Source organism: Falco punctatus, assembly GCF_963210335.1.
Source record: "Falco punctatus genome assembly, chromosome: 5".
Taxonomy (NCBI): Eukaryota; Metazoa; Chordata; class Aves; order Falconiformes; family Falconidae; genus Falco; species Falco punctatus.
In genome coordinates, this window is record NC_137584.1 from 85,354,420 (window position 1) to 85,556,912 (window position 202,493).

At 39.3% G+C, this 202,493-nt stretch overlaps 4 protein-coding genes and 1 long non-coding RNA gene across 10 annotated transcripts; 2 read left to right on the forward strand and 3 right to left on the reverse strand.

The window, feature by feature from the left end:
• Nucleotides 1-2,727: 2,727 nt before the first annotated feature.
• OPN3 (opsin 3) lies at nucleotides 2,728-28,518 on the reverse strand. The gene is made up of 5 exons (XM_080389773.1): nucleotides 28,454-28,518; nucleotides 25,591-28,121; nucleotides 9,618-9,937; nucleotides 8,247-8,498; nucleotides 2,728-5,210 (listed from the first exon to the last, which is right to left on the reverse strand). Exons 2-5 carry the CDS (start codon nucleotides 25,940-25,942, stop codon nucleotides 4,947-4,949), a joined length of 1,188 nt encoding a protein of 395 aa, XP_080245899.1. The 5' UTR covers nucleotides 25,943-28,121; nucleotides 28,454-28,518; the 3' UTR covers nucleotides 2,728-4,946.
• A 7,479-nt stretch (nucleotides 28,519-35,997) lies between these two features.
• WDR64 (WD repeat domain 64) lies at nucleotides 35,998-112,060 on the forward strand. The gene is given in 34 exon segments (XM_080388015.1): nucleotides 35,998-36,427; nucleotides 37,085-37,116; nucleotides 37,118-37,161; nucleotides 37,164-37,203; nucleotides 44,753-44,819; nucleotides 46,417-46,481; nucleotides 53,652-53,769; nucleotides 55,063-55,251; nucleotides 56,789-56,937; nucleotides 56,939-57,058; nucleotides 57,548-57,655; nucleotides 57,657-57,677; nucleotides 60,361-60,477; nucleotides 61,467-61,582; nucleotides 67,629-67,651; nucleotides 67,655-67,832; nucleotides 87,059-87,288; nucleotides 87,292-87,435; nucleotides 89,323-89,487; nucleotides 90,669-90,938; nucleotides 93,282-93,344; nucleotides 93,348-93,379; nucleotides 93,381-93,459; nucleotides 94,338-94,468; nucleotides 95,755-95,848; nucleotides 99,035-99,077; nucleotides 99,618-99,912; nucleotides 101,806-101,945; nucleotides 103,627-103,652; nucleotides 103,655-103,696; nucleotides 104,103-104,139; nucleotides 104,142-104,206; nucleotides 104,875-105,045; nucleotides 105,049-112,060. Coding segments are annotated over 34 exon segments (3,663 nt in total). The 5' UTR covers nucleotides 35,998-36,277; the 3' UTR covers nucleotides 105,148-112,060.
• Nucleotides 112,061-120,883: 8,823 nt separating this feature from the next.
• Nucleotides 120,884-126,074, reverse strand: LOC308064781. Its single transcript, XR_013928522.1, has 3 exons — nucleotides 125,792-126,074; nucleotides 123,432-123,574; nucleotides 120,884-122,663 (listed from the first exon to the last, which is right to left on the reverse strand). It is a non-coding gene; the product is annotated as an uncharacterized lncRNA (long non-coding RNA).
• A 243-nt stretch (nucleotides 126,075-126,317) lies between these two features.
• On the forward strand, nucleotides 126,318-196,381 carry EXO1 (exonuclease 1). 6 transcript variants are annotated; one of them, XM_080389742.1, is made up of 18 exons: nucleotides 126,718-126,891; nucleotides 129,086-129,205; nucleotides 130,110-130,233; nucleotides 131,009-131,146; nucleotides 131,414-131,626; nucleotides 132,889-133,076; nucleotides 133,953-134,049; nucleotides 134,650-134,866; nucleotides 135,857-136,103; nucleotides 137,276-137,747; nucleotides 138,258-138,359; nucleotides 142,493-142,686; nucleotides 144,536-147,520; nucleotides 150,778-161,809; nucleotides 187,272-187,389; nucleotides 191,668-193,124; nucleotides 193,718-193,790; nucleotides 194,822-196,381. In XM_080389742.1, the coding sequence occupies exons 1-13, from the start codon at nucleotides 126,731-126,733 to the stop codon at nucleotides 144,672-144,674; spliced, it is 2,412 nt and encodes an 803-aa protein (XP_080245868.1). In that variant the 5' UTR covers nucleotides 126,718-126,730; the 3' UTR covers nucleotides 144,675-147,520; nucleotides 150,778-161,809; nucleotides 187,272-187,389; nucleotides 191,668-193,124; nucleotides 193,718-193,790; nucleotides 194,822-196,381. The 6 variants fall into 6 exon arrangements, with proteins under 6 accessions (XP_080245869.1, XP_080245868.1, XP_080245864.1 ...); XM_080389743.1 differs by adding an exon at nucleotides 126,318-126,437 and having other exon boundaries at nucleotides 191,668-196,381; XM_080389738.1 differs by having other exon boundaries at nucleotides 191,668-193,790.
• Nucleotides 179,212-187,278, reverse strand: MAP1LC3C (microtubule associated protein 1 light chain 3 gamma). Its single transcript, XM_080389774.1, is given in 5 exon segments — nucleotides 179,212-179,556; nucleotides 179,559-179,755; nucleotides 180,730-180,836; nucleotides 180,975-181,030; nucleotides 181,114-187,278. Coding segments are annotated over 5 exon segments (522 nt in total). The 5' UTR covers nucleotides 181,172-187,278; the 3' UTR covers nucleotides 179,212-179,452.
• Nucleotides 196,382-202,493: the final 6,112 nt, after the last annotated feature.

The window sequence follows — 202,493 nt, forward strand, 5'->3', positions numbered from 1 at the left end:
CCTCAGAGCAGACCTCAGGCTGCTTTGAGAAGTAACAGTACCTTCAATTGGAGAAAGTTTCGGCAAGGCAAAAAAAATAATTTAGAAGCACTTCAGTATGCTGCTCCAACACCATGCCTACACAATCTATATAACCAGCCTCCTAATCTGGCTGCGTTCTCTAGAAACATGCAAACACATAAGCTCCTCAAATTATCACTGTGGCAGGCCAGATTTTTTATTATTTACAGATATCTATTTCCCATAATTTTTCAAAGACAAAAGTATATGACTATAAACAAAATATAATATACATGAAACAGTGAATCTTCGATATGCAGGGGGAAATATTATAATGAAACCAGGTTTTTAGGAGGCTAGGCTCATTCTCCTATCAGCAGGCTGAACAAGCCACAAGATGGAGCGCAAACACTGTGGAAAATGCAACAAAACAAGAGGCAGAAGAGCCAGGACCAGGCAGTATTTGATGCAAAGTCTGTTGCTAATAACCTGCATTCTAATTTGTACTGAAAATCGATTTCATTTCCTCTTAAGTTTTAACGCACTACAAGTAATTATTCAATACTAATTTGGTAAGGGGGTGGGGCAGGGGAGGGGGCGTGCAGGGAAATTCAAAACATTCAGCTTGAGCTGGATAAATGAAATGCAGAGCCAGGTCAGAGCAGCAGGCAAAGTGGCCTTGGGTGTCAGACAAGTGAGACTAAAAGGCTGCAGCACTTGCCTGCAGCAGAAGAAGGGGAGATCAGCTGTGCATTCTGTGCGTTTCTTTCTCCTGTTTGTTATCCTGCTTTTGCTATCACCGAGGCAGGGACTGGGGCACGTGCAAGTACCAGTCCAACTCAAAAGAGGCAGCTACTGCCAACCTTTAACAGCAGCAGGAACAGGCATCCCCACCCTCTGGGACTGTTCCTGCCTCACTCCCTTGCTCCTCTTTTCTTTTATGCGAAACAAAAAAATAAGGCGCCTTAACTATGGTGAAATAGACAGACAACAGAAATACCTGACAACAGATATTTTCAATCTGAGATGTTTATACGTGGGTCAAATATGAGTTTGTGATACTTTCCACCATCATAGTCAGATTTTTCTCAACTCTTACCTCTGAATGTTATATGGTCAAATTTCATTCTTGAGCTGAGGGTTGTTTATATAAGCCAAGGATAAATGTATACTTAAAGGCTGTTCTTTCTAGGCAGTTTAGCACAATATAGTGCTCGAGTATGCATTTCACTCTGCTGTTGCAGTATTTTAGCAGGAAACAGCAGCAGGAGACTGCTCTTACACAAAGGACAGGAGCACAAAGGATAATGTTTGTGAATACTGATCTCCCGACTGTTGCAAACATTGTGATGAAAGATAATGTTTTAGCAGTATAAGACCTCACTCTTCTGCATGAAGTCAGAAGCATCCAGCATAAATCTAGTTTATTCTGGGAGCTGAAAAAGGAGGAAGGTCACAAGGCTGTGGAGCAGATCTGCACCACACATCAGTTTCTTGCCTTCATGAGAACCACGGCAACAGCAGAAGACCTTGCACTGCAGGTCCCTGGAGACAGCTTCAGGATTCATGACTACCTCAAAAATATGTGGTGAGAGGGGATCCTGTCCTCAGCATGAAAAGGATGTGGAACCTCCCAACAGTCTTGACACATCAGCTGCTGGGAAGAAATTTAACTGAGGCTCCTGCATTTGCAGGTTACAAACGTCATTCTAGCTAAATCATTGTATGTATTTTTCCACTAACATATGAGATCAATGAAACCTCATTAAGAGAATTAATTAGCTCTGAGGCTATCACGGTACTCACCACACCTGCCACTTCCCTTTCATGACAGGATCATGAAAGTTCTTGACAATTAATTCATTTAAAATCTATATAAATAATGTACCCTGCTCATCTCTTCTTATCTTTTTGCCCTTCGCACTTTCTCCTTCTCTTTCTTAGTCTGCATTTCTGTTACTTTAGGAACAGCTAATGGCCCAGACGTTAATGCTTAACCATCTTGCTCTTCCATTCCCTGTAATGGGAGAGAAAGGTCCCACATAAGTTTCTGCATCTCCACTGTAATAAACTAGCCAGTTGTGACATCCTCAGAACAAAGACAGAATTGAAATTTTTAAAAAATATAACGAATCTGTATATAATCTGGTGATACTTAAAAGACTGACCGCTAAAATACTTAAATTCTGCAGCAGGATGTGAATTTTGCATCAGTGCTGCGGTTATCCCCAGAAAATAGTTAAGTTTAAAAAGATGAGCAAATAGGACTGCAGTATGCTAACACTGGATGGCCGCACTTAGAAAACTAGTGACACTTCACAAGCTATACAAACAATTTAACTCAAACAGTTCACAAAAAATACCATTTTAGGCCACCAATTTACACAAAGTAGCCGAGATAACAAATTTACAACAGTTTTTAGTGTTTAGTTGCCATATACTGTTACATAATTGTTAGTGTGCTATGTATTGTGGTAAATACGTTGCTCATCAGTTATTTAAAAAGATACCGTTATTGTTAATTTACCTTGATAAATCTGAACAGTGGATAGTTTCTCTTTACAGACCCTAGACTTGTTCTTTGCAAAGGTCAAGTGGAATCCTGAAATGCTATGGTTTTCTCAGGGCCTAATGCCACCCTTCAAGCTGTATCCAACAAGTGACAATGCCAAACCATCTCCCTCCCTCTCAGCGGGGAAAGAAATATTGAACCCAGAACACATTGATATATATATAAGGTACATTTAATCACTCATTGAAGGCTCAATATACAGAAAATACTAAAATGCCAAATGTTTTGTTAAAAGGATAGACTCATTACATGGAATGCTAATTTACATCTTTCTCCTTTTGTAAATATAAACGTGCATAGATGTAGTAGTGGTCACTAGCTGAAAACTTAGTTCTTGATGTTGTAATGAACATGCTTTAGTAAGGGCAGATCATTGACATGGTAAGACAACTTACCTATGCATTTGTAGCAAAACAAAAATAAAAAATATGAAAGAAACAACAACAAGTATTGTCTGTTTTCTCTGAGATTATATGATTTAATCTAGACACCAGAGCAGACTCCAGATGCACTTTTAAACACGACACACAGCCAGTTTACCAGTGCTAAAGCTCTAGAGGTGCACGTATAAGGAATTTGCCTCTTTAAAAACACAGGCACAAGGACAAAGTCAGTCACTTGTTCTGAGATGAGGTCACTCCCTACTCCTAGGGACTAGCTCAAAGTTTCTACATTTAGACCCTGTTTCTATTTACTTTTCAAGTTTTAATCTTGACTGCAGGGCCAATGGCTACAGTGGCAACAGTTATTCAACATGTTCCTTTTATACCTCACAGAAGATTTGTCCCCAGTAGTTTCTTAATTGTTTTTCTTACAGCTTTCACAAAGATGGACAGTCTGCATATTGCAGATCCACACTGCCCATTTAGCAGACTGAGGCAGAGAAGTTAACACTGGTGCAATGGATGTGGGAGAGAACTACTTTCCACAATTCAAAATCAGTTCTCTAACTTACTCACCAAATGCTGACAGCAAGCCATGTCTGGGGCACAATCCTGTTGCTATTTTGTACCAGCAAGGCTTACAAAGTGTGTGTGTGTGTGTGTGTGTTGGGGGATATAAAAATCTGTATTTGTTCTGTTTACTGAGCTGGAAGTAAGACAATCATTACTCACACTACAACTCGGGCAAAAGTTACCCTGCTCTTCTCTAACCACTACGTTACCAGTGCCAGAGAAGGTTCAGGATTGTTATAGGAAGACACTCTTCATCCATGTACAGAATAAATGGATGCCAGATAAAGATGCAGAAAGCACATATAAAAAAAGAAAAATTCTGATTCTCCCTTTTCACTGACCTTTTTTCACTGGCGCTTTGATTTGCATGATTTTCTTCACTATGTAGCTCAGGGGTCCTACCAGGTAGCACCAAGAAAATGTTTTGCTGAGTACACAGGGACAGCTTTCTGGAGGCTTCTGGTTTAACCGTAACCCCAGTCATCATTTACATCACTTTTACCAGCCCTGACCCTGCAAAGTAGCAATTCAGACCAACTAAACTGCAGCCAACTTCAAACATTCCTCCTTCCCTGATAACTCTGTGAGCTGGGAATGTTGGCAGTTCAGGGATCACAGGATAACTGAAGCTGAAAGGAACCTCAGGAAATCTCTCATCTGACTTGTTCCACTGCTTGACCGTACTCAGGGTGAAAAAGCTTCTCCTTATATCCCATCCAAATCTCTCTTGTTTCAGTTCATACTCATTGCCCGTGATCCTTTCACTATGAATTGCCCTGAAGGGCCTGGCTGCATCTCATTTAAAACCTCCCCATCTCTCACTGGGGTCCCAAAACTGCATGTAGTATCTAGATGTGGTCTAATGTGTGCTGAGCTGAGGGCATAATCCCTTCAGACCACTGGCTCTGATCCTGTCAATACAGCCTGGAATGCTGGTGCCCTTCCTTACTGCCAGGGCACACTGCAGGCTCATGTCCCTCACTGAGCAACAGGACTCCACACCCTTTCCCACAGAGCTGTGTCCCAGGCAGCCAGGTCCAGCCTGCTGTGCTGCAGCATCATTCTTCCTTCCCAAGAATGGGACTTTGCACTTGCCCTTGCTGAACTTTATAACATTTCTGTCAACACATTCCTCCAGCCTGATCAAGTTCTCCTGAATGACAATCCTACAATATGCTTTAAGGAAATCCAAGGTAAAGACATCCACCAGCAATTTTGGCACGGATGCAGAGATTTCAGTACTGTGACCAAAACCAAACTACCTGCAGAGCTTCAGATGCAGAATCCCTTCAGTATTTCACAGCTTAAGAATGTGGTTTCCTTTGGCAGCCCACAGACACTGCCACTAAAACCGGTCTCTAACCTAAGCAGTCTACTGGCTGAAGTCCATCTCATTCTCATGTCTCTTTAGCTCAGCCCTATAGTGGCTTGACTTGGATGACATTTACTTTTGTTCCATTGTGTTTACTGTTGTCATCTATTTCCTGAGTGTCATCGCTGGTGATAATAAAAATGATAGAGGAAGAGCTGAAAGTCACTTTCTTCTTTGGCCTGTCCCCTGCTTTCTGAGACATAACTATTGGTCGTATTGGTTTCTCATTCCCTGTTGCTGGTGTCTCTTTCACGGTCTTCTGGAATCTCATCAAGCGAAAGCACAGGAGTTGCAAAAGGCATCGTCGAAACTGCAAGAGAAAATAAATAGAATGAATTTACAGCTTCCTAAGCATGCACTTCCTAAGCGTTCACTATCATGTACAACCCAGTGAAAACAACAGTACAGTAAATGACTCAACATAACAGATTTCTGTGTATCTTCACCATTCCGTTAGTTTCAGTGCTGTAACATGGTGGCTTTTTAGTGGGTACTTTTCTCTCTATGCCAAAGAGCTGAATAGAATCACGTAGCCAGTAGAGGGCAATGAAATGCAATTTAATATTCTACCAGCAGCAACATCTGCAATTCACAATCTGCAAACAAGAAGACTGGACTCCAAAGTGTGCTATAGGTATTGTTCCCATATTCAAAAAAAAATCACACATTTGATCTAGCAGGGGAAGACTATTCTCAGAAACACTCCACAAAGGATGCAGAGGGAAGGAACAAGGGGATGAAGGGGATACAAAGTGATGTTTTCGTTCTCTTAAGTAACTGCAGGTTCTGGAATTTTAACAAAAGCATTGAATGTCAGATGTAAAATGAAATTTAAGTGATTAGTAAATAGAACTAAAATGTTGCTATTCAATATGGAAGGAACAGAAGTCTTTCAGTTAATTAGAAGCCATTTATGATACAGTAAGTCTGTCCTGCCTTGTGATTGGGTAATGCAAGGTATTCAGTGAAAGCTTGCATCAGTATATAGAACAATAAACGCAGTAGTAGCACCGTTTAAAATGTTTCAGTTATGGTCTCCTCTTCACAAAGCAAAGCATTCAGGTATGTGGGTTAGAGGATGTACCATTCAGTAGTTCCATGTCCGCACACATCTGAAGCTCAAATATGTTCCTCTAGGGAAATTCTCTGGTTTTACAAGAAATAAGTGGGAAGCTCCCTCTTTTACTAAACCATAAGAAGACATGCCTGGAATGTATGAAGAGGATTTAAAACAAACAAACAAACAAACGAAAAAAACCAACAAAAAAACAAAAACACAACAACAAATGAGGGGTGGGGGGTGGAGGGGAACAACCACACACTTTTCTCTGTAAAGGGAGTAGAACATCTTTCTCAACAACCTTCCATTTAGCTGTATTAAGGATTATTCTGTATTATCCTGCATGGCCAGTGACTGTTTTTCCAGCTATTATGCAAGAAGCTCTCTGACATGCCAGTTTGGAAAAAGGTTTTGTTATAGGAAATTAATCCTACTCTGACAGAGGGGAAGCAATAAGTCCTGTTGGGAAGGGGACCTGGAAAGTTTTAAGATCATATAGAAAGATAATATGTAAGAGAATGATCATGTGAAGGTCTCGGAGATTTCAGAGATAATGTGGCACCTCTGAGTAGCACAGTAGAGTGAAGGCACAAGCAAGTTAGAACAAGCCAGACAGATGAAGAATACTATAGAGAAGACGTGGCTTTAGGATTCCTTCTGAGGGCAGAATAAACCTGAAGATAAGCACAAATATTATCGTTTTGGTCTTATTCTGGAATTAGAGGTGAGTAAGAAGTACTCCACAAGGGGTGTCAAATAAGCACATTCAACTGATTCATTCTTATCCTGGCTATGACTTCACTGGCACTGTGCCTGATACCAGTTTGATTTGCTTCTGGGTATCAGAACCTAGGAAATCTTTTTCAGATAAACTACTCAGCCTGTCATCTAGGGTACAGCATCAGTGCCACTGTATTAAAAAGTCACTCTATTGTAAAATACTCTTTCTGAACATGATTGTTGTTAGCTCCCCATATCCAGGACAGCTCTGATATTGTGCAGCTGCGTGGTCTTGGACCAGCTTGCTGTGAAAACTAGCTATGGGTGAAAAGCTGCAAGACACCACATTGGGGGCCTCCTTCCCTCACTCAGGAACAGCATTTAAGCTCGCCCTCGGTCCTGGCCTGAGTGGCACCACAGCCTTTGCCTGGCTGCCCACTTGGCTGATCCAACCCACTAACTTGGCTGCCTTGTGCTTACAGACTGCTGGCTGGCCCAGGCTGCTACCTGGCAATTGCAAACCAGTGTAGGAAATCACAGAAAATTCCATATCTGTAATGAGCTAAAAGGTAATTAAAACCCAGGGAAAACCTTCTAGGAATCATTCATGTTTTTTTACCTCTTCTCAAGTGATTCTATTACACTCCAGATATATTTAGATCTATACAAACTTGGTTTCAGAAGTTTACACTGTGCATGTTACACTTCCAGTTAGCATTCTGGGTTAAAGTGAAGCTATTTTAATGTCTAAATAAATTCACCAACACTGCTTAACTGCATCCAGCAGTTATCTTCACAGTACTGATGATTTACAGAAAGATGTATAGTTCTCTAGTTTCCACATATTTGACATGCCACTGATAACTCCAAATACTTCCATTCTCTCTTTGCTCTATAAGGCACTAAAATGAGCAGTTACCACCATTAAATCAGCAGTCTACTTTTCATAATGAAGACTACAAAAGCAGACAAAAATAAAACTTGTTTCTCATCGATAAGTATGTCTTCTTAACAGTATATAATTTGTCTCCAAAAAAACATTTCACTGTCATCCACATGAGATTTCGGCATTGAATACAATGAAGCTCTGACAAATGTTACCAGTGTAACATTGGAAATACTATGCTGAGTTGTTCAATCTTTATATAGCCATAACAGAGAAGTCAAAGGCAAGTTTTTTCTTCCTAAAAACAAGACACCAGATATTCTGAATTTTCTCTGATGGAGTTCTGTTGTGGTAAGGCAGTGATTTAGATGAGGTTTTCTAGTTGTAATCCATTTCATGGGTAAACTGCCAAAACTAGACACTTAAATTTTGACACTACCCCTCCCTTTCATGTGAGTGCTCACGTGTGAACTCAGACATTTAAAATCCAGTTTCTGATAAGGTAGTACTTTAAGCAACATCAGGGATTTTAATTCTACTAGATCTTTACCATTTATCCTAGCTGTTCAAATTTTTTTGAAAATCTAAGCTTTAGAGATTAAAATAAATCAGATCGAAACTCCACATCTGTAGTACTGGCTACTAATTATTAAACAAAAGAAAAACTTTAATGTACCTACCTTTCTACTCATGAAGATATAGATGACTGGATTATAAGCAGTGCTTGATTTGGCAAAGAATGATGGAATGACAGCTACTGTTGGAGTTACAAGGTTGCTATAGCCATATGTTACCAGGAGGGAGACCACCGCATAGGGCATCCAACAAATAAGGAAAGTGGAGATCATTAAGAAACACATTTTAGCCACCTTCTTTTCATATTTGAGAAGTTTGATCACTTGAACTGTCTGGAAATCTTCCACACAGCGAAGCTGTAGAAGAAGGAGATAAAATGGCAAAGTAAAATAGCTCTGCATTTTACTTGTAACTGAATAGTTCTACATTTATTCATAAATAACTAATTCGCTAATTTAGTTTTAGGCACAGATACTATATGCCATACCTTGTGAACTACAATTCTTCTGGAAGTTTACATCATGCTTCCCAGACTTTTATTGTGTAATTAAGTGTAAAGATACAACCTGAGGAAAAGCAGAATAGCAAATCCACTGGAAAACTGCAAATCCAGTGATGTTACAAAACATGCTGCACTGATTATAAATATTTCAGAAAACTGATTTGCTCTCATCCACTGGCATAAGCAAGTTCAGTTTACATTCAATGATCCCTAGCCTGACTTTGTTAGACAATCCTGTAGATTTATGTGATTCACAGTCTTTAGAGAGAAGAAAATATCACAAATAGAGTTTTCTGTACTGCTCTGCCACCTTGTAACCCTAAAATTATGAAACCTCTATTTAAAGCAGAAAACTAAGCAGCAGGTTCCCAGTGTTATCTGAGTAAGTCAAAAAATAAGGAGAAGATGGGTCACATAGGTGAGCATTCTCCATAACAGTTATCAGTTGTCCAATATCATTGACCACAAACCTGAACAGGTCCAAACTAATTACACACAGAATATGAAACATTAACACTTTCTGACACTAAAGATCTGGACTGAATTAAAATGCATTGCCTTAACATGGAAAATTGTTTTAACAGGGCTTAATCTCCACTTGGAAGAGTTTTACAGCATTATCTTCTCAAGAGTAGCAAGGAGGGGGAAAGAGTTGTTTAATCAGAACTGCAAACAGTTTTCTTTTTCCATTTTTTCAAGGGAGGATCTGCTGTGGATTAGAAATCATGAGCACTTCCCTAACCTGCTTCCCAGTGAAACTATACAACAAGTAGACATTGGTAGCTCTAGGATGGTTCTCCTCCAACCCTACATCCTTTCTAGTGGTACCTGACGTGGATGAAAATTAAACGTTCAAAAGTTTGAATTGGAAGCAAGAGTGCAAATTTAGGCTCTGATCCAAGCTTAATATAGAGCATCAACATTTTTAACTGAAAATATTACATTAAAAGAAGTCTTATTTGAATTAACTTACCATTCTTACTGCATATAGAATATGGCCATAGCAATAGGCCATGATCCCAACAGGTGCTACTAGACAGCCAAGGAAAAAAAGGAGCACAAAGGAGGTATCATTGGGGTCTTTTGATTTCCAGTCCACTGAGCAGCCTAATCCATGAATTTCCAGTGTATATCTGTTCCAGCCCAAAAGAGGTGCTCCAGTCCAGGCTAATGAGTAGAGCCAGATGTATGTGATAGCCCGCCAAGACCAAGAGAAGTCAATCACTTTTGCATGGACTACTCGAATGTAGCGTTCATAGGCAAGAACAGTGAGAGTCATAATTGAAACAATTCCTGTAAGAAAAATAAAAAAGGTCAATTAAATCACTAGCCAACATTGCAAATTGGTCTGAAGTCCTTTTGATAAGTGTTACCTTTGCTAGCAGGTTAACTCAAAATTAGCTAGCTCATATTATGAATCTAACACCAATAAGCTTTTTAGGTGATGTCCCATTGCTCACCAGCTACTAACCCAAACTTAGTATCACTGACTTCAAAACTACTCAGAGTAGGGTGCTAGCATCTGACCCATGATGCCCAATGGCCAAGAAGTAGGGCAAGGGGGAAAAAAAAAAAAAGAGACCAAGCTAATACTTGTTCCTAAGTGTTACTTCATTAAGTGAGAGATCATACTCCAAAGGGTTTTTTTCTGTTGGCAATTGTTGTGGCATTTTTGTTGTTGTTCTTGGGGTGAGTTTTTTTTTTGGAGGTGGGTTTTTTTTATGGTTTTGGGTTGGTTTTTTTTGTTTGGGTGGGGTTTTTTTGTGTTTTGTGTTTTGGTTGTGGTTTTTTTTTTTTTTTTTCTAAAGGAAAAGCTGCCAAATAAAACTGATATAATCAGCGACAACAAAATCTGTTAAAAACCTAGGGAATTAAGAGTAGAGACTAATATGCACCTTTAACATGAACAAAATGACTAGCAGAATTCCAACTTCTTTTCGGATTTCCTGGAAGTCTTTGCATTGCAAAGAACAACCGGGAAAGCACAGGGTTGCACTGCTGAAGAAGTCCCATCTGGAAGACATTGGATTATTTTGAGTGTCCTTTCCTATCTTGCTGCTATCATAAAAATACCAGTCTGTTTCAATTAGTTGTGCGCTCTTTTCATTTTCTGTCCACCTCAAACCCACTACAAACTTATTAACGTGTTATGACATGAATCACAGATTAATTTTCAGCATTCAGCACTACCCTATCCATACACTTTGATAATTTAGTGACGTCAAGGCAATTCTGTCTTGCTCAGGATATAATGATTTCTGTTTCAATGGTCTGTGAAATTTGATGATCAAAACCCAAACTGCCCATCAGGCATGTGTCAGTCACCTGAAATCTGTTAAATTCAGTCATTGAGCTTATATATACAACCTCTTTAACAACAAAAGGGTGTATTTTCACAGCAGTTTGTGAGGTTAGATAAGTATCTGTGTCTCAGTTGGTGTACATATGATCTAATATGAAGCGCAAGTATTTTGTCATGCATATACACAGCAGTTAATTTCAAGGACATTCATATTTGTCATAACGTGCATTTATATAGCTGTATGAAGGTTAAACATGCAGATTTCACTGTAAAAGACAGAATAATCATTAGATCCAGCAGAAACCTTCAAAGGTTTTCAGATATCTGATCTCACTTTAGAAAAAGGATAAGCATTTCAGGAAGACAAATTAACAATACCACTCTAAAGCACCAGCAACATTGATTTTAGGAAGGCAACTAAGAATAACAAAATCTAGAGCAACACAGCCTCTGTGTCAAGGCATTCAACAGCAAACCCATGATATTATTAACCAAATATCTCACAGTGGGATATGCTTTAAGATCTCTAAGAAAGTTTCTTTACCCTGCAAGTATTAGAGCATCCCTTTTTACAGGTGATGAATTTAGAAAGCTTTCTTGATTAACAGGAAGGATTTCCCACTCTAAAGGAAAACATGCCACATTCTTGTCATGGCTCTCTTCGAAGTGAAACAATGAATTTTTGTTTTTATTGTTAAGTACATTTTTTGCCAGTGTTATCTTTAAACTTTCATCACAAAGAGAAGCAGATATCGCTGGGCATGCAGAGTGCAAGGTATACTGTTTTCACAATTAGTTTTGTGTAGTTTTTGGGGGGTTTTTCTTGTATAAGTCATCACTATAGAATTTTGTTTTCATGGCTTGCAAGAGAAATTGAACTAGAAAACATGGACCAGAGGGTTTCCAAAAGACATAAGGGTTGGTTGGTTGGTTGTTGGTTTTTTTAAATGAAGTTGATGAGAAGTCCTTCAGGCCATTTTTCAGGACCTAATATGCTGGAAATACATTGAAGGATGTGGATCTAATCAAGATCTTAGCAGGAATTAGAAAATAATTGCAGAACTACATAGGTACTGTTCTACTTCGATTAGCTCAGGTAGATGCTTAGTACAAACAAATGCAGTCTACTTCCTGAACACAAGGTAAAGCAAGAAGTTCCCCTACCGCTTCTCTGTGTCCAAACATTAGGAGATAGAAAATTTTACCTGACAGTTACTAAAATCATCCACAGACATGTTTATGGAGGAAAATTCATGTCAATCACCTTAGGCTCAGTTTGCTTATATAGTGCACAGAGGCTTTGTCTGTGATCAGCAAGTGGAAAGTGCAGCTTTTCAGGATGGTGAATCAGGATTCCCAAATTAACCGCTTGCTCTTCAACACCTTCCTTCTCCCTACAATGATATCCAATGACTAATGTCCTTGTGTACTCTTAGTATTTCCCCATTAATTTTTATATAAGAGTTTTGAATTCTGGCCATGACATAGTAATCAAAAGCACACATGCTTGGTTGAAAGAACAGGTGTTCAGAAGCAATAATTTATTGAGTCCTTGACATTCTCAAGGAAGCCATTGCAAGCTCAACATCTCCAAAAATTGGTACTTACACAGAGATCTTTGAGCAGGTTTAGATCAAGACCCTTTCATCCTGAAACCAGTGCTCTTTACAGGAATACTTCAGATTTCGACCTGAACCATCAAAAGGGATGTTGGTTAGCCCATTGGGCAGCATGTGCTAAAATGCAAATCCCCATTCTATTGGTATTCAAGAAGTGTCTGGCAGCATGCAGGCATGAGGCAAGAAATGCAGGTCACAGCATATTACAGTAAATTCCTCTTTAATGCAGTAACAAGGTCATAGCTGTAAGAGTAGAGGTTGAAGCAGTTAACCATAAAAACAGAAACTGGAAAAAAACACCCTTGCAAGATAAGATAAAATGCAGGGAATTTTGTCCAGAAAAGCCCCTCATTTACTATGGAGCCAAAGCTGCTTGTTTCTTTGTGGTAGACGGCATGCAGAAACCTATGGAAACAGGAATACTGAGATCTGCCCTAATATATCCGAGATCCACAAGAAGAATGGTTTTCACAGAGAGCAATGAGCCATTGGAATAATCTCCCCAAGTAAGTGAGGGATTCTCCTATATTGGACACTTAAGATTCAGCTGGACAAGGTGCTGGACCATCTTGTCTAGACCGTGATTTTGCAAAGAAAGGTTGGATCAGATGATCCCAGAGGTCCCTTCCAACTTGGTGTTCTATGTTTCTATTAATATCTTTATCAGTGTACTGTATGACTTGATACCTTTTTCAAAAAAGAAATAAAGCTTGCAAAAATCTGTACAAGATAAAACTTATTTTGATTTTACTGTGTAAAATCTGTGCAACTTGAAGGTTAAGCTTGTGATTTCAAGGTTTCAAATGTTATTACCACTATTTGTTTAAGCCCGTAAAAAACAAGCAGCTGCACAACTCTTCGTTACACCACAAGTGCTCTTGCTTTTAATAGAAATAACAATTATAATTCTTGGCAAAAGTTTTCCAGCTTGTAAAAGTTTCAACTACTTATTTTATTCCTAACTCTAAAGTATATATATATATAAAAAAAAAATAAAAATCCTTGAGAGGTAGAATCGTCAGAACTGTCAAAAATTACATAGGATCTTATGTTCCACTAAAAGTCAGTGAAGGTCCACTTTTGCACTGGGAGGCAGGGAAGGTCTTTTTTGTTATAACATGACTTCAGTACAGGCAAGGGCAAGACTAGAACAGAAAATAATTTAATATCTGTCCCCTCCCCCCACCAGTTACGCATCTTTTCCGTTCTGCATCAATATGCAACCAAAACACATTTGGTATTTCTAACAAAAACTTTGAGAAAGCAGCACCACCGGTTGGCTTGTGTAACTATAATAGCCTCATGGATAGACCAATAAAGTATGAACTGACTTTCATATCTGTGAATGATCTGCAGCAGCAACTTGAGACCTTGTATGTTACTTGAGTTTCCCAACTGTTGGGAATTTCAGCTATTCTATGTGTGCACTTTATAACAACAAATTCCATTATGAAGCTGCAAAGCCACAAAAGCAGAAAATGCCCAAGGGTCTCATACAACTCTAAGCAGCAAAAGCTGGAATATTTCTGCCACCTCCACACATAATGATACAAACTAGTAACACTCACAGTAGCACAAATCTTTAAAAAGTCTGTTCAAACTCAATGCGCTACCGTCAACATGAAACATGCATTTTGACATTCTATAGTTTCTCTCCATATGCTAATAGCACTGTCAAGTTTCAAGCAAATTTCTACACAGGACAAAATAAAAAAAAAAAATAGTATTTAACAAGTCACTTATAGATTATTTGAGTAATTACCTATACCTCTACCACACTGATCCCAAGGATGGAAAATGTGTTCTCAAACGAGGAAATTATAATTAAATGAGAAGGGGAGAAGGAAGAATTTATACATTTTGGTAGGGGAAACTAATTCAATTGGAGATTAGCTCTGGTGACAAGGATGGTTTCAAGCAGCATTTGCGATATAGTCAACATGCTAGAGAGCACTGCTGGGACTTTACAGCTCTTGGTTATGATTAACAAATGAAAGAGTTGCATTTCCTTTTGAGATTATTTTAAGTTCATTACTTTTTTTTTCCCCCATGGCAATCCAGGATTCTATTAAATTTGCTCTATTACCCTATTAATGCCAACAAGAAGATAGCCAACAAATATGACATCTAAAGATACAGCTACAGAGCAATTGCTAAATCTACATATAAAGTCATAGATTTCATGAAGCAAAGCAGAGCTTTTCACAAGACCTATCTAGATGCATAGTTCAAAGGGTTCAGTAAAATTTGCTTATTTTAAAGTCACCCACAAATGGATATAATAAGGACTCATTTCTTAAAGGGCCCGCTTCTAATACATTTCTGCCCCTAGTAGACTTATTTGCAGCGGTCTAGAAGTCAGTCTTTAATCAGACTTTCCATCTTCAAAAAAAATAGTTTTTGAATCAATAATAACTATTAAATAAGATTTTAATATACATGCTTATCAGTTTGCCCTTGAAGCCAAAGCTGTTATATCAAAATAACTTCTATAAAAGCTAATCCTCTCGATTGACATGTTCTGCAAGATAACTAACAGAAGTGTAAAAGTGGTTTCAGACACAGTTAAAGCTTGAAACAAATACATAAAAATTCACCTTTGCATCCTAGTTTTATTAGATGTAGTGTATATTTGCTTGCAGTCCAGGTTTTTCCCAGCAAATGTCAATAAAGCTACAGAGAAGGCTGAGTGAAGTTTATTATGGTTCACTGCAGAGTTCACAAGTGAATCCTGAAGCCTTCATTCAAGCAAAATTCATATTAAATGTTAATGAAGCCACTGTACGCACAGACTTCATCCATTAGTCACTTTGGATTTTAACCCAAAGCTTTCAGAATTATTTCATTCTAGAGATCTTCCTTTTGTATATTAGACTTCAACATCTTTCAATCAGCTTTCCACTGTTAGCGATCTCTTCTGTCAAAACATTATTTTATCATGAAGTTTCTCTTATACCCTAACAGGTCACTTTTTCTGGCCAGTTCACAGTGCTGTATTTTTGCCCAATATTAACACTAAATACCTATGGCAGGAAGGATGGAGGGAATAGTTAGATGATCACAGTTAAAAGGTTTAAATGCAGGATGCTGTACAAAGCATTGGTCATTTGTGGTTTGGATAAACCTATTAAATTCATCTCCATAAGACATACATCTGAAATATGATGTATTTGGTGGATCTCATGGGGTATATATGCTGGACATTAAAGATTCTCTGCTTTTTCTGTGGTCATTAAGTCTTCCTGGCATAACCTACATTTAAAAGCAATTAGGGATAACATACACCTATAGCCACCTTGATTTTCAAACACTACGCAAGCCTCCATAAAGACCATAATTTTGTTTGGATGACATTCATATTTAAGTTAGAGGAAAAAAAAAGGGCTATGCCCTTCCTTTGTCTACTCATTGATCTTCTAGGCAAACGTGCACAGTAGCAGTACAGTATTAATTTCTCTACTTCCAGTCATACTTGCATATTCAGATCAAAATATTGCAGAGAAACTTGAGTTTGCTTCTACTGTAAAAAAATAATTAATTCATGATGCTATCCTGAGTTAGTTAATTCAGGTTCAAACAGAAGAAAACCCACAATTTTAATTTGTATCAGCAACTGGATGTATCAGTAACTGGAATACCACACTACAGACAAGTGTCGAGAACAACATACTAACAAGAGCGATAAATATAACCTTCTTGTTATGGATTTAATGGAGCAAAATATTTATTTTTATTTCACCCCAGTATAGATTAATTCTTAACATTGATTTCTCCATGTTGACTCCAGCTGTGACATCAAGCATCAAAACAATCCCAGAACTTTAACACTAAAGAACAGGTGTAAGTGTTCTTTATCTACTCATATGCCAAATAAAGCGCTGGTAAAGAGGCTGGTAAGCATGTACCTGGTGACACTGTAGTAACTATCCCTAGTATAATTGGGATCATGCTATGAAATGAAGCAATTTGTGAGATTCCATATCCTGTGAGGTTGAGGTTCTCTGAGGCAGGGGAGGAGGGGGAAGGCCATGGTTGTGTGTTACTTTCAATATTATCTCATGATCAATGGTTGCATGTATCTGGTATTTAGCTTTATGCTGTCGAAGCCAGCAGACTTCAGGGTCCCTTCAATATGTGACACTCTAGATCATCTTGCAAGGCTAGGTCCTGCGGTATTTCATGTGATAAGCAGATGGAATATCCTTCAGGTATGTAACATTTCTGGCCTGATGCCACAATTCCCCCATAGCATTGAGCTGGCATTTTCCAAGTGGAGCCATAGGAGCTGACTCCCAAAATTTTTTATCTTATATGACAGGAATAAAAAAAGAAACCCTACACAGTGTTATCTAGAGCAGACACACATATACTAAAAAAATAATCTCATGTAAGTAGAATATTTGTCAGTCTCTCAAAGATTCTCTTAAGTCTGTTTTCAGAGCTGTTCCTGTCATCTCTCCCTACTTATAAACATAATCCTTTCCCATCCTCTATATTCCACCTTCTTTGGTATTTCTTTTTCAATCCTGCTGTCTATGAACACATTCTTTCATATCACACATTTTAGTAGGAAAGGATGGGAATACATGGCAGTAGCAAGTACAGCTACAGGGGTTTTGTCTTTGCATGCTCAGAAATCAAATTGAAAGGCAAATCTATGACCATAAAGGATCTCCAGTCACAGCTAATATTAAAGAAGTGAGAATACAGTCCCTTTGCCCAAGGATAATGAAACTTGAAAATCCAATACATATGCCGATTGAGATACCTGCCACTACTCCTACATGCCACTTTCTGATGCCAGTTCTTTCAATAAATTGGTATTACCACTCCTGTGAAGCAACCATGAATCTTTTGTTTCAAGCCATTATAAATTAGATCCTGGCAAAGATTTTCCATGAGCAAACAGATGCAAGGCTTCTTGTGCTCTCCCCACAGAAATGCAGTGCTTTGCATAATGCCATACACTTTGGTGGTAGTTCTCACTTGGAAGAACCTTGCCTTTTTTAGCCCACTACACATTCACATCATGCATGTTCTTGTGCTGCTTCCAACTACCTCACATATGATTTATGCATGTGGATGACTCCATTTTCCGTATACAATTCAGTTTTTGTGGCCTAGTGCAGAGGAAAGCACTGATTTTTTACACACACACACACACACACACACGCACACACAGAGAGCAGCTTTTCTGGAAATTATTTAGATTTTATTCTGAGAAAGCTGCAAATTTTAATATGATGAAATATATGCTGATTTAAAAAAGAAAAAAATTACGGAAAGCCAATATGGTTATTGTTTGGATATTGGCCCCTGAAATGGGAACCTATACTTCTCTTCAAGCAAGGGAGAGACAAATACAGGAATTCATTGCTTTGACTCTGAGCAAAATTATGCACTTTAAAACAATTTTTAGTTTTTACCTGAAAGAATATTTTTTTTTTTATGCTTAAAGCTTCCAGAGATACTCGAGACCTATCCATTTTGATTCAAGACTAAGGCCTAAGATTCTGAGGGTTCATTTACTCTAGCAGCAAATCAGGCTTTCTAACTCTTCCTGAAAGACTTGACTGCTCAGTGTTCACAGACAATGCTTGTCTGAGCTACAGATTTTAATCTCAGAAAATACTCCTATCAGTAAGTACTGATTACAAACATAAAGACTTTCTCTTTAGGAACTACAGATGCTAGTTTTAGCTCCAATTTAAACCTGGGCAATTACCCTACCATGAATGGGGTCATTCCCATATAAGCTGTGTAGATAAATGTAGCAAAAGAAATGTGTCTTCCTGTTCAAGCCACTAGCATTCAATTTCTATGTTGCAACTCTTCCTCTTCTCCAGTACCCAGCCACTCAGAATCAGGGAAGAATGATAAACTGTTTCTTGTTGTCTGGAGTCTTTTGAATAAAATTCCATTTTTTTGCCCTTTGATTGTGTCTCATGTGATAATTATTTCTTCTGTACTCTGGGTTTTCCAGGAGTCATATCATGGATACATCGTTAAATGCTTCAAGCTGTACAGTGTAGGTCATGGAGAAGAGTGCAAAAGACGCACTGCAGCTCAGACATTGCCCCATACGATGTGTGTATTCTGATTTCTATAATCCTTAATTAGAACAAAAATACTGCAGTACTTTCAGAATAGAAGTGTTAGTTTCAACTAATTCTAACAACCACAATTGCTTCTGCCCTCTCCATGCAATATACAACTTACTTGCATGGTTTGCTATATTGCCTCCCCAAAACGTGGTAATTTGGACAGAGGGGGTATCAGATACGCATTCCTGAAGGCTGGGCATCTCTACAGAGCAACTGCAGCACAATGTAAAAACAAGATTCAGCTCTGAGACAGACCTTGACTTCTGTTAAAGGACATAATATTTTCTATATCAATTAATCCTTGACCTACATCCAAGTGCTGAATTACTATTTGGCATACCTAATCAGAGAGGAAAGCCATTCTTCTGCAATCCCTCCTCACCTCCTTCATGTTTGAAAAGCCAGAGAGCAACAACTTACTAGAAGGAACTTCTTGTCCACGGCAAGACAAAGTACTATGGCACTCTGTAGTTTTGCATTACAAAATACATTACAGACTATTTGAATTCAGCAGTTAGGTGTTACAGTATGTCTTAGACAACAGTTATGTATCAGTTCTGATTTTTCAACAAACTTTAGCATCCACAGTCAGATCTAGGTAAATGAAAATCACTGCTTCTAGACATAACGCACTTCAAGTATATTTTATATACAACTCATCTATAAAACTATAGGGAAATTAATGACCTCTCCCATGTTCAATCCTGCAAGTGATTAAATCACTCCAAAAAAACAACTGCTAAAGCTGAAAGCATGCCGATTGAGTCTCCAGCTGTCTGTAACACAAGATCCTAAAACTGTCTGCCGAGTAACCACAGAAAACGCTTTTAGTGAGATTAAATCAGTGCATATAACATACATTGGTAATGCAAAAGGGTGGCAGAGGGCACCATTCTTTCAGTGTGCAGAGCCTTAGATGCAGTAGCTAACAATTATATACAGATGGTTTTGCTTTGTTTTAAAATAGGCTGTAACTGAAGCCAGGTCCACAGGACAATCTCTGGCAATTAATCCTTACTTCATTATTGTGTGTGTGTGAGAAGGGGGAGGAGGGAAATCAGCTTGCCTTAAAACAAATTTATAAAATAGCCTAAGATGTACACTCTGCAGCTTTTCACAGGAAAGTGCAGTTTGTAAAACTGCTTACAAATTTTCCCATCCTCCTGTTCACATTACTGGATGGGAATATACAGATGGATTTCAGCGTTTACTTGGTAGCTCACCAAGATCTAGTGGTTCTATACCAATGGTAACTTGTCCAAAAGGGTCATAATACTTTCAATGGCTTTGACATTAAAAGCTGGCAATGTTTATTTACCCTCACAAGAGCAGCTTACAGTTAGGAAAGAGAGAGGTCTCTAATCACACTTCAGTAACACTAGCCTTTCAATCACAAACAATTAAGGTTTAATAATTGAAAGCCTACCCCAGAGTATACCCTTACTATGCCATCTTCTGTCAAGAGACTGCCTCAGATTTTGGTTCCTGTTCCTCAAGACATTCCTATTATCCACCATTTTTTTCACTCCTCTCTTCCCTCGCTCAGTTAAATGCATCAGAAATTGTTAGAAGAACAATTAGAAGAAGAAACCAAAGTGGCAGATGGTTTAGTTTCCATTACTTGTAGCTGAAGTGATTTATGTTCAAGAGGTACGTATGTATGCTCCACGTGATCAGACTAGCTAACTTCTAAACCCTCAAAGCTTATTCCTATGCACAGGAGGCATTAAAGCAGACACCTACTGCCTGTGGATGGGCAGGATACAGACTTCTCTTCACACATTCAGTTCTGCAACAGCCACTGTTATTTTAAAAAATCTTGTCTGTTTGTGAAAAAACAGTAGATGCACATAAAGATTATTATGCCCTGAGCCTGTATTCCACAATTAAACAAATTCTTGCTTCGGGTAAGAGGGTGCCCATATCTGTTATCAAAGACATTTGGGTATGTTTAGCTGTCCTCTCCAGCAATTATAACCAAAAACCTACGCTCTCAGTGACAGACAGCAAACCTCTCAGGTATGAATTGTATTACTAAATCAGATAAAGAGATTACACAGATCTCTACTACTTGTGTCTTGGTTAACTACAGATAGGGAAAGAGGGAAAGAGTTACAACCTTTTAAGTAAGGAGAGTGTGGTAGACTCAGTGGGACCAGCAGAGCTGACTGCACACCTCCATGGAAAGAGATGGCCCTCACGGTTTAAATACATCACTTAATTGAAGTAGCTACCATATTGCATCGGGATACATCACCTGTTCAAAAATAGATACTGGAATTCAATATAACTAAATTAAATGGGGATTACTGTCTAGCACAATCACGTCATTGAAGCTTAGACTAAGAGTTGTCTGTTAGTCATCTGATCTATGTTGTTTTCCCCACACTAGTACATGGGGCACTAAGAATGGCTTTGTAATATCAAAAGGCTCTTTTCATGGCCTCTGTTGTGAAGACATATGTGCCTTAACTGTATCTTGACTTTAGAATCTAACTGTAAAAGAAAATTGGGATTGTTACTTGTATGACGAGGACAGAGGTTCAGTAGTCAAAATGATCAGTTTTGCTCTGTAGCAAACAGATCTCTGCATGCTCTAAAGGTGCAATGAAAAGCTTTCAAAAAATAGAAATTTTCCCAGAAAAAAATATCTAGCAGGAGAATGAACAGCAGGCTCTAAATTGTTCAATGCAACACAAGCAGAATATAATAATACTACATGGGCTTGCCTAATGATAAAGTTACAATAATGCAGAAGTAGACAATTGCAAAGAACGCAAAAATTAGCCATTTACTCCTAGACAATCTGTAGTTCTGTTGACACTTTCTCAACTGAAAAGCTTCAGAACATGGACATGTGCTTACAGTGTCTTAAGTTCTGGATCTCATGTGCCTCCAAACTGCTAGACTGGCTGGTAAAATTGGTAAAATGAGAAGCACTTTTGCAAAGGAGATTTTCAGATTCTCCAATCCAAAATTCTTTGGAGAAGTGTAGGGAGGGCCTCCTTGTTGTGTGTGTTGGGGGAAGTTGTTGTTGCCGTTATGTAACAAATATTTCTGAAAATTTGGATACTACCAGTTTATTTTAAGCACACATTCCACCTACGAATATCAGTATAATTAAATACATAGAGGAACACAGAAATATCTTGGTCTTGGTTTTCAAAACAGTATGAGCAAAAACCTCCTAACAACTGTCATGGTTTAACTCTGGCCAGCAACTCAGCATCACACAGCTACTTGCTCATTCTCCCTGAAGAGTAAAAGTAAGAAAATGTATGGGTTGAGATAAAGACCATTTAGTAGGGAAAGCAAAAGCCGCACATACAAACAAAGCAGAACAAGGAATTCTTTCACCCCTTCCCACCGGCAGGCAGGTATTCAGCCAGCTCTAGGAAAGCAGGGCTTTATCACACATAAAGATTACTTGGGAAGACAAATGCCATTGCTTTGACCATCCCCCCCTTCCTTCTTCTTCTCCCCTGCTTTATATGCTGAGCATGACATCATATAGTATGGGCTACCCCTTGGGTCAGTTGTCCTGGCAGCATCCCCCCCCCAGCTTCTTGTGCTCATGGGTGGGGTGGGGTGGGAAGCAGAAAAGCCCTCGGCTCTGTGTAAGCCCTGCTCAGCAATAATGAAAACATCCCTGCATTATCAACACTGTTTCCAGCACAAATCCAAAACACAGACCCATACTAGCTACAATGAAGAAAATTAACTCCATCCCTGCCAAAACCAGCACATAACATGTGACAATTTGAAATAAAGCTGCATAGTGATGATTTTCAAAGTGATTCCTGATTATCAACTACAATAATTGGAAAGAATCTGATTTTTAAAACTTGTTGAGAATTAACTCTGAATTCAAAGTGAGAATCGTATTTATGTTTTTCTAAAGCAGCTTTAATCATATGTCCCAAACTTGTTTACTGTCAGGGGAACATCTCATTTATAGGTCAACAAATGCAGAAGACAACTTAACACCAAGTATTTGGGCTTAGGGGCTGTTCTTCCAAGGAAAAAAAAAAAAAACTACATAAGGATTTTCTTATTTGAACTGAAGATTGAACAGCCTTTGGACCTGAAGGGCTGGTACAGAAAGCTCACATAGCAATGTCCGCGTTCATACTCAAGAATGTGATCACATATCTGTAAATAAACAGGTTTTGGTCACCTAATGTAAAATGAGCTGGACTAGGTCCAATCCCAGGACAGATCCACAGCAGTAAAGTAACCTCACAGTATCTGTTACTATTTAATAGACTCTATATCCACAATTATCACAGCTACCACCACTTTATTCTAGAAACATCATTATTGGGCCACTCCAGTTTACTGAGCAATTGAAAACTGCAAAGCTGTAACTACTCTGCTTAGTTAATGAGAACTTCACTTTTAACAGCTGCCAGTTGTGTGTGTCTTCTGATCAATGAATGTACTTTTCATTCCCAAATGTTCCTGGGGGGAGGGGTTGGTGGGAGTGTTATGCCTTACAAAGCACTGCTGTATTACCCAGCAGTAACACACATACAAGACTTCCATTACAATACCTTCCCCCTCCACCACCCCCCCAAGATAACAGCTGAATTGGGCTTTTATGTACAAGAGAAGTGTTACTGTTCTCTTCTTAGACATATTACAAAATGAAAATAGAAGCTGTGGTGGCGATAGTCCAGATGGCAAACACAGTGTGATGCTACCTGCAGGGCATGAGTTCGTTTGGGATTTTTTTGCCTCAGTATTGACATGCCCTTGCTATCCTACTCAGGTGGGGAGCCACTTATCTCAAAAAACAGAAAAGAATAACCTTTCTATTTCCAGGTGATAATATAAATTATAATATATATATTTCCAGGAGAGAATATGAAAACAATAATATGTACAAAAGGAAAACTTAAGATTAAACATAACTTTATTAGGTTAGCATCAAATTGTAATAGCCAAGATAAATATTTTCTAAGCTTTACGTGACAGCTGAACCAAGTAAATTCAGGGATCACACACTCCTGAACATCCAAGTTATGCATTTATTCTGCACTCCAATATGACAAACTACACACAGACACACGCTTTTCTAATACATCATAAAAGAAATAAATTCTTCCCATTGAAACACACTATGGAAGAGGAAAATGTAACCAAACACATGAAGATGTAATTTTGCAAACAAGTGATGCTAGTTTGACTGCCCTGTAGATAGGGCCCATGAATTTGCCTGCATTTTTTTTTTTTTTTGAACAAATAAATTACATAAAGGGATACAGGAAAGCATCAACACGGAATACATTTATGATGACAAATCATGTAGCACACCACAAAATAGACAGAAATTAAAAATCATGAATGATCAAGCAATTTACTTGCCAATTTATACCTCATTGTTTCTATTTGTCCTATCTGGAGGATGGTAAGATATTATTATAGTCTGGTTTTTTATCATTACCCCTACTGTGCATCTTATTTTTTGACCCTATATGGAAAATGCCTTCATCAAAAATAGTAAGTATAATATATGAGGGACAAAGATAGGAACAGAACCATACTTCACTTCTCTGGTGTAAGCTTAATGTTCAGCTGCCTGCCAGAACACTGGCAGAACAGCTGCCTGGTTGGCAGACACTTGAGTTCCTCAAGCATTTGAACCAGGTGAGTGATGTAGACAGTCTTATGCTAGCTAGGTTCCCTAGTACGATCCCTGATAACACCAGCAAACAAGTGTCTGAGAGCTGTGCACCATAGAAATCACCCAATACCAAACCTTGCACATGTGGCTAACTACATCCTGCATCTACCACAGCTTCTAAGATTTTTGCTGCACTACGCAGCAGCAGTCAAATCAATCATCAGCAACCATGCACCTTCGTCCCAGCAGCCCAAAGGCAGACTAAATGCCATGTAAAACAAGGATTATGCAGGAAAGCTACAAAGCTTACTAAAGACTTTAATTTGCCTTATTACAGTCAATTTTCAGTGCACACATGTTGCATGGGTGCACTATGATCCACCTCTAACTTATACAGCTCTGCCAGAAAAAAAGGATCTGGCATGAGCTTCAGATTTGGTTATTAACAAGCCAAACACTTTCACTGTTAGAAACACAACCTGTTCTTTTACCAGTAAAAACAAAGCTATATTCCTTTTAACAGGTATGTAGCTGGATTGCAACCTATTCTGCAGATTTCTCTGAAGGGTATGTATGAATTTCAGGGATGAAAGCAGTAAAGAGATGACAGGTTTGGAAAATGGGGGTTTTAGCACTTCCACTATATCCATTTCACAGGAATCAGTGGTTTCCCAAAGCCCAGCTGTGACACCGTTATGACTGAAGGGTAGCACCTGAATTCCACAGATGGATAAAGAAACCGGAGGAGGCATTGCCAAACGCTGGGGAGCCTCAAACCCTGTTGGGACCTCACCTGCCCCACCGAGGCGGGACGCTGCTGGCCCCACAGCCGGCCTCCTGCCTCCTCCTTACGCAGCGTTCCCTCACATAAAATACAGTATTTTATGCGCATGAGTCTGCGCAACACTCGGCCAACTCGGAGACCCCTTTAACCACGCTGCTGTCTATCCCCCTAAGTCTTCCCGTCACACCAGCAAGGGCGGGAGGCCGAGGAACAGGTTCCCGGTGAACGTACCGTTCGCTCCGGCTCGTTTTACCTCAGCGCTACCGACTCGCATAACGAAACTCCTCCGGGAGCGGGGCGCCCACCCCCGGCCCGGCTGCCCCGGCACAGAAGGGTCCCCCCCGGCCCCAGGCCGGCCAAAGGAAGAAACGTCCCGCAGCGAGGGACGCGGCCAGGCGACCTGGGGACAGCAGGGGACGGGGCGCAGGGAAAGCGGGCACGGACAGCGAGGGCAGCCGGGGGTGGGGGGGACAGGGAGAGACACGAGGCGACCGCGGGCCCCGCCACCCACCGAAAAGGCTGTTGCTGAAGCCGTCCCAGACGCAGCCGGCGGCATCCCAGACCCAGCGGCTCCTCAGGCAGGACATGAAGGTAAGGCTGACGCCGAAGACGGACACCAGCAGGTCGCTGAGGCTGATGTTGACGAGGAAGAGGTTGGTGGGCGTGCGGAGCCGCTTGAACTTGTAGTAAAGCACCAGCACCAGCAAGTTGTTGCACAAGCCCAGCATGCCGATGGTGGCGACGAGCAGCGCCAGCAGCTCGTAAGTGCCGGCGCTGAAGAGGGGCCGCTCGCCCGGCACCTCCTGCTCCGCCGCGGCGGGCTCGGCCCGGCTGGTCGTGCCCGTGCTGTTCCCCGAGTGCATAGCTCAGGGCTCGCCGCTCATAGCCCGTCCGGCGCGGGGCTGAGCCTCCCTGCCGCCCCCGGCCCCACCGCGGTCCGCGGCTGAGGCGGGGGCAGGAGGAGGAGCCCCCGCCGCCTTCCCGCCCACGGAGGGCGCGCCCTCGGGTGGCCTCGCCCTCGCCTGCCCTCGGGTGGGCCGCGGCCTGCCCCCGCGCGGCTCCGCAGCAGATGCCTCACCTCGCCCTGTCGCGGGTGGCGACAGCCGGGTCGTGGCGGGGATGTGGCCGTCTCCTCCTCTCCCTCCAAGCCGCTGGCCGTCCTGGCTCGGCAGGGCTGCCAGCAGCAGCGCTGCCCTCTGGGGAGCCGCACTTGGTAGGCCTCCTCTGTGCCCCCCTCCGGGAAGGGGCAGAAACTGCTGAGCTGGAATTTAGACTTCTTTCCCTGATAATCTGCCAGAGACAGCTCCTACGATGGCGGTATTTTCTTCTGAGGTGCTCCACCACAGTGCTCTAGTTGCATCCTCCCAAGGCCACCAGCAGCGTCTTGGCCCGGGCAAACTTGTGGTGCAAGCCACCACTTTTTTGTCAGCCACGGAGCAAGTAAGGTACCAAAACTGCTATGAAGTCACCTCTTTTCATACCTTTGTCTCCAGCATGTGTTGTGTGAAAATGATACAGGAATGCACAAGCTGCCTGTGCACGGCTCTAGCTGGTTTTAGGCAGGGTGCTGTCCCAAATCCCAGCTATGCTGTCTCCAAAGGAACCTGTCCCTGAGTGTATCACAGGGATTTTTGCTCAGCACAGCTTTAGGCCTAAAACACCTCGTGAAGCCAAACATCAGGCTCACAGGATGACCTCTAGCTTGCTTTGCTAGCTGACCCACATCTGATGTGTGACAGCCTTCACAAAGGCCCAGAAGAAACTTTCAGTTTAGGTCTATTCTTAGTTTAGTTGAAGAAAAAAAGATGTCTGCTATGGAAGCAACAGAATTTTCAGGGAAATGTGTCTTGGCAAACAGTACCTGGTTGGTTTGGGTTTTTTTCTTCTCTTAAATACATAGTGGTGTTAAAAGGGCTAGACTGAGGCTGTAATTCCTTGTGGACTGAAACTGAAAACACAGATAGCTGAGGTAGGTTTGATGTCTTTCAAAACACATATCTATATACAAATTATGGGTATGTCATGGCAATTTTATATGACAAATTGCTGCTGTAACCCAAGGATAGGAATTGAGAAAGTCATGGGTCAGAAAAATAAAACACTGATTAAAGTAGCTATTCTAAGCAATGTTATCTTTATTTACAATCTATGTTTTCAAATCCATCAAATAGGATTTAATCGATAACTGAAACCTAGTTAGAAAAGATGCTTCAGTCTGTTTCTTCATCACTGGTCTGTTTTTTTTTCTCATTACAAAGACAGCGGGAGCAAGCGCCTGCCTGTCTCGAATCAATTATATTTTGTCCCCCTAAAAGCTCGACATATAGAACACATGACCTTCCAAAATTTCCAGTAACAGACCACTAACACTTCAGCATGGGCTTTAGGGAAGACATAATTATTTATTTTTACTTGTCCATAAAAGAGATTTACCTGTGCATGACAGACTGTGTTCAAAAATACTATGTCCATACACAGTCACGGGTTGGTTTAGGACCAGTTGCTGCGTGGTAAGAGTCTAACGATGCGAAATAGCTTGGCCAAATCGATGGTACACTTTGTTGAGAGGAAGACATGTCTGTCTTCTGTCTTTAAAAAGGAAAATCTTGAATTGTGTACCTTTTTTATCCCTGCAAAATGAAAGGAGAAAAAAGCTGGTAAGGAAGAACAGGGGAGAAATGTAATTTAGCAAGTAGTATATGTTAGAGAACATACTGTCCATTGGCAGATTCCATTATATACTCAGGATTTCTAAGTAGTTTTTCACTACAGCACCTGTGAAAAATACTCCCTCTAGATATCTTTTGGATTTTAGAAAACAAGAGAAAGAGAACCCATAAATTACATTTTACAAAGATTTTACCTCAGAATTCCTGTTTTGGGATTTTTCAAAGCAAAATTAAATATATCCATAAATATGGAGTCTCTTCAGTGCTTGATTTGACAGTGGTCATATGATTAATACTGTAAAATTGCTAACATTATTCAAGTGATCTTGAATACTTCATGAGCAGACTTCCATTTGTCTTCCATGCAGTGTCACTATTCATACGAGGCACAACAAAAAGAAATGCTGTGTTATTCTATCATCAGGTCAAAGGCAAAGCTAGAAACAGAACCTTGACTCCTAATTCTAGTCCAGCACCTGTTTTACCTAACACTGTCTAGATCCAATGCAGCTATGGTTTTAATAATGTAATTAATGCATTAGCCAATCCTCTTCTAACTTTTCATGCAATTAAAAAGCTGAAATATTCTAAGAAACACAGGCATCTGCTTTGCAGTGCTTCATGTTTACACTATTTTATATTTGGACCAGACTGTTCATCAAACATGCATGCATATTAATGGCAATGCTGCAAAAAGGATTTTACCTTTACTTTTACAGTTGCATGAAAGGAGAAACCACAATCCATTATCTGCATTTCTGGAAGTGTATGTGTGTGGTTTACTGGAGGTGTGTCTCAGCTCAAAGTACTAAATATATATGTAGCTGAGCTCATGGGATTAAAGCAGTACAACAAGAAGCTAGAATAGAAGGTCCCCAGTCCTGTACTGTACAAACAGTCCTTGAAACTCCCAAGGACTTCCTAGATCACTTTGGCAACAGTCCTTTTAATGTGTTATCTGTTAACGCACAATTTACATGGGATGGGAGAATGCATTGGCTGTAAATTTGCAGATGGGCTATATGTATGTGTGTGGAGATATATGCTTACACATGTATAAGAAAAAAACTTAAAAGCCAGCTGTGGAAATAATCATTCAAAACTGGGAAGTCTGCCGATGTCTGGGACTGTCTTCAAAAGTTCCCTGCCTTTGCTGTATTTAGCAATTTGAAATGTTCCAGGACGTCAGAGCAGTGAGTGTCACCCACATGTTAGAGCTGAAGAATCTGAAGCGGAATAAATAAAGTGCCAAGGTTGCTGCCACACTCCAACCTTGTGTAGAAATACAAACCACAAACCATGACTCCCAGTTCTAACTATACCCTCAAAAATGCCAGGGCTTTTGCAGTGAGAACATTGCGGAGTGGAAAAAGTGTGTTTTAAGGCATTCAAGAGACCTATTTCATTTCCTGTTTGTTCATTCATTTGTATGTTGCTTTCACTCATTTTCTGTCTTTATCTTCTGCTAGCATACTTTCAAGTGGCAGGCTCTTCCCTGACAAGCAGAAAGCGAGCAGAAAAGAGAAGGGTTTTTTTCCATACTCAGTGTTTCAGGAATCAGATGATGCTGGGGTTTTGCTGTCTGTTTTGAACTTTGTAAAGCTTATTATTTCAAAGGGCATGGTAGACAGCCAGACTGCAGTCCTCTGAAAGGAAACAAAACGCTGCCACCACCACCACCACCACCCTCCCCCAAACCCTGCCTACCTGGCTTCTGCTTTTTAATTTGGATTTTAAAGCCTTCTCCTGGCATTTGTTTCCTTGCACGTTCTCTTTGCTATTCTTTAGCCTTAAAGATTAGCCAAAAAAAAAATCATTTAGCCAAGTTATTATTCGCTGTATCTATATATAGCTGCAGTGTATATCTATAGAGCAAGGGTGAGTTTTTAGACAGAAGAAACCTTTCATCTGTTCCTAAGCACTTGGCATTAAAACAGGTTATTAATATAGATCTACATCTGTTGATAGTGAAATATGTAAGAAAAAAATGCACAAGCCTAATGACAAAAGTTCAGAATTAGGGCTCGATTCTACAGAATTTGTAATCCTAGCTATACAATCTAGTCCATGTTGGGATGTGAATTTTAAATCAAAAAACAAGCAAAGTGGAAAAGTTGCAAGAATCTGAGAACAGTCTGGACTGAGTAAAGTGTTTGGCTCAAACATGGTTCACTGAAGCAAGCACAAGTGTTTGCAGCAGGGAGGAGACCCAAATGGGCAATCCCAGGAGGTGAGGAGATGCTGTCAGAACATCTGTGCTACAGCTGGAAATTACACTGGTATACCTGGCATGTGTACAAATAGCTGTACTAGCTGCAGGTGTGGTTCATCTCACCTACAGAATGTACTTAAAAGTTAAGCACCCAAGACCAGGTGCTTAAGGTGCTCTCTGAAGGTGTTTTATTTTTATTGACTGGCGTATACAGTGGCTTCAATAATTAACTTCTAGATACTTAAATTAGGTGAGATGAACTTCATCTTGTCTATACAAACCTGTGTGGAACTGTGGTGGCAGATGCATATTGATGCTTCTGTGGCACCTGTTTCTTGCTAAGTAGATTAAAACAAGTGGTGATACATACTTGTATCTGCTGACGTCATACCTGCCTTGGTTGTATAGACACAGCTCATAGGGCAGCTTGAACCCTAAACACTAACGTTGTAAAGACCAGTTACACTAGGTTTGGCAACAGTAATCCTGTGAATTTCAGCTGTGATATAAACGGTTTATTTTAAAGGAATAGCCTTCCATAGGAGTTCATCCCTATGCTGCAGCTTCTTGTTACTGTGACAGACATGAAGTGAAAATAATTGCAAACTCACTGGCCTGTTGTCATTTTCCAGAGTCCAACATACAAATCAATAAATATTGCATAGGAAATAATTATTTTTAAAGTTATTACCTGGTCATTTCAACTGTTGTTAGTGACACGGAATGCAAATGCACTTCATAGCAAGGAACGTGGTGCTGCTCGTGGGGCAATAATATGGCAAAAGCAAAGTGAAGAATGAAGTCAGTAGAAAAGATAGTGAGCTCATGTAAATGTGAACTTGATAGCACCACTTCGATCCAGTTTAAAGGGAAAACTTTAATTTTTACATTGCTAAAATTAATGAAGAGTTGACTGCCCAACCCCATACCACTCGGAGAAGAGTTTAGCTGCTCTGAACTCAAGCAACGAAAATCAGAGTCAGAACCAAAGTCTCTTATGTGCCAGAGCCTCTTTAAGAACAACTAAGGCCATTTTAGATCTACTGTGTTTTCTTTGGGCTATTCTGAGCCATCATTTTACTTGGGGACAATTTGTCTTTGAATGAGACTACCAGAAAGAGTGACTGGCAACCTGGTAGAGGCAGGAAAGGAGATATATCACCTTTTGCCGGCTTGTCTTCTGCAGTAGCTTTGGGTTATTTGTTATGTGCTGTCAAATGACATGGTCAGAATTTTAAAGCTTGCACAGAATTTCATAGACTCATAACAGTTCTTGAGATAAAGACTGAAAACAATTGATTTTTCAAACGAGCTGCTAATCTTGCAATGGGCTTGCTGTAGGTGTTCTTTGCACCCATTACAGACATACATATCATCAACTTTGTACTGGTCTGAGAATTTCCAATAGTGGAGACTAAGAGGATTACATGGTAAGAAGAGGAGAGTTGGGAGTTTTGAATTCTGAGTAAACATTACCATATTCCATATCCAGCGCTTTCCACAGTATCTGTAAAGGAGAGAGGAAGGAAAATGCTTTTCATTCAGTTAATGCTCCTGTAGACTTACATGTAGACTTAATGCAAGGAATTCCTGTTACTCATCAATTTAATATTGACTTACCCTTTTAGACTTTGCTTATCTTCTAATGCAGTTCCTGTGTCAGTCCACTTAGTCATCACATCTTATTTTGTACTGTACATTTTTTTTGAGTTTAAACATCAGACAACAGAATCAGCTGGTACTGAAAGCAATGGTTCCTTACTTGGGGGTTCCATGTATTTTCATTATGCTATATAACATGAGGTTTCTTCATGGGTGATTGGAAGACAACAAAACATAGCTTTCTGTTCTTTACTGTTCTGTTCCAAGGGTAGATGTTTAATACCTTTCATAAACCTTAAACTGCTGCTATTAATTTGGAAATGAGAATGCAGCCTGATGTCGAACAAGCTTAGATGACACAGACTGGAAAAATTAATCAGCAGGAAACACTGCATAACCAGGATTCAGCTGGAAGCAATATACCAAATACACCATAACTCTGACCAAGATACAGTATCCGGACCAACCACTGAGTGCTTTGACACACGAGGGGAACATTTTCCTGGAGAATTACTTTTGGAACTAGCAAAAATGCATCCTCAAGCTACTCCTCCGTTTTCCAGAAATCAGTGCTGCTTTTCTCTGCCAAACTGTTTTCCTTATTCTAATTGAAAGACATACTCATTGCTGTTGAGCAGGAGTACCCAGAGACTTTTGTTCTCTTCCCAGTGGAAATAATAGAACTTCATGCAGTCGGATTGCTCATGTTAAGTAGCATATCTTGAAACACCACTTTCCCTGAAGGACTATTTCATGCAGACACTTCCCTGCATTATTTTTAGTAATATTGTTTGATACCAAGTTGCTGTCTTCCCTATGTTTCAAAAATGTTGTTCATCTGATTTTCTCGTGTATGTGTGACGAATATGGTCTTTATCTGTTTTTTCAAAGAAGCAATTATGATAGTCTTAAACCATGTATAATTAATATCAATCCTTTAGATAGCCACAAATAGATGTAAAATATAATTTCTCCTTTCCTTTCAACTACAGAATATCCACAATGCAAAGACTCCATGCACAGCAATTCAGGAAAGCCTTGACCAAGAACTTGTCATCAGCCTTCAGTGAACTAATAGAAAAGCTGATCTGGAGATCAATAGCTAAAGAAGAATATAAAGAGATTGATCTGTGTGGTCTAGTGAAAAGTGATTTTAACTAATAGACTGAAACTCACTATTTGACCAGAGTACCAATTTTCATATTATGGTATAGCACAGCAACATGGCATCAGCATTCTTTAAAAACACTGAAAAGCTGAAAAATGTGAAAAAGAATCACAAACATTATTTTGAGGCCTGAAGGAGAGTGTTGCAGTGGGAAGCAGAGAGTTCAGTCTTCTTTAATTAACAAGAGGGAAAAAAAGTGGAGAAGTAATTCAGGTACAAAGGCCCCTAGTAAGAGAATATAACAACTATTACTCTAAATCAGTGAAGACATTCTAACAACTGCTGAACGGAAACTGAAGTCACACAATTTCAATCAGGAGGCTTAAATTTTAGCAATGTGAGCAGTTAACCTTTGGAACGAATATGATGGATTCTCTCTATCTCTTAGCATCTGCAGATTAAACCTTGATACCTTCCCGCAAGTTATGCTTTAGAACAGAGTTGTGTTTGGCTCATTATAGTGATAAATGGCTGATAGTTAATGATCTGTAACATAGAAGAGGTGAAAGTAGAAGATGTCAAGGTCTCTTCTGGATTTAAACTTTATGAATTCATGAAGCCTTTGTTAAATTTGGGAGCAAGGACACTAATTAGGGTCAAAGGGGATGTTTTGGCCTGCCTGTTCTAGTCAGATTTTCTCATCTAAGACTTAATCATCTGCTTAATAGAGCACTAACGTCTGCACTGGTATAAAAATGAAAATCATGTAGGATTATGTAAGTTACTTTGGTGAGGTGAATAAAAAGAGGGACAACTTTCCTTGTGATTTCTTCATAAGCTCCATTTTTTATGAATGGCAGAAGACGCCAGCGTTTACTCATTATCACTGATGTGCTTCTCTGGAGTACTTAATTTTGTTGATCACAAAAATATGTGATTGTGTTAATGAGTTTGAATTAATGACTTCACAAACTGGAAGATCAGAGAACAAATGTAAATGCATGTTTGCTTAAGCATAGCTAACACCATGAACAATTTTGTTCACATTCAGTTACAGTTCAGTTATATTTATTATGCTAATAATATTTATGTAAATGTGCAGTGGACATGGGAGTAGTGTGATAAGCAGAAAGGTGCCAGAATTTTATGTCAGCATAGTGTAGTGATACAAAGGGAACGACGGATACCACACACATAAAAGGTGGGCATTAACTTACAAGGATTAATAATACTTTAAAGGAACTAATTCAAGGTTGGGATGTTGTTCCTGTTTTACAGGTAGATTTTAGCAACCTAATAAGGTTACCGAGAAAGAAAAAAATGGCAGAGCCAAGACAAGAACACAGTTCTGACTTCACAGTAGAACACACTGCCTCACATGGCAGTGTCAAGAAATGGTAAACCTTTACAATTTGCAAAATGTTATCAAGCGTAAGGGATCAGATTCAGTAAGTGGTTGTAGGAACTGAAAGTGGATCATCTGAGGTGTAGCACAGAATCCAGAACCCAGAGAAAGATAACTAGCTTCCACATGCAGAGAATCTTGATCATAACATGATCCAAATTAACAAACATATTAATTACCAATACATATAGCTTTTTTTTTTAAACTGTGACTGCTACTCAATAGAAGACTACTGTTGGTCACAGGTGCAAACTGTAAAATTCCTTTTTCAAACACCTGGTTTTTCATGAAAATGTTTCCTCCTTAAAATTCACTGCACTGAACCTTTCTTTGAGGGCAGCTTTTTACATCATTCCTTTCTAATTAATTAATGAAACGTGATTCTTTAGCTCTTTCTTCAGTAGTCACTATATTACACATGCAGAGGATAGTTTTATATTTAATTCTTTTTCAGCTAGAGGAAAAATAAATTCACTTTTCCACCACTCCAGTAGGATACCCTAGGGTTCCGCTGTTCAGTAAAGAATTTAAGATCCGGCAGGATGGAAAGATAACGCAGATATAACAGAGAGACTGGTGCTCTCGCAGGGCAAAAATTATGTCTGATCTCAAGACATCGGGTAGCATTTCGAACAATTTTGATTAGTTAGTGGATGTTCTGAGCTGCCACTTTCAAAAGAAAGCGGTAGCTGCAGTTTTGCTTTCTGAATAGCCCTATCCTGCTTTTTTTTTAAAGTATGTCTCAAGAACAAAAACCAGAATGGTCCTTGGGGTACCTTGGTATAGGAATAGTCTGACTTTAAGATCCTGACTGAACTTCAGCGTGAGTTAAATGCAGACCCTTTTCAAAACAGTAACCATTTAAGACATACAGCTGAGCCTTGGCCCAGGACACATATACGTTAAGAGCCAGTGCTTAATCTCTGAGTTTATTAGTTGTATGTTAGGGAAAAAGAAAGAAACAGTAACTTGACTGGAAATTAAGTAAGGCAAGTAAAGGGAGTTTGAATGGCTGTGAGAGTTTAAGGGAGAGGCAGCTGAACAGTTCAAAATAACTAAAACTCCACCACTCCATCGCTGGATTTTCTGCAGTCTTAATCATAATGATTTATGCAATTAAAAAAAATATTTCTGCAGGCTAATTGGGTTTCTAGGACAGAAGTTCTAGTTCACAGACTAGGGATTTTGAATAAAATAAAGAGGATGACAAGGTATATATGTATATATATATTGAATATATTTATTCAAGAAATGGAGAGAGATTTAGTAAGGAAGCAAACATTCAGTGTTACTTCCAAAAACTGTCACAAGTGCCTTTCTAGTTCTTTTGGGATTGAATTGTATGTCTTTGGCCTCTTTGTACTATGTGAACAATGATTCATAATTTAACATCCCTGGTAAAATGCTCTTATTGCTACTGTAAAAACAGGTATCCCCACCCAGACTGAGATCCCTGGTCGAGCCTTGCAGGGTTAGCGCATGCTAGAATATCATCATGCTGGTCTCAGTTCTCCTGTCACAAAGCTAATATAGATGGACAACTGGCTCTGTTGTTCTTTACCAAATAATGTGTGCATCCAAGGGAATCCACAATTTCAGCTGTTCCTAACTGTGTTAGTTGGTGTGCAGCCTCTGGCAGAAAACTTGAAAATAATCCAAAGCATAAGAAGACAATACGAAATTTAGAGATGACTGATATAATCTCCTCACTCCGTACAAAAGTCTGAAAGATATAATAAACTTGCAACAGCTAGTCTCAAAGGTGTATTCTTACTGGAGAATGTGATCTCATATTGCTAAAGCAGTGCCAGCTGTAGCAGAATTGAACCCTGATGAAATCCTTGTCTGGCTCTGGAATTGAGGAAGTTCATGTCTGTTCAACCACCAGCGGCACGGGATACCATGAAATAATCTCACATGCCAGGTTATTAGTGATCCTCATTCATGACCTAGGGCTGCTCAGCAAGTAGCATTCTGTGATGTAATAGGGTTGTGACATCAACAGTTTACTACCTATGCTTGCCAGCTTGAGATGCTAAGCCAGTGTCACCTCTTCTTTGTTATGTAGTGCTTGGTATACCTGTCATGCAGCTGCATCTCGTATGAATTTATGTGGGAATTCAAGATTTAAGGAGCAAAACAGGGCTTGGACCAGGCTATAAGAAGAGCTCTTCCTTTTCACTTGTCCTCTGTCAATAAAGGATGTCTGAAAAGAAGGCTTGTGATAAGGATAGTTACTCTGCTCTTGAATTGCTGGATTTCAAGAATGCTTTGAAGCAGTTCCAGAAACTAGTTGAAGAAATAGTAATCCAGACAACAAAGGAAAGATTAGGCTTGTGTATGAAAGATGATGTTTAGAGTTACTCTTCCTGATGGGAAGGTGTAATTATTCATATGGAGAGAAGGTGTCAGAGAGACAAGACTATTAAAAAAATCAAATTAATGTTCAGACTGTAACTTCTTAATTTTTACAGGAAATAGGCAGATTGCACTATAAGAGTGTTTTTCTCCTCCTGGTAGGACTTCTGGTCAAATTACAACGCTCACAAACAGAATTGGTGGGGTTGCCACATATACAAGTTAGCATAAGCACAAACTCAACGATTTGTATAAATCCAGTTGCTTATTTGTAAATAATGAGGACAGAGGTTTGCTTTTCTCAGTGCAAGTGGCTACTGTTGCATGACAGGATAACCTTTATATCAGAGTGATATCAGATTCATATCCAACAAACCAGAATGGTGGTATGAAAGTAGGGGAAGAAAGAAGAGGTGAGAATTTTTCACCTGTTCTTTTACCTGTTTCCTGTTACGCATTGCAAATCAGCTAGTTTTGAAAAGACTAAACATGAAGATACAACTTTTTTTTTTTTTTTTTTAAATGCTTTGGTGTGAGAAGCTAGAACTTGCATGCTATTGATATTGAAGAAATAAAACAGGAAATAGTGGGGATAAGAAAGGAAGCTGTAGCTTGCCAGGTTTTAATTCTGGATGTTTTTCCTCCCATAGAGATGAGATAGACTATGGTAAGTTCTGTAAAACCACAGACACTTTTTGGTCCAGAAGTCAAGGATCATAATATTAAGGCCTTTTCAGGAAGATTAGCAACAATCCTGATGGCAGGCCAGAGTAGTGTAAGGTAAGGATTTCTAAAACTTGTATTAAATATAAATAACTAATTAGAATCTTTAAAAGTAACAGTATTTAGCTGTTGATTGTGTGTTGTTCATGAGTCTGTTGTTCATGAGCTCTGTAGCATAATGAGGCACTCTCATGTGGTTATTTATCCTGCCATTCATTTCCTAAAAAAAAAAAACCACAAAACATAATAAAAAAAATTGCAAAACCATTATGCCTTTGAAGCTAGAAAATTAAATAAAATTTCTTTTTTTCATTGATCTAGACAAAGCTAGATTGAAAACTGGCTTACAGTAACCGACTTGTTGCTGTTATCCTATTCAGGAAGTGATGTTTAATCCTAACAAGCTGAGAAAGGAGTTCCATATTTAGTTTGATAGTAAACAATTTAGAAACTTGCATGTCTTTGTTTGTTGATTAAATGCAAGTTTCCAGGGAAGACATTTGAAGATAAGAGGGTAAAATCTGTCTTTGGTATTTCTCTTGTAGAATTTGAGTGGTGACAGTCATTCTGGTATGTGTCTTGAGAGCTGAAGGAGTTTGTAATATTATAAAACTTTAGCTCTTTCTAGCTTGTGTTATTCTGTGCCTTATGCTATTATAATTTTAGTTTAAGTAAGAAAAATCCTGCGCTCCTAGTGTTAAAACCTGGAACGTGAAGCTTAAGCGTCAGAAGATCAGTAGTCAGTGTAAATTGTAAATATGAAAATAATCCCTAGAGGCATGCCTAACGTATTTCACTAGACTGAAGACTAGCTCTTTCAGGCTATCGTGTCTGTGAAAGATTAAGTATGGAAGACCTTTGCTAAGCCCTGCCTTTTCCCCCTTTTTTCACATGAGTGAACAGGGCGGTATTTTGCAAATGACAGCATTGTCTCTACAAGATTTTTGCTAAGAAATTCCCTGTATAGGATTTTCTGCTGACTATCTCTGGCTAATTTCAGACTTCTAAATATATCATACAAAACGGCTTAACACATGAGAGAATCCACGCTGCTAATTCTAGCAGATTCTTAAGAGCAAGATTTGCTTATACTGTGCTGGCGACAAAATTAGTCCAGTAATTTCAGCAAGCAGGACTATTTTTTATTCCAAATATGTATAATTTTCCTTATTCAACTCTTTCCAACCCTGAGAGGTATCCATCCTTATAAAGTCACGCCACTGGAGGTCTGAGAAGAAAGATTAATTAGAATGAATTAAATAAAGCCTAGGTAGGTTACATTTTTATTTGTAGGTGAACTGCTTTTCTTTCCTGCCCCTACATGTTTGGCACACCAGCTGAATTTGCAAATCAAAATTCTTATTAAACATTAATTATGCTCTACTGGTTTACCTGAGTTGAGGAAGTTTGTCCCTGTTCTCTCTGAACCAAGGTCCTTGAGCCTATTATGCAGATGCACAAGAATACATGGTAAAGTATGACCTAACTAAATAAAAACATTTTTTCTGCTTCTTTTGTGAAAGAGCAGTGATGTCTACCAGAACTGCTTATCGTCAAACAAAGTTTGATATACTAGATTCCTGACAAGGCAGTAGGATCTGGAGCGTGGAGCCTGAGTATGTCCAGATCTTCTTCTGAACTACTTCAGTAGTATGCATTGGCCTCAGGCTTCTTGACAAAATGCAAAATTCTTATGACTACAGTATGCAATTTTTGCTCTGAGGATAAGTCTATCTTTAGCTAAACCATCAAAAATGCTTCTTCTCCTTCCTCTCCTTCCTCTTCCCCTTTTCACAGGGATAAATCTGGCCTTTACTTAAATGTGAAGCATTAGAGCTATGGCAGTATTTTAGCAGAGAGGTTTTTTACCCAGAGGATTCTGTATCTATTTTTTGAGTCTGTAGATGGGTGAGACCCATTTTTCTGTCTCTACTGGTGGTAAATAGCAAATCTTTGGAAAAAGTGTGTAAGAATGAAGTAACTATGAAATAGTAGATCTGGTTTACTTCTCCTAGCTTCTGACTGCACATTGCTTAAGGATTTCCTGTGCCAGAGTTGCAGCTGCGCTCTACGTTTAGTATCTCTTGATGGACTTTTAATCTATATATTTGTAAATTACTTCTGAAACCACCAAAAAAGGATACTCACATAGCATCCACAGCTTTACAGGTTTTGTGAAAAAGTACTTTCTCTTGTTTCTTTTAAACACGGTGCTCTTTTTTGCATGTGTTATAAGAAATGAACATTTGCTTTAGGAAAGCGTCTTTTATTAAGGTGTTTCTCATGGACAGTGTTTCAAGCAACTGTTCTGTAAGACTGACTGGTTTTTACATTGTTTGAGCCAATCTGTATTAGAAGCATCTGTCATCATATGCTACTACAAAATTTTGTTTGGTTTTTACCTGAAGGCAGAATTGGGCCGAGGGGACATAACTTACAGCACACAATAACTTTCCTATCGACAGCATTGGTGGAATTGCATATATGGCAAGCCCTTGCTGGGCTTAAAGCCACAAGGCAAGGCATGAACTATAAATTCAGTAGCCTAGTTCCAGTTTAGATTACACTGGAACACCACTTTGTTTGAACCTTGAAGTTACGCAACACCCGTTCTTTACATGTTATTGACAATTGCCATCAAGTAATTTCCTAATACTATTCTAGAAACAGTTTGTTCGGTCCTTTCAATTTAGTAAGGTTCTGTATGAGAACATTTCTGGTTAATACCTCTCTTAACATTGTTTTTACTTACAATGTCACATTACTCACAAACTTTGCTTAAGTCAGGCATTAAAGATTTTCTTCAAGGAAGGCCTGGGGGAAATAGCTGTAGAGAACATCAAACATTATATAACTGCCTTCTAGTGAATGTGCCTTACAAGCCCTCTTTAACAGATAGAACTTTAGACCACATCCAGTTCCTCTGTTATTAAGTTCACCTTGCGAGAGGTAAATTTGAAATCTTTTATCTTTGCATGTCTCCTACTTGCACGTCATCCCTTCTTCCTTCCCTCCTTTTTTCAACACGAGAGAATGCATAAAGGTGAAGCCCTGGCTTTGCTCAGCATTTCTTTGAATCTGTCTAAAAATAGGGGCAGGGATGGGGGGAAGATTTCTGGTTCTGCTGGCACATGATACACAAGCTAAGCTCTTGAAATGGCCAGCTGCCATCAGACATGCTGAAGTACTGCGTGATTACAACACCAGTTAAACCCTTGTGCTAGTCAAAATTTTCTAGTTCATCTCAAACTTCTTACTGCTTTCTGTGTGGGATTGGAGAGAGGTGACATAACTTCTTGTATAGATGTGGCAAACTAGACCCAGATCCTAGATAGAGTCATGCACTAGGGGTATGATGCAGGGACCAATTCATGGTGACTGTCAGACTGACAGTCCTTTGTTTAGGGAAGCAGAGTAGTAGCAAACTATGTTCAGGCTCACTAGTTTATAAAAGAGCTGAAGGAAGCTCTGTTTGTTTACTGGAGTATCTTTTACTCCAAAACCTTACTTGAGTTTCCAGTGCAATCAGACTAGTTACCTGGGCTATATAATTACACAAACAAGTACAGTATGGGGGTCAAATAAAAGAGGTGAAGCCCCTTTAGTTTCCTTATGAAATGTGTGGGATTTGCCTGAGAAAAAATTCCCCAGAACCTTTTCTATGATCATCCCTCAAATTTTCCAAGTGTGAGCTGACTAATGACAGCTTTTTAAAATGTCCTGTGAATAAACTTTCTTGAAAAAAGAGGAGTGTGGTGTTCAATGAATCTTCAGTATCTCACAGCATAAATTTCATGTAGGATGGATATCAATGAGACTGTACAAGTGCCGCAGTCGTGAAATGGAAATACTTGTTATTTCTCTGTTCAAAAGAATCTTGATTAAAGTGTTAATGTGGTTTTTTTATTTATTTTCTCTTGTGGGGAGAAATATTTAACATAAGTAACTGGCAATCCATCTATGATGGAAGTAATAATTCAGTTATGAAATAGACAAAGATCAGACTGTTTGAATCAGCTTCAATCTGACACTGATTTCTTCACCTTGACATGGCCTTATCCAGCACAGTTTGAAATATAATATGGCATTAAAAAAGCTGCAGTGAATTTTTTGCTTTTTTTTCCCTTTCTGTTTAGTGGGAAGTCTAATGGTGATATGCATTAAAGCTATCTACATTTAGGAACATAAAGCTTAACTCAGGAAAAAAGGGATAAGATTTGTTTTATATTTTTGGCATAGAGAAAGAAATGAAAACTGAATTAAGAAAATTGCTGATTCCTGATCTAGCTTACAGTGAAACAGAATAATCATTGCATTGATCATTTGATTGTTGTCTAAGCCCAATTTACATCAACCATAACTTCAGCATCAGCTTTTCATCTACTGTAATTATGTTAACATCCCGTCTGTGATGATTAGATCAAAGCAGTAATTTCCAGGCTTATTTGAATGAGTTCTAATAAAATAAAATGGGATTGGTTTGTATCCTACATATCACATGGTGGTGGCCTTTTTAAATTTTGTTTCTCTGACAAGCTACAGTTTCAAAATGGTTCAGGTAGTCCTGGAGAGTTACTAATGTCAGGACTGAACCCAGTGTTCTTTGTTCTTCTAACTGCCACAGGCTTATAAATGTTCTAAAGTCTCCTCATCTCTTTTTCACCTCTTGACATTCAGAGATGTACACATTTACTTACTGGTGAGGATCATAGACCATTTGTTTTTTTTCCTTCCACTCATATCTGCAGGTCTTTCTCTTTTTTTATTTTTTTTTAGGTTGATTCTATTTAACACTTGACCAGTCTAAGTCCCACTCGCTTTTCTCATCCTCCTTAGCCTATTCATTCCTTCTAAGGGCAACTTTTCTTGCTCTGAAACAAACAACAAAAAAAGCAAATCTGCTTCTTTACATGCTTGAAAACTCTATTGAAATGGTTGGCCTTTTAAGACTGGGGAGTATTCTGTGTATTCTAGTTGAGACCAGCTGTTGTTTGAGAGAATGGTGAAAGGGACAGATATGCCTCCCTTACCTGATAATTTGTTCTTATAATGTTCATTAACCTACTAGTTACGTTAGACAAATTACATTTATAAACTGCAGCTTGGACATCCCATTAATTACTCCATGTGAGCAATGTAAGTAGTCTTGATCTTGCTTCAGCTTCCTTTTTATCACTTAATTTTTCAAATGTTTCATTGATAACAGATACTTTCTGTAACATCCTGAATAGCTATTATGGTTTCTGCTGCTCCAGAGTTTTAATGATTTTTTTTCTTTCTAAAGGGACTGTATTTCATCCCTGTTCTTCTGAGTTCCCCTGCTGCTTTTGGCACTGCTGAGCATGCCCTCAATCTTGAAAGTCAAAGAAGAGGGATACACTTCCTTTGTTCCTTTGGTATTTCTCTTTTATGACCTCTGTCTCACCCACCTTTCCCAGAACTCTATCCCTGACCCTTTGTTCCTCTCTTCCTACTCTCACCGATCTAGTTTTCAATTTTACCTCTTCATATCTGGCTTCTCTTCAGCTTGACAAAATCATCCAAATATATTTCCATGACCTAAAAGATCATGGCCTTGTATAACTGTTCCTATTTCTTTATCTTCCTGATGTTTCTCTTTTTCAAGTATCTCCCTGTTCAAGGGTTTCCTGTTTCCAGCAGTCTGCACCATAGTATACCCCTACTCAGAGGACACTTCTTCATTAAAAAGACATTACAGTAATTTTAAATCTTTTTAGTTAAATTAGAATCCCCCCTTAGTTATTCACTGGCTTGAAGATTTAAAATACTTATCCTGGACAGTCTAACAGCTATCATTTATCAATGACTGAGGAAACTGACCTCTGCATCTCTTTCCCAAGTGCAGTTGGCACTTTGAAAGCTCTATTTTTTTTAGTGACAACCATCTGAAAGATGTATAAATTGCATTGTGCTTCATCTTTTATTGTCTTTGTCAACCTCTGGTAGATGTTATGGGGTTATGGGGCTTGTTAGGATCCCCTGTCTCCATGTTAAGAGTCAGCAGAAGTAGTTTATGCAGCTGTAAGGGATTTCTAAGATGCCCTTTCTTTGGGCAGTGTTCTTTAGTAAGGTTTTTAACATTATCTCCCATAACATACTCATAGACATGCTGACAATGTACGGGTTAAATAAGTTGGCAGTGAGGTGGAAAGAATACTGGCTGAACCCGTAAGTGATAAAAAATCCAGCTGGAGGCAAGTCACTAGTGGCATATACCAGGGGTTGATTCTGAAGCCAATATGTAACATCTTCATTAATGACCTAGACAATGAGAGAGAGTGTACCCTCAGCAATTTGCAAATACAAAACTGGGAGCAGTGGATGATACACCCAGAGGGTTGTGCTGCTGCCATTCAGAGGGACCTCAACAAGCTGGGGAAACAGGCTGACAGGAACCTTATGACATTCAACAAGGGAAGTGCAAAGCTCTGCACCTGGGGAGGAACAAGCTCATGCACCAGTATACACTGGTGACAGACCAGCTGAGAAGCAGCCCTGCACAAAAGACCTTTGGTCCTTTGAACATGAGCCAGTAATATGCTCTTATAGCAAAGCAGGCCAACAGCATCCTAGGCTGGTTTACAAAAAGGATTGCCAGCAGGTCAGATGTGGTCATCCTCTCTATTCAGGACTTGAGACCATACCTGGGGTACTGTGTCCAGATCTGGGTTCCCCAGTGCAGGAGAGATATGGAGCTACTAGAGTGAACGGCTATGAAGATGATTAAGGGGCTGGAGCACCTCTCATATGAGGAAAAGCTGAGAGAGCTGAGACTGTTCAGTCTGGAGAAGACTATTAACATTGTCTGTAAATACCTAATGGGTGGGGAATGAAGAAGAGAGAGACAGACTCTTCTGCATAGTGCCCACAGACCTGACAGGTTGGACAGGGCTCTGAGCAACCTGATCTAGTTGAAGATGTCCAGGCTCATTGCAGAGGGATTGGACTAGATGACCTTTAAAGGTCCCTTCCAACCCAAAGTATTCTGTGATTCTGTTCTGTTCTACGATTCTAGGACAAGAGGCGATGGACAAAAATTCAAAAGTGGAATTCAATTTGAACACAAGAAAACACTTTTTTTACCATGAGGGTGATCAAACACTGGAACAATTTGTGGAGTCTTCATCCTTAGAGACACTCAAAACCCAACTTGACATGGTTCTGAGCAACTTCGTGTCACTGACCTCATTGGACAGGGGAGCTGGACTAAATGATCCCAAGAAGTCCCTTTCAACCTCATGACTTTGTGATTTTGTGATTCTATAACACTGTTTTTATACGTATTAGAGGTGGAAACCTGCTGTAAGAATATTAATTGATGATAGCAGAAAGCGTACATCCTTGATTTTTTGGAGAAAACATTCCATTATAATGGTCTAGCTATACTAATTCTTTCAGAACCTTTCTATTTAATATTAAACAATTGGGGTATTCAGGTGGAACTAAAAACAGTGAGAATCAACTGTGAAAATGCTGTGACGTGAAAACCAACCACATGTATTTATTAGTAGTATCGCCCACTTTTTGATTCACACTGGGTATCATGAAGATTATGTTATTATGACTTTGTTGAAGGGGCGTGGACCTGGAATTTGGCAAAGTAAATCCTGTATCCTGTTTGAATGAAGGATGGAAAGACAAGGTTATATGACAAGAAACTAGAAAGAGGAATGTAAGGGGCTAGCTGTAAAGTGAAAGATGAAGAGTAATGTGTAAGAATATTTTTTTTGAAAGATGTACACCTGAATCTCTCAAAGTAGAAAAATGGGAGTTATGTTGTATAACATGAAAAGTACTAAACTAGAAAAAAGTGCAAAGTTTTGTATTGCATCCAAAGGGGCATTGCTTTTAGAATTCATGGAAGTGAGTATATATAACATTCATAATATGAGAAAAGAGTTTAAAAAATCTGTACTGCGGAATGGGGCTGAACTAACTTCCTGAGGAAATGACTAACCTACGCTTGGGTACAGAGCTTGAGGTTTGGAAAGCATTTCAGCTAAATATCATCACAACCTGGAACAGAAATGAGCTACTTACCTGAATATCCTGTGTAGGGATCTCCATCACGATCAATACAAACGGAACATTGCCAGGCTTAGGGAGGTGGCTGAAAAATAGTTTTAAAAATGAACTTTATATTCAATGCTTTTCAGGCAAATGGGAATCTACATATCTTTATGGAAAAGCTCTTCTTCTGTGTAGGCTAAACCACTATGCTACTTTAAAACTCTCCATTTATACAGATAATTCTGTTTTGTCTGCCTTTTACTTCTTCTAGCTGAGGAAGCACAAGTATGTAAAACTGGAAAAAGGAAATTGAAGATGATTGTTTACAAAAAAATCGTTACAAGGCAAAACTGTACTAAGAGCTTTATCAATTAGATGGCTTTCATTCCTAGAAGCCCTGTGCATGCTGGCTTCTTTCCAAACACTGAAGAAAGATTGTGCCTGAGTAGCGGGTCTCAGCAATTTAAAGTCATATTGACAGTGGGTGGTTAAGGCAAGTAACACTAGGAAACTTACTCAAAGTATATTAAATGATAAATATGTGAGATAAATATTGGACTTTATACATACAAACATATATTCCAAAATCAGTTCTGTTATAAATTGCTTGTTTCATTCACTTTTGTTTTGCTTAGATTTTTGGCTGTTTCATAGGAGAAAGTGATGCCGTGTCTTCCCAGCTGAAAGAAAACATGGGTTTCCTTGTATCCAAAAAACCACAGATTACTCATGCAGGTGACATAGTTCATCCTAATTTTTTTTAATGCTGTCTGTTACACACTTTATTGAAAGGACAGTAATAAGATCGCATGTCTGTCTGTGCTTATTATTCATGATGCCTCGTCTTCTTATGTGTTCCAGAATATATGTTTTTTCACTAAACTCTGCATCTGAATACTCCACTGCTGCCTTTTCTCCATTTTCCTAAATTATTCTGAAATTATGAATTCTTCTGACTCAGACTGTTTATTTATGCAGTTATTCTTTGCCTTTCTGTATTTTTAAATAATGTAGGAATAACTAGCACATCCATAATGCATTAATGACATTTAAAAATGCAACATGATTATTTAAATCAAGTATAGGATGATCCATGATATAATGCATTACTGCCTTGGAGTTGATAGCAGTATGCATTTCAGGAAGAGAAAATTTTCTTGATATTATGGTTCTATTTGTTTAGATTTTCTGTGTCTGTAAGATGAAGAGTAATGTTTACTCATTGAAAGGTGCCCCATCTGGATTTCACAGTACTGTCCTCTTGGAAACGGGTGCTAACAGTTTTTAACAACCAGCTAATTCTGACTCAAACTTTTTCATTATTCCATTAGACAGTATACATGGGAACTGAGTGAACTGTGATCTAGCATGTAAACTTACCCGTAAAAAAAAGCTAGATTTTTTTTTTTATCAAAGTTAAATTTGTCTATATTTTTAAAGTACAGTAGGAAATATTAATTGTTGTTTTCAACTATAAATCTACTGAACCATCAACAGAAATTGACAGAAAATAGAGATGGCTAATAGAAGACCTTCTTAACAGAAGTTAGTTTAATAGAAAATAATATGCATTTCTTTTTAGAAAAAGTTTCCCTTAATACAAAATATGCTATTGGAATTATATATATATATATTGCATATATAGTGAAAACCAGATAATTATCTATTTGCTATGGCTACTGAGAATATGTAGAATGGGCAGAAACATTTTTTGGTTCTTTGCAAAGAATTATTAAATACAGCAAGATCTAGAAGCTTGAAAGTCCTGAATTTTCTGACAGTCTGCATGACACAGCTTCACAGTTACTCCCCTCATCAGCAAACTCTAAGGAGACCTGTACCATTTTAAGTAGAAGTTCAGGCTCAAGATGCTGTTAAAGTAGAATTTGTAAATGGCTCTCCCAGATGATTATGTTACTATTTCGAGGTATGCACTTCTAGATGCTGTGAGATACATCACACATCTATGCTCATTGGCGCTTTACATTGGTACAATTTTAATACAACCAGTTTATTAAAAATTGTTTCAAACAATGCAGTAAAGCTTTATAGCAGCACTAATGCTTTCTAGGGGTTTTAGCTAATTAGTGTGTAATACTTATGACAGGAGTGTGCAAAGCAAGAAGGGATTCCTGTGGATGATTAAACAACAAAGCAGTGCTGCAGTTTTCGTAAATGCTGAAATAATTTATTTGAAAGCCTAGTATTTTGTCCTCCAGAGCATTATCCCTCTTACGTACCTACAAAAAATAATTTCACAAAGTATAATGTTAAAAATAGCTCTCTTCCCCACCCCCTACCTCCCCACGCTGTTTTCAAGTTGAATTGCTGCCTTCTCATAGACTGGACAGACGTCACTCTGACATCAGTGACTGCAGTGTAAATGATTGTACACCCAGCTGCTTAATGCAGTGAATTAAAGACCTCAAATCCCACTTATAAAACTGTATGTTCTGAAAATTACTAAGGCATTACGACAGCAGTCATTTACTGATGCTATGATCTCTGATCTCAGTTGATCTAAGCAAATGACTTTTGACTTCATTAGAATTGTTCTGATATATGTTGATGCAAGCAAGGGAAAACTAGTTCTTCAGCATTGCTATCATTTGAGTCCTGTTGCTAGACTATGACTTCACATCACAAAGGCAAATATAGAGTTAGCAACTTTTGCATCATTCTTCTTCTCTCAAAGACTAAGGATTTAAAGAGTTCTGGCTTTAAAATCTCAGCTAGTGAGCTGTTTTGTCTAATTTGGCTTTGCAGCATATTGGTAAAGGGAGTATGTAGAAGCTTGCCCTGAAGGTGCTGCTTGGTGGATCTTGTGCTCTGAATGGAGGGGCCAAAATATAGATTCATGAGCAGTGCATTGACAAATAGACAGGGAAGCTATTTTCTTATTATGGTTGCATTTTTAAGATTATTAAAATGTATGGTGTTCTTGGATGCACATATATGCCACAGAACTCAGTGTGTTCCATGTAAATGAATGAATAATACTTGAGCAGACATAATTAGTGAATCTGATATTATAGAGATTTTAACTGTGCCACTTCTGGGGCATTTGACAAAAAATATACATGTGGAGGAAGAGACAAGGCCATATTCTGTTCATTTACCCTGGTGTAAATTGACGTCCAGTGCAACCAAGTGTTCCACAACATCAGCTTATTATTATTCTCATTGCTTTTTGGAAAGCAACCGTAACTTGACAATCTCTTTAACGGTTATGTTATATTCTTGGAGTCAGCTGACAATCTAGACAAGAAGTTTTTATTTGATACTGGGTAGAGAATTTCTGCCATAAAAAGTGTGACAGGAGGATATGTTTGACATAATGGTATCTCTCACTATTATGGTGCAATGCCATAATTGTTAGGATTATGATTCCAAAGAAGTACAATACAAAACCTGGTAGCTTTAGTGTTGACAGATAACTCCATTTAGTATCTGTGAGCACCCACTTCTGTTCAGCTCTGCACCTGATCTGTGTGCCCCTGTCTTGTGCCACTTTCCCGTCCTTTCCCAGCTGTTCCCACTTTTTCAGCCTTCCCTAGGGAAAGAAAGAAGTAGGTTAGAAATACTTTGGATTCCTCCCCTTTAGGATGGAGGATCATTACTGCTGGGGATCACTGGTCAGTTGGGATCATTACTGCTGAGCATGTCAGTCTCTACCATAGGGTGTAAAGTGTTTCAGGGGAAAATCTTTGGCTTCCCCAGGACATCTGTTTGTCTGGGGAGCTGATGGTTAGTGACAAGAGAAAAGAAACCCATGCCCACAACTCCATGAAAGCATTCTGGATCAGAAAAATTTAATGGTATTTGATGATGTCATGTTACTTCTGTTGTTGTCATTATAGTCACTCTTTTGGTATCAGAATTGTGACTTTTTCAGGTGCTTTAGTTACAAGTGACCCTCTTCTGCTTCGTGCTCTACCTTGTCTTAGGGAATAGTTGATTGTATATAACATTCTTATTTAAGTGTTTGCACTGAATGGCCCTGGCTTTGGCCAATTCACTTTCTTCTCATCCTTCCTCTAACTACTGCACTGGAAATAGAATTAAAGTGGATGTTACTGGGCTTGACATTCCTGAACTTTCTGATGGTTGTTAAAAGATTTTCATGCTTTCAGAACACAATATTTTAAGCTATTTTGTTTGTAAAATTGATATTCTATATCCTTATCCCAAAATGCAATGAAATCAAATTCTGGATTTTTTTAAAGATAGTAAATCCCAATTTCAAGACAGTTTAAATGTATGTTGCTATTAAATTTATTAACTTGGGGATTTTGGGGGAGACATAACTCTAGAACTGGGTCACAGTTTTTCTATTATAAAGCATGGTTATTAAAACTGAAGGTTTGCATTTTAATAGCTTTTATCTAAAAAAATGTAAAAAAAGGACAATATCTTATGTGAGTGTAAATCATCACCTAGTATTTATCTATTAAAGGTATGGTGAATTATACTAGTTGAAGACCTCAGCACCAAATGGTTATAATGCACAACTATGAATAATACCTTATGATTAATTTCTGAATAGCTGAAGAGAGAAAGCTGCGTTTACCTTGCATAGCTTACATTTCTCCTTTTCGTATCTGCAGAAATAACAGTTGATTCTTTTTTCACCACAGTTGTTATGCCATTTTCATCTGGTTTAACATCATCACCAATACTGGCATTAGCTAACTGATCAAGCTATATATTTGTATGCATCTTTGTGCAAATGAAGTAAGGTCCTGAATTCAGAGATGAGTTATCAGACTTAAAACCTTCCACCCACCGATAAACCAATGATGAACAGAGGGTGGCTGACAAACTGCAGAACAGTCCCTAGGTTCCTCTACCTTCTTCCATTCAGTGTTCTCATTCTTAAGATTTCAGAGCAGAGGCTTATTCAACCACAGTAACAGAGGTCTTGACCCTGAAAGATATTGAGCCAGGAAGGCTGTGAAACATAGTAGTTCTAGAAATAAAATCCAGTGGACTGCAGCCATCAGAACTTTCCCAGCATCATGATGGTATAAATGGAACATGAACTACGAGTACAGATCATTTACTGTTTTTTTCCAGGGATGTTATGGAGAAAAGGTCACTTCAAGAAAACCTGATTTCATTTCTTGATGAGATATGTGCCTAAGTGAAAATAATAGAAGCATAAATATAATGCACTTAAAACTCTGTAAAGTATTCCACTTAGTACCATATGACCTTCTGTTTTAAAATATGATCACTGAAAAAACCTCTAGAGTGCATGGATTAAAAATTGTTCAGCCGACAGGTCCCAAGAACAGCAGTCAGCCTAGAATCATCATTGAATGATGTTGGCAATACTGGCAGTGAACAAGTCACTTCTCTTGAAGAATGGAAATGAAATGTCTTTTAAGTGTAGTATTAGAAAAACATCAACAGGCCCAGTGGATGAGCCAGACAAGCTGAAACAAACTACTGGAAATGAGGGAGTGACGACAGAGCCCTTGAATGAGGGGATGGAACAAGGATGTAATGAAAACATTTATCTAGTGCAACTGCCTCATTTGTCAAGTACGGCAGTGCCAAGATAAATTCTTATAGCCCTTGCTCTAAAGCTGGAACTAGGCAGCATGTTTTGCTTATAGTCTCTGGCAAACTGTTCTCTTCTCAGTATATCAAATTAATTACTAATTTGTGAATTGCTCTCTTGAGGACTTCCATACTAGCAGTTTCTAAGTAGTCTCAAGCTCCATGCTAGGAGGCTGTTTGGGTCAAGAACTTTCATTTTGGATCTTAAGGATAGAGCACCATGCTCTGCTGTTCACACACACAGCCAGTTCATTCCACAGGCTGAGGTCCCTGAACAAGAACTGGCCTGGAAGGCGCTGCTGGCTAACTTGAATGATCTCTCTGTCGGGCTCTAAACTTCTCAGTGGACATTCTCTGGAGCATGCTATGCAGGAAGCCAAACTGTTCTTATAGAAGTCTCTCCAGGCCTATATAACCACTGATCTTTGGTGTAATTAGTGTAATTTAAGTAACTTCACTGGAATTATTAAAGACACGTTTAGTGCAATTTGTTTTAAGATGAGAATGATGCAGTTACATACATGAAAACACTTCTATTGGTGCCTATTCCAGGAAACCTGAATTCTTCTACACTGGATCTTTCCCTGACTGGCAGCACCTATTAAACTGGTGCAACAAATGCATTTTTTTCCACTTTTTCTGTTATATTATCAAATATGACTGTGCCTGTAAATGTAAAAGGAAAGAAGACAATAAATCTGGAGTATATTTTACTGAAGAGGATAAATCTGGAGTTTGTTTTACTGATTCTTGCTTTTTGCTGGCATATACAAAATGCACATCATGTGTTGAAACCTGATTGTTTTCAGATACTTTTTTAGACTGCCAATCACTAATTAGAAGTATTTATCTTCTATAAAGAGGAGAATCTTACAAGATAAATTCTGTACTGGGGAACCTTTTCCTCCTGTTGGAGTGTTCATTGCTTCTCTACCTATGTCTTTCTGCTTTCACTCAAAGTTCCTTGCACTTCGGATGCTGAGGAAAATCTGATTGTGTAAACCATATGGGGTTTTTTGTATGTTTATTAGACATAAGTTGATGTATGCAGCCTTGGTATAAATCTTGTAAAAAAAACAACTTCATATGAACATGCATTCTTATTTACTCTTCAAACCAAAAGTGTTTTTAATGCTTCTTAGGTTGTAATTTCTGTTAGTTTTTCTCTACTTTTTAGTGAAATAGTAACTTCATGATAATCATGTCTCTAAGCCAGGGGATGCTACAATACAGTGGCTAGGATGCTTCACTTTAAAAGAAAAGTCAAGCTCAATCTTACTTGGCTGGGTTTAAAATGTTTATTTAACTGCAAGCAGGCCTTGCCCTCGATGAATTAGAGGATAGAGTTGTTCCTATCTGGAGTAAAACCAGTCAGATCAGAAGGCATATATTATTGCAACATCTGTTTCCCTTTCACTGCTAATTCTTTAGGGGAGTAATAGCCCTCAACCCTATTGTGGACTGAAGCATTTTTCCTGAGAACATGTTAAGCCTTAAGGTAGCTTTACATAGCAGTGCATAGGTGCGTGTTCCTTGTTTCATTTGCATAGGGACTAACTGTTGCCAAATTCTTGTTTGACTGTCTGATTTTCTAGTCACAAATATTGTGACGAGAGAGACGCTGAAGCCCGTGCTCATACTCTGTTTGGTGGTTCAGCATCATTAGCTACATGGAGAGAATAGTGAGGGAGAAACTGATGTCCAGAATTGCCTAATAAGACTGGAACCAAAGATTGGTAGGAAGTAGAGAGCACTAAAGCCCTGTAGAGTGTAAGTATATAACTAACTTTGACGCCAATGTAATTAAGAAACTAACTACATTTTTAAAAGTTTAGTGGCTTAGTTGTGGAAAGTTAAATGTTTCTCACTTTTCCTGGGCGTGGAAGGTTCAACCTTATTTATCTGTGCATATGAAGAGCTAAAATAAATTGACTCCAGTGGCTATATCAGTTTTTCAAAGGGGCAAAGGGTCCCTGACATCTGTTTCTATCACCAGTGTGAAAGGCTCTGGCTTTTTCTCTTCAGTTACTCTATCATGTGGAAAGGGCTCTGACCTCAGCTGCAGGAAAAACTTGAAAGTCTGTGTCAAGTGCCAGCACCCAGTAAACACCAAGTGCATTTTTACCTGCAGGTAGACATGGGGTAAGAGGAAAAAGATAAGACTTCACAGAATGTCGAGGAGGTGACCTATAGGTGCTTTAGAAGGAAGCTTCAGGAAAGTAGACTTTGACAGTTGGCCTTGAGGCAGAGGTTAAAGGAAAATATTTGCTCTTTGAGACATTTAAAGAAACACATCTGGAAACTGTATCTCACTGCTGGACATGTGAACATAATTGTTCTAATATTTTGCTTAATTCCTTTGTTAGAATTAGTAAATTGTGCCCTGAGAGGAGAATATCCCCTGCCAGCCCAAATGACAACAGCTGTTTTCACTCTGTTCTAGGTTCTCGCAGCATTTGAATTTGACCTTCAGTATAGGAAAACAGAATAGCAGCCTTGAGCTAACATGCCTAAAACATTTAAGTATGATGAAGATGTTTCCCTTGAATTGCCAAGCTAATCTTTAGCGTTTCCCACTCATTCTTCCTTAACTGTTATCAGATACCTGCCTTTCTTCTGTCTTCCAAGATTATCCTCACAGGTTAACTGGGTTGTTTCTCCCAAATAGGTGAGAAATACTTTGTGTTCAGCTGGGACAATGTTTTAAGTTCTTTCATCAGGGCTTGTTTTATTGCCTAAAATTCAACTAGAGCACAGAAAGAAAGCAAAGGGACATCTGTCCTTTAGACTGTCTCTTTAAGCAGTTAAGTGCAAAGATTCTCCTTGGTGCTTGGTTTTGATCCTCCTTTTGCCTCTGTACCATGTCACTACATGTGATAGCCTGCAAAACCTTTCCAAGATGCAGCTTTGTTACTTTGGCTACATCATCAAGAGCCAGCACTACAAAGCAGTGGCTTAATCAGCAATGTAAAATGAACTGGGTTTACACCAGCTACTCGTTGTTATCTGACACTATTGTAAGGACCAAAAAACCCCATAGTTAACAAAGTCTTCCATAAGAATTACCAAGCAATCCATAAGGCCTCTGCAGGACTGATATTTTCTATGTGTTTATCGTAGAAAACAACACAAGGAATCCTTGCATATGTAATACCACTTGCCCACAGGCCATTAGGAATGAAAGAAGCTTTCTCCCACAATAGAGTGTTGACATCACTCTGGCAGGATTTTGGACCCTGTACACTAACCGCAAAATCAATATGGTGTATGACAACGGAAATAAAAGCAGAAGCACCAGCAGCTGCATTCAGTTCACTGTGGGTTTCATATTGTGCTTTTTGCTTCCTAACTCACTTCATGGATATAAACTGTTTCTTTAGCAACACAGGTCCCTGTTTTAGCTGTTTTTCAAGTACTTCCACTGGAGCTAGTTTTTTAAGAGGTTACAGGTAGGTACAGCTTACTTTAAGAACTGCAATAACAGCGTTGTTTAAGTCTGTGTCGAATGCTTGTGTGTCATATTAATCTACAAAAGAAAGCTGCTTCAGTCAGTGTTATTTTATAGATGTTCTGAATTATTTTAAAGTAATAGATGATTGTGCCATTGCAGACATAACAAATGGAGCAATTCCATTTCAAACCTCTGGTTTAGGAAGGCACATTACATTTTTTGGGAAAAAAATCAAACGGCTATTAATGTTTCAACAAAAAACAAAATTCTGGCTGTGTGGTAGCGAGTTTGAGTCTCTAATCTTACACTTTGCAAAATAAATTATTTTACATTAAGACCTGTATAATTGGAGGTATACATGAAAGATGGCTTAATATGGGCAGATGTATATCTTTGTAAATATTTGATCTACCTATTAGGAGAATTAAAATTATTTAACACAAATGACTTATTTTTACAAACATTCATTTCAGTAGGGCTTGTGCTATTATAGCTGAAATTTTGTCTGCCTTTAACTTTCTTTTCTTTCGAACTAAACTGTATCCAAGTACAAATTTAATCTGCTCTGCTGTGAATGTTTTAGCTGAAGTTTCCTCTGCTCAGAGTGTTTTATTCAGGGTGTAATTACAGTTCAACTAACAGTATATATGTATTGCATCCTCTCACGTGCAACATCTGTGCATCTGAGGCGAGTCCCTGATAACAGAGGCTGACCGTGACACCTCTACAACTTCATGTATGAGCTAGTCCTGGAGTTAGAACTCTCAGTGCTGTTAGCTGGGGCTGGACCTAGCAGCTGCTAGTGCAGTGTGTATGGGATTTTTATGAAGATGGTTTAAAATATTTACTTACATGACAGACATTTATATATTTACAGAGGCAATCCTTCTTTAGCTACCCTTTTTATTTTCATCAGGATACTGCTCAGATCACTGGGTGTGATTTCCTACTTCAGCCGAAATGTGTCATGGCCATAACTGAAAGGACAGTCATCATCTGGGACTATAAATCAAAAGGGAGTCAGGTATCTTGTTGGATCAGGCAATGCTAAAGCAGAAGCCTGAAAAAGATTAATCTTTGTTTTCCATATACATTCACATTCCTTTGATCTAACAGAATGAAGGCATTAACTTTTGTCTTTGTAAGAACTCAGTAAAACAGTGGAATTTAGACTAAAGGAGGAATAACCTTTCCACACCAAATGGGTTTATTAGTGTGTCTTAAAAACTTGGAAGAAAGAGGAAAATTTTGTACTATGTTGCAAACAAACCCCCAAAGAATTGATTTTCTAAGTATGTCTAATGCATATATGTGCATGTGTATATCTAATCGTGTGTGCATGTGGATATGTATATTTTGGAAGCTGTTAAGAATTAAGGGACAGGTTTACTGGGGAATTTAACATAGACCCCTTTGAGGTAACTTCTTGACTTAAAATATTTCTGCATATCCTGTATTTTGTTCTGGTCTTTTCAAGAGCCAAAGCATCTTGACGTTGCCAGTGTATGCCCAAACTGTTAAAGTTTTCTTGAATGCCTTATTACAAAATATAATTTATGTAAGGATTTCTGACCCATACCTGAACTTTTTCCTCCTGTTCCTGGGGCTCTTCTCAGCAACCGAGTTGACTGAGAAGATGAGAAGAAGCAAAGTAAATATTTTTAGGATAAGATCAAGTCTTAGGATTTTGTTGTTGTTGTTCTTGATATTAAAATTCCACTCCCCGAGTTCAGGCTGATCAATGGAACAATTTCTGCCAATTCAATTGTGGGAAGGAAGGCTCAAAATTTTATTCTCCACTCATTATTCCCCAGGTTTCCTCCAGTCTCTAGATCAGTGAGAGCTGAAAGTATCCTGTGACTAAATAGGAGCAGTTCTCTTTTAAGACCACAGAAATAATACAGAGACAGTTCTATATCTGGTGTTATGTCTCTTTAATGTTTTTGTGCTACATGGAAAACATTGAAGCAGTTAATTCCTATGGCATATGAACAGTTGCCAGTTTAGGTTGGCAAGGATGCTTTAATCAAATAACAGATGGAGTCAGGCAGTAGAACCAATAAGCAGCACAATGCAAATGACCCCAAATCTCATTCACAGGCCTTCTCAGTCTAGCAAAATACCACAATGGCTTGCAGCTGTATTCATTCCCACTGTCTCAATTCCTGAAAATTGAAACACCTGTCCCTATAAGTATACTTGGTACTCCCAGCCTGTATTAATAATTAGGACTGTGATATAATTTCCCTCTGTGTGTTACTGCTGCATTTTGAGGTTTGAATAAGGCTTTAATTTGTCTATTTCCTATTTTCTTCTAGACGGCATCTTATTTTTCAACATGAAACCACATACAGTCTTAGCAAATATACCATCCCACTTAGGACGGTGAAATCCTTCCTAAAATTTGTAATTCACATTTCCTCACTGAAATGGAAAAGGCTACCTATGAAATAAAGCCTCACTGAAACCCTTACAGTTTGCATGAACTCCATTTGATGATGTTCTTCCATGTATTTTAATACCAGGAAAAGGCTGTCACAGGGGGAGCTTGAAAAAAACAAAGAATTTATTGCAGATATAAGTAGATAAGCATGATATGTTCAGGCAACTTAAGGGCTTGCGTGCTATATCTAATAATCTACCATATTTCACAGAATAATTGCTTTATCAAGCCAATGGGAAATGGTCTGCTCTGTGTTTGCACAGTGACTACATCAGATCACCTGGCTGAGGATGGGAGATGATAAGGGTTATGTTCACCTGCTTACTGTGACCAGTGATCACCTTGGCTTGAAACAATGTGAAAGCAAAAAAGAATCACAACCACAGGTCTTGGACTCCAAAACTTTTAACATGTAAGTTGCTTATGGTAAGATGTCATCAGTCAAGCAATTATCTTCTTAATTTGGGTTTTCTCTGGACTAAATGGAGGACTAGCTTTTGTGTATAAATTAACTCCCCTATTTCCAAACTGGAGTCAAGTATGATTTGCTTGTTGTTTTGTGAAGGAAATGCCATCATTTCCAGTAGGAGATCTTACAACAGAGAGGCTGCAGAGTGAAATTCCAGGGAAGATTTCACAATTGCTGTTAATACAGTTTGACACAGAAACAGCTTTATTTTTCCCAATTAGATGGAAGCACATTTGCAACTGCAGAAGTGCATGATTCAACCCTTTTTACCTATGCTTGTTTCTGAGCTGGAAGAGTGGTTCTGTATCTGCCCTGGATATTAAATGTTAGCATTGGTTGTGTATAATCTCACTGACAAAACCCCCGTCAACCTATGGGCATATTACAGTAGATGCTAATATATCATAATAACATCTCAATTTATAGCCCTAGTCTTAAACACAAGCTACATGACTGTGTTATGAAAGTTAAGTATATTTCTGACCTAAATTGTTTTGGATCCTGCTCCTCAGACAGCATTCATTTATTTGTTTTGGGTGACAAAGCAACTAGAGGAAAACTTGTGAGTATATAACATCTGAAAAAACCAGACCTTCTGCTTTATAACTCTGCCATAAGATCAGTGCCTTGCAAGGTGCCATCCTGTTGTATCGAAGCTGTCTTTTCAATAAGCATTGCTAATACCAACAAAAATACAATTAAATACTTGAACATTTTTGTTAGCTTTTGATGTAGATAGGACTGTCCATGTATGTTCAATTACTCACAACCCTTAAAAATAAGGTATGTTGGCAGTGTAATCTGCTCCAGCTTCTCAGCAGGCAAATTTTACTTGGAAAATCAATTGCTTCTTTAAATGTATATCAGGTATCCATTTATTTTAAATTTACATCCACACAAAAATATATTCAACTAGGTTTCATTTACAGTTTCAGTTTCACGAGCTTAAACCAAAAAAACCAAATTATTCTGAGGTCTGCAAAATGGATTTACTGTGCAGTAGGAAAGAGCCTATGGGCCATCAGTACTATAGCTGATTCCAAGCCTTACTAGACTGTGATTTTGGAAGAGTTTATAGCCCAATTAAAAAATAATACAATAAATTTGATGTAAAAGGAACTATAAATAAAATAGAGCTAGAACTTTTCATTCAAATATCTCAAAGCATTGTAAACATTAGATCAACTTCACAGTTCCTCTGTAAGATACTTCCAGAGATTAATAGATTTTTAAAGCTAGTAGCGACAATTATGATAATCTGTTTTGTCTCTTGTATAACACAGGCCATAAATATTCACATACTAATTCTTGCATCAATCCAATAACTTTAGGTTTTATGAGTATACATGTGTGTTGTGGATGGGGAAAGTGAAATATGAAATAATTACAGCTTGTCCAAGGTCACATACTATGTCAGAAGAAAAGCTGAGAAATCCTGATTAATTTTGTTGGAAGTTTAGGAAAAATAGAATCAATTTAAGGAGAAAGAAAACAAAGACTGCAGAGCCAAAAGTATATTCAAAAGAGTATATACTACCACCATACACTGTTTGTAATTCAGAATGTTAACTGCAAATATCTTGTTAGGTCTTTTTCATTTAACACTGACTAGAATTGTGTCTCTAATCACAATAAATACATTTCTCTAAGCGATCTCATGCACTAGGCTAAATGAAATTATATTTAGACAACTGAAAAATTACACAGCTGTTAAAATGAAATAGCTTTAAAATAGCTATGGACCAAATCACTTCAAAATGCCCATTCCATAAATAATTATGGTTGAAATATGTGATTTATTCATGCTAACAAAATAAATTTCCCCAATTAACTTTGCAGCAAGCAATTGTTACTGTGCTTGATGAGGGATGCAATGTATCTTGCCTCCTACATGACTTAATTTGCTTTGTTGAATGAAAATTGTTGATGAGCAAGCAGTTACAATCTTTTATTGTAAAGTATCTAAAAAAGAGGGAGGTGCACATGGGATCACAGGGTGCTTCTGCTGCAAGGCCATGATATGAGCAGGACTTCACACTGCTGGAACCTTATTCACACTGATGTCAGAAGAGTATCAAAACCATTAAAGAGCCATTAGACAGTTGTAGAGAAGTATTAAATTTAAGAATTAAAGGAAAAAGATGAAAAATCCTGAGGAAATCTGTCAGTCACATTTGAATCAACTAGTTGCTGTTTTATACCATCAAGAGAATGAAGTCTCCTCTGTTAGAGCTCTGGAAAGAAAGCTTTGCTCCCTCTAAGTAACAGGGAGCAAACCGCCTTTTATTTACACCTGCCTAAAAAGAACAAGCTCTCTCAACATTCCCCAAAGTTTCTAGAATCCTTTGTCAAATTTACTGTCATCCCCAGTTATCATTTTCAATATTAATGGCTACTTTTTAGCCTGGAATAAATGAACTACCTACTTGTTTGGATTTCAAAGAAAAAAATTTAGGTGTGTACTTATTTAATTCTGTAGATTTTTTTACACTGACATGGCTTCCTGGGAGAGACAGGTGTTAGCCATGCTATTGCCAAATCACAAATTTAAGAAAATATTCACTTATTAGTAGCAATGTATGAAACATGGAGGGACAAGCAGAAGTTGCTCGAAGGATGGGTTTAGAAGGGTCACCAAGTCAGTTTCACTCTGTGAAATTCCTGTGCTTTAGCAATGAATACAATAGAAAAATTCAGTTGAATTTCAGAAACTTGCAGTCTCTTCATGTTGTTATACAATACAAACTAGTTAAAATAGAGACAATGCTTTCTACAATGTATTATATGTAAGCAGCAGAAAAGTAACTGCATTTTCTTTAAGCAAAAAAAAATTATAAGCTGCAATAGACCTCCATGTCCAACATTGGCAAAGGCATTTGGTTTGATACTTTTCCTCAGTGATTAACTGCTTTAAGCACACAGACATGTGTTAAGGCTTATTTTTGGCAACAGCTACAATTTTAGGATTGTCTTTGGAGTATGACTGATAAAGGATTCAGGTGTTCAAATCAGAGATTTATTACTTTAATGGAAAGTGCACCCTGTTCCTTTTTTATTGATGCTAGTGTCACTGTAAGTCTATGTAACTGTACGTCACTGTTATAAATCAATTTGCTTATAACAAGAGATTGTAGCCATTATGCAAAGAGCTATTCTATATACTACAAAAAAGTAAAGTGGAATGACTGTAGATGGTATTTCCCCTGTGTTTCTTACCCGATTAACTGTTTTATTAACGTTTACAGACCTGTAAAGGAATTTTTTGTCCCTAGAAGAGTCAATGCCTTCACATACTGTGGGAAAGCAAAAGCTGTTGTCACCGGGGTTAAGTACCAGGGGTTCTTCCAAGAGAGTGTTCTGTTGTGAATTTTCTCCCCCCCCCCCCCCCCCCCCCCCCCCTTAAATAAGACCAAACAAAGCTGAGTTAGTATCTTAAGCATATAGGTAATGAATTCTGTCCTAGATGAGAGGAATCAGAGGTCTTGCTTTTAATTGCTGGGAACCTTACTCTTAAAAGGTGTATTACTTGACAGGAACCTATCAAGGGCTTAGTCTGGGTTTGATTCAAGTAGTATCATGTTGTTTATATAATAAAACAGTTCAAACAGTATGTTAAACTACTCTAAGGCACCTTTCCAAGTCATGGTGGTGACTGTCTTGGCCAGATGGTACACTACTCCTTGCAGTATCAGCAAGGCTTCTATCCCTTCCTATTACTCTTTGGCCATCCTTTTCCACCTTAAGCAATCTCATTGGCCCATCTTAATACCTTCTGTTGCTCATCTCTCTGATCACATTTCCTCAAAGCTTTATTGTTCATTCTTTCTCCCAAAGCAGACTGCAGAAATAGCACTCTGACATCCATTTCTTCCCTGTTATCCAATAATTTTATGAGCCTTTCTATTGCAGTGGTCATATTTCATGCTGCAGAAATGTGGCTGGAATATTGCAGCAGTCTTGTTTGTATATTCTGACAGCGTGGTGCCCTGGAAGTGACATTGATGCTGCCTATCTCCAAGTCTTCAGTATGAGAGTCTCACTTAAAACTTTGTTAAAATTTGCAATAGCAAACATAGCAATTTTTATGTCTATATTTAACAAGGAAAAAAATGGCCAAGGATCTGCTGTCCAGTCTTGATAATATACAAGCCAGTAAAATAAATCAGGGCAGCGGGGAGATGTAGATGTGGGAAATAGTGCAATTCAAGCTGACTTGTAGCAGTTTACCAAAGGGAAAACTGTGACAGATATCAATATAGATATCAGACAGTTTATTGATTTTCTAGACACAAGATTTAAAGGGAAAGCAATAGGGCTATAGAAAGTTATCAGCAAAAATTCCGAATTTCAGCCTTGGAGGAGATCTTATTTACATTGATTACCTTGTCACAAAAAGTAGTCCAGATAGATTTACTGATGACAAAGCAGGAAGGCCCCATAAAACAGTGTGGTTAGTATTTCCTACAGGTAGAACTGGAGGATTTTACTGTAGTAATAAAACCAGAGTGAAGTGTCTGAATAGGACAGAAGGTCAATTACACATGAACTATAAAAGTTTCTCTTACACACCGAAAATTCTTCTTACAGAAATAACAGAGGAAGAGAAAAATCTGGATAAACTTCCTAAGAAATAATAGCTACAGTAGGGCAGACCAAAGCTCTGCTTAACCCACTGTCCCCTCATTGACACCGACCAGCAATAAATACTTACGGCAGAGTATAGAAGTAGGGCAATTATGCAGCAATACTTGCCCCAGGTACCTGTGTTCATTGAAATATCTGTTCTGCAGGTAACAAAGCATTAACTGCTCAATTTAACACTGCTAAAACCTCATGTTGCACTGGAATCTGCTCTATAGTTGATATAAGCCATGTTTGAGAAAGATTAGCTGACTATGGAAAAGAAGTGGGGGAAACCTACCACAGTCACTAAATCTATCAGAGAGTCTAAAAAGTGTATTTTCTATAGCTTAGCAAAGTGTCAATTAACAAGATATATCAGTGCTCTCCATAAAAATATCAGGAGAACAAAATTAGAGCAGTGATGTTCTGGAAGAGTCTTCTGAATAGTGGCAGTTGCAGAAAGAAATACCCTCCTCAGTTTAAAACGGAGCTTGAAATTTTTGAAAATGTTAGATTGCATATTTGTCTGATGGCTGGAGGCTAGACTTGAAATGCAGGACCTCCTATCCCATCTAAACAACTGCATAATCAGAATATTTTAGGAGATTAACTTCCTCAATACTGCATTTTAGTTTCTCTTGACTTTCACTGCACAAAAGTACAGAAAGTATGGGCAACATGACAAAAATTGAATAATATTGTATTCAAAGATGCTGTAATTATGATTTTGAAAAAGTGTAAGAATTGTACTTACTTCTAACAATCTTCTGATCTATTCCTGGATCATAAAATTTACATGCCCTTGAGCTGGAATCCTGTCTCGCTTGCTCACCCACCAGCCTTCATCTTGATGTTAACAAGCATCCTCCTGCCTCTCATCCTCATTCTCAGTCCTGTCGATTCCCTTGAATACAAAAGGAAATTATTCCTGACCTGGATTACTAACAGTCACAGGAGTAAGCAGGGATGCAAGGCCAAAGAAAGTCAGGGTGGGATCATCTCTTTCAATTTCACTGTGAAGTTTAGATTGACCAGGGGCTACTATGACGCTGCACCCAGAATTAAGAGAACTGCTGCAGCACTTGAGAGCTCCATCTATTAAAGTCTTTAAACTTTGAACTTTGTCATTCAGTACTCTATTAATAAAACACAGTGCTCACAATGGCACAGCAGTCAGACTAGAACACACTGTATTTGCCTCTATCTTGAAACCCATCTGACTCTTGTCTGCCTGAGAACAGTGTTGATGATCCAGTTAGTGAAAGAATTAAACTGTTTAACATAGGCTGGTCTTCTTGATTAGGAAGCCTGCCATTTTACCTGTAATATACCCTAAAAATCAAAGGCCAGAGCAGGGGAAAAAAAAAAAAAAATCAGGAATCATAATACATAGGTTTCTTGGTGACATGCAAATATTTGCAAAAGCTATGTTTATATGTCATGTTCAGTAATTAAAAGAAATATCCAGCCTTTGATAACAGGATAACTTCTAAAGTATTCAGTGGGGATAAACATGCTATCCACTTTACTAAGCCCTAACCTATTGTTATTTAGCTGGATATTTACAGCACAAATGGTATGCTAAATACTACACTGGGAAGTGGACAAATTAAAAGAAGTCATGTTTTAACACCTTTAGTCTTCCATCATTTATTTAGTTGTATTTGAACATGCTCATCAGTTTTCCAGTACTGTGATGCAACCTAATTTTGCCTTCCAGATATTTGATAATTATATTAATGGATTAAAAAATAATAAACCTGGTACAAAGTTCATTTTTCATGCTAAAAGCTAGACTTCAACCACTAAAATGATAAGAGCTTCATAGTGGCCTAAGATATGGAGCCCACAGTAGTTTAGAATAACTTTTCTGTTTAGCATTTTACATTATTATGTTGAATTATAAGCAATAGGGTTTTCTTCTTATTCTGTATCCATTTCAATTCCAACTATGTCTTAATCAGCAACTTGGGGAACAGCTACAATTAAGATCAAGTTATGTATGTGTATAAAAGCTGGAGATTATCAGTTTTAAATGATATATCTACTTCTAACCCCATTAGTTCTTCAAATCCAGATATTGTTCTCCTGTAAGTAATAAAGTAGAAGAAAAACTATTACTGATTTCTAAATCCAGCAGCAGCTTAAGACTGATAAAAGCCCTCTGTGCTTGCTCAGTATCCTTTATGTTTTCCTGGCATGAGCAAACATGGCAACATGTTCTTTTTCTTTTACTGGCACTATACATTGTTATTGAAATTTTCAGGCATTCCCAGGAATCCTAGTTATAGAAGTCACATCCCAGGACTCTACTAATACTAGCCCTCAGAAGCACAGCAGAATCTTTTCTATGATGCAGTCTAAATTTAAGAACACATGAAGACAGACAAGGCAGCAAAGTAAAAAGAAAGAGACATCGGTCACTATGATGAACAGATGAACTTGTGTTAGTTTGCCAGATGTCTAACTGTTCTGAAGAAGTTTTGCAGGCATATTAACCCAAGATTATTTAAAAGGCAGGCTTAAAGGAATGATAAATTGTTTTAGAGAATAAGGGTGCCTCAGCACTCTCAAAACTAGCCAGCTGCAACAAGACTTTCACCATCCAATATGAGGTTGGCTTCAATAAGCAGCTCCCACACCTTGCCCTGGCACAGCCACCAATCCCCCACAAGGTTTCACAAGTTCATCTACTGTCTGTGCTGTTTCTTCATCTTCAGACCAGTCTACCCTGCTTCTTGCCTCTGCTGCATCCAAAGTCTCCCTTCTCCAGTCAACCTCTCCTCATCCAGGCTCCCTGCTTCTCCTAGGAGCCCACTCCTACCTCTGGGGTGCTCTCTCTGTTTCTTCTAGGTCTCTCTTCATCCAGTCCATCTCCCCCCTGCCCCTTAGGGCTATTTAACTACTCAGCAGGACCCAGCCACAGCTGCACCTTATCCACATCAGCCAACCCACCGCCCCTGAAGCCAGCCCACAGCTGTATATTATCAATGTTAATTAACTCAGCTTCATTCCTCTACATAAGGGATCCTTCTGTGTGAGAGGAGCAATATAGAAACCAGGGGTTATGTTTTTTTGTTTCTAGTTTATCAAAGAATGCTAAGCTAAGCCTAGCATTTTTCCATTCAAAAATGCTGTTGTGCTCAAGGAGGTTTCAACACCACTGAAATGCAGGCATCTCAGCAGGTTTGTAATATCACACAAACTGCAAAACTGTGTAAGCAGGGGAGGTACTTTGACAAAGCATCACATGTTCAAAGACGGTATTGGAATCCATAACATCCGAGCTAGAATAAAGCTGTGGTCATAGAATCTGACTCTTAAAAAGAACCCTAAACATGCTTTCAGAATTATTCGTCTTGGTAGAGAGAACATGGAATTGAGCCCATTATTATTCAAACCATTGATTTCACAGACTCTTAAAAATTTTCTCTCAAATTTCTAGACAGATAATTCATCTTATTCAAGCTTGTCTTGCATGTGTTTAGTACCCCTGCCTTCTGTGTCAGGATTCTGAATCCCAGAGGCATATTTGGAGCACAGAGAGAATAAATGTTCCAGCCAATGTTCCAGTGAAGCAGTAAATGTTAGAGCCAATCTGGTGTTAGTCCAGAAAGAGCAAGCATGTCTTCTATAACCAAATCCACCATTATCTCCGCATCAGTAAAAGGATGAAACTAATTCACTATTTCTCATGGGAAGCAAACGGTATTTTTAATATAGGGAAAGGTTTTCTTTCCTAATGACATTTGTTCCTCCTGTTAATATCTTAAGTAAATAACATGAATTAGTGATTCTATTCTTAAAAGAAACTCTCTGTGCCGCAATTGAAGGGCACTATCCTCCTCTTCATTTGTCTGCCATCACCTCAGGAATATAAAGAACAGGGCAATTAGAAAGAGTAAGAAAGAACCTGTTCCTCAAAAGTGCAGCAAGTAGGTAGGATGAGTTGGGCAGATACTGCCAACAACTTCTACCTAGTTCACCATTGTGTTAAGACATGACATTTTCCATTTGGTGCTGCTAAGGGGCATGTTGTTGAAGCAGTGTCTATTCCCTCTGACATTATAACTGATCTCACCAGTCTTACTGGAGTCTTCTGTCTGCCATTTTTTGTGTCCTTCTGTCAACCTCATGGAAGGTCTGCAAGCTGAGTTTTACTCCCATGGTCTTATTTTTCGGTAACATATACTGGCCTGATGACAAGGTTTCTGCTAACCTGCCAGGCATGTCTGTGATGGCCTAAGGCAACATCTGAGGAAGTGAGCACGGGCCTGCTGTGTTCTGCTCCCCAATTCAAAGAGGCTTTGCAAACCACTTGTGCAATTACAGCCCTTGTACGATACCTCCTCCCACAGTTACAGCACAGACAGCTAATCTCTAGGGCAGTTTTGCCTGAAAGTCACTGAATAACTGAAGTTACTGCCAGTCAGCTACTTATCCATGGCTCCCCTTTTCTGTGCAGAAGTTATCCGTCCACTCTGCCGGTATAACTGTTTGCATGGTTGCATTCTCAATCACACTTGTGAAATGAGTAAGACATAAACCAAAATTACTTTCTGTTGTAGCTGTTTTAAGAGCAGATCCTTCCTCCAGCGAGCCTCTCTCATTTAGAGAGAAGCTACATAAACAGTGGAACCAATTTAACTGAGAGGGCAATAACGTTTAATGGAGGAAAAGGGAGATGGGGTGCTCCTAGATGAATCACATATTGCTGTATTAAGAAGGAAAGGACTAGATTTCTGGAGACAGAGAGAGAGAGAGGGAAGGAGGGACTGACCAATGACCATCAGCTGAACAACCTTAAGGAAGATCCCTGGAGAGCAGACAGTTTTCTTTGCTAACAAATCTGAACTGAGCATTGTAGCCTTGAGGTTGAGTGAATGTCCTCCTGAGGCATGTACTTCCCAGTCAATGTTTTTTTGGCTTTATGCACTTCGCTTTAAGCTGAGAGAAAACTAAAATTCAAACTGAAGTCTAGGTGTAATGGGCTGTTTTGTATATTGTGTGTCAAAATAGTGTTCAGCTAACTGCATACTATTCATACAATTGCACTGTTTGCCAGGAATTGAAAGCTAACATATAAGTTAATTAATGTCAAATTTAAACTGGGCTCATGTTCTCTTAAACTCCTGTGAAAAATATGAAATATTTCAGTGCATTAGGTACAGCTGTGTTTACATCAGTATGTAAACCCAGTTTGCTAATACATTCTTAACATCTTTCTGTTTTGAAATATTTATGGAAACTACTACAAAAATTGTCCCCAAAAAATCACCTATAATGCAGTCAAGGATTATTTCCTAAATTGTAGGTACACTTAATGTTTGAAAATACAAATAAATATGAAAGGCCTAATTCTATTTTACTTCAAGACACAAAATCACTCGACAGCACTTACTGTTTCTTAACTGCCCTCAACTTTCCTGCCTGTTCCCCTTCCTGTTCTGCATGCCCACCCTCTTGTACAGAGACAGTCATCCCTTCATTTCCTGGCTAAGTAGACCCAAAAATTGTTTTGACATTTTTCTAGATTAGGTCTTTGAAACAAAAAAACCCCTGAGCCCCAGCTCTATTTCTAATAAAGTGTTCTGCTCCTATGGGACTAGCACAGGTAGTCACATCCAGTGTCCTTGACATTGCCCAAGCAAAATAAAAAGACTTCAAAAGGCGAATCAGTTATGTACTTTTAATACAAGTTAGGGGATAAGCAATGAAAACATAAGCTGGAATCCAGCCCTTGGAATAAAAAATTCACATCCTTATGTGGGAGTTGCCTATATGCGGAAAGCAGAGACTTATCAACACTAAGCTTTCCATTAGGAAGCTTATTTGTAATACCAGTGACTATTCAGTCGTTCTGACTACTTTTTTTTCCTTTTGCTTTCAGGTCATGACAAACTCCTTCATTTGTGACATCCTGCTATAAATAGTAGGCCTACAGAGGAGCTATCAGGACACCAATATAGTGTTGTGGACATTGTGACAAATAGAAAAGATCAACATGTTACAAGTCTCTCCTCTGCAAAAGTAAAACACTTTTCTAACTACATGGAAATCAATGCTTTAAATGCAAGTAGGAATCCGGTTTTGAGTGAGTACCTCTGATAGTGTCTAGTCCTAATCTTATCGCTTCTCAGTTTGTTTATTTTAATAAAAAGGTGGAGTTTATCTTAAAATTTTCAAATTATTTTACATTGAGAAGCAAGAATAGAATGGAACTATTTGACATACTTTCTTTCTAAATGTGACAAAAGAATACTTACAATAGTAGATATTAACATTCCAGTAACTTCCATATTACTTTGGCAACTGCCAGAATTATACCATTACCTGTACCTGAATGCTTCATTCAGTAGCGATCACCTGCAAAAACTTCCTACAGCTTCATTTATCCTTCTCTCTGCCTGTCTGCCTACTAAATCCATAGGTGGAATTTTTCTTAAACTAGTGACTTTATATATCATGTTCAAATATTGACCTATTTCTGAATAATGTCTTTTACAAAGCTTACTGATCCAAAACTTTGTCCATGAACAGGATACTATCAAAATCAATACTAAAACTTCTTCAACCAAATACTGCAAGATTCTGCTGGAAATGGATGGGTTTCTTTTAAGTTATTGGTGGAATCATGGCATAAGTGGTTTATCTCATTTGTAAAAATGACACTGTTCAGGAAGGAATAAAAACTAAAAATATGTGCAAAAGTAAATGAGAAGGCCCTGAAGGAGTATTATGAATGGCTATGGAGCTCTTTCAAGAGTGTTCTTATGCGATATTTTCAATATTCAGCAGTATCCAATATTTTCATTAAAATTTACAATGATGGAATAGAGAGCATACATACTAAATTAGCTAGTTGCCCCAAACTGGTTAAGGCTGCAGGCCCTGAGCAGAAATATTAGAGCTCAGAATGGTCATTAAAATTGAAGGTATGTTCTGTGAAAAATAGCTCCTATAAAGCAATAAGGACTTAATATAGTTAGTGTACTAAGATACCCATTTATCTCAAAGGTTTCCACCTTTTTGTTGTGTTATGTAGGAAAGAGTATTGAGCTATTTATTCTGTCCATGCTGCTCCTCTGCCATAGCTGTTTACCACTGCTCATTGAGGTGCCAGGAAAATTACACGTTTTCATGTCATTAACCCTATTCTTTAAATAACCCACACCCTCTAAAAGTACTACTAGCTGAAAATAAGTCATCAGAAATCTCCCATCTTCACATAATTCTGAAGCCATAACCATTCCCCCTTCCTCACTTCTATAAATCTGTACATGTGTGTTCTATAGACAGCTCTGTACGTTGCTACAGGCATACCATTATTGCTGAATTAAGGAGGGTTTTGACAGATAGCCTGCAAGCTATACATGTAGGAAAAATGGAATAAAACATAAGACATGTCTTAAGGGAAGTGAGTGTACACAAATATATTTATAGAAAAGCAACTAAGTATGAAGTCCCTAGGGCAGTTAATGACCAGAAGATCTCTTTAGGTCCCTTCTGGATCTTTCTGTGATTCAATACAATGACTCAGAGGGAAGCAAAATCTGTTTTACAAGTCTCCAAGTATGTGGACACCTGATCTTAACTAGAAGTAGCCAATGACATCAGTAAGATCACTCATGCCTGAAAATGAACACGTTTTAATTAAAAGCTATATGTCTTTAAACAGCAATGTGAGTTATATAACAGAAATTACACTTTAAAAAAAAAAAAAAAAAAAAGATAGATAAATTCCTAGACTTTCAAAAGTCAGGTAAGTCTTGCAGTATTAGCTGAAAACTGTGTCCAAAAAAAAAGGGATCCCTTACAGAGAAATCTAAAGGACTTTATAAATAAAGTGACGATCACTCTGTGCCTCAGAGAATCTACAATCAGTAGCTGATATGTGATATACACGATAGCAGAGGAAGCTCAGCTGTAAGAGGATTGCTTCCAACACAGTTAAAGCACATTTGTGTTTGTATATACAAGAACCAGGTATTATACAAAAGTGTGCAACTTCCCAGGGAAATTTTAATGTTATGTCAAATACATAATTTGTTTCCACCTAAAAAACAAAGACCAATTTGCTTTCCAATCTGCCTAGCATAAGAAAAACCAAAATAGTTTTCACTGTTTTCATCTTTTAGTGACTGTGATATAGGAGGTTGCTAAAGCAAAACGAGGAGAGCCTATATATCTCCACTGAAAAGAAGTTAGAGATGGCAATGATCTCATGGAAGCACTGCAACCAAGGGAAACAAAATGTCTTTATATTCAACAGATTTTGCATTAGCTATTTGACGGAATAGCAGAACCAGGGAAAAGCTTAGCAAAATTAAATTAATACTTTTTCTGGTCATTCCTAAAATTAAATTTAACGTAAAACATGTCAGATATTCATATTAAAATAAAAACTTTGTTATCATGCCATTTGTCAGCTAAAAATACAGAACAAGGTGAAAAGTAGAGACTACTCTTTTTTTAAATAAGATTTGTAATTGTTATATTACCACATTTGAAGGCTCCGACTGACTTTATACTTTACACCTATATTTCTTGAACATTTCTTTAAACTTTTCTTAACATACTGTAAAGACATTTTAATGCTATATACGTTGTAAAGCTTCAAAACAGCATCATAAAGGTAAACCTAGGTCTAATGCACTAGAGAAATATTGTCCTCTGATGACAGAAACTGAAAGAATGTTGTAGTATTTCTCCTGTCACTGTTGGGTTAAACACTATGTTTCTTAATTCTCACCAGGCATAGATGGTCCTTATTTTCTGATGTAAGTGGCTGTAGTGAGAAAGTTATAGTTTCACATGGTGGACCATCGTTACTTCTGTCAGGGAACCAGAGGAAGTTCAAGAAAGATGGGAAATTTTTATACATCATAGAAGAAGAACACAAAAAACCTTATGTGTCACAGTAGATAAACTTCTCACTACTTTTAGCTGTTCTTTGAAGGACTTAAGAAGCAGGTGGTAGACAGATGATTTACTGAAATTTCACTACATTTGCTCTGTACTCACGAGACCTGGCCTTGGCATGAGCCATTGCTGTATTTTGTGGAATAATATGCATGTTAGAATTAAGAAACTATTTTGTATCTGTCCTTCTCTACAACACTTCTCTTCTAAGCAGACACGTGCTGATGATGTTCGGTTCTGTGGACTCAGTGGATCCTGTGGGCATCCCACATCTTTTCTGCTGCAAGCAGAGACTTTAATTGCTACAGAGATAGATTATGTCTTTCTGTTAAAATAAATTCTAAAAATGTTTTAAGATTAGGGTGATATGTTAACTGTCTTTGCCTTTGTTACTGGCGCAAGGATCAGACAATGGGAAGGGCTTGACAGTGGGAATAGGGGATATTCCTGTGAAATATATTTAGGAACTTTTTAGAGAAAAAAATTTCCCAAACCGTTTTCTTGTTTAAGTTAGATTGCATATATTGCACTTCTGGCTTTCGCTCCCTAGAATTGTAACATGTAATTTCCTATGATCTGTTACATATTACTTTATGAAGAACAAGAGTTAGTGTTGGACAGATGGCTTTTAAGATATTATGTGAGCTACATTTGTGAGGACTAATACCCATGGAGGTAGAAAGCTAGAAAGTATATTCTTCCTGACTGTGTTTAAGAAAATCAAGTTGTCAATCTTTTGATACATTTTGTACATAATATTAACTTTCTGTATTAACAAAATGTAAAAATGTTTTAAAACAAGCATTCAAATAAAAAATTTTACTACCTTGCTTTGTGCTCATTTGACTCCAAAGGACTTTTAAGACTGAAAAGACATACACAGTTGTACTCACAAGAATATCACCACAGCCTATATATAATTTATTTATACTGCAGAATTCAAAAGTAAAGGATCACATTGCCTTTTGGTTTCAGATCTGTGCTGCAGCAAAGGTTTGCAGCCTGAAGAAGTAACAGCTGAGTTAGGGCATTCCAAAACTCTGGTGAATGGATTTAAAGGTACCACAAATGTTACACATCTTTTACAAAAGTACTAGGGGATTCAGTTGATGGTATTAACCTTAATCCCATGATATAAAGCATTAATGTATACTTTAGTTTATACAGAAATCTAAAAATGAACGAAACCTACACCATGGTTTCACAGCACTGGTGCAAAAAATTAGAAATCACAGGGGGTTTGTATTACAGTGGAAGATGATATACAAGATTATTAGCTCTAACAGTTTTAGCATCCAGAGCATGGAAAACAAAGAGTGGAGCCCAGGCGAAGGGGAGGGAGGTCAGAGTGTTAAGGAAGTATCAAAAGAAACATCTCGTGTGACACAATGGCCAAGGTCCAAAACAGATGTCTGTATGAAGAGAACAGCATGGTCACGCAGACCCGAAATCAAAAACTAAACCTCCATAAAGGAAAAGGTTTCTCTGTGTTTCTGAAGTGCAAGTGTTCCTCAGAACCAGTAAATTACTTGTAACTGCATGCTAGATTAAAGGCAATATTGCAGTTATGCAAGAAATGTAGGAAAGTATACATACATAAAAACTGTTTTGAATTGTGCCCATTTTTAAGACCTTCTCTTTAACCGTATGTCAAAAATTGTAAATAGAAATAAGTGAAAGATTTTTAAGAAAGGGTCAGTTTTAGGCACTGAAGGAGATTGTCCCAGTGCCGTGACTCAAATGAAGCAGTGCATTGTTGCCTCTTTCTTTTAAGGCCTTCTAGCATATGTTCTATCTGCACTGTGTGCAAACAATTGGTTTGATCATTGCCAATACTTCAGGTGTCTTCTGTGGCTGCATTTTTGCTTCTGAAATCTTCTTTTAATTTCATTTCCATGAGTTAGTCTTCTTCTTATGAAATAGAACTACGCAACTGTTTAAGCTTTTTGATCTGTGATGACTCGCAACAGTAAAAAAAAAATAGAAAGAAGGAAAGAAAAAAATATCTGATTGTCTGGAAGTCCAGTTCTGGAATATGCCAAGGATCAAGCAGACCTACAGAATAATTGTTTTATTCAGGTTATTTTTGAGATGCATGTGCTTTTTTTTGAGGACTGTTCTGCTTGCGTTTCATGTGTTGCTGGATGGTCTGACTGGATTTCAGTTGACCTCTTCTGACGCTGCCCAAGTCTGTTCACATGACTTCACCTTGTGAGTTAGGCGTTTCCAAAATTACAGAATACTCAGCAGGTCACTTGTGTCTACAGAGAAGTCCCATGTGTGTGTGGTAGGGGGAGGATGGAGGGGGGGACAGAGAGAGCGAGGAGAAAGGTGGAACAGAGCTGTGAAAGGGCTGGGTCTGATGGGTTTAGGCAGGCCTTGGTAAATGCAGATCTCCAGCATAAAGAGGCTTACCATCTCAGACAATCTACTTTAAAAACCCACTTTTCTAAGTAGAAGACTAATCTCTATGTGCACTGAACCCATGCTCAGTCCCACTGAAAGTTACACAAGCTGAAAGCCCCTGATTCTGTAAATTAGTAACGACATAAACAAAGATTAAAAATACCGCAGAAACTGCATGAGGCACATTCATTCAGCAGAGTACAGTTTAACCTTTATTTATTACGCTAAATGTGCAACCCACCTCCTGAATGAACAGGAGAATCTGACTGACAATTGTTTTAACATAGGCCTTGCTACACTGTGTGTTGCCATTGAATTGCTGAAAAGGAAATGTGAGGCGTATGTGGATTATTTTCTTTAAATTAGATTTTTATGCACTGCAGTCTTTATTATGATAGCTCATAACTTCAGGCTGTCTAACCTGCGAATTTCAAGAACTCTGTCCAGCTCTCTCATTCTGGTGCAAAACCTGGCTGCATCCCTACTTGGTGTTAGTGTAAGGACCAATGTGCACACCATTCTCTTGCACCTTAAATCCCAGCATGTAATCTCCACTGAAATGGACCCAGGCATGAACAAAACAGCGATTCACAGCACTGTTGGTCCAGGTTGCCATCCAGATTATCAGGGAGCAAGGACTCTGGAATGAACTGCGTCACACTATTGCTTCGGAGTACTATACAGTTCGAATATAATGGTAAAATCTACAGGTACCATTGGGGCACTTGATCTGAGTACTCTGGTCAAAGTTAGTTCTAGGGATTGTGCTCTCAGCACTGCCTGCTGTAAAACAAAAATAATCGGACACTCACATATTTGAAATCAATTAATCTTGTTTCTGTCAGTCCCCCTGTATATAAGGTAATCTTAAAGGAAATCATTGTTTGTCTGGTGCTGTAAACTAAGTATAAAAATCAGAATTACAGCTGTACTATTATAAAATTAATCTGGATGATATTGGTATAGCTATTCTTCAGGAAACAAACAACAAGATCACTTTGGCCATCCTTCATTCTTAATCAGTCAAAATGGTGTTATGCAATCTAATGCATAGGCAGCTGGAGGTAGGTCTGGATCTTTCTACAGTCTCTTCTAAAAGGAGAGCTGGTGGCAAAATCTGGCATGTATATGCGTGGCTTCTTGGTTTGCAAGGAGGAAAATAGTCACTGCCAGTGCTGAATTAGACACCAGCTCTCAAACCTTTCTAGAATCATGAGTTGATGTAAAATGATCATCAGTCAAACACATCCAGGGAAAGAAAAATAGGATCAAGGGTTTGGCTTATTCTTCCCTAGATCAGTTCTTCTTGTCAGCATGGGAAACATCTGCTGCCTGAGCAGTGCTGTCTTCTTGCAGCACTTTGGGGGTTTTTGTGGTAGACCTCAACAGATCTGCAGAGGGAGCGCACTCACCTGCGTGTTCAAAATGTGTACCATATTTGGTGACAGACAAGCCCAGGACATATTGCACCAAAACTTGGAACTTGTGTGAATTGTTTTGAGCAAATTGTTTCTTTGTTTACACTGGGGCATCTGGGACAGTGTGCAATGCAGTTTTCTGGAAAACACTGAAGAAATCTTCTCCGATATTTATTTTAAGTGAAAACAGATTGCCCTGAGCCAGTAATAGCAAAACAAATATTATTATGGCAACAATTGAGAAACTATTTTGGAATCTGAATTCAAATGATAGTTCCATTTAAGAAAATCAAGATTCCTTAAACTAGTCTAGCACATAAGCACTTTGTTTGCACCAATACTATAAAGATTTTTTGGTGGAACAAATTATTGGCAGGCTGCTGTCAGGCAGCTATTTAAAAATGATGTATATATTGAATCCTTTTATCACAGAAGTTAAACTTACTTTCTTGGTTTTATAATGTAAGAATATCTACAAATTAGGCACAAATTAGGCAAAGCCGTAGATTTGTAAATGGTTTCTATATGCCCTTTCGTCATTTGAATTAGTATTTCCATAGCAGTGACACTGAAGAAGAGGTGAGGGCCAAGGCAGGGATTGTCATAATCCCATGCGCTGGACTTGCTTCATAATATATTATTCCTGGAAATTAATTTGTTCCTGATCTTCCAGGTTGTGAAGACTTTAAAGGTGACAGTGTGCATAGGTGCAATTACAGTTGTAGTCCACAGCTGTGTCTTTTTCTTCTGCTGTTCAGTTAAGTGACTTTACTAGAAGATCTGAAATACTGTCGTGTCCTATTTGTTCCTCATCATAGGAACATGTTTCAAATCGTGTGTTGAGATTTCCCACAAACACAAACTATTCTGTGTTAAATTATATGCCACAGACCAACAGGAACCACATTCATCACAACTACACTTACAGTGTGTCTGTCCTGACTTACGTTTTGGTGGAAAATATTTCCTAAAAGGAAATACTGTTAAATTTGAAAGTATTAACTTGTCCTGTGTGTCATTGCACTAAAATACAGACTCAGGTGCTCACACAATACATGGATTCTTTGATAAAGGGTCAGCATGTTGCAGTTATAAATTAGGTTATTGGCATGGAAGTGAAAGTGTATGTATTTAACTGTAAATACAAATGTATATAACTCTTTGATGGGAATTATTCTGCAGACACCAGTGACCCAGTTTTCAGGAAACATTTTTTCCAAACTGGCTGCAACAGCCTATTACCTTGTTTTATGGCTGTAATTTCATAAATACATATAATTTGGGAGTTATAAAAAGAGGAATGAGTGATGCATTTCCCACTGTTACTGTTTTACACCTTTTCCGTAGGTCTGAGGGAGTGCAAAGTAAAATAATATCGCTTATTCTAGCACTGAAGCAATATCTTTTTTATTGACAAGAAATGCTTGTAGAATATGTAAGTCCTTTAAAAAGTGATATCCTTGGACTTGGAATTACAGCTAAGCAGCATCCTTGGATGTTTCAGGATACACTAGATAGACAGTGACCCAGGACACGAGTTGGATGTTTAAAGCCAGGCAAGGCAAGAGTGCTCTGTATAAAGGCACTTGGTCTGGCTGGTTACTACGTTGGCACTACAGCATTTTTCTACAAATACCAATAAGGTAATTTAATAGAAATCGCTAGCTTTTTGTAAAACGGGCCCAATCAGCTGAAGAATTACTTCTATGGAATGTATGGTACTATGAGAGCGATCTGTGGGGTAGAGAAATAATGGAAAACTGACCTGACGCTCCAGCCTAGATAGAAGACTGCTGCATAGGAAATCTCCCTGGGTTTACTTTTTTCCTCTCCTTCGTGTCACTCATCCCTTCATTGCCCTTTCCTCTCTATAGTTAGTTTGTCCATTCTTATTCTTGTCCTGCAGCCTGAAGCATTTATTGCTTCATTTCTTCCATGTGACAGAACTCTTTGAATGCATTCAGGAAACATCAAGGAAAAAAAAAAAAACCAACCCACCCACTCTTGGTGACAGAGGCTATTAAACCTGGAGCTGTGGCAGGAAGCAGGTCATTATCTGAAAGATGATCTCACGCTCATAGCACTCCGTGGAAACCAGATTAAGGCCAGCGGCAGAAACCAGAGCAGCCTGCGTAGCCCTTTTTACCAAAAGGCTGTGAAGCAGTGACAGCTGCTCGCTCTGCCTTCGTGCGTGGTGGGAATTCACAGCTGGAACAGTGGAGGCTACAACTTCATGTCTTGCCTGTTGGAGTTGTCAATGGAAGTCAGTAAGCCAAAATTTGCAACACCGGTCGTTCCATTGATGTTACCAGAACACTTCCAGTGGTGGGGTTGGTTGAATTAGACCACTTAAGTGAGTCAAGTGAGCAAGGTATGAGCCTGTAGGCTTCAATGCATAAAACCAGCCTCGGCTTTGTTTGATGATCAGGAGGGCTAGGGTAAGGAGTATATTCCCAGCCTTTATACCGCTGCACAGTATCATTTGTAAAAGCACAAACCCTTTAATTTAAACCAGTGAAGGGAATGTTCTTTGGTCTTTTTCTCTTTAAAAGTAATTTCTTTTTTTGGCAGCTAATACCAAAAGAACAATGCACCCATTTACACGTGGCAGGAGAGTAGTGCAATGACCTGGGTGATTTCTCACACCTCCATTCTGGGGCATTCCCGAGTTTCATTCCATTCATAATTTCTTCAAAATCTGATGCAGCCGATTTGATGCAAACATATAAAAACCTCCTTGCTGAAATCTGTCCATACTAAATTTGTTATATGTATGTTAGTTTTATTCCTACAGAACCCAAGCGCAGATTTTTAGTGTTTCAGGGAGAATAAAGGGAGGTAAGATACGTTATTAATGCTTTTTTTTCTGACTTTTGCAAATGTACTCAGACCTTAATGTTATCAGTCTCCAGTCCTCTCTCTCCAGACCTACTTAAAGGCAAACTGGCTATGCGATATTCCAGTGGGAAGTCATAAATATATTTTGCCTGTCTGGAACTGAGCAGGTGATTGTATCAATGCCTGTGTAGGTTGGTGTGGATGTTTATCAGACCTATTTTGAAAGCACAAGACATTGCTTTGAGGACATATTTGTAATACAGTCATTTGTCTTCCCAAAAAATAAGAGCAGCTGCTCTGGAAGCTCAATGTTTAATTTATGTCAAACCATTGCTAATCACGGCTGTTACTGGAATGTATTGTATATCAACAATATTAAATTTAATCTAGATAATTTGAAAAAGAAGCATTTGGGAAATCTACTCCAGTCATCCGTCACAGAAATTATGTGGCCATGTCTGTATCAGATACATTTTTAGTATACTGCTTTGAAAGTCAAAGTTAATCCTTCCCTTGCTGCTGTGCTTTTATTCTCTTTGTTTTATTTGCTAGTCCCAGATATGAAAAATTTTATTCTCCTCTTATACTACATAATTCTTCAAGAACATTGAATAACCTTCTTCAGGCTTTTCATGTAACAACCAATTTTCTGTATTTCCTGTCCCATTTCCCATTATTCAAATTACTTTGTGTCTCAGGTAGTTCGCAAAAAAACTCCTACAAAATTAGCCTACAGAAGAGAAGACTCAAGGGAGAGCTCATCAATGTATATAAATATCAGAAGGGAGGGTATAAAGAACATAGTGCCAGGCTCTTTTCAGTGGTGCCCAGTGACAGGACCAGAGCGATGAAAACTGAAACAGTGGAGGTTCTGTCAGGAAAACTTCTTTTACTGTGAGGGAGACCCAGCACTAGCACAGGCTGCCCAGAGAGGCTGTGGAATCTCCATCTTTGGAGATACTCCAAATCCATCTGGACATGGTCCTGGGCAACCTGCTTTAGGTGGCACTACTTGAACAGTGGGGTTAGACAGATGCTCTCCAGACATCCCTTCCAACCTCAGCTGCTCTGTAATTCTGTGATTCTGTGGAAAAGTAAAATTACTTCAAATGCTAGGTCTAAGGTGAGAGCATCATTCGAAGATTGGTTGAAGATTGACAGGAGGAACCTCACTTTTTTTTGAGCTCTTCTGATGCAGGTGTTCATGGGCAGTCACTTCTGTCCTACACCTCTACCTTCCTGTTCCTGACCCACACACCATCTCAGTGTCCACTGAAACTGTTCTCCAGAGGTGTTAAGGGGTTATTTTATCATTGCATAGGAGGTCAGGTAGGTCTCTTGTCAGCATACCCAGCACACCATGCAGAGACAGATATACGCTCTCCGTCATTGCATAGCACCCAGTAAATACCCCTCAGGCTCACTGCTATGTAATTAGACTCACTATTGCATATAACCCGGTTTGATCTCTTTCCAGCATTCCTCCACGCCTGGAAAAAGGAAAGTAACCTTATATATTACCAGGTTAATGGTACTGTCTGAGGAAGTGATTTGAAATGTTCATAATTTTGAACTTCGCCGAATTACTCTCTCAATAAGGCACTAGTTATAGTACCATCTGCTGCACCACATTGCATTAATATGCTTAGAGTTAAATCCTCCTTGCCTTAGCCTCACAAGTAATCCCATTGACATCAATTTGTTCCTAAGTCTTCTAATAACTACAGGGAGTTGTACTTTGCAGGATCACCTTCAGGGATCACAAGACACACAACGGCACTCTCTGCAGATAACTTTATTAAATAACGCAGCAAGCAGAACTGCAGTTTGACCTCTACTTCATGCCTGGGGATTTTTGTCTTTGAGGGCTAGAATGTTCTGTATGAATTTGTAAATTTTTTCACTTAGACCATAGAGCCTTCAGTGACCCCCTGAAAGAATTGAGCAGCGTAGCAAATAAGGGCAGATAAACTAAACACTTCAACAGAAAATCAGCTTTAATTGTTGCTTACTCTTCCTGTCTATGCCTACAGCAAATGCTGTGGCTAGTGCGACTTCTCTCTGCTCCAAGAGTGGTTGGATTTTGGATATCCCTGCATGAGTATCTTCTCATAAATTGTTTTAAAGACTTGCAGCATCACAATTTTGTGAAACCGAGGAAAGTTGTGTGTCCTTTTTAAAAAACAAATTTTCCTTAGCTTACAAAAAGTATCAGGAGTGTGTGAGAGTCTGGAAGCGCTAAAAGGAAGCTACTGTTTTCTCTTGAGGGTTCTTCAGATATTTTCTTTAGAGCAGTGTTTTAAGGTCACTTTCTTATTCTCAACTAGGGATAATTTAATGGAATTATCCTTTGCCGGGGGCAGGAAAGTATCAGCAAATCCTAGACTTCTTTAGTCCTTTTCTATCTCAGTTAATTACAGACAGAAAGGGGCAGAAGAGGATTCGCTTCATCCAAAGTCAAAACATGTTTCCACAGTGGCCTCCTCATAACAACCCAGCAGGAGAGAACTGTTCCCAAATCTGAACTTTATTGCACTGAGAGCATGTAAAAGATTTATTTATCAGTTTTGTCTTGCCCTATTTCCCATCTTTGTTCTGTCTCCCTCTGCTGCTCCCGTTTTAGTTGGTAAGGTGAATCTTTTGCTCTTTGTCTGTCTCTGTGTGTGAATTAAGAAAAATACAACAGAAGGGTGTTGCTGGTTTTACATGTTCATAAAACATTGGGTTTAGACCAGATGGCAAATATAGTTCAGGCACTTTTTTGTGTTCTGAGTTTTAGGGCTTGAAGGTGCTTGAGAGAAGTGTTTAAGTATGCAAATATGCATATTTAAATTTTTTAAGGGATCTCAGAAGGCTTTAGCAAGAACTCCCACTGAATTCTGAGGGATTTGGTTCCCAGTTTTGCTTACTGTCTGTGGAAATCCCACCTGTAACTATGTGGTTTTGCCATTGGGTTGAAAAATAGAAGACATAAGGAAGAGCACCCCGGAACAGAGGGAACTGATGCAGGCTGAGGTCCCGGAGGGGACAACAGGGTAGTTTGCTGAAGCTGTTGCAGCCGAGGTAGGGAAGAGAGGCAGCGTGCATTCCTCCAGTGCCCCTCTGTCCCTCTTCCCAGCTATGTGGAGGAGGCTGGTCACCACGTGGGAGCACAGGCAAGAATCCCTGCCCTGCTAACTCTTTAAAAAGGCATATCTGTGGGCTGGGCTAAGGCCAAGTCTGCTAGCACCCAAACTGAATCAACAAGTCCTTCAAGAATAATGTAAGCCAGTGTGGTAGATATAATGTTGCTGTAAGTATAGCTCATCTTCTGCAAGGTGGAAATACCGGGAAGGAAAGAATTTGTTTCCAAAAGCACTTGAAGCTCCTTCTCTCCGCACTCAGCCTCCTCCATAATACATTGGTTTTGCTTGTGTATAGTCTGTATTCCGTGAGTTCAGAATACGCAGTCTAGAAGCATTTTGCCATAAAGAACACTTTCAGAGGGCTTTAGGGTTTCCTGCCATTTGCCAGGCTGCTGTGGGAAGTTCTTCAATAAATAAGTAGAACAATAAAGTTACTATGAACAAAACATTCCCCAGGCAACTCCCCCTGATCTGCAAATGAGCACGCCTTCTGCTGCCGCTCCTCGCGCATGAATTCACGCACAGCCATGTGTGCTGATGCAGATGAACAGCGGTGACATCCTATCTCGCGGCCACGCTGGTGATGTCTTGTGGGGGGGTTACTCAGGCGGAACAGTGGTTTATGTCGTGTCCCCATCCCTGCCCACAGGCTGGGCAAGGAAGAAGGCCAGGAGGAAGGGAAGGGAGCTATGAATGCTGTGACATCTCCAGGGTTTTGCTGTTGCTTTAAGCACCTGCATTTTCTTTAATGTGGTACTGGCGTTAATAGCTAAACAAGCAGCAAGAAGTAGTGCAAGAGGCTCTTACTTATATTCACTTGTGCTGTAAACCCATCTCCTTATTGTTTTGAAAAAATGTCAGATTTATGTTTCAGTTTGTTTCAGAGTTGACCAATTTCACTTGAATAGCCCGTGAGATTATTAGAATTGTCCGGTTTCAGTTTTGTTTTGTATAATTTCACTAACTTTATAACAGATCTGGGTGTTGTTTATGAAAGCATCGTTATACCTCTGTTCACTGACTTACTTTTTTCACCTGACCAGAGTATCTCCATAGGTACCTATCCCTGATTAACCTGCAGCTCTTACAGCTGTCTGTACACGCTAATTGTGCCTGTGCCAGAGCTGAGCTGCAACATCGCCCTAACTTTCTCACCTTTCATCACCAATTCTTTCTATTTTTGCTGGTCTACTGTCAGCTGGATGAAGCTTTCATCATTTTTTCTATCCAACCGGATTTCCTTTTTCAAGCCTTCTCACTGCCTATTTCTTTCTTTGTATGCTTTAGAAATTGCATGTCTGAGTAAACTCCTGAAACGTAATCAGAAGGCTATCCCAGGAACATGACGGAACGGTTCCTCTGACTCCGCACTGGCTCAGAGAAGAAGTTCTTTAGAGCCTTTTCCTTTTGAATTTTCCTGAAGATAAATATTCAGGAGACGTTTTCTTCTACTTAAAATTCTGAAACAGTCATATTAACTTCTCTTTGGTGCCAGAGGTGGTCTGTTTAAACACTGGTTGATGCATCTGTTTCTTCCCGTCCTTTTCAGAATTTTGCTGGATCCCCTGTAACTTCCTTTAAAATCAGGTTCATGAAGGAAATTTCAATAATCTGAAAACCTGTGTATCTCCCTGAATAATTTCCACCCATTATGTCTCCCTTATTTTTATTCTGCAGACAGTAAACAATTTTCTGTTTGTTGGAGGCTTTTTTTGGACAACAATGTTTTTTCTAAGCTGAGATCTTCTTTTAAGTGGAAAAAAGAGAGAGACTTCCACATTTTATAACATCCAGAGTCACAAACGTTCATTCTCAATTGTACACTGTGTGTCTTTGGAGGAAATAATTCCTGGCAATTGCAATCAACTTGTCATAACATGAACATATGCACAAGTGAAGTCTTGCTCGTTATCAAAAGCATTTTTAAGGACATGACATACTGCTTATGAATTCTAATGGGCACACGCTCTATTCAATGGAAAAATACATACATTTTATAATGAAGGGAACAGGCTATGATGAGGAAAGCTGAAATAGTCAAAACCAGTTCGTTATGTTTCAGACTATGATTTGCTGTGTGTCATTTGGGAAACACCTTGCTTTCTCTGTTTATAGGTGTGAAATAATTTTTTTGTCCTGAAATAGTTATATTTTAAAAAAAGAAAAAGTTTGAGTTTTACATGATCAAGTGGACAAGACACAAGTGGTACTCTGCAGATGTAAAATTATCTAATCCCAGACTTGCAGAGACAGTTATTTCTCAGGGATGTTCTAGGTTTTCAAAGATTTTTTTTTATTAAAGGTGAGTAACATCATGGAACTGAATTTTCTGAGTTTTCAGCAGTGAATTTGATTGTAGCTGGTTTTTTTATGAGGCTGACAGATTGTTCCTGTTCTTTCCTCAGAGTTCTTCCCTTCAGATTTCTAGCTTGGCGTTAGGCAAGATGTGCTAAAAGCAAATCAAGTGTCTTTAACAATAATATAATCCATCTCTATTCTACCAGTCACCAGCATTTCTAGGTCAGTAGCACCCTGACTGTGCTGAATTTGAGTTACGCATCAGACAGTAGTTTCTAGCATTTCTGATATAAGACTGGCTGTAAAGTAATTTCCTGAGGCATAACTTGTTAATGGTCTTATAAGTAGCTTATGTCGTTAAAAATGTTATTAAATCCTATGACAGTGTCCGAGAGAGCTCTACAGTCTTTGTTCTGGCTAATCTCTTTTAAGTTTTTCTAAGGTGCTGCTATCTAATGTATCAGTCAGAAATGAAAACCAGGTATTTTTTTTCAGAGATTTCAGAAACTTCCAGTCTTGCTCTTCCAATTCTACATGCTTTTTTCTGTCGCAATGGTCATCAGTTATGAACAGATGCTCATGCCGGTTTCAAGAGGCTTACTGGATGGTCTTTCCACAACGGGCAAGTGAATGTACCAACACAGCCGCTTTTACCTGTGGGCAAATTAAGTAGGTCTTCAGGAATCTAATGGAAGAATCTGCCCCGAGTCTGTCAGCTGCAGACCTCTCTGGACTTGGACCTGCCTTTACCGTAACGTTTGTCACCACACAAGAGATCCTGGGATGAATCAGAGAAATGGCAGTGGATTTCCCGAGGATTTCCCCCGCCACCTCCCCTCTTCAGATCTCCCAAAATTATCACTCTTTCAGAGGAACAGCAGCCCAGCCCCAGTCAGGGCGGGCTGGCTGCCTCATGCTTCCTGGACAAGGCTGTGATCCTGCGTCAGGATCACCTAAGAAAAGCCACTGAGATCTCAGCTGAGTGACAAATTAAGAAAAAAAACTGGGAGAGGAAGACCTCCAGGGACGAGCACAAGAAGCAGAATTATTCATGTGAAATTTGTCTGAGACACAGCTCGGTTATCCAATCCAGCTGAATATTTCACAGGGTTGTCCTGACATGTTTTATGGACTTACATTATATGGAGCATTTCATCCAAAGATTGAATGTTTTTTGTCAATGCCCACAACACTCCTGGTACTGATGGCAGCATTGTACTGACAAGCATCTTTGTGTCAAAAAGCCTAATTAAAAATCCAGCCCCACCTTTTAATAACACAGCTGAATGGACACAAATAACTTGCACAATTGCCTATATAAAATTCACCACAGTTTTGGCAGCTGAATAAAAATTGCAGGCAGATGCGATGAGAGAATAACTTTTGAGAGCACAGTAAGATTATCTTCCAGAAAAATACACTGCACTAAAAGCCGTGGGACCTGAGAAATTAAATCATGATTTCTTGCAGGATTAAGAGCAGTTTGCATCGGATAGCAGTAAGTTCAACACAGCTTTTGATCAGGCAGGACACGTAAGTGTTGCTAACATATATTTATTGATGAGTAATTCTAGAGTTTAAAGCACGTGCTGTATTTTCCACTGAAACTGAAAGTAAGAGCAAATATATCTAATATATCTAGTGCTCCTTACAAGATAGTACCTCAGCTGTGGTCAGTAAGATTTGCTTTTGGAGAGTACAAGAACCATATATGCATAAAAGTGATTTTCTGCAGTGTCCTGATCCTGATTTGCTCCAACATCTGCTGTCAGTCAAAGATTTCAGGAATTCCTTTATCCAGAACCCTCTGGAATTTATCTTTGTCCTGTTGCACACCATTTGATAGTCTAGTTCAAATGCAAACTTTTAGACTATTATGTGACTGAAAAGTATGACACAATGGAATCATCTTTTCATTGCGGAGTAGAACCAGTTCCCGGTAGATCTTGTTCCACTGTAGACTTGTCAGGTCAAGCTTACAAAACTCAGACTTTCTGTGCTTTTTCTTCTTAGTAAAATGGGGATAAAGATACCTTTGATATTTGTCTTGCTTATTTTGGGTTGTACAATGTATAACAATGTGATTGTCCTTGGAGGCTATAATATTACTGTCAGAGAAACAAAAAGTAGTTGAAAATCCAATCACAACAACACAGTACTAGATTTTCTCCCCTCTCTCTCCTTCTAGATTTTTAGAGTGTGGATATACAGCCTCTTTCACTGCTGCAGGTATTCCATGACAATCAAGGGAGTCCTGGAGACCTTTGCCGTGGTATTTGACAGTGCTCGTGGCACACTTATCACGGGCATGTTGTTGCAGTTGGTGTCTGACAGCATGCCCCATCTCCTAGAATGCGATTTCCTTTATGATTACATATGGCTGAAGTTGAGTACAGGAATAATGTATATGAGATGTACAGAATACTGGAAGGTAAGGGTATTTGCACATTAAGACCATTTTAAAACGGGTCTTCTTATATATGGTGCTAATTTCAATATAGAAATATGCATGAAGGTATGCTGCGTGGGAGTTAACAGCAGGAACCAGGGGAAATGGGAAAGGCTCTTCTGAAGGCAAGTGGAGCTTTCCTTAGAAAAATCAAACTACAGATATTGTTCTGTAGCCTTGTCATTTCTTGAAAGCTACTAAGCTGCTGATCTTCCCCTAACTATTCCTCTAGCACCCTCCTCCCATCTGGGGGGCAAAGCAGCGAAGCACAGCCTCTGTGGAGCCCTCACGAGTGTATTCAAACCCCTTATTTAACTCAGTAGCTGCAGAGAGCCCCACAATCTGTGGTGACAACAGACATGCTGCCCAATTGATCAGGAACAAAATATGGTGGGAACTCATCCCGAGGTTTCTAGGCTCCTTTTCCTGACTGGCAGCTGGGACCCTGGAACCTCTGAGGGACAAGAGCTTTGCAGGTGTCACTGAGGACGTTAACCTTCTGTATCTAAGGCAGGGACTGGAAATCAGCAGGGTTTGTCTGCCCCAGAGACATAGTGACTGAAAAAAATGAGCTTTGAACCTGTTCTGGGGCTACAGAGGCCTGAGAAATACCAGGCAAATAAGGTCTTTGGAGACAGCTTTTTCTGTCCTTGGATTAGGAACCAGAAACAAAGCTTGTCACATTTGAGAAGATGAATGTGAAACATTTTGTTTTCAGTGACCTGGTAGTTTCTGCCGAATCTTTGTGCCAACAAACTTATGCTGGAAGCCTAAATATATACACTGGACTGGAGTCCACAAATCATTATATGTATTTAGGCATTTGGTAAGCGCTTAAGAAACTTCAGCTTCTAGGTCTTACTTAAAAAATGCCAAGAATATTAACCAGTCTAGTTTTTAAAGATTTTTAATCACTAAAGGATACAGATACAATCTTCAGTTCAAATTTAAGTCAGTGAGATTTTTAAGGCTTAGTAATATAGGGATTTTACATGGATAAATCCTTGACAAAATGAGGTAACTTTGCCCTTATAAACAATGATTGGAGCAGTGCCTAAATATCTGTAAAAATCTGGTCCTGGAGCCTGTTAATGATTCCATTAAAAGGCTAAGTGAGTGTCTTCTTGCCCCTGAAAAGGGCAACAGACTGTGGCTATACGTAGGCAAATTCATTCTCATTGCTATGTACCCGGCTTTACAGAGGAGATTTTCAGTTATTAGTTCACTAACATCCTATAAATCACGGCTCACCTTCATGCTTCATTTGAATATTGCCGTAGCTTTCCTTCCGTGCCTTTTTCCAAGCTGCTGCTGGCTTCTGTGCCTGGACTTACGCCAAGCGTTAGGCAATTTCATCCTTAGCTGCATACTCACTGCTGGCTGCTGCTCCTCTGCTGGTAGAGCTGTAGTAATATTGGAGCCGCAGTAGGAGGCTGCGTGTGTAGTCTGGCTGGTGAGCCGGCGTTGTGCAAACCCTGTCCTCTCTTTTGCCTTGTCGCCCCCATCTCCCTTTCCATCTTTGCAACCCTTCCGATCCGAGAGCACTGGAAGGTGCCTGGAAAACACCATCCAAACCTGCAGTGCTGTATGAAGGAAAGTACTGGAAAGACATCATCATTGCCTGCAACTGGAATTGCTTTCTCTCTAAGAAAGCAGATAGGAGATTTTATTTCAGTGATATATATAACAATTAGAGTTTTATTTGTTTGGGTTCATTCCAGTCCATGCTAACCACTCTGGGACTGGGGGATTTGGATTTGGAGTCAGGGTACCAAGCCCTAAAAGGTGGGCAGGTGGTTGTTTAAGGCAGGTAAATACTTAGCTGTTGTTTAACTAATGCCTTATGAGGAGCATGTGTGAATGTTTTCTGGCTTAGGGAACAGACACTCTCCAAAACCAGACAGTATTGCTTATCTTCTTCAGAAGAACTCAAATGAACCCTATGGTTTACATAAAATCTTCTTATATCCAGGGAAATTAACTGGTACTATACACAAAATGTATATATTCTCACTCCTCTCACCCTGTGCAGGTTCAGCTGTTATTGGTATTTATTCCCCAAGTCATGGGATACAAGACATGAGACAAGTGCCATAGACACATGAGCAAAGCGTCAATGTTCTGGCTTACAACAGGGATTTTCACCAGATTCTCACTCTCCGCTCTGGTTCAATACTGAAGGTGACTCTAAGTTGCTACCATAAGAAAAGTTTCCTTTTTTTATTACAAATAAGTTACTGGGTAAGTAGATAAGTGATTAGTGTTTATTATTCAAAGTGTTGCTTTTGTGGCTATATCTGTGCTCATATTCTCCAGGGAAGCGATAACCATGATGAATTAACTATTTGGGTTCAGGAGGATTACTTCTCTTAGGTAACTACTTGCCTGATCTGCACTGACATAATTGCACTGCAAGCACCAGGCAGATCGAGCCAGGCTTTGGAGGTACTGCATTTAGCTGTAATTTTATTTCCTTTGGCTGAACAGGTACGCTTCAGCTGTTCCTGCAATGGATTCTTGCAAGTATAGCAATAGTAGTGAAAGTCCATTGGCTATCTACTAGGAAACACGTTAACTGCCATGATGTCAGGCTCTGCATCCAATCAATCATTTGTGCAAGCACTATTATATATTATTTTTCAATTCAGAAGGCATACCTGATAAGCTTCTCTTTAAAGTTTAGGAAGTGCTGGAGTCCCAGTCAACTTAGTAGAATATAAATGTGTACTTTAGACATTCCATGGATTGGTATAAAACACAGAAAAAGTCACTTTGTAAAAACAGAACTGTGTAAAAGATGCTGCTTTTAGATAAAAGGATTCCTTCACTAACACTGAGAAGTTTCATTGGCACATACAGTGTGCCTAAACCATAAACCCTGACTTTTATCCTCCTGTTTTGCTTCTTATTCTTTTGTCTAATCTGCTTCTCTTTGGCTAGCAGTTCTGGAGCCAATTAGCTGACCTCCTGCAGATCCTTTCCTCTTTCCAGTAATTTCCCAGAACATGTTGTTCTGAGTCTTAAGGATTTCAGGTCATACCGTGAGGGAGTAGGGTTGCATGTAATAGCCAATTAACAAGAAAAATGAAGTGATGGAGATCACTTTTCTGTCACTTTATCGCAGCTCTGTTCATGTTGAAACATTAATGAAAAGATTAAACCTGCCTATTAACTTTTCCATTTGCATTTGAACCACTAAAAAATAGCTGCCATGCGAGTGTCAGAAAACCCACAGATGAATAAAATGAATTACTGGTGTAATTAACAGTGTGACAATGATCATCAGAGGCACTGAGGACCTGCAGTTTTCATCAGCCGTTGATGGGGTTGAATGGCAAGATCTGTAGGGAGAGACAGCACCTCTTACTGGGCCAGATGGTGATGCGTGCCGTTCCGGCAGAGAAAGGGTGGTTTGTGTAAAGGTTTATTCATTTTATACACTCGGTAAAGGTGTCATTTCTCACTGTAAAAGGTGTAATACTCACCCTGCCTTCCTTAGATCACAGTGGCTACAACACCATTACGGTTTCAAGAGAGTTTTGGGCGCTTGGTGCTGCAGAAAGTCAGATCCAGACAGTGCACACGACAGGAGTGGATACTTCGTAAATCCAGCTGAATCTCAGCTACCCCATCACAGAGACCAAACTTGGTGCTGGTACATCATTATAAGGCATTGCTTAAATTCCCAAAAGGATTAGGTAATGATTGGATAAGGTTGTTCCTGTGATTTTGGACTAAATTTTTGTGAAAAGCCTCATTTTGATATTCAGCATAGAAATTACAGCTCAAACCATTTTGTCTAGTTGGATTTCTTTGCTTTTTTCACTGTAGAAACTCATTATATTTAACAACAGTCTCTCCGACTTAACAAGGGTCTTTCTCATAGCATACTAAATAGAGCCTCCCCTTGCCAGAACGGCTTCTCTGGGGAGAGGGACATTCTCAGGGAAATTACACTAGGATTTCATTAAAAGAACATGGTAGTGTGCTATTTTAACAGAGAACCTATTTCACGGGATGTGAAAATTTGCTTTTGGAGATATCAGTGTTTCTCCAATTACACTGGAACACATTGTGTGATGAGTTTTAGAGGATGTAGTATGAATAATTGTCATCTTATTTTTTCAGGTCCGGGACCTAGAAACGGGATATCCAATATATCAGACTGAAGATGTCAATGGGCTGAAGACTGGAGTGACCTGTGCAGCCACTGAAATAAATGGGGTTTGTCCTCTACTGGGGCATGTGATGGTAAAGCAGTTAAATAATTGCCTCATTTTTATTATATTTATTTAAGATGACATATTAATGAGCAGACAGAACTCTTTGCCTTGACTGTCTCAGTGACAGAAGAGTGAATTTTGGCTTTCTTCCACGGGGGGGGAAGTATGCACAGCTGTCAGTCTGAAGGAAAGGGGGGACGTATCTCAGTTGGGTTTTATTTGATAGGTGATTCACAGAAAGGTGATTTTTGCCTGCTTGGGCTCTGGTAATTTGCTAGGTATTGCTCTCTGGAAGACTATCTTCAAAGCTTTTGGTCTGAAAAGGCATTTCCTTATAGGATTTAGGACCTAGATCTGTAACTAAATAGCTGCAGATGGAGAATGATAGGTTTTCAGGTTTGTATCTAAGTATCTAAGCTCAATTTTATAGTGTCTACAGGCAGTGCACACTATGTGTGTGTGTGTGTATACATATATATATATATATATGCATGTTTCCTGATTTTTTCATGTGTTATTTTTGGTGCATCAGTTTTAGGTAATGTGACAAGACCTCTTCAATACACAAGTGCTACAGTGAATTCTGCAACAAATTTTAATATTTTTGTAATTTGTTAACGTAACGGAATAATTCTTCTCACATTCAGACGTTCAAGAGTGTACACCTCTGAAGTGTTAAAATATATAAAATACGTGAAAGCTACCTCACGTAAAAAGGAGATGGCCTTTTCCACACAGCATACTGGCTAATGTTTCTTGTTTACACGTGGGAGCAGAGACCACACCCTTTATAGATCTTAAGAGGATGACAGGTGAATCAAGTCCTACAAATTGAAGTCATATGTAATAACTGCTTCAATTCAGATAATGCTGTAGCTCCTTCCCTCCACTAGTTGCGTGGACAAGTCCAGCCACCAGGTCCCTCTGCCCCTTGCTGTAGCTCAGCACCTGAAGTCTCCTGTCTGACAGCTCCCACTCATCTTGCTCTCCGACTCCTTTAAAGTAAAAGATTTAAAATATTGTTGTTGTTATCGACGGTGTTTACCCTGTTTAAAGAGTCCAGAAACAGAAGATGGGTAGTGGTCTATTGTCCTGGGCTGCAGCATAAAATAGACATGGAAAAAAGATGGAAAAATGGTGGGGCTAATGGTGAAGATGTTTTCTGCTAAGTTCTGTGCCCCTAAGGGTGCTGTTACAGCTTTTGAAAGACCAGTGACCTAGCTCTGAACCTTCAACTGGATTTTCTTTTTTCTCTATTCCCTATTTGATCCAGTTCAAGTTTCTGACTCTGAAGCACAGGTTACTGCTGAAAGTTCATTCCCTTTAGTTTATCTTTCTTATTTGTGTGTAGGAACAGTGAAAATCCTGAAGTTTGAAAGTGAACAGGACTTTAAAGCCTTGCCTTTGGCCCAGCACAGCAAAAATGAGTGTCATCTGCTGAAGACAGTTTCCCTGAAGGCTAATGAGAGCCCACATGCACTTCTGGTTTTGGAGCAGAGTGGGAAGATGAAAATCATTCAGGTTTTTCAAATATACTTTATTTTTTTCTGATTTCATTTGGTAGCTCCTAATTTTTTGTGGCAAAATAGGACTTTTTCATTAATTAGTAGATAAACGAGAAACTTTCTGCATTTGCACTTCTTTCTGCACTTCAATCCACTTTCTGCATGTCATCAAATCAGCTTTCTGCCTTTCCATCTATGTGCCAGTATGTTCATTAGTCCATTGCTGATTTTCAGCATTCTGATCATTTCTTTCCTTGCATTTGCTTTTCTGTTTGTGATGTTCCAGTAGTTATAGATCCTTTAAAGTAAAAGCTTTAAAATATTGTTGTTATAGGGAGTGTTTACCCTGTTTAAAGAGTTTCTAGTTCACCAGCAGCTGAGACTGGTTAGAACTATTCCTACAAATCCTGTTGATGTATTTAGTGCCTGCGCACTGGTTAGAGCCCTGCTTGGTAACAGCACTCGGGTCTAGGGCCGTGTTCTCATGAGGCAGCTGTACCTTCTGCTCCTTCACCACTGCTTTGCAGCCGTAGCACGCTCCTTGGGCAGTGGCAGGCACAGCATCACCTTCCCAGGTTCCGGACACTGTCCTTTGCCGCAATCACTGCCCCAGCCCAGCAGCTGAGCCCTCGCTCGGGAATTGCTGACCCGGGTGTCCCGTCACTCGCATGCCATAGAGGATCCACGGAACATTCACTAACAGGAGGCTCCCATGGCTCAGAATTCAGTTTCACAAACCTCAGAGGCCTCAGACTTACACAAGTCTGTTATGCTGAAGGTTTTTGACTGCAGCCTAATATCCCTCTTGGTATATTTTCCTTCTGTGGAGGGTAGGTGACTATGGTATTGTCCTGCAAAAACCCTTCAGTATCGGAGAATTTTTTGGCTGAAGGATTTTATTTTTTTTCCCAAAAAATTACTAATTAAGACAGTGGCTGCTTAAGAACTGATACAAAGAAACAAGACAGTGATAAATCAGATTTATTTGCACGGCTTGATTTTTAGAGTCTACTCTCTGTTCCCTTCAGCTAAAATTAACAGGATGCATTTGGAATTCACAATAATTATGGTTTCATTTCTCAAACTGTGTTTCTGAAGCATTTTCTTCCTCAAATTGGAATGTTCTACTTGGGACAAAATTCTCCTTCTGAAACTTTAAATTCACTATGTGCAAGGGACAAAGGTTGTGGGGAGAAGTATTAAGTTTAACTAGACAGATGATACCTCTAGAGAAAAAAACATACAAGCTCTCATCTTGGTAAATAATTTATTACCTTTGAGCATCCTGCTCATAAAAAGCTTTTTTATACAGGGTTTGCTTTTGATATTCAGATTTTTCTGAAATGCTAGTCACACCAATTGCCCCCCCGTTATTACTGAAATTGTTAGATCATTCACTCAGTGTAAATATATCCTTTGCCAAACAGGTTGGTGAGGAGTTGAATCTCCTCCAAGTCTTTCTGAAACTAAGTATATCAATACTGTTTCATGTAGTTGCAGAACTACTTTTTTATACAGATGTTTCAGTGATGGTGAGAAATGCAGGTAGTTGCTGTTATTATTATTTTTAGCTTTTTTAAGAGGCTCTGGATATAGTAGCTAGCAAGGTGAACTTGAGTAGCACCCCAAAACCGGTTCATCCTTTGCAGGAATCTACTACAGATCTCTCAATTTTTAGTCCTTCCTCCAAGGTATTTCTTGTTTGATACACTTAACATCATAAGATTTACTAAAATCTTAATCATTGCTTCATTCTGGAGTTCAAGACATCTATGAAAACAGTAGAAAACCTTAGGGCTGATTTCAGTAACACTTCCCAAAATGGACAGAAATATCAAAGTTAAAGCAGAAACTAGATACTGAAGTGAATTTCTTTCAGTCAGGAAAACAATGAAGGTAACTCCTGGTAGCCTCTAGGCACATGGAATCAGTTCTAGGGGAGGAATCAATGACTCAAGGCCACGGCTGAACTGTGGCGGCTTCTTCTCGCACAGTTGGAACAGGCACCAGTTTTGCTGGTATGTTAGGTATGAACTGGGGGCGAGCAACGTTAATAAAACAAGCAGCTATAACTGAAGAGACAACTTACTTTAAGGGGGTAGTTAAAGGGAACGAAGCCAAGAGCTCACTCTGAACTCCTCAGCTGGACAGCTTCTAATATCACGGTAGGTAATTTAAAGTGAGCTGCAGGATCTCTGGCTGGCTCTTCAGTTTGCAGGGTAGGCATATGCTAGGTGATACCTGCAACAGTTTTTGTGGTTTGGCACAGAAAAAAAGCTTTTGACACACACACTTGCAGATAATTTCCTTATTAATAGAGAAATCCTTTCCTCTTTCATTAAGTCAATTATTTTAACAGAGTAACCCAGTCCAGACCTATCTATATGTCACATGGGTGCTTCCTGAGGCACTGTTGTTTCCATGAAGGAATCCAGTTGTGTCTCTGTCACTGAAGCCTGACACCTTATAAACACATGATTTTTTTTCTGAATATTCAGCTGCCATCTGACACCAGTTCTCTGGAGAGTGACACAGAGAAGCACTTCAAAATTCCACATCTTTTACAGAAGATTAGAAAGTAAAATGTTTACTGCGCCCTCAATGATTTCATCTTTTAGACACAGGATAGGAACCAAATAAGTATTCCAAACTTTTCTGTACATTGAAGGTCTAAGATAAGTCATGCCAGAAAGTGATCGTTTCTAAGGGCTATATCTACTTAATAATCTGTTTCACGGTTGTTGCCATGATTAAGCAGCTGCTGTGAACACACCCTTCACATTCCTGCACAAAACAGTAAGTTGATGTTCTTGTATAAAGCCTGGAAATGAAATGTCATTCGCCGCTACAGCTAGAGTGACCTTCCGTGGTGGTGGCACACAGACATCAAGCTGGCTGTTACAGTGATTCCATTTTCTCTTCTAACTGCTTTGGTAAAATACAATGTTAAATTTCTCTTTCAGTGTTGACCAATTTAACTTGAATATTCCATGAGACCTGGGTGGTGTTTCGTATAATTTATCTAGATCTGTAACAGATCTGTGTGATGCTTCTGGAAGGCCATTCTCTCTCTGTTCAGCGACTTATTCCTTTAACCTGATTCCAGCATCTCCACTGATACCTGCTCCTGATTAATCTTCAGTTCTTGCAGCTGTTTTTGCATGCTCTAATTGCAACTGTGCTGTAGGGAGCAGGTCAGGTTGGCAGGTGGAGGGCCCTGTCCCGGGCAGCAGGGAGTCTCCCAGTACTATCCATCACTCCCTGCTTCCTTCTGGTGCTTCCGTGAAGAGCAAATACAACAGTATCAGTTGTTGTAGACACTGTTAATTTAGGCATTTTGTTAAATCAACAGTTCAAATACTGTAGTGTCCACAGTGTTCCTACTCTTTTTTTTTTTTTTAATGCTTTTTTGTAGATTTTTGTACCATCTGTGAGGATGAAGCATTTTGATGTTTTAAAAGTAGAAGGATGCAGTTTGATAGCTACAGGAAGTGCAAATGGTGCAATAATTTTGTGGGATTTTGCATCCGCCTCTGTGAGATGCCTATAAATATTGCTTTCATGGGGGCGTTTTGATCTCCAGTATTCATACAAACTTTTCAAATGGCACAGCAGAAATCCTGAGATACCTGGCTATAAAGGGTAATGGATGGACAAACAGGATTTAAAGTAGCAGTTTATGTGCCCCCCACTCCCTCCCGTTTCAGATGGCTTTGCTACCTCGTCCTGACATTGCAGGTAGGAGAAGTGATCATTTGGGGAAGGGATGATGTAATTAAAAATAATGTGTTAGCATAACTCAGCACTGCCACTCTCACTATGTAAGTCACTCTGTCACTGACTAGAGGCTGCTACTGGGCTGTAGGCACATCCTTATTTTGGATGTTTCATGTTTGGGAGGACACCTGGAAATAACGCTACTTCAGATGATAACGGCAGATGAGTGTCGGTATCAGTGGCTGTACCCACAAGACTACAAGCCACATTCAACAAGGAGAAATCTCAAGTGATGTTGGAGGTTTGGGAGTAAAAATCTTTCACAGAAAGAAACAAGAAGCGAGCATAGGATGGTTCCAGATATTCTCATGCGGATTAGGCTGCTACACCAGGGAAGTGAACAATGACATGTCTGGTTAGACCGAGTGGAGCAGCACGGCAGTATTTCTGTGTTGGTGATGGAACACATGCCTCTGAAGACCATACAAAGTCAGTATTTAACTGTCCTACCCCATAGTCTCACAGCATCCTTCATGTGTAAAATTGGCATGTTTGTGAGAAAGTGAGCTGAGTTTTTCTGTGCCAAGGGAAATAATCAAAACTGAAATGCAGTTCTGGCTGTGACTCCTCCTTTGCTTTTGTCTCCCCATATATGAGGGAGGTAATTCACGTGGAGGTATGGAGGACAGAAAAGTCAGTGCTTTGTAAGTAGACACTTAAGGTTTGTAAGAACCAGGGTTCAAACGACTGGTTTGAATGCCAGAAGCAAGTCACTTTTCTAACATTAACTTAGCTAGGTAACTTCAACAGAAGTTACTTTACTTTTCTCTGAAATACTAATTCTTAAGAAAATACTTGGCTGAATGAAATGTTCATCATTCCATGAGGCTTCTGTATTTCCTGGTACAGGCACGTTCTGTACCTACTCCTCACTGGCATTTATCCACTAGAACTGATTAACTGATTCTGAAAAACTGTGTCTAAAACTTTCAGGTGACACGCATTCTGGGAAATGAAATGTTTAATTTTTTAGATTACAAATAAAGTCTGCAATTTTTGGGGGGAATAATACCCAACCCATCTGACACATCCTGTACAAACATCTTTCTTTTCAGGTGTCAAATTAATGAAGACAGCCAGGCTTCGGTTCTTCAAGCACCTGGAGTCAATGCCGTGTTATTCCTTGTACATGGTGCTTTGTCTTTGAGGTAAATGTGTGCATTTTATCTTCCCTCATGACAGGCACAGTGATTTGGAATTCTGTTGTAGTAAACTGATGTAATCTTTGTCCAAGATACCTGTTACAATTGAGATGTTCTTTGTATTTCATCAAGTCAAGTTCAAACAGTTAATTGTCTTTCCCATCCTTAAACTTTTTTAATGCTTATCAATCCATATATGCTCTTTTTTTACCACTCCACTGAGTTAACCTTTTATCCTCTGAATGACCTCATAAGTCGCAATTTTGTTGAAGAATTCACCTTTTGTCAGGTATCAGTTTTCCTGTGTACTGTACCTTCTCTTCTTTGATTCTTATCTCTGTGAGATAACTGTGGCAGCAGGCATTTTTTTTGTTTCAAACCTGATCCAATCCTCAAGCTATTAATACTCTCATCAAAGAAAGAGAGGCAAGCTCACTGAAGCGTGCAGCCTCAAGTCATCTTAAAGAAAACTAGATGCTGGCATAGGTTGGTAGTGTTGGGTGGAGAACAGAATTCTGGACAAATTGCTCATTTTGAGAGAAAGTCATTGCACCTGTAACATAAGTTACAGAAGTTAGATGTAGCATAAGTTAAGAAGTGCCTCTCTTCCAATGGATATGCAAAGGCAATGGCAGCCAAAAGGACTCAGTATGGCTTAAATACTTACGTGGATTTAAAGTCTTAAGCAATTAGGCAGGTTTTTTGCTCTCCTGAATCGTAAGAATGGTTAATGGTCTTAAGTTGCTTTAAAACCTTCAAGTAGCTTATGCATTTACCACACTCCTACACGTAGCAGTGCCATTTAATTGAACATAAATTTACTTTTTGATGTTATAGTTTAATGATTAGTTTAAGAAATCCTAGATAAATTAAAAATGTGGTGGTTCCAATTAAAAAATAGAATTTTTAATAAATCAAGAAAAGTTCTGATTATGCTCAAGCAGGAGGATCCTACAATGACTTCGAATTGTATAATGTTAGAAAGTTTTGGATGTACTGGTAAGGCACCTGAATGAATTTGACTGTGATCATATATACACACACAGTGTCCAAGAACGCTAACAAGTTTTTCAAATCAAACACTGAAAAATTATAAAGTCATGGCCACCTGTCCAAATTTAAGTGGGTTACTCCAGCTGCATACTTTCTATATGGGTTCTACGTTATCCCAGTTATTCAGATACTCTTACCCAAAACAGAGCAGCTGTGACCTTGGTGTAAGTTATGTGGCAAGACCCTCTCACGAGCACAGTTAGAACTCTCCTTGACTCAGAAACACAAACATTGAAGACCACATCCAAATAATTTTCCTGAGTTTCTTCCACAGAATCCCATTTCTGAGAATTTTCTTAACAGATTGAAAATGAGTTTCTATAATTAACTGAAAACTACTTGCAGAGCAAAACGCTGTGTAAAGTGAAATGGAATAAGCCACTGGCGTGTACTGAATTCTTCCCCTTCATTTCCTGAGGGTGAACACCAGTGTTAATTTTGATTGACTATGGATTTAATTTGCTCAAAACTCCTAACAGGAGAGGTTGGCTGTGTAATATGCAAATACCTCCTAGTTACTTGGATAAATTTCTAAAACACTAGAAGTCTAAAAGTCTGACCACTTCAGGCAGTATTTTATTATGCTTTATTACACTGGATGATGTTGATTTCCAGATAGCAAACAGTATCTTCAAGAATGTCAGTGATCTCCAACAATTTCTTTCACACAGGAAAATTAGTTCCCTGCCCTATACTACTGCAAGGAGCGATGGCAGTGCCATCTCAGAGCACAAGGGCAGTTCTTTGAACCTACATAAGGTGGGTACAGTGGCTTCATGGATTCAGTAGCATTCAAAACAAATTTCTGTTTTCCTTTTGGTTTCGGTTTTAAAATCCTGTAGCTTACTAAAATCCCTTCGTAAAGCCATGCACAAAACTAAATAGCAAGAGTTACAGAGAAATGAACTTCGTTAACCTAAGCTGAATGAGGCGGGGAATTAAGAATACATTCTGTCAGTCAGCTGGCTCTGGATACATGGAGTAGCTGACTATCGAAGTGTTCGTCGGATGCTTATGACTAGCAATTCTGACTTTGAAATGGGGTATAGAAGAACTCAAAGGGGAAGGTAAAATAGATAAATCATGAAGTACTTGAAGAAAAGTGGAACCACATCTACCTTGCAGCCACACTTGCTTAGATACATCTCTCAAATGACAATGATTATTATTTTTTTTTTTATTTACCATCAAGATGCTAGTGTCTCTGTGTATTTTTACTAAGGATAGCATTATGATTTTTATGACACTTTTTCCCCTTTTATGCCAGAGGAACATGCTGTATTTGCAGAGTAACAAATCGCAAGTAGGCAAAAAGAGGAAAATCCTGCTACCTCTCAAATCCTTTCCATCATGTTGTTCCAGCAGAGCATGGCACTTCCATAGATTCCCAAGTAGACACAGGCCTGTCATCCACAAAATAAATTATATAATACCTTGTGCTATGCAGTTGTCAGAATAACAAAACGGATAGGCATCTGCAGCTCAAAAAGATCCCTAGAAGCCCAACACATCACACCTTGTACAGATCAATAGATAGGATGAGATTGAAGTGGCTTGTCCTCTTCTAAGATACCTCAGACACTCGTGGCTGCATAGTTTTTCCTGCCTTAATTGACTTGGCAATTTTTGAGGCCAGTATACTGATTGCTGTCAGCCTCGGGGATTCCCACAAGCCTATATAGCAAGGCACATATGAAGGACTGTGACAATTCTCATGCTGAAGATGCAGATGGGAGTAACTGCTGTTGCTATTTATGCGTTTTGTCCATCTTTGATCAAGGCAGTCACAAGACTCAGTTCTGAGTTAAACTGAGATCTAGGTTACATTCACGTGGCTGTAAGTGATCACTTTGCTTCTTCTAATAAATCAGTGCCATTCAGCCAAATTTGCCTTTAGCATGCTCCTAAATTCCAATTAATTTCATTTGTGATTTGTTCATCTGTGATTTTGATTCTCTTCAGATTAAATATTTCTTGTTTTCACTCAGTGCTTCCAAAACTGAATGGAAATTGGGGCAATATTTAAATCCTTCAACTAAAACCAATTAAGTTCTTAAAATAATTTCAGCTAGAGAACTGTTCTGTACTTAGACCCAAGTTCAGTTTTCTAATTCTGTTACATTTTATTCCTTGCTTTTAGGAAGATTTAGAAAGTGAGGGAATCAATACTCAGATAAAAAAAGGTATGGAAGGATGTTTTTCATTCTCTTTCTTGTTGATCCATGAGTTCTGCCCAGATTACTATAGAAACTGAGTTTGTCAGTTTGTCTTGCAAACTGTCTTTTGAATAATTGGGATACCATTGATATGTGGATAACACACCTAAACATCTGCACCCTCCTGATCTGCAGTTATATCCCAAAAGCCAGGCCATGATGCAGGATATGCAAGGGCTTCATTGCTGGTTTTCCTAAATAGACACAACACTGAAAAACTGAAAACTTTGAAGGATGCGGGAATGACAACTTTACACACTTTCCATAAATATTTGAACAATGGATTATTAAAATGGTATAGCAAGAGCCAACTTGAGATAAGTATGAGTGAATGGCCTCACAGGCATAATCTTCAAAAGCAGATGAAATTTTAGAAGGAAAAATCTTCCCTATAGTACAAAAACAACAGAAACAAGAGAGCGCCAAGTGCTTAAGAGTTAAAGCTGTGCAAATGGAGTCAGTGAATTTGCAAGAAGCCAATTCTCTAGAGTCTTTTGAACCCTTTAGACATCCTCTGCTGGAAAGCAGACTTTTTCAATAACAAGAAATTTGATTATCTGAAATGTGGATTTAAGCTGAATTTCTTTGGCAAAGAAAAAATGCCCCCAAAACAGAATATCCCTAAGCCTTGTAGCTGCCCAATGAAACAGACACTCATGTTAGATCCTGCACCCACTGAATGCCTGTTTCACCGAGGACCTTCATGGGACCCCCCAGCATCTCCAACTCTGGGGAAGCCACAGCAGGAATTCAAACAAAGGTTCTCTGTGACCACCACCTTGTGTTTAACAAAAGTTTTGAAGTAAGTATACAAATCTCTGATCCCAGAATTATTAAGTGTCATCAGTTACTAAACCTCACCTTATTGCTGAATTTATAGTAATCTCCAGAAGCCTCCTGCAGAGACTGCAGAACTGCCTCTCAGCCACCCTGGTGACCATTGCCTTGCACTCCTCCACTCTCACTGGTGCTTGCTGTTTCGGTAAAATCTGTTGCTCTGCTCTAAATAACATTCCCCCACACCATGGAGCAATAGTTCAGGCTGGTTTAGATAAGATCATGAAGATTGTTCTGATTTCTTTTCAGCTGTCTCTTATCCATATCTGTAATGTTTTCAGAGTAATGCCATCTCAATGAAGGAGTTTATTTTCAAATTTACTATTTTTCCTAGTGTTATGTGATTTCTGTGCATTCAAAAGCAATACTAAAAATTGTTGAGAAAACGTATGATCATTTGTGTTCCAAAGCAGAAGGCACAACTAGGTCTAAGAATATCCAGTACTTGAAGATGAATGTACAGTTATCCAAAGCTGTAGCAGGACACTCACCAGTACTGGCTTCTGCTCATGAACATGGTTGTATCTGCCTAGGGAATATTTGGGTAGCTATTTGAATGTCTTTGGGATGGGGTAGGACCATTAAGAAGATAATTCTACTAGTCTTCAGAAACATGCTTTTTAACTAGCAATTGCAGCAGCAGATATTTTATTGCATTTTTTGGTTAAAAGGTTCTTCCATGGATGTAAATTAGTTCTGCTTTAATAACTGTAGCAGGGAGTAATGACAAGTGGAAAAATGGAAGAATCATGATTTGAAAAGATGATAACGAAAATTCACTATAAATTTACGTTAAAGTCTATAACTTAATTTTTCACACACAACATTTACCTTCTAAGAAAGGATGATGATAAGCAAGTGTCCTACTCTCAGAAGAGGAAGAATATGTCTGGAACATTGCACAAGCCAGCTAGCACTAGTAGGGTAACAAATCAGGAGAGAATAATATCCTAACACACAGTGTCTACAGCTGTAATCAGCTTGTAAAGCCAGGCACGCAACAGAATGCTGATGACTTAGTTGTCCTATCACCTCAGATCTGTAAGGCTCTATTCCAGAAAACATTACTCTAACCAAGAGATACAGAGTAAATACAGCAAGAAGGGGGAGTACCGTGATATGGCTGGGTAATGTTGGTCCTTGTGGCAGGCAGCGCCCACAACACATCAGCCATGTAAGGCTTTAACAGGAATCCCAGCAGAAGCAAGTCATAGGGAGAATTTTTCAGAAAGGTGGTGATGCAGCTTTGATGTTTTATGCAAAAATAGAACACGATGGTGAATGTCCCCAGGCGCAGTAGGTGTGGGCTTTGCTGGGTTTTGTTGTCTTTACAGTTGATGTGTTAGTGTGCTTAGATTCCTGTAAGGACCTCCAAATTCAGCTGACGGTGATGTCAGCGTGAGCATGATTGGCATGCATTACATGGATGACACAGTCAAGAATCTCCTTATCATTCTCCCTTACTTCCTCCCAGACCTAAAGAGGCAGTAAGGCAGAGTCTACTGGTGCTTACTTGAAAAATAGAAGTTGGTGAAGGAGACTTCATGGGCCCATTTGCAGCAAGAAACAACATCTCAGTAGCAAATGAGATGCATACTGGTGATATTCCACAGCAAATGAGAGGTAAATGGTGAAGCAGAGATAGGTACAGCTAGACTGAATTGCCTGGAAAGTGAAATAGCTTGTTCTTTTGATGCAGGAGAGAGAGCAGTCCGGAAGAATACACCGCAGCTACCTTGGTCATTCAGTCATTTAGCAGCTTTCTGAATACATGAGCCGAGTAATATTGAATAGGTCAAATAGATCGTGGCACTCAGCTTCTGATGCATCGATTTTTTTTTTTTTTGTTATTATAAAGAGAAATATGTGTTTATTTATTGTTTGTTTATTTTATGGAAACAGTGAAAGGACTTGTGCCATATTCAAAATATCCTTCCATTCCTCTGACAGCACTATGTACAGGCATCTCCACTAAAATGCTTTTGGCAGGCAGTAAGAGTGAGTAACATGTTAAGTCATTCTGTTCAGGACAGTCTGTAGGGCCACAAAATATCATGCTGTAAATGTGCCAGAAATATGGAAATGAAGGTCCAAATGCTGCCAAACTTTCTGCATTAAAGCTATGATTAAATAATTGAAAAAGGTATTTTCTAATATGAAAGGATGGTAGATTAAAGGTTCGTGTTAATAGCATTATCAGTAGAATTCTTTTCATAAAAGACATTACAATTTTCTTCACTCACAAGCCTTGCATATACTTTCCATCTGAATTACTGTATTAATACCAAGGGCAAAGATTATTGCTAAGAAGAAGCAAAAATTTCATATCTGTGGTAAAAAAACTAAATAAAAAACCCTGCAGCTTCCACTGGACCATGATTCAGACCCTGATATGGAGTGTGCAGTAATGGCTTCAGCAGTTTGCTGCTATATAAGGGAGGAAAGCACATGTGGTCTCTGCAAGCCGTTCGTTGTTAGACTTTTAAATTCACACCAAATCAATTGGCAGAAAGTCCAACAGTTTATCTGCTGTCTAATTCTCCTCCAAACCTTTAGAATCAGCCTGGCAATTTTCCTCTTCTGCATCTCTCATATGAGATTGCTGTCTGTTACTGTGTCACTTTGCTTCTAAAATACCTGTTAGAACTCTTTCCTGCCACCTTCCTGCTCTTAGGCGGTCAGACGCTGGATGGAGTAAGTTGGGGTTTTTCCCCCACTTATTTCGAAACTGAGCTGTAGCTTGACGTTGATGCTGAAAATGAGGAGGAATTTCCACTCCCCACTGACTCAAAGCAGTAAACGGGTCCAGGAAGGCAGCATGCACTGAACAGGACTTTAATTAGTTGTGAAAAAGTATCTACCCTATTACCAATCATCTGATACTCTCCCTTTGTCCTTTTGTGCCTGTGCCGCTGTGTATTTGCTTTTCATGTTTTCCGCACTCTTCTCTTTTATCTGCAGTGCTACTGCCAATTCCGTGTTCCCATTACAGATTTTTCCTTGTTACGAAAAGGTCAACTTCTCTGTCAGCCTCCTTGCTGGCTTGCAAATGTACAGCCCAGGAAGCCAGTGATCACTATAGAAGGTGGAATTACAGAAAAGATTCCTCTGTGTAGTAGTGAAAATGAGAGATAAGAGGCAACTTCATCAGGAAAAAGGAAGCCTAGGCGGGAAACTGAGCCGTTGTGGGTCACAAGGAAAATGGCTCTTCAGTTCTAGCGTCTCGTGAATGCACTAAAAGGTTGTAAAACGTTAAGCTTTCACTATGTATGAAATTAATCCAACTTTGTTTTACCAGGATTGAAAACCAGTTTAACCCCCGGGAAGCTCTCATACCTAGTTCATGCATCTTGACAGGATGACTCTTAGTTTTCACTCATGTCATTTAAGAAAAAACTGTTTTTTCCATTTCAAACCTATCCAGGCAGCCACACATTGTCCACAAAGAGTATATATATTTCTTTGCATATTAATGAATTGTCCATTATGTTCTACTCTGTGCTTGACAATGAGATACTGACATTCACCTTAAAGTAACTTTCACTGACTTGTAATCTTTGCTTCATCCTGCCCAGTGCCTACCAAGAGCATGTCGTAGCAATGACTGCAATGGTTTAATTGTGAATGTGTACCATTAATGAAATATATTGATGTTTTTGCTTTTTTCTTTCTTAACCAGAGGGACATATTATGATATTATGCACTAGAGCATTGCCTCATTCTTAGAGGATCAACAAAACAGTAAAAATGTAAGGAAAAATCTGACATATTTTCTTTACTTGAACAGTGTACCAAGATAAGACAAACAGAGAAAAATGGATTCAGAGCTCTACAGGGACTAAAAGTGTTTCCTGCACATAAAGGTCATGTCTTCAGCTTGAAATAATAACTTGATGCTGTGAAAAATGAGACAAACAGAAGTAAAATATTGTTAGCATTATTCCCTTGTGTTCAAAGAGGCTACATTAAGAATTAATTTATCCATGTCCCCTGAGTGGTGTTTCTGCCACATACCATTTGCAGGCTGTTTTGTGGCGGGATTGCTTTCACACTTCTTTTAATTTTCTAAAAGCCATGCTGATAAATCCAGTAAACTAGTAACCATGGTGGCACACAGAACTGCCCGAAACGTGGCTGTGTTGCTTTTTGCCTCAGAAAATAAAGGAGGAGCTATACTGGAGGGCACACGCTACTAAGTGGTTGACTTATTCCATGAAGAGGAGAAAAATGTGGTAGTGACAGCACATATTGATGGTCCAGTCAGGTACAAAGATGACTAATATTTCTTACAGCTATGGTAAATCAGTTGAACTGCCTCCAAAGTCCCTCTTCTTGCTGGACTTGTATATAAGCTAGAACAAATAAAACACAACATTGGGTGTATTTTCTGTTCTAATTTTTCAATGCAACACTTCCAGGTTTTTCAGGAAGTCAGACTGTTGCAGACTGTCATTTTCTTTCAGCAAGGTGATCTTGAATGCATAGGTAACAGCCCCATCATTTAAGAAATGACCTCCTGTTCTAATCCTGTCTCAGCTTTCAATACTTGTTAAATTGACACGGGTCCTAAGCATTGCATCTACTCGATGCTTATGCAATTAAACCATTGCAGTCTGAAGATGCTTTATAGACAACTGTAATTCTCTCTTGGCTAACAAGTACATTTGAAGGGGTTTCTTTTGGTTTTTGGGGAGAATCAATGAGCAAATTTTGTGTAAATCCTGCTCTGGTTACTTACTGTTAAGAGCAATTCAGAATAATGGTGCTTTTACTCCTCAGTTTTGTAATTATAAAGATGAACTGTTTGTTTTCTGATTTTTACGACATCCTTCTGAGATTTTTTACTCTCAACTTCAATCTCATGGATTTTTGTCTCTCAGCTAGCATACTGAACTCTGGAACAGTGCTGCAGAAGTTGGTAACGTAGACAGATATTCTCCCACTTTTGTACCCCTTCTATAAGTATCCGTTTTTCCTTTCTGTCCTTTGGCACTGCTTCTACTGTGTCTGTAGGCTCTGGCGTGCCACAAATAGATACTATCTTCGTTACTTTGGACAACCCAAGAAGTCTGAATTATCAGATACCAGTTGGTTGATTTAACCTTGTGATGTTAATAACTTTCCTACTATAATTAAAGAGAAAGGGAATCCCATGGAAAAGAAGTCTGAATATTCTGTCATGCTGGACAGGGACAAGTAAGATCTCATACTTGTACATACATGTACGACAGGGGGAGCAGTTCTAAAAACATTTTAAAAGTACCTTTCACCTGAAGGTCAGAAAAAATATTAGTATTTCCTATGAGTTATTTAGAAAAATCCTTTAAAAAAATGTTTTTACACAGCATGAATAAATCTCTTCTTTATTATGACTAGGTGACAGGATTAGGTGATACTCGGGATTTGAATCTGATGACTAGATAACTGTCTCAGATTTTAGCCTAATTAGGGTCTGTATGTGGTGTACACTGTTCAGGTTAGCAGCCTATTCCCCTTCCAGTTCCACAAGCTGATATACTTCTGGGATGCCAAAAAAATTATTGAAAAAAGTTTCATGTGAATAGTTTCAACCAAAACCCAAATCCTTCTGTAAGAATAAACCCAATTTAATCTTTCAGTTTTAAAAATGGTCTTTTCAAATTTGCTGGGATGTTATGGATATATTCACCTACCTCTGACCATGACGTTCTGTCACTGGCATAACTGTTATGTGTTGAATAGCAGTACTGGACCCCTCTCCTCCTGGACAGAGTTCTCAAGTGATGTGGGCTAGTTACAAATCACGCCAGAGAGCCTTGGCCCTCTACCTTAAGTCATATTTCCAGTCCTGGAGCTCCCTGGTTCATCAATTAGCGGGTTGACCAAATGAACATAAATACTGCAGCAGGAATCTTCAGAGGCAACATACATGGTGTTTTTAGTAATAAAGCAGTCCAAATCTGGGAAAAATTACTTTGGGGCTTAAAAAGTCATGCATGCTTTAGTGGTAAGATCTCATATACCATGTACATTCTTAGGTTGCCTTTTCACCAAAGCACTTTGGGACAATGGGAAATCTCTAAAGTGCTCTACTGTTACCCCATTTAGGTTGGTATCCTGCTAACACTTATTATTCCATAGAGTTCTTACTAATGTGAGTAGTCCCACTGAAGTTGAAACAGTAACTCATTAATATAGAGAAGTGCTTGGCTGTGTTTCAAGGACTAACCCTTGTAGTCCATTTGAACAGCAGCTAGTTTGAAACCTCTGAAATCAAAGATACTATGAGTAATCCAGCTGACCTTAAAGACATTTTCCACAAATTACGTGTCTGTGTCAAACTGTGACTGCTTTTTGAGGACTTCAAATATTTCAGTAAAAGAGAATGGCTATCATACATTTACAACATTAATTAAACAGACTGGAAGCAAACGAGAAGCCTGCTTAACTGTGCAGAGAACTGGTGGCCACACTCTGCACAATAGTCTTACCATTCTATATACTCTGTGTGCTGTCACCTCCAGAGTAACTTGATTCCTCTGGATTTATTGTACCAAATAGTGTAATGGATAGCTAGCCAAGCATCCTCCAAAAGGCTGTGCTACTTATGGATGCTAGGCTCTGTTCTTTACAGGATACAGCAGCTTCTCTTGGGTCAAGTCAGTCATCTTCATGATGCTACTACAGTTCACTTCGTGGATAACTGTCATATAAGTCCCTAAGATAAGATCTTAGAACTTTAATTAACAAATCAAGTTATAAGTGCTATTAACAGATGTTCCCCAAACGTGCATATACCTGAAAAGTCCTTCATGCAGAGAAAAAATTATAACGAAGCCAGTGTATGATTATAACAAGATACCGAAAAGCCCACCTCCCTCCACTTTTTGATGGTTAAGAAGGAAAAGCACCTTACTGTGATTAACTGCTAAAAGATTCAGAGCCATAAAATTCTTCTTTTGCTAGGCATACTGACTTCTCTGAAGAACAATAAATGTTATTCCAGAGGTACTGCTCTAACCTTTCTCTCATGTTTCAGGAGCTTTGGTGTCCTTGGATAAGCAAAGAGTTGGTGGTGTGTTCCACAGGTAGCACATATATGCCACAGTATCCTAGTCAAATGTCTTCTTCCAGAAACATTTAGATTTCCCTGTTAATCAGCTGGAGAGAAGACAGAAGGAAGATTGAGAACTAGCTTCAAATAGTGAGAAACAGACTTTTTTAAAGGTACCTGGATTTAGGTCACAGCAGCACGGAACATGCTATCTGTAACTTTAAAGTTAACACTATTTTCAGCTGAGCTAACTTTATACTAATTAAACACAGTTACAGAAACAGAAAAAGCAAAACCCAAGCAAAGCTCCTTGCAATTGTTTTGTTAATGCTATGCAGACAAGTCTTCAGAATTATCGTTCTAATACTTTTAGTGCCAATATTTTTGTTTGACCAGAACGATTAACAGAATAAAATGCCCATATTACCCCCAAAATCCATTTTTAACAGCACAGATTACTTCTGGTTTATGCTACTTTGTTTTAGAAATACAGTAGCATGTCACAGTAGGGAAAATCTGTTTAGATAAGATATTTTTAAATTAGGTTTTCTGATCAATTTACTGCCTGTCAGTTCAGGTTAATGGGCAAAATCCTGATTTCTTGTTGCACCAATTTAAATCTTAGCTATGGAGGTTTAAAACAGTAAAAAGCACTGTAGGTCAACTCAATTGACCCCAATTATTTTCATCATTTTTATTATACAGTACAAACCAAGCCCAGGGCGTGGTAGATATGTTTAAAGGAAGGTCTATGCGTATGAATCAGGGTGTAATGAAGGTGAAAATATAAAAGTATTATTTTATCATTATTGTGATTCAATATGAACTCCTTACATTGAACAGTTGCAAAAAAGGCCAAAATTTGTAAAAGATATTCAGCATAACTTAGGGTGATCAGAAATCATACTCCTTTTCAGCAGTTTCCAGTGGCTGTTTACTTAATGATGGGGTTAGTAACAACGTTGTTGTGGTGGATTTTGTGTTAATTGAAAGTCTCAAACTGTTCTGCCCCAGGATGTGCTAAAATCCACTTAACATCTTCCCTATTTTTATGAATGGACCCTGAACCATTATTCTAAATCTGAACTTTTGGATAGCACTGAAAAAGAACTGGCAAATGTTGGAAACTGATCTCCTCACCAACATTTAAGAAACCAATACATAGTTTTGTCCCTTCTTCCATAGCACAGCAACTAAACTTCAGTCTTCTTATGCTTTATTCTCTATTTTCATCTAAATAGGAAATCCAAATCTTTAACTAGCACAGTTAATAATAGCATCATAGTGAACAGCACCTATCATCCCATGCTGCATAATGAGCCACCCTTCTGCTTGGGAAAGCACATGGCAGAAGGGGAAGGGATCTTGGCTTTATGTAAAATCGTTCCTTCAGGACCCAGCCGGGGTTGGGGAGCAGTGTGTTACACTAACTGGTCTGAACTAAGAATCCCTGGCAGCTCCAATAGGCTCTGCACAGGTCTGGCTCCACATCCCTGCAGATGCTCCCCAAGGCCTCTGTTTCTGTTCCCCCCAAAAGCCCCTATGAAACAGAAACTCAGGTGAGTGTGATACAGAGGAATTACACCCCGCGCTCTGTGAGCTGTTTTGATGGCAGAAGCAAAACACAAACGGTGTTCTCCCTTACTCAGGTTCTATGAGCCTCCCAATTACTCTTGGTAGCAAAGTTAACTGTAATAGGAGCTTTGTGAGTCTCTCATTGCAAGGCAGAGTTCTGTAGCCTTTTTATCTCTTGCCATCACAGTGGTTATTTTTACTTTAAGTGTTTGCCTCAGAACTCCATTTTATATTCACAATCTCATAAGCATCAGATACACAGCAAGGAGTTAATGTGCCCTGCTGTTTCTGCCTGTTCGTTCCTTGCTTGTGCTTTCAAAGAGCATGTTCATCCTCTAAGCCAGAAGAGTGCATGCTGAGCTCATATTCAATTAATTATCTGTCATGATTCTCTGAATCTTTCCTGGCATTTTAGCATTCCAGGACAATGTCACAATATGGCACAGGTCACAGAATACATATTCTATCATCTGTTGTCTGGCTAAAGGTACAAATCTTTGCCAAGTGTGTCACTTTAATGACTATTTAGGATAATCCTTGTAACCAGTGCCATTGTTACCCACTATTTTGGGGAAAGTAGTGGTTTTCCTATATTACTGGTAATGAACAGTGCTTGATCTGCTGGCCTCCTTGGAAAGACTGTCTTCTGATAAGCTGACTATACAATGGCTTGCAACGATTTACCTGTCTTCAACTTGTTGTAGGGCTATGGTGGATTTTGGGGTAATACTGCTTCTTTTTTTAGCAAAATATCCTGTGGGAGTATATTTAAAAATCCTATGATCAAATGTACCAGGTCTGGCTGGGATGAACCTTATTTTGTTCACAGCAGCCTATATGGTGGCTGTGTTCTGGATTTCAAAGTGTTTTTTTCCCACCCCCAGCAAGTAACCTGGACGTGCACAAGAACCTGGGAGAGGACACAGCCAGGACACGTGATCTGAACTGGCCAGAGATATTCCATACCATATAATGTCCTTCTCAGCAACAGGAGCTCATGGAATGGAGGAGGAAAGCAAGATATTCATGGTTATGGTGTTTATCTTCCCAAGTAACCATTATGCGTGCTGAGGCCCTGCTTCCCAGGAAGCGGATAAACATCTGCCTGCTGATGGGAAGTAGTGGATTAATCCCTTATCTTGCTTTGCTCGCACATGCAGTTTTGCTTCACCTATTAAAACTGTCTTTATCTTGACCCATGAGTTTTCTCACTTTTACTCTTCCAAATCTCTCCCCCATCCCACTGGGACAAGTAAGCAAGCAACTGGGTGAGCACTTAGTGTCTGCCAGGGTCAACCCACCACACTAACCAACCTTGTGGTTAAAACTAAACCTGAACTTGTCTGACAAACCAAGCAGCACCAGAAAAAGTGTAATCTCCATTTGTTACTTGTGTTCCCTTCATGCACCCCGTGATTTAGCAGTTAGCATGCGAAAGGTAACCCCCCCTGCAGTTCCCTGAGTCCTGTTTGCCTTTGTAAGACAGCTACATCAACCCTCTTCCAGTTACCTGAAAATTGCCTAGTCTTCAAAGATTATTTAAGATGAACAGTTCAGGTTCAGAGATCCTTACCCATTTCTTTTGATGCTTTTACACATTATGCTTTGTAATTGCATAAGATTTTCTCTTTGGTATTGTCCCTGTTTATAGTTAGAACTAAAATATTTTACTGTGTTTGCAACATGCAGATATCCCACTTTGGTTTATTAACTGACTATTTACTTACCTAGAACTGACTGTTTACTCAGAACTATTTACTCATTCTTTTCTTTTTACCAAACCTTTAGGCGCTGCTGGGACTTCATAGGTTCTTAATTTTTGAATTTAACTCTTTTCAGTCTTGCTGCCTGCTCCCTTTGCTTTTCTTATTAATTGCCTGTTTTCCAAGAGCTGATTTGTACTCATGTCTACTTATGCCACTATACTCTCCACTGCGCAGAACAGCCCATCCATAATGTAATACTGTTCCCAGTAACAACTAATTCTTTAATCCTATGCCGAATGAAATCAATGAACCAGCTCTCAGGAGGGAACCACACTGCAAGGAAAACTGTCAAAAATGCATGACTTGTGTTATCTTTAACAGCCTTCCATTCAGTTACTACCTTACTGTTGTGTTATTTAAACTGTGACAAAATTATAGTGCTATAATGCTCTCCGACTTCTTTTTCCATAATTCATTAAATTAACAAAACCTGAAGTGTGTTCAGACTGCGTGTCATTCCTCAGCATTACTGTTTACTCGAGAAGTTCCAACTCCTGGGGTTTATAAATACCAAATGGAAACTGGTCCTAGCCCCAAACATTTTACACAATTATATTATCCAATTGTTTTTCTTAACTGTCACAGGAAAAGCAGAGACACTTCATTTCTTTCAAAAGATAATCTACTAAGGCACTGCACTGCAAGGAATTCATTAGAAGAATACTTGTTTATTGTGTGCTAAAGAAAAAAGGATGTACCGGAAAGAAATTGAGCACAGAGAAGCATACCAGGCAAGTGATACTTCCAAATACACCCACCCATCTTCAAGCAGTCTTTTCGATGCTGTATTGAGCACAACGCTGTGTGTTAAATGATTTGTTGGTATTAGCTGTGGATTTTCTCTATGTCGATGGCTCTGTATTTCTTTGCAGGTTAGTGTCTTTCCACCAGCATCCACAGTTATTTTGCAGGCTTACATGTTCCAGGTGTATCAGTTGTTCCAGATCATAACTGTATTACAGAAAGGTATCTTAACCAAACAGCCTCTTTCAGCACGGCAGAAATTCATGGTTGTACTGGCTGCAGTAGTTAGTTTGCCAGAATTTCATTACAGCCCTTGCCAGTGCTTTACAAAATCTGTGACGTTCTTCAGCTGCCCTCACCCACTGGGGTAGTTCAAGCTGAATGGCATCAACAGTGCCAGAACTACGGGAACCAAAAGTCTTTGTTATATATCCACCACTATAATAGCTCCCGTTATTTGGGCTAGGATTGGACGGAGAAGGCACGCAAACATAACTGTTATTTTGTTCTTCAATATATTTACCCAAACTTCTGTTCCCTGCAACTAAATTCTCAGAAGACACATTGACTAGCTGACTGGCTAGATGGCTAATTGAGGAACTTGATGCAGAAAAGACACCTGAGTTAAGGGAAGTTTTTGGAAGTGTGTAACCTAGTTCTATCCACCGTTCAGGATGTGCTTGTCCATGGATATCCAGAATCAGGCCCCCTGTCATCTGTGATTTTGCAGTGGTCAAAAATCCCATATACTCTTCCCAGGACTGTTCTGCTTGGGGAATTCCAAAGGAGGCTTCTTCCTTTTCCCTGTTAGCATCCATCTTGAACCTCTGTAGGTGGTTTATAACAATATGTGGGAAGAAGCCATCAGTAATTTCATTAATTTCTTCAGCAAGAGCCTGAGCCACTTCTATAGTATACCTGTCTTGGTTGGTAGACACTTTGCATTTCTTATAATTTTGATTACTTCCAGGCGGACACTTATGAGAGAAGATACAAGAGGATGTGTTTGCATCCAAACAGGCAGCTTCTCGATCAGGGATGTCTTTGGGTTCCATTGACCCACCATGTGGGACAGAGAGAATCAGGTTCATGTTACCCACTTGATATTCTGTGAAATTATTATGACCAAATATAACCTCTTTGGTGCCAGTGGCTTTCAAAAGCAAATATATAATGGAAATGAAGAACAAAGTCATATTCTTCATTTGCTGCTGGAAGGCTTGGCAATATGGAATCTATCAGTACCTACATAAAAGCAAAAGACAGATTTCAGATTACTTACAGCTGGGAACACATAAGAGACTGTTCAGCTGTTGCTGGAATAACCAGTAACTGATTAACCTGTTTTTATTCCCTGTCGCACAAAGAAGAAAGAGTAGTTATACGAGAAACAAAAATGAACAGGGCACTTAGTATGGTTAGATGTAACTGATGCAGTGTTTCCAAAAGAGAAGATTCTCCCAGAATAACAGAGCAAGGGAAATGGGAGGTTACTGGGCCTCCTTCATTTTCCCAGAAAGCACAAACACTATTTGATCATTCTATCTGATCCCAGAGAATCACTAGATCCCAGAAAAATACTTGATATCATTTTCTCCCACCAAAGCCTCCCTTTTTTCCACCTCTGAAATGTAAGAAAATTTTAACAAAATTTGCTGTAACATCTGTATCTCATTGACCCTTGTGAAATATCCACACGGTTATAGAAACTAGAGGCTATAGCAGCTCAGGCTAGCACTGGGCTTCTCTAGCAGACAACAAAAACTGAGTGCTTCCAAGCTCTGTCTCTAGCTATGCTGCAGGCCGAATTAATCTAATAGCATTACAGATAGGTACCAGTGAGTGCAATAAGGAGTGACTATTCTCTTCAACAGAACTATGATATTTTTAAGCCTTGGCTAACTCTGCCATTTTTTGGGAAGCTGGAATTCAGCAAGGTGCTGACAGTGCTTTCTGGTTTGAAGATATTACATCCCTAGAAAGATCAGAGTCTTGAGTGTAACTGTGTTGGACAGATGTAAAATGGGTGAATAAAGTCAATGAAGAGCAGAATCAAAAAAGGATACTTTTAACTTCCAACACCTTAATATAGGCCAGATGAGGAATATGTAAACAGATGCACAGGTGAGGCAGGCTGCCCTGTTGTCTGTCCTGCTCCTAACATTACATCACCTGCAGAAATGCAGAGGATAGGAGGAGCAGACAAGGGGGAAGAGTAAGAAAGAACTGAAGATCTGCAAGAATCTGTCCACAACATCTGGCCTGAGAGCAGGCAGTAAGACTGAGAAGGCAAGGTGCCGTACGGAAGCACCCTCCCATCAGCCGCCTACTCTAAGAAAAGAAGAGGGCAATTTCACCCAAATAATGTAGCAAGATATTCTTTTCCCACTACGAGGGAATCCTGCTGGCTTTTTAGAGGCAACCTCTGCTACCTACTGAGCTGATCCGCACTGAGGAACCTGTGCATGAAAAGCAAACATCTATCTTCCTGACTTCTTTCTGGGGTGAAAGTCCTGCAAAAGTCTGTGAACTGGAATCTGATCCCTGAGAATCTAATCTACAGCTTTCCTGCAGAGCATGACTAACAGCTTTTTTAGTTTCTTTTTGACCTTTCAGTTAAGGGGTCCTTTTACTTAAGCTACTGGCTTAAAACAAGCTTTTCTCCAAGTCCTTGGTTAGTTCATGCTTCCCTAGGTTTCCCTGAGGCACAAATATTCATCTGCTAGTTCTCCATTTGCATTACCAGAAATGTGGGGGAAAGGACGATTTTCAAGCATTATTCAAAATCCCTTTTCTTGGAAAAGCAAACTGCACACACAGAGTGTCTAAGTCAAGGAACAGCTTACCTCAGGTGCAGTAGGGCCCAGCACCAAGTTATATAAATCAACAACACCAACTCCCAGGTGCTCCTCACCTGCCTCAGCAGGACTCAGGTTTCCTTTGCCTCAGGCTCTCCCCTTAAATACAAGGACACAGCTGTCCCTTTCCACCCTGCCAAATTGATTGCTGTCACCTGCAGCAGTTGGCTTGGCTTTTTGCAGTTTTTTGTTAATGACTGAATCAAGCTGTTAACACTACTAGAGCATGCTTTAAAGATATATGGACAGAGAGCTTTGTGTAATTGCCAATCTGGCACAGCTCAGGCTCTGGGCAGACTTGGGAGTCTGGAGGAGTTCGATGACCCCCAGACTGGTTTAAAGAGTTTTGGGGAGACAGAGGAAAAATGTTAAGTCACAGTAATACAGGCTAGAACTGCTATTCTGGGCTTCGTCATGGCGAAACGGACTTTTCCAAAGGATTTTAGCTCAAAGGGATAGTGTTCAGAAAAGCACAGAAGCACCTGCAGCTAGGAGGAAAGTACTAGAAAATCTACCTGTCTTCTTCAGCACAAGGGTGAGGTCCACGTGCATACGGCACAAAGTAACTGTAACAGGCTCCAAGCTCACTGTTGATTGTAGATAACTCCACAATGGTTTAAACTGGTAGTAATCCTGCAGGACTATTTGAAGATTTGCCTGTAAAGAAAGGGAGAGAGAGTTCCTCCTGCCTCTGCCCGTTCAAAACTGAAACTGAACTGACCGTGTCACTTGGCCTGGAGGTCTCTAGAGGCCAGGCTCAGCCAAACAGCCACGTGGCACCGAGCCTTAATCTGCACCTGTATAATTTCACAATGAAGGATCACAAATGGGAAAAAAATATTCACTGGTATGGTAGAAGCTTATCATGCTTTTGTTCTGTAAACTGACGTATGTTTCTAGAGATTAAAAAAAACTTGACACAAGCAGCAAGCACCAAAGGTAAGCTTAGAATAGTAACATAATCAGTAAAGGCAGCAAAACTGGTAATGCAGAGGGGTTTGAGGCCTAATGGCAAAAATGGGTGCTGTAATTCTGGTTTTGTTTTTTGGGGTCTTCTGGGGGAAGTCTAGGAATTCTTCTGACAGTTCACTGTAGGAAAGGTGATAGGATACAAGAGGTAACAGTTTTAAACTGAAAGAGGGTACATTTAGATTAGATGCTAGGAAGAAGTTCTTTACTGTGAGGGTGGTGAGGCGTTGGCACAGGCTGCCCAGAGCAGCTGTGGATGCCCCATCCCTGGCAGTGTCCAAGGCCAGGCTGGATGGGGCTGGGAGCAACCTGGTCAAGTGGCAGGTGTCCCTCCCCATGGCGGGGGGTTGGAGCTAGATGGTCTTTAAGGTCCCTTCCAACCCGAACTATTCTATGGTTCTATGATCTGTTTGTGTGCACAGCCATCTAAGCATTTGAAGCCATCCCTTATCTCTTCCTGGCTAAGAAAATACATTCTTTCAACTCAGAATCATTCCAAGCTATGCCTGGCAGAGAAAAGGACTGAAACAACTGGAGACTGCAAACTGGAAAGACCTCCGAGTTGAAAAATAAAGACTAAAGGACAGATTGGCAGGGTGGGGACAGGGGTGTCCTTTGGAATACAGGAAGAAGGTGAAGGATCTCGACATGAAGAATGGAGGGAATATGGCAATTTCTAATAAGGAACAAAGACATGAAAGAAAGGTAGAGGGAAATGGGGCAGACTACTGGATTTTTTTTCACAATGAATCAACCAAGTAGAGTCAAATGAAAAAGTCAAACAAAATCCAGACTTCCATGATGCTTATTCAGTTTTGCACCCATGTCCCAGCATAGCATGATCTCTTTTCCTGATGTTCTCGCTTACTTTGGTACTGATCTGCAGCAGCTCACAGCTACATGTCACTGACTGGCAGGATCCCATTCTGCTTCTCACTATGTATCACTTTGCATTATTTTCAGTAAGGAGTGCAGAACAGGCTGTGAAAATTGGATGTACTGTCTGTCTGTTTCAATATTTTCTTAAAGATCAAATAGGCAATACATGGGTATTAATCACTGTAAACTGGTTCAGCTGATTTTAAAAATGCACCTCTTTTCCACATCTTATTTCAGGCTTCTCATTGTAAATTATGAACTAGGTTCCTATTAAGCTTCTACAGATAGTTATGCAAAAATATCATAAAATAATTACTTCTATGTGTTTTTTTTTATAAAAGGGTATTCCTTCTAAAAATTAAAACATTTACACACAACCCCAATTAAAAAAAAAATATTGGGACTTTACATGCAGACAGAGGGGTTAACATTCTAGTACCTCTAGAAACACACTGAACCCGCAGGATTCTGTGAATGTTACGGGTAATATTCCTGCATGCATGTACCACTTGTCAGTATGCAGTTGCTGTAGCTGCAAACTATTGCTGCAAATATACATACCTAGATCTTTGCATATGAACTGAGGAAAATGCTTTTTGATGACACGTATGTGGTAAATTTTGAAAAAAGAAGTAAAAATTGCCGCTAGGCCCTGAGCTACTTAGTCTTGCTTTGACAAATCTCACAAACCTCAGCGGTGCTTTGTGTGGATTTGGGATTGTACTACAAATAACCGTAACACTACTCCCTAGCTTAATTCTCCCATACATCCCTACCTTAGCACTGACAAACCTCTGATGAGTAACAAGACTGTCAAGGGAGATTTCACAGCATGAATGCATTATACAAACGTTGTGTCCATATGCTGTTAGCCCCAGGAAGACATTGGGGTTTATGGCTACTCAAAATTAATGCAATCAGAGCTGGGTGATTAGAGAAGCATTTAAAGTTTCAGGGAGACAGTTAGTCACTGGGTGTTATGTCTGTGGCTCACACATCCTCATCATGACAATGCATACAAGAAAAGTCTGCTATGAAGGTAAATAGCAATTTGAACTAGAACTTGTTCATGCCTCTTCTGTATCATAAAGACCAAGGAAGACTGCATTTTCCTCTGTTTTCATACATCCATAACAGCCCAAGCTATCAAGACCAGGCACTGTAGTGGACTTGTGTGAGGATCTGAGGCTACTGACAAACACAGGAATAGATTAGACTGACATAGCTGAAGCAGTAACTGCCTCAGGCATTTGCTTTTCTGCCTTCCTGGAAATTGTTGTTCTCTGAAGGAGAATAACATGGCTGGTGAATCAGCTGCTAGTTAATAACAAGAACTAGAGTAGATGTGTTACATACCCCTTAGCACTCTGGAAGGTAGACTGGTTACTGAATCATTATGCTGATCCATACTATTGACTGGAAGCTTCCATGGCTTGATTCATTCTGTTACAGCTGGTCATCTGCTTTAACTTCTTTGATATAATTTATGATCCCTGTTTAGGCTACCTGAGTTTTGGTAAGCTACAGATTAGTAAGAAAGGAGGAACACATCAATATACACTGTCAAATAAATAAAGCTAATACAGCTGAGCTTCACAAAGATTTTCAATAACTAGCAACAATTAACTCTGTTAGCTAATATAATTCTTACACATCAGAGTGAATGCTGCTCAGCATATTTCTCATGGTACCACTTATGAATCCAGATAATACAAATCTTTTACCAAACCTACATCCTGTCACTAATACATCTGTTTATAAATGGGTAAGACTAGTCCCTAAGTGGAAAATTTGTGAATTTTGTGGAGCCTATGCAAAAGCAGCAAACAGCTAAACATGGCAATTTAAATGGTAACTGTAGGAGCAGACCCCAGGTCTGTAGCTTAAAGGCCTCCTTGTAGCCCTAGAGAGAGAAATTAAATATATTACCAAAACCACCTGAAAATAATCTTTATGATCATGGAAAAGAAACTCATTAGGTGCAACATACCAATATGTGATTATTCCACAACCTCTTTTCCTGCCACCACTTATATCCTATTTCCTCTGAAGAGAAAATCATTAGGTAAAGTGTAAATAATCACTGTACCATTATTCTGCTTGCAATCTACACAGGCTAATGGTTCCACCTTAAAAAAAAATCTGTTACCTGGATATGAGAACAACATTTTTTTAATTCATATTATGTGTTGGTTGATTAATAAGCAGGCAGGACTGCCACTTACTGAGCCACCTATGCTGCATCCATGCACAGCTGAATTTCCATTAGAGGCCTGCAAGGCTGTTCTTTACTGGACATAGTTTGATTTAATCACAGGTTACAGCTGTAGACAGAAAATACCACTGGAGGGCAAAATGCATTTATGTAACAGGCAAGCAGGGGCAGGAGAAAAGTAGTTCTGTTAGCAACAGAGTTAATGAAGGCTCATTTCTTGACACACACACACACACATACCTTTCCCCCCTGTATCTTCCTGATTCCCAGGTGAGAGGGAAACCATTTCCTTTAGTAGGAGAAAAACAGACAACAGTCTGCTTCCAAAAAGCAGGTTTTACAGGTCTAGGTATATTCCCTGCACACATGTCAACCTTACAGCTAGAGGAGACCAAAGAGTGCCCCAGGCTCACCCCTTTCTGCAGCTTTCATTCAAAGGACAGCTTGCACTGACAGGGATCTGTAAATTGCAGTACATACGTTTGCATGATCAGGGCAGCAAGATCCAGGGCACTCCATGGCATGAACAAAAGGCTAAGCTCTATATGCTGCCATGGAGTAATGCTGGGCACCAGCACAAACTGGGAGACGAGTGGCTGGCGAGCAGCCCACAGAAAAGGGTCTGGTAGTGCTGGTTGACAGCAGGCTCAGCATGGGTCAGCAGAGAGGGCAAACTGCACCCTGGGGTGCATGAATGCAGCATCACAGCTGGTCAGAAGAGGTGATTATCCGGCTGTATTCAGCGTTGGTGCGGCCTCACCTTGAGTCCTGTGTGCAGTCCTGGGCCCTGCAATTTAAGAAGAGTGTGAAGGTCCTTGAATGCATCCAGAGGAGGGCAACAAAGCTGGTGGAAGAGCTGGAAGGAATATCTTGTGAGGAGCAGCTAGGGACTTTGGGCTTGCCTGGTTTGGAGCAAAGGAGGCTGAGGGGGGACCTCACTGTTCTCTCCAGCTTCCTGAGGAGGGGAGGTGGAGAGGGAGCTACTGAGCTCTTCTCCCTGGTATCCAGTGATAGGACCCATGGGAATGGTTCCAGGCTACATCAGGGGAGGTTTAGACTGGACATCAGGAATTATTTCTTTAGAGAGAGTGTGGTCAAACACTGGAACAGGCTTCCTAGAGAGCTGGTTGACACCCTAAGCCTGTCAGTGTTTCGGAGACATTTGGACAATGCCCTTAACAACACACTTTAACTTTCAGTCAGCCCTGAATTGGTCAGGCAGAGGGAATAGATTATTGTTGTAGGTCCTTTCCAACTGAAATGTTCTACTCTATTCCACTCTACTCCTCTCCACACTTTCATGAATTGGACAGAGTATCTTCAAGGCTTCTAGCCCTTTGTCAAAATACATGAAAATAACTCCACAGCTTCAACATTTATTGCAGATACACATTCAGGGAAGAGGCATAAGCATGTAAGTCTTCTTTCCTTAGAAGTACAGACTGAAAAAAGGCAAGTCCCAAACGCGTTATCTGTTAAGAAACAAGTGGAGATTGAAGCAGAAAAGCATGTGCCCTCAGCCAGGAGAGCCAGCCATGACCCCCTCATGTCCCTGCCCCCTTGGGCATGGTGGCTCTGTCCTTTGTGCATCCCACTATGTTGGAGGTCCCTGTGGACTCACTGGGATGGGAGAAGACCCTGTATTTTAGGGTAGGGAGCACAGCCGGAGGAGTCAAGAGAGGATCTCCCACCTGCTCCCTCCCTTCAGCCATTAATAATTTGGAAGCAGGGATTGTAATGAAATTCCAGCAGGGGGCTGATAAGTTCTGGGGGAAAAAATCTAAACAGACCATCCATCCTTCTGCAAAATGGGTTGGAAAGCATTGTATCTTCAATATCTTTCAAATGGTTTTGACCTCTGTTCTGTTTTCAGTCTCACCTACTGTCCTGTAGTGAAAACCAATACTGAAGCAAGCAGAAGGGATAGGGACATAAGCAGGACACAGCTTTATTCTCCTTTTCTGGCAAAATGGCCCAAAGCAGAGCAGTGTCAGGTGCAGATGAGAGCGCGCTTTCTGGTTACCATATTACTGCAATGCTATTTCTCAGTGACTAGCAACTAAAGAGGGTTGTCACTTCTTACTAAGGAGAAGTCTCCAGAATGAGTCTGTGCCTGGCACTACAGCAATTTAAACATTCTTACGTAAATTACCCACTTATTCAGGATTTTTGGAACATGAACAAGTGGACAGCCTTCCCCCTAGACACTGATACATACATTTGTTTTTTATGACGAGTATCAGGAGGACTGGCTGTGGGTGCTCCTTCTCATAGCTGAGAATTACTGCTTGAGCACTCAAAGCAAACTCAGAGAACTCATAGCAAAGCAGCAGACCACCCAATCAAAACGCTGGCAACACACCATGATTGCAGAGAGGGGGTTTTCACTGGCAGTAGGAGCAGAGGGTGTCACATAAACTATGCCTACACCCATTTCCATTAGGTGACTTATGAGCAGCCTGTTCTTGCTGTTCACTGGCAACACATAATGGTTCTTTGCCATCACTGGAAAAACCCAGGACACAAAGAGAAGGTCAGATGATCATGGCATCTCTAGACAGGCATGTTATTGACAGGCATTCGTTTCAAACATTACTCAGCTCAATGAGCTTCACAAGGTATTATCTGGCAGAGCTGTGCTCCCTTCACTACCACATTCTCATGAAGCTGATAGACACACACCTTACCAAAGCAGTAAGGTCTGCACAGGAGGGGAATGCCAAATCATCCTCACAGATCTCTTCCCTGGAAAATGAATCTAAGAGCTGTGTTCACTCAGCAGCAAACAGATCGGAACTGTGATCAGCCTAATGAGGTTACCTGGGATTCTGATGCTGGAAATTAATATGGCTTTTCTTCTGTTCCCTTCCACAACTGTCAGGGGCTGAAGCCTGCAAAAAGCATTACCAGTTTAACTGAATTAGTTGATAAGTGAGGCACCACTCACATAAATCATGCTCTTGGCCTGGACTGACTGAAGCAGATGGCAGTTGCAATATTGACTAAATAATCCAGGTTTTTAATGACTTTACTAACATTATTGCTACAATATTTTCCTGATAAATGAGGAGCTTTTAAAAACATTTCCTTTGCTACTGTATATAGCTTTAAGAATGTTTTGCTCTAGACCTCTCTCAAGTGTGCACAAGTGTGTACATGAGTTTGCATGTGCTATTAAGGCCTGGCTTCTTAGCTAAGCTAAAAGAAGTGTGAAAATATGCTGACCATAAGTGGGAATTTCAATAAAAGGCAGATAAAGGGTGCAGTAAATGTAACACCGCTTCCCATCAGAAAGAAATCAGATCTCTAACAAATTGATTAAATGGTCCAACTAACTCCCAGAGAGACTTTCTCAAATAAAAGTGATCAAATTCTTAGGCAGTGAAGACAATATAGTAGCAATAATAGGGAATTCACTGAAATTTTGGAAAAAAAATATTATAAACCAGACATCTGATCTACTATTATCATAGAAGATGCTCTGATTGTGAGCACCAGCAAAGTGCCATTTTTTTTTTACTTTAAAGTATTTTAGTTATTTTAATTTATATTTTTAAATATAAGTATTTTAATCTATCTCATGAAGCCAATTCCAGCTGTACCAGACAATGTAGGGAAGGAAGTTTTCTAAAAACCTGTAAGATGTCCTTGTCCATTTCAGTGAGTAGGGAGGACAAGATTTATTTTGCTTTACCCTGGCTGTGTAAAGTTTAGTTGTCTACATCAGACCTAGTGATCCCATTTCCTCTCTACAGTCAGCATGAAGAAAGAAGCAGTTCTAGAGGTATTTCAGCACACTTATCTTGGGCACCTACCTTACATTTCCATTAGGGGTCAACAGGGCTATACTCTGTATAGCTCTTCTTTTTTATTACGATTCAAAACAATTGTAAAGGAAACAAAGTGTTTCTGCTACACTTTATATTTGCAGGTCTATTGAAATGTATTCAGCCAGTCACTACGACAAAACTGCCCAGGAAAATGGAAAACATACAACAGAGATTTGGCATAGTAATTTCTAGTCTTAGCAAATTCTCCAGACACATAAGGTACTTGTGAAAGGAAAGGATTATATATATTATTATTAGTCCTGTAACTAACCACAGTGCTGTGCTACTTCCCAGTTTCACCTGGTATCTATGGGAAACAAAATTGCAAAACTACAGTTTTCTTTAAAGGAATAACTCACCTAAGTATTATAGAATGATAGAATCATTTAGTTTGGAAAAGACCTTTAGGATCATCAAGCCCAACCATTAACCTAGCACTGCCAGGTCCACCATTAGGCATTATCATCTGACTACTTCCTTCCAAGAGACACTGCTGAGCTTAAAGACCAGTATGTTTAGCCAGTTTTAGGTCAAGATAGCTCTACTGAAACCAACAAAGCCATTACATAGAACTTCTATGATCTTACAAAAGTTATGAGATGTAACGAAGGTGGGTCATAGATAATCAGGCTGAAGACATTTGTAACAAACTGAATGTTAATGCACATCATGCTAAGTCTTCAGCTCCAAGGTATCCACCCACCCTTACAGATTAAGGAATCAAAGAGGAAAATCTGAGCTGGGCAAGAATTCTGTAGCTGTCTTCCTTCAATACAAGCTCCTTGGCTCCAATGCTTCTGATTTGGAGGCTCACCTTATGACTGTTTTTAATGTAATCTATGGAAAACTGTCAAAAGCAGATTTAATTGAATTGCATATGACACTTTGAATGATATGAATATATAAGATTGTCTACCCTGATTATCTGTTCTCCCCATGAACACAGCAGTTTGAGGGGAAAAAAAAGTCAGAATTTATGTAAGAACATAGTCTTAAGATAAGTGATCCTAATCCAAATAGAATTCTAATTGCAATTGAATTTAAAACTTCTGGAGCATGTGAAATATAGGTAGAATCATGGAGGGAAATAAGATTCACTAAAGAGGAATTTAATCAATATTTTCAGCTTTAAAACATCTTATGCTGTCACTATGGCCAAATTATTTCTATGCATTTCTCAGTGCACACACAATATTTTAAGAAGTTACAATTCAGATGTGCTTTTTTCAAAATGCATTGAATTTAAGCCTGACTGTTCACTGTCTGGAAACATTGCTTTTCTGCCCTGCTGACTGAGTCAACTGTGTAACGGAGTCAAAGAACTATACAGATGACAACCATAAAAATTAACTGTTATGTGTAGATATTGGCCTAGCTACATTTCTCGCTGCTAACTTTGTTTTAATTTAAGCAAGCATACCTTTGCATTAACTAACAAGAAGAAGCAGCTTTATCACATCTTGCAAACTGAAAACTCGTCAGTTGTTGGTCATTTTACTCCAGACAATCTGTTGTTCAGTTGTAACTTGGAATCTTTGCAGTGGAACTGCAGTACTAACGTCTCAGGTGGCTTGTGTTGTGGCTAACATGAGTGGCGCTGGTGTGGGAAATGTACCTGTGTGCTCTGACCAGCCCACTGCTGGAGAGCTGTTTTCTTCACTTCCAGGTCTGGCTGGGCCTTTCGGAGTGAGAGAGCAGGATCTCATCAGGACACGTCAGACACATCACACAAGGGTAAGCTCATCTGATGGTTCCTACCTGTGTAGGAAACAGAGGAAAAAAAAAAAAAAAAGCTTTTCATGGTACTCTAAAGTGAATTTGTGCTATTGTATTTATACTAGTTGTTTCATTTATGCAATATTGATTTATTTATGTTATTTATGGTGTTTATGCTATTCTATGAGGCCTGGAGGGGCATGTACAATTACGTTGCTCAGGAACAAAGAAGTTTATACATAGAAATAAGTTGTTTCCTTTTTGCAATTACAAACATATCAGATATTCAAATTCTGTGAAATTTCAAGTGAAGTACTGCACTTGATTCCTCTTTATTTCTATGACTTTTACTCTGTCCCAAGACAATATCATGATTTCTCAAACTCTCTTCATAGAGACAGACATGTCCCCTAAGCAGGATTCAATAACCAGCTTCACAGATCTCCACTAAAAGCAGCATAATAAAGCAGTTAAACATCACACTTCCTTTTTTAATTTCAGAAAATCAGTAAATAAAAACACTGACTCCAATGCAGTAGTAATTTTTATTTTATTTTTATTTTAGAGTGTTGGCAAGACTTCTGGTCCAGTGATCTCACTACTTGCAGCTGGAGACTTGCAGACACCCTTGTATTTTTTCCAGTCTTACCTGAGTACTAGCTCAACAAATGAACCAGACATGCAGGGGTTTATGAGTGCAGAGAAAATCTGCATAATTCAGTATTGCATGCATAGTCTCTCTTATGTTCTAATTCTCCTCCCATTCTTTACAGTGTCTAGACTGAATTTGTTCTCTTTAGCAATACATGAAGACATATTTCCTGAGGAAAAGAAACATTAGGCGTAAACTCAGTCTGAGACATTTCTACATGTGCATTTCCAGTAGGAAGAAATTAAGGTTGGCACTGTAGAATCCCTTGTTGTCCAAGCCTGTGGTATGTGTAAACCATGTGTTGGCTACCAGACTATGATTTACTGTGTTTAATGTGTCAAATAGGCAGAATGAGATAGTGCAAGAGATGGTTAAATAGGAACTCAATCCCATGCATGAGATGTCCCAAAACATTAACTAGATCTGTGAAGCAAAAATGTTACATGTATGCCTTTTTGTGCGTAGCTGGGAGATTCTTGTAAAATTCCCTTGTGCGCCACTTGAAATTTCAGCATGTGATATGGATGTTCAGGGTTTTTTTTTTAATGAAAGTAGTTATACTGGTATGTAAATACAGATTTAAAATTCTAACTTTGACTATCAATCCTTACATTAACCCTAGAGTTTCATTGCTGTAACATGTCGCTCACCTCTTCCTTTGTAGTAAGTGACCTGCATGTACTCTCTCTCTCCCCACTTGCTGGGTTAGCTGCACAACTCAGTCCTTTGTCCAGCCAAAATTCTGTGGTGCCTTTTGATCCCAGGATACTTAACGTTTATACTTTTCATGTTCATTGTGGTTATCCATATGCTGTCTGCAACAGCATGTCATGGCTGCTCTGCTCTATCTAAACCGATCTGGAGCAATCATTGTGATGTTGTCAAAAATAGGTTTTTCAGTATGACTTTCATCTCAAAATGAGTCATTCAGAACGAGCTACAGCAATAGTATGAACTAATGGTTACTGAATTTAAGCTCCTTACTCATATCCCTACATAGACCAGACACACAGGTGTTTAGCTTCTTTACACATAAACATTGTCACAAAGTAACAGACACAAATACATTCTTACTATGTGGTGTTTTCTCTGCTGGTTTTGTTGGGGTTTGGTGTTTGTTTTTTTTTTTTGTTAACAACTAAGTGAAAAACTTCTCTGTATACTGTGACCAGACAGCAAGGATAAAAACAAAGAACTGAAAATAAACACTGAATGCTAAGATGACAGATTCTTTCCGGGATATTGACCGTCATTTTCTGCACTAGCGACTTAGTGGTTATAGAAGATTGGTATTAAGAAGTATTGCCAAAACTAAGCTTTCAAACACACCCATGTCAGTTCCAACGTGAGGAAGCAACGTTTTCCCATTTTCCTACAATTTACAGAGACAGCAGAACTGAAATTTGGCACGGGATGTGCCAACTCAGTGCTACAGCACTGAATCTACTGCCGTGTATGACGTGTTGTAATGTTTTTGCAGATGCTTGAACTGGCTGCACGCCCTCTGCTAGTAGCCGGCGGCACGGTTTAGCCTTGAACGCCACGTCCCCTCAGCAGTCCTTTCCCCAGCATCTGTGGCTGGGGAAATGCTCTCCTGAAACCCTTACCTTTCCTGCAGGGCTTCAAATGCAAACAGGGTTCTGTGAAACTCCCGGTAACCGACACGAGAGCGGTGCCCAAACGACCGGGATTCAGAACCCGTTTGGCCGGGGAGCCAAACACCCGCCCCCGCCGCTCCCCGGGCCCGCCCCCACGGCGGCACCAAAGGCTAGGCCGGGCCGGGAGAAGGGGCCGGGAAAAGGGAACGGGTCGGGCCGGGCCAGGAGAAGGGGCCGGGAGAAGGGGCCGGGCCGAACAGGGCCAAGCCGCCTCACAGGGGCGGGGCTCGCGCCCTAGCGGGCTGCCTGCCCGCCCGCGCGGAGCATGCTGGGACTTGTAGTCCCCCGCCGGGGCGGAGCCAGTGCCCTGAGCGCGCGCTGCTTGAAAACCCTGAGCGGCTGCCGCGTGCCGCGGTTGAGCCGAGCGGAGCGGAGCGGAGCCGAGCGGGGCCGGGCCGGGCCTCTTGTCGCTCCCCCAGCGAGGTACGGGCTGCCCGGCGCGCTGCGGCAGTTGGTGACCGTGTTCCCCCCAGCCCGCCTCTCTCACTCTCTTCTCCGGGCGATGGCCCGCGCTGAGGCAGAGGGGCCGGCGGCGCCATGTGGGAGGCGGCCCCGAGCTGGGAGAGCTGCCGGAGACCCCTTCTCCCCCGGGCGGGTACAGGTCGCGGTGTGGCGCGGGGGGCATCGCTGAGGGCCCCTGAGGGGAACGGGGGATGGGGGTGGGGAGGTGGGGCGTCGCTGCGGGCCCCTGAGGGGGGGGAGGGGGGTCGCTGCGGGCCCCTGAGGGGAGCAGGGGAGAGGCGGCCCCCGGTCACGGCCGGCGGAAAGTGGGGGCGCCCCCCATGTCACTGCTTCAGCCCAGCGCCCCGTCTGCAGCCTGACCTGAGGCTCCTCCACCTCTTCCGTGCCCACGCTTTTCGCTTTCCCCACTGCAGTTTAAGCCGCACCATGGGGATCCAGGGCCTGCTCCAGTTCATCAAGGAGGCTGCTGAGCCTGCTCACGTGAAGAAATACAAAGGGCAGGCGGTAGCGGTGGACACCTACTGCTGGCTGCACAAGGGCGCCTATACGTGTGCTGAAAAGCTGGCCCGAGGAGAGCCGACAGATCTGTAAGTCCTTCTTTCGGTCTCGGCCCTCTTATGAACCCAACATTTCATAGCTTGATGCCTCTTAAACTAAAGACTAGTTACAGGAGTTGTACTTACTGTTGCTTCCAAATTCTCAGTCCCGGTTGAATTTTTTATGGAAATGAAAATGTTGGCTGTAAGTAAATAGCTTTCCAACTGTGCAAAATAAATATTAGAAGTATGTCATGGAAGAACAAACTGTAAAATATTTTCCATTAAAACACCAACGGTTAAGTGAGTTAGGTTTTTTCCAGCATTTCTTGCTTTCAGTTATGATATAATCTGATGAGATTCTGTCGATGCTACTCATGCTTTGCATTTAATACTATTTTCAGGACCCTTACTTGTAAGAAGTGGTACTTTATAAATACTGCTGTGACAAAAGTTGTAATGATACCGAGGAATTCTAAAAGATATGTTGTGCTCTGAATAAGGTGTAGAATTTTTTTTTCTTAACATACTATTCTTTGTAAGACTAGCTTTTTAAATAACATGGATTTTTCACTTAGTTATATTTCTAAGGAAGGAAATTAACAGAAATTTTGGTCATATTTCGAGTTCAGCTTTGGAGCTTAGATTAGACTTGCAGAAGTTCTTACCCATCTGAAATACCGGGTTGAACTTTTTTTTTCTTAAGTTTGACTATAGTCTTAAATGATGATTAATCTTTATCTTTTCAGAAATAAAGCTGCACTGATTAGTCAAGATCAAACTTCACTTATGAAATTTTGATTAAATGTTTGATTTGAGGAGAGTTAGTGGTTTGCAAATGAATTAGTCTTCTAACTCCTGCTTATGTTGATATGAAGAATGGTAGCATTTCATCCAACCCTGCTACCTGCTTTGGAAGATAGTAGAGATTCTTCAGAATCCTGAGACTAGGATACACTTCAGTTGAGAAAGAAATTGACCGGCAGGAGATACATTAATAGTCATAGGAAACGTGGAAATATTTGAATTTAACTACATGACTATCTTATGACCAGATCTTGTTTCCATGAATGTATTATTGCTGATGAGAGCTTTACCTATAGTATAGAGTCCTTTCATGCTTTAAAATTTATCTGAATTGAGGTATTATATAGGTGCAATCCTGTCTTTCAAAAATCATAGTTATTTTTCAGTTTGTTTTGTAGCTCTAAAGCCAATAGCTTCAGTGCACATATCCTTAGATTCTGAGGGCTTGTAAGTCCCACTCTCCATTCCCTCCCTGTTCCCTGCTGGAAAGGTTGCTCTTGCTGTTTTAAGCAGCGTCCTTAAAAAACAAATTTGATTTTTTTCCCCCATTGAGTGTTATTGTACCACACTTAATGTTTACATCAGCTATTAGATTTTAGTTCTGAGCTGCTGCTGAAATGATCTCATATGGATCTGTAGAAACAGGTAACGAGATAAGAGGTCTGATGGAATACACAAAGTCTTGAATTCTCTACAAATATTTTGCTAAGGGTCAGGCTTGGAAGGCAGTGGAGGATTGGCTCCTGAACCATGCATCATCTTCACTGTTAGTAAAATCTGGGCAACTGTCCTGTCTTTTGGAATATTTTCAGTACTGTGCCTGTATTTTTAGTATGGGAAGACGTTTGCCCATCTCCATAGCATGTACCCACCATCTGGAGAGAAGAGTGGATAGCGACACAAAGTTTTAGTGTCCTATCACTCCTCCAATTCTATAAAAGTTAATTTAGTCTGCCTTTCACAAGGCTTTGGGGAAAGACAACGTACTGTGCTCATTTGCCTCCTGTTTCCCTGGCCATTGTGAATTGAGTTGCTGAAACTAAAAAGAAGATCCATGTTTTAAGTTGCAAAGTTTTTGGCAGTGTTTGATTTTCTACATTAGGACCCAACTGAATTGTACTTGAGTTCTAATTTCATTTTGTGTAGGAGTAGGAAGCAGTCAGCCCAGTTCTGAGTTGGGAGATGGAGCGTTTATAATTTTAAAAAAAACAAACCAAAAAAACCCAAACAACAACAAAAAAAAAGCCAAAAAACAAAGCATGGAAGTGTTTTTACTCGTTTGTGGTCCTGGGGAAATACTTGGCCTATGAAGTTCCTTGAACAATAGTTAGTCCTAAACTTACAGTTCTTCTTTCCTGCAAACAGAAAATATGCAATAGACTTTTACTTACCAATAAAGTTTACCTTTCTTTTCTTACTTTTGTTACTGTTGATGCAGTTATGTGGCTTTCTGTATGAAACTTGTTGATATGCTCCTCTCATTTGGAATTAAACCTATTTTGGTGTTTGATGGATGCACCCTACCTTCTAAGAAGGAAGTGGAAAAGGCCCGACGAGAGTGAGTACTGAAATGTATTGATTTGCAAGCAAAAGAGTATCTTTAATGCTACAATTTATTTTCAAAATTGAAAAACCTTGAACTTCAGCTAAGTAGTAATCTCTGGTAAACTTTCCTGCAATGTAGTACTATTTCACTTAATTTACATTTCAAAATCATACAAACCTCTTCTTAGAGGTTTTATTCCAAAAATAGAAATGCATTTCATAAATGAAAGCACTTTTATAAAGGAAGGAAGTAAACCTCAACGTTAGTTCCTGTAATGTATTAAAGTCTTTTAGTTTACCCACTCTTGTGATCTCGGGACAAAAATATTTCTTCCCAATATAATTGCATTTAAAAATAACACCACCTTCTTCATCTTTCTCTACAAATACTCAGATAAACCTTTTCAGTCTAGGAATTGGGTCCTTATATAATGGGACTTCTCAGTGAAGCGGGTGGGGTTTTTTTGTGGGTTTTATTTATAAATTCTCATGGGACATCTGATTCCTTCAGTGTGGAGAAAACAATTTCCAATACTTGAAGTAAATGATACCATCTGTCCTCTAAACCAATAAGTATCTTATGTCAGATACTCCCAAATTCTATTAAATCTTTTTTGCTGCCACCTGAGAGTGGGTGCATCTCTTTTACACTGCTGATTTCAGTTCCTGAGTTGTTGCTGTTTTCTGAGAAAACAATATAAATTTCAATATGCCAATCTAATCATCCTTGTCAATAAAATGACTTTGTTATTCTTACGTTTTAAAAAGTTATGTAGTAGGACAGATTTGGGAAGCGTTTATCTGCAAAACATCCCCCCCCCCCCCCCCCCCCTTTTCCTACCTATCTTTCATAGCCCTTTCTGCTACTTGTTCTTTTAAGTGAAAAATAATCTGATTGGTGGATATTTTTCTTTCAGGAAGCGTCAAGCCAGTCTTCTGAAGGGCAAACAATTGTTGCAGGAAGGGAGACTGTCGGAAGCTAGGGAGTGTTTTGGGCGCAGTATAAATGTTACCCATTTTATGGCTCATGAAGTTATTAAAGTAAGTTGTCAGTGCTGTTGATAGCAACAGTTTGTAAAAAATCTATGCAGTAGGTAGCATGTCTTACTCGTGCTTCATATGGTTGCCTCACTACCTCTTCTATGTAAGCAAGAAAAATATTTCCCCCTTAGCCTCTAATTGTTCTGCGTACATTGGGTTGTTAGGCGCAATTAACAAACTTTAACTTCACTCAAGTTTATTATGCCCAGTTGCATAAACAATGATGATACGTCAATAGAAATACATCTCTTCCTACTGCTATGAACTGACTTTGATAATACCAACTGTTCTCATTTTTCTGCACAAAGACTAAATACAACTATTCTTTTTATTTTTTCCTTCCCAGTTAGTTCCTGAGAATAGACAACAGAAAAAATTTTGGCTGCTTAAAAACCTTTTCAGTAGCTTTTTGCCATCCTTCCACTGCAACCATAGGATCTTTATCAAAATAGTATTACATTTGTTTCTGTGCTGTTTTCCTTGGTCCAGAATATAACTTGCATGAGTTTGAAGCTGGTGCCTGTGGTCAGGTGCCAGTAAGCATAGTATTACAGGCCACACAGGAAAGGTTGGATTTGTAAACTTGTCGTTGTAGGTTTAAGCTACTTGAAACTTCAGTTTTGAATACTAAATACCAGGCTTTGAGGGTGATGCGTGTATTGTTTAAAAAGATTGTGGTTTTAGTTTAAGGTAGATGTTCTTATGCTTTCAGATATCTTAAGGTAATTACTGAAAATTGATGCAAAGTACTTGTATGCTTCTTTTTTACATATAGGCTGCTCGAGCCCGGGGAGTTGATTGTATTGTTGCTCCGTATGAAGCTGATGCTCAGTTGGCTTATCTTAATAAGACTGGCATGGTTCAAGCCATAATTACAGAAGACTCTGATCTTCTAGCTTTTGGGTGTAAAAAGGTATGGAAGACAATACTAATAGCCTTTACCTCTCACTGATATCTTAAAAGTAGAGTTTGAAGTCACCAAATATGTTTGATATATGGATTTACTATTCTACAGTAAATTGGGGAAATGGAAGAGATGAGAATAGCACTTAGCCTCTGCTGTATCTACCAAGTGCCACAAGCTAGTTTGTATGAGTGAATATAAATATATATTATATATTTATATATAGTTTATATGAGTGAATATATATATATTGTTTTCAATTCCTCTTAATTTCAGGTGTTTCTGAAAATTGACAAGTTTGGAAATGGACTAGAAATCGATCAAGCTCGACTAGGAAATTGCAAGCAGCTTGGAAACGTATTTACAGAAGAGAAATTCCGCTACATGTGTATTCTTTCTGGTTGTGACTACCTCCCATCAATTCATGGAATTGGGTTAGGCAAAGCATGCAAGTTACTAAAATTAGCCAACAATCCAGATATTACAAAGGTGAAGTTAGTTTTTCTTTGTGTTGTTCTGGGAACCTATAGCAGTACACAGGAAATGAACACTGAATTCAAAATAAGAGGGGTTCTTGACTTTCTCCATTTTGAGGAGAATGCGAAAAGAAGTATTTTTCTTTTACCTGTGCTTTCGAAGGATGCTGAGCTAAACTTACTAAAATGGCGTATTTCATTAAATATATAATAGATTCATCAAAGTTAACTTAATTGTTCTCATCCTTCAAGGGCATATTCTATTTGAGGAGATACTTAAATTTTTGTAATGTTCTGAATATTTCCACCCCCCCTTATTACCTGTTCTTTCTTCTGTTTTTGCAGATCGTTATTAGAACTGTTAATTGAACTGTTACTTTAGCATAAGGGTGCTTTTATCTGTGTGTGGAATGGGCAGGGATTGGGAATATTATTTGATTCCCATTTTCATTTAATTACATATAGATACAGATATTTATATAGTAAAAACATTAAGGAAGAAAAGTTTCATATGGTGCAAAAAAAAGAAATAAGGTAAGCTTGGTGTTTGGGTTTTTTTTCCTATCCAATGTATGAAATGAAAACAAATCTAGTATTAGGAAATACAGAGACTAAGAGAATAGGAATAACTTCTGTGTAGATAGTAAGGAGGAAGAGAGATTTTTAAGAGCTATTAAGAAAAATATCTTATGTAGCTGTCCTGGAGGCATGTAAATCTAATCCAGAAAAGTGTTTAAATATGCACTCTAACTTACTGTATCTTCTTTAAGTTACTTTTATGCTTTAGCCTTTTTTTTCTCTCACAGGCTGTACTCAAAGAACTACAGTTTTGAGTTTAAAATACTTAGTATTGTGTAAAGCAGGCATCGAAGCACTAGTTTGGTTGCCTTTTGTTGGAAGTAAAAGGAGAATTTTGAACTCTTTCCATACAAATCATTATTTACTTTTAAAAATATCTTTTTGAGCAAAATACTAGTATTTAAGAATTTAAAAAGCTTTTCACTTAATTTGTCATGTAATTTGTCACTAATTTTCTATTTATTTATTGGACAAGAGAGTTAAATGTTGTTATTCATGTGATTGCAAGTAACTTGAGAGTGGGGAAATAATGTACAACACTTTTTTTTTCTCTTTCCTTTCCCTGTTGAAGTTGAATCTGCCTTTTGTAACAGAATACATACTTCATTTAATTACAGGTCAAGACATTTTGAAATGTATTTAACTTTTTGTGTAATGTGTTTAAATGAAACAGACCAGCATTTTTTTTTTTTACAGGTTATTAAGAAAATGGGGCAATACTTGAAGATGAATATAACAGTACCAGAAGAATACATACAGGGTTTTATGCGAGCCAATAATACGTTCCTTTATCAGTTAGTTTTTGATCCTGTCAACAGAAAATTAGTTCCTCTGAATCCATATGAGGATGATATTGATCCAGAAACACTAATTTATGCAGGACGGTATCCTTTATGTTGAAACAGCAGAGTGAGGAAAGAAGGATGAGCAGATGTGGTGTCTTATACTTTTCATTGTATCTGTGGTGTACTTTACGGGTTTTTTTTCATTGTATGTCAGCAGTTGACTAAAGCCTGGCTTTGTTGCAATCTTAGGAGGTTGGGGGTTTACTTCTTTTCTTTTGCTCTGATTTTAATTTTAAAAACTGCAGGGGGTAACAGTGACCTGTCATTGATACAGTGTTTTAAGCAGAAGTTACTGCTGCTCTTTGGTGTTTTGTTTTTGTTTTGACTTTTCTTTTATAAAAAACAACTCATTAAATACAGGCTACATTTAACCTTTTTTAATCACTTTATGACAGTCTTTTAGTTTCTGCCTGTGTTAAGTGTGTTATCTCTGCTATTTTAATTCTTGCAATCTGTGTTTTACTCCCTCCCTAATCTAAGCACATCCTGTTTTACTGGATGTGTCTTCCTATAGAATATATGAAGTAGCATTTTGTTGCACTTATGCAGCATAAACTCAGCATGGAAGATCAGGAAAATGAAGAGAAGGGGGACTGCTGAAGTAGTTACTAGCTTTGTATGTTTCTCAAGCCACCTAATCTCTGGCATTTCTGAAATTAGGAAGGAGAAAGATGGTAACTTTCCTGCTGCTGACTGACAGTTTTCCTTTTGACTTTTGTTATTTGCCAAGCACTGCAGATCTATTACAATTGCTGTTGAATCAGATTGAGCCGTGAGTAGTAGTATTTATGCTTTTAGTTGATATTCTAACAATGCTTTTTAGCAAAATGGGAAACAGCTAGTCTAACTTTCATGCTACAGTGCTTGAGATTTAATGTAATATTCAGATATTTTCCTTTAATATGATGGAAACAGACATTTTGGTGATGATACTGCTTTTCAGATTGCCGTTGGCAACATTGATATTGATACAATGGAACAAATTGATAATTATAACCCTGACACTGCACAGGTAACGGCTTTGTTCTGAAGTTAGGTATTAAGGTTTTGATGTGGGTCTGCACATTCATGGAGAAACATGATTGAATATTATCCACAACTGACTTGGCAGTGAAAGATACTCTGCTATTATAGAAACTGTATGTTCCTATGCACATATTTCTTATTCCTTGTACAGGTAAAAATCTTACTTTCATGACATCTGACTTTGTCTGTTTTACTTTCAGACTTTTTTGAAAAGTCCTTAATACTATTGACAGAAGTAACTGATTTAAAAATAAAATTCTCAGAGACTTGGATTCTTCCAAGTATGTAACTCTGAAGAAAGTATTTTCCCAAATGAAGTTTTCAGAGTAGAAATAAAATTAAAACTTTGAATTTTCTTTGAGATGAGTTGTTAGTCACTTGCACCATATGTGGATGTCATGGCAGTGCAAAAAGAAAATAATTTGTATAAAAAGCATGAAAAATGTGGGAATACAAAATAAAATGTTTGTGTAGAGTATGTCACTAGTTGTGCAAATGTCAAAATGTCCTTATATGCTAAATCAGGAAATGTTATATCGAAAACAAAACTACAAACCTATGCCTTGTTTTTTAATTTTTTTTTTAGTCTGTGCAGCAGAGAAGTAGTGGCTGGAATGACAGATGTGCTAATCATGTAAATAGCATTTGGAGCAGAGACTACAAGTTTGGCTGTAATGCAGATACCATTCCTCATAAAATACATTTGCTAGAGAAACCAACAACCAAAGGCATGGAGAAGATAATTAGCGTGAAAGGGCTAAAACTTCCAGGCAAAGAGCTCTTGGCAAAAAGGCTGAGGAGTGGTATGTTTTTATTAAAATAAGTATATAAATAACATAGAAGGCTGCGGGGAAAGAAATTATTTTTGTAATGGACTTGATGGCATGAGATTTCAGAGGCCTGACTCTGATTGTATTCTGTTTCAAAAAGTTACAAGACTAACAAGCCATAATATTAAAACATACATAATGATTAAAGATGGCAGTAAACTTTCAGCAGGAGTTGATTTTAACTGTCTTTAATTTCTAGAAAACTTTGTTGTTTTCCATTTTAAGTTGACATGTTTAATACCATCTGGTATATTTTTAGATATTTGTGGTTTTAATTTCCATCTTATAATGGCTTGTGAAAAAATGAAAATAGCCTGTTTTTCTTAGAGCCAGTATTTGGCTAAACAGAAAATTTAAGAATGTATTCTGTAATCTTCTAACACAGTGCTGCCTGTATCCCCTGCCCTGTATAGGTATTCTTTACTCCAACTTTCTCACTTTTTGTAGTAAATCTATGCTATCTTGTCTTCTACACCATTAAGTTACATGTGTTGAAATAAACTGTGGGCTTGTAATAGACAGGGTACTATGCTCTTTTACTTCCTTTTCTGATTATGCTACTAAGGCTCTTTTTTTGCCTCTGTTACTACTGATGTCTTCCTGCTCCCTGCTTCATCAAAATTTGTAGTTAGTTTAGCAACCTGCCTTTAAATCAAATCTAGTTTTGCTTTCAAATGGTTTAAAAAAAACCAAACAAGACAAAACAGACCCAAACAATCATCGCGTTTCATTTCAGCTATTCTGCCTTCACTCCATCTATCTTTTCACAGAAAGTTTCTTTTAAGGCTATGTACTAGAAAACAACTTTGTTAAAGGCTTCTGAACTGTAATGTCAAGAATGCTCCTACCAGACCTTACTAAGATTAAGTTTGTGAGCATAAATATGTAATGCTCAATTGTCTCATAACTGGTTAATTCTAGAACGTGCTTCTACAGTGATGCTTAAACTGTCTTTATATTTAGAAGAAATCACGGATGGAGATCTGTTGAGCCAATACTCATTTTCAACAGCAAAAAAAGTCAAGAAGGAAAGTGATCGTGACAGTCAAGCCCAGAAGAGTGTCTCAGCAATACAAAGCCTTGATTCTTCAGGGAATTCTGTCACTCAAAGCTCTGACTCCCTGCCCAGAGTTAGAAATAAATTTGCTTCCTTTCTACAAAGGAAAAACAAGGAGAAGGATGCTGTAGCTGTTCCAGGAACAAGAAGCAGGTATGCTTGTGTCACATACTAAGTAGCAAAATAACTATTTGCTGCCCTGATTGCTGACATAGCATTTTTCTCATTTTTAGTATTCAGGTTATGTCAGACTTGTTTTATGCAACTGTATTAATACACCTGAGCTGAGATGGAGACCCCTTTGTGCTAGGCATGATATCTATGTGTGACATAGATTAAATAATGTAAAATTTTTTACTGCAGAAATGAAGACTGTAGGACTATTCAATACAGTCTAGCTTCTGGGTACTAAAATTAATTGGGAATTAGCCATATTTCCTTTCCAGGTAAAGACCATATGATAATTCTTAAAAAAAAAAAGTAGCTGCTTTGTGCCAAATATGTAAGCAGTTAGTGAATGTGTTGCATACTGTACGAGAGCTATCTATTCTTATCCCCTCCTATTCAGCTGATGCTCCTTATCTCTGCACCAGCACTTTGAGAAGAGGGACTTCAGGTTTGTTAGGGGTTTTTTTTGGCTGTGTTTTGTTGGCTTTGTAGGCTTTTTGGTGGCATTTGGCCACAGCTACTTGAATTTTGTTTTACAAAATGTTACCACAATTATGGCTCTTACTGTGTAATTTTTATCTGAAATAATTTGAATGTCTTTGAGCAGTATAATTTTACAGAACAGTCTTCAAACTGATGTTCTTTAGCATTAAGGCACACCTTCCTGAGCTGAAAGTTGTTATGTTGCATCAAAAATTAAGAGTTTTTCAGTGATGGTAGGTTATGCTCAGTTTCTTAAAACACTCTGACTTGCACTTACTCTTAGGAGTTGCTGCTATAGCATGGAAGAACTAGATGGGTTCTAGCTTCCTTGAAAAGAGGTGCTTCACTACTGTTTAGCTTTGTGATAATTCATGAATATTTTTAAATTTCATAAGATTCCTAGGTGTTTCTCCTCAGATGAGGAACCTTGTTATTTTTTCAGTCAATGAATGATGTGTTTACAGATGCTTTTTCTCTTCTTTTTTTTTGTTACCTGTGTTAAATGCCTCTCTGAGGGATTAGGACTTTGCCCATTGTTAAAATAATTTGTGTCTAAGTGCACTTAAAAAAACAAAAAAAAAGTTGACGGGCAGAGACAACTATTGTTTTTTCAAGTTTATATACTTAATTGCAGTAACTTTCTTCTCCTTTGCCTTTACCTTTCTTTTTTTTAGGTTTTTCTTCAATGATGCAATTATCTTTGATGTTAGAGGAGAGAAGGATGATCGTGATGTAATTCGAGATGTTGAACAGGAAGTAAAACATGTAGCAGACGATGTTTCTCAGTTTTCAGAAACTGAAAAATCAACAAGGACTGTCTTTACACCTCCTGGAGAAATACAGAAAAACTGCTTTCAGTGGTTGAGCAGCCCTGTAAATAATTCAGAAAATCCTGGTCCATCTCATACTGTATGTTCACAGCAGTTTCACCAACAGAGAAGCAACTGTGTGGTATCCCAGGAAGATCAGAGTAATGGGGTACAAGTGGAGAGTGAAGCAGTGTGTGGCAAATTGGAGGAAGAATCCTCCACCTTAACAGAACTGGAACAGTCATCAGAGTCTCAAAGGTCTCGGGAGCCATCAGAATGCAGTTTGGAGTCTTCAGAAACACTGCAAGTCCAACTGAACAACAGTTCAGATAGAGAAGTAAGAAAACTACACACTGTTTCAGCATTTGTTTTCACTTTAAATTATAAAAGAAATCAGGCAGCGAAGTCTTTTCTTCAAAATGATACCCTACAGATTATGTAGGCTGTGCTAACAAAACTTGTCAGTGCTTAACATAGTTGTGTAGAATGGAATGGCTAACTTGCGTAAATCAAAACTGTTCTCTGGGTTTTGTTTGTCTTCAGTCTTTTCACTGCTATCACTACAGGGAGTCATAAAAAACCAAAACCAACCAAACAAAAAAGCACCAAAACACTAAAACTGGTTGGTGTTCTCAGCTTTTGTTAGTCCCTGAAGAGGTCCTTTCAGAAAGCATGCGTGTGGCACCATTAGTGTTGCTTGCTGAAAATAAGCCCAGGTTTTTGTGTAAGTTCCTAGAACTGTTGAAAACTTTATACCTTATAAAGAATATATGTGTAGACATAAAAATATGCATGGGGAGGGGAAACCCAAACTGTTTTAAACCAAATGAATTTTCTCTTGATGAAGGTATCTGACTCCAGTTTAAAACTGGCTGATGATCAATGTGCTCGGTCTCCAGTATTTTCTGCTGTTCAAACTGACAGAAAAAATACAGTCATAAAGACAAAGGTAAGAATTCTTTTAAGTTTACTATAAGCTCTATTAAACTCTGAAAATCAGTTTTTGCTTTCTGTTAGTTCATTCTGGAACTCTTAATGAGAGAGTCTTGAGCAATGCACATGCTGGCAAGAGAAAACTATATTCTTGGTCATCTATACCAGAGCTGAGATTAACTATTACCAGGCCACTTATAAGTGATATCACAGCTACAACTTATTTGGGCATTTTAAACACTTAAGTATAAAATCGGAAGCCCCACTATGGCAAAAAACTGATTTTCTTCAGGCACGCTAAATATACAGGGTTTATGACATGAATTGTAGTCATGTTCATAATTGAGATACAGTCACAAGATACAACATCATTTCACTGCTTGTCAATAAATCTGCTAGTTTAGCAGTCTCCTTCCACTTTGGCTAGAAAAAGCATGTTCAGATTTCAAAATCTGGAAAGGTTTTAGTCAACTGTTCTTGTTTAATTGTTAAAAGCTTTTTTAGACACTAACGAATCAGTATGGAAGGACAGTCAGTTTTCCTTCAGGGCCTGCTTTTCAGTTACTTTTCCTGTTGGCTGGGCACCTGTATATAGACATATGTGGCTGCTTAGACATCTAAGAATAGACTTATGTCCCTTGTCTTTGTGACATTTCTAAGAGCTTTGCCTGTTGGCCTAGCTTACAAAACTTCTAAGATCTTAACAGCTAAAAGTGTTCTAACTCCTTGGGTGTTATCACTAGAATTAGCCAAAAGATTAGTGAGTCAAAGGAAGATGCTTTCATCCTTTCTTGTACACCCCTACTAACTTCTTAATCGTCTCTGTTCAAGAATGGTGTGTGTTTTGTGTAATAGTGGCATCTTGTGGTTATTGTTAGTAACTGATGTCTTAAGCTGGAATTCACACATTTTTATTTCAGAACACTCAAATATAAAAACTGATGCTTTTTCATTAGATCAGCATTTTGCCTGCTTCTCCTGAACAAAACTGAGCAATAAAACGAAATCAGCCTGGGTTTGAGAATTTCATTACTTTGTTTTTAAGAATGTAGTTAATATGTTTTACTTACTGTTTTGCTCACCCTAAAGGTATATTGGGAGAATTAATAGATTAAATATTGGGGATACACAGAATGGAAGTACTGAGACATTATAAGCATTGTATAAAAACAAATTTTCAGGATGCTTGGAGTTCTTCAGACAATAAGAATCTGCTGAAAAATCTGTAAGAACAGTAGGGTTAGTTACTAGCAAATGGCTAGTAGGAGAGCTTCTGTCACTTATTTTCTTGGCCCTGCATTCCCTCTACTTCCTTTATGTGCTGGTAGTAATACTTACAATGAGTTGGACCGGAAAACTGTCACGTTAGTTTTCAGCCAGGTCAACAATAACCAAAAGGATCATATTGGAATTTAAGCCCACACAGACTCTCAGGCTCACATGAGTTGTAGCACCAATGAGACTGTTGGAACAAATAGCCAGAATTGAAGAGGGAGGAGGTAGAGAGAGTGAGTACCACTTTTGGCTAAATTTTCCCTTAGGTTTGCTTATTGCAAGTGCAAAACAAGAGAAATCTTTACTGGTGTTACATACAGTAAAAGATACTGAAGAGAATGAGTTCCAGATCTAGGAAAGAAGCAGTCAATCACTTCAAACACAAGTTATTCTGATTTTGGTAAGCTGAATAACATAGCTGATCTGCACAGAAATTTAATAATTGGGGGAGGCAATGTGGGGAACTTGCAACTCTTACAATGGTTCTAATCCAAAATACAAAGTGCTTAGAGAAAAACTTCTATTCACTTTGATATTAGAATTGACTAACTAACAGAGGCCTATAATGAGCTCTCAGGGACCTTGTAGTTTTTCCTGTGATAGGATGCTAGCTGTGGTTTTCACTGCTAATTATTTTCCATAATTGCTATGAGCCCAGCAAAGAGGCTAATTTTGACAAAATAAAAGAGCAATCTGCTCTGGTTTTAAAGTTTCTTAGTGGGCGTTCAACGTGCAGCTTTGCCTACTTTGGGATTAGTTAAGTTATAACTCTCTTAATTCAGTACCACAAAGAAATGTAGGTTATGGGTGACTTCACATATGTTGCAAAATGGCTGAAGCAATAAATAAACAGCAAAACACTACAAAGCAGGGAGTTCCAGGATTTTATTTTTATTCTTCCCAGTATTCTTGTTTAAAGTGTAGGCTAAAAGATGAAACTTTTCTTCCCGAAGTTTTATTTGTGATTCTGAGACCTGCTTAGTCTATTTGGGTAGAAACAATGTCATTTCAATAAAAAACTATATAACAAGTGTGTGGTAGGGAGATGACAAAATGCCATGTTTTGGAAAGAGCAGAGGTAAGAGTTCTTTCTGAAGAAAAGGTTGCCAATATCTTTTATACCAAGATAAAAGTCTTGGGTGATCAATAGCAAATACTTCGGTGAGGAAGAGCTATTTGCATTAGTTAAGTGAGGCACCTGAAGTAGGCAGAGCCGTGCCATCTTCTAAAGATGATTGAGCAAAACAGGGAAGATTATTCATTTAAAGTAAAATGCTTCATTTTAACATTATCTAAATAGGAAATATAAGTATTACTTACAACCTAGGTGTCCTAAACTAATCTTAAGTAGCCAACTGTAAAATAAGAGCTTCTTACAACTGTAGACAGTCACCATCTCTTCTGCAGGTATTTTGATAATTATGTTTTGGTCCTCATAACAGACAAAAGCTAATATAGCAGGCTAGAAGTGAGTGATCACTTAAAAGCCGGTCATTGTGAGTAGTTCATGTTCTACAACAAAGTGACAGAATGGCTCAAATAGTAAAACATTCTAGTGCTTCTGAACTGCTGCTTCCCACAAAACTGGGGAAAGCGATAAGTGTATGTAAAGAAAAAAAAGTAATGGAAAATATGAATAGGGCATTTGTGGCTTTTTGCCACTAGTGAACTTACTTGGCAAAGAAAGTTTTAATTTTGTTTAAAAGTACATTTCATGTATTTAATTATTGTGCTACAATTATGCACATATAGTACAAACAGGAATTGTACTGATTAAGTAGTACAGAATTAAATAGAAAAATAGAATTGTAAATAGAATTGTAGTGATTAAATAGCAATAGGTACAACTTCTGGTTTATGAAATGTGTTAGGCTGCTCGCAGGAAAAAATCTTGCAGACTGGGCTTCAGTGTTTTTCTTCTGTTAGGATAAACCTACTACTTTCTGTGCATGAAGTTGGAGAAGGTAAAAATTAACAACATTGTATCCATATTAGGAAGTGTGATAGCAGTCTGAACAGCTGGCAGCCAGTTAGCGTGATATTGACCCCAGAAAAATGACAGAAATACAAATGACTGTGGTTAGGGATGAGAATGTGACGTATAGAAGTCACACTGACTGACCTAATTATATTAATTTGGTCATGTAAATTTGAGTTTTATGTACTTGTAAATATGAAAAAAACCCAACAGATTCAGTGCTTGAAACTGATAAGTGAATTAAAAATGAGGCACACATTTTTTTAATAACAGGGGTGGTGAAGAGCTAGAATAAATTATATAATGAAGTAATGTATTTTTCTTTTAATTGACGTGGTCAAACTTAAGACTGGTTGCATTTGAGAGAGATTCTGGCCAAGAACAGCAGGTTTGAGTTTCAGGTACTGAAACTGGTTCAACTAGAGGTCTGATGATCCTTGGAATAATCATACTGATATCTGTGCTCTGCTTATGACTCCATTTTTCGTGAAATCTGAGTATCACAAAGTGATACCTGAGTAGCTTCTCTTAAAATTCTGAAAGTTGACACTAAAGAGTTTTTGTTGTGCTCTCATATAAACAGATGAGAAAATAAATATTCAATGACTTTAAAAACTGCATTCAAAACAAATGTGTATTTGCCTCCTCTTAGAATACAAATACCTATGGAAACCAGTTTGCCAGTCCTTACAGCTGCATTATGTCTAATATATTCGAGATGCTACTTTTTAGATTAGTGAAGCTATCTAAATATACCTTGTTGTGGCAATTCAGATTGCATTATCTCACCATAACGTAAAGCACTTTATTTCTTTATTATAAGCTTTGCAGCATAATATCTGTTACGTACAGGTTGTTGTTTTAACCATTTGTACTGTAATATTAAAATCTCACAGGTTCCTGGTTTACGTAAATCCAGTTGTATAGGGTCACGTATTGTAACAAAGCTCAAGCCATTGATACCAGCTAAGGTAAGCGGATTAAGCAGGAAGCTGTCACCTGTGCAGAAGAGAAATCACTGCGATGCTGAAAATAAGCTGGGACTGCAAGATGCCATTAGTGAACTCCGCAAGAACTTCCAGTTTAAAAGGTGAGTTGCTTTAACACCGTGCTTGGTACCATGTATACCTTTTTCCCAAAGAAACAAATTTCAAAGCAGATTGTACATGTCTCCACACAATTCAATAAAGGTAACAGTTTAAGATGGATATTTTCTACATAGAATTTTTAATTTTCTAGGCTTGGTATAACTATGAAGTACGATTTGTGGTAAATATGCTCTTCCAATTACTTTTTTCTTTCTAACTAGGAAAACCTCTGCTAAAATACATTTACTGAAGTAGTGCATTTAGTTTAACATAATTTAGATGAAAATTATCATCGTTTGACGTCAAATACCAAAAGGCATTTCTTGGTCTGAATGCAAAAGCTGCATAAAAGTTGACACACTTAACTGAATACAAGGTTGTTCCTACTTAATTTGGTGCCTCTCACATTTTGCGGTGACTGTCAGAACTGTTCTCCTTTCAAGATGGTGGTGAATTAATGGAATATTTCTGTTCGCTGAAGTCTCTGGTTACAAGAGACATTTTTGTGCATTATAAAATGCTGCTGTTTTCCCTTGGGCAGATGACTTGGCTAACTTGACGTTTCTGCAAATATCTTCAAGGTTTGAATTTGAAGGACAATGATATTAAAAAAAACAACCAAATGAAAAAATAAACACCCCCCCAAAAGTCTAGATATTCTAAATTAACGCTATTTCCATGGGCTCAGGTAAAAACTCCTGGTGGCAAAGCTTTCCCGCCTCCAAGTAGCAACCTCAACTTAAAATGTATTATTTAAATAAGACCTAGTTATTTAAAACTGAAACCAAATGTGAGTAGGAGAAAAATATTCTTTTTGTACTAAGTAGTAAATGTGAGGCTGGTAAGCACGTGTTAGTCAGATGAATATATTTTACAAAGTTTGGGCCTTATAGTAGTTTATTACAAATATAGAACTGATTTCTATTTAAAAAATATTACTTGCTCTATTAACATTTCTCAAATTATATTATGCTCTCAATGCAGGTTAAGAATGACAGTTTCAAAGAGGAATTGAAAGTGCTTGTGTATGTATTGCTTGACCCCTATTTGGGAATGTCTGACCAGGGTTGTTCACAGGGAGAAAATTCATGTATTTTGTTTTATCAGAATACAGGCAGAAAGAACAGAGTGAGCCTAGATGGCACTCTGTTACTTTTCTCTACTAATTATTGCAAGAGTTAGCTCCCAACATCCACATTTTATTCATTCAGTTTTGGCTGGACTGTAACTTCTGTGTATTTACTGGGGATATATATTTTTGTATATATTATTTATGTAAGTGAAGTACTTTTAATATTAGCTTTTAAGGGATTCTTTTCTTCATTTATTTCACAAAAAGTTTTTTTTCTCACTACCAGGACTCGCTTAGCTCTGAGTATTGTTTATGGTTTTTTCAGATATTAAGATGTTTCTAAATTAGCCTTGTCTTGAGAATTACATTGTCTGATGGCAAATAAATCACGTGGGACACTAATCTGTTCTAACGTCAAGACTCGGGGGATATATATGAAACTAGTTACTCAGAAGACTTCGATGTTTAATAAAGCACGTACAATCCAGAGTGGAATGGGGGTACATATGGTCTTTCAAATATGAAGCTAATAGCTATCATTCTGTCACAGGATAACTGGAACAGTTGAAACCAATTTAGTGAAGTTGTGCAGTTGTAGTGAAATCGAAATGAAACCCCTCCATTACAGATTTTTATCTTGGGTTTATTTATAGGTGAGGGGATAGTTAGGTGAGGTGTCTTGCTTTGTTTTAACCCTTGTGTTCTTACAGGCCTGTGATTAGAAACATATAATATCATAACATTCTTGGGGTTTGTTTTGTCTTTGTTTTTTTGTGCAGAGAGTATGAAAAACTTCCTTCTTGTAAAAAGTCAGATCCGTTATCTCCAATCAAAGATAATATACAGCTCACTCCAGAAACAGAAGACATCTTTAATCATCTGGAACACAGTCATGTTCAGAGAGCTATATTCCAATGAACTGCATGCTGTGCACAGTGGGATGCATTTTTAATCGTTGTCAAAACTTAGCTTCTGGATATTTCATCAATACAGAAAAGATGCTTTGAAAACCGCCTATGTATTTTAGTCTGACTAGTGATTTGTTATCATCTTTTATAAAAGCTTGAATAGAAAGGTACAGGTCTATACTGACTGAAATAAAATCTTTTAGATACCTGTGTTCTCTCATTCAAAGTTCTCATGCCAAACCTTTGTCCAAACCTTTTTCAGCTGCCCCTGGGCACCTTATGTAGGTCACAGGCAATCTAGACTTCTACAATAGCTATGGCTTTGCCTTTGCACAACAGCAGCAGAACAGGTTTGTGTCTTAATTTTTAATAGTTGATTATTTTTTTTTTCTTTGTCCTTCTTTCTGTTTGGGCCTAATCTAGCTCCAAGACAGGAGTGAAACTGCTATTCAGTGTTCATAACAGCCTTCACTATACTTTCAGCACTGATAACTATTTCTTTTCCCTACAAGGTAAGATCTGCTCTCTAAACAATTAGCTGTTTAATACAGTCATGTTATTGGTGGGAATAACTTGGGGACTGCAGAAAGGAATATCACAAATATTTGGTCTGCAGATTCTCTGAAAAAATACAATGCGTTCCTCTGTTTTGCCCACTCTTTCCATCTTTGTAGTCTTATCCAGTAATAGACACACAAAGTATCAGTCCTCAGAGCTAAGAGTTACAAAATAACTGTCCTCACAGTAAACCAAGCTTCAGTCTTCAACAGCCAGTCAACTACGGGGAAAGACTAGGGTCCTTGCTTTGGATGACTGAATTATGAAATAATATGATGGGATTTCAGATTTTGACCTTTAAAATGAGGATTTGAGTCTATATTGACTCATATGTCTATATGATAAATGATATAAATAAAAATAAAAGATAAATCAAGATATGTCTAAATTTTTTTCCCCTTTTTTAGGAAAGGATAGTATCTCTGCAGCAGATGACGGTACAAAAGGATATCTTAACCTGTGAAATGTATCCTTTCCATTCCAGAGAGCGTTGAGCTTTAAGCAAAAAATTAAAGTTGGAAATCGACTTATGAGAGGCAGATTTTTTAACTGCAATGGACTTGTTTCTCTTAAATAGAAACTACAGTGACTGGCTGTGTTAAATTACAAAGAAGCTGCTTACAAGAGTAGGCTGTGTGTACATTTGTGGCAGCAGTCCCTTTGCCTTCAACACAAATGTTGAAGTAATGGATATAAAGAACTGAAGCAATGATACTCTAGCACAGGCTTTTACTGAAAAGCAGGGGTTTTAACATTGATCTTCAATAAGAGTTATCATCTCTGGTATGATGTGACAAAGGCCAGGGATAAATATTTCTGTTTCCAGTCATAGATTGATTGCCTAGAATTAATTTTTATGTGTTGCTACAAACACAATAATGACCAAATGAAGTTTTGAAGAGAAAACAAAAATAACTGTTCTCCTCCATTGTTTGTTTATCACTGTGGGAGTTGCAAGGTTATTTTGTACATTTCATACTTGGCTGTTGTCTGCCTGTTCAGTCAAAAAGCCACTTGTTTCTTGCTTTAGTGGATCACCAGAAGAAACAAACTATTGGTGTTTGTAGTTTCAAGGATGGGTAATTTTAAGGGGATATAGGACATCTTACATGCAAGCTACATGTGTGAAAGCAGTACTGCCTCTTCTAATGCTGTTGCCTGCAAATACCACCTTACCTGTTCTTATAGTTCATTTATTGAGAATACTATCACTTCCTTTACTCTAGCTTCTTTGAAGAGAGAATCAGGAAATAAAGCAAGTGTTATACATACCTCCATAGTGACGCTTATTTTGTCATAAATTAGTGCCTTGCTTCTTTTGCTGTATACTTCTGTATGAACAGGAGAGTAAAAACATAGTTGATGATGCCTTAAAAGATATGGGTCATGTAGTAAATTGCTGGAGTGCTATTTCAGTGATAAGTATTAGTGGAATTATCCATGCAAAGTGTTTCTTGGTTATATTACGTTGTATAGTCTTAAAGTAGATTTCTTTAAAATACTTCTGCATAGCTTCTGGTCTATGCTTCGGAGGTCTTGGGTTCTGACTTCATGTTATAGGGGATTTTTTTCAGAAAACTGCTAGCAGAGGCCTATTACATTACATGTAAGTATATAATACATGTAAGCATGTATTTAAGTTTTATATGTAAGTGGAATTCTTGGGTTGGTGTTTGTTTTGTGAAAGACACAGTAACATATGCAAATGAACTTGTGCAAGGCTTTATTCTTAAGTTAAAATTGACTTAGTAGTGTAATATTCCATAGTAAAAATTATTCAGTGTCAAAATGGGAGAAACTGTTACAGGCTATGATGCAGTGAGGGAGAAAGATAAAATAAAACATGCATGAATAAAAAAAAAAAATAGGGTAGAAAAAAAATGGAGAGGAGGGAGAGTTTCATTGTTTTTAAAAGCAGGCCTTTGAAAGCTGGAGGATATGAGGGTGGCTGGAAAACAAGAAATGAGTAGGAGGAAATGAAAGCAGATGGCAACTTGGAGACGTATGTCTTTGTGTTTGCTTTTTAATCTAATAATCTTAACTTCTTTAGTTTCTATAACTAATTCTCTAATTTTATCAGCATGACTTCAAAGTATTCTTACCAATATATCCTATTAAAAGGGTGAATCTGGCTGGGAAAACCAAAACGTACTAGTAGTTCTCTAATCGAGCTTCAGTTTTGAAAGTGCTGACTAGCCATTCCTTCAGCAGAGTGGTCATATGAACTGCAAATGTTCAGTGTCGCAGAGAATGTGAAAGTGTGCTCATCTCAATCAAGTTATGGTTTTGAAACTGTAGGTAAGTGACTTGTCCAAATTCAACTAAGTCTTTCTGCTTAAATAATTTTGTCCTATTTACAACAGCGGTTATTAACCACATGTTCCTTCTCACATGAATCAATACAGTGGTAAGTAATTTCTATAGGACTGAAGAATATTGAAAGAACAGGGCTTTGCAAACAGGTTGTAAAAACAGTCACTCATTTAAATGATAGTATTTTGATAGAATTTGCAACACTGGCTTTTTTTGTATATTGTTGACTTAACTTACTTTATGAAGTACTAGAAGCTCAGGGTATTCAGACCTTAGGTATTGAGTAACATCTTTTAATTAAGTTGTTAACAAGGAAGGTTACAGTTCTAAGGTGGTAAAGTTAAGAGACAATTATTTGCTCTTACTACTTGCATCAAAGAATAACTGCCAGCTGATTGTTACAACAATTTCTTGTTCTAGGAATGATAGGGTACCAAATTAAAATTATCAACCTAAAAGGGAAGAAAAAGGGTGGAATCCCTTTCTGAACAGTAGAGGTCATTTTATACTGATAACTGGCCTGAATCTAGCAGCAGCAACCTGGGATTTGGTTGTACCAGTTATAAAAAAAAAAAAAAATAAAAAAAAAAATAAATGTTGCTTTCTTACATTATTACATAGCTTTGAGTTTGGCAGTGAAATGATAGGGTGTCTGAATACTTATGCTAGCTGGGTAGGTAAGGCATTAACCAGGCAATATAGTTTAAAGAGAGGTCTTAAGATGATTTTTTTTTTAAGATTTTTTAAAATTTTTAAATTTAAATAGTTATAATTTATTTAATATAAAAATAAATAAATTTAAATAAATAAAAAAATCTAAAGATTTAAAGATTAATCTTTAAGATTAAGAGCTTTAAAATGAGAGCAAAAGGATAGGAGAGGAAAAAGTATGGGGAGAGGAAGGCAAGACTGAATACGATTTAGTAGCTGAATTCGTTAGCTCAGAAGTGCTATGCAGTTACAGGATGAGCTACTGTTGAATTACTATTTTTCACTGGAATATGTAGATTTAAGTACCCTTGAACAACCATCACAAATACAGGCTTCAAACCTCTGTTGTAAAATACAGATGACATAGAAAAAAATAGGAATGATGGATGGCAAAACCAAATCATATCAAGGCTATTAGAAAGGGCTTTAGATTATGAGATTCTGGGTCTGATAAGGCCTTTATCTACTATTTTTGGTGGTATCTGGTAAGTCACACCAGTTTTCATATCTGCAGGATAGCCCATATGGCAGTCCTTTGAATACCTACAACAGTGGACAGGGAATAAAAGACAGGCTATGACTTTACAGAGACCAAGTGTCTGCACTGTGCCAGAAATAGAATGAATTATGCAGAAAAAGTTGTGCTGGATGATGAAAACTTAAAGGTGACAGAGAAAAGGTGAAGAAAAATGGTATGACAAAACTGTGCATAAAAAGGAAAAACAGCAGGGAGAGTTAATAACAAAACAACTATTCTAGGGAACAGGACTGAGGGAGTGTTGGAATTTGGAAGAGGTGGAGAATACTTTCAGCAGGAGGTAACTATGCTGTAGAAATGCACATTTAAACATCTATAAAAATACAGATATGTAACTTCTAGCCTTCAAGCTGGGGTAGAAAAGTAGCTTTTCAGAAGTACTCAGAGGTTTAAGAGAATTCTTTTAGGCTGATGTGGCAATATTTGCTTTGAATGAAAGATGGACTTTAGAAAGGGTTACCTCTCCTGACATGTTTGCACAGCAAAGTCATAAGTATAGGGAGGGTTCCTCTGGTACTATGGCAGGAGAGGTATCAAGTAGGTATTTTTCTTAATATTACAAATTCTATAAACAGTCTTTTCCATTAAAGAATAGTCTAGTAGAGACAGGATTTCCATGCTTAAGGCATGTATTTAAAGCTGTTTACATCCTCTTCAGAATATGCATTCTGCAGACATAGGCATGGAGTGAATTTTGTCAGATTTTACAAGAACACAAGTTAAATTGAGGTACGGTTTCTTTAAGAAACAAATTGGGACACCTCTACTGTGCTCTGCATAGCTTATGTAATACAGTGAAATAGACCATTCCGTCTGTTTAACATCTGATGCTTTATGTATATGCTGCATCTAAATTACTTCTGCTATGACTTTTTGTTCATCTATGATCACTTACTACTTAAAACTAAAATTTCACCTTCACATTAGGCTGAAGAATAATGTTCTGCAGTGAATGAAATGAGTTACTGCCCCGTTTGGAGTAGGACCTCCTTCCTTGCTTTCATTGCAGAGTTCAGCTTATGCATCCTGAAATGCACCATCTGAGAGTACTGTTGATCTCCAGTTCTTCTCTGTGGAAAGCGGGACTACAGATTTTCTTCCCTCATACAGGAGACTCTAGGAAACATTAGGTCAGTAGGATAAAAATGCTTGTCAGGGAGCTTTGCCTTGTGTGAAGCATTATAGTTTCTGTTCCAATAGCTCTCATTCTCCCCAGACTCTTCTGTTCCAGGCAAAATCTTACTTTTAACAGATGTAAAATTCCGGATTTGGAACATGGCATGTACCTGTGTGAGGTCCTGTTTTGGGAAGGATTCTTTAATGGCTTCAAAGTAACTGTTCAGTGTTAGAAAAGTCCATGTGACCTGGAGCAAGGTGGTTTAAATATTTGAGGCACAGTCAATGTACCCTTAGATCAATAAGATTGAATCTAGGAAGATTAGAAGTTTTATTCTTTGCATTACTTTAAAAACAACTGAAGTTAATATGAACGACTCTACAGCCTGTGTCAAACAGGAAATTAGGGTTTTGTTTAGCTTGTTTCAAGGCCAGTATCTCGGACAGCACCAGAGTTTGGTTTTTAGAAAGCATCAAGTTTAAGTATTTGCAGTGAAGGAGAAATTATTGCAACACTTGTAATAGCATAAGTACTCAAAAGATGAATTTACTTTTTAGTTTAAATCTAGCTTGTCTTTCGTCTGTTGGCTTGTGTTATTTTTGTCTGCTGTATTAAAGGATGCCAGTTCAACATGATTGATTTGTTTTTCTAAAATGAGGTAGCTGACAGATAAAGGAAGTGACTAAATGTAATTATTCTAAGCTGATACTAATTGGATTTAATTTATTGATTTCTCAGAAATGATTATTATCTTTCATCATTAACGATTTCTGTTAGTATTTGGCAGAACTCAGTATTAAACTCTGAGTGAGAAAGCTTCCAGAAATATAGTAGAGTTTACCACTTTGAAGCTAAATTAATATTTTTTTTTGGCAGTTCTTTGCAGCTGGAAGTGGATCAGAAGCTCTTGTCTGGCCACCGCATTGCCAGAAGGTGTCATTACCTCTGTAGCAGCAAGGGGAAGAAACATGGCTTACATCTTAAGATATTTCAGGGAGGTTTTTTGGTTGCTTCCATTGGTTGGTATTTGTTTCTTTAAAATAAATTCCTTATTTGATAGTAACAACAAGTAACAACTGTGCGGCTTGCCCCTTGTTCCTACGGTAAACCTATTTATGCCAATTCAGAGCTGCTTATGAATGAGGCTAACCGATCAATTTTACACAGACCACTAAATTTTTGGGCTTCAACAGCAAAGAAATTTCCTACTTTCTCACTTTTAAACAACGTTTTCAAACATTAAAAATATCCTTTCTTTCTTACCAATTAGCACCCCAAACAATTTTAAAATTTGGCCAGATGGGAGGAAAACAGTTCCATTGCACTTGAAAATGCATGTGATACATTATTTTGTTTAATAGAGCTTTTAAACTTAAGGCTAATAAGATTGATACTTAGAAACTTAAAAGTCTAGATGGTATATCTTTAATTCCCGCAGTGCTTGCAGGTAACTGTCACAGCATTATGGTAGTATTTTTTAAGAAATGATTACCCTTCCTGCTCCCTGTATTTGAAAACACTTGTTTAATCTTGGTTTTAGAAAAGGAGACATTCAAAAGCTTTTTTTTTTTTTTTTTTCTTATACTCTAAAGTGAAAGGATTGCAAGCAGTAAACAGAAAATAAATTGCATCCTAACAGTATTTCATGGTTAGTTAACCAAGTTATCAAGAATAGCATTGGCTAGGGCATTTTTTTCAAATGTTTACTCCAGATGTTTACTGCTTCTCTTCAAGCTGGATAAATTGGAACAATTTTGTATACCAGCACATTTAAGTTGCTTGCGTGTCTGAGAATTCCATTGAAATTCCTGCTTTGCTGCTGTCACTGAAGTAATCTTGGGCAAGCTTCTTAATTTCCCATGCTTTGTTTTGCAGTTTGTGTAATTAGAAAATAAATGTTCCAGTCCTACTCCCTAAGGATAATTCTGCAGAGATTTGAAGAGTGTTTGCATCTAGAGATGGAAACAAAGGATTTGATGCATATTCCAAATACTAGCCTGATTACTTGGTTACTTGTTTGTAACTCTCTATAAAATGGATTCTAAATCTGTTATCCAAAAGTGACCCAGTTTTGAAGTGCGATGAAGTGTTATTCTGGTAGGTGAGTTATCCTTGTGTATACTACAAGCGGTTGAGTTGAAGGGATGCAAAAACCCCAGAATCTAAATTGTCCTCATGATACCTCTGATGTATCTATCTCAAAGAGAAGCTGCAAGAATTAGGATAAATACATATGCAATGTACTAAAATACAGTCATGCAACTGGGAGAATACCAGTTCAACACTAATGCAAAGAAAATTTAAGAACTATACATTTAGTGGCATGATTATATGCTGCTGTGAGTTATGTTAAAGTATATGAAGAGAATTAATACATCTAAATTTGTATAGGATACAGTGGAACACACAAGGCAACTCACTGTGGTCATTTAATGGAGGGGCCCCCATTTCAGGAGGTCCTGTTGTGGTTCACCACAAATCTCAGGACAAGGATGATTCACTTCTCTTTTGGCTTTCCTTCTCATTAGCTAAGGAGCTGAGAGCCCAGTTGTAGTGAAATAATTCCTCTTTTCTTAAAAAGAAAAAAGTTTTGGTACCATTGTATTTTTACGGTAGTTAAGGACTTGCTTAAATGCTTGTTTATATTAATGACAGTATTTCCTATATAGCTAGTAAAATGCTGGTGCAAAGCTGAGTGGTAGACAGGGAGATTCTGCTCTATTGTACTTGGATTAACAATCCTCCTGTTCGCTTCTGCGTGCGAGTGCTCAAAATGAGGGCTGTGGAATACTGCTGCTCGGAAAGCTAAGAACTGGCACCTTAGGGAGGCTCAGCATCTTCTAGTATTGATTCCCTACAATTAATTCAATTGCAGATTACACATATATTTATTGTGTAATAATCATTTTGTTAGTGATTGTTAAATATTTTCCTTGACTACAAAAAATTATATCACACTTGTATTTATACTCATCAGGCAAAGAGGGAACTCTGTCAACATGTATAAACTTGCTATGTATAGAGTTGTAGTGCCTTCATGTGGGAAGATTCTGAGAATCAAGAATGCAGTACTGGCTTCTTAATTTGCTTAATTGGCATTGTTGTCATACCTGGAAGTCCTGAAACAGTTGTTGCTATATAGAGGCTAGTAACACTGGCTAAAAATAATACTCAATTTTATACAGAAGGTAATGTTACTGAAAATCCAGACTGTAGATGTCTTGTTCATTATTCTCTTGCTTGGAATTTGACCAAACTGGGAAAAATGTCTGTCACAGAAACCATAAATGTGACACAAATAGAAATAATTGTAAGTAGAAAAGTTGGCAAATGTTTTCAGCAGATAATAGTTCAGTTAAGGCATACAGTTAATGTGTGCAAATGGGGATGTTTTGAGATCAATTAGCAGCCACGTTTATATCATTATCATCACTTTTTCAACAATTAGGTAATTTGGCTAAACTAGATACTAATTTTAGTTAATCTTTCAATTTTTTCTCCAATCAAGAGCATTTAAAAATTAGTTAATGCTAACTTTAGTATATTAAAACTTTTTTTATTAGCAAATATGATGACCTCCAATGTTCATTGGAATTACAATGAACATTTTAAAAAACTTTTTAGCTAGAACTAAATAACCTAAGTATTTATCTATAAATAATTTCTAGAGAAACTATAGAAAACTGACTTCTGAGATTATGGTTGCTAAGTCTAAGAAAACATTGAATTATTTTTTTTTTACAAGGTAATTGGTATAATTTTTCTTTCAAAACTGTTCTCCTGATCTGGAGTTGCTAAGTAAAGTAAAGGCTGGATAATGGTCTTAAAAAGCTGATCAAAACTAAGCTGGATTGTCCTGTCCTTCATGTTATATGAATGTTCAGAGAGTTAAAAAAATAAGCTAATATTTGTATTGGCTTAAAAAAATCTAGTTCTTGGAGGTCAGTCACAGTGAGAACATCCATCTTCTCACTAAACTATAAAAATGATACAATTTTGGAGGCTTCTGTGGTTTGTCTTATTTTTCTTGGTTTCCTGTGTCTGGCATGCAGAGTTTGCCAGTGCCAGAGTCCTGGAATGATATCACCCATAACTTACCACTGGAAGATGTGTGCTCACAGGGAGCTGAACTCTGTCTTCTCTGTTACCACTTTGACAGGCTTCTGACAGATCCGAGAGCAGAACTTGGTCTTGGTGAGACAATTGCAACCTCAGTTTTTAACATAGAAAGAGAGAGCTTATATTCAACTGGAATGTAAATTGCAGAGGACACTTTCAGTCTTTCCAAAGTGTCAGTAGGAGAACATTCCAGGTACATGGATTCTTCGACTGCATTTAAGTGCATTTACATCCACTAGTGTATATTGCAACTAAGTAATATATGCATTAATTTCAGTATAGTAACAGATAAAACCAGGGTATGGTTAGAAAAAAAGATTTTTTCAATCTAATCTATCTTTCAGGGACCATCAGAGCTGCTGTCACCAGGGTGTGTTGAGGGGCAAAGCACAATTCAAGTCTTTTACCATCTCCTCACCCCCAGTCCCTGCACAATGACCACATTAAAAAGAGAGATGTATTTTAGGAAATGTTTTATATTCTCAAACCATAAGATGGCAGATGGTGACATGGGTCTGGCTCCTTCAGTAAAACGGACTCATCTTCAGTTTTTCTGACCAGGCCACCTTACCCTGCAGCCACTCCATAGGTCTTCCTCTGACTTTTTAAAATTCTCTCAAGATACAGGAAGGGAAAGGCCATGGGTAACTTTAGTGGATCAAACCATGGATTCCCTGCAATGATGTCATGACTTGTTTTCTTCTGCACTGCTCTTATGTAGTCAAGGATGAGATAGATGGGAAATAAGTGAAAGAAAGCAATGAACAGCACCATTGTGAAGAGACTCTTCCGTGGAAAATTGAAAGTTTCTACCTTTAATTTTAGAAAGCCAGATGTCTGTGGATCTGAAGCTAATTTTTCCCCTGTGAATGAATAGGGTTCATCACAAATATTGTCAGACCTTTACAGCACTCCCAACCTCCTCACGTTATCTAATGCTTGTTACAATGAGTTTCTTGAGGTTTAGTCCCACTTTGTGTACTTTATGACAGATGGTCTCAATTTGCCTAAAACCACATTACTTTTTCACAGCAGCCCAATGTTTTCTTGTGGCTTGACTTGCCACTTCCCCACCCCCAAACTCTAATCCTCTTTTGTAAATATGCTGTTATAGCCAAGGAACATCCTTGTCAAAGGCATTAAGGGTTAAATGATACAAAGCTATAAATGGAACAACCAGGGTTTCTGTTTGTCAGACCTTTTGGCGCTAGGTCTAAGCTGCTTCAGGTTCAAAATACAGTTAATTGTATTCTGAGAAAATTGTGTTTCAGAGTGCATTGTGTTAGAGTTGATTGCTAATTCAACTTAGCCATTCTAACGTTCAAGTAGTCTCCTTATTTTGTGTTCCAGCATAAATGAGCTGCAGTCTCTGCCTTTTTCCATCCCTATAAAATTAGTGCAAAGCAACATCAGGATGAGAAAAGAATTTGAATGGAATAGAGCATGTGTGAACTTTCTTCCATGGGGAAGGTGGGTGGCCAGGAGACTGAATATGTTTTCAGGCAGGTACTGCTGCTTGAATGGCACAGGAAATTGTGACCCTAGATTAACAAACACTTAAGTTTGGGATCATTGCAATTGTCCTGTCAGTGCTGCATGCCTAGGCAGGCTTCTAGGGTGTGACCCCTAACATGTGCTCCGCCACAATCAGCTGTCTTCTAGGAAGAGATTTAAACCATATGGAACTGGAATTACACAAATCTGTATTCAAGAGATAATTAGTGACACAGGCAAACTAGTGTTTAAAAACTTGTGCTTAGGGTTGGGGAGAGGGAGGGTGCAATCACTCTGGCTGAGAGGTACAGCATGCAAATCAAGGCGTGACCAGAGCTAAGCTATGGTATACCCTGGTTTATTCACAACTTTGGTCTGAATTTGCTGATGCTGCATTACTGAATGCACATTATAGCACACAAAATTTCATGTGTGTGTTATGTAACAAAATGGTGGCAGTTAAATGAAGAAAGAAAAAAATAAAACACCCAGATTTGGGGGTTTTGGCTTTTTCTGGTTTGGCTGTGTCATTGAAGCTTTAATGTGGACTTAAAAAAAAGAAACCATACCTGCAAATGGATTTGTAGGGACAGAGGAGGCCAGCTTAATGGCAACCCTGTGTGTCCAGCCATGTCTGGGGACTAAGGCCCCTTATCCCTCATCCTATTCAGGTGCATAAAGGATAGCAACAACGTAGGAAATAAACTATTACTTATGTCGGTTGGCATAAAATGAAAAGCAATGTTTTTAAGCTACATCGAGAACAATTTGCGTTAGGTGACATAAAGAGATGTTTGGAGGATGCTGAGAAAGCTTGTGGATCCTCAGAAATTGTTAGCAGATACAGTCCTGTATCTATGACACATCCTGAGTGACTTCCAGTGATTGCTTCTGGTTCTGTGGTATTCGACTATGCAAGTCTGAAGTATATGAAATACAAATAAGGAAATAGATGAGAATAAAACCTTTCATTGTTAACTTTTCTGTTCTTGAAATGTTGTATGTAATATTTAATACAGAAGAGTTAACAGTATTTATTGCTGTTCCTCAAATATTATCCAGAGGTCAAAGACCTATTACACTTGGTCCTGGGCAAACATGAAACAAATTCGGTGTGTTGGACTGGTGTTCTTAAACCCCTATGTTGATTCACAGAAGGCAGCGAGTCTTGAGTACAATGGAACTTTCTCTGGCATCTGGTCTGGGAGTCTCTTAGTGTTTATTATAGCTGTATGTCTCTGCACGGGAAAATAAATGTGGGACTGCAGACAAATTTTATTCTTTTTCTATAACAGAGGAAAGCTAGAATAAGTATATCTGAAATTATTATTCCAATTTTGGACCAGCACTACTAAGCAAGTCTACAACTTGAAAGAAAAGAGTGAATGAAAACAGAAATTAATAGCTGTAGAGTTCAATAGGCAGTGTTTTTGCTTTGGATACAATTACATTAGTGAACGAACTTCAAGGCTGGGTAAATAAGATTAGAATAATAATCTATACCCTAGGAAATTACAAAAATCTTCTGTGGACTGCATTGAAGACATGCCAAACAATCCTTCATTTCTGGAAAATTGCTACTGCAGACTGTTTTAATTTTTCCAGAAATTTCACAAAATTCCTTCTTTCCACTTGTCACTGCTGGCTTAAAAAGCAGATAAGAAGCAAAACAAATTTTGGTGGTTTAATATAGGAATAAATTTAAAATGGAGGGCTAGGGCAACAAAGGGAAGCCTTACATGTTATTTCTGCTGAGGAAATACCAGAATGGCAGCCAAATCACTAAAAAAGATAAATTATCTGTACTTGTCTTAAAACTTTGACTACCATAACTTATCTGTTACCCAAAGCTTTAAAAGCTTTGTGTTTTAAACCATATTTTAACAATAGAAACTGAGTATGCAAAACTCACACTGGTACAGATATGGTGGTATTTATATGTGCTTTTTATTGATTCAGCTAAGCACTGCCAGTGGGTGTGCTTTTACTTTTTTTTTTTTTTTTCTTTAAAGTTAATTGAAATTTGGTTTAAAAATACTGACAGAACATAGGATTTTAATGTTACTGCAACCCTGAATTTAATGAATTCTTGAAACCAAAGTGGCTATAATCTACTTTAACATGAAGATAACCAACAGAGTTGCTTGGTCTTTATTGTTGGACAAATTTCTGTCCAACAATAAACAAAAAAAAAAGTTTACTTTGGAAGGAATATAAGAATGTTTCTCTCAACTAGCTCATGAAAAAAAAGGAGATGTATGATAGTTAAGTCACTCGCTCATACCATGCAAGAAAACTGTGGAAGAATAAGGAGTAAGTTATCTACAATTGGAGCATTTTCAGTGCTATTCTACATCCTTCCTACCTTCTCTCAGACCAGGGATTAACCCTCACATTTTGGTAGCAAGTCCCAATAAGATTTGTACCAAATTCTTTGTTAATTATTATGCAATTTAAGGAAACACAATGAAGTAATGGGGGGGTTATCGGTTATTAAAAAATTATTAGGATACACATCTACACATTAGTGTCTACAGAGTGTTAACTAAGACTATTTTTTTAGACTTGTAAACAACAAATTGCTACCTAGAAAGCCTTACTGCTAATGGTGAAATCTGAGTTAACTCTAATGCAATTAACTTTAATGAAACGGTGTTTCAGCTCAAAGGTACATAAAGGTAACAAGGCTTTATACTTTGTAATAGTGTGCATATCCCTGATACTCATAGGCAAAGCTCTTCTCAACTCCCTACCTGTGTGTGTCTAGAAAGCTAGGTAGTATTTGTTGCTATTTTACTAAAGCACAAAATAGGACAGTTGCCATACATCTCTGAAAACCATGTAAATAGGGACCATTTTTTACAGTAAATCAGAGCTAACTCCTGGTTTTCTAGTGTGCCCTGTAACAAAGTAAAACAAATTTTTACAACTTTCTGGCCTTAAGACCCTGATCACAACACTATACCTGAAACCCAGCTTTCACAAAGAAAGATTGTCTCCAAATACACCTTTTCAGTTTAATAAATAAAGAAGCTCCCTGTACTAACCAAGTATTACCAAACTGAAACAAAACAGTGATCCTGGAGTACAAATATTCTATGCAAGGTGTGTAAAGTAATTGTGCTCTCCATGACACTGGTGAGTGTCAAGGAGTACTGTTTTGGGCACCATACTTTAAGAAAAACGTAGATGTACTGGAGACAATCCAGAAAGGGCTAAAAAGAATGAGCAACAGTCTAGAAGGGAGCATGAGGTAGGGTGGAAGGAATTGGCATTGTTTAGTCTAAAGAGAAGGCTAAGGGAAGATGGGATGTCAGCCCATAACCACGAGCAATGTTTCTGCAAAGAAGAAAATAGAAACTATAGATTGGAAAAGAAGTAATGAAAGTGCTGCAGCAGGGGAGATTCAGTGTTATTGCTAAAAGTAACTTTCCTTGAATAGATTGATTAAGGACTTGGTAAAGTTTTCTGGCGAAATTTCATTTTCAGTTTAAAAATTAAATGCCACTATCTGGCAAAGATGTGAAGCGCAAGTAAACTCTGTATGTTAGTTGTAACTTCTAGGTCTGTTCTGAAAACTTAGCAATGAATTCTAGGATCTCCTCAAGATTTTATATTAAACAAATATTTGCGGTAGGTCATGCCCACTTGGGATCATAGGATGCTAGTTGCTGAATGCAACTGAGTTGAAGCTCAGCATATTTAGCATCAACATTATAAGTAGCAGCATTCTATTTTCATTCAGGTTTTCATTTCACTCTTCAGACCAGCAAGAAAATCTTGCAGGGTGGTAATGGCTCAATCCCAATTTTTCATTGCATATTGTCTTTGTGTGGGCCACTGAATAGAAGCATTAGTTTTGCTCACAGTCATAGTTGTTAATTCTTTGTAAGGTCTGGGCCTCTTCCTATCCCTGCTCTATTAATATTTCCAGAATTGTAATGTGGTTTTAGAGAATTTCAAATCAGTTATTCTTTCTATGTTTATGAGGAAATTGATTTTTCCTTTTTATATCAATCATCTTTAAATAATTTTGAATACTTTGAAGTTGAGTTTTCAGCCCTATCTTTCTGATCCATTCCTACTCCTTTCTAGAGATCTAAATAACAAATCCACTGAAGAGTACCTACTGTAGCTGTACACAAGCTATAAGCAATCAGGGAGATTATGATTAGATATGCACATTAAAAGTACATAAAGATTAAAGGGCATTTTAAACTTATATCCTTCTGAGCTGAAATTTGGAACTTTATACTTCCTGTGTGCTGATGAGTTCATAGTATTTGTGTTACTCACATTTACTTTGTGCTTCTAGAGACCTGGTATCTAGGAAGAGACCACTTACCAGTCAGTCACAAATCCATTTAGTCAGAAAAGATGAATGAGCTGGACTTGCCTACTCAGGGTGTTACTAGAAGCCTTCAGACATGGCAGGTAGATGAAGTTACCGCACCACGATCGTATTTTGCCTAATGTGTTGTATTATGCCATACCTTCATATCTCCTTAAGGATGCAAGTTTTCTGGAGTATTTACCAGCTTGACAGAATATGGTAACTGTGACACATACAATTGTAATGGAAGTAACTTCTGAGTTGCAGTCAGTTCAATTCTAGCTGTTATAGTTTTCAGCAGCAGATCTCAAAGCAACAGAGGTCAGCAGTACTGTCTTCATCCTCATTTAAAAACAAGCATAAAACGATTGTAAGATTGGGGCTGAAAGGATTAGCTGCTGCTCTCTTGTTAACCAGTGTCAGAGTCAAAAATAGCACTTGGGTACCTTGAATCCCAATCCTGCATTGTAACAAAGAGACAGCATTCCTGAAATCATCTGAAAGCACCTTGAAAATTACTTTCCAATGGGTCACAGATGGTCAGAAAGGAATGGTATAAACACATAAACCCCAAAAATTCAGTTTGTAAGGATGACTATAAACTTACCATTACTCATCTTTTAGGAGGTCTAGGAACATCACTGTCTCTCTTGATGTATTTTAGGTTCAGCAGCAGAAAAGCTAAACAGGGGGATAGAATAACAGAGATGTGTGAAAGCCAGCAGGAAGGATGTCCAACCAGTTAGAACTCACCCCAGCCCTAACTCCAGGAACAAACATTCATCTCTTTACCCCTCTCTCCTGGCCCTGAAAGTTCTGCTTGCCTCTAGCTTTGGGTGATAAAACAATATTCTTGGAAAACAGTTGCATTTCAGCAGGAGACCAAAGATGCATGTTTATTCTGTACAATACTAAATGAATGGACGACACACAAGAATGCATCAGCCCAGTGAGTTATATGTCTACGCCTCCATTGTCTGGAGTATAACTTATAAAACTGCTTCTGCAATTGAGACGTGTACCTAATGCTATCCTAATATGGCTGTGGTTGAGATCGTCTGAACATTCCTCAGCTGCCCCTGCAGGAGAATGAGCACAAAAATGTTAAACATACCACATTTATATCTGTTGTGAAATGCTGGCACGCTCTAGCAATCAGCATTAATTCTTGATTTGGTTTTGTGGGTTTCTTATTTAAATGCCACTAATTTCAGTTTGGAAGGCTTCAGTCTCCCATATGTGATATTGATTTCAGATGTGAATGTGTGTATGTTTGTATGTGTGTTGGAGATGAAGAGGTTGAAATAGCCTTAGGCATCTTCTATAATTCCTAAATACCTGTCGGTCAATCTCTAAATATTGCATATATATAATTATCTTCTGCAGTGCTGGGCAACTACATGAGTATGTAGGTACAAAAAGTTATTTCCAATGGTTTCTATGATGCCACTGAAGTCACACATACTGAAGTTTAAACATCAAGGAAAATACTATAACTTAATTAAAAAGAAAACAAAGATGACTTCTGAAGTGATGTAATGCAGTGTATTTTCATGTATGTGATAAAGTATTTCAAAGAAATTACTAGCCAGTGAGATCACTCAATTGGCTCCATCTGTGATTTTCCAAAAATAGATGTGGCATTGTGCATTGAGAGGTCTATTCCAGTTGTGCTGCAGGAGAATCCATTACTTATCATAGAACTCTTCTGAAAGAACACACTTTCTGTTGGTTTTTTTTCAGGGCAGATTTAATGTTTGGACTTCAGGACTGTGGGAAACCAGGCATCAGCCAGCTGTTCTTTAATCAAGGGGCTGGCCTGTATCCTGAGCAGTTGCAGCACCTGGGGACTTTGAGTGTCGTTCAAACCTACCCTGGCTCTACCCACCAGGCTTGCCTAGAACCTGGCTTGAATGGACCAGAGATTCTGGCTCACAAAGCATCTGTTGCAGCTACTATGAGGTAAAACAACCCCTGAAAAGCATGGTAAGAATGACAGATTGTGGGGTGTGTACGTATGTCTTTTTTGTTTGTGTGCAAGTGGCCTGCTGAAAGTGGACTCATTTTGCTGAAAAATGGTTAAGTCTGGCAGATTTGTTTTCAGTCAGAAATATATCTTCTTTTCTTTTTTTCCTTAGTGACTGTATTTTTTCAAACAAAACATTATTTGTAATTGTTCCGTGTTTGAAATTCACAAGCTGTCTTTCTTTGAATACATTGCATTAAAGCTGGGCATTCCAAAAATGTCTAGGAAAGGTGACATTTCTTGGATAAAGAGGCAGGTAAAGGATCAAACCAATGCAATCTAGTGATGTTGTCTAGCACTCACAACATATGAAGGAGAGTTCTAGAAAACGACCTTTTGCCTTAGCTTGACCAGACTTTAAATCCAGCCTTATTAATCCAGAATGCTAGGTTAGCCTTTGTTCTAAACTTCCTAGACTGCATAAGAAGGCATCCTAGGCCATTGTTATGGGGTTACTTTAATCAAGCAGATGTCTGCACTGCTGCCAGAAAAGATTTGCCTTGTCTTTTCTCCTCCTCTCCAGTAAGCCACTGCCTTTTCCCTGCTGCTTTCTGTGTCCTGCTTCTAGTGTGTACACAGCAATCCTTTGAATCAGGCCAAAGAACGTTATTTGTCTGAAAACTAGTATTGAGGAAGCAAAAAGAGTGAGTGTTCTTACAAAGAAGCAGCAATGTCCAAGGGTGCAAAGGTGGGTAGGATTGCCCCTTCATGGAGCATTGTAGATTTATAGTGAACTGAAGTAACTGCATAACCACGTTCTCAGAAATTCAGAGAAAAAAGCACCTAGAGCTGGAGAGCACCTTACCAGGAAATGGGAGGACCTGTCATACATCCCAAGTTCTGCATGAAGATCGCTTATGATCTCTCTTTCAAAGTTTCACAGTTAGAAGTGGAGATGGATACCTATCATATATGCTATATCAGTAATCAGAGCCCACAAAAAAAGATCAGGATACACATCTGCCACCTTTGTTGAAAGTGCTTTTGCCACCAGCCCAGAGACCATCTTGGAGTTGATGTAGGGAAGTCCTTCCACTGTGGCTGAACATGCAGTAGCCCCTTGAAGGAAGGCATTCCAGATTGCCTGGGACAGACCTAGGTGTGAGGAGGAGCATGATGCTCTTGTCAGCTGATTTGGATGCTTATGTTGGAAGAGAAGCTGGAGTTCTGCTCTGGCATAAAGTTTACATCTTTCATAGTAAGTAAGATGTGGTGAGAGCAAGAATAAAAGGTAGACATGAAGAAAATAGAAATCTATTCATACATATCAGTTCATACTGCCAAAGGACAAGCATGCATAAAAGCTTCTTTACTATAAACTGCACTGGAGATGTTCTAAAATCCTTTGTAGGTAACAGTTAAATTGAATAAGAGATCTTCAGGAAAAGCCATCTTGAATGAGGGATTAAGATAAAGTTTTTATGGTTATTTCCCCCTAAGCCAGCAAAATTGGCATTATTGGAGCAGGAAGAGAAACAATAGTTCAGAATCTTGTAGACATCAGCAGTTAAATCCAGAGATGTGTTTGACACTGCCTCTGCAATTAATATGCACAAACCCAGCCTAATTCTATTGTAGTTTAAAGATACATCTTCCCTGCCTCTTAGGTAATCCGGGCTGGGAAAGCTTATTCCACATCAGTTAGGATTTCTTTTAATTTGCATCACTTTTTCTATCACAGCAATGCACAACTGACATGTATGATTTTATTTATGCTATGTAACCAAGTTAATGTTCTTATTACTCTGCTGCATATCCCACGACACCTTTGCAGGAGGGATGATTCATCTCAACAGGCTTAGCTAGTGAAACTCTTTAAATAACTATATGTGAAACATATGGTTCAAGACAGAAAACATTTTGAGAGTGGAATAAGGCCAGGAATAGCAGCTGTCGCTAATACAGTATAGTGAGATTTGATGTCTCATAGAGGGCAAACCAAAGCAAACTTTAATCTCCAAGACTCTTTGAGCTTACAGAGTAGTTCAAAAATACAGGGCTACAAAGCGTCTGCTACTTTTAGGTTAAAACTGAGTTGTCTTTTCTACCATGGCTCCATTAAACGTTTTGCTTTCTACGTAGGGCAAAGTTTCCATGTGTAGGCAGGCAGAGACAGCTGCTGGGAGTTATCTGGAAGATTCAGAAAAGAGGAAAGCTGGAAGGGAGGAGCTGGGGGGGATGACAGCAGATCAGCTTCAGGACTCAGAGGGGCAGGGGGTATTCTGCTGATTCATTACTGGGACTTAGCTTGGAAGTCAGAGCAGTGAGATTTGTGTTTGTTCCACTCTAGCTACAACAAGATTCTGTGCGCCTCACTACACTTTGGTGAATCCAGTGCCATCAGGGAGGATATGTGTTTGAAAGTAGCAAGAATATTATAAAGAGAAATCTGTGGATAGGAACAAAACACATGTTAAGGTGAACATGTGAAGAATTACAGTTGTAGTTGAAGAGAATTTATATCTGAGAGTGATGGACCAGAACTTCAAGGGAATAGCTGTTTCAGGAGGTTTTCTTTCTTTTTTTCTGGTTCCACTTGTAGGGACAATTTTCATCTTGACCATTATTCAGTTTTGTGTGCCTTCTAAATGTTAGTGTCTGTGAGACAACCAGACTAGTTGGGTGGTCTTTTCTAGGGATGCAAGAGATAGTCTTGCATCATGAGCATCAAAGCATGGTACCTGTCTTTTAATTCCTTCCCTAATCTTCCTTCCGTGAAAGGATGTTAATGCTTCTGTATTTCAGCTAATAGTTCTGTGGCTTGTGAGGAGTTCATGCAACACAGCTGCAAAACTGCCACACTGAAGCTGTCAGAGAAAAGGAGCAGAGCATATGGCTGTGGCTGTGTGTGGACTTGTGTGTTTAAAAGGTGATAAACAGGATTGTCATGAATGGAAAAAGACTACATTTTCCCCTGGACAGCTTATATTTGCTGGGTTTGTCTGAAAGAGAAATAGTCTTACACAAAATGAACATGTTTTGCTCTTTGTATGAAATCAACACTTGTACCATCTTTCATATTTGAGTAGCCGCAGGCTGTTAAGTAGGAATGACATAGAACTTCTCCCTTCAATTTGTCTGTCCAACCCATGTATTTTCACATGCCAGGCCAGCCTCAGTCTCTGCAGCTGGCATGAGAAAATCGAAATGTTAAATGATGTATGTCCAGTTCCGGATGATCCCAAGGTCATTCTAATACGTGAAGGCAAAACATTCTTTGTTTCCTCTCAGCTTTCAGACGTGAGTGTATCTGGGCAGTAGGAGAGTGATAGTCTCCCTCTGGAGCCATGACTGGAAGAGAATGCCAAATCACACCTCAGATTATACCAGCAGGGCACAGGTGGTGAGCCCATCTAATGCAGCTAGCTGTGTGCTTGAACTCTTTCTGCTCTTTGACGTGTATAACAATGTTGCATGTTGGCTCAAGAAAGGGAACGGAAGATACCATCAAAACTGTAGTAGATAGAGAGACCTTTATCAAAACAAGGTCTTTATGCAATAAAACTCTGTATTTCTTTTCATTCTTCCTTTTTTTTCTCCTTTCTTCCATCTCTTTCTTCCATTTTCTTCTTGCTAGATTTCAAGTAGGTCAAGTTATCTTACCATAGAACAGCTGTGAAGATTTCATTGACACTAAGGGGTTGAACTAAAGATCACTTTTCAAAAACCATCCAATCTTGATTTGAAAACTCCTGGAGAGAGAAAATCCACTGTTGCATTTAACAAATTCTTGTTCTGTTTCTGAATTCATTACCTTCACCTTCAAGAAATCCTGCATGCGTTACCTTCACCAAACAAAAAAATATCTTTGTGTATAGTCTTGCTTCATTTAGTTCCAATAACTACCTATCAGACTTTGTCATACATTTATCTACTGGACTGAAGAACCCTTTATCAACAATTCCTGCCTAAATTATGAAGGATTTAAAAAGAGTAGTTTAGTTATCTATTATCCGTGTCCTAAGTAAGATATATAAGCTGAGTTCTTGGAATATACCTCTCTCTCTCCACCCCCACCCTCCAATACTTGACTCATTTTCTTGGCAATTCTTTGAACTTCCTCCAAGCTGCAACATAATCCTGAACTGTATGCACTAAGCTGAACATAAAAGCAGCCATTCCAGTGCCAGGTGCAGAAGTCAGATGAAAATTCTTTTCCCTGTACACATGTCCAAGGATTGTATTAACCTTTTTTGATGACTGGCCACACACGGTGGCTAACATAATACAATTATTCTCATGTTCTTCTACAAGACAAGGCCCAGGATCATCTCCTGTAATTATAGCTCTAGTCAGGCTTTATACGTGGCTGTTATGTTACCACTGTATGTTCTCACCTTCACATCACCAAGTACCAGTGACCTGCCCTTCACTTTTTATCACTGTTCCTTGAGAAATCTGCAGGCTTTCTCAGTGATAAATTTATGGTGGGGAAGATGGATGTTTTTCTTCTAGATTGTTGGTTAAAATGCTGTGCTAAAAATAGCACAGGCCTAGACACATGGCTATACAGAACTGAATTAGAAGTACAATTCCTTGGTGATGATTTCCCAATTTTCAAGAGCTTTTTTGAGATCTGCTTATAAGCTAGTGCATTTTTCTAGCTCCTATAGTCAAAATGCTGTGTAACCAAGGCAGACATCTGACAGATTAAGTGGAAGCTTTAACATGTTAATAACAATACCTGTTTAATCCTGAATGGTAGTCTTATTAAACGCTCTGATAGACAAGATATATTTTCAGCAAATGCGTTAGCATCAATATTAATCTCCTTTTAAGCTCCGTTAATCAAGTTCTTGGTATGTCCTACCATTACTGATGTCAGGTTGGAAGGTGTGTGTTTACCTTTGTTAATTCATTTACTCTTTCAAAATACTGTCAGAATATTAGCTTTTGGTTAGTCCTTTTTGAGTTTCCAAGTGTCTTAAGTGATACCAACAATGCCTCTTTCATGGTCCAGCAATCGTAGTTGCCATTTGACTCTTGGAAAGTCAGAGCATAACTTCCTTCTTCAACAAAGTTATAAAACTTGCCTTAATCATAGGATTCACTTGCATGTGTGGCCAAGTGATCAGAGATGTTTCCCCAGTTGTAGGGGCTCTGCTGACCTCCTGGGAGATCAGCTGGATAGTTGACCTGGGGTCTGTCAGGTTAGTTTCAGGCATTAACACTGCCAGCAGCAGCATGGATTTAAACCACCTCATGCTGTTTTGAAACCACACCCACACATTTGCATCCGTATAAACTTTTTGAAAGCAGACCTATAAAAGTAACTGCATGAAAGTAAGGTAGCCTGTACATCTTTTGTGTGTGGTAAGTAGCGACATGTGAAGAAAACCTGGTTTCAGTTAACCTGCGTGTTTTCAGCCTAGTGATTGTAAAGAGATTTTAGGCATTAGATGCACACGCAGGCAAACACACATGGCAATAAAACTTAACCCACAGTGTCTCTACTTTATAGCAAGTAACAGAGGATGAAATTCCTCTTAGAAATAGAAAAGTGGGGAAAAAATGTTATGATATATAATATAGTTGAGGAACTAGGCAGATACCAAACCAGAAGCCAGAGAGAGAGTTGTGGAGGTCTGGGGTGACTGTGGAAAAGGTTTAGTTTTTGATAGAGCTGCTGGAAACCATTTAGATAATCTGCACTGCTCATGAATTCATTCCGTTTGTTGCTCTGTAAAATATTAACTAGTCTGGTACATCTCAGCCATAGTTAATCTGATAACAGTTGTGTTGTTGTGTTTCTTTCTGAATAATTCAAGAATCCAAATAGAGAGGCTCCATATTTCAGATGAAGCACATTATGAAGTGGTGGGCAGGGTCTAGAAAGCCCCTGTCTAATACTTAAGTAATCTGTGGCACATTGGCATTAATATTCTGTTTTAAAGACGGTTTGTCGGTTTGGCATAGAAGGGCTGGACATGACAGTAGGAGTTGAGCATATGGTGTCACAAACCTTTTCTCAGGCACCCCTCACAAATTTTGCTCCACTCATGCACACATGTAGAAGTATTTGAGTGGTAAACTTGATTGAGGCACTGTTGCAAATGAAAAATATAGGAAGCTGAGCACAGAGACAGGACGGGAGAAGCAGTGGGGCTAGCGCACCCCAGTGTTGAAGTCCCAGCGTGGTGACGACTGTCAGTATTCGGGAAGCTTTCCTGGAACACATCTCACCCTATGTTACAGTGATCTATTGGGCTTATCTTTTTCTTCAGAGAAAAGAAGAATATAAGAAGATCCCATATGCCCTCCACAGATTTGCATCACCTTCACTGTGATTACACAAGTGTGTGTGGTTCAGCAGTATAATCTAAGAACTTTCACTACCAAGGAAGATGTTTCCATGTCTAAGGAACAACGATGTTTTAATAGAAAACATAGAACCAAAGGAAACAAGGACTGGGAAAGGGCCTCCAGAAATCTTCCCCTTGCCTCATGGCAGGGTTAATTTAGGCTCATCTTCCAGAGATGGACACTCCAGAACTTTCCAGGCAAGTTATCACAGCATTTTATCATCTTTTTCATTAGGAAGCTTTCCTAGTGTTTTCTTGCTGTAATTTAAGCCCATTACCTCTCATAATAGCCAATGTAAACAAGCAAAGATTCTTCCCTCTCCTTTTCAAAGAGCCTTTTGTATGTCAGGGATATCATGTCCCTTTTCCAGCCTTTTTTTCTTGAGGCTAAACCGCCTCAATTCTTGCATCTTTTGTCATAGGACACAGTCTAAACCTTTGCTCATCGTCATTACTCTCTGAATTCTCATCTAGTTCATATTCTTCTTGGAGTGCAGTGCATGAACTACACACACTACTGCAGCTGAAGCCCTACCATTGTTGAGTACGGCAGACGGCTTGTTTCACACATCTTGCAAGCTCTGCTCCTGTTTAGAAACCCCAATGTGGTGTTTGCTTTTTTCACAACAGCATGATAGTGTTGACTCATGTTTAGCTTGTGATTCAGTATATCTCATAGATTCCTGTAAGAAGAAATGCCACCAGCCACTTGTTTTCTGTCCTGTATTTGTGCAGCTGATTATTGCTGTTCAAACGGAGTATTCTGCATTTATCCCTCTTGAACAATGCTCAGGCAGTCATGAGAGCCCTCTTCACTCTTCCTGAAAAAAACTGGCCAACGTTTTGGTTTTTTTTTTTTTTGATGTTTCTTATTCCAAAACCCACAAGATACACAGGACTAGCTATTACATGGAAATTTTTTGCCTTTGGATTTATGTCTTTATTTGTTTAGAGGGCATAGGGAATAAGGGTAATAGATGAGCACCAACTCTATTAGCAAATACTTCATATGCAGACAAGGAGATAAGAGAAGAAGCTTCTCAATTCGTGTGGTAAGCTCCATAAATTCTGATTTGTTTAACCAGAGATTAAACCCAGATGTGAAGCAAACAGGGTTAAGAAGAAAAAGGCAGGAGCTGACATTGATTAAACCTTTGTAAAGTTCCATGACGTCAAGAAGATGATTAAAATTTTAGTCAGGAGAAAGACCTCCAACATGTATAATTTCCTTTGTGTTCTCTTGCAATGCAATCATGACTTCTGGTGCAAAGTAATCAAGGAGTTAGTTACGAAGAAAACATCTCCTTCCAGTATTTTATAAAAATAGGTTTTTATAAAATGCTGAGTTCCCACTTGATAGCCAAAATTAAATAAAGAGATCTTCAGCAATTTATTCTGGAGCCAAAACTGGTGCTAAGCACTCCTGAGAATATGACAGAAATAAGAAAATGTGTAAAAATAAAAGTATTATTAAGTGTGATTCTGAGCATGTTTTTTATATCACTGATTCCTTTACTGGTAGACATAAGTATTCAGGTGTACTAGCAACCATGACGCAAGATGCTTAGGCTGATTAAATTTAGCATGTTCCCTTCAAATCCCACAAAGCACCAGGATTTGTTTGAAATTCACTTCTACAGTTTTGGAATCACTGTTCAACTATTCTCTTGTTTAAAATTAGTAAAACAGAAACAGGGCCAGATTCATTAGCTGGAAAGACACTTATATTTTGAGCACTGAGATCTGTCTGAGCCTTGAATTCTGGCCTGCTGTAGATGTTTTTTTGTTAATCATCTCATTTATTTCCTCTAATGTCCCAGAACTAGACCAAGAATAACTTTGAAGCACCTATTTTTATTATTTGAATAATCCAGCATTTCTCAAAAAAATCTCATACAGTTATTGATTAAGGTAGTGTTGCAGACTTCAGTGTGACGCTAACTTTGATAACTACATAAATACAACAAAGAGTACTCATGGACCTAGTTGAAGGGTCAGAAAATACATGTGTAGAGAAAAATACTGGCCTGTCCAAAGGATTTTCTTTTCAAATGTCCTGAATATAGGTGCTGTCACTGCTATCTGTACTCCTTATTGTATTAATCTCAGAGCCCAAAGGTTTCTTAACAGATAGATAACACATACAGCATAAAAGAATCAGTCTGCAGCATGACTCTCTTACCTCTTACCTTGACTGTTACATCCTCTGAAGAGTTTACCAGCAATAACCTACTGAGCTTCACAGCTCATGCATAGACAAGTTATGTTGTACTCTTGCTCTTCTGTTTGCAAACATACTGAAGAAAACCTTGATTTAGTATTTTCTTACTTACTTCAGTAAAATTCTGCTGTGATTCATAGATAGATCTGCTGCTGGGTAAGTAATTCTCAAAACTATTTTTTGTGACTCTACAAAATTGGCTAGTGGCTTGGTGCTGTGTCTTTTCCTAGTTTGAGTTTGAGTTTGCCAAAGTGCTTTCAAAGAAACTATTCAACCCTTCCCTAATACTGCATTTTAAGCTTTGGCTCCAGTTACACAGAAAAGATGGAGTAGGACACAGTTTCTGTGTCTCTGTATAAGTACAAGGAGAACTAAGAAGTAATAACCTATTAAAGAAGTATTTGCTTTAGCTACCAAGCAGTGGATTGCTGCACCAAGAAAATAATTATCAACAAGCAGTCAGGATGTGTGGTTTCTGTTGCACATGTTGAGGTGGATTTTTTCCTATAACTGTGTTTCAGCCATTCGTCCTCATTCTCCTCTGTCCCACCTCATGCTAAGTGTCGAAGGATGCCTTGAAGCACGGTCTTGTGGCACTTCTAATAACAAGAGCCTCACTCCATTGCCATGTATCACTTTCTTCCCTTTTTCTCCCTTTGTTTTAGAAACTGTGTAGTTTTGGCTCTTCCCCTCCTCACTGGAGGCTGTGTTTCAGCAGCATATAGTGTTTGTGTGTGTGTGTATAGGTTTTGTGTGTTTCATAAACAGAGTGCTTTGGAAACAGTTGTGGAAGGAGCAGGGGAGCTTACTGCTGGAGTCTTCTTCCACAGTTTTTCCTGAATTACCAAATGAGGTCATCACCTAATGACTCAATAGACAAGTTAGACAGGAAATGCAGGAAGTCAAGACTAACTTTAAGACAGGCTTATTCCTCCAAATGAGAATCCAAACACATTTCTTGAGCTCTGTGTGAGTAATAAGCCATAATCCTAAAGCCACTACTGTTTCAAGACAGGCTTTATGGGAAGAGAAGGCTCTGAAAAAGGCATCACAGCCTCAGCCTGCAGGAACTCTGCTGGCTTATTTACAGCACTTTTGGAGAGACGTTTTGATAAATTACATCTTTTCTAACTACTCACCTTCTTCAGTTTCTCACTTCTTGTTCTCTTTGATGAAAATACATGTAGGGTATCCACTCTGCATATTACCATTGGCCAGCTCTGGATCTTGTGCATAAAAAATATTATAAATTATTACAGATTTACTTTCTCCATGCGCTGGCAAAGTGCTCCCTGCTGCACCTCCATGCTCTGTTTTTTGTAACGTGACATAAGGTGCTGTATTATAGCTTTTCACACAGTATTGCAATTAACATATAATTCACTAATAGAAGATCATAAATCATAGCCTTACCAAAAGTGTGTGGATCTCATTTATATGGAACTGAAATGCATCCAAAAAAACCCAAAACACAAAACTTCCTATGCTAAGAATTAGCAGAAAGTGCCACCTGATTTTAAAATTAGGAGATATGTCTAGCATAGAATAACCCCTGTTTTGGCTTTTCTGTGTTACCAGAGCACGTTTTCCATACCTATTGCAAATTTTTATGGCTGTCGCACAGGTGTAACTGTATAGTCAACAGCATTTTCTTTAATTCGTCTTTTCCCTCATATAAAAATAAGTTGAGATTTGGATTTTCCCTCCTGACAAACCAGCATAAGTGAAATTAATTTGATGGGAAAAAATACAGCAGTTTGAATTGGGAAACAAGATACTTGGCAAAACCATATTTTGAAGAAAATCTTTCCAGAAAATTAAACATAAAACCTTTCATGTCTGCTACAGTGCTTGACCCTTCCTTCTTCTCTCCACCTCCTGTGGGTAAGTGCTTCCTCCCATGATTTGTGACTGGTAAGCTTGACATGGTAGCCTTAGCTCCACAGCCTCTATGGCTCCAGGCAGTAATTTCAGTGCATGCTCCAGCCTCTGCTGGAATTGCTTCATTTATTTTATAGGGTTTTGCCAAAATTTTCCACTAGTAAAACTGAAGCCTCTCACAGATCTTGCAGTTGGGTAGTTATTTTCAGAAAGGAAAAGTAGGCTGGGGGTCTAGTTTGGGGGCTGGATACAAGCCCCTTAGCCACACGCCTCCACTGTTGCTCTGGGCTTTACCTACAAAAGCCCAAGCTTCTAGCAAGCACAATGTTCATTTTCTGTGCTGGGTCCAGGGAGGTGGGAGCTACTGGGGTTGCACGGTGTGGGGCTCAGCCTCTTCAGGGACGGGGAGAAAAGGGAATTGTAGCAGGGTCTTCCCCTCTCTTTATTCACCAAGTTATAAAGGAGGCTCCTCTGTCAAGCACATGACAGTAATCTTGCTCAGCACTTGCCTAATGGGCCAGCTGCCTTGGATGTCAGAGCCAAAGAAAACCTTCCTTGAAGGTCCTGATATGGCCCAGCCTGCAGACCCATATAACCTTCAACACCCACCTATACCAGCAGCAATTTCCCCCCCTCAGTTTCTTGTAACAACCCCCCTCTGCACCAACCCCCTCCTGGAGATTGTCACCCCTTACCAGCCTGCCACCAGATGAGCTCATGTGAGGCATCCTCCTCCTCCTCCTCCTCCCATGGCAAAATCAGCTGGATGAGCTGTGGCATGAAATTAAGCTGCTCCATTAACCTACCTTGTTGTGCCTGTAGCAAAAATAGTTCCCTCTGGTGAGCAAGGCTAAAACGCACAGCTGTTCTTTAGCTGATTCATGGAGGGATGTGACACCTTTTTTGTCTCAACCAAATTCACTGGAAGGGGGGGAGCTACCTAAACAGCAGTAACAGCCTCAGCCATCCCATTTAAACTGCTGCTCCAGAGCTGACAGAGGGCTAGATGCCTGGGAGAGACTGAGGCACAGCCAAATTTTGTGGCTCCAACACAGGCTGAATTACAATAACAGAACAGCTGTGAATTCTCATACAAGTTTGTTACATGGCAACTAAGGGCATATTATTTATAGTTTTCAGCAATCTTGGAATTTGTACCCAGGTTCTGCAAACACAGAAGGCCTGGTCCCTTTCCAAAAAAAGAATGGGAACAAAAGTCAGTGAGCATGAGGATGGCTGGGAAGAGCTGAGGGTTAAACCAAATCCAGCTGCCTCCTAGGAAAATGCAGCATTTTGCCTGAGGCCTCTCTTGACAGTTCTGACAGGTTTATAACAGAGCCAATATAGTTTTGAACAGCAAATTATCTTCATAACCCCTGCAATGGTTGAGTTACCCTGACAGTCTAGACAGCACAGATGCCTCTGCACTAAGCTGGTGATCCTGCCCTCACCTGTAGCACAGCAGCTGTTTTTCCTATTGATGGCTGTTTTATTTTGTTGGTGACTAATGTATCAAGCTGCTGGAAAACGAGTTACTCTTCCTCAGCCGGTCAGCATTCAAGTATGCAGTGCATATCGCTATCTGACTAATTTTTGACCATAGATGCAGCATTTTAGGGGAGGAGGGTCAGACAGAGACCATGCTCATACCCATCACTTGACATTAAGTTTTTAAGTTCTCAGAATAAGGGCCAAGTCGCCTTGTGAAGTAGTGCCAGCGCCAAGAATAGAATTCCTTTACTTGCCATGTCTTCCTTTCAGCACCCTCCCGTGTGGTTTTTTCCATTGACGGAATTCGCTTTTTATTCAGGAAAAGGCTATATCCACCCTCCATCTGTGAGCATGTGCGTGCGTGTTTTCTTTCTCATAACTTCTCTTTGTGAGCTAATGGTGTAAGAGTTGCCTTAGTGAGGTCACACTGAGGCTCAGGCTTTCCAAGCTGTCACAGGCAGGCTTGGGAAGAATACGTGGCTGCAGCTGCTTTGGGTGGAAGCACTGATGCACACGCTTAACCCCCTGGCCCTCTCCATCCCCTCTTCTCACCCACCGGTTAGCTGACCTAAAGATTTCCCTGCAAATCCATCTGGCAGGCTGTAAAGTCTTGGCTCTGTTCTTGAGAACGGGAAATAAGCTTCAGGTCTACCTGGGATGTCTCGATCAACAGCAGATGAACCCGGTTCTTTTTGCTTCACCCAAGGACTGTAATGGAAAGCCTTCCCACCTTTCTGACGTGTAACAGGCTTGGGCTGAAGGCCTGATGAAGATCCAGACTGTGCTTCTGTTACAGAAAGAAAGCGAAGCCAGGGTCTTGGAGTATTGCAAAAATAAACGCCATGGACCAAGCCCACCCTGCAACAAATCACAGGCGTACTCATAAAGGCCCTTTACAGTCTCTGCTGGACATGATGTAAGTGTTGAGTGGCCTGAGCAGCCCCTCCTCAGCCCCAGCCTGCTCTGGAAACTCCACGTGCACCCAGCCAGGCGCACCCCCTCCCCACTGAGTCTGCTGCTGCAGGGGCAGGGACAGCACTGCTTTTCACTCTGGCATCGATACTTGCTATATGTTCTTCAAAACCCACCCAGGCTATGCTGCTATAGCCGTGTGCCACAGGAACATTATGGCCACAAGAGAAGTGTTAGGCAGAAAAGAAGAGGCAGGGAGCAATAAGACGATGACTTTCTGGAGGTGAGCCTTAAGGGCATTACCCACCTTCATTAAAATTATATTCATGTTCCTCTAAACTAGGGTCAGGCCATTATTTATTACACGACCTAACTGCTTTTTCTTGTTGTGGACTGTATAGGAACAAGTAGCAGATAACTAGGAAACTTGTGCTCTTAAGAAGCAACCTAAAAACATTGGGGCGGGGGGGCAGGAAGTGGCTACAGCTGCCATTATACCGTTACAAAACATCTTTGGAAGGTTAAAGAATCTAAGCACATCTCAGTAGGCAGAATTATTTTTTTTTCCCCTCTAAAGTTTGCAAATGATCCAAAACCACAGAAAAAGAATGGGATATTTTACAATTCAGGAGAGTTGTCTAGAAATCTTTCTGGAACAGTGATCCTTAAGGGGAGCGTCTGTGCCATTAGAAGTTTTGTACATAGGTTGTACTGTAGCATATATGACACTGCGTTTCTCAACCACCTTTCAAGGATCCCTGGAAGTTTTCCACAAAAACACTTCTACTGTTCCCCTCCACTTCATAGTCTGTAAGTTAAAAAACAGCATTCTGAAGATAGTTTCTCTCTCTGTTAGGTCTTTTGGTTTTCTTCCCCTAGTTTTTATACGGACTTTCTCGAAAAGGGAATAGAGCAATGCAATTTTATGCTGAAAGTTATATTCCGTCCTATTATTTCATTTGACCTTCTTAATATATTGTATTTTACATAAGCGAAACAAAAGCCTCATTTGAAGAGGAGGACACAGTCTGTCACTTAGTGTGTTTAACAGTGTATCATTTTAAATATTTTTACCCTGAAGCTGCCACCATCTGGAAGTAGTTAGCATGGGGAAAACAATAAATAGCCTATCTACGTTCACAAGACTTGTTGCCTGCAGTATTTGGGTGAGAAGATTAGTATCCCCATTCATTAGTTTATTTATTCTACCCACACACAATGTGAAGTCATTTTTAAATTCAAACAGTTTGGAAAGCTCCTGCTGTTGCTTATGTGCTAAAGCCCAAGCTGAGGTTATCATGTTTGCCTTGCAGCAACAAACGTCAATTTGCACTCCATAAAGCATGGTACGCAGCTTGTAGCTGTGTTTGTAGATGGCTGTAGGACATCAGCTGTAGCAAGGAAAGTACAGACAGATGAATCTCTAGTCTTAGCAGGCACAGAAAAAAAACACCTATTCTACCCACTTGAAATTCAAATGCATTGCTAAGACATTTTTTTAAGAACTAAACCCAAGAGCTTATAAGTGGTTTTTCTGAATTGCTACTGTGTTCTTCTCCAGTTGCCCTGATGAGCATTCAGAGTTCACGCAGCCCACAGCATGCCCCTCAGGACTGAAGTTTGCTCAAGTCTTGAAAACAAGAAGGTGATCGTGTTCCCAGAGCAGCCACTGTGCAGGCATACATTACAGAACGGAATGGCATGTTTCATTAAAATATCATTTCTGTGCAGCAAGGTTACAGCCTCAGATTTTAGTTGCTTTCCTACTTCCCTTTCAATAACTCCAGCAGTATTTGTGGTTATTAACATAACTTTTTTAGTACCTTGGTGAACTCACAAAAAACAGAGCTTATTTTTTTTTCTTTCCTGTATGATTCCACTTGGCTATGTCAAAGTCACAGCTCCCCCAGTACTCTATTTTAGACAATACTCAAAAAAAACCCAAAAAAACCCAAACCAAAACAAAAATAACCCAAACCACAGGACTTCAACAGCAAGGGCAATTTCAGTCCTCATCCCACACTTATATTCAGTATCCTTTTAGTTTCATTGGGTTTATATTTGAAAATGGGGCTGAGTGCTGTGGACCCAATCCAACAAGTTACTTCAGCAGAACACGTACATACATAAGGACTTTGAAGCCAAAGCACCAAGTACCTTCCAGGATTCAGTCGGTAGTCTATGGCAGAAACAGAAGTATCCTCAGAATGTTTCCTTTTCTCTGTTAGATTTTTTGGATATTAAAGAACACACGTCCATATCGTAATTCAGAAATCAAGATACTTTTACAAACAAGTGGCATCTCTGCCATGTTTTTTTACATCGGGGGTATGCTGGGAAGAACTATAGAATTTACTTACTAGAGCATGGTGTCCTTCGTCGCAAAAAAATATGTACCTGTCTCTAATCAATAGGTATTTGTTCGAGCAAATATTAGCTCTTCAACAGCAGCTACATTGGAAGTAGCTGCAGTTATCTCAGTTGCTTATGTTACTCAGAGCAAAGTTTTTCTGTTTGCTTCTTTTCTAATCCTTGTTCCCTGCACTTCAAGGGACGATAGGCTGAATCCAAAGCCTCTAGTGATACTAAAGCAACTCCACAAGCAGGGTAACTAATTTATTTGGACATCTAATTGGTAGTTTATTATTTTAAGGATTTTTGAAAACTGTCTTCAAAGGTTAGTCCTATCTGCTTTAACACCTGGTAGAATGGCAACTCTGTTACTATTACCCAATGGTGAAGTTTTCCCAGTTCACGGGACTTCTTTCTAGGTTCAGCAGGCCAGTTTAAACAGGCTTATAATGATGCTCTTTACCTGCAACTGACCTTCTCCTTGTGTAACTTTTTTGGCTGGTCCTGTGACTCAGCCTGTTAGACATCATAGCCTAATGTCAGTAAATGCTGGAGGGATCAACACTTACACCTCAGCCACTACATTACAAACCAAAAAAAGTTGGCTGTTAGACATAAAATTGCTCCAGCCAAGAATCTGTAGTGCTTTCCATGTACCAAGTATCACACAGGACAGGAAAACAGAGGAGCCAATGAAGCAAAATAGAAGCCCAGCCCTCAGAGAAGCAAAAGAGCCTGAACACAGTGAGGTGTCCCCATGCTCCCCCCACCCCAAGGTTCCCACAGCTGTTCAGCATTGCTGTGTGGTGCTCCTGCCAAGCAGGTGTCTCTGCTTCCCTGAGGGCTGGTAACAAATGACTATTTGAGTTCAATTTGTGCAATGGAAACTGTTTCCATTACAAGCATAAGTGAAATCTATCCAAGCAACTGATTCTGGGATCCCAAAGCCCACGTGTTTTCATAACCTATACCGACATAGCCTTAGCCTTTCCACAGAGTCAGTCAGGTCAATGATTTCTTTGTTCCTCAGCTCATGAAACATGAGTTGGCAAACACCGCCTTCACTAAAGAGGGTACTCCTCTAAAACCCCTGGTTTAGAGGCTTGAACCCAGGTCTGCTCAGAGCTTTAAATTCAAGAGATTGTTACTGCAAGAGACCCACTGCAAAGAGCTTACACACACATTCCTTCCTTATGCATAATTTAAATACTGTCAACACTTCTTTCTTTGCAGTCTAGTAATTCCTACATTAATCATTCTGCAGATCAGTTTGGTACTGCACAGAAGGATTGCATCATATTGTAACAATTTGACCAATCCTAAACTAAGGCTGCCAGATGTTGATTAATTAACTGCCTACTGTGACAGATTTTTAAGTGACCTGGTGTTTTAAGTTGATCATGCACAATCAGAACACTTACAACTTCCCAATACATTCCTCACATACGAGAAAACCAGGAAAGATAGCTTGAGCTATACTTCAGACTAAGCCTCTTGTCAAGTGTTCCTTTAATAGGTGTTTAGGAACCAAGTCTGTATGTTGAGATGAATCAGTATCTCACTACATGACAGTTTTGACATTTTCTAGAGGCACTGGAACACCTCTTAATCACCAGGTATGTGACATAGCTCTATCCATCCTTGAAAGAAGGCTCACTGAAGTCCTTCAGGGGAACTGACAAGCAGGTGGCTGTAGGGGATGGATATGACAGTTTATCTACAGCAGCCAGACTGGCAGAATTTAGTAGTAAGAACAGATGAACATTTGATTAAACTACAGTTAAAGTCATGCTATCTGCATTTAGGTTATGCTGACAACTAGTTGGTTTTGCTTATTTAAACAAGTAGTTACCTGTATCACAGATATTCAGTGTTTTCTGCAACAGCTGACAGTAGTTTACCCAGGTGTTAAACCTAACACTGCATTTGAACCCTGCTCTAGCACAGTCTGCTTAATCTTGCAGCTCAGGTATCTAACTTAAAGAACCATTTATAGGTATGGTTTTGCTCCTCTATGACCCAACTTAAACCTTGTTATTGGCATTGAGAAACTCAAGAGCTGTGCAAGCAATGCTTCATTCAAGAGGTATTGAGTTCAAATTCCCAGAATCATTCTAGGACCTTCTCCTAGACAGACTTTTACAGTCTTTCCCCAGATTAAAACTAGCATACAACTTAATACTTAAAAGCTTCTTTATTTTACTCTTAGACTTAGGCTTTAAGGACACCTTAAAAATCAGTTACATAACAAAGACTGATATTGCCAAAAAGTGAGATACAGTTCCAAAAAAAAACCAAATCCTGTAGTGTCTTCAAATATAAAAATATATATCCAAATTATTAACTAGGAAAAGTGTACCACCATTTCTGCCTTGAGCTGGTCCTGCCAGCTTTTGGGTCATAACTCCCCACTACAGAGCTCAAGAGCTCCCATTGGAAGGAGCATCTCCAAGGTTCATGTCACAGGCATGATTCATAGCAAACTGTTTCGCTGCAGCACATGGACCAAGCCTTAAGTTTTTTGAAGGCATTCTGTAGTTTTCCCTTGAGCAGTGAGTAAAGAGCATCCAAACATCTCCTGGGAAGCATATGTCATATACACAAAGCCGTCTTCATCTCTGTAGTCCCTGTACACTTCTGCCATTGTCAAGGACATACTGGCTAGGCTTTTGTTGTTCACCAGCAGGTAGAAAGCTTGTGTAGCAGTTAGAGCCATCCTGCTTCTAATTGAAGAAGGAAGGAGAAACAAAGGATTAAGCCTTAGCAAATCTAGTAAGATTTCAACTTTAGTTTATGAAAGACATAAGGCTGAGCAGCTGCATGAACTGTGTACAAGAAATGCTGTGTAAAGTCATGATGTGGTTTAACGTTTTCATTAGCATGTATGTTTGGAACCTGAAAGGCTTGTGCTTAGAGGAAAAGCTTACATTGTTAGACCATGAGTGCTACTGAGGCTGGGCTTTGGGCTCCCAATTAGCAGGGTGAAAGTGCTGAGTAGAAACAAAAAGCTTCTGCAGTACAGCTGTAGTAAAGGATTCCAGCATGGTCTGTTACACTTATTATAAAGTCTATCTTCAAAAGAAGAGTCCTTTTCAGAGATGTTACATATGGGGATCAGGACCCAAGTTGTCCAAGAGCCAAAAGCATCTTTTACACAACATCTAGAGAGATCTTTTCCATACTCTAAAAAACATGCTGAAAGCACATAGCTTTCATGCTTTCTCAGAGAACATCACTAAGCACTTTGGGAGACTTTTCCCTGTAGTGTTTTCACAAAAGAAAACTTCAGAAGCACATTTCATGTCACTCACACCTAAGAGTTACTTTGAACCTGAGCAAATTCAGCAAGGCACAGTAAGAGAGCAAGGCAGTGACAGCTGTAAGCAGAACAGAAGCACAGAGCCCCAGCAGCAAGTTCATCAGGCACAAAGAAAGCAGAACAGGAGCCTAGTATATACTCACTACAGTTAGGGGAAAAGACTTTATGGATCCAAAAAAGCATAAATCACATTTCCCCCTCCTCCCCCCAAATGCACCTGTGAAAACATCTGTTGGTTTTCTTTAAAGCCTTACAAGAGAGGGAAGCCGGTGCTAACACCTTTATCCTCCTCCCTACCAAAGAAGACAGATGCTCCAGCACAGCACCAGAAAGTACCTGCCAGGAGGGCAGCACCAGCCCCACTGCAACACTGCATACCTGATGATGGTTATGAACTGTGTCATGGTCAGCTCCTCGGGAACCAGAAACTTGGTTTTGTCCAGGAGAGGAAGGTATTTCTCTTTATGGTACCTCTCAACAATTACCTGGGTTTAATTAGAAACACAATTAGTAAAATGGAAAACATCCAGGTCCCCCCCTTCCACTCCAGCACTTTAGGGAGTCGTTCCAAACGTTTCTTTGTCAAGAGCGGCAGCAACCGCCAGAACAAAACTCAGATTTACCGGGATTTTTGTTGGGAACTTCGCCCGGATTCCTGCTACTTCTTCCAGCCGGGTGGCTGCGCGGGAGAGAGAACAAGAGTTACGCGTGCGCGCAGCCCACCAGCACTGCTCAGCCCCCCCGCCGCCGCGCAGCCCCTACCGAAACTCTTGCGCAGCTTGAAGGGCCTGGCCGCCGGCGCCCCGGGCATCGCTTGCATCCTCCCGCCGCCGCGCTACGGGGATGCCGCTGCTGCCCTGCGCCTCTTATGGTGCCGGCGCAGGCTCCGCCCCGGCGTGCTGCGCCGTGCCTTCAGCCGTGCCGTGCTGTGCCGAGCCGGCCCCTGCCGGCAGCAGGCAGCCCCCGGCCGCTCCGGTCTCCCCTCGCCCCTTTTCCCCTGCCCGCTCGCCGCCGCCAAGGGGAGGCGTGGTGTGCTGCTGCTGCGCCTGCCGCCCTCTATCCTAGCAGCACCCTTCTCCTGCGCTGCTCCCGCGGGTGGCGATGACCCCATCTGCGGGATGGTTTGCGTGCAAGGCAATGTGATGCTTTCTGAGAGGTCTTTGGCTACCCTGTGGGGTGGTTGGAGGGTGCAGCTCAAGGCTGGACCGTCTCCATCTGTCTACCCTTTCCAGATGGACGGTTCAGAAGGCCAGTTACCTTCTTCCTACTTATAAACTGCTTTCAAACTACTTCTTTGGTTTTAGAAAAATAAAAAGTAAAAAATTTACATTTTTCATATCCTCAGGCTACCGGATTGCTTATTTTCTGAATGACTTGGGAGGTGAGTTTTAACTCTGGTTTTGTCTCTAAGGCACAGTTGTGATTTTCCAAGCAGACTTCAGGTCCATCTAGATACCAAATATGATGAGACAGATTCCCTGCCTTTTGGATTGCTTGTTCACCTGCTTTTACTTTAGCTGTCAGGATGGCTTTGCGGCCAAACAAGGCTCAGCAAGGAGTAAAGTTAACTCAAGGCTGGTTGCTGTGTGTAAAAATCATCTCGTTGGGTGGCTGGAATTGATCCCCAATACTCATTTGCTTTGTTCATCCCTTTAAAATAGAGTGGGTTTCATTTTACTTGATCTGCCAGGCTAAGGACAACTGGAAGTTGCTAAGGTTTGAGAGTTATATTTTATGAGCTATGGGTTTGGCTGCTTTTTCAAGGCAAAACCGATGGCTGTCACCTACGATCACTTTGGAAAAGATCACCTTTATTAAAGTGCGTGTGCACTATGCATCCATGTGTCAGGATTTTAAACCAGTCTTTCCAAAACAGCCTTCCCAGTGGCTGAAGTGCTGCTGAGCTGTCCTCTCTTGATCTGGAAGTGATGAGCTTTAGTCACAGCACAAGCTCCCCCACGTGGCACTGCGAATTTAATTGCAGAGAAGACAAGATCTTTGCTTTTGAGGGGATCAGGAGCAAGAGCTCTGAACTTGGAGAGGGGACTTGAGCCTACGCTGGAATGGTTTGGATACAACCCCTTCTCAAAAGCAGACCTTTGCATCAGGGCAGGTAAGCCCAGGGGGTCTGCTTGTGAGGCAGAGGTGGGGTGACAGATTGGGGAAGCTGTAGAAGAATTATAGAGGAATGAAGCTGAGTTAATTAACATTGATAACATACAGCTGTGGGCTGGCTTCAGGGGCGGTGGGTTGGCTGACGTGGATAATGTGCAGCTGTGGCTGGGTCCTGCTAAGTAGCTCTAAGGGGACGAAGAGAGACCTGGAAGAAGCAGAGGAAGGAGAGATAGTACCCTGGATGTAGAAGAGACAAGGAGAGGCCCCAGGAGACAAAGGGAGCCCGGATGAGGAGAGGCTGGCTGGAAGAGGAGCCTGGAGAAGGAAGACTCTGGATGCAGGAGAGGGAAGAAGCAGGGTGGACTGGCCTGAAGAGGAATAGAAGAATAACTTGAAGGGGAAAGAAACAGTACAGACCTAACGTCCAGCACATGAACAAAGCCTGAAGGAGCCAGAAGGATCACAGTGTGTGTCTTTGGAGTTGTGGTCAGCCTGGGGCTTCCCAAAGCTGTTCAGGAAGTGGACCAGTTCTTGCACTGGCTTCTGACAAGTAGATCCAGTAGAAAGCTCTGTGACCTGCTGGTACATGCCACACCAGTGCTCTCCTCTCTGTGTCACCTCTCGCTGCACATGAAGTACAAAAATGTGGCTCTGTACAGACATCAGCAGCCCTGCTCCCAGAGTAAGAGGGTTTCTTTTCATAACCATAAGCTTCTACAGCAGCTGCTAGAGAGAAAAATGAAAACCTGATAAGAGGATCAGCCAAAGAAAAAGAATTCCCAGCAGACCCAGTGATCAGCCCTAACATCTGTGAGAGCTAAGAGTGAGCACAAACCCAGGCTTCAGTTAGCATGTGCTAACTAATAATGTAAATGTGTAACATTTTCTGGAGGCAGAGAATGGGATGTCTAATGTGCTACAGCATCTGCACTTGCTCTTGCATGGAAATACCTAGTTTCAGATCTAAATGTGGAATTTATTCCTTCTTTGCATTCCCTTGGAAGGTTTTCTCACATAATTAATGAACTTGTAGAGCAATTTTGTGTAAAGAATGGAGTACTCAGAGAACTCTGCTGAAATAGAAATGGAAGCACCAAAGGGAATTTTTAGCCTATTTTTACCTGCTTGAATGTCCACAGACTACACTCATAGGAGTCCTGGAGTCCCGCGAGTCCCTGAACGTTAAAAGCACAAGCTTGGACTTGCATATCTTATCGGGTCCAGCTTCACTGCCACATTCGTAGCCTCTTCCAAAGCCCCAGGTCTGCAGCCATGTCACTGAATGCTGGTATATCCACTGCCTCTACACTGAGATGATCCCAGCCTCACGGATCTAATCAAACAGAGTCTGGCTCAAAAGAAGTTCATGTAAAAGCAGCAAAGAAACAGCACGTCCTTCACGTCATCCTGTTCCACCCCAAGACATTAAAAATCTTGTCTCGTAGCCTCAAGGTGGTTTAGGAAGGGAATTGTTTTCCCTGGACAGGCGGGTATAGAGTGTCCAAAAACAGGATTCTGTGGAGTTTTAGTTTCAGTAGGAAGGAGGGAACTTCTGTGAAAGACAGAAGTACAGTGCACGAAGAGAGTCTGAAATAAGCTGGTAGGAACTTCTTGGGAAAGGACAAACAATTTGGTTTATCCCAGGAATATTGCTGAAGTCAGAATGCGTGATGCTGCCACAGGGGAGAAGGGACTCTGGTCATAACCGAGGGCTTTGCTTCCTGACTAGGTGAGGGGCTGCTTCTCTCATAGATTTTCTAGCACATATGAGTTGTCCATTCTAAAATCTGACTGCTCTGCCTGCCAATTCATTTTATGCTTTCAGGAGTTTTCACTGCTTACTCTGTTTCTTGCATATTATTTTTTTTTCATCCCAAATTCCTGCATTTTTTGGAAGTTGGGTAGGGAAGTAGGGAGAGTGATGAAAGGGCTCTAATGTAAGGCCTTTTTCTTACTGTTCTGTTTCATTTATGCCCACATTGCTCAGAAAAAGTCTTTATCAGTGTTACAGAAAAGATCTGAAGAGCTAGAAAAAGTACATTTCCTCAAATTGTTCTGGTTTGGTAGTTAGTTGTCATTCAAATCGTCCAGGTCTGTATGCATAAGCAAGTCGCCTCATGTTAAGCAAAATGCAAGCAGGTCAGAAAAAAAAAACAAGCCTGCTCTGAAGAACTTGAAATCTGAATTTCCCTGACAAGATAAAAGGAGGTAGAAGTAGTCACAGCAGCTGCAAAAAGCCAAAATGCAGAGAATGTGTGCAACATTTTGAACACAGTTTCATGAGGGAGACTATGACATGAATGATCACTGGTTCCACATTTTTGGAGCACAAACGCGTTGAGTTAATCACAGGACCACCCTGCCTCCTACAGAATTAAAAAAAAAAAAAAAGGTAGACAAATAAACACCAATATATTATATATGATTGTATTTAGAAACAAGAGAATCCCTATTCGGCTACCTTTACACAGCTGAATGCTGCATACTTAAAGCACATTTTCAAAGCTGTCCAGCAACTGTTGCAAGAAGAAAAATAAGTTATAAAAGGCAGAGTGCTTGAGCAGAGAGGGATAAGCGCTCCGGTGCTCCCATACCCTCATGGTTAGAAGCCCTGTCAGGTTTAAGGAGTAAGACTGACCAGGTAGCTCTGACTCCCAAGCCGGTGGAATTTAAGCCATGACAGTTACAGCGAACCGCCCCCTCACAGCTGGGGGCTGCCCCCCCAGCAGGGGCAACTCGTGCCAGCGCCCCAGAGCTGATCCCCGGCTTGGTTAATGCACAGCGCATTAAGGACCAAGGTGTCCACGCCTGCTGTGACACCCAGCACATCGGTAGGGTTGGAGCAGGGGTGTTTTAAATTGCCAAAGCTTTATCTGCCAGAGAGCAGGAGGCAGGGCTCCCAGCCTGAAGCTGGGCTGCAGCTTGTTGGTCTGTTCTGCCAAGCTAGCTGAACAGTGCGAAGCCTCATGAAGGCAAACCTGAGGGTCAGACTTAGTCAGGAGAAAAACTCAGTAAATGTAAAAAGGTGGATGGCATTAGGGGTGATTCACATTCCAGTGGAAGAGATTTGCTCCACTTGTTACATGGTGAAAAGCACTCCAGTATGCCATAAACTGAGCTCAGCTTTTCTTCATATCGGTATGCAGGTGCTACTGAGTATAATTCCAGTGCAGCAAAACTTGGATGACAAGCAGGGCTTTGCTCTGGTTATAGATTCCATCCAGCACTTAATAAGCCTGAACACAAGTGGATATGTAAGGAAGAGAGGCTGAAAGATTAAGTGCAGAAGGCACAAAACAGTTATGTGTAGACTAACAATTTAAATATGAATGATACAGTGCTAGAGGGACTGAAATTTATTTATTTAAGCAGCCAAACTGAATAGGAAGTGAAACTGCAGGATGATGTTCTAGGGAAAAAATGTGACTTGGCAAAATGAAGGCTTATTTGTCGCACTGAGAAAGCCTATGAAGTTCTGCACTATTATGCACAGTTATCTTGAATATGTGCTTTCATGAGGGTTGTCTATAAGTGAAAATAAAATAGGCAAGTCAAGGGGTTTGAAAATCCCTCAAGCAGTCAGACTCAGCCAGCCAATTTAATGGCTTTTAAAAAAGCCATCCTGGATATTTGCATGCTCCCTGAACATGGCTAGTTACAGACAGGGAATCCTTTGCATCCTCCTTCCCTTCTGCATCTCTGAACCTGTCTGTTCCCCCTCCGGTGACACAGATACAAACCCACACTCATGGTTGAGCCTGAAGTAGTTATGTGCCAGTAACTAGCTTTCTGAATTTGTAAGTCTTTATACCAACAAGCTAGCTGGAGTATTCTTATGTTTTAGGGGATGCTTCGTCCTGTATCTCAGACTCATGGTCCAAACTCATCTGCTAATAGGACTCAGATCACAAACTAAGCCTCTCTCAAAATGCTGAGATAAGTTTAAAAGTTACCAGTGGTATTTCTGGGTTGACTGGCTAGTGTTTATTTGTACTTTTCGTTCTTTTTTCTTTGTCTCCTGATTTTTTAACTCTTATCTTCAACGTAGATCATACCTCTGATAGCTTTTTGGTGTAGCCACAAGGATTAGAAATGAGTTCTGTTGCTTTTACATGAGAGATTATGTGGCTGTTTTGTACCAGAGCTTGGGATTCTGAGCTTAAAATATCTCTTCTGCAAAAGGAACAGACTCCTTTGATCTCTCTTTCTTACCTTTAACTGTCCTGCTGGTGTTCAGCTCATTATGATGGAGTAGTTTCTTTATGCTAGTTTTTGGTTTCAAGTGCACTAATTTGCTTTTCTTGAGTGCTCTATCTTCCATTTAAAGATTTTAAGACCTCTCCCAAAATTAATTCATTAAATTTTCAACCATATTGAGAGCACTGAGTAGGCTGAGCTATAGTGAGGTAGCCTCCGCAGTTTTGAAGTTGTTCCACATGGTTCTTTTTTAGCATTTTAAATTTGAGAATAATTTGATACCTGGATTCCCAGTAATTTTCTGCAAGTGTTACTCAACTTGGAGATCCCAACTAGATGTGAAAAAAAAATAATAAAAAATCAGTGCCTCTTTTTAAGGAAAGCTGGCATAAGCTGGCAATCTGTTGGTCAAGGACCCTGCAAGTACATCTTTGATTTTCTATTTGCTGCTATACCAGCAGTTTGCCAGCTTTCTGTCCCACAGGGGCTGAGCTCAAAGTCTAGAAAGATGCTAAAAAAGGGAAAAAAATATTTGGATCCTCCTTTCCCATCATCTGCTCTCTTGTTATTGTTGCTAGGATGCAATGTATTATGTTTTTTATCTACAGATGAAACAGAAGTGATGATGTTCTTGCTATCCAATTTCCTTGGTCACTTTTTTGAGAGACTGAAGAAAAGTTCCTCTGCATGGACAAGAAAGTTTTTTCAAGAGGTATAGTGCTTCAGGTAATGAATTTCCCTTTGTAAAATATCGTAGCTATCCATAGTCACGGCTGCTTTACAGCTAGCAATAACTGAATAACACTGCTCAGAGCTTCTCTAAAACAAGGTCCTTCTGTGGGATTGGGCCTGGTTAATGATGGTTAATGAGCGCTGTCGCTGAATCATCAGCATTTTTAGGAGAGTGCGCATGTTTGCTCATTATAAGGGACTGCTGGTACTTCACATGCGTAACAGCAACAGTTAATGCAAAGGCATGATAAAAAGGGAAAAGCTCCAAATTTAACTCTGATTAGAATTTACTGAGCATCTGTTTGAATAAATCTCTTTTTTTGACGTCTGTTATGGGCTGGAATTCTGGGAACACAATTTTCCTCTTCTGTTAATGTGTCTGCTGTTTGACTTGGTAGCACATTTGCATTCTATCTTGCTGGTTTTAGTGTAGTGCTCCTGCTATGAGCACAGATCTCAGTGCTTGTGCCTTGGTGAGAGGCAACAGCATCCCATGCTCTGCAAAAATTGGTTTAAAAGTTACATTTTGTCCATATATGATGATAAACTTGTTCAAAGAGGTTTTCCTTTTATATAGCATTTTAAAGCATTTTTTTTCAGTATGGCTGAGTTGTTTTCAGATAGGATGTCAGTGGCTTTATGTCCAGCCTGTTCCTGCCCTCCCTGTTGAGTCTGCCAAGAATGTGTCAGATGGTGCCAAAAGTAACTATTGGGTTTTGGTTTGTAGATGCTGGAAACTGGTTTCTATTTTAACCTTCAAAAAGGGTGTTATAACTGACAGAGAGCAGAGGATTTTAAAAATAGGTTTAGCGTGTCCTTATGAAGCTGGCAGCTTTGTTGTCATCTTGCTGGAATGCCTGACAGAAGGGTCAAGAGACTGGAGCTCCTTTGGGGTCGAAAGTATGCCTCACCAGGAGAGCAATGCACAGAGTTTCCAGGAGTGGCTGGGACCCTTGGATACCTCCCTTTCCAGGTGCAGGTTAAAGAGACCTGAGCCCTACTGGGAAGTTGTCCTGCACTTAATGAAAAGCTTCAGGTGCTCACATTAGGTACCCAGAAACTGTGGTCTCGGGACTTGAAGTCCTTCTAGATGCTTGCAGCAGCAATGTCAAAGACTTAAGAGAGGTCCAAAATGATAGAAAAAAATGTGTAAGTATAAGGGAAAGATAAAGTTCCTGCTCTACAAATTCAAGACTTACTTTGTCTTAGAAATCCTTTTTTAGGGATTTTTGTAAGATGTTAGGAAAAATACCAAAATTAGTGGATGCAAGAGGGATGCTGCTCAGCTATTTTAGAACAGGGCTGCCTAGATAACTATTCCTAATGCCTCTACTGAGTAGTGTGATCTTAAACAAGTCCTGGAACCATGGCCAAGCCCCTGAGCCATATCATATACTTAGCTGTGTAACAAATGTGTGGTGGAGCTCAGTGATTACTCGTGTGCCTGAACAAAATCGTGTAGAAACGCTAACAATTTATTGAATACAAAAATGCTGCTATGTGCTTTGGACTGATAGGGGATTGCTGCAAGTCACAGCCTGAACGTCTACATTAGCAGATGCTCAAAATAATCCTCTTCAGAAATCTAAGTGGAGATGACTGAGTCCAGAGTCCAGCCTTCTCAGGTTCTGTATGTGGTCAATGGAGAGAGAAACTCTTTCAGAGGGTCCGTTCAGTGTCAGTGCTCTGAGCTGTCTTCTGTGTGAGTCCTTCCCTTTGTGTTGGCCATGCTGAGTGCTTGATTTGCGTACCTGAAGTAGGCACTGTGAATACTCTCCAAGGAGCTCAGCCACATAGGAATAGGCTTGAGTTCTGCCCCAGTTCTCTTGCAGCCAGATTTCCTCTGCCCAAAACCACATACGTTTGCTCAGTTCCTTAGTGCTGTCAAGTAAAATTGTCACAATAGGTCATACCAATGTAATCCAGCCTATCTTGCATCTTTAACCTGAGTTTGGATTAAAACTGTTATACAGAATGTGCTTGTATAGCTTAGTCAGCAGTACAAGGCTATTTTTATTTTTTTTTTTTCTCTATGGGAAATGGACATATAATGAAGCACTGAGGAACAGTATGTGTAAGATACAGGTGGGATGGGAGAGAGTTATCAGGGGTCAGAGTGGTGAACCCGAAAGTGCAAAACACTGGCTTGTTGCACAATCCATAGGCTTTAGTGTGACTAACGTGTGTGCAGTAGACAAGCCCATTCTTCCCGGCCTTTGCAGTACTGTGGTTGAGGTGAGCAATGTTTACAACAGGATGAATTGTTCTTAAACCACAAATGGAGTATGCAGGAGGGGGCTTTTGACTGTGTTGACAATGCAAAGCTCATGCCACTGTCTTGCCTTTTGTCTTCTTGAGCAGACCTAGCTGCTTTGGAAGGCAGAAGGTTTTCATTACCTATTTGCTTTCAGGTTCTCTATCCTCTTTCAAACAGTGACTTGAAAAGCAATGCTATGCTAGTTTCACAGTATAGCAGGCAAAAGCTGAAGGCACAAATAGATCTGCAACTGTGATTGTTGGTGACTGTGGCCATACAGCTGTTGCCAGCAACAGAGACTGGCCTTTGCCCAGACACCCCTGTCTTTGTAAGGGGAGACTCTCGGCAGAATAAGAATCCTGCATAGGAAATACTATCAAGAGGATTTTTTCCATGTTTTAAATGAAAGATTAAGTGCAGCAGATCTGAGACCTGGTGAAAGTCCCAGCCTATATAAAAGCACAGGTAAATGAGATAGATGGCAATTGGGGAGTATCAAATGGCTCCTGTTGGTAACCTCAGGGAGCCCATACTTAAGGATCAAATGACTCACAGAACTTGCATCTGGACTGTTCAGCACTAGGTTCCTGATATGGATCTTCCTTATTGTCAGTATTTCATATCAATTTGTCTGTAATGAAGACTATTGGCACAAATGCATAGGATAGTGCCACCTTAGTTCTGCTGTGCAGTTTCCCCCAAGCAGCATTATTTTTGATAGAGAGGGCCAGCACCAGCTGTAATTTTTTTTCTCTAGCTTTTAAAAGCATCTCTCAAACATAAGGTTGGACCACACTTAGAAAATAGTGATCCTTCGCAGGGGACAACCTTATCCTAAATTTCAAGAGGGGACCACTGGACTAGCCCACTAGTGGTTGTGGGCAGGCATGAAGCCTTCTGGCAAATGTAAATCCTCTCCCCTCATATGCACACTTGGCTGCTTGCAGGAGTATGATGGATGTTTTATGCTGCTACCTAAAAGACTTGGCATCTCTTGGGCTCAGTAGCCAGAGGCGTTCATCTTTAAAATTGGCTCTGCTTATAGGCTGTGATTTTCCCTTCAAATCAAACAGCTTCAAGGCTGTGATCTGACTGTAGAAGGACACACTGAACTTTTAGAAAGAAAATGCAAGAGTTGTTCTCCTTATTCTGTTTCAATATATCCTTAAATATTTCATCAAGTGCATTTCTATGTTATAGTATTCTCTCCTGCAAATAGCTTTACCTTTTCCTTTAGTTCTTCATGTACTGGCTTACTTACCTTTATTTGTGTGGGCAGTATCATGCTACGCTGAATTATGTTGAATACTATATTCCTGAAATTCTGAATTCTAATACTGAAGCGTATTTACAAATATCATTAAGAGCTTACTGGGAAACCAAGCTAGCTTTGTAACAGCTGAGGCATTCATTTGCATCATCTTTTTACTGTGGACAATCAAAACAATTTAGTCAGACTCACTCTTGACAATCATCCCTGTCCCTTATGTAGCATTAGCTCCATGCAATTGCTAAGTGCAAAAGCTGAAAAGAAATGATTTATTAACATAAGAACTCTTCTTGTCTTTGAAATCTCTGTATCCTCAGTGAACTGAGTCAAAAAATGGTGTTGTATTTTCTTTATTGTAAGATGAGATGCTGTAATCATATCAGACACTGCAGCTCTTTGTGTGTATAGTAGTTTATATAAACATATATTAATACATACAATTATAGTATCTACTTATACACAGAGACATGTATATATGTATGCTATTTCTTCTTTTTCACTGAAGGTTTGTAGTCAGATATACACAGTGGATTAAATCAGTTGCTATGGATGTAAATGATACTAAATGATTAAACAGCCCAGCTGTCTGTGGTCAAATGTAGCATCTCACCAAACGCTTCTCCAAAATAAAACTTCTTCCAAGGAATCATTTATAATTTAGACCTGTAAAAAGGTTTCCTGGATAGCATTTGTTTCCCTTGTGTAATGTGGTTTGATATCTGCTTTCTGATCTAACTTTCTGCAGTTGTCTCTGCAATGGGCTTGGTGAAGGATGGTGGCAAACCGCCTAAAGATGACTGGATATTTTGCCTCTCGAACATATGTCTCCAGAGCGGTGAGTTAGCATCTAGCACCATGTTAATGTCACAAAGTAAACGAAGTGGGGCGAGAGAGTCACTAACTAAAATTACTTGAGCTGGATTCACAGAAGAAGAGCTAGGGAGCCAACTGCCCAGTCTGGATCCTCTTCTTCCATAAAGCCTTAAGTCTCTTCTCAGAAGAGATCTTGATCAAGCAGAACTACCTTTGAGGGCATTTTTTTCCTGTACAGGAGCAGAATCAAAACGTGTAGAAAGCTGCGATGAAAACAGACATGTGTTGAGAAAATCAAAATGTCAGGGTGGGTCACCGTGATGTAGATCATCAGCGTGGTGGTGGGACACTTGGTCCAGGGTATAGAAGGTGCCGGAGCAAGCCTCTGCCCAGAGGAACAAAAGCAGAATGTTTCACCCTTTATTGTTTTCAGTGTCACTTTTCCAGTGCCTCGGTGTCCTTTGCAGAGTTAAGTCCCATCATCAGGATACGAATACATGAAACCTCCTCTCCCCTCCCATGCCAACACAGCCTCCAATGCAGTGCAGTTTGGTAAATGGTGGTGAAAATACTCTTACCATTAAACCCCACGAGCTGGGCATTTTGCCATTTTTGTGTGGCTCTTTTTTGTTTATTTTTAATTTTCCCAGAACTGAAAGTACAGGTAACTAACCTGGGCCAGTCCCAGGCAGCCTGCTGGCTGTGAGCTGGCTTTACTGTTCTGGCACTATGCAGTGATAGTTACAAAATCACACTTTTTCTACCAGTGGAGAATTACCCTAAGAAAGGTTTGCTTGTGTAAAGGCTCCACTCTGAGACTCTGGGTTAATTTCCTAGATGTGTTGCAGCCTTCCTGGGTGCCTTTGGAGCCTCTTTCTCTTCTGGTGGGATTTTTAACCTGTCCACAGGAGAGAGGTGCCAAATGCTTCATTTGCACTTTGGGCAGTGTTTAGCACAATACTACTTTTGTTCTCATTTGGAATATGCTTGATATCTTGAAATACTATTGCTTATAATGCTTAGAATTGGGGAAATCCTATGAATATTCTCTACGGAAAACTGATTTTGAGAAGGCTATCTCTCCATTAAAACCCAGAATTGCACACTGTAACTTGTGCATGTACCTTTTGCATTATGGACTAGGTATTTTGCTTTGAATAATGAATAAATCAAGGAGACTGATATCTGTTCAGACACCTAGCAAAAGAGTAAAGAGCAAAACTCATCAAGTTAAGGGTTTACTTTGCATTGCATTTTGTGTTTCAGCCCAAAGTTTAATTTACATCCCTGGTGGTCAGAATGTCTTCCACTGTGATACCAGAACTGCGTAAATCACGCACATCAGTGATGCTCCTGGCTGACCTACATGCAGTTCAGTGCTGATGGCAGGTCCGTTCCTCTCTCTTTCCTCTCCCCCAACTGTGCTGCTGTGGTAGCAGTAGCCTTCATGCAGCAAGGCCTGAACCTCAGCCCAGCCTCCCTATTCTCTTTCTGGTTGTGGCCAGTTAAATGGCCATACGTAGCTAGTATAAATGCACTGTATTTAAATTATGCATCCATTACTGACCAAAGTCAAGAAGAGACTATGGGGCTAAACGATACTTGTTCATCCTCTGTCGTTTGAGGTGCAATAATTTCCCAGGCTGGGAATAATGTTTGATACCCTTAGATGTACTTCCATTAATCTGTCCAACAGCCTTTTGAATTTGTGCTGCTCTATACTTAAGTATCTACAACAAGATGCTAACAATGTTTCCTACAATTTAGCTACACGTGGTGTGAGAAACCACCTCTATGTCATTATTCTGAACCTTCTGGCTGTTAGTAGTTTCAGGCAACGATCTTCCATTCCGGTACCGTAGGAAAGGACAGCCATCCTCTCTTCACCCAGTCTGACATACCACTCATCTTTATAAATGCCTCTGCAGTGTGAAAAAAAACCCACTAATATTATGTTTTCTACTTTGGATGATCAAATTAAGCAACAGAAAGTGGCCTGCCTCTTCACAGCATGCCCTGCTGTTCTGCAGCTCCCAGATACAACTGTTGATTTAGGTAAGGGTATTGCCTCTGTTTTCTAAATCTGAGTGCCCAAGTGAAAAGATTTTTGTGCACGCTTTGATTAGCCTTTCAGGGTTATTTAAAAAAAATAGGGGTGGTATTGAGGTTTCCATAACATTAGCAGCGCTGACTCAGACACCCAAGGAGCACATCTGCAGAGGGAGATGGTGTAGTTTTTCGTAATTCTGTTTTCTCACCATAACCACACCATGAAGAGAATGTAAACTCCAAAAGCTTCAGTCACCCTCTGGCTTGGTGCAGAAAGTCTTGCCCTGTCAAACTTCCAGGGGATGTTGGTTTGTTTGCCTGATAGGCAGAAGACATTTTAGAAGCTGGAAGTTTATTCTCTGTGATCATTGCACCTCCAGAAAGATATGAACAAAATGCAAAAGTGCTCCAGACTGATCTGGGTTCCAAACATGCAGTGAGTAATATTTCTTTCTATCAGCTGACAGTAGAAAGTAGAGCCGTAGAAGGTCTGCCTAGCAGAAGGTTATATGAAGGTCTTTAAGAGACATAGCGCAAAATGATTTTTGCCCAATACAGCATGTCAGATCCAAGTTGAAACAGCACAGGATGAATGTGCTGCAGCCTAAGGTTCAGGCATGGTTTATTTAGGATAATTACCCAGCAGGGTAGTTGTCCCTTTCCAGAGAACACTGGAAAGTCCAAAAGCACTAGAAGTATCATCTTGCAATATTTCTGAGTCCCTCGATCAAGATAACAAATGCCTTCGATTTTCCCTGGCTTCATTTCTGTGTTGGGAGAAGTCAGCAATGTGCAGGACGTTATTCTGATACTAAAGGGTAATGTTCTTACCACAGAGCACATGGACTGCTAATTAAACAAAAAAAAAATCATTTACATCTCAAAAAATAATATAGCTGAATTATATTCAAATAGATAATTTTAAATTATATACATTTTAATAGAACAGCTGAAACCTGTTAGAGAATTATATATTTTGGTAATTGTTTTAATGAGGGGAGGGGATATTATTTGTATTTTCTTCTTGTTTGCATCAGCTGAGTGCGAGAGGGCCCACTTGTTCGTACGCACACCGTACAGAAGGAGCATCTTGCCACAGTTTCCAGCCTGAGCAGTGGAGAAGATGCTTGTGTTTGTGAAGGGGCAAAAGAAACAGTACGATGTCTATGCGCAGTACGAGGGGCAGTGGTTCTGGAGTGCATCCCCCTGAAGCTCAGCCACCCTCTCTAGAGGTCACGCTGGAAGGGAGACCAGGAAAAGGTTCCCGATACTCAGGCACGTTATGGGAGTTCCTGTGAGCTGAACCTTCCGTTCCTGTTGCTGTCAGTGCTACTGCAACTGCAGGACACGGGTCCTGTACCCACCGTCCTTCTCCTTCATGTTGTGAGAACCAACGCCTTAGGCAGAGCTTCCAGATGAAGAGATTAGCTTTAAGGTTCTCGCTCACAACAAGTTTTATTTGATAGATTCCCCATCTTAGAGACTAAAATTTCTTGCACTCAGTGAACTTTCGCTAAATGTCTAGAGTCCTGAGGCAACCCCCTCTCCCTCTCCACAGCTGCCTGCCAGCCCCTGGGAGACTGGCCAGGGATTCAGGGAGTCTGGGAAGCCCCAGCCTTCAGTGACACCGATACCTGCCTTTGCTGTTGGTATTAGGATGGAGGCTGAGCTGTTCCAGTGTCTGAGCAGCTTCCTGCTGACTGGACGACCGGGAAGAAAAAAAGATTTTATCTGATTCAAACTGAAACCAAATTCTGAAAAAGATGAAGTTTCACTTTAGCAGGAAACCCCCTTTCCTGGCTGTCCTCCGCTCTAACGGGAACCTTGGATCCTCTCCTCTGAACTCAGGATGTTTGTGCTTCTTGACTTTGGTAGTTTCAGTACACAAAAGAGTTTGACTATAGTGATTGATGTTAATGGGAAGTGCAGAAGGGAATTATCTGCATTAAATTACTAATGTGTCTCCTAACACTGTTTTTCTCTAAATCGCTGGGAAAGTCAGACTAGATTTTAACAGATGGTGTTATATAGTTCCAGAAACAAATAGTCTGACTACTGTGGTTGGAAGGGAATTTATTCTGTCAAAAGCCTAGATAGATTTTTAAGTCCACAAAATACATATATGGCAATTTTACAGATTTATACAGTGTGTAGGCTAGAAGCAAAGATTAGGTCTTTCACTCTCACATCACATGTAACACAGGCAATAAACGTTCACCTGGTTTCTCCTGTCTTAAGCCTCTTCTTACATGACAGCAGATTCTACCACATTACCAGGTAGCTCTTCAGGTCTGTCTTCTCCCTCACCAAACTTTCAGGTGGTCTAGTTTATTATACACTGTGTGTATTTTAAATGTCACCGTAGAGAATGCAGTATAATATTAGCTAGTGCAAGTTTCAAGGAAACAACTCACTCATTCTTCCCAGCACTGCTAATGAGGGTATTAAAGGAGTTTATCTTCCACCTCCAAACTTCAGACTGGCTGTCAGCTGTTTTACTGTGCTTAGTTGGGTTTGAGAAAGTAATTCAGTTAAAGTTTTGTAACTGTAGCTTACAAGTCCGTTCTGTTGTGCCTATTAAATGAGTGATGAAGGGGTGTCTGTAGTATACTTTCCCATTAACGTTTAACCCACCTAAATTTGAGAACAAAATTGGGAAGTTGGTATGAATAAAATTTGTTATGTAGCTTTTAACTGCCTGGATGCTACTAATTCTCATTCACTTGGACTTTTGTGCCCTAAGTCCTAGGATCTTTGCACAGGAAAATCGAGAGGAGAGTTGTCCCCCCAGTGCCCTCCCTGCAGCACGCAGAAGGCTCCAGACAGGGTTTTATCCAGGGACGCTTCTTAAGCCCACTGTCTACTGTGGCCCATGCCCATGGCTCCCTGTGCCAGCACTCCAGCTCAGGTAAGCATTCTGCATTTTCATACCTGTCTTCGGGGTGGGATCTGAGAGGGATGAGTGAGCCTTCTGGTAGAATTTGGATTCTTCATGCCACCAGTCTGACTGCAAGGTGTCACAAATCTTCAAAGGGAACAGCCTTTGAGCTATGAGTTGCAGAAGAAATCTTCCTCAGAACATCTCGTTGCATCATAAACTGTCCTCCCAGTCCCCCTTAAATGCGCATAAACCAATGATCAAAGTTGTGGTCTAAAGGTGCTCTTTGGCTTCAAAATGCTCAGCAGGTCAGAGGGCAGACCTTGGCTCTCCTTGACACCACATCAGCAATTCTTAGAGCAAGATCCTGAAAAATGATGATGGTAGCTCCTGTGGGAGAGGACAGAGGACATAGGACAAAGTCCCATGGGACAAAGTTCAGCTTGCTGGCTGTATTAGATCCTCCCCATTCCTAGCATATTTCTATTCCACTGTTCATGATTTGTAAAGTTTTTGATGGATCCCTGAGATCCTATCCCTGTGTATGTTCTCACAAAGTATCAGCCATCTTGTGCTCATCAAGTAATAAAATTGTGTTGTCTCAACACTTCAGCTCGCTGGCAGACGGTTCAGCTGGAGGCATTCCTGCCATTCAAACTCAAAGCCTTTAACTGAACCTACAAACCCCCTTGTGTGTGTCTGTCTTTTCTATGGGGTAGCAAACCATTGGTGTGTTGAGGTGTTGGTGGCCTATCAGGAAAGTGGAAGGGCACCAGTCACCCTGAATTGTTTTTAGTCTTCCCACAGGTGATAGTCATGTAGAGAACTTGGCCTTTAAGTGCTTCGCACCTGGAGAACAAAGATATTCTCTGGGACAGAAAAGGTCTAGCTGCAAGGACTACCTGGTGAAGGGGTCATGGGCTGTGGGGTGCTGACTGCCCATCATGAGGCAGGAATTTGGCAGACCTCACCCAACGGTTTCAGCCAGAGATGAGAAGAGGTGTGTGGGTGGTGGTACAGAAGCTCTCATCTCACTTGAGAGAGGTAGGCATCTTTCAGTCTTCCATGGCCAAATCAGTCTTTTCCTAACCCCTGTCAAACTTCCCACCCCCAATGGGGATGCTGTCAGCTTCCAAGGAAAGGACTGAAGAGCCCACCTACTGAGCTGCTCCTCACCTTGGGCATCCTCCCAGGCATGGCCAAGATTTCATGGGTTTCCTGAAGCAGGTCATCAGCATGGGCTCACAGCAGTACATATGAAGGCCAAAAAGGGCCCTGAGCTGAAGCCCAGAGAAGAGATTCAGAATAACCATGCTTGCTTAAAGGACAATAGGCTGAACAACGCACATGGGGACCGAGTGGAGCAGACAAGCACTAAGGGTGCAGGAGGGCATCCCTCAACCCACCTTCTAAAGCAGGGAAAGATGACACAGAGGAATGTTGGAAACATGTTCCCCTTTAGTGAAGCCCTTGCATTCACCCAGTGGAAAAGGCGTTGCTGTTTAAGCACATTCTCCTTCAGCCCACTTCTGGATCTGAATGCACAGCATGTTTGAACACCAATCTGTGAGGAGATGTAGCATCTCAGACACAGTTACCATCCCAGCCACTTGTATGGGGGTAAAGGGCAGTTTTCACAGTGCAAACAGACATGAAAATGCCAAGAATGGCTGTTTCTGTTTTGAAAGAAGATATTAACATCCTCAAGTCTGAGGCTACGGCTGCAGGAGCCATGGACATCAAGCATCCTTCTGGTGAAGCTTGTTAAGATCAATGATGATAATAAAATCAATAATGATAAATCAACCATGTGCTAAAACAAGCAATGGCAGTGGAGAGGTTGTAGTTGTCATAGTTGCCCAGAGATGGGCCCTGAGCACATGGAGAAACATCGCTAACCCCACTGCAGTTTGGGTAGCCATAGAACTCAAAGGCTTGGGTGCCTTTGTGAATGGCTCCCAAGTGCTGTTTGGATGAAAAAAGTTTGGAGAATAGCCATGGAGACCTAAAATACTGCTCCACTTGCGAGAGACTTGACCACCCCAAACCGGTTAGTAACCATCTGGGCTTCACGTGGCACCTCCAGGTGAGAGCCACTGCCTGACTGCAGTAATGGCAAAGTCCTGATGACAGCTCATGGCAGAAGGCAGTAATGCTGTCCCTGCGCATCGGAAAAATTGGCATCCAATTCTGTTCGTGACAGATCCTGATGGCAATGCAGTGGGTCAAATCCAAACTCATGTCCTGCAGCCAAGGCCACCCATTGCCCTTGGGCAAAGTAGGCACAGTGGGAAGGATACCAGGCACATACAGACAAAGAGTTCCTGCACTGTGATGGAGGAGAGGCAGCCTGCAGGGTACTGAGATGCTGGGGCACAGAACAACCACATGTGAGCAAGATAGCACCAAGAGGTGGTGAACATCAGCTCTAGTAGCTGGCTGGCTAATCAGAGGTAACTGTTTACGTGGAAGAACTTACTTAATGTCTCATTTTGAATCACTGGTAACTCCCCAAATATGGAGGTCTCGGGAGTGATTCAGACACTTTTCGACTTGGGAATATTTGTGACTGGAGTCATAAACACAGGCAAGTAAATGAAAGCAGATACATGAGACGTTACCACGGCACATTACGAATTTTTGATTTAACCACATTTTGATTTAAGAAATCCACAGAGTTAATCTTGATTTTACGCAGTGTAAATGCTTCATTTATTATGTACTTGACTGGAAACTTAAGCTGTCAATGTAAAAATTCTAGAAAGCTTCCTTTCACTTTTGTTCCTCCTACTCTTGTAATTATTTTATTATAAATCCTTCCACTGATGCATACACCATCTTATCTGGAAGCTTAATGGCAGGGACAGCATAGTGGAAAACATTCTAACTAGAGGCTTCTGAGAAGCAGAAGAGAGTAGCAGGAGCATGAGTGCTGGTCTTTGTTTACTGGAAGCAAATAAAACCCTGGTGAAGGTGCCCCTGCCACTGCTCTGCCGCTCCTGGAAGCCAACAGAATAGTTGTTAGTGGAGTGCACATTTCCTTTGAAAATGTAAAAGGCCAAATACTGAGCACAGTACATAAGATGTCAGTGATTCACCTTCCTCTGTCATGTACGTGATTTTTTTTTTCCATACAACTTCACCCCCTATTACTCATTAGGCTTTGAACTCTCTTGTTTTCCCAAGCTGGCAAGCTCCTAGCATTTCTCTGGCTGCAAATTATCTCAGAATTGTGGTGTCAGGATAATCAGCACATTATTTCAAACCTCTCGAACAGAACAAAAGTATTTCTCAGTCTTAAAACACTTCTTTTTTGCAATTATTTTTTCTGCCAGCATTTTCGACTTTGTCACCATGTGAATGAAAATGAAGGACTCTTTGCCCCCAGGATGCCTGTTAGGCTCCCAGCAAAGGTACGTGACTACATCTGCCATTAGCTCCTGTGTATTTTGGCAATGGGACTGAGCATAAGCCTTTTGATGAAACACACTACCACCCACTAAAATTAGTAATGTACTGGATACCAAAATCAGGTAAACAATTTAGGTACTGGTTTTGTGTTACAGTATGATTTCTGGATCATCATTTGTTTGTGCCATTCATGGTATGTTGTAGTTCTCACTCCCCTATCTTGACTATCCACAGTCTTCCAATATCTGTCATTCTCTTTCTCTCTGGAAATAACCTACTCACCATGTTTCTCTTGCACCAGCAACCCCTTTGCTCTTTGAAAACTAACTATTTTTTATACATTGAACCATCTAGGTAATATATATTTAATTATATCCTTACCAATTGTACTTACTTTGCATTCAACTTTGAGATACAATGCTTGTCTATTTTTCTAGATATTCTAGTTACTGTGATAAAAGCTATTACCCATCTTGTAAATCTTGTGTATAAACCAAAAACATTTTGCACAGGTGTTCCCTTTAGCAAGAGGCACTTGCATTTTAAGGGCCTTCAGCAAGATTCGACAATTGTAGGTTAATCCCACTGCCATAACCTCTTTTAAATCATAAATCTAATTTTCATGAAAGGAATGCAAACCAGAGAAAGACAGAAATAAGGAACAACACTTTAGAGAAGATACTGCATATTTTTATTACTTGAATAACTCTAACTGCAAAAACACTGAGTGTATAAAATGACAGAATGTAACAAAGTGAATGTAATCTGCAAAGAAAAAGACACAGTAGCAGAAAACATCACAAAGGCAGTCACAATAACAACATTAATAAGATCTACCAATAATACAGTTGGTAGTTGAAGTCTAGCAAGTGGAAGCATCTGTGTAGAACAGTTGTAGGGTAAATCCAAATGTGAAATGTTTCCATAGGTATTGGATCCTATTTTATTTTTGGGACACATGTTGAGAAATGACAATGTGGATAGGTGAAGAAGCACCATCAAAATTTGATTACCATAAGCATCTGCCTTTACTGGGAAAGAAACTTTAGAAAAACTACAACTAATTTTCTTACAATGGATGTTTCATTGAAAGAAAGAAGAAAAAAAGAATAGTTATTACCTGTGCTCTTTCATCATATTCTTTGGCCAATTTTGCTTTACCTGGCCTTGAAATATTTCACAAAAAGATATAGTATATTTTCATGAATGCTGAGAGCATGCCGATCATGTTCCCGTTCAGGGACAACAAAAGCAGACCTTTCTCAGAGATCATGGGAAGGTGGGGTGATGCTGGTTTAACATTTAGTTGACAGAATTGGAAGTTTAGTGCTACAGGCTGAACAAGAGAGAACAGACAGATCTAGGAGAAATACTAATTTATTATTGATTACTAATTTATCTGCAGAATAAGAACAGACATCTTCCCCTTTATCAAAGAGGTAGTGTGAAATAACCTTGAACTGCCAAGGTTCAATGCACCAAGAACATCAGCTTTGAGAAACAAGCACAGAATGGGGCAGACTGACAGGCCAAGAGGACGCTATAAAACTACTTCCAGTGGTATATCCTGGAATTCTGAAATGGTCTGCCCGGATTTGTGCATTGTATGCTTCCGTACAGTATTGTTGCTCTTAGAGAATTTCTGTTGGCTTAAATTGATGTTGGATGCAGTTAAGTTTCCTCCACTTTTAAAGGGACACAAGTTTGGGACTTTTCCACATTATGTTATATAACAATACTTATTCAAGCCTTAAAGCAAATGTGAAGATCTCTGTCACCAGGGATGTGTAACATATTACTAGCAGCAAATAATCTGGGGCAGCAGCCAAGTAAGAAACAAACTCAGAATCATGCATTAGCAACTGCCTACTTTACAACCCAGGCATTCAAGCAAAATAATTTATTTTTAGTGAGTATCCCTGACTCAGTGCTTTTGGAAGTCTTTTGTAGGTAGATGGTTATTAGTTGAAATTTATTTCAATTGCAGATTGAGACTGTCTGGTCAGATGGCCAGCTGTCCCCAAGAGAGAAGAGCTCTGACTCCATTCTCTGCTGTTATTTTCCTACTGAGGTGGTCCTCACAGCCTCCACATGGGCAAACTCCCACCGAAGGAGGGCTGTTCCTCTGTCTGTTCATGGTACACTCTCTTAGGCAACTGCCCTTATGTCAGATTTTAATGATATCACATTTAAAGACTTATGTTAGAAAGATTGTTGCCAATTTCTTCATTGTGCCACAAGATTTGAATATTGGAGGCAAAGCTTTTGATGAGGAATAAACTAGTAGGCTTAGGTTTTTATTATATTGGGATTTTGTTAGCCACAATAAAAATAAGAAGGAAGGTTTAGCTTTCTAAAATTACTGCCACTTAAACATCAACTTTCTGAAATTATAATATAACACATAATAAGCTATAGTG

Excerpts from the sequence above, each read along its gene's own strand:
- EXO1 (XM_080389743.1), top strand. The coding sequence starts at position 126,731 with ATGGGGATCCAGGGCCTGCTCCAGTTCATCAAGGAGGCTGCTGAGCCT. Across the intron at positions 129,206-130,109 it reads GTGGAAAAGGCCCGACGAGA|GAAGCGTCAAGCCAGTCTTC; the intron begins GTGAGTACTGAA and ends TTTTTCTTTCAG. Across the intron at positions 134,867-135,856 it reads GGCAAAAAGGCTGAGGAGTG|AAGAAATCACGGATGGAGAT; the intron begins GTATGTTTTTAT and ends CTTTATATTTAG.
- OPN3 (XM_080389773.1), bottom strand. The coding sequence starts at position 25,942 with ATGCACTCGGGGAACAGCACGGGCACGACCAGCCGGGCCGAGCCCGCC. Across the intron at positions 8,499-9,617 it reads TTCTATATGCAGTAAGAATG|CTTCGCTGTGTGGAAGATTT; the intron begins GTAAGTTAATTC and ends CTTCTTCTACAG. Across the intron at positions 5,211-8,246 it reads ATATCTTCATGAGTAGAAAG|TTTCGACGATGCCTTTTGCA; the intron begins GTAGGTACATTA and ends TTTCTCTTGCAG.